Source organism: Tachyglossus aculeatus, chromosome 5 (genome assembly GCF_015852505.1).
Source record: "Tachyglossus aculeatus isolate mTacAcu1 chromosome 5, mTacAcu1.pri, whole genome shotgun sequence".
Taxonomy (NCBI): Eukaryota; Metazoa; Chordata; class Mammalia; order Monotremata; family Tachyglossidae; genus Tachyglossus; species Tachyglossus aculeatus.
Window position 1 is genome coordinate 85,229,219 of NC_052070.1, and position 284,759 is coordinate 85,513,977.

The window sequence follows — 284,759 nt, forward strand, 5'->3', positions numbered from 1 at the left end:
ACATCCAATCCATCACCAAAACCCGCCGGTCTCACCTCCACAACATCGCCAAGATCCGCCCTTTCCTCTCCATCCAAACCGCTACCCTGCTGGTTCAATCTCTCATCCTATCCCGACTGGATTACTGCATCACCCTCCTCTCTGATCTCCCATCCTTCTGTCTCTCCCTACTTCAGTCTATACTTCATGCCGCTGCCCGGATCAACTTTGTGCAGAAACGCTCTGGGCATGTTACTCCCCTCCTCAAAAATCTCCAGTGGCTACCAGTCAACCTACGCATCAGGCAAAAACTCCTCACCCTGGGCTTCAAGGCTGTCCATCCCCTCACCCCCTCCTACCTCACCTCCCTTCTCTCCTTCTCCAGCCCAGCCCGCACCCACCGCTCCTCTGCCGCTAACCTCCTCACTGTGCCTCGCTCTCGCCTGTCCCGCCGTCGACCCCTGGCCCACATCATCCCCCTGGCCTGGAATGCCCTCCCTCCGCACATCCACCAAGCTAGCTCTCTTCCTCCCTTCAAAGCCCTACTGAGAGCTCACCTCCTCCAGGAGGCCTTCCCAGACTGAGCCCCCCTTTCCTCTTCCCCTCCCCACAACACCTCTATATATGTTTGTACGGATTTATTCCTCTATTTATTTTACTTGTACATATATACTATTCTATTTATTTTGTTACTGATGTGCATCTAGATTTACTTCTATTTATTCTGATGACTTGACACCTGTCCACATGTTCTGTTTTGTTGTCTGTCTCCCCCTTCTAGACTGTGAGCCCGTTATTGGGTAGGGATTGTCTCTATATGTTGCCAACGTGTACTTCCCAAGTGCTTATTACAGTGCTCTGCACACAGTAAGCGCTCAATAAATACGATTGAATGAATGAATGAATGAATGAACAAGAAAAGCAGGTGAGTGGAGAGGCAGCATGGCCTAGTAGAAAGAGCATGGGCCTAAGAGTCAGAGGATGTGGGTTCTAATCCTGGCTCACATGTCTGCTGTGTGAATTTGGGCAAGTCATTTCACTTCACTTCTCTGTCTGTGCCTCAGTTACTTTCTCTGTAAAATGGGGATTAAGATTATGAGCCCCACGAGGGACACGGACAGTGTCCAACCTGATTACCTTGTATCTACCCCAGCACTTAGAACAGTGCTTGGCACATAGTAAGCATTTAACAACTACCACAATTATTATTATCATTATTATCTCATATTACGTTGACTGGTTTCCCTCTAGCCACATGTTTGATGACCAACTGCTTCAAAGAACTGTAGCAGCATAGTGGGGCATGATTTCCTCTTACCAAGTTATCTTTCCCCAAGCAGACTGTGTTTAAGTCCTCAAGACTGAGTCTACTAATTTTTCAGGTGTGGAAGTGAGATTCGCCCTTCTATAAGTCCCAGGATCACTTTGGGAACTGCTGTTTGTGGCTGGGCTTTACTTGCCCAAGTGCTTACAGTCCAGAGGGGGAGGCAGACATTAAAATAAATTACAGATACGTACATAAGCGCTGTGGGGCTGAGGGTGGGGTGAATATCAAACGCTGAAAGGCTACAGCTCCAAGCGCACAGATGACACCGAAGGGAGAGGGAGTAGGGGAAAACAGGGATTAGTCGAAAAAAGCCCTCTTGTAGGAGTTGTGATTTTAATAACGCTTTGAATGTGGAGAGAGTGGCCGTCTGTTGGATACGAAAAGGCCAGAGGCGGAATGTGGGCAAGGGGTTATGCCTTACAACATCCCCTCATAATTCCTTTGGAACTCTAAGGCGGGGGCCATCTGGTTCCAGACATTTGTTTTACATCTAGTTTATCAATTCGGTCTAAAACTGTTGGTCACCACACCTTAGTCTGCCGCATTCATCTTGCCTGGCATGTGCTTAATACTTGATTTATAGATCTGCTTCTGGGTCATCAATTATAGCCAATAATCTCTTAAAGGACACGGACTAGGTCGGTTTAATTTACTCTCTATCCCACCCAAGACAACACGGTGCATATGCAGGCATCTTATAATCATTATGGAATGAAATGTGTACTTGGAGAAGCAGGATGGCCTAGTGGATAGGTCACAGGCCTGGAAGTCAAGACGTCACGGGTTCTAATTGCCGGTCTGCCACACATCTGCTGTGTGACCTTGGGCAAATCACTTCACTTCTCTGTGTCTCGGTTACCTCACCTGTAAAATGGGGGTTGAAACTGTGAGCCCCATCTCCCCCTCCTCCCCCTCCCCTCCGCCTTACCTCCTTCCCCTCCCCACAGCACCTGTATATATGTATATATGTTTGTACATATTTATTACTCTATTTTTTTGTACATATTTATTCTATTAATTTTATTTTGTTAATATGTTTTGTTTAGTTCTCTGTCTCCCCCTTCTAGACCATGAGCCCGCTGTTGGGTAGGGACCGTCTCTATATGTTGCCAACTTGTACTTCCCAAGCACTTAGTACAGTGCTCTGCACACAGTAAGTGCTCAATAAATACAATTGAATGAATGAATATGGGACAGGGACTGTGTCCAACTCTATTTGCTTGTATTCACCCCAGCGCGTAAAACAATGCTCAGTGCTTAGAACAGTGCTTGACGCATAGTAAGCACGTAACAAATACCATCATCATTATTATTAATAGATGCCATTATTATTATTATTATTATTCTTATCTTTCTGGGAATGTGCTTTGCAATCAAATGCGGGAAAGGGCCCACGGTGGAAGATCGACTGGGGGTGGAGAAGCAGATTTCTCAAGCAGTGTATCTAAATTTCACTGAGGGGTGCCTGGTGAGATTGTCAGTCAGTCTGGGCAAGCGGGTGCCTGCTTGTGTATCAAATGTGGAAACCCATCTGTGTTTGTGTGCATTCGAGAACTTGTGAGCCGCTATGGGTGTTAAATTAGGGTTGTGTGGGTGTGTGGGTGTGTGGGTGCGTGGGTGTGTGTATGCATGCGCTCCCTGATATGAATCCTGCCTCTAGACGCTTCATGGCTTAAAATAGCTGTTGAGATTATCAGCCCCTCTCCAGCGGCAGGGGCTGCGGGGCTTCAGCAGCAGCAGCAGCAGCAGGAGGAGGAGGAGGAGGAGCGAGACATGGCCGTCTGGCTGGCTCTGCCTGCGATCTTCCCTCAGAGCTGAGAAATCACAGCCTGGAAAGAGGTACGGAAATGGGGGTGGTGGTGTTTCCTTTCCATCTGGCGGCTCAGGCTCGGGTCGGGGCAGGTGGCTGGAGACGGGGGCCACCGGAGGGAGAGGCAGGGAGCTTTGGGGTGCTTCCTCGCTGGCTCTCTCCCTCTCCTTTCCCTCAGACAGGGGCTCGAACACAACCATAAACCTGTTACAGGCAGTGGCGGCGAGCCAGGAAAGGGGGAGACAGAGAATGGGTGTTCCTGGAGCTAGGTTCCCATTTGGGGGGTGAGAGGGAAGGCAGGAAGGGGTTAGGGGGGCAGATCTGCCATGAAAGCCAACCTTTGGGCCTCCCTCCCCTTGGGAAGCAGAGGCAGTGCCCTTCCTGTGCCCATACACTGGGTTCAGTATGTCCGACAAGGAAGGGGAGGTGGTGTGGGGAAAGGGGACCAGGCACATCTGAGCTTTCTCACCCTCTGGGGAAGGGCAGGGAGTGTTGTCATGGTTACCGGACTTCTCTTCCCTGCCCCTCTCAACTCCATAATATGAAGACCCTAAATTGTCTCCGTCTCGAACCTTCCCGACCCCGAAAAGCTGGGCCTCTTCTGGCACAGCCCAGGCAGGAGACGAGGGCTTGGCTCAGAGTAGCAGGCCCTGGGCACTGGGCAGAAGTAGCACCTTGGGCCATGCAGATTAAGGCTAATCTTCCATCCCCAGAAACCAGAGTGAACCCCTTTCCTGGAACAGGATGGGGAGACAGGTACAGGCCTCCCAGAGGGAGGTTGGAGGGTGGCAGAAGGGGAGCAGGAGGGTGGCGGTGCCCCTCTGAAGCCTGGTTGGCTCTGTAATGTGTTTTAGACTGTGAGCCCACTGTTGGGTAGGGACTGTCTCTATATGTTGCCAACTTGCACTTCCCAAGCGCTTAGTACAGTGCTCTGCACACAGTAAGCGCTCAATAAATACGATTGATTGATTGATTGATTGGCCAGGCACAAAGCTCCAGAGGTTGACAGAGGCCTGAGAGCCTTTCCCTTGAGCTCCTAGCCTAGTGCCACTCTCCCAGAGACCAGCAGCCCCTTACACTTTCTTTTCTTTTCTGTTATTTGTTAAGCACTTACTATGTGCCAGACACTGAGTTAAGCACTGGGGTAAATACAGGCTAATCAGATTGGACACAATGGGTGTGCCACATGGGGCTCACGGTCCAAATCCCCATTTTACAGACGAGGTAATAACTGAGGCATAGGGAACTGAAGTGACTTACCCAAGGTCACACAGATATGGGCACAACATTCGGCTGGCTCTGGATTTCTAGCTTGCTGTTCCCAGCTCCCTGCCAGGGAAGGGTTTCTGTCTGGATTCCCTACCCCTCGAGAGGGTGGAGTCCCTGAGCTAAGGCTGAATCTCCTCTCCTGCACCCCCTCCCCACACCTGGTCTGCTCAGGCCTGTCTCTATATGTTGCCAACTTGTACTTCCCAAGCGCTTAGTACAGTGCTCTGCACACAGTAAGCGCTCAATAAATACGATTGATGATGATGCTGGGAGTCTTCTGGCCTTTTCTAGACCCTATACCGGGCTAGAGAAGCAGCGTGGCTCCATGGAAAGAGCATGGGCTTTGGAGTCAGAGGCCATGGGTTCAAATCCCAGTGCCACCAATTGTTAGCTTGTGTGACTTTGGGCAAGTCACTTCGCTTCTCTGGGCCTCAGTTACCTCATCTGTAAAATGGGGATTAAGACTGTGAGCCCCCCGTGGGACAACCTGATCAACTTGTAACCTCCCCAGTGCTTAGAACAGTGCTTTGCACACAGTAAGCGCTTAATAAATGCCATCATTATTATTATTAGTGAGGGGAAGGTATGATTTTTTTTAATGGTATTTAATAGTGATATGTGTTAAGCGCTTACCATATGCCAGGTACTGTATTGTTAAGCACTTACCATGTACCAGACACTGTACTAAGTTCTGGGGTAGATCCAAGCTAATCAGGTTGGACACAACCCATGTGCCACACGGGGTTCACCGTCTTTAATCCCCATTTTACAGATGAGGTGACTGAGGCCCAGAGAAGTGAAGCGACTTGCCCAAGGTCACCCAGCAGACAAGTGGCAGAGCTGGGAGTAGAACCCAGGTCATTCTGACGCCCAGGCCGGGTTCTATAATAATAATAATGATGATGATGGCATTTATTAAGCACTTACTGTGTGCAAAGCACTGTTCTAAGCACTGGGGAGGTTACAAGGTGATCAGGTTGTCCCATGGGGGGCTCCCAGTCTTCATCCCCATTTTACAGATGAGAGAACCGAGGCCCAGAGAAGTGAAGTGCCTTGCCCAAAGTCCCACAGCTGACAAGTGGTGGAGCCGGGATCTGAACCCATGACCTCTGACTCCAAAGCCCGGGCTCTTTCCACTGAGCCACGCTGCTTCACACCAGCGGATGCCAACCGGGCCCCAGTCGGCCACCCAGTCTCTCCCCTGATACTGCCCAGACACTTAACTCTTTGCTATTAGAGGCCCAGCATCTCCCTCTCTGGGGCAGGCCCAGCCGGAGGACAAGAAGGGGTTAAAGCCGGCCAACTGGCACATCACTTGACCTCAGCCCGCTGCTGTCCTGCCCTCTGGTCACCCCACAGCCCGTCTGCGCCCCGACCAGTAAGGCCGTGCCTCGGTTGGCAGACCGGCGGTGGGGTGGGGAGCGGGTGCCCAGCGCCTGTGACTGAACTCAGCCCCTGTGTTTGTGTGTGAGTGGGTGGGTGGGGCCGGGGGCCCGCAGGAACCTGGCAACTGGGCAGAGCCAGCTCCCCGTAAACAAGGACTCGTGACTCCCCATCGCCGTGGCTGGCACGGCTGAAGAGCTCCGAGCCCAAGGGCTGCGGCTCGGGATCCCCACCGTCTAGGCAGAGGTTGCCTTCGCCACCCAGGGCAGTGCCAGGCCCGGTGGGCAGCGAGAGCGGCTCTGAGCCCCCCGTCCCCGCCGCCCCCCAGGTGTCTCACAGTCCCTGCCTCCTCGCAGGAGCAGAGCAGAAGGACAAGAGCAGCTGCGGCCACCGCCGCCACCCCGAGAGATGTGTCCCGGCAACTGGCTTTGGGCTTCCATGACGTTCATGGCCCGGTTCTCCCGGGGTGGCTCGCGCTCCCCGAGCCGGGCCGGGGGGGCCTTGGCAGAGCCGTCCCCCGCGCAGCATCCCCTCCTGAGTGTCTTCGAGCTGGAGCGCCTCCTCTTCACGGGCAAGACGGCCTGTAACCACGCTGACGAGGTCTGGCCGGGCCTCTACCTCGGAGACCAGTACGTACCTGTCCCCCGCCCCGAGCAGGCCCGGAGTTTGGGGTTCTGCTGCCCTGGGCAAGCGGGGAGGGGGTGTCTGGGTTCGGGGAGGAGGGCAGGAAGGACAACCAAGTAATTGTATTTACTGAGCGCTTACTCTGTGCACTGTGCACTGCTTACTCTGTGCACTAAACTCTTGGAAGACTGCAGTATAACGGAGTTGGCAGAAACGTTCCCCGCCCGCAACGCGCTTACAGTCTGGAGGACGGCAGGGTGGTAATAATAAGCATAATAATTATGGCATTTGTTCTACGCACCTGAGAAGCAGAGTGGCTCAGTGGAAAGAGCCCGGGCTTTGGAGTCAGAGGTCGTGGGTTCAAATCCCGGCTCTGCCAATTGTCAGCTGGGTGACTCTGGGCAATCAAATCAAACGTATTTATTGAGCGCTTACTGTGTGCACAGCACTGTACTGAGCGCTTGGGAAGTACAAGTTGGCAACATAGAGAGACAGTCCCTACCCAACAATGGACTCACAGTCTAAAAGGTGGGCTCACAGTCTAAAAGTCACTTGACTTCTCTGGACCTCAGTTACCTCATCTGGAAAATGGGGATGAAGACTGTGAGCCTCCCGTGGGACAACCTGATCACCTTGTAACCTCCCCAGCGCTTAGAACAGTGCTTTGCACATAATAAGCGCTTAATAAATGCCATTATTATAGGTAATCCCTTTGTCATTCATTCATTCATTCGATCATATTTATTGAAAGCTTACTGTGTGCACAGCACTGTACTAAGCACTTGGGAAGTACAAGTCGGCAACATATAGAGATGGTCCCTACCCAACAGCGGGCTCACAGTCTAGAAGGGGGAGACAGACAGCAAAACAAGACACATTAAAGAAGCAGTGTGGCCCAGTGGAAAGAGCCCGGGCTTTGGAGTCAGAGGTCATGGGTTCAAATCCCGGCCCCACCAATTGTCAGCTGTATGACTTTGGGCAAGTCACTTCACTTCTCTGTGCCTCAGTTACCTCGGATTACGATTGTGAGGCCCACGTGGGACAACTTGATCACCTTGTACCTCCCCAGCGCTTAGAACAGTGCTCTGCACATAGTAAGCGCTTAATACATGCCATCATTATTATTATTATATTAACAAAATAAAATAAATAGAATAAATATGTACAAATAGAGAAATAACTACGTACAAGCATATACACATATATACAGGTGCTGTGGGGAGGGGAAGGAGGTAAGGTGGGGGGGATGGGGGGGGAGGAGGGGGCTCAGCCTGGGGCCCCTTTGTCCTACGTGGGGCTCACAGTCTTCATCCCCATTTTGCATATGAGAAAACTGAGGCACAGAGAAGGGAAGTAGCCGGCCCAAGGTCACCCAGCAGACAAGAGGTGGAGCCGGGATCAGAACCCAAATCCTCTGACTCCCAAGCCGGGGCTCTTTCCACTAAAACATGCTGTTTATGACTTGTTTGGATGATCCCAGTTGCGGGCAAATGTGGGCAGGGTGGGGAGGGGGGAATGCTTGGCACCAGAGGGACTCAGAGAGGAGAGCTACGCCCAGGGTTGGCTTCCTGCCTCTCCCGTTTCCCGGCTTCTTTTCTCCTGGACGGTCCCTCTTGGAGAATCAAGGTCAAGGGCTAGGAACGCACCTCGGAAGGCACCGGGTCACGGAAAAGGGGACGGCAGATGGTTCGGGGGGGGAACGGAGGGAGATAGCTGCTTCAGATGCACAGAGGTGGTAGCTGAAGCATGTAAGTAGGAGAGCAATGTGAGAGTGAATGTAAAGGAAGAAGAATAATGTAAAACCTGGTGCGAAGGTACTTTTCTAGTGCCTGAAAATGGCAGCAGTTAAGAGCTGAGTGGGAGCTAGGTAAGTGAGGGGGCAGAGGTGACTGGAGAATGGAGAAGCCTATCCACAGGGAGTCCGTCGATGGTGTTTTTGAGCTTACTGTGTGCAGAACACTGTACTAAGTGCTTGGGAGACTACCGGACAACAGAGTTGGTCGACATGTTCCCTGTGCATAAGAAGCTTACAGGCTAGAATCTTCTTCCTTGCTTTCCACGACTGAGTATCTCTCAATTATGTTGGGTAGGGACCGTCTCTATATGTGGTCAATTTGTACTTCCCAAGCGCTTAGTACAGTGCTCTGCACACAGTAAGTGCTCAATAAATACGATTGAATGAATTCAGTAAACTTGGTTGATTGATGGGATTGATGGGGAAGGAGCCCCCTCCTTCCTCTCCCCCTCTTCCCCCCTCCATCCCCCCGCCTTACCTCCTTCCCTTTCCCATAGCACCTGTATATATGTTTGTACGGATTTATTATTCGATTTATTTTACTTGTACGTATTCTATTTATTTTATTTTGTTAATATGTTTTGTTTTGTCGTCTGTCTCCCCCTTCTAGACTGTGAGCCCGCTGTTGGGCAGGGACCGTCTCTATCTGTTGCCAACTTGTACCTCCCAAGCGCTTAGTACAGTGCTCCGCACACAGTTAGTGCTCCATAAATACGATTGAATGAATGAATGTTGCCAACATGTACTTCCCAAGCGCTTAGTCCAGTGCTCTGCACACAGTAAGCGCTCAATAAATACGATTGAATGAATGAATGAATTATCCCTGTCACTCATGGGGTTTACACCTTCTCCCATATTTCAGGATAGCAAAAGTTATTGGGCAGAAATTTGGGAAGCACGCACTGTGATTTCTGATAACTGACTAAAATTCCTGCAGCTTTAGATTAGATGGAAGTGCATATATGTATATATGTTCGTATGTATTTATTACTCTATTTTACTTGGACATATTCTATTTATTTTATCTTGTTAATAGGTTTTGTTTTGTTGTCTGTCTCCCCCTTCTAGACTGTGAGCCCGCTGTTGGGTAGGAACCGTCTCTATATGTTGCCAACTTGTACTTCCCAAGTGCTTAGTACAGTGCTCTGCACACAGTAAGCGCTCAATAAGAGTGTAGCAGCGCGGCTGCTCAGAAGCAGCGTGTCTCAGTAGAAAGAGCATGGGCTTTGGAGTCAGAGGTCATGGGTTCAAATCCCAGCTCTGCCAATTCTCAGCTGTGTGACCTTGGGCCAGGCACTTAACTTCTCTGTGCCTCAGTTACCTCATCTGTAAAATGGGGATTAAGACTGTGAGCCCCCCGTGGGACAACCTGAACACCTTGTAACCTCTCCAGCGCTTAGAACGGTGCTTTGCACATAGTAAGCGCTTAATAAATGCCATCATTATTATAATAAATATGATTGATTGATTGATTGGATGACTATTAAAAGTGTCAATCGAAGAAGCAGTCACTTAACTTCTCTGTGCCTCAGTTTCCTCATCTGTAAAATAGGGATGAAGACTGTGAGCCCCCCGTGGGACAGCCTTATCACCTTGTACCCTCCCCAGCGCTTAGAACAGTGCTTTGCACATAGTAAGCGCTTAATAAATGCCATTTATTATTATTATTATTATTAACTGAACACGCATATACGGCTTAAAAGTTCGATATAGTAAAATGTAGCACTCTGAGAAAAAAAATCATGCTGCTTCATATCAATCGCATTTATTGAGCGCTTACTGTGTGCAGAGCACTGTACTAAGCGCTTGGGAAGTCCAAGTTGGCAACATCTAGAGACGGTCCCTCCCCAGCAGCGGGCTCATGGAGGATGGGAATCAGTTCAAAGCGGGTGCCCAGAAGTCGGAAGGCTGGCAGAGAGGGGCATAGCTATCCCCCCATCTTACCTCCTTCCCTTCCCCACAGCACCTGTACATATGTATATATGTTTGTACATATTTATTACTCTATTTATTTATTTTACTTGTACAAATCTATTCTATTTATTTTATTTTGTTAGTATGTTTGGTTTTGTTCTCTGTCCCCCCACTCCTTTTAGACTGTGAGCCCACTGCTGGGTAGGGACCGTCTCTATATGTTGCCAACTTGGACGTCCCGAGCGCTCAGTCCAGTGCTCTGCACGCAGTCAGCGCTCAATAAATACGATTGATGATGATGATGATGATGATGATGGAGAAGAAAGCAACGCCCCCGCCTAACCGCCCTTCCCTCCCCTGTCCCCCCCGTCTGGTCTCGTGTCAGGGACGTGGCCACCAACCGTCGGGAGCTGGGCCGTCTGGGCATCACGCACGTGCTCAGCGCCTCCCACAGTAAGTGGCGTGGGGTCCCCGAGGCCTACGGGGGCCTGGGCATCCGCTACCTGGGGGTGGAGGCCCACGACTCGCCCGCCTTCGACATGAGCGTCCACTTCCAGCCCGCGGCCGACTTCATCCACCGGGCCCTGAGCCGGCCGGGAGGTAAGGGCGGAGCCGGGAGGGAGCGAGGGAGGGAAGGGAGGAAGGAAGGAAGACCGTCCGGGGCAGGAGGGATTGATTGATGATTGATACCATTGATTGATTGACCGACTGAGGGCACATCGTGGGGCAAAGCATGGCGAAGGGCGGGAGACACGGCGTCTTTCCTGGGTGGCCAAGTGTGGGGCTGGACCATGGGGTGATAGGGCTTTTCCTGGCGTTTTTTCATTTGCTTTTACCGGTAATCGTTAATAATCATAATGAAGGTCTCTGTTAATCAATCAATCAATTGCATTTACTGAGCGCTTACTGGGTGCAGAGCAGTGTGGCAAAGTGGAAAGAGCCTGGGCTTTGGAGTCAGAGGTCATGGCTTCAAATCCCGGCCCCCGCCAACTGTCGGCTGTCTTCTAGACCGTGAGCCCGCTGTCGGGTAGGGACCGTCTCTCTATGTTGCCAGCTTGGACTACCCAAGCGCTTAGTCCAGTGCTCTGCACACAGTAAGCGCTCAAGAAATACGATCGATTGATTGGTTGCAGAGCACTGGACTAAGCGCTTGGGAAGGACAAGCGGGCAACGCAGAGAGACGGGCCCTACCCAACAGCGGGCTCGCAGTGTAGAAGGGGGAGACAGAGAACAAAACCAAACATACTCACAAAATAAAATAAAGAGAATAGATAGGTACAAGTAAAATAAATAGAGTGATAAATATGTACAAACATATATACATATATACAGGTGCTGTGGGGAAGGGAAGGAGGTAAGATGGGGGAAGCGCTTACTATGTGCAAAGCACTGCTCCGAGCACTGGGGAGGTGACAAGGTGATATGTATATATGTTTGTACAGATTTGTTACTCTATTTTATTTGTAGGTATTCTATTTATTTTATTTTGTCAATATGTTTTGTTGTGTTGTCTGACTCCCCCTTCTAGACTGTGAGCCCGCTGTGGGGTAGGGACCGTCTCCTTATGTTGCCAACTTGTGCTTCCCCCGCGCTTAGTCCAGTGCTCTGCACACAGTAAGCGCTCAATAAATACGATTGAATGAATGAATGAACCAGGTTGTCCCATGGGGGGGGGGGGGGGGGGGGGGGGGGGGCGCTCATAGTTTTAATCCCCATTTTACAGATGAGGTAACTGAGGCACAGAGAAATAATAATAATGATGATGGCATTTATTAAGCACTTACTATGTGCAAGGCACTGTTCTAAGTGCTGGGGTAGGTTACAAGGTGATCAGATTGTCTCACAGGGGGTTCACAGTCTTAATCCCCATTTTACAGATGAGGTAACTGAGGCACAGAGAAGTGAATAATAATAATAATAATAATAATGATGGCATTTATTAGGTGCTTACTATGTGCAAGGCACTGTTCTAAGCGCTGGGGAGGTTACAAGGTGATCGGGTTGTCTCACAGGGGGTTCACAGTCTTAATCCCCATTTTACAGATGAGGTAACTGAGGCACAGAGAAGTGAATAATAATAATAATAATGGCATTTATAAAGCACTTACTATGTGCAAGGCACTGTTCTAAGCGCCGGGGAGGTTACAAGGTGATCAGGTTGTCCCACAGGGGGTTCACAGTCTTAATCCTCATTTTACAGATGAGGTAACTGAGGCACAGAGAAGTGAATAATAATAATAATAATAATAATAATAATAATAATAATAATGGCATTTATTAAGCACGTACTATGTGCGAGGCACGGTTCTAAGCGCTGGGGAGGTTACAAGGTGATCGGGTTGTCCCACAGGGGGTTCACAGTCTTAATCCCCATTTTGCAGATGAGGGAACTGAGGCCCAGAGGAGTGAAGTGCCTTGCCCCAAGTCACACAGCTGACGTTGGCGGGGCCGGGATTTGAACCCCTGACCCCCGACTCCAAAGCCCGGGCTCTTTCCACTGAGCCACGCTTCTTCTCCGTTAAGCGCTTACCGTGTTTCCAACACCGTCATGAGCCCGGGGGAGATGCGGGTTAACTAGGTACGACACGCAGTCCCCGCGGCCCGACTTGGGCTAACAGCCTACGCAGGAGGGAGGACGGGAGAACGAAGCCTGGAGGCGGTAAAGGACTTACGGGGATTAGAACCCAGGCCCGCGCTCTTCCCGCAAGGCTCTGTCTTTCTGTAATTCGTCTTGTTTTTCTCCTGGTCCCTCGCCCCCTTTCTGCTTCTCTCCCTACGTGTGTGAACGTCCTTCCTCCTGCCCCCGTCCCTCCCCTGGCCCGTGTGCGTGCGCGTGTGCCTGTCTCCAGGGAAGATCCTCGTGCACTGCGCCGTCGGCGTGAGTCGCTCCGCCACCCTGGTGCTGGCCTATCTTATGCTGTACCACGGCCTCACCCTCGTGGAGGCCATCAAGACCGTCAAGGACCACCGCGGCATCATCCCCAACCGGGGCTTCCTGCGCCAGCTCCTGGCCCTGGACCGCAGGCTGCGGCAGAGTCGGGAGGCCTGACGGCCCGGAGAGAAGAGGACGGGGCGGGGAGCCGGCCCAAGTCTTGGCTCCGCCACTGACTTACCACAGGAGTCACGACAAGGCCTTTCTCCGTGCCTCGGTTTCCTCCTCCTTGAAACAGGAAGGGCCGTCCCTGCCTCCTTCGGGCCCGCGGAAGCCGTGAAGGAGAACGGGCCGAGGCCTGGAAAGCACGGGGGGCTTCGTGGAGGTGGGCTTGTAGGACCGCGGCGTACGGGTGCGGATGGGGCTCTCGGGCGTCCCTCCGAAATGGAAAGTGCGGCCACGTCGTGCGGTTGGAACGCGGGCTCGCTGGAAGAAGAATAAAGATGTGAAGAGAATCGAGCAATCGTATTTATTGAGCGCTTACTGTGGGCAGAGCGCTGGACTAAGCGCTTGGGAAGTCCAAGTTGGCAACAGATAGAGACAGTTCCTACTTAATCAATCAATCAATCGTATTTATTGAGCGCTTACTGTGTGCAAGGCACTGGACTAAGCGCTTGGGAAGGACAAGTTGGCAACATATAGAGACGGTCCCCACTTAACTGGAATCATTGCCCCTTTGGGAGCTTCTCCACCACCCCCCACGCCCCCAGCCCAGTCTCCCCCAGTCCCAGAGGGTTGGTGTGGATGTTAGGAAAATGAAAATTTTCCTACCCCGGCTCTGAGATACCGTCCTGGCCACAACCACTGTCGTGAGCAGCAGCGCAATAATCAATCAATCAATCAATTGTATTTATTGAGCACTTACTGTGTGCAGAACACTGTACTAAGCGCTTGGGAAGTACAAGTTGGCAATATATAGAGACGGTCCCTACCCAACAGCGGGCTCACAGTCAAAAAGGGGGAGACAGAGAATAAAACCAAACATACTAACAGAATAAAATAAATAGAATAGATAGGTACAAGTAAAATAAATAAATAAATAAATAGAGTAGTAAATATGTACAAACATATATACATATATACAGGTAATAAGGCAATAAGGATTTCTGACTCTCCCCTCAGAGGTGAGAAGGAAAGGAGGGGAAACCAAATCAATCAATCAATCGTGCGTGGAGCCCTGTGCTAAGGCCTTGGGAGAGTACAATATAACAGAGTTGGTAGACACATTCCCTTGACCACAGTCAGCTTACCATTTAGAAGGGGAGGCAGAGAGTTAGTCAATCAACCAATCAATCAATCGTATTTATTGAGCGCTTACTGTGTGCCGAGCACTGTACTAAGCGCTTGGGAAGTCCAAGTCGGCAACATCTAGAGACAGTCCCTACCCAACAGTGGGCTCACAGTCTAAAAGGGGAAGACAGAGAACAAAACCAAACATACTAACAAAATAAAATAAATAGAATAGATAGGTACAAGTAAAATAAATAAAAAAAAATAGAGTAATAAATATGTATAAACATATACATATATAGAGGTAATAAGGCAATAAGGATTTCTGACTCTCCCCTCAGAGATGAGAAGGAAAGGAGGGGAAACCAAATCAGTCAATCAATCGTGCGCAGAGCCCTGTGCTAAGGCCTTGGGAGAGTACAATATAACAGAGTCGGTAGACACATTCCCTTGCCCACAGTGAGCTTACTATTTAGAAGGGGAGGCAGAGAGTTAGTCAATCAATCAATCAATCAATCAATCGTATTTATTGAGCGCTTACTGTGTGCACAGCACTGGACTAAGCGCTTGGGAAGTACAAGTTGGCAACATGGAGAGACGGTCCCTACCCAACAGTGGGCTCACAGTCTAAAAGGGGGAGACGGAGAACAAAACCAAACGTACTAACAAAATAAAATAAATAGAATAGATAGGTACAAGTAAAATAAATAAATAAAAAAATAGAGTAATAAATATGTATAAACATATACATATATAGAGGTAATAAGGCAATAAGGATTTCTGACTCTCCCCTCAGAGATGAGAAGGAAAGGAGGGGAAACCAAATCAGTCAATCAATCGTGCGCAGAGCACCTGTCCAGTCCACTTGTATCTACCCCAGAGCCGTGTTTGTATGTATTTATTACTCTATTAATTTATTTTATTTGTACATATTTATTCTATTTATTTTATTTTGTTAATAGGTTTGGTTTTGTTCTCTGTCTCCCCCTTCTAGACTGTGAGCCCGCTGTAGGGTAGGGACCATTTCTATACGTTGCCAACTAGGACTTCCCAAGCGCTTAGTACAGTGCTCTTCACACAGTAAGCGCTCAACAAATATGATTGAATGAATGAATGAACAAATATACCTGTAAATATGTTTGTACTTATTTATTACTCTATTTATTTATTTCTTTTATTTGTACATATTTATTCTATTTACTTTATTTTCTTAATAGGTTTTGTTTTGTTCTCTGTCTCCCCCTTCTAGACTGTGAGCCCACTGTGGGGTAGGGACCGTCTCTATATGTTGCCGACTTGTCCTTCCCAAGCGCTTAGTCCAGTGCTCTGTGCACAGTAAGCGCTCGATAAATACGATTGAATGAATGAATGAACAAATATACCTGTATATACGTATATATGTTTGTACTTATTTATTACTCTATTTATTTATTTATTTATTTATTTATTTTATTTGTACATACTTATTCTATTTATTTTATTTTCTTCATACGTTTTGTTTTGTTCTCTGTCTTCCCCCTTCTAGACTGTGAGCCCGCTGTGGGGTAGGGACCGTCTCTAGGTGTTGCCGACTTGGACTTCCCAAGCGCTTAGTCCAGTGCTCTGCACACAGTAAGCGCTCAATAAATACGATTGAATGAATGAACAAATATACCTGTACATACATTTGTACTTATTTATTACTCTGTTTGTTTATTTTATTTGTACATATTTATTCTATTTATTTTATTCTGTTAATATGTTTTGTTTTGTTGTCTGTCTCCCCCTTCTAGACTGTGAGCCCGCTGTGGGGTAGGAACCATCTCTATATGTTGCCAACTTGGCCTACCCAAGCGCTTAGTCCAGTGCTCTGCACACAGTAAGCGCTCAATAAATACGATTGAATGAATGAATGACTGGAAATGTGAAATATTTACAACAGCCCCTGCCTCCCCCGAGGTTCTGCCATCTGCTCTCACTCCATTCCTCCCACTACTGCTTACTCAGACCAGAAGAGGAAGCGGAGGGAGAAGGAGGAGGGACAGCGAGGGAGCTAAAATCAGAAATTCCCGAGGCTCCAGGTTCCGTCCATCCCCGGCGGGCGGTAAATTCCAGACCCCTGGGGAAAGGGAAGAAGGATAAAGAATGATACAGAAACAGCGTGGCTCGGGTTTTGGAGTCAGAGGTTCTGGGTTCAAATCCCAGCTCCGCCAATTGTCAGTGGTGTGACCTTGGGCAAGTTACTTCACTTCTCTGGGCCTCAGTTCCCTCATCTGTAAAATGGGGATTAAGATTGTGAGCCCCCCGTGGGACAACCTGATCACCTTGTATCCTCCCGAGCGCTTAGAACAGTGCTTTGCACACAGTAAGCGCTTAACAAATACCAAGCAGCGTGGCTCAGTGGAAAGAGCCTGGGCTTTGGAGTCAGAGGTCGTGGGTTCAAATCCCGGCTCTGCCAATTGTCAGCTGTGTGACTTTGGGCAAGTCACTTCACTTCTCCGGGCCTCAGTTCCCTCATCTGTAAAATGGGGATGAAGACTGTGAGCCCCACGTGGGACAACCTGATCACCTTGTATCTACCCCAGCGCTTAGAACAGTGCTTTGCACATAGCAAGCGCTTACTAAATGCCATTATAATAATAATAATAATTTGGTAAGGGCTTATTATGTTCCAGGCAAGCCACTTGGCTTCTCTGTGCCTCAGTTACCTCATCTGTAAAATGGGGATTAAGACTGTGAGCCCTACTTGGGACAACCTGATTGCCTTGTATCCACCCCCCAGCGCTTAGAACAGTGCTTTGCACATAGTAAGCGCTTAACTAATACCATCAAAAAAAAAAAACAAACAATAAAAATAAGCAGCCGGCTCAGAGGCAGTAGCCATTAAATGGGTCCTGGCCAGCGTAATGGCATGTGTTGCCAACTTGTACTTCCCAAGCGCTTAGTCCAGTGCTCTGCACACAGTAAGCGCTCAATAAATACGATTGAATGAATGAATGAATCAATCAATCGTATTTATTGAGCGCTTTCTGTGTGCAGAGCACTGGACTAAGCGCTTGGGAAGTTCCCCGGGCGGTCTGGGTTGTGGGGGCTCCTGGAAGAGCAATGGTGGAGGAGAACTGTCTGCCCTGCCCTCCTGAGCGTGGACCACAGGGCAGTCCCTCTTCTCTCCAGGCCTGGTTCATTCCCATGAACACCCTCAATCAATCAATCAATCAATCATATTTATTGAGCGCTTACTGTGTGCAGAGCACTGTACTAAGCGCTTGGGAAGTCCAAGTTGGCAACATATAGGGACAGTCCCTACCCAACAGTGGGCTCACAGTCTAAAAGATCCTCGTCTTGGTTGCAAAATCCGGTGGTTGCCCGGGTTGCTGAATTTCCTGGTTTGAAAAATTGGGACATCCTCTCAACTCTGCTGAGAAGTCCCAGCGAGGCAGGCCTCCTCCCTCCGGATGGGCGGCCCATCCCGGGAGCCCCCTCCACGGGCTCGGTTGCCAGGAATTTCAATTATCGCTTTTATGGAAAAAGCAACTTACGTACCAGGGGAGGTTGATTATTCTTTTTTTAATGGTTATTCATTCATTCAATCGTATTTATTGAGCGCTTACCGTGCGCAGAGCACTGGACTAAGCGCTTGGGAAGTCCAAGTTGGCAACACACAGAGACGGTCCCTACCCAACAGTGGGCTCACAGTCTAGAAGGGGGAGGAGTAAATAGCTGATTAATGTAAGGCGCTTTGGTAATAAAAGCACCACTTAGAAACACAGGAAATTTTTAGTGAGAATCAATCAATCAATCAATCGTATTTATTGAGCGCTTAGTGTGGGCAGAGCACTGTACTAAGCGCTTGGGAAGCCCAAGTTGGCAACATATAGAGGCGGTCCCTACCCAACAGTGGGCTCACAGTCTAGAAGGGGGAGGAGTAAATAATTGATTATTGTAAAGCACTTTGGTAATAAAAGCACCACTTAGAAACACAGGAATTTTTTAGTGAGAATCAATCATATTTATTGAGCGCTTACTGTGTGCAGAGCACTGGACTAAGCGCTTGAGAAGTCCAAGTTGGCAACATATAGAGACGGTCCCAACCTAACAGTCTAGATGGGGGAGACAGAGAACAAAACCAAACATATTAACAAAATAGACTAGATATGTACAAGTAAAATAAATAGAGTAATAAATATGTACAATCATATATACATATATACAGGTGCTGTGGGGAAGGGACAAAATAAAATAAATAGAATAAATATGCACAAATAAAATAGAGCAATAAATATGTACAAACATATATACATATATACAGGTGCTATGGGGAGGCGAAGGAGGTAAGGCGCTTACTCTGTGCCAGGCACTGTACTAAGCACTGGGGTAGATACAAATTAATCACAGTGGACACTGTCCATATCTCACATGGGGCTCCTAGTCTTCATCCCCATTTTACAGAGGAGGAAACTGAGGCACCAATCTATAAATCAATCATATTTATTGAGCGCTTACTGTGTGCAAAGCACTGTACTAAGCGCTTGGGAAGTCCAAGTTGGCAACATACAGAGACGGTCCCTCAATAAATATGATTTCTAGACTGTGAGCCCACTGTGGGGTAGGGACCGTCTCTATATGTTCCCAACTTGTACTTCCCAAGCGCTTAGTACAGTGCTCTGCACACGGTAAGCGCTCAATAAATATGATTGAATGAATGAATGAATGAATGTATGATCCCCCTTTAGACTAGACGGGTTGAGGGAGGGGCCTATGTCTGTTATACTGCTATACTGTTCTCACTCAAGTGCTTAGTACAGTGCTCTGCACACAGTAGGCGCTCAATAAATATGATTGAATGAATGTATGATCCTCCCTCTGGCCTGTAATCAATCAGTCAATCAATCAATTGTATTTATTGAGCGCTTACTGTGTGCAGAGCACTGTACTAAGAGCTTGGGAAGTACAAGTTGGCAACATATAGACATAGTCCCTACCCAAGCTGGTTGTGGGCAGAGACTATGTCTGTTATGCTGTTATACTGTCCTCTCCCAAGTGCTTAGTACAGTGTTCTGCGCACAGTAGGCGCTCAATAAATAGGATTGAATGCCTGGATTTCCGGGTGGGCTCACGGTGGGCACGGACCTGGCCAGTCCTCGCTCTCGCAAACAGACGCAGGCACCTCAGAGTGGGCTACAGTATTCATTCAGTCATTCAATCGTATTTATGGAGCGCTTACTGTGTGCAGAGCACTGTACTAAGCGCTTGGGAAGTCCAAGTCGGCAACATCTAGAGACGGTCCCTACCCAACAACGGGCTCGCAGTCTAGAAGGGGGAGGCGGGCAACAAAACATGTAGACAAGTGTCTTTCCCAAGCTTCCCCAGCGCTTGGAGCAGTGTTTCGCACATAGTGAGCACTTAATATAAATGCCATTATTATTATTATTATTGTAAGCGACTTGGCCCAAGGTCACACAGCAGATGTGGCGGAACCGGATTGGAACCCACGACCTCTGACTCCGAAGCCCGGGCTCTTTCCACTGAGCCTTCCTCCTTCCCTTCCCCAAAGCACCCATATATATGTATATATGTTTGTAAGGATTTATTACTCTATTTATTGATTTATTTTACTTGTACGTATCTATTCTATTTATTTTATTTTGTTAATATGTTTTGTTTTGTTGTCTGTCTTCCCCTTCTAGACTGTGAGCCCGCTGGTGGGTAGGGACCGTCTCTATCTATTGCCAACTTGGACTTCCCAAGCGCTTAGTACAGTGCTCCGCACACAGTAAGCACTCAATAAATACCATTGATTGATTGATTGATTTCCCAAGCTCTTAGTCCAGTGCTCTGCACACAGTAAGCGCTCAATAAATACCATTGATTGATTGATTGATTTCCCAAGCTCTTAGTCCAGTGCTCTGCACACAGTAAGCGCTCAATAAATACCATTGATTGATTGATTGATTTCCCAAGCTCTTAGTCCAGTGCTCTGCACACAGTAAGCGCTCAATAAATACCATTGATTGATTGATTGATTTCCCAAGCTCTCAGTCCAGTGCTCTGCACACAGTAAGCGCTCAATAAATACCACTGATTGATTGATTTCCCAAGCTCTTAGTCCAGTGCTCTGCACACAGTAAGCGCTCAATAAATACCATTGATTGATTGATTTCCCAAGCTCTTAGTCCAGTGCTCTGCACACAGTAAGCGCTCAATAAATACGAGTGAATGTATGTATGATTCCTCCCCCTCTAGACTATAAGCTGGTTGTAGGCAGGGAATGGGTCTGTTATGCTGTTATACGTAGCATAGACAGAATTATAGCTATACACACCTCAATAATAAAATAAATGGAGTATAACGAAGCATAGAGAAGCAGCATGGCTCAGTGGAAAGAGCACGGGCTTGGGAGTCACAGGTCATGGGTTCTAATCAATCAATCAATCAATCGTATTTATTGAGCACTTACTGTGTGCAGAGCACTGGACTAAGCGCTTGGGAAGTCCAAGTTGGCAACATATAGAGACGGTCCCTACCCAACAGTGGGCTCACAGTCTAAAAGGGGGAGACAGAGAACAAAACCAAACATACTAACAAAATAAAATAAATAGAATAGATATGTATAAGCAAAATAAATAGAGTAATATAAATAGAGTAATAATAAATAAATAAATCGAGTAATAATAAATAGAGTAATCCTGACTCTACCACATGGCTACTGTGTGACCTTGGGCAAGTCAATTTCTCTATGCCTCAGTTCCCTCACCATTGTTGGGTAGGGACCATCTCTATATGTTGCCGACTTGGACTTCCCAAGCGCTTAGCCCAGTGCTCTGCACAAAGTCAGCGCTCAATAAATACGATTGAATGAATGAATGTCAAATGAGGAATAAGACTGTGAGCCCCACTGGGACAATCTGATCACCTTGTCTCCCCCGAGAGCTTAGAACCGTGCTTTGCACATAATAAACACTTACCAAATGCCATCATTATTATTATGTCTGCTGTGTGACCTTGGGCAAGTCACTTCACTTTTCTGAGCCTCAGTTCCCTCATCTGTAAAATGGGGATGAAGACTGTGAGCCCCACGTGGGGCAACCTGATCACCTTGTATCTCCCCCAGCGCTTAGAACAGTGCTTTGTACATAGTAAGTGCTTAACAAACACCATTATTATTATTATTATTATGTCTGCTGTGTGGTCTTGGACAAGTCACTTACTTACTCTGAGCCTCGGCTGCCTCATCTGTAAAATGGGGATGAAGACTGTGAGCCCCGCGTGGGACAACCTGATCACCTTGTATCCCCCTGAATGCTTAGAAAAGTGCTTTGTACTTAGTAAGCGCTTAACAAATACCATTATTATTATCGTTATTATGTCTGCTGTGTGACCTTGGACAAGTCACTTACCTTCTCTGAGCCTCAGTTGCCTCATCTGTCAAATGGGGGTGAAGACTGTGAGCCCCACGTGGGACAACCTGATCACCTTGTATCCCCCCGAGCGCTTAGAACAGTGCTTTGCACATAGCAAGCTTTTAACAAATGCCAGCATTATTATACTGTCCTCTCCAAAGCGCTCAGTACACCGCTCTACACCCAGTAAGCGCTCAGTAAATACGACTGAATGAATGAATGAGGACAGAGATGCAAAGCCACGTGGCCGCAGCCGCTCCCGGGCCACGCGCATGCGCCAGGCACGGCGGGAGGGGCGGGGCCGGGCCGACACCTCGCGCAGGCGCAGAATGGGGACGCCCCGCCCATGTGAGGGCGGAGCCTGCATGTTAAGTAGGGAGCCTGTCCTTTCGTATGCTAATTAGGAGGCGGTTCCAGCCCTGCCATTGGTGGAGAGCGGGGGCGCGATGGAAAGGGGGCGGGTGCTCCACGAGTGCAGATGGGGTCGCTGCAGCGCCCCCTACAGGGAGACCCGCGCCAGGGCTTCTCTTTTATTCCTTCAATCGTATTTTTTATTATTATTATTATTATTATATTAATACATTATATATTTATAATAAAATGATTGTATTTATAATAATAATAATAATGGCATTTATTAAGCGTTTACTATATGCAAAGCACTGTTCTAAGCGCTGGGTGGGGTTATAAGGTGATCGGGTTGTCCCACGTGGGGCTCACAGTCTTCATCCCCATTTTACAGATGAGGGAACTGAGGCCCAGAGAATAATAATAATAGTAATAATAATGGCATTTATTAAGCACTTACTACGTGCAAAGCACTGTTCTAAGCGCTGGGGAGGTTACAAGGTGATCAGGTTGTCCCACATGGGGCTCACAGTCTTCATCCCCATTTTCCAGATGAGGGAACTGAGGCACAGATAATAATAATAATAATACTAATACTACTACTACTAATAATGGCATTTATTAAGCGTTTACTATGTACAAAGCACTGTTCTAAGCGCTGGGGGGATACAAGGTGATCAGGTTGTCCCATTTGGGGCTCACAGTCTTCATCCCCATTTTCCAGATGAGGGAACTGAGGCCCAGAGAATAATAATAATAATAATAATAATAATAATAATAATAATAATAATGGCATTTATTAAGTGTTTACTATGTGCAAAGCACTGTTCTAAGCCCGGGGTGGGGGGTTGGGGGGGGGGGTTACAAGGTGATCAGGTTGTCCCAGGGGGGGCTCACAGTCTTCATCCCCATTTTCCAGATGAGGGAACTGAGGATGAGAATAATAATAATAATAATAATAGCATTTATTAAGTGCATACTATGTGCAAAGCACTGTTCTATGCACTGGGGAGGTTACAAGGAGATCAGGTTGTCTCACATGGGGCTCACAGTCTTAATCCCCACCTTACAGATAAGGCGATTGAGGCCCAGAGAAATGAAGTGACTTGCCCAAAGTCCCACAGCTGACAATTGGCGGAGCCGGGATTCGAACCCATGACCTCTGACTCCAAAGCCCGGGCTCTTTCCACTGAGCCACGCTGTGCAGAGCACTGTACTAAGCGCTTGGGAAGTCCAAGTTGGCAGCATACAGAGACGGTCCCTACCCCACAGCGGACTCACAGTCTAGAAGGGGGAGACAGACAACAAAACAAAACCTATTAACAGAATAAAACAAATAGAATAGTATTCTCTGCGCTTTGAACCGTCTCTGCTGCCGACTTGTCCTTCCCAAGCGCTTAGTCCAGTGCTCTGCACACAATAAGCGCTCAATAAATACGATTGAATGAATGAACTAATGATGTGTATATAGCTATAATTCTATTTATTCTGATGGTATTGAGGCCTGTCTGCTTTTTTGGTTCTCTGTCTCCCTCTTCTAGACTGTGAGCCCGTTGTCGGGTAGGGACCGTCTCTATCTGTCGCCCATTTGTCCTTCCCAAGCGCTCAGTGGAAAGAGCCCGGGCTTTGAAGTCGGAGGTCATGGGTTCGAATCCCAACCCCGCCACCTGTCTGCTGTGTGACCTTGGGCAAGTCGCTTAACTTCACTGAGCCTCAGTTCCCTCATCTGTCAAATACACAGCACTAGACTGTGAGCCCACTTCTAGACTGTGAGCCCACTGTTGGGTAGGGACTGTCTCTATATGTTGCCAACTTGTACTTCCCAAGCGCTTAGTCCAGTGCTCTGCACACAGTAAGCGCTCAATAAATACGATTGATTGATTGATTGATAGACTGTGAGCCCACTGTTGGGTAGGGACCATCTCTGTATGTTGCCAACTTGGACTTCCCAAGCGATTAATAATAATAATAATAATAATAATAATGACATTTATTAAGCGCTTACTATGCGCAAAGCACTGTTCTAAGCGCTGGGGAGGTTACAAGGTGATCAGGTTGTCCCAGTCTTCATCCCCATTTTCCAGATGAGGGAACTGAGGCCCAGAGAAGTGACTTGCCCAAAGTCACCCAGCTGACAAGTGGCAGGGCCGGGTTTTGAACCCATGAGAGTGCTATGCACACAGTAGGCGCTCAATAAATAGGATTGAATGAATGTCAAATGGGGATGGATCAATCGATCAATCAATCGTATTTATTGAGCGCCTACTGTGTGCAGAGCACTGCACTAAGCGCTTGGGAAGTCCAAGCTGGCAACATAGAGAGACGGTCCCTACCCTGTGAGCCCCCCGTGGGACAACTTGATCGCCTTGTATCCCCCCCAGCGCTTAGAGCAGTGCTTTGCCCAGAGCAAGCGCTTAACAAATGCCATCATTAGCATTATTACCATCTTACCTCCCTCCCTTCCCCACAGCACCTGTATATATGTATATGTGTTTGTACATATTTTTTTACTCTATTTATTTATTTATTTAATGTATTTGTACATATCTATTCTATTTATTTCATTTTGTTAGTATGTTTGGTCTCTGTCTTCCCCCTTTTAGACTGTGAGCCCACTGTTGGGTAGGGACTGTCTCTAGATGTCACCAACTTGTACCTCCCAAAAGCTTAGGACAGTGCTCTGCACATAGTAAGCGCTCAATAAATACGATTGATGATGATGATGATGACTATTACTATTATTAGCCCAGTGCTCTGCCCACGGTCAGCGCTCAATAAATCCGATGGAATGAAGGAGGGGAGGGGAAGGAGGGGGAGGGTCTCCCTGCACTGTAGCAGTTGCAATAGCAGGAGCAATAAGAGTAGCATCCTCTTCCTCCTCCCCTTTCTCCTCCTCCTCCTCCTCCCCTTTCTCCTCCTCCTCCTCCTCCCCCGGCCCGGAGCTCAGTCTTTGCATTTCATTTCTTGCGGTTTTCTCCCTGGGGCCTCTTTTGTTGTTTTTTTTTTGTGTGTGTGTGTGTTGTTTGGTTTCCTCCCCTCTCCCCCTTTGTTAGTCGCCCACCTTCCTCTGCCATGGCCCGGGCCCTCTCTGGAGGCAGCCGCTAGCCCATCGGTCCCCCTGCTTCCCCCCCCCCCCCCCCCGGCCCCCTCCTCCTGTCTGGCCTCCGGGGTGTCCGGAGGAAGGGAGAGAGGAAGGGGCGTCTCCCCCACGACCCCTCCAGGGGCCAGCAGCTCCAGTCGGGCCTCATTGATGCAACCGTTTCAGTGGTGTAACGGTGAGTACCTGGGGCCTGGGGGGTGGGGGGGTGACCCAGGCCTCTTTTGGGGGGCTGGGGGACTGGGTACTAATGGGTAATAATGATGGCATTTGTTATCTTGGACTTCCCAAGCGCTTAGTCCAGTGCTCTGCACACAGTAAGCGCTCAATAAATACGATTGATTGATTGATTGGTTAAGCGCTTACTGTGTGCAGAGCACCGTTCCAAGCGCTGGGGGGGATACAAGGTGACTGTCTCCCTATGTTGCCAACTTGGACTTCCCAAGCGCTTAGTCCAGTGCTCTGCACCCAGTAAGCGCTCAATAAATACGATTGATGATGATCAAGCCGTCCCATGTGGGGCTCACAGTCTTCCTCCCCATTTTGCAGATGAGGTCGCCGAGGCTCAGAGAAGCCCAAGGTTACGCAGCAGGCGTGTGGCGGAGCCGGGATTCGAACCCGTGACCTCTGACTCCAAAGCCCGGGTTCTTTCCACTGAGCCACTATGCTTCTCTATAACAGTGGCATTTATTAATCAATCAATCAATCAATCAATCGTATTTATTGAGAGCTTACGGTGTGCAGAGCACTGTACTAAGCGCTTGGGAAGTACAAGTTGGCAACATCTAGAGACGGTTCCTACCCAACAGTGGGTTGGTTACAAGGTGATCAGGTTGTCCCACGGGGGGCTCCCAGTCTTCATCCCCGTTTTCCAGATGATGGAACTGAGGCCCAGAGAAGTGAAGTGACTTGCCCAAAGTCACACAGCTGACAGGCGGCTGAGCCGGGATCTGAACCCATGACCTCGGACTCCAAAGCCCGGGCTCTTTTCCACTGAGCCACGCTGATAATATTAATAATAATAATGATAGCATTTATTAAGCGCTTACTATGTGCAGAGCACTGTTCTAAGCGCTGGGGAGGTTACAGGGTGGTGAGGTTGTCCCACGGGGGGCTCCCAGTCTTCATCCCCGTTTTCCAGATGAGGGAACTGAGGCACAGAGAAGTGAAGTGACTTGCCCAAAGTCACACAGCTGACAGGTGGCCGAGCCGGGATCTGAACCCATGACCTCTGACTCCAGAGCCCAGGCTCTTTTCCACTGAGCCACTCTGATGATGATGGTGGTATTCGTTAAGCTCTTACTATGTACTTCCCAAGCGCTTAGTACAGTGCTCTGCCCACAGTAAGCGCTCAATAATTACAATTGAATGAATGAATGAATACCATGTGCGGGGCGCTGTTCTAAGCACTGGGGTAGATACGAGGTGATTAATAATAATGACGGTCTTTGTTCATTCATTCAGTCGTATTTACTGAGCGCTTACTGTGTGCGGAGCACTGTACTAAGCGCTTGGGAAGTCCAAGTTGGCAATGTATAGAGACGGTCCCTACCCAACAGCGGGCTCACAGTCTAGAAAGGGGAGACAGACAACAAAACAATGTGCCAAGCACTGTTCTAAGCACTGGGGGGGCGGGGGGAATACAGGGTAATCAGGTTGTCCCACGTGGGGCTCACACTTTTGAATCCCCATTTTACGGATGAGGTAACGGAGGCACAGAGGAGTGAAGTGACTTGCCCGAGGTCACACAGCAGACAAGGGCCGATATTAGAACCCACGTCCTCTGACTCCCAATCAATCAATCAATCAATCAATTGTATTTATTGAGCGCTTACTGTGTGCAGAGCACTGGACTAAGCGCTTGGGAAGGACAAGTCGGCAACACATACAGTCCCTACCCAACAGCGGGCTCACAGTCTAGAAGGGGGAGACAGAGAACAAAACCAAACATACTAACAAGATAAAATAAATAGAATAAAGGGCTCTTTCCGCTAAACCACGCCACTTCTAGTCCCTGTCCCCCAGAGGCTCCCAGGCTTAATCCCCGTTTTCCAGATGAGGAAACTGAGGCCCAGAGGAGTGAAGTGGCTTGCCTAAGGTCACATGGCAGACAAGTGGCCCAGCCGGGATTAGAACCCATGACCCGCCGACTCTCAGGCCCGGGCTGTAGCCGGGCTTTGGAGCTGTCAATCCCCCCTTTTAATACTAAATAAAATAATAATAATGGCATTTATTAAGCGCTTACTACGTGCCAAGCACTGTTCTAAGCGCTGGGGAGTCACAGGGTGATGAGGTTGCCCCGCGGGAGGGGCTAACAGTCTTCATCCCCATTTTCCAGATGAGGGAACTGAGGCCCAGAGAAGTGAAGCGACTTGCCCAAAGTCACACAGCTGACGACTGGCAGAGCCGGGATTTTGCTCTCCCTTTCCCGGACCGTGGGACCGTCTCCTCTTGGAGACGTGGCCGCTTGGATGGTTTGGGCCACGCTTTCCTCGCCCTCCTTTCCCCCTGCTCTGCTCCTGCCTTTGTTTCTCCACGCCGGCCTTTGTTGTGGTTGTGGAAAAGGAGTTTCCTGGAGGGAGCTCAAATTCCCAGCTAGAAACTTTGCTGGCATTTTCAAATATGTACCTGATGCAGATCCGTCTCGTTCCCCCTCTTGGTTTGAAGTCTCTGGTGCCCTGGTCCCTGCCCCTAATTTTTATTTCTATTTCTATTTATAAATTTTTATTTATTCTGACGACCTGACACCGGTCCACATGTTTGGTTTTGTTGTCTGTCTCCCCCTTCTAGACTGCGCGCCCGTTGTTGGGTAGGGACCGTCCCTATATGTTGCCAACTTGGACTTCCCAAGCGCTTAGTACGGTGCTCTGCACACAGTAAGCGCTCAATCAATATGATTGAATGAATGAATGAATGAATGAATGAATGAATCTAATCTCCTACGACATTCCCACTGGGAATTGTGTGTTTTGGCCCAGTGCGTTTCAAGGACTGAACCCCGGAATCTTTTCTAAATCTGGCTCGCCCCGGTGCTAGTCCTGCCCTGGTGCTAATCATAATCATCATCATAATTATGTTATTTACTCATTATCATTTAATCAAGCGCTCAGTACAGTGCTCTGCACACAGGAAGCGCTCAATAAATACGATTGATTATAATAATAGCGATGGCATTTATTAAGCGCTTACTATGTGCAGAGCACTGTTCTAAGCACTGGGGGGGATACAAGTTGATCAGGTTGTCCCATATTGGGGGGGGCTCACGGTTTTAATCCCCATTTTACAGATGAGGTGACTGAGGCCCAGAGAAGTGAAGTGACTTGCCCAAACAGCTGACAGTTGGCGGGGCCGGGATTTGAACCCGTGACCGCTGACTCCAAAGCCCGGGCTCTTTCCACCGAGCCACGCTGCTTCTAAGTGCTCACTACGTGTCGGGCGCTGTACTAAGCAAATCAGGTTGGACAGAGTCCCTGTCCCACGGGGGGCTCACCGTCTCAATCCTCCAGTTACAGATGAGGAAACTGAGGCCCAGAGAAGTGAAGTGACTTGCCCAAGGTCACACGGCAGACAAGTGGCCCAGGCGGGATTAGAACGCATGACCTTCTGGCTCCCAAGCCCGGGCTCTATCCACTATGCAAGTCACTTAACTTCTCTGGGCCTCAGTGACCTCATCTGTAAAATGGGGATTAAGACTGTAAGGGACAGCCTGATCACCTTTTAACCTCCCCAGCGCTTAGAACAGTGCTTTGCACATATTCATTCATTCAGTCGTATTTATTGAGCGCTTACTGTGTGCCGAGCACTGGACTAAGCGCTTGGGAAGTCCAAGTTGGCAACATCTAGAGACAGTCCCTACCCAACAGCGTGCTCACAGTCTAGAAGGGGGAGATGGACAACAAAACAAAACATATTAACAAAATAAAATAAATAGAATAAATATGTACAAATAAAACAAATAGAATAATAGTAGTATGTGCTATTAAGCACTATTAAGCACATAGTAAGTGCTTAATAAATGCCATTATTGTTAGTATTAGAAGGGGGAGATGGACAACAAAACAAAACGTATTAAAATAAAATAAATAGAATAAATATGTGCAAATAAAATAGAGTAATAGTAGTACGTGCTATTAAGCACATAGTAAGTGCTTCATAAATGCCATTATTATTAGTATTAGAAGGGGGAGACGGACAACAAAACAAAACATATTAAAATAAAATAAATAGGATAAATATGTCCAAATAAAATAGAGTAATAGTAGTAAGTGCTATTAAGCACTATTAAGCACATAGTCAGTGCTTAATAGGTGCCATTATTAGTAGTATTAGAAGGGGGAGACGGACAACAAAACAAAGCATATTAAAATAAAATAAATACGGATAAATATGTCCAAATAAAATAGAGTAATAGTAGTAAGGGCTATTAAGCACTATTAAGCACATAGTAAGTGCTTAATAAATGCCATTATTATTAGTATTAGAAGGGGGAGATGGACAACAAAACAAAACTTATTAAAATCAAATAAATAGAATAAATATGTACAAATAAAATAGAGTAATAGTAGTAAGTGCTATTAAGCACTATTAAGCACATAGTAAGTGCTTAATAAATGCCATTATTATTAGTATTAGAAGGGGGAGACAGACAACAAAACAAAACATTAAAATAAAATGAATAGTATAAATATGTACAAAGAAAATAGAGTAATAGTAGTAAGTGCTATTAAGCACTATTAAGCACATAGTAAGTGCTTAATAAATGCCATTATTCTTAGTATTAGAAGGGGGAGGCAGACAGCAAAACAAAACATGTGGAAAGGTGTCAAGTCATCAGAATAAATAGAAATAAAGTTAGATGCACATCTTGAACAGAATAAATAGAATAGTAGATATGCACTACTGAGAGCTCACCTCCTCCAGGAGGCCTTCCCAGACTGAGCCCCCTCCTTCCTCTCCCCCCTCCTCGCCCTCTCCCAGGCGCTTAGTACAGTGCTCTGCACGCAGTAAGCGCTCAATAAATACGATTGATCGATTGATTGATCCCCCCGCCTTACCTCCTTCCCTTCCCCACAGCACCTGTATATATGTTTGTATGGATTTATTACTCTATTTAGTTATTTATTTTACTTGTGCATATCTATTCTATTCATTTTATTTTGTTAATATGTTTGGTTTTGTTGTCTGTCTCCCCCTTCTAGACTGTGAGCCCGCTGGTGGGTAGGGACCGTCTCTAGATGTTGCCGACTTGTACTTCCCAAGCGCTTAGTCCAGTGCTCTGCACACAGTAAGTGCTCAATAAATATGATTGATTGATTGATTGATTCACTGCAGATGGGCCATAGAGCCTCCTCAGATGAAGCTGCTTGGAGCCCTGGGAGAGTTCAGTTTCTTTCCCAAGCCCAGCGGGAACTCCGGCCTTCTCAGTGGGATGGATCAAAATCCCTGGGATGCAGAGTTTCCTGGAAGGGAAGCTGTCTGAGCCAACTTGTTGCCAACTTGTACTTCCCAAGCGCTTAGTCCAGTGCTCTGCCCACAGTAAGCGCTCAATAAATACGATTGATTGATTGATTGAGCCAAGGCCCGGCTCTTACTCCGGTTGTTTTAGTGGTGGAAGGGCTAGGGTTAATAACCAGCAGATGGTCCAGCCTCTGGGCATAGATGCTGGCTAGTAAAAGAATTCTTTCTCAGAGCAGGCTCTGCCAAAGCTTGGATTAATTATTTCAAGGGGCTTTTGTTTTACGGCGGGGTTTGGAAAATGTGGAGGGGGAGGGAGGGGAGAGGGGGAGACACCTCCCCCTCTCAGCACCGCTAACCGTATATAGTTTCACGAGAAAAGTGCCACGCCGCAGCCGATGAACCGGGCCCTCGGGGAGACAATGGGACGGAAAAAGCAATATCTGCCGAATCGGACGGAGGACGAAGTCACTTGCCTCCTTGCCTGGCCCCCTTTGGGGTAAAGTAGAGGAGGCGTTGAAGAGACGGCCTTTCATGCTCCAGCGGGAGAGAGTCCAAGGGAGAGACAATGGACAACAGGCCCATAGGAAGGAAATCATTTGGCCATAGTGGTTGCTCGTCTTGACCCCTAACCGGCCTAAATGGATCCAGTGTCCCGGCCGGCCCCCGCAGACCGAGGCCTGACTCTTTGAGACCTTGCTTTGGGGGAGCTGGAAGGTTCCCCGCCTTCAGTTTTGTTTTTTGAAAAGCGCCCGAGAACCGGGTTCAGAATGTAGACGGGGATGGAGTCCTTTATGCAAAACATCTGGGGCTGCTGCTTTCTGGAGCCACAGTTTCCTGTTCTTTCAAGTTTTGGGTGGAGGAGGAGCTCGGGGCAGGGGGGCAAAATACTGTCTCGAGGTTCCCTGAACAAAAGAAAGCCGTCGATGTTATTTATCGAGTGCTCTCCCCCTTCTAGACTGGGAGCTCACTGTTGGGTAGGGACCGTCTCTCTATGTTGCCAATTTGTACTTCCCAAGCGCTTAGTACAGTGCTCTGCACACAGTAAGCGCTCGATAAATACGATTGATTGATTGATTTCCGCTAAGCACTTGGGAGAGTGCAGTACACTAGGAGTTGGTAGAAATGATCCCTGCCCTCAAGAAGCTCACAGTCTAATAAGTGGTCCCCGCATCAGGGTGGCTCTACCAAACTGCATTTCTTCCGTGGCTCTCCCACCCCTGCTTATCCTTATAATAATAATAATGTTGGTATTTGTTAAGCGCTTACTATGTGCAAAGCACTGTTCTAAGCGCTGGGGAGGTTGCAAGGTGATCAGGTTGTCCCACGTGGGGCTCACAGTATTAATCCCCATTTTACAGATGAGGGAACTGAGGCCCAGAGAAGTGAAGTGACTTGCCCAGAGTCACCCAGCTGACCAGTGGTGGAGCCGGGATTTGAACCCACGACCTCTGACTCCAAAGCCCGGGCTCTTTCCGCTGAGCCACGCTGCTTCTCTTATCGGCAGGACAGGGAATGTGTCTGTCTATTGTTAGAGCGAACCGTCCCAAGAGCCTAGTACGGTGCTGTGCATGCAGTAAGCGCTCAACAAGTACGACTGGCCGACTGATTGACGGGGATCCTCCGCCGAGCCGCCAGGAAGATGTTCAGATGGGCGTATTGCTCCCCCAAAATTGCTGGAGTCAGGAGAAGGGTGCCGTTATTGCAGTGGGTTGGATGCCCAGAGTGGGAGGAAAGCGGGGTGGTCGGGTAGCTCCAGGGGGATGTCCCCCACAGACGTCCCAAAGCTTATTTTACTTGTACATGTCTATTCTATTTATTTTATTTTGTTAATATGTTTGGTTTTGTTCTCTGTCTCCCCCTTCGAGACTGTGAGCCCGCTGTTGGGTAGGGACCGTCTCTGTACGTTGCCAACTTGGACTTCCCAAGCGCTTAGTCCAGTGCTCTGCACACAGTAAGCGCTCAATAAATACGATTGATTGATCTTGTAGGACAGGACGCTGCTGGGGAGGGCTGGAGGAGGCTCAAAATCAGGCTGAGTTCCCTGGGGTCTTACTGAGATAGGCAATGAGGAGGGGAAGGAAGTGGGGGGGAATGTAGATAATAATAATAAATGCCATAGTAATTACGGCATTTGTTAAGCGCTTACTTCCCAAGCGCTTAGTATTCATTCATTCATTCATTCATTCAATCGTATTTATTGAGCGCTTACTGTGTGCAGAGCACTGTACTAAGCACTTGGGAAGTACAAGTTGGCAACACATAGAGACGGTCCCTACCCAACAGTGGGCTCACAGTCTAGAAGGGGGAGGCAGAGAACAAAACCAAACATATTAACAAAATAAAATAAATAGAATATGTACAAGTAAAATAAATAAATAGAGTAATAAATACATGCAGAAGATCACTATGGCTTAATTATGAAGTAGGATTTGTGCCCTGCCAAGCACAAAAGAAGAGTCAAAGGTCATAGTGGAGAAGCAGTGAGGCCTAGTGGAAATACCAAATGCCTGAGAGTCAGAGGACCTGATCCCAGTTCTGCCACTTGTCTGCTGTGTGACAGTACACAGTACACTGTACACTTACTACAGTGCTCTGCACACAGTAAGCGCTCAATAAATACGATTGATTGATTGATTACTACGCGCCCGGCACTGTCCTAAGCCCTGGGCTGGATACAGAAAAAGCGGGTTGCACCCAATCCTGTCCCACGTGGGGCTCGCAGTCTCAATCCCCATTTTGCAGATGAGGGAACTGAGGCCCAGAGAAGTGAAGGGACTTACCCAAGGTCACACAGCGGGCAAGTGGCGAAGCCGGGATTAATAATAATAATGGCATTTATTAAGCGCTTACTGTGTGCAAAGCACTGTTCTAAGCGCTGGGGAGGTTACAAAGTGACCAGGTTGTCCCAAGAGGCTCACAGTCTTAATCCCCATTTTACAGATGAGGTAGCTGAGGCCCAGAGAAGTGAAGTGACTTGCCCAAAGTCACGCAGCTGACAAGTGGCGGAGCCGGGATTTGAACCCCTGACCTCCGACTCCAAAGCCCGGGCTCTTTCCACTGAGCCACGCTGTTTCTCCATGTGTTCTTTCCCTTGTTCCGGGCTATTATACCTCCTTCCCTTCCCCACAGCACCTGTATATATGTATATATGTTTGTACATATTTATTACTCTATTTATTTATTTTACTTGTACATATCTATTCTATTCATTTTATTTTGTTAGTATGTTTGGTTTTGTTCTCCGTCTCCCCCCTTTTAGACTGTGAGCCCGCTGTTGGGTAGGGACTGTCTCTAGATGTTGCCAACTTGGACTTCCCAAGTGCTTAGTCCAGTGCTCTGCACACAGTAAGCGCTCAATAAATATGATTGATTGATTGATTGATTATTATAGTTGCCTTGCCCAGCCGGGGATTTAGTGCTGGGAGGATAGGGGATTGCCTCCTGGAGAAGCCGCCTTGACTGGTAGAGGCCAATTCAATCAATCAATCAATCAATCGTATTTATTGAGCGCTTACTGTGTGCAGAGCACTGGACTAAGCGCTTGGGAAGGACAAGTTGGCAACATATAGAGACAGTCCCTATCCGACAGTGGGCTCACAGTCTAGAAGGGGGAGACAGAGAACAAAACCAAACATACTAACAAAATAAAATAAATAGAATAGATATGTACAGGTAAAATAAATAATCAATCAATCAATCAATCAATCGTATTTATTGAGCGCTTACTATGTGCAGAGCACTGTACTAAGCGCTTGGGAAGTACAAATTGGCATCACATAGAGACAGTCCCTACCCGATAGTGGGCTCACAGTCTAAAAGGGGGAGACAGAGAACAGAACCAAACATACCAACAAAATAAAATAAGTAGGATAGAAATGTACAAGTAAAATAAATAAATAAATAAATAAACAGAGTAATAAATATGTACAACCATATATACATATATACAGGTGCTGTGGGGAGGGGAAGGCGGTAAGGCGGGGGGGATGGAGAGGGGGACGAGGGGGAGAGGAAAGAAGGGGCTCAATCTGGGAAGGCCTCCTGGAGGAGGTGCGCTCTCAGCAGGGCCTTGAAGGGAGGAAGAGAGCTAGCTTGGCGGATGGGCAGAGGGAGGGCATTCCAGGCCCGGGGGATGACGTGGGCCGGGGGTCGATGGCGGGACAGGCGAGAGCGAGGTACAGTGAGGAGATTAGTGGTGGAGGAGCGGAGGGTGCGGGCTGGGCAGTAGAAGGAGAGAAGGGAGGTGAGGTAGGCGGGGGCGAGGTGATGGAGAGCCTTGAAGCCCAGGGTGAGGAGTTTCTGCCTGATGCGCAGATTGATCGGTAGCCATTGGAGGTTTTTGAGGAGGGGAGTGATATGTCCAGAGCGTTTCTGGACAAAGATAATCCGGGCAGCAGCATGAAGTATGGATTGAAGTGGAGAGAGACACGAGGATGGGAGATCAGAGAGAAGGCTAGTGCAGTAGTCCAGACGGGATAGGATGAGAGCTTGAATTAGCAGGGTAGCGGTTTGGATGGAGAGGAAAGGGCGGATCTTGGCAATGTTGCGGAGCTGAGACCGGCAGGTTTTGGTGACGGCTTGGATGTGAGGGGTGAATGAGAGAGCGGAGTCGAGGATGACACCAAGGTTGCGGGCTTGTGAGACGGGAAGGATGGTAGTGCCGTCAACAGAGATGGGAAAGTCAGGGAGAGGACAAGGTTTGGGAGGGAAGACAAGGAGCTCAGTCTTCGACATGTTGAGCTTTAGGTGGCGGGCGGACATCCAGATGGAGATGTCCTGAAGGCAGGAGGAGATGCGAGCCTGGAGGGAGGGGGAGAGAGCAGGGGCAGAGATGTAGATCTGGGTGTCATCAGCGTAGAGGTGATAGTTGAAGCCGTGGGAGCGAATGAGGTCACCAAGGGAGTGAGTGTAGATTGAGAACAGAAGGGGACCAAGCACTGAACCTTGGGGAACCCCCACAGTAAGAGGATGGGAGGGGGAGGAGGAGCCTGCAAAAGAGACTGAGAAAGAACGACCGGAGAGATAAGAGGAGAACCAGGAGAGAACGGAGTCTGTGAAGCCAAGGTCAGATAACGTGTTGAGGAGAAGGGGGTGGTCCACAGTGTCAAAGGCAGCTGAGAGGTCGAGGAGGATTAGGACAGAGTATGAGCCGTTGGATTGGGCAAGCAGGAGGTCATTGGTGACCTTTGAGAGCGCAGTTTCCGTGGAATGAAGGGGACGGAAGCCAGACTGGAGGGGGTCGAGGAGAGAGTTGTTGTTGAGGAATTCTAGGCAGCGCGTGTAGACAACTCGTTCAAGGAGTTTGGAAAGGAATGGTAGGAGGGATATGGGACGATAACTAGAAGGTGAGGTGGGGTCAAGAGAGGGTTTTTTTAGGATGGGAGAGACATGGGCATGTTTGAAGGCAGAGGGGAAGGAACCAGTGGAGAGTGAGCGGTTGAAGATGGAAGTTAAGGAGGGGAGAAGGGATGGAGCGAGAGATTTCATAAGATGAGAGGGAATGGGGTCAGAAGCACAGGTGGCCGGAGTAGCACTTGAGAGGAGGGAGGAGAGTTCCTCTGAGGATACCACTGGGAAGGATGGGAGAGTAGCAGAGAATGTTGAGAGCCGGGGGGTTGGAGAAAGGGGGGAAGAGACTTTGGGGAGGTCGGACCTGATGGATTTAATTTTGTTAAATAAATAAATAGAGTAATAAATATGTACAATATGTACAATATGTACAAATTCCATGAAAGGGTAGAGGAAAAACCCCTAGGCTGCCTTTCTTGCTTAGCCTATGGGGGTTGCTTAAAGATAAATCACCTCCCTAAAGCAATTCTGGACAAGCCTCAGGTGCCATCGATCGATGGTATTTATTGAGCGCTTTCTGTGTGCACAGCACTGCACTACGCTTGGGAGAGTACAACAGAACTACAACACAAGAAATACAACAGAGAGTACAGTACAACAGAGAAGCAGCGTGGCTCAGTGGAAAGAGCCCGGGCTTTGGAGTCGGAGGTCATGGGTTCAAATCCCGGCTCCGCCACTTGCCAGCTGTGTGACTTTGGGCAAGTCGCTTAACTTCTCTGGGCCTCAGTTACCTCATAGAGAAGCAGCGTGGCTCAGGGGAAAGAGCACAGTCTTCGGAGTCAGAGGTCATGGGTTCAAATCCCGGCTTCGCCACTTGCCAGCTGTGTGACTTTGGGCAAGTCACTTAACTTCTCTGGGCCTCAGTTACCTCATAGAGAAGCAGTGTGACTCAGTGGAAAGAGCACAGGCTTTGGAGTCAGAGGTCATGGGTTCAAATTCCGGCTCTGCCACTTGCCAGCTGTGTGACTTTGGGCAAGTTGCTTAACTTCTCTGGGCCTCAGTTACCTCATAGAGAAGCAGTGTGGCTCAGTGGAAAGAGCCCAGGCTTTGGAGTCAGAGGTCATGGGTTCAAATTCCGGCTCTGCCACATAGCTGTGTGACTCTGGGCAAGTCGCTTAACTTCTCTGGGCCTCAGTTACTTCATAGGGAAGCAGTGTGACTCAGTGGAAAGAGCACAGGCTTTGGAGTCAGAGGTCATGGGTTCAAATTCCGGCTCCGCCACTTGTCAGCTGTGTGACTTTGGGCAAGTCACTTCACTTCTCTGGGCCTCAGTTCCCTCATCTGTAAAATGGGGATTAAAACCCTGAGCCCCCCGTGGGACAACCTGATCACCATGTAACCTCCCCAGTGCTTAGAACAGTGCTTTGCACATAGTAAGCGCTTAATAAATGCCATTATTATGATTATTATTATTTATCTGTAAAATGGGGATTGACTGTGAGCCCCATATGGGACAACCTGATAACCTTGTATCTACCCCAGTGCTTAGAACTGTGCTTGGCACATAGTAAGCGCCTAACAAATGCCATGATGATGATGATGATGATGATTATTATTATTATTATTATTATTATTATTATTCCCACCTGCTTCCTGCCTCCTCAGACCACTGCTCAGGGGTACATCTCCTCTGGAGGGAGGGCTGGATTGCTACTTTTGGTCCTGGCAGGGAAGCAGTGCGGTCTAGACTGTAAGCTTGTTGTGGGCAGGGAATGTATCCAATAATAATAATAATTATGGCTGTTCGTTTAGTGCTTACCATGTGGCAGGGACTCTACTAAGCACTGGGTTGGATCCAGGCAAATGGGTCCCTGTCCCAGGTGGACAGCATCAGTCCCCATTTTCCAGATGAGGTAACTGAGGCCCAGAGAGGTGAAGTGACTTGCCCAAGGTAACACAGCAGACAAGTGGCAGAGCCGGGATTAGAACCCACGACCACCTGACACGTAGGCCCGTGTTCTATCCAGTTGGCCACGCTGCTTCTCTGTGGTATTGAACTCTCCGAAGTGCTCAGTACAATGCTCTGTGCATAAGTAAGCCTTCAATAAATACAATTGATTGATTGATTGGTCTAGTGGAAAGAGCACAGGCTTGGGAGTCGGAGGGCCTGGGTTCTAATCCTGCTCTGCCAATTGCTTGCTCTGTGACCTTGGATAAATCACTTTTCTGTGCCTCATTTACCTCATCTGGAAAATGGGGACTGATGCTGTCCACGTGATGCTGTCCCTACCCAACAGTGGGCTCACAGTCTAAAAGGGGGAGATCCCCCATCTTACCTCCTTCTTACCTCCTTCATCGCCCCCATCTTACCTCCTTCCCTTCCCCACAGCACCTGTACATATGTTTGTACATATTTATTACTCTATTTATTTATTTATTTTACTTGTACATATCTATTCTATTTTATTTTGTTAGTATGTTTGGTTTTGTTCTCTGTCTCCCCCTTTTAGACTGTGAGCCCCATGTGAGGCGGGGAGGGAGTCCAACCTAATTAACCTGTACCTCAGCGCTTAGAACAGAGTTCGACGCGTAGTAAATGCCCAACGAAGACCGGAAAAAAATAAACACGGCAGCATGGCCTTGTGGATAGAGCACAGGCTCGGGAGTCAGAAGGACCTGGGTTCTAGTCCCGGCTCCGCCACTTGTCCATTGTGTGATGTTGGGCCCCTTCCTTCCTCTCCCACTCATCCCCCTCTTCATCATCATCATCATCATCAATCGTATTTATTGAGCGCTTACTGTGTGCAGAGCACTGTACTAAGCGCTTGGGAAGTACAAGTTGGCAACATCTAGAGACAGTCCCTACCCAACAGTGGGATCACAGTCTAAAAGGGGGAGATCCCCCATCTTACCTCCTTCTTACCTCCTTCATCGCCCCCATCTTACCTCCTTACCTCCTTCATCGCCCCCATCTTACCTCCTTCCCTTCCCCACAGCACCTGTATATATGTTTGTACATATTTATTACTCTATTTATTTATTCATTTTACTTGTACATATCTATTCTATTCATTTTATTTTGTTAGTACATTTGGTTTTGTTGTCTGTCTCCCCCTTCTCATCGCCCCCATCTTGCCTCCTTCCCTTCCCCACAGCACCTGTATATATGTTTGTACATATTTATTACTCTATTTATTTATTTTACTTGTACATATCTATTCTATTTATTTTATTTTGTTAGTACGTTTGGTTTTGTTGTCTGTCTCCCCCTTTTAGACTGTGAGCCCACTGCTGGGTAGGGACTGTCTCTACATGTTACCAACTTGGACTTCCCGTGCACTTAGTACAGTGCTCTGCACACAGTAAGCGCTCAATAAATATGATTGATGATGATGATGATAAGTTGCCAACTTGTACTTCCCAAGTGTTTAGTACAGTGCTCCGCACACAGTAAGCGCTCAATAAATATGATTGATGATTGATTCTCTGTGCCTCAGTTCCCTCATCTGTAAAGGGGGATTAAGACCCCGAGCGCCGTGTGGGCCAGACACTGTGTCCAACCCGATCAGCTGGCGTCTGCCCCGGCGCTTCGTACGGTGCCCGGCCTATAGGAAGCGCTTAACAAATACCAGCAAAAAAACCGTACCGTATCTCTGTCCCTGTAGACTGCACCCTCCATCGTGCCCTGCTCTGAAGCTTCCTGGGTAGTGGCAGATGGGGAAACGTAGCGTTTGAGAGGAAGGAGGCCTTCCGTGACATCAACTGCGGCCCATTGTGCGGTGCCCCCGGAGCTGAGGGTGTTCCGCACGGTGGATGGGGCAGAGAAGGTTTCCTTCCTGAGAGAGAGGGACGCGATGGGACTCTGGGGTCTGGCCCTTTGGACGGCTTTTTTGGGCTCTCTCCTCTTTTTCTCCTCTCCCCTTGGAAGGGCCCTCCTCTGGGCTCCCACACTTCCTCCCGCCTCCTCTTGGCCCCTCTCTCTCCTCCTTGCTTCGCCTTTCACCGAGGTAAAGGTGCCTTTTGGAGGAGCCAGCCTGGGGAAAGGATAAGAGTTGGCGGCCCGCGCCCTCCCCGTTGAGCCCCGAATTGCCCTGCTGGAAGGTTTCGGGGTGTTCCTCAGCTCACCCGGTGGGAATGGGGGTGGTAAGAGTGACTCTCTCTTTTCTGGGACCGTGCAGCCTTTTGGAAGAGCGAGTTTTAGTGGGCAGCAATGACACAGTGTCCTCTCTTTCAGTCAACTTTCCTAGGGTCCCCCAGAGGAAAAAGAACACGGGGCTGCCATTCATTCACTCATTCATTCATTCAGTCGTATTTAGTGAGCGCTTACCGTGTGCAGAGCACTGGACTAAGCGCTTGGGAAGTCCAAGTTGGCAACATATAGAGACGGTCCCTACCCAACAACGGGCTCACAGTCTAGAAGGGGGAGACAGACAACAAAACAAAACATAGCAGACTTACATTCTAATCAATCAATCATCAATCAATCGTATTTATTGAGCACTTACTGTGTGCAGAGCACTGGACTAAGCGCTTGGAAAGTACAAGTTGGCAACATATAGAGACGGTCCCTACCCAACAGTGGGTTTAATCCTTTGGGACTCTCTCCCTTTCTTTTTCTGTTCCTCTTTGTCACCCCTCCCTCAGCCCTGAGACACTTATGTCCGTAGCTGTAGTTTATTTGTTTCTATTAATGTCTGTCTTGCCCCTCTAAACTGTAAGCTCGTTGTGAGCGGGGAAGGTATCTACCAACTCTGTTGTACTCTTCCAAGCACTTAGTACAGTGCTCTGCGCACAGTAAGCGATCAATCAATACGATTGATTTCTCTCTCGCTCGCTCTCTTTCTCTCGTTCTCTCTTTCCTGTGTGCAGTAATTAAGGTGCAGTCCTGCCTTGGGGAGGGGGGAGGGTTGGTTGGCTTCCCCAATCCCTTTCCAACTCTATCCCTGGATTTTTGAGGATAATTGTGGTACTTGTTAAGCGCTTTCTATGTGCCCAGCATTGTTCTAAGCGCCGGGGTAGATACAAGTCAGTCAGGTTGGACACGGTCCCTGTCCCACGTGGGGCTCGCAATCTTAATCCCCATTTTACATATGAGGTAACTGAGGCCCAGAGAAGTTAAGTGACTTGCCAGGGTCACATAGCAGACAAGTGGCAGAGCTGGGATGAGAACCCCTATCCCCTCCCCCTCCCCACAGCACTTGTATATATTTGTACATATTTACTCTATTTTATTAACGATGTGTAGATAGCTATAATTCTATTTATTCTGATGGTATTGACACCTGTCTACTTGTTTAGCTCCGTTGTCTGTCTCCCCCTTCTAGACTGTGAGCCCGTTGTCGGGTAGGGACCGTCTCCATATGTTGCCGACTTGTACTTCCCCAGCGCTTAGTACAGTGCTCTGCACACGGAAAGCGCTCAATAAATGTGATTGAATGAATGAACCCGGGTCCTTTTGACTCCTGGGCCGGTGCTTTATCCACTGAGCCACGTAAAACCCTCCCCTTGTCCCCAGGCAAACTGCAGAGCCAGATATCTGCTGCCTAAAGCTCGAACCTCTTCCTCTACTCTCTTTGCCTTTGTCAAAGGTATTAACGAGTGGGGAATTGCCCCAAAGCAGAGTATTAGTGAGCAGGGAATTGCCCAAAAGCAGACTTCCAGAGAAGTAGCTAAGAGCCCTAATCTGGGAGTTAGACGACCTGAGTTATAACCCTCGCTCTGCCTCCTGCCTGCTGTCTTGGACAAGTCACTTCACTTCTCTGGGCCTCCGTTTCTTCATGCATCAAGTGGGGATTAAACACCTCTTCTTCCTTCCCTTTAGACCACGAGCCCCATATGGGACAGGGACTGTGTCTCTCTTGACGATCTTGTATCTACCCCAGGGCTTAGTATGGTGTTGGCCACCCAAGAAACGCTCAACAGATACCATTAAAAAAAACAAAAGAGACTGGGAAGGAGGAGGAGAAGGCCGAGTTTAGTGAACGGTCTCCAAGTGGGCTTTCTGCGTACCCGGTGTGTGATGATAGTGTTTTTCCTTTATCCTTCCCAGGGTGTTTCTGTGGTCTGGGACTAGTTCATGCCAACAGGTCGTGTGCGATGCCTCCCATCAGCTTCCAGGATCTCCCACTCAACATCTACATGGTCATCTTCGGCACCGGCATCTTCGTCTTCGTGCTCAGCCTCATCTTCTGTTGCTACTTCATCAGGTGGGCGCTCAGAGGGGCGGAGGGGTGGGAGAGGAGGAGAGGGTGGCAGACGCGGGGACCGCCCTTCGGTCACCCAGCGGGGGGGATTCAAGTTAGATCTGCCACCCTGAGGTTGCCCTCCACTCTTGTGGGTTCGCCCCCAGGCCCTCATCTGTCAGTGCTCAGGCCTCCCGGGTTGTTGGAATGCAAGGTCATCGCGCCCAGACGGCGCCCTGGTCACACTCGCTTGGTTATCGTGGGGTTGCTCGGAATCACTGGCTCGTTGCAGCAAGGTTACCCAGGAATGTGGACTTGGGAACATCCTTCAAATGCCCATTCATAAGCCCGGGCATGCACGCTCTCGGCGGGAGGCAGGAGGCAACGGGCGTTAGATACGGACAGCACTTCCCCCTGCGCTCCTGGGAATCTCCAACCCCGCCACTTTGCCCCAGGCCTCAATTTTAGCCTAGGGCTTCCTCGCTTACGTGGTCTGGTTTTTGGAAAAGAAAAGCTGAAGCTATCACTCAATCAGTGGCATGTCCTGAACGCTGACTCTGCGCTGAGCACTATACCGAGCACTTGCGAGAGTCCGGTAGAGTAAGTAGGTGCGATTCCCGCCCTTAAGGATCGACAATCTAGTACATTATTCCCGGCAATCCTCTGAGTAGGACAGTGGGTTTAGGGCAGGGTTTTCACAGGCCGGGATTTCTGCAGTCTGTTTCACCCACGAAATATAAAGTTGCCGTAGAATAAACTCCAACCGCGTCTTCTGTCTGTAAACTCAACGAGTTGAGAAACTGTCAACCTTTCCCTTTCTCCTCTACCTGTTGGCACTCACTTCTTTCTCCTCCAGCCCAGAGGTGCTTTTTGCTCTGCTAGCTAGTAGAGGTGCCCACCCAACCATCATCATCAATCGTATTTATTGAGTGCTTACTGTGTGCAGAGCACTGTACTAAGCGCTTGGGAAGTACAAGTTGGCAACATATATATATATATATGTTTATACCCAGTAAAAGATCTAAAATGCTTTATAAGAGTAACCCGTGTCCAACCTGGTTATTGTGAATCTACCCCAGCGCCTACTACAGTGTCTGATATATAATAAGCATGAAACAGATAGCATTTAAAAAAAAAGGGAGAGGGAAAGACAATAGGAAGACAGAAAGTGTCTTAAATGTTGGGTGGAAACCTTACATTCCCGCTCCCAGCCCCACAGCACTTATATACATATCTGTAATTTATTTATTTAGATTAATGTCCGTCTCCCCCTCTAGACTGTAAGCTCATTGTGAGCAGGGAATGTGGTCTGCTTATTGCTGTATTGGACTTTCCCAAGCACTTAGTACAGTGCCCATCTTACCTCCTTCCCTTTCCCACAGCACCTGTATATATGTATATATGTTTGTACATATTTATTACTCCATTTATTTATTTATTTATTTTACTTGTACATATCCATTCTATTTATTTTATTTTGTTAGTATGTTTTGGTTTTGTTCTCTGTCTCCCCCTTTTTAGACTGTGAGCCCACTGTTGGGTAGGGACTGTCTCTATATGTTGCCAACTTGTACTTCCCAAGCGCTTAGTCCAGTGCTCTGCACACAGTAAGTGCTCAATAAATACGATTGATGATGATAGGGACTGTCTCTGTATGTTACCAACTTGTACTTCCCAAGCGCTTAGTCCAGTGCTGTGCACACAGTAAGCGCTCAATAAATACGATTGATTGATTGATTGATTGATTGCTCTGCACACAGTAAAGTGCTCAATAAATATGACTGGCCCAGGAAAGGGAGGACTATTTTTTTTTAATGGCATTTGTTAAGCACTTACTGTGTGCCAGGCACTGTACTCAGCGCTTGGGGTAGAGGCGAGCTAATCAGGTTGGACAAAGTCCATGATCCCACGTGGGACCCGCAGTCTTCATCTCCTTTTCACAGGTGATGTTACCGAGGCACAGAGAAGCGAAGGGACTTTCACGCTACTTCTCGCTTGCCTCCGTTGGGGCAGTCCAGGAACCAGTGTTGCTTCATGACTTGCTTCAGGAGGTCATGCCCCCGGGGCTGCTGAGAACTCACACTCCCCCCCTGTTGCTTCAGACTTCCTCTTCCTCGCTCCGGGGCTGGGGGGCCTCGGCTTAGTCTCCGAGTAGAAGAGAAAGTCCCACACTGGGCTCGGTCAGGGGAGGATGGAAAAAAGCCGAACGTTGACTTCATCTCATCCAGATGGAGATGGAGGAAGTGTGGCCTGATAACGGTTCCTTGTGGGCAGGGAGCACGTCTACCCACTCATCTACTTTCCCAAACACTGAGCTCATTCGTTCATTCAGTCGTACTTCTTGAGCGCTTACTGTGGGCAGAGCACTGGACTAAGCGCTTGGGAAGTTGGCAACATATAGAGACGGTCCCTACCCAGTAGCGGGCTCACAGTCTAGAAGACCGCTGACGGTTGGCGGGGCCGGGATTTGAACCCATGACCTCTGACTCCAAAGCCCAGGCTCTTTCCACTGAGCCACACTGCTCTGCACACAGGATGTGCTCAATAAAGGCCTTAGATTGATAGAAAGGGCCTGGGACTGGGGTGAGGAAGCCTGGGTTCTAGTACCAGCTCTTCCACTGGCATGCAGTGTGACTTTTTTTTTTTGGCATTTATTAAGCGCTTACTATGTGCAAAGCACTGTTCTAAGCGCTGGGGGGATACAAGGTGATCAGGTTGTCCCACGGGGGGCTCACAGTCATCCCCCATTTTACAGATGAACCCCCATTTTACAGATGATGACCATTTTACAGATGACCTTGGACAAGTTACTTAGGCTTTCTGTGCCTTAGTTTCCTCCGATGTAAAATGGGATAATAACCCTTGCCTCTCTTAGCTTGTGAACCCTGTGAAAGAAGCATCGTGGCCTGGGCGCCAGAGGACCTCGGTTCTAATCCCCGCTCCACTACTGGTCTGCTTTGTTCATTCATTCATTCATTCAATCGTATTTATTGAGCGCTTACTGTGTGCAGAGCACTGTACTAAGCGCTTGGGAAGTACAAGTTGGCAACATATAGAGACGGTCCCTACCCAACCGTGGGCTCACAGTCTATAAGGGACCTTTGTGACCTTGGGCAAGTCACAACTTTTCTGTGCCTCAGTTACCTCATCTGTAATAAAGGGGATCAGGACTGTGAGCTTCATGTAGGACATGGACTCTGTCCAACCAGCGCTTAGTACAGTGCCTGGCATATAGAAAGCGCTTAACAAATGCCTTAAAAAGAAAAAGGACGGGGATTGTGTTAGATCCGATTATCCTGTACCGACCGCTGTGCTTAGCACAGTGTTTCCACTATAGCGGAGGCTTAATAAATGCTATTATTACTATTATTGTTATCTATATTCCTGGACCTGCGTGTCCCTTGTAAAGCACTCCTCCCCCTCCGTGCTCCAGAGCACGGGCAGGATAAGAGCCTTTCAGAGCCAGGTGCCGGATAGAGGCCGCAGTGGTTTATTTATTTAAGGGCCACAGATCTCTTTGGAAATCTGCCCCCCTCTCTCTGCAGACCTCCCTGGTTACTGGTGGCGGGCAGGGGGAGGAGGACTTAAAGGTGGGAGGATCAATCAATCATATTTATTGAGCGCTTACTGTGTGCAGAGCACTGTACTAAGTGCTTGGGAAGTCCAAGTTGGCAACATAGAGAGACAGTCCCTACCCAACAGTGGGCTCACGGTCTAGAAGATGGAATGAGGGAGCCGGGCCGGAGAAAAGGTGAGGGGCTGAGGGATTGCAGTGTCTTCCTCCTCCTTCCCCTCTTCCCCCCGCAACCAGGGGCAGCTTGGCCTCTTGGACTGAGGGATCCGTTTCCAGGTGAGAAGACTGGGGACCGGGGACCCTCCTGGCTTTTTTCTCTTCTCCGGCTCTGCCGTGGTGGGGGAGCCGGGGAAGAGCTGCGCGACGCCCAGGCCTCTGGGCTTTCCTTGCCCAAGCAGCAGGGTGAGACGGCCGTCCCAGGAACCACCCGCCCCCAAGCCTGGCTGGCGGGTCACGGTCCCTCTCCGTCCGGGCGTCGAGTATGGCTCTGTGGAAGCGGGTGCCTGTGTCTCTGGGTGCTTCTAAATATAGAAGGATACACAAGCACAGAAGCCACTTCCTCCCCATGCGTCTCTGTTTCCTTCTCAGCTCAGTTGGACTCCTGCCCGCCTCGCTCCCCCGCCTCCTTCTCCTCCATCGGAGCTGAGCAGGGGCCTCTCTTCCCTCCTTCTCCTGTCCTCCCCCAGGGCCGGCCCCTGCCCCGGGACAGGATGAGGGGCCGGAGAGGCGGGAAGCGGCAGGAAAGGAGCGGTTATTTGGGGGCCCGGCGGCATTGTTTGGTGGGGAGAGGGATCACCCAGGCCGCCGTCTCCCCCACCCCGTCCCCCGAGCGCTCACTATTTTTAGACGTCTGCGTGTCGCTGGCCTTGGCATCTGTCACCCCGACGCCCCGTTGCCTCGCCCTTTGGCCTCTGCCCTCCCCGGCTCCCAGCGGGGCCCTTCTGCGCTCCTGCCTTCATCATCATCATCAATCGTATTTATTGAGCGCTCACTATGTGCAGAGCACTGTACTGAGCGCTTGGGAAGCACAAGTTGGCAACATATAGAGACAGTCCCTACCCAACGGTGGGCTCACAGTCTAAAAGGGACTTCGGGGCCTTCGGGGCCTGCTGGATAGAGCCCGGGCCTGGTTGTCGGGAGGACCTTGGGCAAGTCACCATCATCATCAATTGTATTTATTGAGAGCTTACTATGTGCAGAGCACTGTACTAAGCGCTTGGGAAGTACAAATTGGCAGCATATAGAGACAGTCCCTACCCAGCAGTGGGCTCACAGTCTAAAAGGGACTTCGGGGCCTTCGGGGCCTTCGGGGCCTGCTGGATAGAGCCCGGGCCTGGTTGTCGGGAGGACCTTGGGCAAGTCATCATCATCATCAATCGTATTTATTGAGCACTTACTATGTGCAGAGCACTGTACTAAGCGCCTGGGAAGTACAAATTGGCAACATATAGAGACAGTCCCTACCCAACAGTGGGCTCACAGTCTAAAAGTCAATCAATCAATCAACTCACTGTGTGCAGAGCACTGTACTAAGCGCTTGGGAAGTCGCTTCCCTTCTCCGGGCCTCAGCTCCCTCATCTGGAAAATGGGGATGAAGAACGTGAGCCCCCGTGTGAGACAGGGAGCGTGTCCAATCTGATTGCCTTGTATCTATCCTGGTGCTTAGTAGAGCGCCGGGCACATAGTAAGTGCTTGACAAATACCGCAATCCTTCTTATTATCATTGTCGGGGCGACGGAGAGCGGCTGGGCCCCGGACGGCTGCAGCGACGGAAGCGGATCAGGGGTGGGGGAGTGGGACGGCCCTGTCCGCCGAGCCCAGGGGCTACCGAAGGAGGTGGAGGCTAGCTCATAGGGCCAGCTGGAAAGAGCTCTGAGGTGGGTGGCCATGGGGGGTCTTTGGCACGAGGCGGCGGGAGGTTTTGGAGCTTCTGGCCGAAAAATCTGGGCCGAGCGTCAGAGCGCCTGGCCCCGTTTGCAGAGCTCCGGGGGAGTGGGCGGACGGGAAGAACAGAGTCAGAAACCAGGTTGCCACCTGGTAAGAACCGGTGGGGATTCTCGGGCTGTTTGGTCATCAACTATAAAACGGGGATTAAGTGTCTGTTCTCCGTCCTCCTTAGATGGTGAGCCCCGTGGGGGACGGGGACTCTGTCTGACCTGATTATCTTGTATCCCCTCCCCCTGAGCACTTAGTACAGTGCTTGACACAGAGTGAGCACCTCACAAATGCCGTAATGAAATAATAGCAATGATGCTACAGTTTGTAACCGGGTGGGCTCATGTGCAATTGCTAAATCTAAATCTGGGCAGTCTGCGGTGACTGCAATCTGAACCACGTCATGGTTCGGCTTGTATGTACCCCAGCGTTTGGTACAGTGCTTGGCACATAGTAAGCACTTAACCAAATGCCATAATAACAGAAAGCACTTATCAAACACCACTGTTATTTTTATTATTATTATTATTATTACCATCATCAACAGTGGCCTTCCCACACTGTAGAGAGAACTGTGTCTGTCTCCCCCTTCATGGTCATGGTTCAGCTTGTATGTACCCCAGCGTTTAGCACAGTGCTTGGCACATAGTAAGCACTTAACCAAATGCCATAATAACAGAAAGCACTTATCAAACACCACTGTTATTATTATTATTATTATTATTATTATTATTATTATTACCATCATCAACAGTGGCTTTCCCACACTGTAGAGAGAACTGTGTCTGTCTCCCCCTTCATGGTCATGGTTCGGCTTGTATGTACCCCAGCGTTTAGCACAGTGCTTGGCACATAGTAAGCGCTTAACAAAATGCCATAATAACAGAAAGCACTTATCAAACACCACTGTTATTTTTATTATTATTATTATTACCATCATCAACAGTGGCCTTCCCACACTGTAGAGAGAACTGTGTCTGTCTCCCCCTTAATGGTCATGGTTCGGCTTGTATGCACCCCAGCGTCTAGCACAGTGCTTGGCACATAGTAAGCGCTTAACAAAATGCCATAATAACAGAAAGCACTTATCAAACACCACTGTTATTTTTATTATTATTATTATTATTACCATCATCAACAGTGGCCTTCCCACACTGTAGAGAGAACTGTGTCTGTCTCCCCCTTCATGGTCATGGTCCGGCTTGTATGTACCCCAGCGTTTAGCACAGTGCTTGGCACATGGTAAGCACTCAACAAAATGCCATAATAACAGAAAGCACTTATCAAACACCACTGTTATTTTTATTATTATTATTGTTATTATTATTACCATCATCAACAGTGGCCTTCCCACACTGTAGAGAGAACTGTGTCTGTCTCCCCCTTCATGGTCATGGTTCGGCTTGTGTGTACCCCAGCGTTTAGCACAGTGCTTGGCACATAGTAAGCACTTAACAAAATGCCATAATAACAGAAAGCACTTATCAAACACCACTGTTATTTTTATTATTATTATTATTACCATCATCAACAGTGGCCTTCCCACACTGTAGAGAGAACTGTGTCTGTCTCCCCCTTCTAGACTGTGAGCCCGCCGTTGGGTTGGGACCGTCTCTAGACGTTGCCAACTTGGACTTCCCAAGCGCTTAGTACAGTGCTCTGCACACAGTAAGCGCTCAATAAATACGACTGAATGAATGAATGAATGAATGAATGCCTCAATTACCTCATCTGACCAATGGGGATTAGGACTGTGAGCCCCATGTGGGACATGGACTACTGTGTCCCACCTGATTAGCTTGGATCTACCCCAGTGCTCAGTATAGTGGCTGGCACATAGTAAGCGCATAATAAATTCCATTAAAAAATTCCATTAAAAGCGCTTCCCAAGCGCTTAAAAGAGTGGTGGGGGGGAGGATCTAGGCCCCAACCTCAGTAACGTCTCTCTGTCTCTCTGTCTCTCTCTTCTCCTCCTCCAGCAAACTTCGCCATCAGGCCCAGAGCGAGCGGTACGGATACAAAGAGGTAATGGGGTAGAGTCACAACATCCTCAAATGGCACACTCATCCAAGCTGGAAAATGGGCCCATCTCCCCTCCTGCGGGCAGGCAGATGCCTCACAACCATCCAGGGGGCTCGGTTTCTTCCCGAGGGAGGCCAAGGGACCAGCTAGAAAATGGGGGCTCATCTCACCTCGCTGCCGGCCCGGGAAATTCTCTTCTGGGAGGTCCTCAGAGGCCCGGAGGAGAATCCTCCTTCTGCGGAAAAATGTCTGAACGTCGTGGCCTAGCGGGGAAGAGCACAAGCCCGGGAGTCAGAGGTTGTAGGTTCTAATCCCGCCTCTGCCACTTGTCATCTGTGTGACTTTGGGCAAGTCACTTCACTTCTCTGTGCCTCACTTCCCTCATCTGCAAAATGGGGATTAAGACTGTGAGCCCCGTGTGGGACGGGGACTGTCCAATCTGATTAGCTTGTATCTACCCCAGTGCTAAGAGTAGTGCTTGGCGCATAGTAAGCGCTGAACAAATACCACTATTGTTATTATTATCGGCAGTCGCAGCGTGGCTTGGTGGAAAGAGTGCGGGCTTGGAAGTCGGAGGTCGTAGGTTCTAATCCCGCCTCTGCCACTTGTCAGCTGTGGGACTTTGGGCAAGTCACTTCACTTCTCTGGGCCTCAGTTTCCTCACCTGGAAAATGGATATTGAGACTGTGAGCCCCATCTGGGACAACCTGCTAAACTCGTATGTCCCCCAGTGCTTAAAACAGTGCTTGGCACATCATCATCATCATCATCATAATAATAATGATAGCATTTATTAAGCGCTTACTATGTGCCGAGCACTGTTCTAAGCGCTGGGGAGGTTAGAAGGTGATGAGGTTGTCCCACGGGGGGCTCACGGTCTTAATCCCCATTTTCCAGACGAGCGAACTGAGGTCCAGAGAGGTGAAGTGACTTGCCCGAAGTCACACAGCTGACAAGTGGCAGAGCGGGATCTGAACCCATGACCTCTGACTCCAAAGCCCGGGCTCTTTCCACTGAGCCACGCTGCTTCTCTAAGTAAGCGCTGAACAAATGCCATCATTATTACTACATTTATTGAGGGCTGCTGTGTGCAGAGCACTGTTCTAAGCGCTGGGGAGAGTACAGCATATCAGAGTTTATGGATACTTTGCTTTAGGCATGTGGTCTGGTTTCCCAAGGATCCAACTGACTGGGAGGAGGTGATTGGGGGTGCAGGGGGTGTGGAGCGCCCCTTAAATCAATCAATCATAGTTGTTGAGCGCTTATCTGGTGCGGAGCACTGTACTGAGCGCTCGGTGGAGTACAACACAATATACAGAGTTGGTAGACACATCCCCTGCCCACAGCGAGCTTCTTTCCCCGGTGAATCCCGTCCCCCCCGGCCCCTCCAGGCCGCAGCCGACATCGTTCAAGTCTCCTGTCAATCTTCCTTCCTCCTCCAGGTTGTTCTCAAAGGAGATGCCAAGAAGCTCCATTTATACGGGGTGAGTGAAGCGCGTTGTGGGCAGGGAATATGTTCGTTTATTGTCATATCGTACTTGCCCGAGCGCTTAATACAGTGCTTTGCACACAGGAAGTGCTCGATAAGTACGATTGAATGAACCAATGGTGTGGGAAGAGGGGAGGGAATGGGGGCTTCAGTTTGTCTATTCCCACCCTGGGTCTTCCCACCTCTGGGACTCCAGGATGGGAAATCCCACCTGTCCTGGCCCTTTCAGCGGCTTCTCATCACCCACCGTGCCCCTGCTTCCTCCGACTGGCTGTTTCATTAATTCATTAATTAATTCATTCATTCATTCATATTTATTGAGCACTTACTGTGTGCAGAGCACTGTACTAAGCTCTTGGGAAGTACAAGTCGGCAACATAGAGAGACGGTCCCTACCCAGTAACGAGCTCACGGTCTAGAAGAGGGAGACAGACAACAAAACAGCACACGTAGAAAGGTGTCAAAATCATCAGAACAAATAGAATTAAGGCTATATGCACCTCATTAACAAAATAAATAGAATAGTAAATATGTACAAGTAAAATAAATAGAGGAATAAATCTGTACAAACATATACAGGTGCTGTGGGGAGGGGAAGGAGGTAGGGCGGGGGGGATGGGGCGGGGGAGAGGAAAAAGGGGGCTCAGTCTGGGAAGGCCTCCTGGAGGAGGTGAGCTATCAGTAGGGCTTTGAAGGGAGGAATCAATCAATCAATCATATTTATTGAGTGCTTACTGTGTGCAGAGCACTGTACTAAGCGTTTGGGAAGTACAAGTTGGCAACATCTAGAGACGGTCCCTACCCAACAGTGGGCTCACAGTCTAGAAGGGGGAGACAGAGAACAAAACCAAACATATTAACCAAATAAAATAAATAGAATAGATAGGTACCAGTAAAATAAATAGAGTAATAAATATGTACAAACATATATACATATATACAGGTGGCATAGGAAGAGAGGTAGCTTGGCAAATGTGGGGAGGGAGGGCATTCCAGGCCAGGGGAAGGATGTGGGCCGGGGGTCGACGGCGGGACAGGCGAGAACGAGGTACGGTGAGGAGATTAGCGGCGGAGGAGCGGAGGGTGCGGGCTGAGCTGGAGAAGGAAAGAAGGGAGGAGAGGTAGGAGGGGGCGAGGGGATGGACAGCCTTGAAGCCCAGGGTGAGGAGTTTTTGCCTGATGCGTAGGTTGACTGGCAGCCACTGGAGATTTTTGAGGAGGGGAGTAACACGCCCAGAGCGTTTCCGCACAAAGATGATCCAGGCAGCAGCGTGAAGTATAGACCGAAGTGGGGAGAGACAGGAGGATGGGAGATCAGAGAGGAGGCTGATGCAGTTATCCAGTCGGGATAGGATGAGAGATTGAACCAGCAGGGTAGCGGTTTGGATGGAGAGGAAAGGGTGGATTTTGACGATGTTGTGGAGGTGAGACCGGCAGGGGTTTCATTCGCCAGTCCTGCCTTTTCCTCCTCCTCCCCCGAGCCCCCTCCATTCTCCTCCGTCTTTCCTCAGGAAGTTGGTGGACAATATGTCCTACCCCCCCACCCCCGTCCTTTCTCCCTGGAGGGGGGCTGCAGCCAGCTGGGGGGGAAGGGGCCAAAGAGGCGAGGAGGATGTGGGGCGGGTCCGGCCTGGCCGGGTGACCCGCGCCGTCCCCTCCGTCCCCTCCTGTCCCCGCAGCAGACCTGTGCCGTCTGCCTGGAGGACTTCAAGGGAAAAGACGAGCTGGGCGTGCTGCCGTGCCAACATGCTTTCCACCGGAAGTGAGTTATTGCCACGGAGACCGAGAGGGGGGTGGCGGGAAGGTGTGGCCACGCGTTTTAGGGACCATCATGAGGGATCTCCACGGCTTCCCAGAATGGACGGGGATTCCTACCCCCTTCCTGAGGTTGTGCTTCGGGCGGGGACTTGTCCGGGCTATGGGTGGGCGCTGGGCGAGGAGCAGGAAATTCATTCCATCGTATTTACTGTGTGCAGAGCACTGTACTAAGCGCTTGGGAAGTACAAGTCGGCAACATAGACGGTCCCCACCCGACAATGGGCTCCCAGTCTAGAAGGGGGAGACGGACGACAAAACAAAACATGGAGACAGGTGCCAAAATCGTCAGAATAAATAGAAGTATAGCTATATGCTCATCATTACCACATGATGTGCACTGCACACAGTACACTGCACACTGCACACAGTAAGCGCTCAATAAACACGATTGATTGATTGATTGATTACCAAAATAAATAGAAAGTTTCAGGGGCTGTGGGTGGGATGGGTCTCTGACGCGGAGTCTCCTGCTTGGACAGGCTGTCCAGGTGAAGCAGTGTGGCCTCGTGGATAGAGCCCGGGCCTGGGAGTTAGAAGGACTTGGGGTTCCTGGCAGAGTTCCCGCTCTGCCACATCAAATCAATCAATCAATCGTATTTATTGAGCGCTTACTGTGTGCTGACTACTGTACTAAGCGCTTGGGAAGTACAAGTTGGCAACATATAGAGACGGTCCCTACCCAACAGTGGGCTCACAGTCTAGAAGGGACCTTGGGCAAGTCGCTTAGCTCCTCTGTGCCTCAATCAATCAATTAATGGTATTTATTGAGTGCTCACTATCAATCAATCGTATTTATTGAGTGCTTACTGTTTGCAGAGCACTGTACTAAGCGCTTGGGAAGTACAAGTTGGCAACATATAGAGACGGTCCCTACCCAACAGTGGGCTCACAGTCTAGAAGGGACCTTGGGCAAGTCGCTTAGCTCCTCTGTGCCTCAATCAATCAATTAATGGTATTTATTGGGTGCTTACTATCAATCAATCAATCGCATTTATTGAGTGCTTACTGTGTGCAGAGCACTGTACTAAGCGCTTGGGAAGTACAAGTCGGCAACACATAGAGACAGTCTAGAAGGGGGTGCTGAGCAGTGTTCTGAGCGCTTGGGAGAGTACACTACGAGAGGAATTAGCAGATATGTTCCCGGCCCATAACAAGCTCAGTTGTCTCGTCTGCAAAATGGAGATTTTGGGGGTTTTTTAATGGTATTTTTAAGTATTTACAAAGTGCCCGGCACTATTCTAAGCACTGGGGTAGAGGCAAGTTAATCAGTTTGGACACAGTCCCTGCCCCACGTGGGGCTCACAGTCGTAACGCCCATTATTCGGATGCAGTATCTGAGGCACAGAGAAGGGAAGTAACTTGCCCAAGCTCACACAGCAGACAAGCGGTGGAGCCGGGATGAGAACCCGTGACCTTCGGACTCCCAAGTAGATTAAGACTGTGAGCCTCATGGGGGACAGGGACTGTGTCCGGCCTGATTAGCTTGTATTTACCCCAGCGCTTAGTGGCTGGCACACAATAAGCTCTTAACAGACACCATTTAAAGCAAAAAAAAAAAACCCACACTTGACGACCTTGTAGCTACTCCAGCACTTACTATAGTGCCCGGCACATAGTAAGCGCTTAACAGATACCACTGGAAAAAAAAAATATGGAGGTGGAAAGGCGAAGGAAGGAGCCCAACTAAGCAGTGTGGCTTAGTGGATAGAGCGCAGGCCTGGGAATCAGAAGGACCTGGGTTCTAATTCCGACTCCGCCACGTGTCCGCTGGGTGACCCTGGGCGAGTTGCTTTGCTTCTCTGGGCCCCAGTGACCTCATCTGTAAAAGGGGGATGAGGAGCGTGAGCCCCACGTGGGACGGGGGCTGCATCCGACCCGCGTTGCTTGGCCCGGAGGAAGCGCTTCCCAAATCCCGTGACTGTCCTTCTGTCCGCAGGTGTCTGGTGAAGTGGCTGGAAGTCCGCTCCGTGTGTCCCATGTGCAACAAGCCAATCGCCGGCCCTCCCGAACCCACTCAGAGTATGGGGACCCTGTTGGATGAGCTGGTCTGAGCCGCCCCCTCCCCCCCAGGACACAGAGGGCCGGGGGCGCGGAGACCCTGACTCCTCTTGCCCCCCCCGGGGGAAGCAGCGTGGCTCAGTGGCAAGAGCCAGGGCTTGGGAGTCGCAGGTCATGGGTTCGAATCCCGGCTCCGCCACCTGTCAGCTGTGTGACCTTGGGCAAGCCGCTTGACTTCTCGGTGACCTCATCTGGAAAATGGGGATTAAGACTGTGAGCCCCAAGTGGGACAACCTGATCACCTTGTAGCCCCCCCGCCAGCGCTTAGAACAGTGCTTTGCACATAGGAAGCACTTAACGCCATTATTATTATTGGCTGGTGACACGGGCCCGGCCCTTCGGCCCAGCCGGCGCCGGGTGGGGGCGAGGGGCGAGAGGGGCACGCTTCTGGAGGGGAAGAGGGTGAGAGGCTGGCCTTGCTCTTCCCCTTGGGAGATACCAGAAGCGGCTCCAGCATCACCCCCGCAGGGCACAGGTGATGGATGGGTGGGAGGACGGGCGGATGGACGGATGGACCAGGCCCGGTGGTGGGATCCTGGCGTCCAACCGTCCCCCCTTTCTCCCATCCTGTCGGGGCCTCGGCCGTGGGGTTCGGGTGGGGAGGGTGGCCAGATGGGGTGTCTCTCCCCTTCACTGGGCCTTTAGGGACAACGGTGAGGACGGAGGGAGCCATTCCCTTAGCGGGACCCTCCACCCTGCTTCTCAAATTAATGTTTACATGGCGGACGGGGGCATCACCCCTCTGACTGAAACCGTCGGCCGTGGTCTTAGAGTCGGGGCAGTCGCTGGTTGCCCGGGGCAACAACATTCCCAAATCTTCCGTCCCCCTTTACGTCGGTAAGAGGCTGGTATCTCCCCCTGCCCTGCTGGAAGGGCAGTCTTAATTCCAGGTGACGGCCAGTGGTTAGGGTCCTTTTTGGTAGCTGATGGGGGCGGCCGTGGTCCTCGGGAGGGCCGGCCGCCTACACCTCTCTGTAAATAATCCTTTTTGTATCAAATCCTCCCCCGCATCTCAGGCTTTATACGTGGGCTACCCGGGGCCCCCGGTTTATCCTTCTGAGGAAGAAAATAAAACCGTTTGTTTAATCTCTTGGTTACCGTGGCCGTGACGGACGGCTTTTCGAAAGGGATCGGCCGTCGTGGGTCCCGAGGTCGGCCGCGGAAAGGGCCTATGTGTAGCGAGAGGGGAAAAAAGGCAAACTCGGAGAATGCTCATCTGGCAAAAGGGACTCCTTTCTCCTGCGGTTTTTGTAAAATGCGTGCGGTGGGTCTGCCGCCAATTAGGGAGACGGGATGGTGGGGTGGGGAGGGGGTCTTTCTGCCAAGAAAAGTCAGGATCTGGGAGTGGGGGATGTACAGAGGGGAGACGGCTGAGAGCGAAGTGGAGTTCGCAAGCAATGAAGACGCAAGCTTCCCGAGAACGGTGGATTTTTAATGTCCTAAATGGAGCAAGCCGGAGCGGCTTTATGAATATCCTCTTCGGCCTCTGAAACAAAGAATTTGCCTCTTAGTGGCCATCTGTGCTTCGTTGCAAAAGGGCTACAAAGCTCGATTGTTCTCCCCAGGAGCGGTGTGGGGCGGGGGATGTGCTGAAATGTCGATTCCAGCAGATTTATGTCAGCTCTGACCGAGCGGAGCCACGCATTCCGTCTGTGTGAAAGATGAAGATTGTCGCCTCCACCCCCGTGCTTCTGACTGTCTTAAAATGAAAAGGCTCTGAGGTCATTGTTTACATGAGCTCTCTTCCTGAGTATGAAATGAGTCTTCAGCATGTTTAAACAGTCTTAATGTGGGGCTGTATGATGTCCCACTCCAAGAATATCGAGAAGTTGATGGAGAAGTCAACACTTCATTTTTTTTTAAAACACTTCCTGAGTGTCAAACACTGGTCTAAGCACTGGAAGGTACAAGTTAATTAGGTCAGGCAGTCCCTGCGCTGCAGGGAGCTCACAGTCGGAATAGGAGGGGGAACACGTATCCCCATTTCATGGTTGAGGAAACTGAGGCACAGAGAAGTTGGGTGACTTGCCCATGGTCACGCAGCACGTGTCGGGATTAGAACCCAGGTCCTTCTGACTCCCTGCCCTGTGCTCTATTAGGCCGTGCTGCTGCTCGCTCACTTCTTTCTCCAAGGCCACCGGTGTATCTATATTTCAGTAGCATCGGGTTAAGACTTCATCTCGTAGCGTTAAGGAAGCGGGCCCTGTTTCAGAGTCAACGGATTACTCGCCTTGGCCGAGAGTTATTGAGCACCTCCCCACAATCAAATCAATCAATCGTATTTATTGAGCGCTTACTGTGTGCACAAAACTGGACTAAGCGCTTGGGAAGTACAAGTCGGCAACATAGAGAGACGGTCCCTACCCGACAGCGGGCTCACAGTCTAGAAGGGGGAGGCAGAGAACAAAACCAAACATATTAACAAAATAAAATAAATAGATATGTACAAGTAAAATAAATAAATAGAGTAATAAATACGTACAAACATCTATACATATATACAGGTGCTGTGGGGAAGGGAAGGAGGTAAGACGGAGGGGATGGAGAGGGGGATGAGGGGGAGAGGAAGGAGGGGGCTCAGTCTGGGAATTAATCAATTGTATTTATTGAGCGCTTACTGTGTGCAGAGCACTGTACTAAATGCTTGGGAAGTACAAGTTGGCAACATATAGAGACAGTCCCTACCCAACAGTGGGCTCACAGTCTAGAAGGGGGAGACAGAGAACAAAACCAAACATATTGGCAAAATAAAATAAATAGAATAGATATGTACAAGTAAAATAGAGTAATAAATATGTACAATCAATCAATCAATCATATTTATTGAGCGCTTACTGTGTGCAGAGCACTATACTAAGCGCTTGGGAAGTCCAAGTTGGCAACATAGAGAGACGGTCCCTACCCAACAGTGGGCTCACAGTCTAGAAGGGGGAGACAGAGAACAAAACGAAACATATTAACAAAATAAAATAAATAGAATAGATATGTACAAGTAAAATAAATAGAGTAATAAATATGTACAATCAATCAATCATATTTATTGAGCGCTTACTGTGTGCAGAGCTTGGGAAGTCCAAGTTGGCAACATAGAGAGACGGTCCCTACCCGACAGCGGGCTCACAGTCTAGAAGGGGGAGACAGAGAACAAAACGAAACATATTAACAAAATAAAATAAATAGAATAGATATGTACAAGTAAAATAAATAAATAGAGTAATAAATACATACAATCATATATACAGATATACAGGTGCTGTGGGGAAGGGAAGGAGGTAAGACGGGGGGGATGGAGGGGGGATGAGGGGGAGAGGAAGGAGGGGGCTCAGTCTGGGAAGGCCTCCTGGAGGAGGTGAGCTGTCAGTAGGGCCTAGCTATTCCTAGGTTAGGATCTGGAAGAGGTTCAAGCGCTTAGTACAGTGCTCTGCACACAGTAAGCGCTCAATAAATACGATTGAATGAATGATGTAGGGCGTAGAGGGTAGGACGGGAGGAACAGAGGAAAACGCGGGCAAGGTGGGCGCGGTCGTTCATTTCAAATGATATTTCTGTGACAAACCGGGTAGGAGGTGCAACTGACCAATTACCTCATCTGTAAAATGGGGATGAAGACTGTGGGACAACCTGATCACCTTGTATCCCCCCAGCGCTTAGAACAGTGCCTTGCACATAGTAAGCGCTTAAAAAATGCCATTATTATTATTATTATCATCAGCAAATGGGCCCGCGTCGTCGTTAAACCATTCATCCATTCAATCGTATTTATTGAGCGCTTACTGTGTGCAGAGCACCGTACTAAGCGCTCGGGAAGTCCAAGTTGGCCAGAGTTTGGTCCGGGTGAGGGTGTCATTTGGACGGCCCCAATGCCTGAAGGGTCACCCTTCTGGAGAAGAATCGTGGGTGGGGTGTCTACGGGGAGCGTGAGCCCACTGTTGGGTAGGGACTGTCTCTATATGATGCCAATTTGTACTTCCCAAGCGCTTAGTACAGTGCTCTGCACATAGTAAGCGCTCAATAAATACGATTGATGATTGATGATGATGGTGATGAGCGCCCGGCCGGCTAATAGGGGAAGGGGAATGGACTTGGGGGGGAAGCAGGGCCGTGGTCCAATTCCAGAGGCCTTGCTTGCTCCGTGGCCCGGGCTGCGGGAGGGAGAGCAGCCTGCTCACTCGGTCAATCAATCAATCAATCAATCAATCGTAGTTATTGAGCGCTTACTGTGTGCAGAGCACTGTACTAAGCGCTTGGGAAGGACAAGTTGGCAACATCTAGAGACGGTCCCTACCCAACAGCGGGCTCGCGGTCTAAAAAGGGGGAGACGGAGAACAAAACCAAACATAGTAACAAAATAAAATAAATAGGATATGCACAAGTAAAATCAATCAATCAATAAATAGAGTAATAAATACGTACGAACATATATACAGGTGCTGTGGGGAAGGGAAGGAGGTAAGATGGGGGGGATGCCACTACTAGCTCACCTTATTATTGTGTCCGTGTATTAAGCGCTTACTCTGGGCTGAGCGTCGCATCGGATCAGGCGGCGACCCCTGTCTTAATGAAGACTTGCCGTTAATGACGTCACCGATTTATAAGGAAATGATCCGCGCTCAATAAGCACAACTGAATAAATTAATCACAACGGAAAACCCTTCTTAATGAAGCCTTGCCGTTGATGAGTACCGTCGATGACGTCACGGATTTCTAAGGAATGATCCGTGCTCAATAAGCACAACTGAATAAATTAATTACAGCAGGATAACCCTTCTTAATGAAGGCTTGCCGTTAATGACGTCCTTGACTTATAAGGAAATGATCCGCGCTCAATAAGCACAACTGAATAAACTAATCACAACAGGAAAACTCTTCTTAATGAAGCCTTGCCATTAATGAGTACCGTTGATGACGTCACGGATTTCTAAGGAATGATCCGCGCTCAATAAGCACAACTGAATATATTAATTACAGCAGGATAACCCTTCCTAATGAAGGCTTGCCGTTAATGACGTCCTTGACTTATAAGGAAATGATCCGCTCTCAATAAGCACAACTGAATAAATTAATCACAACAGGAAAACCCTTCCGAATGAAGACTTGCCGTTGATGAGTACCGCTGATGACGTCACGGATTTCTAAGGAATGATCCGCGCTCAATAAGCACAACTGAATAAATTAATTAAAGCAGGATAACCCTTCTTAATGAAGGCTTGCCGTTAATGACGTCATTGACTTATAAGGAAATGATCCACTCTCAATAAGCACAACTGAATAAATTAATCACAACAGGAAAACCCTTCTTAATGAAGACTTGCCGTTGATGAGTACCGTTGATGACGTCACCGATTTGTAAGGAATGACCCGCACTCAATAAGCACAACTGAATAAATTAGTTACAGCAGGAAAACCCTTCTTAATGAAGACTTGCCGTTAATGACTTTACTGATTTATAAGGAAATGATCCACGCTCAATAAGCACAATTGAATAAATTAATCACAACAGGAAAATTCTTAATGAAGGCTTGCCGTTAATGACATCACCGATTTGTAAGGAAATGATCCGCGCTCAATAAGCACAATTGAATAAATTAATCACAGCAGGAAAACCCTTCTTAATGAAGACTTGCCGTTGATGATGTCACCAATTTATAAGGAATGATCCACGCTCAATAAGCACAACTGAATAAATTAATTACAACAGGAAAACCCTTCTTAAAGAAGACTTGCCGTTGATGAGTACCGTTAATGACGTCATCGACTTATAAGAAAATGATCCGTGCTCAATAAGCACAACTGAATAAATTAATTACAACAGGAAAACCCTTCTTAATGAAGACTTGCCGTTAATGACTTTACCGATTTATAAGGAAACGATCCACGCTCAATAAGCACAATTGAATAAATTAATCACAACAGGAAAATTCTTAATGAAGGCTTGCCGTTAATGACGTCACCGATTTATAAGGAAATGATCCGCGCTCAATAAGCACAACTGAATAAATTAATCACAGCAGGAAATCCCTTCTTAATGAAGACTTGCCGTTAATGACATTACTGATTTATAAGGAAATGATCTGCGCTCAATAATTACTATTGAATAAATTAATCACAACAGGAAAACCCTTCTTAATGAAGGCTTGTCGTTAATGACGTCACCGATTTATAAGGAAATGACCCGTGCTCAATAAGCACACTTGAATAAATTAATCACAACAGGAAAACCCTTCTTAATGAAGACTTGCCGTTGATGACGTCACCAATTTATAAGGAATGATCCACGCTCAATAAGCATAACTGAATAAATTAATCACAACAGGAAAACCCTTCTTAAAGAAGACTTGCCGTTGATGAGTACCGTTAACGACGTCATCGACTTATAAGAAAATGATCCGTCCTCAATAAGCACAACTGAATAAATTAATTATAACAGGAAAACCCTTCTTAATGAAGGCTTGCCGTTAATGACGTCACCGATTGATAAAGAAACGATCCGTGCTCAGCAACCACAATCGAATAAATTAAGCGTATCACAACTCTTCTTAGTGAAAGCCCGCCGTTAATGACGTCACCGATTTATAAAAAAACGATTATCTCAATAAGCTCAACTAAATAAATTAATTACAACAGAAAAACCCTAGCAAAAACTTTCCATTAACGACGTCATCGATTTACAAGCAAATGATCCAAGGTTCGAATCAGAAGGGTCACGTGCCTGAGCGTAACAAGAAATAGGGCGGCACCTCTCACGCAGGCGCGAGCCAACCCACTCATCATATTGAATGAACCTGAAGGATCGATATCTTAGTACCACAGCGGCAAGCCCAGCGACACCCAACGCCTTTACACTGAGGGTGACTTTTTCTGCCCGGAAAATATTTATTTTTTAAGCTACAAAAGTGTTTGACAAAGCCTATCCCTCTTCCGCTGCACCGCTGAGGACTTTATTTCCTCTAAAACCCCGCCTAAAAGGGATGGCGAGGCGTCTCCGTCACCCGCGCGTCATTACGCATGCAAATATATTCACGGCGCGTCCCCGCCTCCCCTCCGAGCCTTCTGATTGGCTGCGGAGCCGCTGCCGTAAAGCAGGGCGGCGCCGCGGGTCGCAGCCCGGAGGGCGCTTTACGGCTCTGTCGCGCAGCAATCTGGTAGTTCGGAGCTGGGGAGAGGGAGGCCATGCGCATGCGCCTCACTCCCACCCTAGGAAAAGGAAGAGGAAGAAGGAGGAATAATCCCACATTTTTGGCTGTTGGGAATCCGATCGCCCACCGCCTTTGGGTCCAGGCCACCCGTCGAGACCAAGCTTCAGTCTGTATCTTTTCTTTTTCCCCCCTGTTTTAGGTGGTTTGGCCTGTCACTCATCATCTCTACTCATTTCCCTCCCTTCCCACTCCCTTTTTGGGATTGGATTTGCTCCCTTTCTCCTTTTTTGTTCTTGGATGGTATTTGTTAAGCGCTTACTAGGTGCCAAGCACTGTTCTAAGCGCTGGGGGAGATGCAAGGGAATCAGGTTGTCCCACGTGGGGCTCACAGCCTTCATCCCCATTTGATAGATGAGGTCACTGGGGCCCAGAGAAGTGAATTAATAATAACAATGATGGTATTAAGCATTTACTAGGTGCCAAGCACTGTTCTAAGCGCTGGGGGAGATACAAGGGAATCAGGCTGGGCCCAGTCCCTGTCCCACGTGGGGGCTCACAGTCTTAATCTCCGTTTTGCAGATGAGGTCACTGAGGCCCAGAGAAGTGAAGTGACTTGCTCCAAGTCACACAGCAGGCAAGTGCGGCGTGGCTCAGTGGAAGGAGCACGGGCTTTGGAGTCAGAGGTCATGGGTTCGAATCCCATTCGTTCAATCGTATTTATTGAGCGCTTACTGTGGGCAGAGCACTGTACTAAGCGCTTGGGAAGTACAAGTTCCTGTATCATCATCAATCGTATTTATGGAGCGCTTACTGTGTGCAGAGCACTGGACTAAGCGCTTGGGAAGTACAAATTGGCAACATATAGAGACAGTCCCTACCCAACGGTGGGCTCACAGTATATATGCATATATCCTGTATATATGTTTGTACATATTTATTACCCTATTTTACTTGTACATATCTATTCTAGTTATTTTATTTTGTTAGTATGTTTGGTTTTGTTCTCTGTCTCCCCCTTTTAGACTGTGAGCCCACTGTTGGGTAAGGACCGTCTCTATATGTTGCCAACTTGTACTTCCCAAGCGCTTAGTACAGTGCTCTGCACACAGTAAGCGCTCAATAAATACGATTGACTGATTGATTGATTGAGCACTGGCTTCCCAGACTGAGCCCCTTCCTTCCTCTCCCTCCCTCCATCCCCCTCATCTTACCTCCTTCCCTTCCCCTCAGCACCTGTATATATGTATATATGTTTGTACGTATTTATTACTCTATTTATTTATGTATTTATTTTACTTGTACATACCTATTCAATCTATTTTATTTTGTTAGTATGTTTGGTTTTGTTCTCTGTCTCCCCCTTTTAGACTGTGAGCCCACTGTTGGGTCGGGACCGTCTCTATATGTTGCCAACTTGTCCTTCCCAAGCGCTTAGTCCAGTGCTCTGCACACAGTAAGCGCTCAATAAATATGATTGATTGATTGATTGATTGATAGAGCACTGGCTTGGAGTCAGGTCAGGGCTTCTAAATCCCGGCTGCTGCAAGTCCCTTCACTTCCTGGGTCTCAGTTGCCTCATCTGTAAAATGGGGCGGGACAGGGACTGTTGCCCAACCCGATTACCTTGCATCTACCCCAGCACTTAGAACAGAAATTGGCACGTATTAAGTGCTCAACAAATACCACAATTATGATCCTTAATTCATTCAATCGAATTTATTGAACGCCGGCTGTGTGCTAAGCGCTTAGGGAAGTACGATGCAACAATATCTCAGCCCTGCTACTTGTCTGAGGTGACCTTGGGCAAGTCTTTTCACTCCTCTTGGCTTCAGATACCTTATCTGTGAACTGGGAATTAAGACTGTGAGCTCCATGTGGGACGGGGACCGTGACCATTGGTGTCGACCCCAGCATTTGAAACAGTGTTCGACACCTATAATACTGTAATAAATACGATTGAATGATGTAATTATTATTATTATTATTGGTTGGTTTTGCTAGGTGGGATACCCTGGGCTGAGGGATAGTCACCGTCTCCCGGCCTTTGCCACCAGCGGGTCATTTACCCCAGTCATAAAATCAATCAATCGTATGTAAGGAGCGCTTACTGTGTGCAGAGCACTGGACTAAGCGCTTGGGAAGCACAAGTCGGCAACACAGAGAGACGGTCCCTACCCGACAGCGGGCTCACAGTCTAGAAGCGGGAGACAGGCAACAAAACGAAACATATTAACCAAATAAAATAAATAGAATAAATATGTACAAATGAAAGAGTAATAAATACGTACAAACATATATGCATATATATGTATATGCGTATGTATACATATTCATTCAATCGTATTTATTGAGCGCTTACTGTGTGCAGAGCACTGGACTAAGCGCTGGGGAAGTACAGGTTGGCAACATAGAGAGATGGTCCCTACCCAACAGTGGGTTCACAGTCTAGGAGACTAAAAATAATACATAAATTATTTATTAAAATGATAAATCCGATTGACTCAATCAATCAATCAATCGTATTTATTGAGGCACTTACTGTGTGCAGAGCACTGTACTAAGCACTTGGGAAGTACAAATTGGCAACCTATAGAGACAGTCCCTACCCAACAGTGGGCTCACAGTCTACAAGGGGGAGATGGAGAGCAAAACCAAACATGCTAACAAAATAAAATAAATAGAATAGATATGTACAAGTAAAATAAATAGAGTAATAAATATGTACAAACATATATACATATATACAGGTGCCATGGGGAAGGGAAAGGAGGTAAGATGAGGGGGATGGAGAGGGGGGAGAGGGGGAGAGGAAGGAGGGGGCTCAGTCCGGGAAGGCCTCCTGGAGGAGGTGAGCTCTCAGTAGGGCCTTGGAGGGAGGAAGAGAGCTAGCTTGGCGGATGGGCAGAGGGAGGGCATTCCGGGCCCGGGGGATGACGTGGGCCGGGGGTCGATGGCGGGACAGGCGAGAAGGAGGTACGGTGAGGAGGTTAGCGGTGGCAGAGGAGCGGAGGGTGCGGGCTGGGCTGGAGAAGGAGAGAAGGGAGGTGAGGTAGGAGGGGGCGAGGGGATGGATGGACAGCCTGGAAGCCCAGGGTGAGGAGTTTCTGCCTGAATGAATCGTCACTGCCGTTGGTTTCTTTCGCAGGACCGAGGTTGAGGGGATGTCCCAGGGCGGCAGTTTCTCCGTTTAAGAGCTTCCCGAACCCGAGGAATGGAGCTGGCCTCTGCCCTGGAGTCTCTGCAGCTGGAAGGTGCCCCGACGGCCTCGGGAGGTGGACTCCCGGCCTCGCGGCGGGCTCTGTCCCGGATCCTGCAGCGCCTCGACAGCCAGGAAAACCGGCCCGGGTCCGCCGGCGGCGGGCCGGTCAGGGACCTGTGCGCCCTGCTAGAGGCTGCCGACGGGCGCCAGCTATTCGAGGGGACCGGTGACGACCCCCTGCAGACGCTGAAGGAGGTGGCCCGGGCCCTGTGTGGCTACGCGGTCCCACCCGAGGGCGAGCCGGGCGACGCGGCGGAGCGGGCCGCCCAAGTCGGGTCGGCCTTCCTCCTGCTCCTAAGGAAACTGGAAGCGGCCAAGGAGGCCCTGGACCCCTGTACGGTCAAGCTGGCGCTCAGCCAGGTGGCGGGCCCCACCTACGTCTTCGCCGTCTCACACGGCCCCGAGCAGCCCTGGACGGGGCCCGAGTCCCGGGCCACTAGCCGAGAGGTGCTAGCCCTGCTCCTGAGGGTGGCCGGCTGCGCTTCCGCGGCGGGATTCCTCCGAGGGGAGGACGGAGACCGGGGTGGGAATTTGGGGCTGGTCCTGGGGCTTCTCAAACCCCAACTGAACAAGTGAGTGCGACGGGTGGGAGCCGTGGGCGGGGAACAATATTAATTATCATTGTTATTTTATTAGAATACTAACGTTATTATATAATGTATTATATAACTCTATAGTATTATATATCATATGTAATATTATAGAGTTATATAGTAATAACGTTATTATACAATGTATTATTATATAACTCTATAATATTATATATAATATGTAATGTTATAGAGTTATATAATAATAACGTTATTATATAATGTATTATTATATAACTATAATATTATATATAATATGTAATATTATAGAGTTATATAATGTATTATTATATAACTATAATATATATAGTATGTAATATTATAGAGTTATATAATGTATTATTATATAACTGTATAATATTATATATAATATGTAATGTTATAGAGTTATATAATAATAACGCTATTATATAATGTATTATTATATAACTCTATAATATTATATATAATATGTAATATAGAGTTATATAATGTATTATTATATAGCTCTATAATATTATATATAGTATGTAATATTATAGAGTTATATAATGTATTATTATATAACTATAATATTATATATAATATGTAATATAGAGTTATATAATGTATTATTATATAACTCTATAATATTATATATAATATGTAATATTATAGAGTTATATAATGTATTATTATATAACTCTATAATATTATATATAGTATATAATATTATAGAGTTATATAATGTATTATTATATAACTCTATAATATATAGTATGTAATATTATAGAGTTATATAATGTATTATTATATAACTCTATAATATTATATATAGTGTGTAATATTATAGAGTTATATAATGTATTATTATCTAACTATAATATTATATATAGTATGTAATATGATAGAGTTATATAATAACGTTATTATATAATGTATTATATAACTCTATAGTATATATAATATGTAATGGTATAGAGTTATATAATATACGATATATTATATAATACATTATAATAATTCACATAATATAATAATATTATATTTGTTGCCAACTTGGACTTCCCAAGCGCTCCGTACAGTGCTCTGCACGCAGTAAGCGCTCAATAAATACGATTGAATGAATGAATGAGTGAAAAAGAACTGAGGATCCCGGTACTGCTGACTTTCTGATTCGACACCCGCTCAGCTGGCATGCGTCATCCGATTCAGGAAAGCTTCTACCGTGGCGGGATACACGCCGCAGATTCCGAATTGTAATAATTTCAACAGCGGGAGTAGTCTCTGGTCTCTTTTAGGCTGTGAGCCCACTGTTGGGCAGGGACCGTCTCTATATGTTACCAACTTGTACTTCCCAAGCGCTTAGTCCAGTGCTCTGCACACAGTAAGCGCTCAATAAATACGATTGATTGATTGATTGGTTGCCTGGGAGCCGCCAGGTGTTTCTCTCTGCCGCAATCTCCCGTTGGCCCTCTCCTCTCCTCTTAGGGAATCTTGGAAGTTGAACCCCGCCACCCGGCACGTGTTTTCCTGGACCCTGCATCGCGTCACTCGCCCCTGGCTCAGCCAACACCTGGAAAAGGTCCTCCCCCCGGCGTTGCTCATTTCGGACGACTACCAGACGGAAAACAAAATCCTCGGGGTCAACTGCCTCCATCACATTATCCTCAATGTGGTAAGGGTTCCCTAGGGGACGGGGATCGTTTCCGCTTAACTCCATGGCACGGGACTCTCCCAAGCGCTTAATAGAGTGCCCTGAACGTCATCAGCGCTCCGTAAATCAATCAGTCAATCAATCAATCAATCAATCGTATTTATTGAGCGCTTACTATGTGCAGAGCACTGTACTAAGCGCTTGGGAAGTACAAATTGGCAACACACAGAGACGGTCCCTACCCAACAGTGGGCTCACAGTCTAAAAGGGGGAGACAGAGAACAAAACCAAACATACCAACAAAATAAAATAAATAGGATAGAAATGTACAAGCAAAATAAATAAATAAATAAATAGAGTAATAAATATGTACAACCATATATACATATATACGTATATATATACATATACATATATACATATATACATGCATACATGCATATATATGTATATGTATATACACATATATGTATATGTGTATATACATGTATATATATGTATATGTATATATACATATATGTATATGTATATATACATGTATATATGTATATATACATATATGTATATATGCATATATATATGTATATGTATATATACATATATGTATATGTATATATATGTATATATATATATATGCATATATATATAAATACCATTATATGTTGCCAACTTGTACTTCCCAAGCACTTAATACAGTGCTCTGCATACAGTAAGCGCTCAATAAATAGGATTGAATGAATATGTATACATACGCATATACATATATATGCATATATGTTTGTACGTATTTATTACTCTCTTTCATTTGTACATATTTATTCTATTTATTTTATTTGGTTAATATGTTTCGTTCTGTTGCCCGTCTCCCGCTTCTAGGCTCAATAAATACGATTGAGAGAGAGAGAATGAATGAATTACTTAATTAATTGATTGATTGATTACTTAATTAATTGATTGATTACTTAATTAATTGATCGATTGACAGGTAGAGCCCGTTTTCAGTTAAGCAGAAGGACAGAGAGTGGCCCATTCATTGCCACGACCGTCCTAATTTTTATCAGAACTACTAAGGACAGAAGCGGTTGATCAACAGCGCCTTTCCCTCTCTTTATTTTGGACCTACTGATACACCTCTCTTGCAAGTTACCGGAGGAAGGTGAATTAAATTTACTTTAATATGCCCCATGGGATTTTTTTTTCCCCCCCTCTGGCTCAGTTTGATCCTTCTCATTCATTCATTCATTCAGTTGTATTTATTGAGCGCTTACTGTGTGCAGAGCACCGTACTAAGCGCTTGGGAAGTACAAGTCCCAAGTGCTTGGGACTTGCGGAAGAAGGTGATGGTGAACCAATTCCGCCCTCGACTCTCTCCCAGGCCGCTGCTGCCCAGCGCGAGGGATTTTTGACCCGTAGCAGATTGCCTTCCACTCGCTACCTGCTGCCCATGCTGCAAGTGGGTAGGCCTCTGCACGACTCTCCCTCCCGTAGCCGAGACACCCGGAGTACTGGAAATTATATCCAGGTGCCGTCCTGAGACGGTTGGAAACTTCTAATATAAAAAAAAAAAAGCCAAATCTTGAGTTAAATGTAAAAGGAGAGAGAGTGCTACCGTGAAGGAAGGATTTTGAAATGGCAGCTGTTCTCTCGCTACTTCGAACGGCCGAATTTAGCTCGTTTTCTGAGCCTCTTGTAACCCGTGGCCTCTGAATTGTTGCAGCCAGCTGCGGATTTGCGCCAGTATAACAGAGACCAGGTCGTCTATCACGCCCTCTTCAACCACCTGTATACGCCGGAGCCCGGTCTCATCCAGGTAACCGGTCCCAGGGGAAGGTGAGAAGTGGGAAGTGGGAATAGTCTGTTGATTATATCATCATCGTCATCATCAATCGTATTTATTGAGCGCTTACTGTGTGCAGAGCACTGTACTGAGCGCTTGGGAAGTACAAGTTGGCAACATCTAGAGACAGTCCCTACCCAGCAGTGGGCTCGCAGTCTGGAAGGGGGAGACAACAAAACAAAACATATTAACAAAATAAAATAAATAAAATAGATATGTACAAGTAAAATAAATAAATAGATAAATAGAGTAATAAATATGCACAAACATATATACAGGTGCTGTGGGGAAGGGAAGGAGGTAAGATGGGGGGATGCCACTACTAGCTCACCTTATTATTGTGTTCATGTATATCAATTCCCACTCAGCCTGATGTACCACTTACCAAGAGGTATCGCCAGTTGGGTGTAGGAACTAGTGAGGAGCTAATAATTGGGGTATTTGTTGAGTGCTTACGAGGTGCCAAGCACTGGGGTAATCAGGTTGGACACAGACCGTGTTCCTCAAGGGGCTCCCAATCTAGGCGGGAGAGAGGAGGATTTGATCAATCAATCAATCAATCGTATTTATTGAGCACTTACTGTGTGCAGAGCACTGTACTACTACTACTACTAATAATAATGGCATTTGTTAAGCGCTTACTATGTGCAAAGCACTGTACTAATAATAATAATAATAATGGCATTTGTTAAGCGCTTACTATGTGCAAAGCACTGTTCTAATAATAATAATAATAATAATGGCATGTGTTAAGCGCTTACTATGTGCAAAGCACTGTTCTAATAATAATAATAATGATAATAATAATAATGGCATTTGTTAAGCGCTTACTATGTGCAAAGCACGGTTCTAAGCGCTGGGGAGGGGAAACAAGGTAATGAGGTTGTCCCATGTGGGGCTCACAGTCTTAATCCCCATTTCACAGATGAGGTAACCGAGGCTCAGAGAAGTTAAGTGACTTACCCAAGGTCACACAGCAGACACGTGACAGAGCCGGGATTCGAACCTCTGATCTCTGACTCCAAAGCCCGGGCTCTTTCCACCGAGTCACGCTGCTTCTAAGCGCTTGGGAAGTACAAGTTGGCAACATATAGAGACAGTCCCTACCCAACAGTTGAGGAAACTGAAGCATAGAAGTGAAGTGGCTCGTCCAAGGACGCACAGCATCCATTCATTCGTTCAATCGAATTTATTGAGCGCTTACTGTGTGCGGGCACTGTACTAAGCGCTTGGGAAGTACAAGTCGGCGACATGTAGAGACGGTCCCTACCCAACAACGGGCTCACAGTCTAGAAGGGGGAGACGGACGACAAAACAAAACACGTGGACAGGTGTCAAGTCGTCAGAATAAGTAGAATTAAAGCAGGCGGGTGGCAGAGTCGGGATTAGAACCCAGGTCCTTTGACTCCCAGGGACAGGCTTGCTGCTACTTGAGGGACATTCACGGCAGGAGAGAGCTAAGAGACCTCTGTCCAGGTCTCTAAATTGGGACCGTGCCGGGGCGATAATTTAAGAAGAAACCTGGCTGTAAGTTGACTTCAACTTGTAGCCATTTGGACATTGCCTCTTTCCAGATTTAGACCGATCCCCGCGTCCTCCCTTCACTTCTTCCCCCAAACCTGCTCCTCACCAAATAAGTCCAGGCCGACCATCGTGTCAGCCGGAAGGCTGCCGTACAATCATTCATTCAGTCGTATTTTCTGAGCGCTTACCGTGTGCGAAGCACTGTGCTAATTTGTAGTCCTTATTGCACGCTCCCAAGCACTTAGTACAGTGCTGTGCACACGGTAAGCGCTCAGTAAATCCAATTGACTGACTGACTGACTCCTAGACTGTGAGCCCACTGTACTAATTTGTAGTCCTTATTGCACGCTCCCAAGCGCTTAGTACAGTGCTCTGCACACGGTAAGCGCTCAGTAAATCCAATTGACTGACTGACTTCTAGACTATGAGCCCACTGTACTAATTTGTAGTCCTTATTGCATGCTCCTAACCAATCAATCAATCAATCAATCATGTTTGTTGAGCACTTACTGTGTGCAGAGCACTGTACTAAGCGCTTGGGAAGTACAAGCTGGCAACATATAGAGACGGTCCCTACCCAATTGTGGGCTCACAGCACTTAGTACAGTGCTCTGCACACGGTAAGCGCTCAGTAAATCCAATTGACTGACTGACTGACTTCTAGACTGTGAGCCCACTGTACTAATTTGTAGTCCTTATTGCACGCTCCCAATCAATCAATCAATCGTATTTATTGAGCGCTTACTGTGTGCAGAGCACTGTACTAAGTGCTTGGGAAGTACAAGTTGGCAACATATAGAGACGATCCCTACCCAACAGTGGGCTCAGACCACTTAGTACAGTGCTCTGCACACGGTAAGCGCTCAGTAAATCCAATTGACTGACTGACTTCTAGACTGTGAGCCCACTGTACTAATTTGTAGTCCTTATTGCACGCTCCCAAGCGCTTAGTACAGCGCTCTGCACACGGTAAGCGCTCAGTAAATCCAATTGACTGACTGACTGACGTCTAGACTGTGAGCCCACTGTACTAATTTGTAGTCCTTATTGCACGCTCCCAAACGCTTAGTACAGCGCTCTGCACACGGTAAACACTCAGTAAATCCAATTGACTGACTGACTTCTAGACTGTGAGCCCACTGTACTAATTTGTAGTCCTTATTGCACGCTTCCAATCAATCAATCGTATTTATTGAGCACTTACTGTGTGCAGAGCACTGTACTAAGCGCTTGGGAAGTCCAAGTTGGCAACATATAGAGACGATCCCTACCCAACAGTGGGCTCACAGCGCTTAGTGCAGTGCTGTGCACACGGTAAGCGCTCAGTAAATCCAGTTGACTGACTGACTTCTAGACTATGAGCCCACTGTACTAATTTGTAGTCCTTATTGCATGCTCCTAACCAATCAATCAATCAATCAATCATGTTTATTGAGCGCTTACTGTGTGCAGAGCACTGTACTAAGCGCTTGGGAAGTACAAGTTGGCAACATATAGAGACGGTCCCTACCCAACAGTGGGCTCAGAGCACTTACTACAGTGCTCTGCACACGGTAAGCGCTCAGTAAATCCAGTTGACTGACTGACTGACTTCTAGACTGTGAGCCCACTGTACTAATTTGTAGTCCTTATTGCACGCTCCCAATCAATCAATCAATCGTATTTATTGAGCGCTTACTGTGTGCAGAGCACTGTACTAAGTGCTTGGGAAGTACAAGTTGGCAACATATAGAGACGATCCCTACCCAACAGTGGGCTCAGAGCACTTAGTACAGTGCTCTGCACACGGTAAGCGCTCAGTAAATCCAATTGACTGACTGACTTCTAGACTGTGAGCCCACTGTACTAATTTGTAGTCCTTATTGCACGCTCCCAAGCGCTTAGTACAGCGCTCTGCACACGGTAAGCGCTCAGTAAATCCAATTGACTGACTGACTGACGTCTAGACTGTGAGCCCACTGTACTAATTTGTAGTCCTTATTGCACGCTCCCAAGCGCTTAGTACAGCGCTCTGCACACGGTAAACGCTCAGTAAATCCAATTGACTGACTGACTTCTAGACTGTGAGCCCACTGTACTAATTTGTAGTCCTTATTGCACGCTTCCAATCAATCAATCGTATTTATTGAGCACTTACTGTGTGCAGAGCACTGTACTAAGCGCTTGGGAAGTCCAAGTTGGCAACATATAGAGACGATCCCTACCCAACAGTGGGCTCACAGCGCTTAGTGCAGTGCTGTGCACACGGTAAGCGCTCAGTAAATCCAGTTGAGTGACTGACTTCTAGACTATGAGCCCACTGTACTAATTTATAGTCCTTATTGCATGCTCCTAACCAATCAATCAATCATGTTTATTGAGCGCTTACTGTGTGCAGAGCACTGTACTAAGCGCTTGGGAAGTACAAGTTGGCAACATATAGAGACGGTCCCTACCCAACAGTGGGCTCAGAGCACTTAGTACAGTGCTCTGCACACGGTAAGCGCTCAGTAAATCCAATTGACTGACTGACTGACTTCTAGACTGTGAGCCCACTGTCCTAATTTGTAGTCCTTATTGCCCGCTCCCAAGCGCTTAGTACAGCGCTCTGCACACGGTAAGCGCTCAGTAAATCCAATTGACTGACTGACTTCTAGACTGTGAGCCCACTGTACTAATTTGTAGCCCTTATTGCACGCTCCCAAGCGCTTAGTACAGCGCTCTGCACACGGTAAGCGCTCAGTAAATCCAATTGACTGACTGACTGACTTCTAGACTGTGGGCCCGCTGTTGGGTAGGGACTGCCTCTATATGTTACCAACTTGTCCTTCCCAAGCGCTTAGTCCAGTGCCCTGCACACAGTAAGTGCTCAATAAATAGGATGGAGTGAGTGAATAATGATAATAATAATGGCATTTATTAAGCGCTTACTATGTGTGCAGCACTGTTCTAAGCGCTGGGGGGGAATACAAGGTGATCAGGTTGTGGCTCACAGTCTTCATCCCCATTTTACAGATGAGGGAACTGAGGCCCAGAGAAGTGAAGTGACTTGCCCAAAGTCACACAGCGGACAAGTGGCGGAGCCGGGGTTCGAACCCATGACCTCTGACTCCAAAGCCCGGGCTCCTTCCACTGAGCCACGCTGCTTCTCTAAATGAATGACTGGTGCCTGTGGGCGGGGCGGGGAGCGTTCATTCATCCATTCCATCCTATTTATTGAGCGCTTACCGTGTGCAGAGCACTGGACTAAGTCCAAGTCGGCAACATCCAGAGACGGTCCCTACGCCACAGTGGGCTCCCAGTCTAGAAGCGTTGATGGAGTGTGGTGCCGGTGGGCGGAGATGGAGCCCTCCCTCCATCGGTCCCTCTGCCTGTCCCTCCGTCCGTCCCTCCGTCCATCCTTTTTTTTTAATAGCATTTATTAAGTGCTCACTATGTGCAAATCACTGTTCTAAGCGCTGGGGGGGATACAAGGTGATCAGGTTGTCCCACGTGGGGCTCCTAATCTTCATCCCCATTTGACAGATGAGGGGACTGAGGCCCAGAGAAGTGAAGTGGCCTGCCCGAGGTCACGCAGCTGACAAATGGCAGAGGCGGGACTCGAACCCATGACTTCGAACCCACAAGAGAAGCAGCGTGGCTCAGTGGAAGGAGCCCGGGCTTTGGAGTCGGAGGTCATGGGTTCCAATCCCGGCTCCGCCACTTGTCTGCTGTGTGACCTTGGGCAAGTCACTTCACTTCTCTGGGCCTCCGTTCCCTCGCCTGTTAAAATGGAGGTTAAGACTGCGAGCCCCACGTGGGACAACCTGATTACTTCGTATCTACCCCAGCGCTTGGCACACAGTAAGCGCTTAACAAATGTCATCATTATTATTATCCCTTTTAGACCGTGAGCCCACTGCTGGGTAGGGACTGGCTCTATAGGTTGCCAACTTGGACTTCCCAAGCGCTCAGTACAGCGCTCTGCACATAGTAAGCGCTCGATAAATCCGATTGGTGATGATGATGATGACTTCTGACCCTCAAGCCCGGGATCTTTCCACTGAGCCACGCCTCCCTCCCCACAGGCGGTCCTCCAGTGCCTGGCGGCCCTGCTGCCCGTCCTGGAGGGCCCCCCGCGCCCGCAGGCCGCCGGCCCCCGCCCCCCGACCCCGACGGACGACGTGCTGCGGCTGGTGCTCACCCACATGGAGCCCGAACGGCGCCTGCTGCTGAGGAGGGTCTATGCCAGGAGCCTGCCCGCTTTCGTGGAGAGGTGAGGGGCCGGGCCGGGGGGCCGTCCGCGACCCATCCCACCCTCCCGTCCCGTCCCGTCCCGTTCTCCGTCTCCCCCTTTTATCATCATCATCATCAATCGTACTTATCGAGCGCTTACCGTGTGCGGAGCACCGGACTAAGCGCTTGGGAAGGCCAAGTTGGCAACACACAGAGACAGGCCCTACCCAACAGCGGGCTCACAGTCACAGTAGACTCGGGACCGTCTCTCGATGCGGCCGACTTGGACTTCCCAAGCGCTTAGTCCGCTGCTCCGCGCACGGTAAGCGCTCAGTAAATACGATGGATTGATTGATTGATTCCGACGGGCAGCCTGGGCATCCTGACCGTGCGGCACCTGAAGAGGCTGGAGCGGGTCATCGTCAGCTACCTGGAGGTGTACGACGGGCCCGGGGAGGAAGCCCGCTTGGCCATTCTGCAGACCTTCAAAGTCACCGTCCAGCACGCTTGGCCCAGGTAGGACCCCCTTGGGAGGGGGACACTCTCCTAGACTGGAAGCCCGCTGCGGGGGAGGGACCGTCTCCAGATGTTGCCAGCTTGTCCTTCCCAAGCGCTTAGTACGGCGCTCTGCACACAGCAAGCGCTCAATCCATACGATTGATTGATTAACTGAGGAGGCGGCCCCTTTCATTCACTCATTCATTCATTGTCGTATTTATTGAGCACTTACTGTGTGCAGAGCCTGCCAACTTGGACTTCCCAAGCGCTTAGTACGGTGCTCTGCACACAGTAAGCGCTCAATCCATACGATTGATTGATTGACTGAGGAGGTGGCCCCTTTCATTCACTCATTCATTCATTGTCGTATTTATTGAGCACTTACTGTGTGCAGAGCCTGCCAACTTGGACTTCCCAAGCGCTTAGTACGGTGCTCTGCACACAGTAAGCGCTCAATAAATACAGTTGATTGATTGATTGAGGAGGCGGCCCCTTTCATTCACTCATTTGTTCACTCAGTCGTATTTATTGAGCGCTTACTGTGTGCAGAGCCTGCCAACTTGGACTTCCCAAGCGCTTAGTACGGTGCTCCGCACACAGTAAGCGCTCAATAAATATGATTGATTGATTGATTGTACTTCCCAAGCGCTTAGTACAGTGCTCTGCACACAGTAAGCGCTCAATAAATACGATTGATTGATTGTACTTCCCAAGCACTTAGTACAGTGCTCTGCACACAGTAAGCGCTTAATCCATATGATTGATTGATTGAAGAGGCAGCCCCTTTCATTCACTCATTCATTCATTCAGTCCTATTTATTGAGCGCTTACTGTGTGCAGAGCCTGCCAACTTGGAGTGCCCAAGCGCTTAGTACGGTGCTCTGCACACAGTAAGCGCTCAATAAATACAGTTGATTGATTGACTGAGGAGGCGGCCCCTTTCATTCACTCATTCATTCATTCATTCAGTCGTATTTATTGAGCGCTTACTGTGTGCAGAGCCTGCCAACTTGGACTTCCCAAGCGCTTAGTACGGTGCTCTGCACACAGTAAGCGCTCAATAAATATGATTGATTGAGGAGGCGGCCCCTTTCATTCACTCATTCATTCATTCAGCCGTATTTATTGAGCACTTACTGTGTGCAGAGCCTGCCAACTTGGACTTCCCAAGCGCTTAGTACGGTGCTCTGCACACAGTAAGCGCTCAATAAATACGATTGATTGATTGATTGTACTTCCCAAGCACTTAGTACAGTGCTCTGCACACAGTAAGTGCTCAATAAATACGATTGATTGATTGATTGTACTTCCCAAGCGCTTGGTACAGTGCTCTGCACACAGTAAGCGCTCAATAAATACAGTTGATTGATTGACTGAGGAGGTGGCCCCTTTCATTCACTCATTCATTCATTCAGTCGTATTTATTGAGCGCGTACTGTGTGCAGAGCCTGCCAACTTGGACTTCCCAAGCGCTTAGTACGGTGCTCTGCACACAGTAAGCGCTCAATAAATTCAATTGATTGACTGATTGACTGAGGAGGCGGCCCCTTTCATTCACTCATTCATTCATTCAATTGTATTTATTGAGCACTTACTGTGTGCAGAGCACCGCACTAAGCGCTCGGGAAGGGCAGCCTGGGCATCTTAGCAAGCCTGCCAACTTGTACTTCCCAGTGCTCTGCACACAGTAAGCGCTCAATCAATACGATTGATTGATTGACTGAGGAGGCGGCCCCTTTCATTCACTCATTCATTCATTCAGTCGTATTTATTGGGCGCTTACTGTGTGCAGAGCACTGTACTAAGCGCTTGGGAAGTACAAGTTGGCAACATATAGAGACGGTACCTACCCAACAGTAGGCTCACAATCTAAAAGGAGTCACGAGGTTTGCTGCCATTTGTCTGCTGCATGGGGTTGGGGCACGGGCCTGCGAGTCATCATCATCGTCATCAATCGTATTTATTGAGCGCTTACTGTGTGCAGAGCACTGTACTAAGCGCTTGGGAAGTACAAGTTGGCAACATCTAGAGACGGTCCCTACCCACCAGCGGGCTCACAGTCTAGAAGACGACGAAACCAAACACGTGAACAAAATAAAATAAATAGAATAGATATGTACAAGTAAAATAAATAATAATTTAATTATTAAATTATAATTAAATGGAGCAATAAATAATTATGTATTTATTTATTATTTAATTTACTTAATTTATCTAATAATTTAATTTCATTTATTTAATTATTATTAAATTATTATCAAATTATTAAATGGAGTAATACATGATTATTTATTTATTTGTTGTTTAATTTACTTAATTTATTTAATAATTTAATTTCATTTATTTAATTATTAAATTATTATCAAGTATTTAAATGGAGCAATACACGATTATTTATTTATTTATTTAATTCACTTAATTTATTTAATAATTTAATTTCATTTATTAAATTATTATTAAATTCTTATTAAATTATTAAATGGAGTGATGAATGATTATTTATTTAATTTGCTTTATTTAATACTTTAATTTCATTTATTTAATCATTATTAAATTATTATTAAATGATTGAATGGAGCAATAAGTAATTATTTATTTATTTATTATTATTTAATTTACTTTATTTAATAATTTAATTTCATTTATTAAATTATTATTAAGTTATTATTGAATTACTAAATGGAGTAATAAATCCATACAAACATCTATACATATATACAGGTGCTGCGGGGAGGGGAAGGAGGTAAGGAGGGAGGGATGGAGAGGGGGAGGAGGGGGAAAGGAAGGAGGGGGCTCAGTTTGGGAAGGCCTCCTGGAGGAGGTGAGCTCTCAGTGGGGCTTTGATGGGGGGTTAAAAGCCTGTTCTCCCTCCTACTCAGAGTGTGAGCCCCTCGTGGAATCAATCAATCAATCGTATTTATTGAGCGCTTACTGTGTGCAGAGCACTGTACTAAGCGCTTGGGAAGTACAAGATGGCAACATCTTTTAGACTGTGAGCCCACTGCTGGGTAGGGACTGTCTCTATATGTTGCCAACGTGTACTTCCCAAGCGCTTAGTCCAGTGCTCTGCACATAGTAAGCGCTCAATAAATACGATTGATGATGATATAGAGACAGTCCCTACCCAACAGTGGGCTCACGGTCTAAAAGGGTTGTGTCTGACCTAACGTATATCTACCCCAGCACTTAGTACAGTGCTTGACATACAGTAAACGCGTAATTGAACGCCGCAGTTATAATAATTATCCTGGCCCTCCATAGATTATGCCTGTTTCTTTCAGCGGCCTCTTTTTTCGGTACACGACCCACCGCCCAAATCGTTCCTTATCGCTCCCCGTTCCCCTTATAGCCACCCAAGGCTCATCTAACCTCGGTGCAGTTTAGGAAAGACCCTTAATGAAGGGGTTTGAATTCGAGCTGAGGAAAGAGAACGATGCACCAAACCTTGACTGCTCAGGTAGCTTGGCTCAGAAGTTGTGTATATATAATGATGGCATCTATTAAGCGCTTACTCTGTGCAGAGCACTGTTCTAAGCGCTGAATTATATTATAAATAGAATTATAGATATATAATCATATATATCTATATATGATTATATATCTATATATAGCTATATAATAATTATAGATATATAATTATATATCTATAATATATATTTATAGATATATAATCATTATATATCTATATATAATTATATATAGATAAATAATTATGTCTATAATATATATTTATAGATATATAATCATTATATATCTATATATATAATTATATATAGATATATATAATTATATATCTATAATTCTATTTATTCTGATGGCATTGACACCAGTCTACTTGTTCTAAGGCCCTACTGAGAGCTCACCTCCTCCAGGAGGCCTTCCCAGACTGAGCCCCTTCCTTCCTTTCCCCCTCGTCCCCCTCTCCATCCCCCCCATCTTAACTCCTTCCCTTCCCCACAGCACCTGTATATATGTATAGATGTTTGTACAGATTTATTACTCTATTTTACTTGTTCATATCTATTCTATTTATTTTGTTAGTATGTTTGGTTTCGTTCTCCGTCTCCCCCTTTTAGACTGTGAGCCCACTGTTGGGTAGGGACCATCTCTAGATGTTGCCAACTTGGACTTCCCAAGCGCTTAGTCCAGTGCTCTGCACACAGTAAGCGCTCAATAAATACGATTGATTGATTGATTGATTGGGTAGGGACTGTATATGTTGCCAACTTGTACTTCCCAAGCGCTTAGTACAGTGCTCTGCACACAGTAAGCGCTCAATAAATACGATTGATTGATTGATTGATTGTTCTGTTTTGCTGTCTCCCTCCCCCTTCTAGACTGTGAGCCCGTTGTTGGGTAGGGACCGTCTCTATTTGTTTCCGAATTGTACTGTCAACCAATCAATCAATCGTATTTATTGAGCGCTTACTGTGTGCAGAGCACTGTACTAAGCGCTTGGGAAGTACAAGTTGGCAACATATAGAGACAGTCAATCAATCCATCCATCAATCGTATTTATTGAGTGCTTACTGTGTGCAGATCACTATACTAAGCGCTTGGGCAGAACAAGTTGGCAACGTATAGAGACGGTCCCTACCCAACAGTGGGCTCACAGTCTAAAAGGGGGAGACAGAGAACAAAACCAAACATACTAACAAAATAAAATAGAATAGATATGTCCAAGTGTCCAAGCGCTTAGTACAGTGCTGTGCCTACAGTAAGCGCTCAATAAATACGGTCGAATGAATGAATGATAATAATAATGACGGCATTTGTTAAGCGCTTACTATGTGCCAAGCACTGTTCTAAGCGCTGGGGGAGATACAAGGTAATCGGGTTGTCCCACGCGGGGCTCGCAGGCTTCCTTCACTCCCGTTTTCCCAGTGAGGGAGCTGAGGCCCAGAGAAGTGAAGCGACTTGCCCAGAGTCACACAGCCGACAAGGGGCGGAGCCGGGATTAGAACCCGTGACTTCGGACCCCCAAGCCCGGGCTCTTTCCACTGAGCCACGCTGCCCGAACGCGGTGGGTAACTGAGTCTCCCGTTCCCGTCTTGTTTCCCGCGGACTAGGGTGCCCTGCCGACTCGAGGTCTTCCTGAAGGCCCTGCTGAAAATGGTGTGCGACGTGGCGAGGGACCGCACCCTCACGCCCGAACCGGTGAAGGCGGCCCTCCTGGAGGAGGCGGCCGACTGTCTTATTCTCCTGGACCGCTGCTGCCAAGGCCGGGTGAAGGTACGGGAGGGGAAAACACCCCAGCTTCCCCCCGCACCCGGCTCCCGCGGTCCCCCCCAAAACCTCTCGTCGCCATGGCGACGGCCACCGTGCTCCGAAAAGGATGCTGCTGCCTTCCCCCTCGGGAGCGGGTGGCGGTCGTTCGGACGGCGGATTATTAAAGCTGGAGAAGCAGCGGGGCTCAGCGGAAAGAGCCCGGGCTTTGGAGTCAGAGGTCGCGGGTTCAAATCCCGGCTCCGCCAACTCTCAGCTGGGTGACTTGGGGCGAGTCGCTTCACTTCTCTGGGCCTCAGTTACCTCATCTGGAAAATGGGGGCTAAAAATGTAAGACCCACACGGGACAACCTGATTACCCTGTATCTACCTCAGCGCTTAGAACACCTGTATATATGTTTGTACACATTTGTTACTCTATTATTTATTTTACTCGCACCTATCCTATTTATTTTGTTAGTATGTTTGGTTTCGTTCTCCGTCTCCCCCTTTTAGACTTTGAGCCCACTGTTGGGTAGGGACTGTCTCTGTATGTTGCCAACTTGGACTTCCCAAGCGCTTAGTACAGTGCTCTGCACACAGTAAGCGCTCAATAAATACGATTGATGATGCTTGGCACATAGTAAGCGCTTAAAAAATACCATCATTATTATTATTATGGGACGGAGGGTCGTGGAAGGACAAGAGTGTGAATAGCAGATTTGGGTCTGCATTTCTGGTAGCCTGTAGCTGGTGGGGGGGCCGCAAAGGGGGCCACTGGGAAGGGGGTGGTAGTGGCCCAGCTCTTGAACTTACTCTAAACAGTCACGCTGGGCCCCCTTCTCAATTAAACCTGACGGAAAAGTGTAACGGTCAATGGCAGAAAGCCAAGTAGGCTTTCCAAAGTAGCGTGACTTTCTCCTTCCTTACCACTTAATTGTCGGCTTAGAAATAACTCGCCTCACCTCCCACTAAAAACTGAAGCGCCCATAAAGGGAGAGCAAAGGGAAGTCACCAGTTTAACATAAAAGTATGCCAAAAATCGGCCTCGAGTGGCCGAATCACACACACGCCCAAACTCTCTCTCCCGTTCCTTGGGTCTTGCCCACCGTTGCAGCCAACCGGAGGGAGGAAGCAAAGGAAACAGAACTTGACTGAGCCCGTTTCCCTCTTTCAGAGGCTCCTGGCCCCACTTCTCGACAGCTGTGAAGACAGCAAGGTCCGGGACTGCATCAAGAAAGTCCAAGAGGCCGATGAACCGCCCCGCCCCGCTGGAACGTAATGAGATGCTGTTTAAAGTTTCACTTTTTTTTTATTTGAGAGGTTGTGTCATTGTTTTTCCCTTCCCGCCTTTGGGAGAGTCCGTCTCTGTCTTCCTGGTGAAAGGTTGGGTGGTTGGGAGATACTCCCTTAAGCCCCGATGGGTCTCCCTTCTGTTCAGTGTGTCGGAGGGGAAGCGAAGGGGTGTCGGTCTCGACTCCTTCTCTTTCAAGGAGGGCAGGGGGAGAGGGATAGGAGGCCAGCCTGGAAGAGGCGTGCGTGACACACACACACACTCCCCCCCTTCCCCCAGGGTGATTCTTCATCCCACCGCGGAAATCACACTCCTGCCATTTTGGGAGGCTTCCTAGGGGTCAGGAAGCTCACTGCCTCATCGTCCGGGAAGAGGCGTGAAGAGTCGACACAAATATTGCGTATTACGGTCAGAGTCAGATACAAAATGAGGGCCGTCTTTAAATAGAAGGGAAGGCACGAGTGCCCAAGTGTGTTCAGCTGGCGGCCTTGGTTTTGGACACGGGCTCCGTTTCCTGCTCGTACTCGATCTCCACGTAGGCCCGCTTGCGGGGTGCAGGTCCTTTCAGAGGGGCTTTACCCTTGGCTTTGACTTTTTTGTCGCTGTCGTCCTCCTCCCGCTCCTCCTCACTGCTGCCTTCCAGCTTATCCATATCCTATAGAGGGGGAAAAAAAAAAAAGCAGAGAGGATGGAAAAGATAACCGAGATGCAATTGGACTATCGACACTGACTGAAAGGACAGCTTACCTCAAAGTCACTCAGGTCACTTTCATCAATCTCATCGTCTGCCACAAACTCCCTTTCCCCCGCCTCCTAAAAGAAAGCGATGTGCAGTTTAAGTCCGAAACCCAAGCAGAGGATCAGCTGTACCAAAATCACGCTCCCTCGCGATTTTATTCAGGGGGACCAAAAAAAAAATTAAAAATCTATGATTTTTGGGGGGGAGAAGTGGTGAGCCGATATCCTTTCTTTTCACGCTCCAGTGAATGGCAAATTGGATGTAGCTACAGGCAACTTAAAGTGTATTTATAAAGAGCAACCCCAATTCTGCCCTGGGTCACGTTGGGGGACTGGTAATGCCCACCCAGACGTTTCTGCCAAGGAACGGGGACTATCCTCCCCCGTGACCGTAAACAGATTCAGCTCCAAAAGCAACCCAAGCTATGACCCTCTTCGGGCAGACAAACGCAGTAAGGTTTACTTCATCTTCCTCTTCGTCCTCCTCGCCCTCTGCCTCGGAAGAGTCGGATTCACTCTCCGCCTCCTGCTGCTCCAAGGCCTTGTCGAAGGCGTGGATGGGGAAGTTGTAGATGTCGCCGTACTGGAAGACAAAAAGGGCGGCGTTGGTCACCCGAGAAGACTGTCCGGCCCGGGTCCCAGGGGGCTAAGCCCGTAACACCGGTCACGTGTCGGCCCGCGCATCCATGACGACGAAGGGAAGGGAATCCAAAACAACCCACTCAAAAAGCCTGCCTGAGTGACTCTGATATTAAGGAACACCAATCTCCCCTCTGCGGTTTCGACTGGCCCGAGCACGCGGGCTGAAAGGCAAAGTTGGCAATTCCCGGCGCCGGGAAGGGCTTGGCCGGCTCACCGTCTCTTGCTTCAGCCTCTGCAGCAATTCCTTTTCTATGGCGTTATCCAGCTGAGCCGCAATTAACGCTTTTTCCTAGAAGCGAAACAAAAAGGGGAAGCCATTTACTGCACTACCACGGAGGTCTTGGCTTTGGGTGAGAAAAAAGCTAACAAGTTGCAGTCAGAGAGCTTTGTTTCCCAGCGTTACTCGACCGTCGGCCTGCACAAACATTCCACATTCATTCAATCGTATTTATTGAGCGCTTACTGTGTGCGGAGCACTGGACTAAGTGCTTGGGAAGTACAGGTTGGCGACATATACAGACGGTCCCTACCCAACAGTGGGCTCACTATCTCAAACTCCCCAGAACTGCCACCTTCCCCGCCTTCTAATTTTTCTGCATAGCCTTTCGAGAATCACCTCTAAGATTAATTAAAAGACTTTCATTAGAGGGCTCTAAGCTATACCCCTTGTTCCCTCCAAGCACCGTGGCCTTGGGGATACAGCACGGGCCTGGGACTCAGGGTTAGGGTCTAATCTCAGCTCCACCACTTATCTACTGTGTGACCCGTCCCCCTCTCCATCCCCCCATCTTACCTCCTTCCCTTCCCCACAGCACCTGTATATATGTTTGTACATATTTATTACTCTTTATTTATTTTACTTGTACATATCTATTCTATTTATTTTATTTTGTTAGTATGTTTGGTTTTGTTCTCTGTCTCCCCCTTTTAGACTGTGAGCCCACTGTTGGGTAGGGACTGTATATGTTGCCAACTTGTACTTCCCAAGCGCTTAGTACAGTGCTCTGCACACAGTAAGTGCTCAATAAATACGATTGATGATGATGATGATGACTTCTCTGGGCCTCAGTTAGGCTCTGAGCCCCACGTGGGACAGGGACTGTGTCCAACCTGACGAACCTTGAGTCTGCCCCATACTTAGAAGGGCGCCTGACACACAGTAGGCCTCAGTCTCCAAAGATGAGGACCAGTCCGGTGGGTGGGTAGATGGCAAAGAGTAGGTGCGAAGACCTTTTTAGATTCTGAGCGCCGGCAAGGGGCACATAGTAAGCGCCTACAAATACCATTAAAAATACATTAACCTATTTTCTAGCAATTGACATCAAATTATTCCTTTTCAACTAAAAGGCATAGCTCATAATTTTATACCATGAATATGTGCATCATAAAGATGTGGTGATCAGTTTAATTTTTTTTAAGCGCTTAGTACAGTGCTCTGCACACAGTAAGCGCTCAATAAATACGATTGATGATGATCTAATTCCCAACATTTATATTCTTTCCCAGTGCTAAACACAGTGTACCCAGTAAGTGCTCAACACTATTATATCACTTCTACCGCCATCACTTACTGACCGTCTAGTAAGGGCATGGCACAGGCGGAGTAGTTAAAAACAGTGTAACGAACATGGGGAAGACAGGCTTCCTTACCCTCATTCATTCAGTCGTATTTATTGAGCGCTTACTGTGTGCAGAGCACTGTACTGAGCGCTTGGGAAGTACAAGTTGGCAACATATAGAGACGGTCCCAACCCGGAACAAGCAAAGACACCCCTCCGCCTGCCCTTCCAACTTCAGGGTCTTGGGCAGCCCAGAATCAAAGCGATCATTCATCCTCGGGTGGTGACACCCACCTTCCCCCGCCCCCCGCAAAAAAAATTACCTCTCTCCTCTTTTCTCGCCTTTCAACCTTTTTGCTCAAGGGGACCAGCTTCCTCCTGTGAGAAACAGGCACACACAATCAGGGAGCTTTGACACACCGGCGAGGAAAAGGACAAGAGCTGGGCCCATCCCAGTGTTGCCAATTTGTATTTCCCAAGCACTTAGTACAGTGCTCTGCACATAGTAAGCGCTCAATAAATACGATTGATGATGATGATGATGATCCTAGAAAGAGTCCCTTTCTAGGGACTCCAGAGACCCCGTGAAAGCAGCCCGGCCCGGCGGAAAGACCACAGGCCCGGGGTCCACGGGACCTGGGTTCTAAACCCCTCTCTGCCACTAGCCTACTCTGGGACCTTGGGCAAGTCACGGAGCTTCTCTGCCTTTCTTCAACTGCAAGGTAGGGATTCAATACCTGTCTTCCTTCCTATTTAATAATAATAATAGTAATTGTATTTGTTAAGCTGGGTGATCTAAGGTAATCAGTACTGGGGTAACTGCAAGGTAGGGATTCAATACCTGAGTACTGGGGTAACTGCAAGGTAGGGATTCAATACCTGTCTTCCTATTTAATAATAATAATAGTAATTGTATTTGTTAAGCTGGGTGATCTGAGGTAAATCAGAACTGGGGTAACTGCAAGGTAGGGATTCAATACCTGTCTTCCTATTTAATAATAATAACAGTAATTGTATTTGTTAAGCTGGGTGATCTGAGGTAATCAGTACTGGGGTAATTGCAAGGTAGGGAGTCAATACCTGTCTTCCTATTTAATAATAATAACAATAATAATAATAGTGATTGTATTTGTTAAGCTGGGTGATCTGAGGTAATCAGTACTGGGGTAACTGCAAGGTAGGGATTCAATACCTGTCTTCCTATTTAATAATAATAATAATAGTAATTGTATTTGTTAAGCTGGGTGATCTGAGGTAATCCATACTGGGGTAACTGCAAGGTAGGGATTCAAGACCTGTCTTCCTATTTAATAATAATAATAATAATAGTGATTGTATTTGTTAAGCTGGGTGATCTGAGGTAATCAGTACTGGGGTAACTGCAAGGTAGGGATTCAATACCTGTCTTCCTATTTAATAATAATAATAATAATAATAGTAATTGTATTTGTTAAGCTGGGTGATCTGAGGTAATCAGTACTGGGGTAACTGCAAGGTAGGGATTCAATACCTGTCTTCCTATTTAATAATAATAATAGTAATTGTATTTGTTAAGCTGGGTGATCTGAGGTAATCAGTACTGGGGTAACTGCAAGGTAGGGATTCAATACCTGTCTTCCTATTTAATAATAATAATAGTAATTGTATTTGTTAAGCTGGGTGATCTGAGGTAATCAGTACTGGGGTAACTGCAAGGTAGGGATTCAATACCTGTCTTCCTATTTAATAATAATAGTAGTAATTGTATTTAAGCTGGGTGATCTGAGGTAATCAGTACTGGGGTAACTGCAAGGTAGGGATTCAATACCTGTCTCCCTATTTAATAATAATAATAATAGTAATTGTATTTGTTAAGCTGGGTGATCTGAGGTAATCAGTACTGGGGTAACTGCAAGGTAGGGATTCAATACCTGTCTTCCTATTTAATAATAATAATAATAATAGTAATTGTATTTGTTAAGCTGGGTGATCTGAGGTAATCAGTACTGGGGTAACTGCTAGGTAGGGATTCAATACCTGTCTTCCTATGTAATAATAATAATAATAATAGTAATAGTAATTGTATTTGTTAAGCTGGGTGATCTGAGGTAATCAGTACTGGGGTGACTGCAAGGTAGGGATTCAATACCTGCCTTCCTATTTAATAATAATAATAGTAATTGTATTTGTTAAGCTGGATGATCTGAGGTAATCAGTACTGGGGTAACTGCAAGGTAGGGATTCAATACCTGTCTCCCTATTTAATAATAATAATAATAATAATAATAGTAATTGTATTTGTTAAGCTGGGTGATCTGAGGTAATCAGTACTGGGGTAACTGCAAGGTAGGGATTCAATACCTGTCTTCCTATTCAATAATAATAATAATAATAATAATAATAATAATAGTAATTGTATTAGTTAAGCTGGGTGATCTGAGGTAATCAGTACTGGGGTAACCTTATATGAGGTAATCAGGTTGGACCCACATGGGGCTCATAGTCTTAATGGCCATTTGACAGATGAGGTAACTGAGGCACAGAGAATTGACTTGCCCAAGGTCACACAGCAGACAAATGGCGGACCCGGGATTAGAATCCATAATAATGATGGTATTTGTTAAGTGCTTACTATGTGCCAAGCCCTGTTCTAAGCGCTGGGGGGATACAAGGTGATCAGGTTGTCCCACGTGGGGCTCACAGTCTTCATCCCCATTTTACAGGTGAGGTAACTGAAGCACAGAGACGTTAAGTGCCTTGCCTTAAGTCACACAGCTGACAAGTGGCAAAGTCGGGATTAGAACCCATGACCTCTGACTCCCAAGCCTGTGCTGCTTCTGCTAGGGATTGTCTCCAGTGTGATTAGCATGCATCTACCCCAGCATTTAGTACAGGGCTTGGCCCATGAAAAGTGACTCAACTCCTTAATGATGATGATGAAGTTGGTCCCTGTCTTTCTGCTAACGGTCCCAACTTTCACATTTCATGGAAAATGCCCCCCATCCAGTACTCTGAAGGGCTCCCATCTTGGGAATTCTCTGCCTGGGTTAAGAATTCCATAATGCACCAGCGAAGGGAGGAGCAGTAAAAGACTGCATCTGGTTTATGGGGGGTTTTTTAAATGTATGTATATCACTGAGGCCCAGAGAAGTGAAGTGACTTGCTCAAAGTCACACAGCAGGCAAGTGCAGCGTGGCTCAGTGGAAGGAGCACGGGCTTTGGAGTCAGAGGTCATGGGTTCGAATCCCATTCATTCAGTTGTATTTATTGAGCGCTTACTGTGCGCAGAGCACTGTACTAAGTGCTGGGGAAGTACAAGTTCCTGTATATATCCTGTATATGTGTTTGTACATATTTATTACTCTATTTATTTTACTTGTACATATCTATTCTATCTATTTTATTTTGTTAGTATGTTTGGTTTTGTTCTCTGTCTCCCCCTTTTAGACTGTGAGCCCGCTGTTGGGTAGGGACCGTCTCTGTATGTTGCCACCTTGGACTTCCCAAGCGCTTAGTCCAGTGCTCTGCACGCAGTAAGCGCTCAATAAATACGACTGACTGGCTGATGTGTTTTTAATGTACTTTTATCTCACCGCACAGTGGCTTCCCAATGGCGCGATCTTAATTTTTTTAAAATGGGGCCGTTTCTTCCCCCCAGTCCACCCAACAACACCAGACCCGGCCCGGAAGAGCGAGACAGTGGGAGGAAGCGGCGCGGGGGGGGGGGGGCCCTGAAACTTACTGCCGCTTGAGCGTGAGTTTCCGGATCCGGATGAGATACTGGGTGATCTTGGTGAACCGCTGCTTGCACTTGTGCCGGAGGAAACGGGGCCAGTAGATGAGGTTCTCGTCGATCTGCTCCAGGGCCTTCTCGTAATTCTTGCTCAGTCGGACCTGTGGGAGAAGGCGGGGGGGGTCGGGGGCGGCGCAGGTTCTGTCACTGAGTTGGGAATCGCCTTGATTCCCACGGATGGCGTTTACTGAGCGCCTGTATATATGGTTGTACATATTTATTACTCTATTTATTTATTTATTTTACTTGTACATTTCTATCCCATTTATTTTATTTCGTCGGTATGTTTGGTTCTGTTCCCTGTCTCCCCCTTTTAGCCTGTGAGCCCACTGTTGGGTAGGGACTGTCTCTCTGTGTTGCCAATTTGTACTGCCCAAGCGCTCTGCACACAGTAAGCGCTCAATAAATACGATCGATTGATTGATGGAGCGCTCACGGTCCGCGGAGCCCTGTGCTGAGCGCCGGGGAAAGTGCAACGCAACAGACAGCTTGGAGACTACGGGTCTTTTGGGGGCCACGGCAGAGGGAAATTTGAATCTTCGACTCACCCGCTCCCAGAGCCTCCTAGGAAATGCCGCTCGCTCTATGACCTTCACGTACAGGTAACACTGACCTGCAGGAGAGAAGGCACCGATTAAGGCCTCCAAGGCGGGCCCGGAGGACGGGGCGGGAATGGAGGGAGAGGGGCCCGAGGGAGCGAGCCGGCGGGGTCACCTTTCTCCTCTCGGACGGTGGCGTACTGGCTGTTGGCCAGGGGGCAGGATGAGCGGTTGCACAGCCCCGTCACGCTGTATTCGTTCCGGCAGAAGCTCTGGGTTTTGGTTCTGGATAAAAATCAATCAGTCCATCGTATTTACTGAGCGCTTACTATGTGCGGAGCACCGTACTAAGCGCTTGGGAAGGACAAACTGGCAACACGTAGGGACAGTCCCTACCCAACAGCGGGCTCACAGTCTAAAAGGATAAAAGGGGAGAGACAGCGGGCTCAGACGCCGCCCCCTCCCCGACGCCTCCCGTCCCCCAGGCTCCGGATTCGGATTCTCACTTGATTTTGAAGGAGCAGAACTGCCTGTTGCCCAAGGTATCCCAGATAACCTGCAAAGACCAAAAAATAAAAAAATGATCTTACTAAATCGCCTCAATCCATCAACGGTACCTACTGAGGGCTTCCCCTGTGCGGAACACTGTACTAGACGCGAGAGAGTCGGTAGGGACGTTCCCCAGACTGAGCCCCCTCCTTCCCCTCCCCACAGCACCTGTATATATGGATGTGCGTATTTATTACTCTATTTTATTTGTACATATTTATTCTATTAATACGTTTTTTGTTGTCTGTCTCCCCCTTCTAGGCTGTGAGTTATTACTCCGTTTTATTTGTACGTATTTAGTCTATTAATATGTTTTGTTGTCCGTCTCCCCCTTCTAGACTGGGAGCCCGCTGTCGGGGTAGGGACCGTCTCTAGATGTTGCCAACTTGGACGTCCTAAGCGCTTAGTACAGCGCTCCGCACACAGTAGGCGCTCAATAAATACGACCGGAGGGAATCCCAGCCCCTTAGGTCAACCGTCCCGGGGAAGCGGGTCTGAGGCGGGGCATCTGCTGGAAAAGGGCTGTGAGCCCCACGTGGGACAACCTGATCACCTTGTATCTACCCCCTGTGCGTACAACAGTGCTTGGCGCATAGTAAGCGCTTAGCAAGTACCACAATAATAGCTTTTATTCTCCGTGCCTCAGTTCCCTCATCTGTCAAATGGGGATGAAGACTGGGAGCCCCACGTGGGACAACCTGATTACCTTGTATCTACCCCCTGTGCGTACAACAGTGCTTGGCGCATAGTAAGTGCTTAGCAAGTACCACAATAATAGCTTTTATTCTCCGTGCCTCAGTTCCCTCATCTGTCAAATGGGGATGAAGACTGTGAGCCCCACGGGGGACAACCTGATCGCCTTGTATCTACCCCTGTGCGTACAACAGTGCTTGGCGCATAGTAAGTGCTTAGCAAGTACCACAATAATAGCTTTTATTCTCTGTGCCTCAGTTCCCTCATCTGTAAAATGGGGATGAAGACTGGGAGCCCCACGTGGGACAACCTGATCACCTTGTATCTACCCCTATGCGTACAACAGTGCTTGGCACATAGTAAGTGCTTAGCAAGTACCACAATAATAGCTTTTATTCTCTGGGCCTCAGTTCCCTCATCTGTCAAATGGGGATGAAGACTGTGAGCCCCACGTGGGACAACCTGATTACCCTGTATCTACCCCAGCGCTTAGAACAGTGCCTGGCATATAGTAAGCCCTTAACAAATACCATTATTACTACTATTCTCTGTGCCTCAGTTCCCTCCTCTGTAAAATGGGGGAGGGAGGTTGATAACTAGGGGCCCCACGTGGGAAAACCTGATGACGACTGAGCCCCCTCCTTCCTCTCCCTGCCATTTTACAGAGGAGGCAACTGAGGCACAGCACCTGTATATATGTATATGTGTTTGTACATATTTATTACTCTATTTTACTTGTACATATCTATTCTATTTATTTTATTTTTGTTAATATGTTTGGTTTTGTTCTCTGTCTCCCCCTTCCAGACTGTGAGCCCGCTGTTGGGTAGGGCCCGTCTCTATACGTTGCCAACTTGGACTTCCCAAGCGCTTAGTACAGTGCTCTGCACACAGTAAGCGCTCAATAACTATGATTGAATACCCCAGCGCTGAGTACAGTGCTTGGCACAAAGTAAGCACTTAACAAATACCATTATTACTATTACTTGCTGATTGAATACACGAATAAAATGGGAGGGGGTGAAGACTGGGAGCTCCACGTGGGCCAACCTGATTACCTTGAATCCCCCCACGAGCGCTTAGAACAGTGCTTGGCACATAGTAAGGGCTTAGCAAATACCATTATTATGATTATGATTATTATTATAATTAGGGAAGCAGCGTGGCTCAGTGGAAAGAGCCCGGGCTTGCCAACTTGTACTTCCCAAGCGCTCTGTACAGTGCTCTGCACACAGTAAGCACTCAATAAATACGATTGATTGATTGATTGGGTGTCAGAAGTCATGGGTTCAAGTCCCACCTCCACCAGCTGTCAGCTGTGGGACTTTGGGCAAGTCACTTCACTTCTCTGTGCCTCAGTTCCCTCCTCTGGAAAATGGGGATGAAGACTGTGAGCCCCCCGTGGGACAACCTGATCACCTTGTATCCTCCCCAGCCCTTAAAACGGGGCTCTGCACATAGTAAGAGCTAACAAATGCCATCATTATGACTGTATCTCCCCCAGCGTTTAGAACAGTGCTCGGCACATAGTAAGCACTGAACAAATCCCATCATTATTACTGTATCTCCCCCGGCGTTTAGAACAGTGCTCGGCACATGGCGCTGAACAAATGCCATCATTATGACTGTATCTCCCCCAGCGTTTAGAACAGTGCTTGGCACAGAGTAAGCGCTTAACACATGCCATCATTATTACTGTATCTCCCCCAGCGTTTACAGCAGTGCTTGGCACAGAGTAAGCGCTTAACAAATACCCTCATTATTATGACTGTATCTCCCCCAGCGCTTGGAACAGTGCTTGGCACATAGTAAGCGCTTAACATTATTGTATTTTCTCCCCCAGCGTTTACAGCAGTGCTTGGCACACAGTAAGCGCTTAACACATGCCATCATTATGATTGTATCTCCCCCGGCGTTTAGAACAGTGCTTGGCACACAGTAAGCGCTTAACACATGCCATCATTATTATGGCATCTCCCCCAGCGCTTAGAACACTGCATGGCCCATAGTAAGCGCTTAACAAATGTCACCATTATTATCGTATCTCTCCCAGCGTTTACAGCAGTGCTTGGCACACAGTAAGCGCTTAACACATGCCATCATTATTACTGTATCTCCCCCAGCGCTTAGAACATAGTAAGCGCTTAACAAATGCCATCATTATCGTATCTCCCCCAGCGTTTAGAGCAGTGCTTGGCACACAATAAGCGCTTAACACATGCCATCATTATGACTGTATCTCCCCCAGTGCTTAGAGCAGTGCTTGGCACATAGTAAGCGCTTAACACATGCCACCATCATGACTGTATCTCTCCCAGCGTTTACAGCAGTGCTTGGCACATAATAAGCGCTTAACACACGCCACCATCATGACTGTATCCCCCCCAGCGCTTAGAACAGTGCATGGCACATAGTGAGCGCCTAACAAATACCCTCATTATTATGACAGCATCTCCCCCAGCGCTTGGAACAGTGTTTGGCACATAGTAAGCGCTTAACACAAGCCGTCATCATGACTGTATCTCTCCCAGCGTTTAGAGCAGTGCTTGGCACACAGTAAGGGCTTGGCTAAATGCCAATTATTAGGATTATTAGCAGGGGGGTGGCTGAGGAGGGGCACAGTGTGCCACTAAATACGGTGTTTGGGGAAGAAAAAGAGGAGAAGGAGGGGATGGAACAAAGGGGGGAGACTCACGTCATCCGACTGCATGATGGCGATGAGGATGAGGATGGTCCCCAACTCCACGTGAGGCTGCAGTGTCCCCCCTAGGCCTCCATGGCAGCCCAGGCCAAAGCCCCAACTCTCGCGAGACTTCCTCCGGCCGCTGTTTTACGGGGCGGGATGCTGCCAGTTCTCGCGATATCATCGCGTCCCCCTTCCCTACCAGGGCGGTGGGATGCTGCCGGTTCTCGCGAGATCACCGCGTCCCCCCCCTTCCCGGAGCGGTGGGATGCTGCCTGTTCTCGCGAGATCACCGCGTCCCCGACCGGAGCGGCGCCCCCTAGTGGGGTGAGCGGGATCCGGGGCCCACGCGGGCGGTTTGGGCCTCCGAGGCCTCACTGGCTTCCTGTAGTCATTCATTCAATCCTATTTATTGAGCGCTTACTGGGCGCAGGGCACTGTACTAAGCGCTTGGGAAGTGCAAGTCGGCAACATTCATTCATTCAATCGTATTTATTGAGCAATTACTGCGCGCAGAGCACTGCACTAAGCGCTTGGGAAGTCCAAGTTGGCAACATTCATTCAGTCAGTCGTATTTATTGAGCACTTACTGTGTGCAGAGCACTGTACTAAGCGCCTGGGAAGTCCAAGTTGGCAACGTTCATTCAGTCGCATATATTGAGCGCTTACTGTGTGCAAGGCACTGTACTAAGCGCTTGGGAAGTACATGTTGGCAACATTCATTCAGTCATATTTAATGAGCACTTACTGGGTGCAGGGCACTGTACTAAGCGCTTGGGAAGTCCAAGTTGGCAACATTCATTCATTCAATCATATTTATTGAGCGCTTACTGTGTGCAGGGCACTGTCCTAAGCACTTGGGAAGTCCAAGTTGGCAACATTTATTCATTCAATCGTATTTATTGAGCACTTACTGTGTGCAGAGCACTGTACTAAGCGCCTGGGAAGTCCAAGTTGGCAACGTTCATTCAATCGTATATATTGAGCAATTACTGTGTGCAAGGCACTGTACTAAGCGCTTGGGAAGTACATGTTGGCAACATTCATTCAGTCATATTTAATGAGCACTTACTGGGTGCAGGGCACTGTACTAAGCGCTTGGGAAGTCCAAGTTGGCAACATTCATTCATTCAATCATATTTATTGAGCACTTACTTTGTGCAGGGCACTGCACTAAGCACTTGGGAAGTCCAAGTTGGCAACATTTATTCATTCAATCGTATTTATTGAGCATTTACTCTGTGCAGGGCACTGCACTAAGTGCTTGGGAAGTACATGTTGGCAACATTCATTCATTCATTCAATCGTATTTATTGAGCGCTTACTGCGTGCAGAGCACTGCACGAAGCGCTTAGGAAGTCCAAGTTGGCAACATTCATTCATTGAATCGTATTTATTGAGCACGTACTGTGTGCAGAGCACTGTACTAAGCACTTCGGAAGTACAAGTTGGCAACATATAGAGACGGTCCCTACCCAACAATGGGCTCACAGTCTAGAAGGGGAGACAGAGAACAAAACAAAACATATTAACAAAATAAAACAAATAGAATAAATATGTACAAGTAAAATAGAGTAATAAATACGTACAAACATATATACATATATAATCGTATTTATTGAGCGCTTACTGTGTGTAGGGCACTGCACTAAGCACTTGGGAAGTCCAAGTTGACAACATTCATTCATTCATTCATTTATTCATTCATTCAATCGTATTTATTGAGCACTTACTGTGTGCAGCGCACTGCACTAAGCGCTTGGGAAGTCCAAGTTGGCAACATTCATTTGTTCAATCGTATTTATTGAGCGCTTACTGTGTGCAGGGCACTGTACTAAGCACTTGGGAAGTTCAAGTTGGCAACATTCATTCATTCAATCGTATTTATTGAGCACATACTATGTGCAGGGCACCGTACTAAGCGTTTGGGAAGTGCAAGTCGGCAACATTCATTCATTCAATCGTATTTACTGAGTGCTTACTGTGTGCAGGGCACGGTACTAATCGCTTGGGAAGTACAAGTTGGCAACATTCATTCATTCAATTGTATTTATTGAGCGCTTACTGCGTGCAGAGCACTGCACTAAGCACTTGGGAAGTCCAAGTTGGCAACATTCATTCATTCAATCGTATTCATTGAGCGCTTACTGCGTGCAGGGCCCTGTACTAAGCACTTGGGAAGTCCAAGTCGGTAACGTCTAGAGATGGTCCCTACCCCACAGCGGGCTCACAGTCTGGAAGGGGGAGACAGAGAACAAACCAAAACATATTAACAAAATAAAATAAATAGAATAAATTTGTACAAGTCAGATAAATAAATAGAGTAATAAATGTGTACAAACATCTATACATATATACAGGTGCTGTGGGGAGGGGAAGGAGGTCAGGCGGGGGGGATGGGGAGACTAGAGACGGTCAATCAATCAGTCAATCAATTATTTATTGAGCGCTTACTGTGTGCAGAGCACTGTACTAAGCACTTGGGAAATACAAGTTGGCAACATGTAGAGACAATCCCTACCCAACAGTGGGCTCACAGTCTAAAAGGGGGAGACAGAGAACAAAACCAAACATACTAACAAAATAAAATAAATAGAATAGCTATGTACAAGTAAAATAACTAAATAAATAGAGTAATAAATATGTACAAACATCTATACATATGTACAGGTGCTGTGGGGAAGGGAAAGGAGGTAAAATGAGGGGGATGGAGAGGGGGATGAGGGGGAGAGGAAGGAAGGGGCTCAGTGTTGGAAGGCCTCCTGGAGGAGGTGAGCTCTCAGTAGGGCCTTGAAGGGAGGAAGAGAGCTAGCTTGGCGGATGGGCAGAGGGAGGGCATTCCAGGCCCGGGGGATGACATGGGCCGGGGGTCGATGGCGGCACAGGCGAGAACGAGGCCCGGTGAGGAGATTAGTGGCAGAGGAGCATTCCTGCCCACAGTAGGCTCACAGTCTAAAGGGGGAGACAGGAATATAAATGAATAAATGAATTACAGATATACGTCCGTCCCTGACCCATAGCGATGCCACGGACACACCTCTCCCAGAATGACCCACTTTCACCCGCAACCCCTCTGGGAGCGTATTTTTCTCGGTAAAAATACGGAAGCGGTGCATCGTCGCCTCTTTCCGCACGGTCTCCGCCTCGGACTCTCTCCTACGAGGCTGCCGCCTGGCCCAGTACAGCTATATACAGATGACACAGATGATGATGATGATGAGAGAGCAGGGAGAAGGAACGGAGATGCAAAACCTTGAAAACTCACCTCACCCACCTTCCTGCCTGCACGCAGTAAAGCGCTCAATAAATGCGACGGAATGAATCTTCCCGCCTCGGGGCAGGATTGCATTTATTTTGGCCCAGAAAGATAGTTCCCGCAGCTCTCCTTTCCTTTAAAATCCTCTGCCAAGAAGTCTGAGCAGAGCCTCTTTTGCTAATGAATTGCAACCTCCCCGCAGGAAATTCTCCCTTCTAATAACTCCTCTAAATCTTCCCTGTAGAAACTTTAACCTATTCCCGCTTGTCTTGGCTTCGGAGGGGATGAAAAAGATTTTATTGGGCTTGTACAGGGACATGGAAATAAAAGACAAGCCTCTTGCCCTTGAGTTGCAGCCCAGTGGAGGAGGCAGAGACCGTAAGCCTGGTGTGGGCAGGGATTGTCTCTCTTTATTGCTTTCCAAGCGCTTAGGATAGTGATCGGCACACAGTGAGCGCTTAATCATCATCATCATCATCATCAATCGTATTTATTGAGCGCTTACTGTGTGCGGAGCACTGTACTAAGCGCTTGGGAAGTACAAATTGGCAACATATAGAGACGGTCCCTACCCAACAGTGGGCTCACAGTCTAAAAGGGGGAGACAAAACCAAACATACTAACAAAATAAAATAAATATGAATGAATGAACATAACTGGCCAAACAGACGGTAGCAAACAGCTAGCGAGGTTTTCAGGGGTTAGAAGGGATAAGAATTTGGAGGCCCGGTTCTCCATATCATTCTTCCTCTCTTGCAAATTATAACTCAAACCCCATCTCCTTCAATCAATCACTCAATCAATCGTATTTATTGAGCGCTTATTGTGTGTAGAGCACTGGACTAAGCGCTTGGGAAGTACAAGTCGGCAACACATTGAGACAGTCAAGAAGTCTTCTAGATTCTCCCTACCCATTACTCTCCCTGCAAGGGCAATTTTGTGATTCAATCCTCCCCCTGGACGCATACTTGGGATTATCGTATTTATGTGTGTGTTTGTGTCACCTGGAGGTTTGCCCCAATTGTTTCTTCTATTGTAGCGCAAACTCCAAGAGGGTCCAAATGGAGTCTCTCTCCTTCAGACCACTTTAGGTCTGCACTGTATTTCGACGCACAATCCCGAATTCTTGCCTCGAGGAAGAGATTTCCATCGTGACGTCGTGGCCTGAGAGTCAGAAGGTCATGGTTCTAATCCAGGCTCCGCCACGTGTCTGCTGTGTGACCGTGGCAAGTCACTTCGCTCCTCCGTGCCTCAGTTACCTCATCTGTAAAATGGCGATCGAGACTGTGAGCCCCACGTGAAGCAGGGACTCTGTCCAACCTGATTTGCCTGTATCCACCCCAGCGCTTAGCAGGGTGCCTGGCACGTAGTAAACGCTTAACAGATACCATCGTCGTTATTATTATTTGCAGAAAAAGGACTGTGAGTGCGTCCCAAGGCTAGTTCCTTGGCAACACGTCTGTGTCTGGGATTGTTTTGGGCCTGCGGTCCTGGGCCACCTGGCCCCCGCCCCCAGCTTCTCCCCCTTTTAGACTGTGAGCCCACTGTTGGGTAGGGACCGTCTCTATATGTTGCCAATTTGTACTTCCCAAGCGCTTAGTACAGTGCTCTGCACATAGTAAGCGCTCAATAAATACGATTGATTGATTGAAGGGAGAGGTGGCATCTTGGGGTCACTGCTATTTTCTGAATGTTCAGAAGGCCGTGGCTACCGCCGCTGCTGTGACTTTAGATTCTGAGCGTCGAGGAACCTGAAATTCTGCTCCTCTAGCCACGGTGCCCTAACCCTTTTGCTGTACGTGTCGTTATCCTTGTCTTTTATATTGCTTTTGTTTTTTAATTATTCCATCCTTCCGGATGTACCTGCCACCCGTCCTCTCTCCCCGCCCTTATTTTTAAATTGAGAGTCATCAGCATCGTCATCAATCGTATTTATTGAGCGCTTACTGTGTGCAGAGCACTGTACTAAGCGCTTGGGAAGTACAAGTTGGCAACATAGAGAGACAGTCCCTACCCAACAGTGGGGAGTCCCCAGAGGCCCAGGGACCATGGCTAATTTTCACCTCCATAATTTGTATTTGTGTGTCCCGCAGCTTCCCCTCCAGACCCTGAGCCCACTGTGAGCAGGGAAAGCGTCCGCCAACTCCGCTATATTGCGTTCTCCCAAACGCTGAGTACGATGCTCTGCACACAGTGAGCGCACAGTAAATTGATTGATTGATAGAGCTGAGTACCGTGCTCCGCACAAAGTAAGCGCTTACTAAATAGCATTACTATTGCGGCTGCTACTCTGAGATGCATCCACCCTCCGCTTGTTTTACCGTCACTATTCGATTGAGTGGCAACAGAGACAATCCTGGAGGTCCCCCTTTTAGACTGTGAGCCCACTGTTGGGTAGGGACTGTCTCTATATGTTTCCAACTTGTACTTCCCAAGCGCTTAGTACAGTGCTCTGCACACAGTAAGCGCTCAATAAATACGATTGATTGATTGATTGATAGCAGGATGGTGGTGAAACCATGTGAAACCCACCACCTGCCTTCCTCTCTCCCGGCTACCACTTCATCCCACAGCCAAATAATAATAATGACGGCATTTATTAAGCGCTTACTATGTGCAAAGCACTGTTCTAAGCGCTGGGTGGGGTTACCAGGTGATCAGGTTGTCCCATGGGGGGCTCACAGTCTTAATCCTCATTTTACAGATGAGGGACTGAGGCACAGAGAAGTGAAGTGACTTGCCCAAAGCCACACAGCTGACAATTGGCGGAGCCGGGGCTTGAACCCATGACCTCTGACTCCAAAGCCCAGGCTCTTTCCACTGAGCCAAGCTGCTTCTCTAAAGGACTCTTCTCCAATCCTTCTCCGAAGGATTCCAGCAATGGAGAAGGAGAAAACAAAGGATTCTGGTGGTAGGATTTTCCCCGCTGCTAACTCCATCGGCCGATCCATGCGGGATATTTACTGAGTGCTTCCTTTGAGCAGAGCTCAGTACTACGCACTTGGAAGAATTTGCTACAGTGGAATCGGCAGACGTGATCCCAGCCCACAAGGAACTAAAAATCCAGTCGGGGAGACAGATGGCAAAACATATTACAGATAGGGGAAAAGGCAGAGTCAAATGATAGGTACGTTAGTCGGACAGTCGTATTTATTGAGCGCTGATTGTGTGCAGAGCACTGTACTAAGTGCTCGGGAGAGTATAATATAAAAATAGACGCAACGAGCTTACAGTCTAGAGTTAGTGCTGTGTGGCTTGGGGTGGGGTGAATATCAAAGTCCTAAAGGGGAGGTTGAGTAAGGTGGGGGGATGAAGGGTTAGTCAAGGAAGGCCTCTTGGAGATGTGATTTTAGGAGGGCTTTGAAGGTGGGGAGGATAAGTGGTCTGTCAGATATGAAGGAGGGGGCAGTTCCAGGCCAGAGGGAGAACACGGGCAAGGGGTGGGCGGTGAGACAGACGAGATGGAGGGATAGTGAGTAGGTTGACGTTAGAGAAACAAACTGGGTGGGTTGCATTGTAGTAGATCAGCGAAGTAAGGTAGGAGGAGGGGGAGAGCTGATTAAGCGTCTTAAAGCCGATAGATAGGAGTTTCTGTTTGACGTGGAAGGGTGGACGTGCGATCTTCGGATGCTTTGGAGGGGTGGAGAAACGTCCACACAGAACATTTTTCTTAGAAAAATGACCCGGTCAGCAGAGTGAAAAGCGTGGACAGGAAAGGGGAGAGACAGGTCAGCGGGGAGGCTGACGCAGGAGACAAAATGGGATAGAATAAAGGTTTGGCTCAGTATGCTGACTGTTTGAATAGAGAGGGAAGGATGGATTCTAGAGATGGTGGGAAGGTAGAACCGACGGGATTTGGCGTCAGACTGAATATGTGGGTTGAATAAGAACGGTGAGTCGCGGTAGTGCCGACTTACGGAATTTGGGGAGACAGGACGGTGGTGTGGTCTATAGTGATGGGGAGTTCTGGTAGAGAAGCAGCATTGGCTAGTGGTTAGAGCACAGTCCTGGGAGTCAGAAGGACCCGAATGGTTAGCCCTGCTCCACCACTGCTCTGCTGTGCGCCCTTGGGCGAGCCACGGAATTCTCTGTGTCTCAGTTACCTCATCTGTAAAATGGGGATCAAGACCGCGAGCCCCAGATGGGACAAGGACTACGTCCAATCTGATTAGCTTCTATCTGTCCGGCGCTTAGTATAGTTCCCGGCACATAGTAAGCACTTAACAGATACCATTAGAGAGGGGTGTTTGGGTGAGAAGTTGAGGCGTTCTGTTTTGAACACGTTAAGTTTGCGATATCAACAGAGCATCCCAGTGGAGATGTGCCGAAGGCAGGAGGAAATGTGAGGCTGCAGGGGAGGAGAGACGTCAGGGGCCGGAGAGGCGGATTAAGGAATCATTCACGTAGACACGGTAGTTGAAGCTGTGGGAGTAGATGGATTACTTGTACATATCTATTCTATTTATTTTATTTTGTTAGTATGTTTGGTTTTGTTCTCTGTCTCCCCCTTTTAGACTGTGAGCCCACTGTTGGGTAGGGACCGTCCCTATATGTTGCCAACTTGGACTTCCCAAGCGCTTAGTACAGTGCTCTGCACACAGTAAGCGCTCAATAAATACGATTGATGATGATGATGATGATGATGAAGGGGATCCAGAACTGAGCCTTGAGACCCCCACAGTTGGAGGCGGAGGAGGAGCCCGCGAAAGACAGTGAAAGGAAGCAGCCAGAGAGATAGGCGACCCAGCAGCCTAAAGGAGTCAAGGCCTGGGTTCTAATCCTGCCTCTTCCACTCATCTGCTGTGTGACCTTGGGCAAGCCGCTGAACTTCTCTGTGCCTCAGTCGCCCCATTTGTAAAATGGTGATTAAGACTGTGAACCCCACGTGGGGCGTGGACTGTATCCAACCTGATTAACCTGGATCTACACCAGTGTTTGGCACAGTGGCTGGCACGTAGGAAGCTTTTAACAAAGACAATAAAAACAAAATCGATAAAAGAACCCAGGAGAGGACAGTGTCAGCGAAGCCAAGGTTAGATAGTGTATCCTGTAGAAAGGTGTGTCTACAATATCAAAGGCAGCTGTGCCCCAGTCTCTTTGATCTCACTGCCAACCCCTTTCCCACATCCTTTTTTCCTGGCCCAGAACTCCCTCCTCATCCATAAGCGCCAGACCCCAACTCTCTCCACCTTAAAAACATCGATAAAGTCACATCTCCTTCAAGAGGTTTTTCCCAATTAAGCCCTTTTTTTCCCTGGCTCACTCTCCTTTCTACATTGTCTATACACTTGGCTCGATCAATTGCATTTATCAAGCGCTTGGGAGAGTACAGCAGAATTAGCAGACGCATCCCCTGCCCATACCGAGCTTACAGTCCGGAGATCTGTGACCTCTGGACAGTTGATATCCACCCCACCCTCAACCCTACAGCATTTGCGTACCTATCTTTAAATTATATAGTACAATATTTATATTAATTCCTGCCTTCCCCTCTAGGCTGTAAACTCATTAGGGGCAGGGAACGGGTCCACTAATACTATGTGCTTACTACAGCGTTCTGCACATAGTGAGTGCTCAATAATGACTACTGATTGATCCAAATGTATAGACGATGCAGAAGGGAGAGTGATCCGGGAAGAAAGGGCTTAATGGGGGAAGGCCTCAAACCCCTATGAGCTTCCCGTTCTCCTCAGCTTCCTTCCTCCATTGTGTAGATGTGTCTCCTACACAAGAAATAGCACATTTGTTGCCGACTTGTACTTCCCAAGTGCTTAGTGCAGTGCTCTGCACACAGTAAGTGCTCAATAAATACGACTGAATGAATGAAAGAGCACAAAATGAGCAGAAGGGAGAGTGATCCGGGAAGAAAGGGCTTAGTGGGGGAAGGCCTCAAACTCCCATGAGCTTCCCGTTCCCCTCAGCTTCCTTCCTCCCACGTGTAGATGTGTCTCCTACACAAGAAATAGCACATATGTTGCCGACTTGTACTTCCCAAGTGCTTAGTGCAGTGCTCTGCACACAGTAAGTGCTCAAAAAATACGATTGAATGAATGAAGTAGCACAAAATGAAAGCAAAGCAAGAGCCAGCATAAAAATCTAACCTGGGATCTTGAAGGAAGGAGAATGTGCAACAAACTGGGAATCAACTTGGAATTAATAAATGTGCCGTCTACGTGTCATGGACTCGGGTAGGTATGACACAATCCAATCAGATACGGTCCCTGTCCCACAGTGGGACTCGCAGTCTAAGGGAGGGAGAACAGGTATTTAACCCCCATTTTTCAGATGAGGAAACTGAGGCTCATAGAAGCAAAGCGACTTGCCCAAGGGCACACGGCAGCCGGGCAGGTGGTGGAGCCAGGTTTAGAAGCCCGGTGTCCTGATTCCCAGCCCCCTGCTCTTTCCACTGGGCCACGCTGGAACAGCACCTGATCCGCTTTAAGGATCAGCTGGCCCCGATCCTAAGGTTAAAAGGGAAAGGCCCTTGATGGAAATTCCCCAGGAACGATACGGGTTGTCAATAAGGTCGCGAATAATGAAAGTCACACAGCGAGGTGGAATCTGCAGCGGACACGGACACGTGGCAAGACTTACTAACCGGGACCTGTTTGACTTGGGCCTTCGGAATCCCCAAATAGTTTACCAACCACTTCATCGGACAGGATTTGATGACCCCGTGAGGTGGGTGCCACCCTCCCTCAGCCCACAGATGGACCAGAGACGGGAAGAGAAGACAGGAGTCCGGGCTCCCTGTACTGACACCGAATAGCACTACCACTTCACAGAGAAGAAGAAGGGACTGGAAGGAGGAAGGGAGAGTCTCAGGAGAGACAGGTGAGAGGCTCCACTCTTCAGTTTCTCCTGCTGTTTTCCCCTTGGTCTTCACGTAGCGGTCCATCTGAGCTCCTGAGCTGTATCTTACGCGGGTGCAATAAGCCGGCGGCCTTCCCCTATTCCTCCTCGCTTTCCACTTCTTCATCGCTACCGTCGCCGAGGGGAAACTCCCGTGTGGGTTTCTGCGTGGCGTAGGTCCGAGTCTGCATGGGACATTCCTCGTTCAGAATCGCCTGTGGGAGAGGAGAGGTCGGTCCGTCTTTTGCGAACCCTCTTCGTGGAAAACCGCTCCCCAAAGCCAGGATCCTCTTTTCTGTTTTGTGTCCCCACCCTGCCCCTAACCCAACAGGAGTTTCCGCAGCTTTCTGTGCCCACAAGGAGTCTGGGACTATTGAGCCTTCTTTGAACAGAATTCATAGTTGTTTATACACTCAATTCCCCACCCCACCAGAAATCCGTGAGCCTCATTTTTTGCTCCTTTAATCTGAGCAGCAAGCAGGGCGGCCAGCTGCCGTGGGTGATTTTTGCAACAGAATGGATAAAAAGTTCCTGACTCTCCAACCTCTTTACTGACATCATTTTCCATAGAATAAGAGGGTAATCGGGCAAATGTTCTGGCTTCTCTCCGTCCCACAGCTGGGTGATGCGGAGCGCCCGGAGAACCCACGAGGATGGCAATCCCAGGTGCAGGAGGTGGGAGGACTGATGAGGCAACTAGGAACTGTCTAGAATCACAGCTCCCTCCTCATTTCCTCCCTCTCTGCTTGCCTGCCTGCCTGTTTCCTCTTGCTACAGAGCTCTCAGGCTGCAGCCCCTCTCAATCAATCAATCAATTGAATTTATTGAGCACTTACTGTGTGCAGAGCACCGTACTAAGCTCTTGGGAAGTACAAGTTGGCAACAGTTTGCTCTCCCCCAAGCAAACTGACCTGGGGGTGGAGGAAAAGGTATGAGGGGGGGAATACTTGGTTGAGGGAATGGAGAAGGAGAGGAGAAAGGAGAGAAAGGGTGAAAAAGAGGGAAGAGAGAGGGGAGAAGGCAGGGAAAAGAGGGGAAGGGAAGAGAAAAAGGGAGAGAGGTAAGGAGGGGAAGAAGCGTAGAAGGAGAGAAAAGAAAACGCAGAAAGGTGGAAGAAGTGGGGGAGGAAAGAAGGGAGAAAAGGCGGAAGGAAAAGAGACATTGTTGAAGTCCCTCCTTTCCCCCTCTCCCCTCTGTCCTCTCCCTCCTCTCCCTGCAACAGGACAGCTGCACAGCCCCAGGTGAGTCTTTGAAAATAAATAACAAATTGAAAATAATAATAATAATGGTATTTGGAAAACCCAAGCAACACGCTAAACGCTGGGTTAGGAACAAGGGCAGCAAGGTGGGAAGGAGAAGCCAGCGTGACCTAGTGGCTAGAGCAGGGGCCTGAGAGGCAGGAGGACCTGGGTTCAAATCCACTCAACTAGACTCAACAAAAGCGGTCCGTCCCTGTCTCCCCACTCCTCAAGAACCCCCGGCGGCTGTCCATCCACCTCGGCATCAAGCAGAAACTCCTTACCGTCATTTTGAAAGCCATCAGCACTCCCCCTCTGACCTCACCTCACTAATCTCCTACTCCAGCCCAGCCCACCCACTCTGCTCCTCTAGTTCCAGCTTAATCAATCAATCAATCATATTTATTGAGCACTTACTGTGTGCAGAGCACTGTACTAGGCGCTTGGGAAGTACAAGTTGGCAACATATAGAGACGGTCCCTACCCAACAGTGGGCTCCCAGTCTAAAAGGGGGAGACAGGATGGGACACAGTGAGTGTCCCATCTCATCCGTCTCGCCTCTGACCCCTTTCCCACGTCCTTCCCTTACCTTAGAACTCCCTCCTGCTCCATATATGTCAGACCACCACTCTCTCCACCTTCAAAGCATAATTAAGGCCACACCTCCTCCAGGAGACCTTCTCCGCTTAAGCCTTCTTTTCCCTGGCTCGCTCTCCCCTCTGCATCATCTACTTACTTCAATCTGTGACCACCGGATATTAGCTATTCACCCCTTCCCCAACCCCACAGTACTTTTGTACATATCTTTAAATTACATATTTATTCTGTTGTATGCTCCCAAGCGCTTAGGACAGGTCTGTGCACATAGTAAACGCTTAATAAGTACCACTGATTGATAATCCTGGCTCTACTACTTGTCTGCTCGTGACCGGTCACAGCACAGTGAGGTTTAGCCATAGCTCCCGGCTCCACTGCCCCCACGGCGGGGTGGATGAGCAAGAAAACCGAACAATTAGACCCAGAATGAGAAAATTGCAACGGCTCTTTATCACGCCGAAGGGAAGAGGATGGGGAAGTAGCAAGATAATCTGGGGTGGGGTCTCCATGAACCCTTGGTAGTATGTTGGAACTCTAGCACACCGAGGTGGAGAATCTACCCAAAATTGAGGATGCCCACTCTGTCAGACCCTGTGTGGCACCGAGAGACTGATTGAACCTCCTCCCTGGAGCTAGGAGGAGTGGGTACTTGTTCTCAGAACTCGCTCCTCGGGGGATTGTGAAACGTAGTCCATTTTGGCAGAGTGGAACTTTAAAGGAAGCCCTTTTGGGGTGGTTTCAGAAGCAGCCTGTTTCATTCATTCATTCAATCGTATTTATTGAGCGCTTACTGTGTGCAGAGCACTGTACTAAGCACTTGGGAAGGACAAGTTGGTAACATATAGACACAGTCCCTACCCAACAGCGGGCTCTGTTTGGGGTTACTTGAAAGGAAGCCTATTTGGGGGTGACTTTGAAAAGCAGCTCAAGGAGACAACCAGCATCTCCTTCCCACTTTTATCCTGCTAGCCGGTGTACTTACTGCAAATTGGTCAAGGACTAGCTTCAGCCCCCTGAAGATTACGCCTCACAATTCCTTGTGCTATCATCTTATTAAACCTGCTTCTATCGCCCAGAATCTTCGTGTCTGTGAATCCATTTCCACCCCTCCGATCCACGGGTTCCTCGGAGGCCGATTCCACCGGTGGTATAAATTTGGACAGAGGTGGGATTGGAGGCGATGGGAATGGAGTCCCCGACTCTCTTCCTGAAGGACCAGGGGTGGGATGCTCTTAGGAAGGGGGTCAACTGGGTGGATCAACATTGGAGTGACTCGGCTGGCGTGGTGGAGGTTGGCCAACTGGCGGATAGCAGCCCGTGGGAAGAAGGGAAAGGGAAAGTTCTTGTTGGCCGCCTAACTTCCGAGTGGGAAGCATTCGTGGGGCGAGAGGTAGGTGCTTCGCCACATATGAGTAACCAAATAAGCGTATTCCTCCTGAAATTCCTCCTCAATTCTCCATGCGGAATCAATTCCGCGTGGCTCAGCCTCTCTGACATGGGTCTCTCACTCTTGTCACGCCGATCCTCGAACCCGTCCCCGCGTGACGAGTGACGCTGCTGTGTGACCTTGGGTAAGTCACTTAACATCTCTGTGGCTCATCTATAAAATGGGGATTAAGACTGTGAGCCCTTTGTGGGGCAGGGACTGTGTCCTACCTGCTCTACCCCAGCGCTTAGTGCAGTGCCTGGCACATAGTAAATACTTATATACCATAAAAAAGGGTTTCGTGTCTACCAACTCTTGTATTGTTCTCTCTCAAGTACTTAGTACAGTGCCTGGCACATATTAAACACTCAACAAATACCATAAAATAAGGGTTCGAGTCTACCAACTCTGTTGTATTGTGCCCTCCTAAGTGTTTAGCACAGTGCTCCGCACATAATAAGCCTTCCATAAATTCCACTGCTTGATAGGGAAGCAGTGTGTTTTAGTGGAAAGAGCCCGGGCTTGGGAGTCAGAGGTCGTGGGTTCTAGTCCCGGCTCTGCCACTTGTCAGCTGTGTGACTTTGGGCAAGTCACTTCACTTTTCTGGGTCTGTTACCTCATCTGCAAAGTGGAGTGTGCCTCAGTTCCCTCAGCTGTAAAATGGGGATTAAGACTGTGAGCCCCACGTGGGAAAACCTGATTACCTTGTATCTACCCCAACGTTTAGAACAATGCTTGGCACATAGCAAGTGCTTACCAAAGACCATAATTATTATTATTATTGCTCAATTGACTGGCATAGCTTATTTTTATGGGTTGCCATTATTCCAGTGCTTAGAACAGTGCTTGGCACATAGTAAGCGCTTAACAAATACCATAATTATTATTATTATTGCTCATTTGACTGGCGTAGCTTATTTTTACGGGTTGCCCTTGGATTTATCGATGGTTGGCAACCGTGGGAGCCGAGAGTCTCTTGGACTCAGGAGAGAAAACGAAAATGAGACGGTGGAGGCAAAGAGGAAAGAGAGGAGACGAACAGTAGGAGTGAGAGAGGGAAAAGGTAAAGGGGGGAGAAAGAGAGGGAACGTGACCGCGATAGCAAGGAGAACCGGTCTGTCTGGAGGCAGGAGAGTCCCTTACGATCTTCTCCTCTCTGGCCGGAGGACTTCGGAGGAAGTAGCAGAGAGGAGCATAGGCGATGTTGATGACCCCGATAACCACCATGAGCCAGGGGAAGCCGAGGGCCCGCACGATGGCCCCTCCCGTGGATGGGCCTGCAGGGGTTAAACGGGGGGTGAAAAGTCACTGGGGAAAGGCCGCCTAGGGAAGACCATGTATCCCGATTGGCCCGGCCCGCTGCCCTTGTGGGGACCATACCTACGGCGAACCCCATGCAAAAAGCCACATCGGCGATGGCGTAGACACTCCCGTATACCGATGTGTGACGTAGGTCCACTAGATGTCCCATGATGGGCATCATGGAGGAGTCCACCATACCTGTTCCACAGCAAGCGGTTTCTCGTTAGTCCCCCCTCCCCGATGGCTCTGCTTTCCGGCTTTCCTTCCTTGGTCTCTCAACCCTCCTCCCTCACCCTCCGTTTTCCCCCTCCCTTCTCCTCTAGACTGTGAGCTCGTTGTGGGCAGGGAACGTGTCTGCTTTTGTTGTATTGCGCTCTCCCAAGGGCTTAGTACAGTGCTTCGCACACAGTAAGCAAGCGCTCAACAAAGTCGATTGAACGAGTGGATGAATGCTCTCTCCTCTTTCTGCCTCTTTTTCCCACCCCTCGTCTTCTTTTTCCTTCTCTCCCGTTCTCCTTTGCGGCAAATAAAAGCCCCCACCTCAACCCATCAGCCACCTCCCCAGGCTGACTCTGTTTACCCTTCAACTCGGGGGACTGCGGGAGAGGGAAGCCCTGTTTGACACAAAACAGCAACTCAGATACCTGGGCCTTCTGTTCTTCCTGTTCTCCCCATCTCACCCTACCTCGTTTTCCTCCTTTCTTTACCCCCCCCCCCAGCCCTCTCTTCCTCCGTCACCCCTCAGGTGGTTCTTACCGATAGCAAAGCCGAGCCCACCGTTGGGGCCAATGAGGCCGTAAATATTCTGAGCAAGAGGAACCTTGGGGAGAAGAGAAAAGAGAAAGCCCTCTCAGCCTTCTGGCTGGGTCACCCTGAAGATGGAGCTCACAGGCTTCATCCCCATTTCACAGATGAGGAAACTGAGGCCCAGCGAAGTGAAGTGACTTGTCCAAAGTCACCCAGCTGACAATTGGTGGAGCGCGGATTTGAACCCATGACCTCTGACTCCAAAGCCCGGGCTCTTTCCACCGAGCCACGCTGCCAGGAGTGCCACTGTTGGGTAGGGACCGTCTCTATATGTTGCCAACTTGTACTTCCCAAGTGCTTAGTACAGTGCTCTGCACACAGTAAGCGCTCAATAAATCCGATTGATTGATTGATTGATTGATCAAAGGGGCGCGTGGGATCTTGGCAGGGGCACTCCTACGCCGAAAGAACTTCTGTCTCCCACATCACACACAGACAAATTGTATTTCCAGTCCACCTGGGTGACCCCTCTCTGGCTGTAAAATCTTGTTGAACCCCAGAACTCCCAATTCTTCCCTCCTGCCCCCACGTGCCGTACAGCAGAAAATACAAAGGAAGTTTTCCTGTTGATGTTATTCCGGGGAGAGAGTGAGGGTCCAACCAGCTCCCCCTTCCCAGCGTGGCTTAGTGGAAAGTGCCCGGGCTTGGAAGTCAGAGGTCGTGGGTTCTAATCCCGGCCCCGCCACTTTTCAGTTGGGTGACTTTGGCGCAAGCACTTAACTTCTCTGTGCCTCAGTTACCTCATCTGGAAAATGGGGATTAAGACTGTGGGACAACCTGATTACCTTGAATCTACACCAGCGTTTAGAATAGTGCTTGGCATATAGTAAGTGCTTAACAATGTTATTATTATTATTACTCTCCAACCAGTGGAGTCCTCACTTAGGGGAGTGACACCTTCATCTCTTTTTTTTTATGGCATTTCCTAAGCATTTATTCCGTGCCAGGCTCTGTACTAAGCACTCAACAAGATCCAACTAATCAGGGTGGACACAGGCCATATCCCACATGGAGCTCACAGTCTTCATCCCCGTTTTACAGATGAGGGAACCGAAGCCCTGAGAAGTGAAGTGATTTGCCCAAGGTCACACAGCAGGCAAGTGGCAGAGCTGGGATAATAATAATAATAGTAATGATGGCATTTATTAAGCACTTACTACGTGCAAAGCACTGTTCTAAGCGCTGGGGAGGTTACAAGGTTGTCCCGGGAGGGCTCACAGTCTTAATCCCCATTTTACAGATGACCTAACTGAGGCACAGAGAATTTAAGTGACTTGCCCAAAGTCACCCAGCTGACAATTGGTGGGGCCAGGATTTGAACCCATGACCTCAGACTCCAAAGCCCGGGCTCTTTCCTCTAAGCCACGCTGCTTCAACCCATTCATTCATTCATTCATTCAATCGTATTGATCGAGCGCTTACTGTGTGCAGAGCACTATACTAAGCGCTTGGGAAGTGCAAGTTGGCAACATACAGAGACGGTCCCCACCCAACAGTGGGCTCACAGTCTAGAAGAACCCAGGTTCTTCTGACTTCCACGACTGCGTTCTGTTGCTGCAGGATTGGAACCAGGTCCCCAAGAGACTCTGCCCAGCTCATTTTTTGAAGTGGGTTTGTTATGTGGCCCAAGACTTCCCCCTCGGTACTTACACACAGCAAGCTGATTCCCACTACCACCATCCCGATCAGGGAACACAGCCACCTGCAAGGAGAAAACCACCGGCAAGGGAACCGTATGTGGGGAAACATTCCGCCCACCTCCCCCTGGGTTCAACATTTCAGTTTCCGATTGCCCCTGATGTCACCTTTATTTTATTTCTAGTAATTACCCAGCTTAATGCTTCCAACTAAGGGCATTCCCGCCTGACCTCACCCCATCATTTTTGAAGAATCCTCTTTTTTTTTTGTTTTTTTTTTTGAGGAAGCACGGCCTAGTGGATGAAGCCCGGGCCTTGGAGCTGGGGTAGATATACGCTAATTGGGTTGGACACAGTCCCTGTCCCACAGTGGGCTCCCGGTCTTAATCACCATTTTACAGATGAGGTAACTGAGTCACAGAGAAGTAAAGTGACTTACCCAAGCTCACACAGCAGACTTGTGGCAGATCCGGGGTTAGAACTCAGGTCCTTCTGACTCCACCACTTGCTTGCTTCTCTGTGCCTCAGTTTCCTCAACTGCCCAATGGGGTTTCAATACCTGTTCTCCCTCCTACTTGTCTGTGAGCCCGATGTGGGGCTGTGTCTGGCCTCATTAACTTGTATCTATCTACCCTAGCACTTAGAACAGCGCTTGACACATAGTAAGCATTTTACAACTACCATAAAAAAAAAAACAAACAAACCTAAAAGAATACTGACTGCAAAGGCATTGTTTCCACGGTAGAGAGTGGGAAAACTCCCTTCTTTCATTCTGGAAGGTACTGGGAAATAGAAGATTCAGTTTCCCAATAACTTCACTGCCTTTCTTCAGCAATTCCCCTTCTCGGCATCCACAATTTATAATAATAATGGTGTGATATCTGTGAAGCGCCTACTATGTGCCAAGCCCCGTACTAAGCAATGGGGTAGAGACCAGCCACTTGGGTTGGTCACAGTCCCTGTCCCACATCGGGCTCACAGTCTTAATCCCCATTTTACAGATGAGTTAACTGAGGCCCAGAGAAGCAAAGTGACTTACCCAAGGTCATACGGCAGATTCACGGTGGAACTGGGATTAGAACCCAGGTCCTTCTGACTCCAGGGCCCGTGCTCTACCCACTAGACCATGCTTCTTCTCAAAACTATGATGAGCTATATTATTATAGCATAATAATATTGTGTATTAAGTGCTCACCATATAATCAACACTGTAATAAGCCCTGGGTTTGATACAAAATAACCAGATTGGAGACCGTCCCTGTCCCTCCTGGGGCTCACGGTCTTAAGTAGGAAGGAGAACAAGTGTTGAATCCCCATTTTACAGATGAGTTAACTGAGGCCCAGAAAAGCAAAGTGACTTACTCAAGGTCACACGGCAGAGTCATGGTGGAACTGGGATTAGAACCCAGGTCCTTCTGACTCCAGGGCCCGTGCTCTACCCAATTAGACCATGCTGCTTCTCAAAACTATGATGAGCTATATTATTATAGCATAATAATATTGTGTATTAAGCACTCACCATATACTCAACGCTGTAATAAGCCCTGGGTTAGATACAAGATAACCAGATTGGAGACCGTCCCTGTCCCTCCTGGGGCTCACGGTCTTAAGTAGGAAGGAGAACAAGTGTTGAATCCCCATTTCACAGATGAGGAAACTGAGGCCCAGTTCACAGAGGCAGCACTGAGATTAGAACCCAAGTTCCTAGGTCTGTGCCCTTTCTTATTAGATCACGCTGGTATTCATCCCAGGTGTCATGGGAAGAAAAGCAACTGTTTGGATGTCTTGGATTGAGTTTTGGGCAATCAATCAGTCCCTCAATAATGCATATTAAGTTTTTACCCTGGGAAGTGCGCTCTACTAATCTCTTGGGAGAGTGCACTAGAGTTAATAGACAATTTAGGAAGGAAGGCAGCCTTGGAAATAAATTACAGTTAGGGGAAACAACCAAGTTTACAGATGTTTAAAGAAGTGCTGTGGAGAGAAAGGGGTGGGATGAGCATTTAAGTGCTTAGAGGTGAGGACTCGGAGTGCATAAGTGACAAAGCAGGAAGGGAAATAAATTACAGTTAGGGGAAACAACCGAGTTTACAGATGTTTAAAGAAGTGCTGTGGAGAGAAAGGGGTGGGATGAGCATTTAAGTGCTTAGGGGTGAGGACTCGAGTACATAAGGGACAAAGCAGGAAGGGAAATAGGTTGGGGAAATGAGAGGGTAAGTCAGGGAAGGCTTCCTGGAGGAGATGGGATTTTTTTTTTTATTTGAAGGACTTTGAAGATGGGGAGAGCAGTGGTCTGGGACTGTATAAGGGCTCATCACCTCTCCCCTACCTTTTCCGGATGCGGCCCAATCCCCCACAGCCACTTACCGGCCCATCTTGTTAGCGAGCAGGCCGAAGAGGTTTGTGCCGATGAGGTAGGACACGCTGGCGGGCAGAAAAGCTAGACCTGTGGGAAGAGAAAGCAGACTACGGCCTCCAAATTGGCCCACCTAATCCCTAATCGTAGTATTTACTGCGCTTAGTACAGTGCTCTGCACATAGTAAGCGCTCAATAAATACGATTGATGATTTACTGAGCGTTCATAATGTGTCGAAAGCTGGGGTGTGGCGGGGGGTTACAATATAATCATATTGGAAACAGTCTCTGCCCCTCATGGGGTTCACGGTCTTAGGGGGAAGGAGCACGGGTATTTTATCTCGATTTTACAGATGAGGAAACGGAGGTCTGGAAAAGGCAGGTGATTTGCCCAAGGTCACATGTCAGGCTAGTGGCCGGACAGGATTTGAACTTGGGTCTCCTACCTCCCGGTTCTCTGTTCTTTCCACCTGGCTCCACTTTCCTGGCCAAGATGGGTGGGTTCCCCCCTTCCTGGTCCCTCAATCAATAAATCAATCATATTTATTGTGTGCTTACTGTGTGCAGAGCACTGTACTAAGCGCTTGGGAAGTTCAAGTTGGCAACATATAGAGACAGTCCCTACCCAACAGTGGGCTCACAGTCTAAAAGGGGGAGACGGAGAACAAAACCAAACATACTAACAAAATAAAATAAATAGAATAGATATGTACAAGTAAAATAAATATATAGAGTAATAAATATGTACAAACATATATACATATATACAGGGGCTGTGGGGAAGGGAAGGAGGTCCCTCAGTCAATCAATCAATCAATCAATAGTGTTTATTGAGAACTTACTGTGTGCAGAGCACTGTACTAAATATTTGGGTAAGTACAATACAACAGAGTTGGTAGAGGTGATCCCTGCCCACAAGGAGCTCAGGGAATATTGTCCCCTGGTCCTCAGGGAAGCTGTGCGCATTTGTGAGAGCAGATAATAATAATAACAATGGCATTTATTAAGTGCTTACTGTGTGCAAAGCACTGTTCTAAGCGCTGGGGAGGCTACAAGGTGATCAGGTTGTCCCTCGGAGGGCTCACAGTCTTCATCCCCATTTTACAGATGAGGTAACTGAGGCACAGAATAATAATAATGATAATAATAGCATTTATTAAGCGCTTACTATGTGCAAAGCACTGTTTGAAGCGCTGGGAAGGCTACAAGGTGATCAGGTTGTCCCACAGGGGGCTCACAGTCTTCATCCCCCTTTTAGAGATGAGGAAACTGAGGCACAGAGAAGTGAAGTGACTTGCCCAAATCAATCAATCAATCAATAGTATTTATTGAGCGTTTACTGTGTGCAGAGCACTATACTAAGCGCTTGGGAAGCACAAGTTGTCAACATATAGAGACGGTCCCTACCCAACAGTGGGCTCACACTCTAGAAGACTGTGTGCCCAAAGTCCCACGGCTGACAACTGGCAGAGCCGGGATTTGAACCCATGACCTCTGATTCCACTTTTTCCAGTGCTTTTTCCACTGAGCCAAGCTGCTTGCTTCCTTAGCCCCCAGCCCCTCCTTCCCACTAGGCATTTCAACCCTTTATTTGCCCTCAGCCTGATTTCATATTTATTCACTTCCCTTCCTGATGGCAGGTGCCGTGGGGGATACAATAGAGCACCACTCCTCTGAGATACACACTCTGCTTTGTTGTTTGCTTGTTGAAATGGGAAATGGGAAATAGCCCTTACTAGGTGCCAGGCACTGTACTAAGCTGATCAGGTTGGACACAGTCCCTGTCCCACGTGGGGCTCACAGCCTTAATCCCCATTTTACAGATCAATCAATCAATCAATCGTATTTATTGAGCGCTTACTGTGTGCAGAGCACTGGACTAAGCGCTTGGGAAGTGAGGGGACGGGGGCACAGAGAAGTGAAGCGGCTTGCCCAAAGTCACATAGCGGACACAGACTTCTAGACTGTGAGCCCGCTGTTGGGTAGGGACCGTCTCTAGATGTTGCCAACTTGGACTTCCCAAGTGCTTAGTCCAGTGCTCTGCGCACAGTAAGCGCTCAATAAATACGATTGATTGATTGATTTAGCAGAGCTGGGATTAGAACCCAGGTCCTTCTGATTCCCAGGCCCATGGTCTAGCCATTAGGCCAGGCTACTTCTCTGCCACTCTGCTGACCAGAGCCTTCCCTCCTTCCTTCCTTCCCTCCTTCCTTCCCTCCCTCTCTCCCTCCCTCTCTCCCTCCCTCTCTCCCTTTCTCCCTCCTACCCACCATGGCCGGAAAAAAGACCAGCCTCCCGCAGCCAGGGCGGGCAGATGCCAGACTTCTTGACTATCAGACTTTAGTCAATTAAAGATCGGACTGGGGAGGCCTAAATTAAAGGTCATTAAAGATAGGACTGGGGAGGCCCTCCCTCATTATTATTCCCACCCAGAAACAATGTACCGTTGTTTTTTGTTGGTTCTGCAAGATTTACCTCACCCCAGTGTTTAGCACGTGACTCCCCTGCACCTTTCCCAGTGTTTAGTGCAGGGCTCTGTATATCAATCAATCAATCGTATTTATTGAGCGCTTACTGTGTGCAGAGCACTGTACTAAGCGCTTGGGAAGTACAAGTTGGCAACATATAGAGACGGTCCCTAGCCAACAGTGGGCTCACAGTCTAGAAGGGGGAGACAGAGAACAAAACCAAACAGATTAACAAAATAAAATAAATAGAATAGATATGTACAAGGAAAATAAGTAAATAAATAGAGTAATAAATATGTACAAACATATATACATATATACAGGTGCTGTGGGGAAGGGAAGGAGGTGTATTCATTTTAAAAGTACCTTTCATATCATATCCAGCAAAGTCATCTTTTATTAACTAAAGATCATAATCAATGGTATTTACTGAGTGCTTACTATGGGGAGAGCACTTCTGATGCTAAATAGAGATCAGTCAGCCATCGCAATGGGGGGCAATTGATCTTTACCCCACAGCACTTTTGTACAGATCTGTAATTTATTTTAATGTCTGTTTCTGCCTCTAGGCTGTTAGCTCCTTGTGGGCAGGAACGAACTCTGCTGTACTTATTCATTCAACGGTATTTACTGACTGCTTACTGTGGGCAAAGCACTGTACTAAGCGGTTGGGAGAGTACAACAATAAAGACACACTCCTCTCACAAGGGTTTAGTGCAGTGCTCTGCAAACAGTCAGCACTCAAATACCTTTGATCGATTAATCTCGCTCTTCAAGTCGGTTAAAAAATTTCAAATGCTGAAGAGGGAAGACAGCTAAGAGGAGGGATGTGTTTGAGTCAGTTCAGGCCCTTAAGATTCAAGATAATGCTGAAAGAACTCTAAAAACAAACAGCAGTGCAACATAAGCAGCATGGCCTACTGGAAAGAGCATAGAGTCAGAAGACCTGAGTTCTAATCCTGCCTCTGCCACTTGCCTGCAGCGTGACCTTGGCCAAGTCACTGCACTTAAATGGGCCTCAGTTCCCTCATCGTAAAATGGAGATTCAATACCTGTTGTTCCTCCTAGTTACAATGTGAGCTACAGATCTCTATCTACCCCAGTGCTTAAAAGGCACAGTAAGCACTTAAATTACTATTATTATTATTATTATTATTATTATTATTATTATTATTAACAGGGGATTCCTGAACTGTAGCAGTTTGAAGGGGAAAACTAATGATAAAGCTTCTAAGGAACAGAGTGAAGATCTCATTTTTATATGGACCAACCCCACGGCTCGTACATACACATCTTTAAATTATACACTACAAATTACTTATTTATTCAACTGAATGTCTGGCATGGCATAGCGGATAGATGGGGAGATGAGAGGTTAAGTCATGGGTCCTAACCTCGGCTCTGCCACGTGTCTGCTGTGTGACCTTCGCCAAGTCACTTCATTTCTCTGGGCCTCAGTTACCTCATCTGTAAAATGGGGATTGAGACTGTGAACCCCTTGTGGGACAGGGACTGTGTCCAGTTTGATTTGCTTGTATCCACCTTGTTACCTCCCCAGCACTTAGAACAGTGCTTTGCACATAGTAAGCGCTTAATAAATGCCATTATTATCATTACAGTGCCTGCAACATAGAAAGCTCTTAAACACCACAATTTTTATTATTATTATTAGTATTATTCCCACACTGACTGTAAGCTCGCTATGCTCAAGAGCCGTATTTTCTAATTCTGTTGTATCGTACTCTCCCAAATGCTTAGTACAGTGCTCTGCTCATAGTAAGCATTCAATAAATACCGCTGATCGATTGTAAGAACTTAACAAAATGCCATTATTATTACTATTACTGTTAATAGTAAAAAATGTATAATAATAATGTAACTTGGGGGAGGGGACCCAGCTTGCTAGCACCTCTTCCTAAGTGTGATCCTCTCAGAAGAAGCCCTTCCCTTTGAGCCTACGTTACTCTCCTTTTCTCCCTCTCTTCCATCCTCCCCCCCGGCTTCTCTCCATGATAAACGGAAGTGCTCTGTCTAATTGAAAAAAAAAATCCTAGGGATTATAATTAAACCAAAGACAAATATTTCATCGGTTAGTGGCCTCGCTCTTGTTTATTTTTAATATGTTCTCCCGTGGACTGGAAGGAAAGCATACTGTGGTGTATTTGCCTTCCCATTAAGGCATCTGTTTTAGCTAGCCCTTGTGTTTAAATTTCATTTCATCTCTTTTTTTTTTTTTTTTTTGGTCATAAAAAGGGTCAAGAATCCACCCTTGTTTAGCTAAGATTCTGGAGCCAGACCTTCTAGAGAAACCCTCTAGTCTCTTAGATCCATCTCTGGGTCTTTCATATTTAAAGAGGATGCAGTTGATCATATTTATTAAGTGCTCACTGAGTGTGAAGCACTGTACTAAGCGCTTATGGAGAGTTCTGTTTCCCTGGTGTGTTGTCAGCTTGATTTAGGAATGAATTTTGGATCATGGGGAGAGTTTGCTGTGCACCATTTACACACTCTCGGTCGGGGTCACCTAAAGCAGCGATAGGGATTAGGGGCGGGGGACAGAGAGAGGAGGCTATTGACTATAGTCACCAGAGATTTATCAGTCTCCTTATAGCAGTAAGCAACTGCTTTAATATTCTTCAGGTAAATAAGAGATTGTGCCTCATATAATTTGTTGTGTTTAAATGGTATTTTTAAGGAGTTAGTACTGATGGCAAAGCACTGTTCTAAATGCTGGGGTAGAAACAAAGTTATCAGGTTAGATGCAGTCCCAGTCCTGCATGGGTCTCACACTCTAGATAGGAGGGAGGAGTATTTAATCCCCATTTTACAGATGAGGAAGCAGGCACAGAGAGGTTAAGTAGCTTGCCCAAGGCCTCACAGCTGATAGGATTAGGATTAGGACCCAGGTCCTCTGGTTTCCAGGCCCGTGCTCTTTCCACTAGGCCACACTGTTAGTTTCCTGGGTATGGGTCCAGCAGAGAGCCAAATATAATAATAATAATGATGGCATTTATTAAGCGCTTACTATGTGCAAAGCACTGTTCTGAGGACAACTTTGGCTTTAGACAGAAAATTGCTCTCCCCCATTTCAAAGCCTTATTGAAGGCACATCTCCTTCAAGAAGGTTTTTCATTCATTCAATCATATTTATTGAGCGCTTATTGTGTGCAGAGCACTGTACTAAGCGCTTGGAAAGTACAAGTCGGCAACATGTAGAGAGGGTGTTGTGAGCCAACAACGGGCTCACAGTCTAGAAGGGGGAGACAGACAACAAAACAAAACATGTGGACAGGAGTCGGCAGAACAAATAGAATTAGAGCTAAATGCACATCATTAACAAAATAAATAGAATAGTAAATATGTACGAGTAAAATAAATAGAGTAATAAATCTGTACAAACATATATACAGGTGCTGTGGGGAGGGGAAGGAGGTAGGGTGGGGGGAAGGGGAGGAGAAGAGGGAAAAGGGGGCTCAGACTGGGAAGGCTTCCTGGAGGAGGTGAGCCCTCAATAAGGCTTTGAAGGGAGGAAGAGAGCTAGACTAAGCCCTCCTCTCCTCTTCTCCCACTCCCTTCTGTGCCGCTCTTACTTGCTCCTTCATTCATCCTCCCTCCCATCCGCACGGCACACATGCGTAGATCTGTAATTTATTTATTTATTTATATGAATATCCATCTCCCCTTCTATACCGTGAGCTCACTGTGGGCAGGAATATGTCTCTTTGTTGCTATATTGTACTGTCCCAAGCACTTAGTACAGTGCTTTGCTCATATTAAGTGCTCAATAAATACGATTGAATGAATGAATGAATGGCAAATTCCAAACCTGTCCATTTTCTGTTCTCTGATTTGTGAGTGAGTATTTTCTCCCCTAACATCACCCCTAGCCTCTACGCAAGAAAATCCCTATCTCTCAGTGAGTCTTTTCTGGACAAAACCAACACTTTTTTCTCCCCCCAAATTCTGAGCTCTCATGTTCCCTAATGGCACGTCCAGCTCCTTGTTCACTTGAACCAAAATGGTCCTGAGAGAGAGAAAACTACATTCAGAATTGGCAGAAAGTTGTTTGTTCAGTCTGCACTGATGAAGATTTGGGTCCGTGAGGGTAAAGGTTTCTGATTAACTCCGAAGCCAGCTGCCTGGGCATCTGCAAATCCACCCAGTTGACCTCTGCCACCCAGGAGTGTTGCCTTTGGTCTACTCTACTGCCTCTTTCCTGGACTCTGAGTGATGAGGAGGCAGGGTTGGAGCAGGAAAAGCACAAAATGCTGTCAGGGAGTTGAATGTGCTGACATCGGTTCTGTGCGTGGAAACAGGGGACTTGGCTCCGCAGACATTAATAATAATAATAATAATAATAATGGCATTTATTAAGCGCTTACTATGTGCAAAGTGCTGTTCTGAGTGCTGGGAAGGTTACAAGGTGACCAGGTTGTCCCACGGGGGGCTCACAGTCTTAATCCCCATTTTACAGATGAAGTAACTGAGGCCCAGAGAAGCGAAGTGACTTGCCCAAAGTCACACAGCTGACAATTGGCGGAGCCGGGATTTGAACCCGCGTCCTGTTGCTCCAAAGCCCGGGCTCTTTCCACTGAGCCCCGCTACTTCTCTAAAGCAGAATTAAGCCGTGGTAGTTTGTTGAGTGCTTACTATGTGCAAAGCACTGTACTAAGCACTTGGGAGAGTACAATACCGCAGAATTGATAGACATGTTCCCTGCCCCCTTAATCCTGTCTAAAAGTCACTTCCTGACTAGAAGTCACTTCTGATCTAGACTGTGAGCCCACTGTTGGGTAGGGACCATCTCTATACGTTGCCAACTTGTACTTCCCAAGCGCTTAGTACAGTGCTCTGCACACAGTAAGCGCTCAATAAATACGATTGAATGCATGAATTAGTGAATGAAGCTACAAGTCACTCACTTCACTTACTTTATTTGTTCCCAAGTGTGGCTTTTTCCACTAGAAAAATCTTTCAAAATCTGCTGGGCCCTGGGTGGATCACATCAGTGATTCATCAGGAGCGATGCCGGCCTCCTTTCCCATCAATAAATCGTACTTATTGAGCGCTTACTGTATGCAGTTCACCTTACTAAGCTCTTGGGAGAATACAGTACGACAGAGGTAGCTGACACATTCCCTGCCCACAGTGAGCTTAATCCGATCTAAAAGTCACTTCCTGCCTAGAAGTCAATCAATCAATCGTATTTATTGAGCTCTTACTGTGTGCAGAGCACTGTACTAAGCGCTTGGGAAGTACAAGTTGGCAACAGTCACTTCCCGTCTAGAAGTCACTCACTTCACACTTACCTTATTTGGTCCCGAGGGTGGTTTTTTCCCCTGGAAAAATGTTTAAAAATCTGTTGGGCTCTGAGCAGATCACATCAGTGATTCATCAGAAATGGTGTTGACCATCCTTTCCTATCAATTGGTTGTACTTATTGGGCGCTTACTGTATGCGGTTCACTGTACTAAGCTCTCGGGAGAGTACAGTGCAATAGTTAGTAGACATGTTCCCTGCCCACGAGGAATTACAGTCTACAGGGGAAGACAGACGTTACCTCCTTCCCCTCCCCACAGCACCTGTATATATGTTTGTACAGATTTATTTTAGTTGTACATATTTACTGTTCTATTTATTTTGTTAATGATGCGCACTTTGCTTTAATTCTATTTGTTCTGACGACTTGACACCTGTCCACATGTTTTTTTTTGTTGTTGTCTGTCTCCCCTTCTAGACTGTGGCCCGTTGTTGGGTAGGGACCGTCTCTATATGTCGCCAACTTGTACTTCCCAGGCGCTTAGTACAGTGCTCTGCTCACAGTAAGCGCTCGAATGAATGAATGAATGAGTGGATTACGGATATGTACGTTAAGGGCTGTGGGGATGTGGGAGGGCTCAGTGGAAGGTGCAGATCCAAGTGAAAGCGTGACAGAGGAGGGAGAGGAGAAGACGAGGGCTTTAAACTCCTGGTTACAAACCCTTTGCATCGCCACCAGAAAATCAGAAGGCTAAAGCAGCACTGCTCTAGTAAAGGCGAGGGGAGGGGACGGGGACATAATCTGCCGGCCGGACTCTTCAGTACGATAACTAACGCGATTAGCCATCATGACTGGAGCCTGCAGCTGGTTGGGTAAATTCAATTTAATTGTGAGTGCAGCTGGTCCGCTCCCTGAGCGTTGCATGCCCCCCACTCCCCCGCAGCAAATTCGATTTGGGTTTTATTTTATTGTGCAATAAACAATGTCCTTATCAGATTTCACCAACCCCGAGTGACTCATTTTCACGTAGAGTAGCAGGCTCCCTCAGACCCTGACTTCCTGAAAGGGTTGGAACCACCTGTTTGAACACGACTGGTTGCCGTGTATTCTGCTTTCCCTACAGAGAAAAGGTACAAGACAGCATAGTCTAGTGGAAAGAACACGGGCCTTGGAGTAAGAGGACCTGTTTTTTGTTGTTGTTGTTGTTATTGTTTATTTGGTTTGGTTTTTCATGGTTCCTGTTAAGCGCTCACTATGTGCCAGGCACCGCACTAAGTGCTGGGGAAGATACAAGTTAATAAGATTGGACACAGTCCCTGTCATTCATTCAGCCATTCAATCATATCTATTGAGCGCTTACTGTGTGCAGAACACTGTACTAAGCGCTTGGGAAGTACAAATCGGCAACGTGTAGACACGGTCCCTACCCAACAACGGGCTTACAGTCTCCCACTTAGGGCTCACAGTCTTAATCCCCATTTTACAGATTGGGGAACTGAGGCCCAGAGAAGTGAAGTGACTTGGGTTCTAATTCCAGATCTGTCATTTGCTAGCTGTGTGGCCTTGGGCAAGTCACTTCACTTCTCTGGGCCTCAGTTACCTCATCTGAAAGATAGGGATTAACTCCTCCCTCCCACTTAAACTGTCTCTGTCTCCCCCTTCTAGACTGTGAGCCCACTGTTGGGTAGGGACTGTCTCTATATGTTGCCAACTTGGACTTCCCAAGCGCTTAGTACAGTGGTCTGCACACAGTAAGCACTCAATAAATATGATTGATTGATTGATTGACTGTGAGCCCCATGTGGAACAGGGACTGTGTGTCCAAACTGATAAACCTCTATCTACCCAAGCGCTTAGAATAATAATAATAATAATAATAATAATAATAGTAATGGCATTTATTAAGCACTTACTATGTGCGAAGCACTGTTCTAAGCGCTGGGGAAGGTTACAAGGTGATCAGGTTGTCCCACGGGGGCTCGCAATCTTAATCCCCATTTTACAGATGAGGGAACTGAGTCACAGAGAAGTGAAGTGAGCCCACTGTTTTTAGACTGTGAGCCCCCTGTTGGGTAGGGACTGTCTCTATATGTTGCCAATTTGTACTTCCCAAGCGCTTAGTACAGTGCTCTGCACATAGTAAGCGCTCAATAAATACGATTGACGATGATGATGATGAAGTGACTTGCCTAAAGTCACACAGCTGACAATTGGCGAAGCGGGGATTTGAACCCATGACCTCTGACTCCAGAGCCCGGGCTCTTTCCACTGAGCCACGCTGCTTCTCTAGAACAGTGCTCAGCACATAGTAAGCCCTTAATAAATACTATAAATTCAAGAAAGGAGAAGGAATGGCAAGCAACTAGAATCTATACCGCAGCTAGCTAGTCAGCGCCAGGAGGGCAAATTTTAGGCTTAGATTCACTTCAGCCCTGCTCTCCTCACCCAAAAGTCCTATGAGCGATTCCCCAGCCAGATTTAGTAGTCATGAAAGACCAGAGCCCCAATTCTTTCTGTGTGTCTTCTTCCGTACAGTGCTCTGCACACAGTAAGCGCTCAATAAATACGATTGATTGATTGATTGATTGATTGATTGATTGATTGTGAGCCCCATGTGGAACAGGGACTGTGTGTCCAAACTGATAAACTTCTATCTACCCAAGCGCTTAGAACAATAATAATAATGACATTTATTAAGCGCTTACTATGTGCAAAGCACTGTTCTAAGCGCTGGGGAGGTTACAAGGTGATCAGGTTGTCCGACAGGGGCCTCACAATCTTAATCCCCATTTTACAGATGAGGGAACCGAGGCACAGAGAAGTGAAGTGACTTGCCTAAATCAATCAATCAATCGTATTTATTGAGTGCTTACTGTGTGCAGAGCACTGTACTAAGCGCTTGGGAAGTACAAGTTGGCAACCTATAGAGACAGTCCCTACCCAACAGTGGGCTCACAGTCTAAAAGGGGGAGACTAAAGTCACACAGCTGACAATTGGCGAAGCCGGGATTTGAACCCATGACCTCTGACTCCAAAGCCCGGGCTCTTTCCACTGAGCCACGCTGCTTCTCTAGAACAGTGCTCAGCACATAGTAAGCCCTTAATAAATACTATAAATTCAAGAAAGGAGAAGGAATGGCAAGCAACTAGAATCTATACCGCAGCTAGCTAGTCAGCGCCAGGAGGGCAAATTTTAGGCTTAGATTCACTTCAGCCCTGCTCTCCTCACCCAAAAGTCCTATGAGCGATTCCCCAGCCAGATTTAGTACTCATGAAAGACCAGAGCCCCAATTCTTTCTGTGTTCTGCACACAGTAAGCGCTCAATAAGTACGATTGATTGATTGATTGATTCCCTTTCTCTCTTCCACCGCTTTCCTACTTTCTCTCCCTCTTTCTCCCCCTCTGCCCCGAGAGGTCCGGCCCTCTCACCCCTCCCTTTCCCCTCTCCTCCCTGAGAGGGGCCGGAGGCAGGAGACTCACCCAGTTGCCATTTCGGAGAACACATGGTCTGCATCATCCAGATGGGCAACGTGGGCTCCAGCATGGCCACTCCCATGTTGGCGAAGCAGAGGGCACCTGGAGGAAAGAGCGGAGAGGGTTTCGCCCCCGGCGAGCCGCGGGCCGCCCTAGATCCACCCACAGGTGCCAGACCCGGCCGCGCCTTTCCGCTGGCGAGCTCTGGGCCTCGCGGGTGCCTCCTTACCTGCTGCCACCAGAATGTAGGGATCTTTCAGGAGGGTCAGGAGTGGGGTGCACTTGGTACTCTGCAGAGCACGGAGAAGAGGGCAAAACTCAGAAGGCGACGTGACCCTGGCCAGGGTGCCCTCTCGAAGGAGTCCAGAAGCAAAATAGCTAATCCCCCAAATCAAAGCTTCGGGGAGGCAAGCCAAACCACCTTTGCTTGCCCACTGGGACTGGGGATATCGACTCCTTAAGCAGTTGGAGGTGACTACGTTAAGCCGGCCATATTTTGGTGGAGTCGACAAAGATGGAAGGTACCCACAGTGAGGGGGGATGGAAAGAGGGATATGGGGGCAAAGACACACGCACACACGCACACCCGCACGCATACACACACAGATGCTCACAGACCCTCCGACCTACATCGACAGTACCGCGAGGCAGAGTTGTGAATCCAGACGTGCACACAAAGACACAAACCTAGTCAGTGCTCATCTCACCCTCGCCCGGACCACTATCGTGGCATCCCGACTGCCTAGGAGCCTCCTAGGCCTCCTTCTGTAGCGTGATAATTAAGAATAACTGGTATTTGTTAAGTGGTTACTGTGTGCCAAGCCTGCCATCTGGTCCCACCAGAGCTCCTGAAGGAAATCTCCATCTCAACTGGGTAATTCATTCATTCAATCCTATTTATTGAGCGCTTACTGTGTGCAGAGCACTGTACTAAGCACTCGTCCTCGGCCATGCAGGAACCTCCCATCAGTGGCCCAGAAGGACCAGTTTGCCTTTACTATTATTAATAATAGTAATAATGATGGTAGTATTCGTTAAGCACTACGTGTCAAGCAGCGTGGCCTAGTGGATAGAGTCCTTTGGATTGGGTTCTGATTCTGGCTCCACCGCTTCTCGGCTGTATGACCTTGGGCAAGTCACTTCGCTTCTCTGTGCCTCAGTTCCCTCACAGACTTAATCCCCATTTTGTAGATGAGGAAACTGAGGCACAGAGAAGTGAAGTCACTCGCCCAAGGTCACGCAGCTGAGAGACTGTGAGCCCCACATGGGACCTGGACCGTGTCCAATCTGATTAGCTTGTGTCTACCCCTAAACTTAGAACAGTAACTGGTACATAGTAAGTGCTTAACAAAATAAAAAAAAATGCATAAAAAAATTAAAAATGCACTGCTCTAAGCACCGGGGAAGATGCAAGATAATCAAAGTGAGGCATGGTCCTTGTCCCACATAGCGCTCACAATCTAAGTAGGATGGAGAAGAGGAATTGAATCCTCATTTTACAGAAGGGGCAACTAAGGCATAGAGGAGTTAAGTGACTTGCCCAAAGTCCCACCGCAGGCAAGTGGCAGAGTCTGGATTAGAACCCAGGTCCTCTGTTTTCCAGGCCCGTGCTCTTTCCTTTAGGCCATGCTGCTTCTTTATCGTGACAGCAACAGCTCAAGGAATCACTGAAGAAAAGGAGGGAGAGCAGGGGCTGAGGGCTGAGTCTTCTCCCGTCACCTTGGGTAAGGGAATAATTATAAAAATGATGATGACGCTGGTATTGGTTAAACACTTATTCTAAACACTGTACTAAGCTCTGGCGTGGATATAATCAGGTCAGACACAGTCCTCATCCCACACGGAGCTCACAGTCTAAGCGGGAGGGAGAAGAGGTTTTTCAGCCCCATTTTACAGATGAGGAACCTGAGGCACAGAGGAGTTAAGTGACTTGCCCAAAGTCCCACCGCAGGCAAGTGGCAGAGCCTGAATTAGAACCCAGGTCCTCTGTTTTCCAGGCCCGTGCTCTTTCCGTTAGGCCGCGCTGCTTCTTTATCGTGACAGCAGCAGCTCAAGGAATCACTGAAGAAGAGGAGGGAGAGTGAGAGCTGAGGGCTGAGTCTTCTCCCGTCACCTTGGGTAAAGGAATAATTATAAAAATGATGATGATGCTGGTGTTGGTTAAACACTTATTCTAAACACTGTACTAAGCTCTGGCGTGGATATAATCAGGTCAGACACAGTCCTCATCCCGCACGGAGCTCACAGTCTAAGGGGGAGGGAGAAGGGGTTTTTCAGCCCCATTTTACAGATGAGGAACCTGAGGGACAGAGGCGTTAAGTGACTCGTCCGTGGTCCCCCAGCTGGCAAGGGGCAGAGTCGGGATTAGAACCCAGGTCCTCTGACTCCCACTCTTTCCACTGGGCCGCACGGCTTTCCCTGCCTTATGTCTTTCGGAAGGTGAGCCAAACCTTCCTTTCCGCACCTCGGTCTTCCCCTCCGCCCGCTCTCACGCACAAAATGCAGCTCATTCTACCTAACCCAAGTTACCTTAAACTATTCGGAAGTTGACATCCAGGTCCTCAGCTGGGTTTTGGTCATGGGAATCGGCCCCTTGGAAGCCGGTTGACTCCTAATCCTTCCTCTCTCTCTCTAGAAGCCCTTACCCCTGGCCGGGTGCACTCTGGCCACGTTAGAGAAGGGATTTCTCCATCAGACTTTCACTATTTTGGTGGGGGTTGGAATTTTTTACGGCATTTGTTCAGCACGTACTACGTTTCAAACGCCGTTCCAAGCTCTGGGATAGGTTCATTCATTCATTCAATCATATTTTTTGAGCGCTTGGGAAGTACAAGTTGGCAACATCTAGAGACGGTCCCTACCCAACAGTGGGCTCACAGTCTAGAAGGGGGAGACAGAGAACAAAACCAAACGTATTAACAAAATAAAATAAATAGAATATGTACAAATAAAATACATAAATAGAATGGCTCCCTGTCTAGAAGGGGGAGACCGACAGCAAAACCATCAGGATAAAGAGAATGACAGCTATTCATTCATTCATTCAATCGTATAGATACCGTAACTAGGTCAGACACGATCCCTGTCCCGCGTGTGGTTTGCCATCTAAGTGGGAGGAGGAACGGGTGTTTAATCCCCATTTTATAGATGAGGAAACCGAGGCATAGAGAAGTGAAATCAATCAATCAATCAATTAATCATATTTATTGAGCGCTTACCGTGTGCAGAGCACTGGACTAAGCGCTTGGGAAGTCCAAGTTGGCAACATATAGAGACGGTCCCTACCCAGCAGTGGGCTCACAGTCTAAAAGGGGGAGACAGAGAACAAAACCAAACATACTAACAAAATAAAATAAATAGAATAGATATGTACAAGTAAAATAAATAAATAAATAAATACAGTAATAAATATGTACAAACATATATACATATATATGTGTATATATGTATATATATACACATACATATGCGTATACACACATATATGCATATACATACATACATGCACATATACATATATATGTATGTATGTGCATACATGTACATGTATATGCATATATGTATGTATGTATGTATATACATATATGTGTATATATACACATATATATGTATATATACATATATACACATATATGTATACACGTACATATATATACACATACATACACATATATGTATATGTGTATGTATGTATATATACATATATACATATATACATACATGTACATATATACATACATATATATATACATGCACACATACATATATATATATATATATATGTATATATATATATATATATATATATATATATATATATATATATATATATATATATATATATATATATATATATATATATATACACATCCCGGTCGCCACTCTCCAGTGAAGCTGGTACTTACTTCCGGGGAGATCTTGGAAGGCCTCAGGATGCAAAGCTGCAATGCTGGAAAAATGAGACATTGGTTACTCTGATCCTTGGCCATGTTAGTTAAGAATGGAGGAACAAAAGAAACGACGCCTTTACCGGATCAGAACGGGGTGATATTTCCAACAGATATTTCCGCAGTCCCTTCTAGACTGTGAGCTCGTTGTGGGTAGGGATTGTCACTGTTTATTGCTGTATCGTTCTTTCCCAAGTGTTTAGTAGAGTGCTCGGCACACAGTAAGCGCTTAATAAATAATAATAATAATAATAATAATAATGGCATTTATTAAGTGCTCACTATGTGCAAATCTCTGTTCTAAGCACTGGGGAGATTACAAGGTGATCACAGTCTTTATCCACAGTCTTTATCCCCATTAGACAGATGAGGTCACTGAGGCACAGAGAAGTTAAGCAACTTGCCCAAAGTCACACAGCTGACAACTGGCGGAGCCGGGATTTGAACCCATGAGCTCTGACGCCAAAGCCCATGCTCTTTCCACTGAGCAATATGATCGAATGAATGAATGATGAGGAATCACGCAATCGTTGTACTCCTCGACGCCCATCCTAATATAGAGGGATCAATCCGATTAATCAGTGGTATGTATTGAACGCTTCCCGTGTGCAGCTTCTTAGGGGCAGGGAATGTCTCTACCAACACTGTTATTTTGTACTCTCCCAAACCCTTAGTACAGGTAAGTCCAGGATTAGTGATTTGCTTGTGGTGTTGGAAATATTAAAGAAAGGAAAATGTATGTCATGGGTTCAAATCCCGGCTCTGCCAGTTGTCAGCTGTGTGACTTTGGGCAAGTCACTTAGCTTCTCTGTGCCTCAGTTACCTCATCTGGAAAATGGGGATGAAGACCATGAGCCCCCCATGGGACAAGCTGATTACCTTGTAACCTCCCCAGCGCTTAGAACAGTGCTTTGCACATAGTAAGCGCTTAATAAATGCCATTATTATTATTATTATGCTCTGTGCACGGTAAGCTCTCAGTGAATACGATCCATCGATGGATTGATTGCAGAGTACTGTACTTAGTGCCTGGGTGAGTACAATGCAACAGAATTGGTAGACATGTTTCCTGCCTGCAACGGGCTTACTGTCTGGAGGAGACAGATGTTAATACACATGAAAAAATTGTGGATATAGATGTAAGTGTTACGGGGCTGAGGGAGGGTTGAATAAAGGGTACAAAGGGATGTTCCGTCTCATATCAATCAATCAAAAACTCGTATTTATTGAGTGCTTACTGTGTGCAGAGCACTGGACTAAGCGCTTGGGAAGTACAAGTTGGCATCATATAGAGACAGTCTCTACCCAACAGCGGGCTCACAGTCTAGAAGGGGGAGACAGAGAACAAAACCAAACATATTAACAAAATAAAATAAATAGAATAGATATGTACAAGTAAAATAAATAGAGTAATAAATATGTACAAACATATATACAGATATACAGGTGCTGTAGGGAAGGGAAGGGGGCAAGATGGGGGAAATGGAGAGGGGGATGAGGGGGAGAGGAAAGAGGGGGCTCAGTCTGGGAAGGCCTCCTGGAGGAGGTGAGCTCTCAGCCTCCTTTCTCTTTAATAACAACAAACATCGTATTTGTTTAGCACTTACTACGTGGCAGGCACTGTACTAAGCACTGGGGAAGGTACGAGGTAATCGTATAGGGCACCACCCCTATCCCACACAGGGCTCACGGTCTTCATCCCCGTTTTACGGATGAGGGAACCGAAGCTCAGAGGAAGTGAAGTGACTTGTCCAAGGTCTCCCAGCAGACAAGCGGCGGATCCGGAATTAGAACCCAGGTCCTCCTGATTCCCAGGCCTGGGCTTCTCTTGTCTTCGTCTCTAACTTTCCCTCTAAGTGACCTATTATCAACCTCTCCCCCACAAATTCATCCAAACTCCTCCCGAGCCTGCTAATACTGTTTGCCCTCCACCAATAATTCTGGAGCCTCACTGTCCGCTCTGTCAAGTGCTTCCTTTTGGCGCTGAAGCATTCGTCAGCTAGACTGGGAGCCCGTTAATCAATCAATCAATCATATTTATTGAGCGCTTACTGTGTGCAGAGCACTGTACTAAGCGCTTGGGATGTACAAGCTGGCGACATATAGAGACAGTCCCTACCCAACAGTGGGCTCACAGTCTACAAGGGGGAGACAGAGAACAAAACCAAACATACTAACAAAGTAAAATAAATAGAATAGATAGGTACAAGTAAAATAAATAAATAAATAGAGTAACAAATATGTACAAACATGTTGGGTAGGGACCGCCTCTGTATGTTGCCGACTTGCGCTTCCCAATCGCTTAGTCCGGTGCTCTGCCCACAGTAAGTGCTCAATAAATACGATGGAATGAATGAATTTATTACTCTGTTTTACTTGTACATATTTATTCTATTTATTTTATTGTGTGAATATGTTTAGTTTTGTTGTCCGTCTCCCCCTTCTAGACAGTGAGCCCGCTGTTGGGGAGGGACCGTCTCTAGATGTTGCCAACCTGTCCTTCCCAAGCGCTTAGTCCAGTGCTCTGTACACAGTAAGCGCTCAATAAATATGGCTGAATGAATGAATTTAGTACTCTATTTTACTTGTACATATTTATTTATTTTATTTTGTTAATATGTTTAGTTTTGTTGTCCGTCTCCCCCTTCTAGACTGTGAGCCCGCTGTTGGGGAGGGACCGTCTCTAGATGTGGCCAACTTGTACTTCCCAAGCGCTTAGCACAGTGTTCTGCACACAGTAAGTGCTCAATAAATACAATGGAATGAATGAATGAATGAATGAATGAACCTCTCATCCATAAATTCATCCAACTCCTCCGGAGCCTGCTAATAGTGTTAGCCCTCCACCAATAATTCTGGAGCCTCACTGTCCGCTCTGTCAAGTGCTTCCTTTTGGCGCTGAAGCATTCGTCAGCTAGACTGTGCCTCTGTATGTGGCCGACTTGCGCTTCCCAAGCGCTTAGTACAGTGCTCTTCTTCCCCGCTCTTCCTCCCTTCAAGGCCCTACTGAGAGCTCACCTCCTCCAGGAGGCCTTCCCAGACTGAGCCCCTTCCTTCCTCTCCCCCTCGTCCCCCTCTCCACCCCCCCATCTTACCTCCTTCCCCTCCCCACAGCACCTGTATATATGTTTGTACATATTTATTACTCTATTTATTTATTTATTTATTTTACTTGTACCTATCTATTCTATTTATTTTATTTTGTTAGTATGTTTGGTTTTGTTCTCTGTCTCCCCCTTGTAGACTGTGAGCCCACTGTTGGGTAGGGACTGTCTCTATATGTCGCCAACTTGTCCATCCCAAGCGCTTAGTACAGTGCTCTGCACACAGTAAGCGCTCAATAAATATGATTGATTGATTGATTGATTGCTCTGCACACAGTTAAGCGCCCAAGAAATACGATTGAAGGAATGAATGAACAGGCGCTTCCGCAGTAATGCGTCGATTCTCTCTCCCCACCCGACATCCCCCTTCCCGTCCGACAACGCCTTCCCGAGACATTTTGAAACCTAAGCTGTTTCCCAATGTTTCCGGTGGCTCACCTCCGTCCAACAGGGCCAGGATGGCCAGGATCAGGAAGGGGGCCGATTTCCCGACGAACTCGTACATTAAGCTTCCGAAGGGAGCTCCCACTGAAAGGCAAAAAGAAGAGCGAGCTCGGGAATCTGAGCGGGCAGAGTTGGACGCAGGCACAGCTGAGCAGGCGGGCAGAAGGATGCAAGCGTGAATGCAACCCCCTTCTAATAATAATAATAATAATAATAATAGCATTTATTAAGCGCTTACTATGTGCCAAGCACTGTTCTCAGCGCTGGGGAGGATACAAGGCGATCAGGTTGTCCCACTTGGGACTCCCAGTCTTCATCCCCATTTTCCAGACGAGGGAACTGAGGCCCAGAGGAGTTAAGTGACTTGCCCAAAGTCACACAGCTGACAATTGGCGGAGCCGGGATTTGAACCCATGACCTCTGACTCCAAAGCCCGGGCTCTTTCCACTGAGCCACGCTGCTTCTCTACCGTGAGCCCGCTGTTGGGCAGGGACCGTCTCTACCTGTTGCCGACTTGTACTTCCCAAGCGCTTAGTACAGTGCTCTGCACACAGTAAGCGCTTAATAGATACAAATGAATGAATGAATGAATGAACCTGGGCCTAAGTAGCAGAAGGCAAGTTCAGCTCTGCTTCCCGTCACCCAAAGAAACAATAATAATTGTGGTATTAAGCATCTACCATGTGCCAAAAACTGTTCTAAGCGCTGGGGTCGATACAAGGGGAGTAGCATTCATTCATTTAATCGTATTTATTGAGCGCTTACTGAGTGCAGAGCACTGTACTAAGCACTAATTAGCAGCGCGGTCTTACACAAGAGAAGCAGTGTGGCTCCGTGGAAAGAGCACGGGCTTTGGAGTCAGAGGTCATGGGTTCAAATCCCAGCTCCCGCCGCTTCAATCAATCAATCAATCGCATTTATTGCGTGCTTACTGTGTGCAGAGCACTGTACTAAGCGCTTGGGAAGTACAAGTCGGCAACACATAGAGACAGTCCCTACCCAACAGCGGGGACTTGTCAGCTGTGTGACTTTGGGCAAGTCACTTCACTTCTCTGGGCCTCAGTTCCCTCATCTGTACAATGGGGATGAAGACTGGGAGCCCCCCGTGGGACAACCTGATCACCTTGTAACCTCCCCAGCGCTTTGAACAGTGCTTGGCACATAGTAAGCGCTTAATAAATGCCATTATTATGATTATTAGGTTGGACACAGTCCCTGTATCACATGGGGCTCGCAGTCCCTGTTTTACAGATGAGATCATTGGGGCACAAAGAAATGAAATGACTTGCCCAAGGTCACACAGCAGACAGGTGGCGGAACTGGGATTAGAACCCACGTCCTCTTACTCCCAGTCCTGTGCTCTTTCCTCCAGCCCGTACCCTCAAGCCTTGAGTTCAGTCATGTTTATTAAGCGCTTAGTACAGTGCTCTGCACACAGTAAGCGCTCAATAAATACGATTGCCTGAATGAGTGAATGAATGAGTTTCCCCCATCCTTACTAACTTGGTCTGGAACAAGCATGAAAGAGCAACCGATCGTTCAGTCAGTAGTATTTACTGAGTGCCTATTATGTGCAGAGCACCGTATTAAGCGCTTGAGAGAGTGCAATAAAACAGAATTGGTAATAATAATAATAATAATGGCATTTGTTAAGTGCTTACTATGTGCAAAGCACTGTTCTAAGCGCTGGGGAGGTTACAAGGTAATCAGGTTGTCCCACGGGGGGCTCACAGTTTTCATCCCCATTTTACAGATGAGGGAACTGAGGCACAGAGAAGTGAAGTGACTTGCCCAAAGTCACCCAGCTGACAGTTGGTGGGGTCGGGATTTGAACCCATGACCTCTGACTCTAAAGCCCGGGCTCCTTCCACTGAGCCACGCTGATTCCCCGCCCCCAGTGAGCCGTCATTCATTCAGTCACATTTATCGAGTGCTTACTGTGTGCAAAGCACTGTACTAAGCGCTTGGGAGAGTATGGTATAACAATGATTAGACACATTCCCTGCCCACAATGAGCTTTCATTCATTCAGTCACATTTATCGAGTGCTTACTGTGTGCAAAGCACTGTACTAAGCGCTTGGGAGAGTATGGTATAACAATGATTAGACACATTCCCTGCCCACAATGAGCTTTCATTCTTTCAGTCACATTTATCGAGTGCTTACTGTGTGCAAAGCACTGTACTAAGCACTTGGGAGAGTACGATATAATAATGATTAGACACATTCCCTGCCCACAGTGAGCTTTCATTCTTTCAGTCACATTTATCAAGTGCTTACTGTGTGCAAAGCACTGTACTAAGCACTTGGGAGAGTATGGTATAATAATGATTAGACACATTCGCTGCCCACAGTGAGCCTTCATTCTTTCAGTCACATTTATCGAGTGCTTACTGTGTGCAAAGCACTGTACTAAGCACTTGGGAGAGTACGGTATAACAATGATTAGACACATTCCCTGCCCACAGTGAGCTTTCATTCTTTCAGTCACATTTATCAAGTGCTTACTGTGTACAAAGCACTGTAGTAAGCGCTTGGGAGAGTACGGTATAGCAATGATTAGACACATTCCCTGCCCACAATGAGCTTTCATTCTTTCAGTCACATTTATCGAGTGCTTACTGTGTGCAAAGCACTGTACTAAGCGCTTGGGAGAGTACGGTATAACAATGATTAGACACATTCCCTGCCCACAGTGAGCTTTCATTCTTTCAGTCACATTTATCGAGTGCTTACTGTGTGCAAAGCACTGTACTAAGCACTTGGGAGAGTACGGTATAACAATGATTAGACACATTCCCTGCCCACAACGAGCTTACAGTCTAGAGAGGGAGACAGACATTAATATAAAGGGCTTACACTCTAGAGGAGGGCACAGTTCTCTCTCTGTCTCTCTCGCTTGCTCTTTCTTTCTCATTCTCTCTCTCCCACCCCTTTCTTTCTTTTTCTTCCTCCCCACCACCGAGTGAGACACAGTCTAGTCACTGAGCACCTGTATATATGTATATATGTTTGTACATATTTATTACTCTATTTATTTATTTGACTTGTACAGATCTATTCTATTTATTTTATTTGGTTAGTATGTTTGGTTTTGTTCTCTGTCTCCCCCTTTTAGACTGTGAGCCCAATGTTGGGTAGGGACTGTCTCTATATCTTGCTAATTTGGACTTCCCAAGCGCTTAGTACAGTGCTCTGCACATAGTAAGCACTCAATAAATACGATTGATGATGATGATGATGATTTATTACTCTATTTATTTATTTGACTTGTACAGATCTATTTATTTTATTTTGTTGGTACGTTTTGGTTTTGTTCTCTGTCTCCCCCTTTTAGACTGTGAGCCCACTGTTGGGTAGGGACTGTCTCTATATCTTGCCAACTTGGACTTCCCAAGCACTTAGTACAGTGCTCTGCACACAGCAAGCGCTCAATAAATACGATTGATTGATTGATTAAGAGCTTACTATGTACCAGGCACTGTTCTAAGCTCTGGGGTGTACACCTGTATATATGTATATATGTTTGTACATATTTATTACTCTATTTATTTATTTATTTGACTTGTACCTATCTATTCTATTTATTTTATTTTGTTAGTATGTTTTGGTTTTGTTCTCTGTCTCCCCCTTTTAGACGGTGAGCCCACTGTTGGGTAGGGACTGTCTCTATATCTTGCTAACGGACTTCCCAAGTGCTTAGTACAGTGCTCTGCACACAGCAAGCGCTCAATAAATACGATTGATTGATTGATTAAGAGCTTACTATGTACCAGGCACTGTTCTAAGCCCTGGGGTATACACCTGTATATATGTTTGTACATATTTATTACTCTATTTATTTGACTTGTACCTATCTATTCTATTTATTTTATTTTGTTAGTACGTTTGGTTTTGTTCTCTGTCTCCCCCTTTTAGACTGTGAGCCCACTGTTGGGTAGGGACCGTCTCAATATCTTGCTAACTTGGACTTCCCAAGCGCTTAGTACAGTGCTCTGCACACAGCAAGCGCTCAATAAATACGATCGATCGATTGATTAAGCGCTTACTATGTACCAGACACTGTTCTAAGCTCTGGGGTATACACCTGTATGTATGTATATATGTTTGTACATATTCATTACTCTATTTATTTATTTGACTTGTACATATCTATTCTATTTATTTTATTTTGTTAGTACGTTTGGTTTTGTTCTCTGTCTCCCGCTTTTAGACTGTGAGCCCACTGTTGGGTAAGGACTGTCTCTATATCTTGCTACCTTGGACTTCCCAAGCGCTTAGTACGGTGCTCTGCACACAGCAAGCGCTCAATAAATACGATTGATTGATTGATTAAGCGCTTACTATGTACCAGGCAATGTTCTAAGCTCTGGGGCATACACCTGTATATATGTATATATGTCTGTACATATTTATTACTCTATTTATTTATTTATTTATTTGACTTGTACCTATCTATTCTATTTATTTTATTTTGTTAGTACGTTTGGTTTTGTTCTCTGTCTCCCCCTTTTAGACTGTGAGCCCACTGTTGGGTAGGGACTGTCTCTATATCTTGCTAACTTGGACTTCCCAAGCGCTTAGTACAGTGCTCTGCACACAGCAAGCGCTCAATAAATACGATCGATCGATTGATTAAGCGCTTACTATGTACCAGGCACTGTTCTAAGCTCTGGGGTATACACCTGTATGTATGTATATATGTTTGTACATATTTATTACTCTATTTATTTATTTGACTTGTACATATCTATTCTATTTATTTTATTTTGTTAGTACGTTTGGTTTTGTTCTCTGTCTCCCCCTTTTAGACTGTGAGCCCACTGTTGGGTAGAGACTGTCTCTAGATGTTGCCAACTTGGACTTCCCAGGTGCTTAGTACAGTGCTCTGCACACAGTAAACGCTCAATAAATGTGATTGATTGATTGATTGAGCACCAGCCCTCAATGGACCGGCTCATCATTCGACTCTCAGCCTCCTACGAGGTCCCGATTCCGACTGTGCTGAACTGGGCAGGTCACCGTTGAGCCCAGTGACGCCGGCCGGCGCGGCAGACCTTAATTAGAGAATAATTTTGGGGTGCGGTAGGGGGTGGGGATGGTGAGACTGGCTTACCTAATACGCCCAAAGCCAGGCCCCCCAAGGCGATTCCCATGGCACTTCCCCTCTCGTAGTCATCTGTGTACACGCTCGCCAGCATTCCCAGTCCTAAAGGCAGAGGGAAGAAGGGTCGGGTGTGGGATGACGACTGTGAGCCCACTGTCGGGTAGGGACCGTCTCTAGATGTTGCCAACTTGTCCTTCCCAAGCGCTCGGTACAGCGCTCCGCACACAGTAAGAGCTCAATAACTACGATGGAATGGATTTATCGCTCTATTTTACCTGTCCATATTTATTCCATTTGTTTTATTGTGCTAATAGGACTGAACGAATGGGGTTGAGCTACCCTTGCGGGGATTTGGGAGTAGGTCGAGCGGCCTTCAGGCTGACCTGCGTTTTCCTGGCGGTCGGGTGGAAGGGAGCCTCGTTGTCCGCCCGGTGAAGTTGGGTAGGGACCGTATCTATATGTTGCCAATTTGTACTTCCCAAGCGCTTAGTACAGTGCTGTGCACATAGTAAGCGCTCAATAAACACGATTGGTGATGATGATGATGATGAAGCCCACCCCGTTCCTTGCCCCGTTGACGTCGCACGAGTCATCGCCGATACCCGCAGCTCAATCCCCCTGATCTTCGACCCCCAGAAACCGGCCTGGCTTCCCATTCCAAGGTAGTTCGTCCCGGGAAGCACCGGAACTGCCCCCCAGAACCGTGCCTGGACAGTTTCCCCCTTACGGATCATCATCATCATCATCAATCGTATTTATTGAGCGCTTACTGTGTGCAGAGCACTGTACTAAGCTCTTGGGAAGTACAAGTTGGCAACATCTAGAGACGGTCCCTACCCAACAGTGGGCTCACAGTCTAAAAGGGGGAGACAGAGAACAAAACCAAACAGACTAACAAAATAAAATAAATAGAATAGATAGGTACAAGGAAAATAAATATGTGTCCTCCCCTCGCCGTGGGACAACCTGATCACCTTGTCACCTCCCCAGCGCTTAGAACAGTGCTTTGCACATAGTAAGCGCTTAACAAATGCCATCATTATTATTATCGTTATCTTTAGAATCGCAGTGGAGGGGGTATGATAAACAGGGCGCTGGTAGGAAAGGAGGATATCGGAGGAAGGAGGAAAGGAGGAGGAAAGGAGGAAAGGAGGATATCGGGGTTGACACGAATGGCATCGTGGGCTCTCTTTTTCCTGTGCATGGCTTCTCTGTTTTTCTTCACGCTCCCTGGCTCTGATGATGTTGATTATGATTATAGTGTTTGTTAAGCGCTTACTATGTGCCAGGCACTGTTCTAAGCTCTGGGGTAGTTACAAAACGATCATGTTGATTATGATTATTGTGTTTGTTAAGCGCTTACTATGTGCCAGGCACTGTTCTGAGCTCTGGGGTAGTTACAAGATGATCGTGTTGATTATGATTATAGTGTTTGTTAAGCGCTTACTATGTGCCAGACACTGTTCTGAGCTCTGGGGTAGTTACAAGATGATCACGTTGACTATGATTATAGTGTTTGTTTCTAGACTGTGAGCCCACTTTCTAGACTGTGAGCCCACTGTTGTGCAGATCATTGTACTAAGCGCATGGGAGAGTGCAATTCAACAGAGTTAGGGGATAGGTTCCCTGCCCACTATGAGCTTATAGTCTAGAGGTAGCTTACAGTCTAGAAGGGTTGAGTTTCAATCAATCAATCAGTGGTATTTATTGAGCACTTAACGTGTGCAGAGCACTTTGCTAAGAGCATGAGAGAGTACAGTACAACAGAGTTGGTAATAATAATAATAATAATGATGGAATTTATTAAGCACTGTGTGCAAAGCACTGTTCTAAGCTCTGGGGGGGATACAAGGTGATCAGGTTGTCCCACGTGGGGCTCCCAGTCTTAATCCCCATTTTACAGATGAGGTAACTGAGGCCCAAAGAAGTTATTTGCCCAAAGTCACCCAGCTGACAATTGGCGGAGCCGGGATTGGAACCCAGGACCTCTGACTCCAAAGCCTAGGCTGCTTCTCTAGCAGCGTGACACCTAGTAGACACCTGGTAGACACCTCCGCTGCCTACGACGAGCTTATATAGCACAAGCGGCTCTCCCTTCAGCCTTCGGGGGTTAGTTTTGGATGGTTGTTGGATTTACCGGCCACGGAGGAGAAAGAAGATCCAATGCCCTGGAGGGTCCGAGCCACCAAAAGGAGCGTGTAAGTGCCCGAAAAAGCAAACACTGTAAAAAAGAAAAGAGAACACCAGCAGGTTTAGGAATGTGGGTCAAAATTAACTGCTTTAAAATCCACACCCATTACTGCGACTAAGGTATTTTAATCCTGGGTAGGGACCGTCTCTATATGTTGCCGACTTGTAATAATAATAATAATAATAATAATAATAATAATAATAATAATGGCATTTATTAAGCGCTTACTATGTGCAAAGCACTGTTCTAAGGGCTGGGGAATTTACAAGGTGATCAGGTTGTCCCACGTGGGGCTCACAGTCTTAATCCCCATTTTACAGATGTAATATTAATAATAACGGCATTTCTTAAGCGCTTACTATGTGCAAAGCACTGTTCAAAGTGCTGGGGAGGTTACGAGGTGAGCAGGTTGTCCCACGGGGGGCTCACAGTCTTAATCCCCATTTTACAGATGTAATATTAATAATAATGGCATTTATTAAGCGCTTACTGTGGGCAAAGCACTGTTCTAAGCGCTGGGGAGGTTACAAGGTGAGCAGGTTGTCCCACGGGGGGCTCACAGTCTTAATCCCCATTTTACAGATGTAATATTAATAACAATGGCATTTATTAAGTGCTTACTATGGGCACAGCACTGTTCTAAGCGCTGGGGAGGTTACAAGGTGAGCAGGTTGTCCCACGGGGGGCTCACAGTCTTAACCCCCATTTTACAGATGAGGGAACTAAGGCCCAGAGAAGTGAAGTGACTTGCCCAAAGTCACACAGCTGATAAGTGGCTGTGGCCCTACTGAGAGCTCACCTCCTCCAAGAGGCCTTCCCAGACTGAGCCCCCTCCTTCCTCTCCCCCTCGTCCCCCTCTCCATCCCCCCGTCTTACCTCCTTCCCTTCCCCACAGCACCTGTATATATGTTTATATGCTTGTACATATTTATTACTCTATTTATGTATTTATTTTACTTGTACATATCTATTCTATTTATTTTATTTTGTTAATATGTTTGGTTTTCTTCTCTGTCTCCCCCTTCTAGACTGCGAGCCCACTGTTGGGTAGGGACTGTCTCTATATGTTGCCAACTTGTACTTCCCAAGCGCTTAGTCCAGTGCTCTGCACACAGTCAGCGCTCCATAAATACGATTGATTGATTGAAGTGGTGGAGCTGGGATTTGAACCCGTCGCCCCTGACTCCAGAGCCCCTGCTCTTTCCACTGAGCCACGCTGCTCCTCACGCTGCTTGTCCTTCCCAAGCGCTCAGGACAGAGCTCTGCACACAGTAAGCGCTCAATAAATACGATGGAAGGAATGAATGAATGGTGGGTTGTTTTATTTTTTTTTCCAACCTGGTAGGGTCCAGCCCTTTTTCTGATAAGGACCAAGCCTCTCAAACTAGTCCATCAATCAGTCGTATTTATTGAGCACTTACCGCGTGCAGAGCACTGTACTAAGCGCTTGGGAAGTACAAGTTGGCAACATAGAGAGACGGTCCCTACCCAACAGTGGGCTCCCAATCTAAAAGAGTGGGCTCAGGCCGCTGCAGAAACCAACTGCCAAACAGATACTTGACAAGAAGCCAGCTGGGCACAGGAGGGCATGCACCCCTGGATTTCCACGGACAGTTTGAGCTCTTGTGGGCAGGAAACGTGTCTGTTTATCGTTGTATTGTACGCTTCCAAGCGCTTAGTACAGTGCTATGCACACAGTAGGCACGCGATAAATACGATTGAATGAATGAATGAATGGACTGGGAGAGCCGAAACTGCAAAATGATTCTTTTAGACTGTGAGCCCACTGTTGGGTAGGGACGGTCTCTATATGTTGCCAATTTGTCCTTCCCAAGCGCTTAGTACAGTGCTCTGCACCTAGTAAGCGCTCAATAAATACGACTGATGATGATGATTCGCCTCTCTCCACCCCCACAACTTGCAGCAGGTTTAAAATGGAGAGGAGGATCCCTTTGTGTCTCAGGGAGGAAGTAATTATGATGGTAACTGCGGTATTTTTAAAAATATGGTATTTGTTAAGCATGTGCCAGACAGGGTACTAAACCCTGGGGTAGATGCAAGCTAATCAGGTCGGACGCAGTCCATGGCCCACTTAAGGCTCACCGTCTTAATCCCCATATTACAGATCAATCAATCAATCAATCAATCAATCGTATTTATGGAGCGCTTACTGTGTGCAGAGCACTGTACTAAGCTCCTGGGAAGTCCAAGTTGGCAACATATAGAGACAGTCCCTACCCAACAGCGGGCTCACAGTCTAAAAAGGGACTGAGGCACAGAGAGATCACTGACTATGTGCCAAGCATTGTTTTAAGTGCTGTGGCAGATACAGGATAATCAGGTAGGATTTTGAAAGCTTACAGTGGGCGGGGCATTGTAATAATGATAATAATTATGGTAGTTGTTAAGCACTTACTATATGCCAAGCACTGTTCTAAGCGCTGGAGTAGATACAAGGTAATCAGATTGTCCCACGTGGGGCTCACAGTCTTAAGCCCCATTATACAGATGAGGTAACTGAGGCACTAATAATAATAATGGCATTTGTTAAGCACTTACTATGTGCAAAGCACTGTTCTAAGCGCTGGGGTAGATACAAGGTAACCAGATTGTCCCACGTGGGGCTCACAGTCTTAAGCCCCATTTTACAGAGGAGGTAACTGAGGCACTAATCATAATAATAATAATGGCATTTGTTAAGCGCTTACTATGTGCAAAGCACTGTTCTAAGCGCTGGGGTAGATACAAGGTAACCAGATTGTCCCACGTGGGGCTGACTCACAGTCTTAAGCCCCATTTTACAGATGAGGTAACTGAGGCACTAATAATAATAATAATAATGGCATTTGTTAAGCGCTTACTATGTGCCAAGCACTGTTCTAAGCGCTGGGGTAGATACAAGGTAATCAGATTGTCCCACGTAGGGCTCACAGTCTTAAGCCCCATTTTACAGATGAGGTAACTGAGGCACTAAGCATAATAATAATAATAATGGCATTTGTTAAGCGCTTACTATGTGCAAAGCACTGTTCTAAGCGCTGGGGTAGATACAAGGTAATCAGATTGTCCCACGTGGGGCTCACAGTCTTAAGCGCCATTTTACAGATGAGGTAACTGAGGCACTAATAATAATAATAATAATAATAATAATGGCATTTGTTAAGTGCTTACTATGTGCAAAGCACTGTTCTAAGTGCTGGCATGGGTACAAGGTGATCAGGTTGTCCCACGTGGGGCTCACAGTCATAATCCCCATTTTACAGATGAGGGAACTGAGGCACAGAGAAAGTCACATAGCTGGCAATTGGCAGAGGCGGGATTAGAACCCATCACCTCTGACTCCTAAGCCCGGACTCTTTTCACTAAACCACGCTGCTTCTCATTGTACCAAGTGCTTTGGAGGGTATAATGCAAAAAAGTTGGTATAGATAATCCCTGCCCACAAGGAATTTACAGATTAGAGCGGAGGAATGTGCTTCCTCTCTCATAGAGCTTGCAGTCATGGACAGAAACAAAATCCCATTGGCGAAGCACTTTGAGATCCACTAAATAACCAACCATATGAAGTATTGGATAATGATAACGATAATAATGTTTCTTAAGCGCTTACTATGCGTCAAACACTCTTCTAAAGCGATAATTTTGAGTTAATCAGGTCAGACACAGTCCCTGTCCCAGATGGTGTTCACACTCTGAGTAGCAGCGTGGCTCAGTGGAAAGAGCCCGGGCTTTGGAGTCAGGGGTCATGGGTTCAAACCCTGGCTCCACCAATTGTCAATCAATCAATCAATCAATCAATCGTATTTATTGAGCGCTTACTGTGTGCAGAGCACTATACTAAGCGCTTGGGAAGTACAAGTTGGCAACATAGAGAGACAGTCCCTACCCAACAGTGGGCTCGCAGTCTAGAAGGGGGAGACAGAGAATGAAACCACACATACTAACAAAATAAAATAAATAGGATAGATATGTACAAGTAAAATAAATAAATAAATAGAGTAATAAATATGTACAAACATATATACATATATCCAGGTGCATATATACATATACATATACATATGTATACATATATACAATCAATCAATCAATCAATCAATCGTATTTATTGAGCGCTTACTGTGTGCAGAGCACTGTACTAAGCGCTTGGGAAGTCCAAGTTGGCAACATTATAGAGACGGTCCCTACCCAACAGTGGGCTCACAGTCTAGAAGGGGGAGACAGAGAACAAAACCAAACATACTAACAAAATAAAATAAATAGAATAGATATGTACAAGTAAAATAAATAAATAAATAAAAGAGTAATAAATATGTACAAACATATAGACATATATACAGGTGCTGTGGGGAAGGGAAGGAGGTAAGATGGGGGGATGGTTTGGGCAAGTCACTTCACTTCTCTGGGCCTCCGTTATCCCATCTGTAAAATGGGTATTAAGACTGTGAGCCCCCCGTGGGACAGCCTGATCACCTTGTATCTCCCCCAGTGCTTAGAACAGTGCTTTGCACATAGTAAGCGCTTAACAAATACCAACACTATTATTATTATTATTATTAGAAGGCAAATACCAACATTATTATTATTAGAAGGGACAACAGGTATTTCATCCCCTTGTACAGCTGAGGCAACTGTGGCACAGAGAAGTTAAGTGACTTGCCCAGGGTCACACTGCAACCAAGTGGCCGAGCTGAAATTCGAACCCAGGCCCTCTGCTTTCCAGGCCCACGCTCTTTCAGTCTCCGCTATCACCCAAACTGAAGGAAGCTAGATTCCTTTTCATTCAATCATATTTATTTACTGAGTGGAATTTATGGAGCGCTATCTGTGTGCGGAGCAGCGTACTAAGCGCCGGAAGCCCCCTGGAAGCATTCCCTTCCCTCCCAATCTCCCGGGACCCCGGATCAGATCGCGCCCTTTCCAATCCGAAGCTTCCCAGCAAGGGACCAAAGGAAGAAGCCTGGTACTCACTGACTGTAGCGAGAAACATGATGACAAAGCCAGCGAACATGGGGATGTGATACCCAATCCTAAGAAGGAGGAGAAACGGACATTTCAAACAGGAATCCCATCAGTACAGTCTGAGGGCTGGGGTGGGTCATTTAGGGGCTGGAATATTTCTAGACCGTCATTTATGGGCCGGAATATTTCTAGACCATCATTTATGGGCCGGAATATTTCTAGACCGTCATTCAAGAGCAGGCAGGGGAGAAAAGAAGGAGTGTTTGACTGAGAAGAAGCCTCACACCAGTATTATCAGAAATTCCCCTGCCCACCTCACCCCTAAAGCCTCCGGAATAACTGCGGTGTTTGTTAAGCGCTTACTACGCGTCGAGCGATGTTCTAAGCACGGGGATTGATACAAGTGAATCAGATTGGAACCAGTCCCTGTCCCCCATGGGGCTCACGGTCTAAGCAGGAGGAAGACCCGGGATTAAATCCCCATTTTGCAGATGAGGAAACGAAGGCACAGAGAAGGAAATAATAATAATAATAATGGCATTTTTTAAGCACTTACTATGTGCAAGGCACTCTTCTAAGCGCTGGGGGTATACAAGGTGATCAGGTTGTCCCGCAGGGGGCTCACAGTCTTCATCCCCGTTTTACAGATGAGGGAACCGAGGCCCAGAGAAGTGAAGTGGCTTGACCTGGCTGACAAGTGGCAGAGCCAGGAAAGTGACTGGCCCAATGTCACACAGCAAACAAGCGGTGTAGTCAAGATTAGAACCCAGGTCCTAGGGCTCCCAGGCCTTTGCTCTTTCCACGAGGCTACGCTGCTGGAGGAGCTGGGACCATGTATCAATCAAGCCGTGGGCTAATTCTAGGCCTCAGGATGTATTTTCAAATTCCAGCTATGTGTTTGTGCATGTGTTCAAATCCCAGCTCTTTCCACTGAGCCACGCTGCTTCTCTGGAAATGGAAAAGGGGATGTAAATACCCTACGTATATAGGGTATATTTGTATATATATACTATATGTATTAGGCTTAAGTTATCAGCTATGTGTTTGATAGGGAACGGGAATCAGTCGATCAATCAATGGTATTTATCGGGCATCTATTGAATTCAGAGCTCGATATTAAGTGCTTGGTGGAGTGTGATGGAATTGGTAGGCAAGCTCCCTGCCCTTAAAGTCTTTCAATGGAAAGAGAGAGAGACAGAAAGGGAAAGAGAGAGAGAAGAGAATTACAGGAAGACAGGAAGGAAATAATAATGATGGCATTTATTAAGCGCTTACTATGTGCAAAGCACTGTTCTAAGCGCTGGGGAGGTTACGAGGAGATCAGGTTGTCCCACGGGGGGCTCACAGTCTTCATCCCCATTTTATAGATGAGATAACTGAGGCACAGAGAAGTTAAGTAATAATGTTGGTATTTATTAAGCGCTTACTCTGTGCAAAGCACTGTTCTAAGCGCTGGGGAAGTTACAAGGAGATCAGGTTGTCCCACGTGGGGCTCACAGTCTTCATCCCCATTTTACAGGTGAGGGAACTGAGGCCCAGAGAAGTGAAGTGTCAGAGGAAAGAGCACAGGCTTGGGAGCGAGAGGTCATGGGTTCAAATCCCAGCTTCGCCAATTGTCAGCTGTGTGACTTTGGGCAAGTCACTTTGCTTCTCTGTGCCTCAGTGACCTCATCTGTGAAATGGGGATGAAGACTGTGAGCCCCACATGGGACAACCTGATCACCTTGTAACCTCCCCAGCGCTTAGAACAGGGCTTTGCACATAGTAAGCGCTTAATAAATGCCATTAAGTGACTTGCCCAGAGCCACACAGCTGACAGTTGGCAGAGCCGGGATTCAAACCCCTGACCCCTGACTCCAAAGCCCGTGCTCTTTCCACTGAGCCACGCTGCTTCTCTGGAAAAGGAAAAGGGGATGTAAATACCCTACATATATAGGATATATTTGTGTATATATATACTATATGTATTAGGCTTAAGTTATCAGCTATATAAGGCATATCCATAATTACTAACAGGAGCTGCTTCAAGGCATGGGAATGGCTATGTTCGTTGGCTAGAGTTTAGGAATTATTAATACTGTATTTATTAAGTGCTTACTATGTGTCAAACACCATTCATTCAATTGTATTTATTGAGCGCTTACTATGTGCAGAGCACTAAACAGTGCCCAGCGCTTAGAACGGTACTTTGCACATAGTGGGTGCTTAACAAATGCCATCATTATTATTATTATTATTATTACTAAACACTTGGGAGAGTACACTGCAACAATAAACACATTCCCTGCCCACAGTGAGCTTACATGTTCGTATAATATGATGTTACTATAAACAAATAAATTACAGATATGGGCACAAGTGCCGTGGGGCTGGGCTGGGGGAAGAATAAAGGGAGCAAGCGTTCTTAGAGCTGTGGTAGATACACAGATTAATCAGGTTAGACACAGTCCCTGCCCACATGGGGCTCGCCTTCTAAGTAGGAGTGGGACCAGGCACTGAATCCCCATTTTCCTGATGAGGAAACTGCGCCCCAGAGAAGTTAAATAACTTGCCCGAGGTCACAGAGCAGGCAAGGAATGCTGATGGGTATTTGGATAATCAATCAATCATTCAATCAATAGATCTTATCGAACACTTCTTATGTGCAGAGCACCTTACTAAGGTGAGAAGCAGCGTGGCTCGGTGGAAAGAGCCTGGGCTTTGGAGTCAGAGGTCATGGGTTCAAATCCTGGCTCTGCCACTTGTCAGCTGTGTGACCTTGGGCAAGTCACTTCACTTCTCCGGGCCTCAGTTCCCTCATCTGTAAAATGGGGATTAAGACTGTGAGCCCCTGTGGGACAGCCTGATCTCCTCGTAACTTCCCCAGCGCTTAGAACAGTGCTTTGCACAGAGTAAGCGCTTAATAAATACCAACATTATTACTTAACTTCTCTGTGCCTCAGTTATCTCATCTATAAAATGGGGATGAAGACTGTGTAACCTCCCCAGCTCTTAGAACAGTGCTTTGCATATAGTAAGCGCTTAATAAATGCCATTATTATTATCAGTATTAATCAATCAATCGTATTTATTGAGCGTTTACTGTGTGCAGAGCACTGGACTAAGCGCTTGGGAAGTACAAGTCGGCAACACATAGAGACGGTCCCTACCCAACAGCGGGCTCACAGTCTAGAAGACTGTGACAGAAGACAGTCTAGAAGACATTATTACTAAGCACTTAGGAGAATATAATATAAAAGAGTAGGTATAGACCATTCCTGCTGGCACCATCCTCAGCCCTACAGCTCTTGTGTGCGGATTTGTGATTTATTTTATATTGTAAACTCTCTAGATTGTAAACTCCCTGTGGGCAGGGAGAGTGTCTGCCAACTCTGTTACATTTTATTCCCCCAAGCACTTAGTACAGCGCCTGGCACACGGTGAGTGCTCAATAAATACCACTGATTGATCGATTTGTGAACGGGGGTGGAGGTGGAATACTGTGGATTTATGCAGCGTGGCTCAGTGGAAAGAGCGAGGGCTTGGGAGTCAGAGGTCATGGGTTCGAATCCCGGCTCCGCCACTTGTCAGCTGTGTGGCCTTGGGCAAGCCACTTAACTTCTCTGTGCCTCAGTTACCTCATCTGTCAAATGGGGATTAAGACTGTGAGCCCCAAGTGGGATAACCTGATCACCTTGTGGCCCACCCCCCCAGCACTTAGAACAGTGCTTTGCACATAGTAGGTGCTTAACAAATACCACCATTATTATTATTATTATTTATGGATTGACTGAGGTCCCAGAATCCTAAAATGTGTCACTGAAGCTTCTCCTCAACTGCCGGCTTTCAATCTAGAGGTAGTCACTGACTCTCCTCCATATATGTATATATGTTTGTATGTATTTATTACTCTATTTTCTTTGTATTCTATTTATTTTATTTTGTTAATATGTTTTGGTTTGTTCTCTTTCTCCCCCTTCTAGACTGTGAGCCCACTGTTGGGTAGGGACCATCTTGATATGTTGCCAACTTCTACTTCCCAAGCGCTTAGTACAGTGCTCTGCATACGGTAAGCGCTCAATAAATACGATTGAAGGAATGAATGAATGAATGAGACCGTGGTCAAGAGGTTTGCGTTAAATCTAACCTCAGAAACTGGCAATTTTGTCTTTCTCAAAAGTGGCTCCAGAGGAGGAGGGGAGGAGAGGCAGACTAAATGGCCTCTCCAGCCACAAATATTCCCGAAACTAACCTCTCCCTCTTCCATCTTTTCCCACCTCTGCCATCTCCACTGTTCTCCTCGCCCGTCCCAACTCCTCAGAAGGAGGAGAGGCAGACTAAATGGCCTCTCCAGCCACAAATATTCCCGAAACCAACTTCTCCCTCTTCCATCTTTTCCCAGCTCTGCCACCTCCACTGTTCTCCCCGTCCATCCCAACTCCTCAGAAGGAGGAGAGGCAGACTAAATGGCCTCTCCAGCCACAAATATTCCCGAAACCAACCTCTCCCTCTTCCATCTTTTCCCACCTCTGCCGTCTCCACTGTTTTCCCCATCCATCCCAACTCCGCAGAAGGAGGAGAGGCAGACTAAATGGCCTCTCCAGCCACAAATATTCCCGAAACCAACCTCTCCCTCTTCCATCTTTTCCCACCTCTGCCGTCTCCACTGTTCTCCCCGTCCATCCCAACTCCGCAGAAGGAGGAGAGGCAGACTAAATGGCCTCTCCAGCCACAAATATTCCCGAAACCAACCTCTCCCTCTTCCATCTTTTACCACCTCTGCCGTCTCCACTGTTCTCCCCGCCCATCCCAACTCCGCAGAAGGAGGAGAGGCAGACTAAATGGCCTCTCCAGGCACAAATATTCCCGAAACCAACCTCTCCCTCTTCCATCTTTTCCCACCTCTGCCATCTCCACTGTTCTCCCCCTCCATCCCAACTCCGCAGAAGGAGGAGAGGCAGACTAAATGGCCTCTCCAGCCACAAATATTCCCGAAACCAACCTCTCCCTCTTCCATCTTTTCCCACCTCTGCCGTCTCCACTGTTCTCCCCCTCCATCCCAACTCCGCAGAAGGAGGAGAGGCAGGCTAAATGGCCTCTCCAGCCACAAATATTCCGGAAACCAACCTCTCCCTCTTCCATCTTTTCCCACCTCTGCCGTCTCCACTGTTTTCCCCGTCCATCCCAACTCCACAGAAGGAGGAGAGGCAGACTAAATGGCCTCTCCAGCCACAAATATTCCCGAAACCAGCCTCTCCCTCTTCCATCTTTTCCCACCTCTGCCGTCTCCACTGTTTTCCCCATCCGTCCCAACTCCGCAGAAGGATCAGACGTTCACGGAAGCAGTACCTGTTGGTGAGGGGCCCCACGAACGGGTTGACCAGAAGCTGCATGAGGGCCTTGGAGGCGAACAGGAGTCCCACCCTCACATTTTCCTCCTCCAGGAACTCCGTGCCCTGCGGGCAACCGTTTCCAGCGGCTGGGCTAGACCCGTTGGCTTGCGGCGAAAAGGTTCCCGGGGTGCCGTTTGTCCAACTCAAGCTTTCAGGCCCGTCTTTCTCGACGGCCAGGGTGCTGTTGTTGAAGAAGGAGAAGATGGAGGACGAGGGGGGAGAGGCAGCACCATCATGGACGGGGGGGGTCGGGGGGCAGGTTGGCGGAGAAGTTGGTGCCTTTAAACTCGGTGGCGTACAGGAAGGTGGGCACAATGGGCACTGGAAGCCAAATAGGGACAGGCGGTAAGCAACAGGAACAGTTTTTAACTCTCCAATTCAGAGCATTCTTATATGTTGCCAATTTGTACTTCCCAAGCGCTTAGTACAGTGCTCTGCACATAGTAAGCTCTCAATAAATACGATTGATGATGATGGGCAGGGAACATTTCTACCAATTCTATCATACCATCCCCAGCGCTTAGTACAGTGCTCCATCCACAATAACCTGCTTACTGTTATATTGTAATAATAATAATAATAATGATGGCATTTATTAAGCGCTTATTATGTGCAAAGCACTATTCTGAGCGCTGGGGAGGTTACGAGGTGAGCAGGTTGTCCCAAGGGGCTCCCAGTCTTCATCCCCATTTTCCAGATGAGGTAACTGAGGCCCAGAGAAGTGAAGTGGCTTGCCCAAAGTCACACAGCTGACAAGTGGTGGAGCCGGGATTTGAACCCCTGACCTCGGACTCCAAAGCCCGGGCTCTTTCCATTGAGCCACACTGTACCCTCCCAAGTGCTTACTACAGCGCTTTGCACAGGTAAATAGGACTGAATGAAGCGCTCAATAAGAAGAAGCAGCATGGCTCAGCTGAAAGAGTCCGGACTTGGGAGTCACAGGTCATGAGTTCTAATCCCGGCTCCCCCACGTGTCTGCTGTGTGAGCTTGGACAAGTCACTTCACTTCTCTGAGCCTCAATTACCTCATCTGTAAAATGGGGATTAAGACTGTGAGCCCCACGTGGGACAACGTGATCTCCTTGTAAACCCCCCCCCCCCAGTGCTTAGAACAGTGCTTTGCACATAGTAAGCGCTTAACAAATGCCATCATTATTATTATTATTATAAATATGATTGATTGATTCATTGCTGATGCATATGGTTACAAAGCAAGCTTCCCTCTGAGGAACCTCAATTCTTCCTCAAGTCTCAGCTTAATTCTCCATCAATCAATCGATCGATCAATGGTATTTATTGAGCACTGACTGCACTAAGCACTTTGAAGAGTATGAAATAACAGAGTCGGTAGAGGTGTTCCCTGCCCACAATGAAAATATAAATGATATAATTTAATATTAATTCAATGAATATATAGACACACTATGAATATCAATCAATCAATGGCATTTAGTGAGGGCTTACTGCGTGCAGAGTACTGTACTAAGCGCTTGGGAACATGCAACACATTCCCTGCCCACAGTGAGATATGTACACAAGTGCTGTGGGGCAGAGGGAGGGGTGAATAAAGGGGTAAAGCCAAGTACAAAGGCTCCCTGAAAGGGAGTGGGAGAAGAATAAATTAGGGCTTCGTTGGGGAGTCCTCTCTTTGCACAGCAGACCATTCATTCATTCATTCAATCGTATTTATTGAGCGCTTACTGTGTGCAGAGCGCTGTACTAAGCACTTGGGAAGTACAAGTCGGCAACTATAGAGACGGTCCCTACCCAACAACGGGCTCGCAGTCTGGAAGGGGGAGACAGACAACAAATTAAAACATGCGGACAGGTGTCAAGTCATCAGAATAAATAGAAATAAAGCTAGACGCACATCATTAACAAAATAAATAGAATAATAAATATGCACAAGTGAAATAAATAGAGTAATAAATCCGTACAAACATATATACAGGTGCTGTGGGGAGGGGTAGGAGGTAGGGTCGGGGGGATGGGGTGGAGGAGAGGAAAAAGGGGGCTCAGACCTTTTTCTTGCTCTCATGAGATCTCTTACGAGCATCATCTCGCGACTTTCCAGCCAGGCCCACCCACGATCCTGTCACTCTGATGTCTGGACCACCCAACCTGGCCGCCGGTCATTGGTGAGCTGGGGTTGGGCTTTCTACACAATGAGCTATGGACCCCGCCCAGGTGGTTACCCTCAATCAATCAATCAATCAATCGTATTTATTGAGCGCTTACTGTGTGCAGAGCACTGTACTAAGCACTTGGGAAGTACAAGTAGGCAACATATAGAGACAGTCCCTACCCAACAGTGGGCCCTCCTACCTTCCGCCCCAGAACGTACCCACCACGGTCAGCAGCATGTTGTCCAGCAGCAAGGCCACAAACACTACCACCAGCACCAACTTTCGGGATTCCCTGCCCTCCTTCAGCCACGGCCATGGGGTAGAGGGAATGGCTGGGAGCATGATGGAGTTGTCCAGATGGGTAGCGTCTCCCAATTCCGTTCAATGCTCCTATCAGGGCTGAAGATCCCCTGCAATCTTTCGAGGAAGAAAAAAAACAAACAAACTCCACAGCCTGGACAAGACCCTCCACAAAGCACAAAATTACAATTTAGTAGACCTAAAGGATTGCAATTTACTTTTCTGGCTTTTCCCGGGCCTAAGCTTCAAGCTTCAAAAGACCTCCCTCATAGCCCACGGATGAAACTTCTACTCCAATATTTTCACGGGGGCTTAGTGGACCCGTTTTACACAAGCTGAGATGCACCGGACAATGTCTTCTTCTAATCAATTGAACAACCAATGACATTTATTGAGCACTTAATATGTGCAGAGCACTATACTAAGTGCTAGGGAGAGTACAGAAGAACAGAATTAAACGGACATATTCCTTGCCCGTAACAATCAATCAATCAATCAATCAATCGTATTTATTGAGTGCTTACTGTGTGCAGAGCACTGTACTAAGCACTTGGGAAGTACAAGTTGGCAACATATAGAGACAGTCCCTACCCAACAGTGGGCTCACAGTCTAAAAGGGGGAGACAGAGAACAAAACCAAACATACTAACAAAATAAAATAAATGAAATAGATTTGTACAAGTAAAATAAATAAATAAATAGAGTAATAAATATGTACAAACATATATACATATATACAGGTGCTGTGGGGAAGGGAAGGAGGTAAAATGGGGGATGGAGAGGGCGACGTGGGGGGAGAGGAAGGAAAGGGCTCAGTCTACAAGTAACAAGTCTACACTCTAGATATTAGCACAAATAACTAAGTAATTTGTAAATAAATAATTAATGCCCAATGAGACGCAGAAAATTCATAGCAGGGTTAGAAACAGAGATCAAGAATCCTGTGACTGAACCTTGGCTTTAATCACACGACCCTGCTCTCTGGGATAATTCTGTTACAGAATATTGAGGCGAGACGGTTGCACTGCCATTTGTTTCTGTTGAAACTAATTTTCCTTTCATTAGTCTGTTTCGAGTCATTATCATCTGCTTAGCCTCTAGTAAATAAACAGCTTCCTGCAACTAGTTCATTTTTCTAATGGCTCTTCATTTCAGTTAGCTGGGAAAAATTTAAATGACAAATAAGAGTCAAACCAATTCATGAGAGATGCTTAGAAGGTTCTTGCAGGTTGTCTTTTCAGGGGCAGAGTTGGAGAGTAGACTCAGATTTACAATACATTTGCCCATCACCTCATTTGATTTTCCTGAACAGTGTAATGATCAGGGAAGCAGACTGTCCCTGAAATGACAGGTCATCTAAGAACGATTTCCCAGATGTTAACTAAAGGTGCCGACCCTAATGCCCGAACTTGGATTCCCTTCACAAATCAAAAAGCGAACTTTCCTTCATCGTTCACATTCTGCCCTCCAACTCCTCTTGTTTTTCTAGGTAAATCTGGATAAATCCAGCATGAAGCAAACTGTGAAAGAGGTAGTGCAGGAAAATGTTCGGGTAGAATTGAAAATCGTGTAAAAAGTAAGGAGGCAAAAGCAATGAAATGGAAAAAAACTTTTAGAAAAAAATCTGAAACCAATTATGGAATCGATCAGAGGCAAATAAAATCCTTTTCCCGTGAGATAAAACGACTTCAGACCTGCTGCCTGTGTTCAAAAGGAGAAAGTCTTACCTTAGAGCACATCCTGGTCCGACGTGCTAGTTGCCGACGGTGGTTGTGAGAAGGACGCTGCCCTCGGAAAGCTGTGGTGCCGATAGATTTATTACTCCCTTTTATCTGGGGGCGGAAATGAATGTCCCTTCTCCGCAAAGATTTAATTGAAACCTCGCAGAGGTCCCATTCTTCCTCGGCTCTCTGCGTCACAGGCAGCAGGGCAGGGCCTTGAGAGGAGAGAGGTCGGAGAGATTACCTAAGCACAGATGCAATGGTGTTCAGCTGCTTTTCATCAATGCTTATCTATCATCGGACCTTTTACTCTTTTCTCGCTTTAATCTGGTTCCTTGGGTTAACGGGGGCCTTTTAAGGGATTTCCCACTGCCTCGTCCCTCTGGGATCATGATATTTATGGCATTTATCGTACGGTAGTCTCCCAAGTGGCCTTACCGGACCAGGCTCTTGTCTCCTCCTCTCCCACTCCCTTCTACATCCCCATCGCAATTGGATTTGCACCCTTTCTTCACCCCCTCCGTCAGCAGCACAACTCTTAGGTACATATCTGTAATTTATTTATTTAGGTTAATGTCCATCTCCCCCTCTAGACAGTAAGCTTGTTTGGTGCCGGGAACATGTCTACCCACTCTGTTATATTATAATAATGGCATTTATTAAGCACTTACTACATGCAAAGCACTGTTTAGGTCCATATATTTATTTATTTACGTCCATTTATTTAATGTCCATCTCCCCCTCTAGACAGTAAACTTGTTTGGGGCCGGGAACGTGTCTACCCATTCTGTTATATTATAATAATGGCATTTATTGAGCATTTACTACATGCAAAGCACTGTTCTAAGTGCTGGGGAGGTTACAAGGTGATCAGATTGTCCCATGGAGGACTCACAGTCTTAATCCCCATTTTACAGATGAGGTAACTGAGGCACAGAGAAGTTAAGTGATTTGCCCAAAGTCACACAGCTGACAATTGGCGGAGTCGGGATTTGAACCCACGCCCTCTGACTCCAAAGCCGGGGCTCTTTCCACTGAGCCACACTGCTTCTCTACTGTACTCTCCCAATATCTTAGTACAGTGCTCGTCACACAGTAAGCACTCAGTAAATACGACTCATCGATCTCAAGCTCTCAGAACTGTTCTCTACACCCAGGAAGTGCTTGCTAAATTGGATCGATTGATTGATTAACCTGTTTACTCTGCACCAAGCCCTGTGTTCATGCTGAGGTAAGTAGAGGACAATCAGATCAGAAACAGTCCCTGTCTCTTACACAGTCTCCAGAACTCCCAAGGTGAATGGAGTCAGTGGAAATAACGTGGGGAAAAAGGCGGGAGTCCGAAATAGCAACCCCGAGGAGGAGAGGCCAGGATGGAGTATGCCAGACTCGAACTGGGCAATTTGGCTCTTGGGGCTTGAGAACTATTTAGCCCGGTTAGAGCTGAGGACTGATGTTTTTGGGAATTGAAGTTCCTGTTTTGGATCCATTCTGCCAGAGCCTGGGGGGTTTCTAGGGAAATAAATGGATTGGATGATTTAATTTCAAGGCTACGATGGTGTGCAGAAAGGCACCTCAGACCAAAGTGTTTGGATTAATGTGTTAGCAGTAATAATAAAAATGATAATTGTGGTATTTGTTAAGCACTTACTATGTGCCAACCACTGTTCTAAGCACCAAGGTAGGCGAAAGACACACACATCAAGACACAACGTATGTAACGGACACACATTACCTGTGTCCAGGGTAATTAGGTTGGACACAGTCCCTGTCTCACACGGGGCTCACAGTCTTGATATGATTGAATGAATGAATGATCCCCATTTAACAGATGAGGGAACTGAAGCACAGAAAAGTTAAGTGACTTACCCAACATCACACAGCAGCCACGTGGCTTAGCCAAGCTGCAGGGAGGGGCAAATGGAAGGGACCCCTCCCTGGATTTATTACGTTCAGCACGAAACTTAGCAAATGATGCCACTGTTTAGATCCAGAACTCTTCAGTGTTTCACGACTTTATTGTCCAAATATTCACCCAGCTGTTCTGTGATGTCCTGGCTTCAAATAGGCAGTCGGACAGATTCCCAGCTTCTCAGTGAGCAGTGAGTGAAGGTTATAAACCTCATTTAGTCTTCTGATAAGAAGAAACTGGGGTCTGTTGTTTCAATAATAACAGTTGTGATGCTTGTTAAGCATTTGTTATGTGCCAAGCAGTGGGGTAGGATACAGGTTAATCAGGTCAGACACAGTCCTTGTCCCTCATGGGGCTCACAGTCAAAGGAGAAAAAAGAACTGGCATTGAATCCCCATGTTACCGATGAGGAGACTGAGGGCCAGGGAAGTTAAGTGACTGGCCTAAAGCCACACAGCAGCCAGGTGGGCAGAGTTAGGATCGGAACCCAGGTCCTCTGATTTCCAGGTCTGTTGCTCTTTCCACTAGACCACCCTGCTTTTCAGGGTGGGAAGAGGCAGAGAGAGTGTGAGGAAAGCTTGGCCCGGGGCAGTTTCCACTAGAATAGGAGCAGCATCTGGATGAAAAGAGGAGAGGAGGGTTATAAATAAACCTATTTTTCAGAGGCAAGAAACAGCAGGGTTTCAGTACTTCCACAAATGAGTGACAGGGAAGAAGAAGGTGAAAAGTAGAGGAGGAATCAATAAATGCCAACATCTTACAGAGGAAGATGAACACAGAAAGCGGGGAAGGTTTTAAAGAGCCTCACTGCACCTCCCTGGTGCCCTCTGGTCACCAAACTTCTGTTCCGAACCAGTTTCTAGTCAGTCAGGCCGGCAGGCGGGTGATAGTATTTATTGAGCGCTTCCTGTGTGCAGAATAATGTACTAAGCGCTTGGGAGAGTACAATCTAACAATAAAAGAAACACATTCCCTGCCCATAATGAGTTTACAGTCTAGAGTGGGAGAAAGACATTAGTGTGGGTGAATACATTACGGATACGTACATAAGTGCTGCGGGGCTGTGGAGGGGCGGTGAATAAAGGGAGACCGTCAGGCTAACACAGAAAGGATTTGAAGAAAAGGAAAAGTGGGTTTAGTCAGGGGAAGGCCTTTTGGAGAAGACGTGCCTTCAGTAAGGCTTTGAAGTCGGGGGGAGAGTAATTGTCTGTCGGATAATGAGAGGGAGGGCATTCCAGGCCAGAGGCAGTTTCTAGAATCAGCATTATTTCTGAACCTTTACCGTCCACTCTTTCTTTCCCCCTTCCTCCGCCTTTATAGCCAGATTCAGACCTGGAAACTCAGGGTCCCAAGGGCTGGTGGAGTTTTTTACTTTTTGTTTTGTTTTGGTTTTGGATAGGAAAAATTACTTGGCCATAATGAAGAACCGAAAGCAAGAAGCATTAACAATAGTTCTAAAACTCTACTCGAGGATGCCTACGGAAGAAGGGCCGAGTGATGAGCCTTTCTGGGTGAACCATCAGGGAAAAAAAAAATCTTTAGTCGTGGCTTCCTTTCCGCTTTCAAGTGTTTTTGAAAAATTTACAAGCGGGAAAGACTTTGAAGAATATTTTGGAAACCTCCCTGGAGTCTAGCTGGAGCCGATACATCTTGCTTGTCATCCTCCTCCCAGCGGACCAGACTGGACTGGACTCTCCAACGGCAATCCACTTTCCTGGGTTGGAGGCACTGTCCATCTTCCAGTTCTTGATTTTGACAAAGGCTCTCTTCCAGATTTGTTATCATCCCTAGGCCCCTCCCTTCCGCACCGCTAAATATCTTCCGGGTCTTGGCGGTGCAGAAACCGCTGCTACTCAGGATGGCATATTTACTTTCTGAACATCGATTCAAACCACAGATGTTCCTGTGGAATAATGGTCAACATTTAAATGGATCTTCTGACTCGGAGGAAGCAGAAACTCCTTCCTTTTGGCTTTAAAACGCTCAATCACTTTGCCCCCTTCTATCTCACCTCGCTAATCTTTAGCTATCACCCAGTCCGGGCACTTCACTCCTCTGATGCCAACCTACCCACTGTAGCTCGATCTTGTCTATCTCTCTGATGATGATGATGATAATGGCATTTATCAACTTTGGCATTTATCTGCCAACCCCTTGCCCACTTCCTGCCTCTGGCCTGGAACTCCGCGTCCTTCATATCCCACAGACGATCACTCTTCCCACTTTTCAAAACCTCTCTAAAAGCCCACCTTCTCCAAGAGGCCATCCCCGACTAAGTCCTCATTTCCTCTTCTCCTGCTCACTTCTGTGTCATCCTTAGAGAAACAGCGTGGCTTAATAATAATAATAATAATAATAATAATGGCATTTATTAAGCACTTACTATGTGCAAAGCACTGTTCTAAGCGCTGGGGAGGTTACAAGGTGATCAGGTTGTCCCTCGGGGGGCTCACAGTCTTAATCCCCATTTTACAGATGAGGTAACTGAGGCACAAAGAAGTGAAGTGACTTGCCCGAAGTCACACAGCTGACAACTGGAGGAGCTGGGATTTGAACCCATGACCTCTGACTCCAAAGCCTGGGCTCTTTACACTGAGCCACGCTGCTTCTCTGTCTTTAGACTGATCTCTGTGGCTTAGGGTTACCCTTTATTTTACGGTGTTTGTGCCAGGTACTCTTAATGGAAAGAGCCCGGCCTTGGGAGTCAGAGGGACTGGCTTCTAATCCCGGCTCTGCCACTTGTCAGCTGTGTGACTTTGGGCAAGTCACTTCACTTCTCTGGGCCTCAGTTACCTCCTCTGGAAAATGGGGATTAAAACTGTGAGCCCCACGTGGGACAACCTGATTACCTTGTGTCTACCCCAGTGCTTAGAACAGCGCTTTGCACATAGTAAGCACTTAACAAATACCATTATTATTATTCTTACACTTGGATTTGCGCTCTTTTATTCACCCCACCTGTTGGGTAGGGACTGTCTCTATATGTTGCCAACTTGTACTTCTCAAGCGCTTAGTACAGTCCTCTGCACACAGTAAGCGCTCAATAAATATGATTGATTGATTGATTGATTATGTTCATTCATTTATTTAATCAATCATATTTATTGAGCATTTACTGTGTGCAAAGCACTGTATTAAGTGTTTGGGAGAGTATCTATTGTACATATGTACATATCTGTAATTTATTTATTTATATTGATGTCTGTTTCTCCCTCTAGACTGTAAGCTTGCTGTGGGCAGAGAACATGTCTACCAACTTTGTTCTATTGCACTTTTTAGTACAATGTCCTGCACATAGCAAGCTCTTAATCAGTATGATTGATTGATTGATGTACCTGAAAACTGTAAGCTCATTGTGGGCAGGGAACATGTCTACCAACTCGATATTATAATAATAATAAGAAGAAGAAGAAGAATGGCATTTATTAAGCTCTTACTGTGTGCAAAGCACTGTTCTAAGCGCTGGGGAGGTTACAGGGTGATCAGGTGGTCCCACGGGGGGCTCACAGTCTTAATCCCCATTTTCCAGATGAGGTAACTGAGGGCCAGAGAAGTGAAGTGACTTGCCCAAAGTCACACAGCTGACAATTGGTGGAGCCGGGGTTTGAACCCCTGACTTCTGACTCCAAAGGCCGTGCTCTTTCCACTGAGCTACTCTTTCAAACGTTAAGTACTGTGTTCTACACATAGCAAGAAATCAATCAGTGTGATTGACTGATTAATTGATTGTACCCGCAGGACTACGTTCTGTTTTACAGGGGAGTTAGAGCTCCTGGGTTCTAATCATGGCTCTGTCACTCATTCATTCATTCATTCATTCATTCCATCGTATTTATTGAGCACTTACTGTGTGCAGAGCACTGTACTAAGCGCTTGGGAAGTCCAAGTTGGCAACATCTAGAGACGGTCCCTACCCAACAGTGGGCTCACAGTCTAGAAGGGGGAGACAGACAACAAAACATATTAACAAAATAAAATAATTAGAATAAATATGTACAAATAAAATAAATAAATAACACTCGCCTGCTGTGGGACCTTAGGTAAGTCACTTAGCTTCTCTGGGCCTCAGTTTCTTCATCTGTCAAATGGGGATGCAATGCCTGTTCTCCCTCCGACTTAAACCGTGAGCCCCACATGGTACAGGGACTGTAACAGACCTGATTCTCTTGAATCTTGCATCTGTATCTTGGTACAGTGTTTGTGAAGTAGTAAGTACTTAACAAATGTCGTTATTATTAACAAATGTCATTATTATTATTATTGTCATTATTATTATTATTCCACGCACTGCAGCATCCATCTAGCAAGTTGACCAAAAATGAAATGTGATGGGAAGCTTGCAAGTCTGTTGTAATCTCCTGCACATATGTATATATATATATATATGTAGACAGTGTCCAGTGCTTAGAACAGTGTTTCGCACAAAGTAAGCGCTTAACAAATGCCATCGTTATTATTATATATACATATATACCTGTATATATATATATATATGTAATTTATTTATTCATTTCTTTCTACTAATCTCTGTCTCCCCCTCTAGACTGTGAGCTCATTGTGGGCAGGGAATGTGTCTGCTTATTGTTGTGCTCACAAGCGCTTCGTACAGGGCTGTGCACTCAGTAAACACTCAGTAAATACGATTAAATGACTGAATAAATAAATAGAAGTGTGGATCTGGGCCGCGGTCTTGCGATCTGTGTGAATTTTAGGAGTTGAGGGCCCTCTGCTGTTAAATCTCTTTCCATAAACTGACGACAACACTTGCAAGGAAGAAGCGTCCTTCTCAGTCTTCAGAAAGCCAAAATACGGGAAAACGGGTCCCGCTTAATGCAGTGCTCGGCACATAGTAAGCGCTCAATATATACTACTGATTGGGAATACAGCCCACACCGCACTGGAAGTTGAAATCGGAAATCAGCCGTCTCTACAGAAATGAAAAGAAACCGCAACACGTATTTTTTTCTGTTCTACATATTTGCTCTCTAAATAGCTGGTGTGCGTGCAGTGATGAACACGTCTTAGTGGTTTTCTCTGTGGCGTGCGGATATTCTGTGGGCTATAGTTTACCAGCATAGTGTTTTCCACTGATGATGATTTCCCGATGAGTGAAATCACTGTTTTTTTATGTCTCTTCCCAAAACAAGCAGCATATTATAATAATGATGGTGTTTGTTAAGCGCTTACTATGTGCAAAGCACTATATTATGTAATACTGAAGTACTAGTTGGAATATTCTTTCCACGAAGATCTTTGAGCACCGCAAAATAGTCATTGCTACCGTGTCCCTCTGCAGTAAATAATGATTTTAACGCACATGTGGGTAAACTGAGGCCCAGGAGGATTAGAGTGACTAATTCAGGGTGACCCAGTGAGTCAGGGACATGCAGCGAGGAACAGATCCGGTACACACTGACTCCTCGTCTCGTGCTCTGACCGCATCCTCCGTGGAAATGAATGGGATAAGGGAAGGACTTAAATTAATCATCAATCGTATTTATTGAGCGCTTTTTATGTGCAGAGCACTGTACTAAGCGCTTGGGAAGTACAAATTGGCAACATATAGAGACAGTCCCTACCCAACAGTGGGCTCACAGTCTAAAAGGGGGAGACGGAGAACAAAATCAAACGTACTAACAAAATCAAATAAATAGAATAGAATAGATATGTACAAATTAAGGATGGAAAGAGAAGCAGCGTGGCCTAGGAGGTAGAACACGGGCCTGAGAGACAGAAGTCGTGATTCTGATCCCGGATCTGCCGCTCGTCTGCTGTGGGACCTGGGGCAAGTCACTTAACTGCTCTGTGCCTCGGTGACCTGGTCTATAAAATGAGGAGGAGGATGCCCAAGCGGGGCAGGGGTTGCGTCTAACCCCAAATGAGGGCTTAGTCAGGGAAGACCTCTTGGAGGAGGTGTGCCTTCAATAAGGCTCTGAAGGTCAGGAGAGTAACTGTCGGATATGACAGGCCAGAGGCAGGATGCGAGTGAGAGGTCAGCGGTGAGATAGATGAGCCCCCTTCTAGACTGTGAGCCCATTCAATCGCATTTCAATCATATTTATTGAGCGCTTACTGTGTGCGGAGCACCGTACTGAGCGCTTGGGAAGTACAAGTTGGAAACATATCGAGACGGTCCCTACCCGACAACAAGCTCATGCTCTAGAGGGGGAGACAGACATTAATGCAAATAGATAAAACAATAAATTACAGATAGATACAGATAGATCCATATGTGCTGTGGGGAGTCATTCATTCAATCGTATTTATTGAGCGCTACTGTGTGCGGAGCACTGTACTGAGCGCTTGGGAAGTACAAGTTGGAAACATATCGAGACGGTCCCTACCCAACAACAAGCTCATGGTCTAGAGGGGGAGACAGACATTAATGCAAATAGATAAAACAATAAATTACAGATACATACAGATAGATCCATATGTGCTGTGGGGAGTCATTCATTCGATCGTATTTATTGAGCGCTTACTGTGTGCGGAGCACCGTACTGAGCGCTTGGGAAGTACAAGTTGGAAACATATCGAGACGGTCCCTACCCAACAACAAGCTCATGGTCTAGAGGGGGAGACAGACATTAATGCAAATAGATAAAACAATAAATTACAGATATATACAGATAGATCCATATGTGCTGTGGGGAGTCATTCATTCAATCGTATTTATTGAGCGCTTACTGTGTGCGGAGCACCGTACTGAGCGCTTGGGAAGTACAAGTTGGAAACATATCGAGACGGTCCCTACCCAACAACAAGCTCATGGTCTAGAGGGGGAGACAGACGTTAATGCAAATAGATAAAACAATAAATTGCAGATATATACAGATAGATCCATATGTGCTGTGGGGAGTCATTCATTCAATCGTATTTGTTGAGCGCTTACTGTGTGCGGAGCACCGTACTGAGCGCTTGGGAAGTACAAGTTGGAAACATATCGAGACGGTCCCTACCCAACAACAAGCTCATGGTCTAGAGGGGGAGACAGACATTAATGCAAATAGATAAAACAATAAATTACAGATATATACAGATAGATCCATATGTGCTGTGGGGAGTCATTCATTCGATCGTATTTATTGAGCGCTTACTGTGTGCGGAGCACCGTACTGAGCGCTTGGGAAGTACAAGTTGGAAACATATAGATTTGACATATAGATGAGAAGCAGTGTGGCTCAGATGGAAAGAGCCCGGGCTTTGGAGTCAGAGGTCAGGGGTTCAAATCCCGGCTCCGCCAACTGTCCGCTGTGTGACCATGGGCAAGTCACTTCACTTCTCTGGGCCTCAGTTACCTCATCTGGAAAATGGGGATGAAAACTGTGAGCCCCCAGTGGGACATCCACAGCAGCCCACAGTTGGGTAGGGACCGTCCCTATATGTTGCCAAATTGTACTTCCCAAGCGCTTAGTCCAGTGCTCTGCACACAGTAAGCGCTCAATAAATACGATTGAAGGAATGAATGAATGAGATCGAGGTACAGTGAGTAGATTGGCAATTGGCAGGCCTTTAGTAGAGCCTGTTGCCTAGTTCAGTTTTCTCAGAAGAGAGAAGCTGAGTGATTTGCCCAAGGTCACACAGCGGACAAGTGGCAGAGCTGAGATTAGAATCCAGATCCTTCTCAGTCAGTCAGTCCATCGCATTTACTGAGGGCTTACTGTGTGCAGAGCACTGTACTAAGTGCTTGGGAGAGTACAATACACCTGTATATATGTATATATGTTTGTACATATTAGACCGTGAGCCCACTCTTTTAGACTGTGAGCCCACTGTTGGGTAGGGACTGTCTCTATATGTTACCAACTTGGACTTCCCAAGCGCTTAGTACAGTGCTCTGCACACAGTAAGTGCTCAATAAATACGATTGATTGATTGATTGATTATTACTCTATTTATTTATTTATTTCACTTGTACATATCTATTCTATTTATTTTATTTTGTTGGTATGTTTGGTTTTGTTCTCTGTCTCCCCCTTTTAGACTGTGAGCCCACTGTTGGGTAGGGACTGTCTCTATATGTTGCCAACTTGTACTTCCCAAGCGCTTAGTACAGTGCTCTGCACACAGTAAGCGCTCAATAAATACGATTGATTGATTGATTGATTATTACTCTATTTATTTATTAATTTTACTTGAACATATCTATTCTATTTATTTTATTTTGTTGATATGTTTGGTTTTGTTCTCCATCTCCCCCTTTTAGACTGTGAGCCCACTGTTGGGTAGGGACTGTCTCTATACGTTGCCAACTTGGACTTCCCAAGCGCTTAGTACAGTGCTCTGCACACGGTAAGCGCTCAATAAATACGATTGATTGATTGATTGATTATTACTCTATTTATTTATTTATTTATTTTACTTGTAAATATCAGTTCTATTTATTTTATTTTGTTAGTATGTTTGGTTTTGTTCTCTGTCTCTCCCTTTTAGACTGTGAGCCCACTGTTGGGTAGGGACCGTCTCTAGATGTTGCCAACTTGTACTTCCCAACCGCTTAGTACAGTGCTCTGCACACATTAAGCGCTCAATAAATACGATTGGTTGATTGATTGATTGATACAATATAGCAATAAGCAGGCGCAATGCCTGCTCACAATGGGCTTACAGTCTAGAGGGGGAGAACGACATTAATAGAAATAATTCTGACTCCAAAGCCTGTACTCTACCCGCTAGGGCATGCTGCTTTTCATTATACTAAGCTCTTGGGAAAGTATGTTAGAACAGAGTTTGTAGACATATCCCCTGACCATATCATCATCATCATCAGTCGTATTTATTGAGCGCTTACTATGTGCAGAGCACTGTACTAAGCGCTTGGGAAGGACAAGTTGGCAACATATAGAGACAGTCCCTACCCAACAGTGGGCTCACAGTCTAAAAGTGAGCCATAGTGAGCTTACAGTCTAGACAGATAGCAGCGTGGCTTAGTGGAAAGAGCCTGGGCTTTGGAGTCAGAAGACATGGGTTCTAATCCCGCCTAGGCCAACTGTCAGCTGTGGGACTTTGGGCAGGCCACTTCACTTCTCTGGGCCTCAGTTCCCTCATCTGGAAAATGGGGATTAAAGCTGTGAGCCCCCCACCGTGGGACAAGCTGATCAATCAATCAATCGTATTTATTGAGCGCTTACTGTGTGCAGAGCACTGGACTAAGCGCTTGGGAAGTCCAAGTTGGCAACACATAGAGACGGTCCCTACCCAATATCGGGCTCACAGTCTAGAAGGGGGAGACAGAGAGCAAAACCAAGCATACTAACAAAATAAAATAAATAGATATGTACAAGTAAAATAAATAAATAAATAGAGTAATAAATATGTACAAACATCTATACATATATACAGGTGCTGTGGGGAAGGGAAGGAGGTAAGATGGGGGGGATGGAGAGGGGGACGAGGGGGAGAGGATGTATCCCCCCCCAGCGCTTAGAACAGTGCTTTGCACATAGTAAGCGCTTAGCAAATGCCAACATTATTATTATTATTATTATTATTATTATTATTATTATTATTATTATTAATGAGTGAGGCCCTCATCCCTCCCGCCCCGCCCCCCAGCACTGTGGCCAGCTCCCGTTCGGCCGCGCGCATGCGCACGCGACCTTCGCGCGCGGGCGGGGCGCCCCCGCGCCTGCGCGGTGGGCGGGGCGCGCGGCCGGGGAGCCCCCGCGCCTGCGCACTGGGCGGGGCGCGCGGCCGGGGAGCCCCCGCGCCTGCGCGGTGGGCGGGGCGCGCGGCCGGGGTATATCCGCGCCTGCGCGGCGGGCGGTGGGGAAGGAGGAGACAAGATGGCGCTGCGGGCCATCAGGGGCATCGTCAACGGGGCCTCTCACGAGGCGGCCCGGGAGCAGGTCCTGGCCGTCAGCAGGGACTACCTGTCCCAGCCTCGCCTCAGTGAGTACACAAGGGGCCCCACAGCCACCTGGATTTATTTTTGGACAGATTTATTCTCAGCCGTGTGACTTTGGGCGAGTCACTTCACCTCTCTGGGCCTCAGTTACCTCATCTGCAAAATGGGGATTGACGCTGTGAGCCCCACGGGGGACAACCTGATCACCTCGTAAATGCCCCAGCGCTTAGAACAGTGCTCTGCACAGAGTAAGCTCTTAATAAATGCCATTGTTATTATTATTGTTATAATCAATCAATCAGTCGTATTTATTGAGCGCTTACTATGTGCAGAGCACTGGACTAAGCGCTTGGGAAGTACAGATTGGCAACACATAGAGACAGGCCCTACCCAACAGTGGGCTCGCAGTCTAAAAGGGGGAGACAGAGAACAGAACCAAACATGCCAACAAAATAAGATAAATAGGATAGAAATGTACAAGTAAAATAAATAAATAAATAAATAAATAGAGTAATAAATATGTCCCCCCCTTCGAGACTGCGAGCCCACTGTGGGGGAGGGACCGGCTCTAGATGCTGCCAACTTATAATAATAATGTTGGTATTTGTTAAGCGCTCTTTTATATTATACTCTTATGTATTATACTCTTTTATATTATACTCTCCTAAGTGCTTAGTAATAATAATAATAATGGCATTTATTAAGCGCTTACTATGTGCAAAGCACCGTTCTAAGCGCTGGGGAGGTTACAAGGCGATCAGGTTGTCCCACGGGGGGGGCTCACAGTTTTAAGCCCCATTTTCCAGATGAGGGAACTGAGGCCCAGAGAAGTGACTTGCCCAAAGTCACGCAGCTGACAGTTGGCGGAGCCGGGATTTGAACCCATGACCTCTGACTCCAAAGGCCGGGCCCTTTCCACTGAGCCACAGCAGCTTCTCCAACTTATCCTTCCCAAGCGCTCAGCACAGTGCTCTGCACACAGTAAGCGCTCAATAACTACGATGGAATGAATTTGTTACTCTATTTTACTTGTACATATTTATTCTGTTTGTTTTATTGTGCTTATATGTTTAGTTTTGTTGCCCGTCTCCCCCTTCTAGACTGTGAACCCGCTGTTGGGTAGGGACCGTCTCTATCTGTTGCCAACTTGTCCTTCCCAAGCGCTTAGTACAGTGCTTTGCACACAGTAACCGCTCAAGAACTACAATTGAATGAATTTATTACTCTATTTTACTTGTACATGTTTATTCTATTTGTTTTATTGTGCTAGTATGTTTAGTTTTGTTGCCCGTCTCCCCCTTCTAGACTGTGAGCCCGCTGTTGGGTAGGGACCATCTCTATATTTGGCCAACTTGTCCTTCCCAAGCGCTTAGTACAGTGCTCTGCACACAGTAAGTGCTCAATAAATACGATGGAATGAATGAATGAATTTATTACTCTATTTTACTTGTACTTATTTATTTGATTGTGTTAATATGTTTAGTTTTGTTGTCCGTCTCCCCCTTCTAGACAGTGAGCCCGCTGTCGGGTAGGGACCGTCTCTATATGTTGCCAACTTGGACTTCCCAAGCGCTTAGCACAGTGCTGTGCACACAGTAAGCGCTCAATAAATACAGTTGAATGAATGTATTTAGTACTCTATTTTACTTGTACATATTTATTTTATTGTGTTAATATATTTAGTTTTGTTGCCTGTCTCCCCCTTCTAGACTGTGAGCCCGCTGTTGGGGAGGGACCGGCTCTATATGTGGCCAAGTTGTCCTTCCCAAGCGCTTAGCACAGTGCTCTGCACACAGTAAGCACTCAATAACTACGATTGAATGAATTTATTACTCTATTTTACTTGTACATATTTATTCTATTTTTTTTATTTTGTTAATATTTTTGTTTTGTTGCCTGTCTCCCCCTTCTAGTCTGTGAGCCCGCTGTTGGGTAGGAACCGTCTCTAGATGTTGCCAACTTGGACTTCCCAAGCGCTTAGTCCAGTGCTCCGCACACAGTAAGCGCTCAATAACTATGATGGAATGAATTTATTACTCTATTTTACTTGTACCTATTTATTCTATTTGTTTTATTGTGCTAATATGTTTTGTTTTGTTGTCCGTCTCCCCCTTCTACACTGTGAGCCCGCTGTTGGGTAGGGACCGTCTCTAGATGTTACTAACTTGTACTTCCCAAGTGTTTAGTACAGTGCTCTGCACACAGTAAGCGCTCAATAACTACGATTGAATGAATTTATTACTCTATTTTACTTGTACATATTTATTCTATTTATTTTATTTTGTTAATATGTTTTGTTTTGTTCTCTGTGTCCCCCTTCTAGACTGTGAGCCCGCTGTGGGGTAGTGACCGTCTCTATATGTGGCCAACTTGTCCTTCCCAAGCGCTTAGGACAGTGCTCTGCACACAGTAAGCGCTCAATAAATACGATGGAATGAATTTATTACTCTATTTTACTAGTACATATTTATTCTATTTATTTTATTGTGCTAATATGTTTAGTTTTGTTGTCCGTCTCCGCCTTCTAGACTGTGAGCCTGCTGTTGGGTAGGGACCGTTTCTGTATGTTGCCAACTTGTACTTCCCAAGCGCTTAGTCCAGTGCTCTGCACACAGTAAGCTCTCAATAAATACGATTGAATGAATGAATGAATTTATTACTCTATTTTACTTGTACATATTCTATTTATTTTATTTTGTTAATATGTTTAGTTTTGTTCTCTGTCTCCCCCTTCCAGACTGGGAGCCTGCCATGGAGTAGGGACCATCTCTAGATGTTGCCAACTTGTATTCATTCATTCATTCAATCGTATTTACTGAGCGCTCACTGTGTGCAGAGCACTGGACTAAGCGCTTGGGAAGTACAGCGTGGCTCAGTGGAAAGTCAGAGGCCATGGGTTCAATTCCCAGCTCCACCAACTGTCAGCTGTGTGACTTTGGGCAAGTCACTTCATTTCTCTGGGCCTCAGTTCCCGCAACTGTAAAATGGGGATGAAGACTGAGCTCCCCGTGGGACAACCTGATCACCTTGTAACCTCCCCAGCGTTTAGAACAGTGCTTGGCACATAGTAAGCCCTTAATAAGTGCCATTATTATTATTACAAGTTGGCAACAGAGACGGCCCCTACCCAACAACAGGCTCGCAGTCTAGAAAGGGGAGACAGACAACAAAACAAAACATGTGGACAGGTGTCAAGTCATAGAAATAAAGCTAGATGCACGTCATTAACAAAATAAATAGAAAAGTATGGAACGCTTCACGAATTTGCTTGTCATCCTTGCACAGGGGCCATGCTGATCTTCTCTGTATTGTTCCAGTTTGAACCCATGACCTCTGACTCCAGAGCCCAGGCTCTTTCCACTGAGGCACGCTGCTTAATATAATAATAATGAAGGAATAATAATAATAATAAATGATAATAATAATAATATGTGCTGCCGAAGCGAGCATATCCTGCTTCTCTCTAGCCCTCTTCCTCCCTTCAAAGCCCTACTGAGAGCTCACCTCCTCCAGGAGGCCTTCCCAGATTGAGCCCCCTTTTCCCTCTCCTCCTCCCCATCCCCCCCTCCGCCCTACCTCCTTCCCCTCCCCATATGTTTGTACAGATATATTATTCTATTTATTTTACTTGTATGTATTTACTCTTCTATTTATTTTGTCAATGATGTGCATATAGCCGTAATTCTATTTGTTCTGACGATTTTGGTGTTCTGTTTTGTTGTCTGTTTTCCCCCCCGCCCCCTCCTTCTAGACTGTGAGCCCGTTGTTGGGTAGGGACTGTCTCTATATGTTGCCGACTTGTAATAATAATAATAATGATGGCATTTATTGAGCGCTTACTATGTGCAAAGCACTGTCCTAAGCGCTAGGGAGGTTACAAGGTGATCAGGTTGTCCCACGGGGGATCACGGTCTTAACCCCTATTTTACAGATGAGGGACCTGAGGCCCAGAGAAGTGAAGTGACTTGCCCAAAGTCACACAGCTGACAATTGGCGGAGCTGGGATTTGAACCCATGACCTCTGACTCCAAAGTCTGGGCTCTTTCCACTGAGCTACATGCTTACTATGTGCGAAGCACTGTTCTAAGCGCTGGGGGAAAATACAAGGTGATCAGGCCGTCCCACATGGAGCTCACAGTCTTCATCCCCCTTTTACAGATGAGGGAACTGAGACACAGAATAATAATGATGGCATTTGTTAAGCGCTTACTATGTGCCAAGCACTGTTCTAAGTGCTAGAGGAGACACAAGGTAATCAGGTTTGTCCCACGGGGGGCTCACAGTCTTAATCCCCATTTTACAGATGAGGTAAATGAGGCACAGAGAAGTTGACTCGTCCAAAGTCTCACAACTGACAGGTGGTGGAGCCGGGATTAGAATCCAGCGCTTAGAACAGTGCTTTGCACCTAGTAAGCGCTTAACAAATACCCCCCCCCCAAAAAAAAAACAAACCCACGACCTCTGACACCCAAGTCCAGGCTCTTGCCACTGAACCACACTGCTTTTCTAGACTGTGAGCCCGATTTGGGTAGGGATTGTCTCTATCTGTTGCTGGATTGTACTTCCCAAGCGCTTAGTCCAGTGCTCTGCACACAGTAATTGCTCAATAAATACGATTGAATGAATGAGTGAATGAAATCTCTTGCCGGACGGTGGACGGGTTACTTCTCCTTGCACCCCGACATCAATCAATCAATCGAGGGTGTTCGTTGAGCGCTTACCGCGCCGTACTAAGCGCTCGAGGTGGACCCCGAGGCTTGGCAGAGTGGGACCGGGCTGAGGAGGAGAGCCCCACACGGGATACTTGATTACCTTGTATCTCCCCCAGCGCTTAGAACAATGCGTGGCACATACTAAGTGCTTAAAAAATACCTTTATTGTTATTATTATTATTATTATTATTCAGCCTGGCCTGTCACCCGGGGTTGGGGTGATGGGGCACAGCTGGTCCCCGACCAGTCCTGCAACAAGCAGCAGCCAACATGCCACTTTATGGGTGGGTGTCTTCACCCAACCGTTTAGTACAGGGCTCTGCGCACAGTAAGCGCCCAGTAAATCCGATTGAATGAATGGCTGACCTCCACTCCAGAGTGGGAGCCGGACTTTCCTGGGAGCCCTCATTCATTCATTTATTTATTCATTCATTCATTCAATCATATTTGAGCGCTTACTGTGTGCACAACAGTAGACTAAGCGCTTGGAAAGTACTATTTGGCAACAGATAGAGACAGTCCCCACCCAACAACAGGCTCCCCCACCTCCCCAGCTGACTGCTCAAATGATTTCTCGTTTCCTCTTCCCCTTTCTTGGGAATATTTTAGAGGATCCTCGTGTCTCTGAGAAGTGATCGCAGGAAGCCTTATCCCTCTTCTGCCCTCCTTTTATCCCCCTTTCCTTCCCTGGTTCCCGGTTACTTAATAATAATGATGGTATTTGTTAAGCGCCTACTATGTGCCAAGCACTTCTCTAAGGCTGGGGTAGATACAGGGTAATCAGGTTGTCCCACGTGGGGCTCACGGTCTTAATCCCCATTTTACAGATGAGGTAACTGAGTCACAGAGAAGGTAAGTGACTTGCCCAAGGTCATGCAGCTGACAAGTGCCGGAGCTGGGATTAGAACCCACAACCCCTGACTCCCAAGCTCGGGCTCTTTCCGCTAAATCACGCTGTTTCTCTACCCTTTCCACCGCACAGCTTCGTGCCCCAGATGGCATTTCTATAATAATAGTTACAGTATTTGTCAAGCGCTCACTATGTGCCAGGCACTGTACTAAACCCAGTATGAAGAGAATCTGGGTCATTTAGGCGAACCAGGCTGGTAGCAGACTGTAAACTCATTAAGGGCAGGGAATCTGTTTATTGTGGTAGTGTACTCTCCCAAGCGCTTAGTACAATGCTCTGCACACAGTGCTTACTTGATTCATTCACACAGTCGTATTTATTGAGCGCTCACTGTGGGCTTTGTACTAAGAGGTTAATAAATATGTTGGATTGAATAAGGAAGACATGATGTTAAGGGTTTGAAGGATTCTGGTACAGCTAAAATCTCTCCAAAAGGATAAGGATAAATTAAGGGAGATAGGGTAGCGCCCCCCCCCCCCCCCCCCCCCACCTTCCCCTCCCTTTTCTTTAAGCTTAGGAAGACTGTTTTTCTTCCAGGATGATGAGTCTGCATATGTATGTGTTAATGACCAAAGAGCTTTTCCGTGAGTGGCTCTTTGGGTAAAAAGAAAATCAGATGAAGGGTTTAGCAAGGGCTCCCCTGTCTGGCTCAGCCCATCCCGATCAGTCATGTGACAGCACTGCAGCGGTGCCCTGAATGAGGGTGAAGCAGAAGCGGAAGAATAATCAGGATACATGGGCCTCTGGGGTTTGAGGTGGGGCCAGGAGGGAAAGTCTCTACATAAAAATTGATTATTGCCTGTATATACTCTGCAGAATATATGGTTTAGCCAGTGGTGCAATCCGCTTCTTTGCCCAAGATGGAGAAGTTAATTTGTCTCAAGAATATATTATTCTAAAATGCTTATACCGTCCATTCTGCTCATCTTGCCGTTTCGTTGCAGTCTTGTTTTTCCCAGAAAACACAGGCGGCCTTATTGGAATTATCCCTTTGTAAAAGTGTGCAGAATAAGAGCATCAGCCGAAAGGCTCACCCTGAAATGGACTTTAAAAATAATCCTCCTAAAATGTACGGGGAGTCGAATCTGATCGTTGGAAACCGGATGCACACCCAGATGGTTTCCTTCCTCTCCCCCTTGTCCCCCTCTCCATCCCCCCCATCTTACCTCCTTCCCTTCCCCACAGCACCTGTATATATGTATATATGTTTGTACATATTTATTACTCTATTTTACTTGTACATATCTATTCTATTTTATTTTGTTAGTATGTTTGCTTTTGTTCTCTGTCTCCCCCTTTTAGACTGTGAGCCCACTGTTGGGTAGGGACTGTCTCTGTATGTTGCCAATTTGTACTTCCCAAGCACTTAGTACAGTGCTCTGCACATAGTAAGTGCTCAATAAATACGATTGATGATGATGATGATGATAATTCTCCCCCTCCACCCCCACGTAGTGATTAGCTTTTCCATACCGTGGCAGTGATTTGATTTTTGAAATGATTCACCTTGGGAGGAATCAAGAGGTGATAAACAATCATTTTAGAAATTGGTGTTCAAAGGACCTTAACCATAATGACTTGAATCTAAGCTTGTGCTGAATAGTTTTGAAATTCAGACCACTAAAACTTTATTATTGTTATTAAATACACTTATTTAGCTTAATTCACCTTTTGCACTATTCTGAGTGCTCGGAGAAGAATGGGGATGTTAATTAAGCTGCAGAGGGCTCACAATCAGTCAGATTCAGTAATATTTATTAAGCACCTATTATGTGCAGCATACTCTACCAAGCCCTAAAAAGTTAGTTGGAAATGAATAGACAGACAAGAAAAGAAACAAGATAAACACAGAAACAGTAGTTAGTCAGAATAATGTCAGTAACAAAAGCTTTAATGTATTACTGTTGAAAGGAAGAACTTCCAGGTAGGTTCAGTCAGGATCATGGATTTTTAGAAGCTTTAGCAGAACTTTAATTTCTTGATCTCCTGAAAGCTTTCTCTTCCAGAAGGCATTTCCCAGATGACTTCCACACCCCCGGTCTAAGCGCTTAGTACATTGCTCTGCACACAGTAAGCGCTCAATAAATACGATTGAATGAATGAATGCCAACAGCTCCCTCAGCACGTTTATATGTGTCACACTCTCTCGCTCGCTATATATACACACATATATATATATATATATAAAGTTAAAGCTATCAATAAATGTTTAGTAAATGGCAAGTAATGCTTGAATTTTCCTCTTTTAGTAAATTTTGTTTCAGTGTCTAGTTTTAATCACTTGCTACCATAACCCCCTGTGGCCCTTATAGAGCCATCTTATATACTATTATATATTACTATTACTTATGCCTACCTGTACCTTGTCTCCTTCTGCTAGACTATAAGATCCTTGAGGGCATGGATCATGTCTTCTAAAGCTTGTAGACTGTAAACTCCTTGTGGACAGGGACCGTGTCTACCAAATCTCTGCTATTGTACATTGCTCTGCACACAGTAAGTGCTCAATAAATACGATCGATTATATAGTGTGTACGGTGCCCTGCGTACGGCAGTCGTCTTAAACTTTTCCATTTGAAAAAGATGCCGGGTCAACAGGATTTATTGTGACTATATCCTAATTGATATCTAAGTGTATCTCCATGTGGCAGAAAGAGATGCCCAGCTTTTAAATTGAATTTTAAAAATCGGGTTGGGGCAGGAAGATGGGCTAATGATCGTCACAGCAGCCAAGCGAAAGAAATCATCCTTGTTTCTGACCTCTCAGCCTCTTGTCTCTCCCCACTCCAGTCCGTACTTCACTCTGCTGCCCAAATCATTTTTCCGAAGAAATATTAAGTCCACGCCACTCCACTCTTCCAATGGCTGCCCATCCACCTCCGCTTCAAACAGAAACTCCTTACCATCAGCTTTAAAGGACTCAATCAGCTAGCCTCTTCCTATCTTACCTTGCTACTCTTTTTCTACTACCCGCACACTTCATTCCTCCAATGCCAAGCTTCTCACTATGCCTCGATCTTGCCTGTCCCTCTGCCGACCGCTTGCCCAAATCCTGCCTCTGGCCTGGAATTCCCTCCTCAATTCCAACTGACAATTTCTCACCCCCACTTCAAAGCCTTATTGAAGGTACATCTCCTCCAAGAGGCCTTCCCAGACTAAGCCCCCCATTTCTTCTTCTCCCATTCCCTTCTGTGACACCCTGACATGCTCCCCTTGGTCTTCCCCTTCCCAGCTCCACAACACTTACGTACATATCTGTAATTTATTTGTATTGATGTCTCTCCCCCCCACCCCCAAACCTAAGCTCCTTGTGGGCAGGGAATGTGTTTATTGATGTATCATACTCTCCCAAGCATTTAATACAGTGCTGTGCGAACAGTAAGCACTCAATAAATACAGTTCAATGAATGGGGAAAAAAATTACATGTTTACACTAGATGATTCCTCTCCTCTCTTTAACTTTGATTTAATCCTGAAGACAAAGACTGTTCACTTTGTGGGTTTTTGTTTTGTGTTTTTTTTTTTTTTTAAACTCAGGGGCAGAAGACTGAGTTTTTAGTTGGAGACGAAACATGATTTTGAACTGGAAATCTCAGAACTGAGGTTTGGTTAAGTAACTTTGTAGCCTCTCATATGGTAACAAATAATGAAGTAAGTGTAGCATAAATAACAGTAATAGTTGAGGGTTCAGGACCGATTTCAAAGGGGTAGATAGATATTCTCTTGTGAAAGAGACGAGTTATTCAGGATTACTGTAGGACTCTGTTGGCTAATAAGGCAGAAAAGCTAAGAAGGTAGTTCTTACATTGTGCAAGTGTTGTAATTGTTGAGTTTCCCTTTTTGGCTATTTCACAACCTTCAGTGGCGATATTGTAACTGGAAAAATAATGTGGGGTTGTGGGGGAAGGGAATGTCCTCTGACCAGAATGAAGTTTCTGTGAAGCTTGAGTGGATTTGATTTTTAGTTTTACACTGAAAATGTTTGTTCTTGAGGATTAGGATCGAAGCTTTTGATAAAAGCTGCCCCTGCTATACATCGTTCTGATTGTGAAATTCCTAGTGGAGGGTAGGGTTGTTGTTTTTTTCCTCCCTCACTGATAAAGTGTGGGGGTGTTTCTTGATCCTTGTATTATATTTTCAGGGGGAAACACCCCTGTGAGCATATGTTTAAACTGATGACTTTGGGAAGGTACCAGTCATGAAGAAATATGGTTAAACAATATTTCAAGTAAAAATCTATTAATTCTGACCTTCTCTGCTCTTCCTAGTGTGTAGATTACAGAAAACATCTATCTTCTCCTTGGAGACATAAACCGTTGGGAAGAAATGCGCAAAGGTTAACTAGAGCTGTTCCATCAAGTGTTTGGGAGCAGTTTGTAGATTTTCACATTGCAAGCAAACTCAAACCTAATCTCCCCTCCCCAAGACATTTTAGACTCCTATTTAGAGGAGATTTGTGATTTTTCTTATCCTTTTAGTTTCTGTATAAATCTAATTTAGACTAAGCAAGAGTGATAGGCTTCCTGATCTGACTAGTATCTACCTGATATTTTATCTGAGTAGTGAAAAGGGACCCTTCTTGAGCCAATGGTAAAATTAGTAAGTGAAAGAGAGATTGGTGCCAAATTAATACTGTCCATATACCCACCTTTTTTTTCCCACAAACTTAAAATTAGACACAAACTGAAAAGTTTAAAGACTGTGTAACGACCTACCAATTCTGCTTCAGATAAGTACTTTATTATGGCGTTTGTTAAACGCTTACTATGTGTCAAGCGCTGTTCTGAGCACTGGGGTAGATAGAAGTTAGGTCGGACACAGTCCCTGTCCCATTTGGGAAAGCAACTTCCAAAATGACCAGCCCATCAGCCTTCCAGTTACAGTAGAAACTTGATGGAAATAGCTTCTCGTTCTGTCATATGGTGTGTGGTTTGCCAGAGGTAAATGGTGGTTTATAAGACTGCGTGTATTTTGCAAGATTATTTTTTTCCCCTGTTATCTTTAATGCCTCATGTGAGTTTTCTTTGACACCCTGTACCCTGCTTTTATGTTCTGAGAGTGGATAGCTTTCATATGCTCACTATTTCCAGGGAGGAAAAAAAACCATGATTAATGATCTCTCTCTTGGTCACATTTTTTTCTTATGACCAGTTAAATCTTGTGACATGCTTCCTATATTGACATAGATTAAATGAGGCTGGGTTTTGAGCAAGAGGTCTTGGAGTAAGTATCTGTGGAGTAAGAAAAAGGGGAAACAGTTCTAGGAGAACAAGTAAAACCACAGAAAGATCTCTGAAAATCTGAAGTGTTGGGTTTTCAGGCTAGAACTCTGAGTATAATTTGCTTTCAGACTTTACTAAATTAAGGCAGATGTAGATTTTTTTTTTAATGGAATTTGGTAAATGCTTACTATGTGCCAGGCATTATGCTAGGTACAAGATAATCAGATTGGACACAATTCTTGTCCCACTTGGGGTTCACAGCCTTACTCCCTATGGTACAGATGAGGTAACTGATGCCCAGTGGAGTGATTTGCCCAGAGTCACCTAGCAGGCACATGATGTAGCTAGGATTAGAATCAATCAATCAATCAATCGTATTTATTGAGCGCTTACTGTGTGCAGAGCACTGTACTAAGCGCTTGGGAAGTACAGTCCTCCGACTCCTAGGCCAGTGCTCTTTCCACTGGGCCAAGCTGCGTCTCCCACCTGCTTCCCAGTTAGTTCAAAGGCATTTGAAAATTTTAACACATTTTTTGATCCAAGTTCTAGTGTCACTCAGTTGAAATTGAGCCCAGGGTTTTTAAAAAGGTAGGCAGTTATTGTTCCTATTTTCTCAAGAGCTTTGGGGGAACGCTAATCCCTGTGTAAACATGCCTTCCTTAGAGACAATAGGTGTACTTTCTCTAATCTTGTGACCTAATGCATTGAGTACTTTTAGAGACAATTACATTTTAGCACCACTTGACTTAACATTTAGACTTAATCTCAGGCACTTCAAGTATTGATTCAAACATCAGCTTCTAATGTTCTGCAGTTGTCCCAGGCTTGTTGCTAGTTGAAACGTTATAATAAATGAAGCAAGTTTCCAGGCCCTTTGTACTCTGAAATCTCCCAGATGTAAAGATTAATACTGGATTTCTTTGCCCATAAATGTCTGTTTGTAAATGAGAAAAACTGGGCCTAATTTGTTTAGGACCTGTGAAGAACTGAGGCAAGTCATGGAAATTACATCAAGCCTAATGGAAACTTGTTGAAGTGTTTATTTTGGTACTGCTCTTATGAGGCTTACTTACCCCGTTACACTGCGAAGTTTGATGGCCAGAATGACAAGAGTTCTCTTTTTCTTTATGCAGACAAGCTTCCCAGCCGTTCTCTTCACTCAGCTGTCTTTGTACTGCCCAAATTGTGGAGATGAACTTTGTTCTTTGCCTTGCAGCTGTAGCCTGTATCCTCAAATACAAAGGACATCAGCGAAGATCCAAAGCGTTTTTCTAGACTGTAGTCTAGACTCTAGAGTGTGAGCTCTTTGTGGGTAGGGAATGTGTTTGATGTTATATTGTACCTCTAGGAGTTGCCCATCCACCTCTACATCAAACAGAAACCCCTTACTTAGGCTTTAAAGCACTCAGTCTCTTAACTCCCTGATTTCCTATTATAGCCCAGCCTGCCCACTTCAATCCTCTGATGCCAACCTATTCACTACACCTTGACCTCTCTGTCTTGATGCTTCACCCCCTCACTCATGTCATTCCTCTGGCCTGGAGCACCCTCCCTCTTCATAGCAGACAGACCATCGCTCTCCCCACCTTCAAAGCCTTATCCAAGAGGCCTTTCTTGACTAACCCTCATCTCCTTGTCTCTTACTCCCTTCTGTGTTGCCCCTGCACATGGATTTTCACCCTGTATACATCCCTCCCTCAGCCCCACAGCAGTTACATCCATATCCGTTATTTACTTATGTTGATGTCCGTCTCCCCCTCTAGACTGTAAGCTCGTTGTAGGCAGGGATCGTGTCTGCCAACTCTGTTGTATTGTACTTTCCCAAGCTCTTTAGTCCAGTGCTCTGCACACCGAAAACGCTCAGATATGATTGGTCCTGTTCTGGTAAAATTCATTCATTCAATCGTATTTATTGAGCGCTTACTGCGTGCAGAGCACTGTCCTAAGCGCTTGGGAAGTACAAGTTGGCAACATATAGAGACGGTCCCTACCCAACAGCGGGCTCAGTCTAGAAGAATGTGTAGAATGTGTCTTCCCTCTGAGATTTAGCATTAGGGAACATTAATCTGATAATGTGAGCCTGTATGGGTGTGGGATGGAACACTGTTGGGAAAAACAGCTTGTCTCACAGCTTTGGACACCATGAATATGTCTGTGAGTTTTCCTTTATGTGGAGTTTTGCAGGAATTAGACTTTGGCATTTTAGGAGAGCTGAGTGTATTTGCAAAAAGTGGCCTACCTTGCTTTGGGAAAGTTGCCTTGGGAGAGCAATAGTTGTGTGTTTTGTTTTTTTTTTAAACCCACCAGTCATCTTCTAGACTGTGAGCCCATTGTTGGGTAGGGACCGTCTCTATATGTTGCCGATTTGTACTTCCATAGCACTTAGTACAGTGCTCTGCACACAGCGCTCAGTAAATACTATTGAATGAATAACAGAGGGAATTTGCTGTCTGACTGAAACCTTGTGAAATAAAGCTCACCTCTGTGTTTATCCTTTCCAGCATACAAGACGGTATCAGGCGTCAATGGTCCATTGGTAATCTTGGATCATGTCAAGGTAAGTAGTACTCCCATCATGTGATATTTTGACTAAGTTTAAATCTAATTTAGACAGTAACTCAGTGTTTAATAATACATTATGAAATCATCTGCTCTAGATGTACGTATAATTACCTTCTATTTCGTGGGATTGTGTTCCTGAACATCGTATTCATAAACTCACATCACAGAATGCATGGCTTGATTTGGTGTCACGCACCAAGCTTCTCATCACACTGCATCCAGACAGATGTTGTGAGAAGAATGTTTTGTGATTTCTTAATAGTACTTTATCCAAAGCCCATTATAGAAGAACTGACTGTAAAATAAAAGTAGAAAACCGTTGGTTATAGAGGTGCTTGTTGAAACATGCCCTGAAAATAGATCTGACAGTCTTGATGGAAAAAATGATTAGTGTTTCCAGTGAGTTTTAGTTTTCCTTGAACATAAAACCTCAGTTCCTCTTCAAAGTGGTACACAGGAATGCTTCTCATGTACATTTTCTGCTTTGCTTTGAACTGAGAAATTGGGGTTCTTAAGTGACCATATTTTCTATTTAAATTTTAAATCAAATTATGGAAGAGACCTTTCCAAAGACCAGAAAATATTCTTTAAAATCAGTTGTGGTATGTGAAGTACTTGTATGAACATTAACTCAGTTTCTACTTGGTATGCTTTGAGGTATAGTTCTTAATAAGAAGAGACTCTAAACTAACTTCTGTATGCTAGGTACAACCCCCGCACCCCTCCTTTTTTTTAATTCTCCACAGCTTATATGTAAAATTTTTGAAATAAATGTAAATCATTCTTCAGGGCTGTTGTCAGTAGAAACCTGTTATTTGTAAATTGGCTTAGCCTAGTACAATCAGATGTACAAAACCTGCCCTTAACTCCTGTTCATGATGATTAATTTTGTAATTTCATTAACAGTAATAATGTTAATTATGGTACTTCTTAAGTGCTTGCTATGTGCCAAGCACTGCTCTAAGCTCTGAGGTAGATACAAGTTAATCAGTTTGGACAGCAGTCCCTGTCCCACATGGGGCTCCCAGTTTTAATCCCCATTTTACAGATGCAATAAGTGAGGCCCAGAGAAGTTAAGTGACTTGTAAAGGGTTATACAGCATATATGTGGCGGAGCTGGGATTAGAACCCAGATCCTTTTGGCCCCCAGGCCTGTACTCTACCTACTAAGCCAAGTTCTTCTCATTATTTTTGACACCTAGCTATCCTGCTAAGTTTTGTGATAGCATTATTGGCAGAGGTGAGGTTTAAGTGCTTAATTGTTTATTTGCATAATAAATAACATTTTAAAAAAATGTTGAAGGCAGGCTGAGACTGAGTCCTGCTCAGACTCAGGCTGTTGGGGACGAGTGTGAAGTTGAATCCTTAATATTCCCTCCTTACTTGTTCCTCCAGCCTCTAAAAAGGCGACATGCTAAGAGTGGCCCTCTTTTCCACTCCGTGACCAGTACTTCTAGTGAAGGGGATACCTGGTTCCCATTTTCTGCTCCTGGGGGAGGGGGGTTAGTGAGGTGCCCTGCCCCTCACTCCCATGGACTTATGCTGGTGAGAAATGAGACTCACATACTTCCTGGTGAAACAGGTCACTTGCCCACACCCACATCAGCTACTGCCCCTTTTGTCCAGCAAAATACAAATGGTCTTTTCAGCTGGTTGGTTCTTGTCTTCCTCTTTTGAGGCATTGGCAGGTGTGCAGTTCTAGGCTTATCTGACAGCCAGCCAGTGTTTTTTGCCTACAGTTTAAATAGGTATGTCATGTAGCGATTAAATTGCTTGAAGGTAGGAACCGTATGTAGAGTAAGCTTGGAATACCACACACTTGTAGTAGTTGCTGTGAATTATTGTTTTTCAGTGTGCTTTATTGCCGTCATCTGTTTTTGGTTTAGTTTCCCAGGTATGCCGAAATTGTTCACTTGACACTTCCTGATGGCACAAAGAGAAGCGGACAGGTTCTAGAAGTTAGTGGCACTAAAGCAGTAGTTCAGGTAAGTTGTAATCAGTGCTGTCCCCATCTGTCCAGCTTTCACCCTGTGAAGAATCTCTGGGCTTGTTAAATGTCGATGTCTGTTTTCTATTAGTAAAGACCGGTACCTGCCATTTCATGAGATATTTGCTCTTAGCAAATATCAGTCACCTGTGTTCTTAATTCTGTGGCTGACTGTAAAATTCTAGTAGATAAACTGGAGCTGATATAGTGTCACAGTGGTAGTTCACAGGTAGTGGACCCATAGGAATGAATTACATACAAGGGCGTTAAATTGACCTTCCCTTCAGTTTCTCTTAAAAGTTAGCTCTTCGATCTGGTTAGTGTTAAGCTGACTCCACCTAACATCAGTTTTAAGCTCTGGCCCACCACGGAAGTGCTTTTCATGATTTCCGTGATTAGTGTTTTTAAAGCACCTACTCTGCGTGCAATGCACTGTACTAAAGGTGAAAAGGTTTCTCAGAAGAGAATTAAAGATGGTTCCTGGCACCCAAGGGGTATGTTGGTGACAGACACATAAGGAGAGGTGAAACAAGGACCACGATGAGTATGTAAGAACAGCAGAATATTGTGATTAAAAGAAGCGTTTGGTACTCCTCCCTGCCCAGGCGGAACCGTTCAGGGGCCAGTAGCCATCCTGTCTCCTTAAGTGTGGAAGGCCCACTGCTGTTCGTGCCACCATGCCGGGCTAAAACAGAAGAAGATGGGGCCCGATGTGGCGACTGCAGGTGTGGAGGGGGTTGGGGGTGTCCTCAGGGCCAAGGCGATTGCACTCTGAAGTTGTGGAAGCGGCCAGATTCAACATCTCCCAGATTCGCCACTTCCTCTCCACTCGAACCGCGACCTCTCTTGGCTGAAGCTCTGGTCGTATTGTGACGACACGACTGTCAGCCTCCTTACTGGCCTCCCTGCCTCCAGTCCCTCCCATCTGTCCCCTCTCCAATCCATACTACAACGGCAAGTAGCATCTTTCCAAGCCTCAAAGCCCTCCACTGCCCCTCCCCATCAAGTAAAAACTCTACACAGTTAGCATCAAGGCTTTTCACCAGTTCACCCCTCCTTTTATATCTGCCGTCTTTACGCGCCCCTCCCCAACCTGCTTCCCTCTTTCCTTCTGAGTGTCTGTTGACTGTACCTCTACTTCCATTTCTTTCCCCCACAACCCTCCCCGTAGTCAAGGCTCTCCTCATAGCCCATCATCTCCAGCTTGCCTTCTCAGCATCCCAAATTGTCATGTCACTTGATCTGTTTCTCCCGAGTGCTCAGTATGGTGCACTGCATCCAGTGAGTACCAACAAACACTCCTGCTACTTGTCCTCACCCAGCTCTGCTGTAACAAAGCAAGGACAGGGTCCAGTGATTCAGGAGAAAATTGTGGCTGAAAAAGGTACTAATATGCCTCAAAGCATTGGGGAGAAAAGGGAAATGAAGTTCATCCTTGTGGTCCTTGTTTGTTCACCAAATTGTCCAAAAAAGGTATTAAAGTGCCCCCTATGTTATTGTGCTATTCTGAGCATGGATTCCCATCCTTGTAGCGTTTCCAGTTCTTTGATTATATTCCTCCCATCCTGGTAGGTATTTGAAGGAACTTCTGGCATTGATGCCAAGAAAACCTCTTGTGAGTTTACTGGCGATATTCTTCGAACCCCAGTGTCCGAGGATATGCTTGGTATGTAGCAAGTCGCGCTTACTCATTTTATGTATTATATAAAAATATTATTTGTATATTTTATATATATAGTCTTGTCAAAATTGCCAGAGTTGGAAAGTAGCTGGATTGTCCTGTGGGTACTACTGTGATTTTTTTTTTTTTAAATATAATAGGTCGTGTCTTCAATGGATCAGGGAAACCCATTGATAGAGGCCCTGTGGTCCTGGCTGAAGATTTTCTTGACATCATGGGTATGTGCTTTTAACTCCACAGGCAGTAGATGGGATAGAGTTTTTGCTTTCTGGAATTTTGAGGGTGGAATGTGAGTGACTGCAAGTTATTCCAGTTACAACCTTCCCAAGGGATGTCTTGAAAATTAGTGTCTTAAGTATTGTAACCTTGGCTTTGAGGTAGAGGACTAGAAACCTATTTTTGCCTTGGTTTTGTGTATTGCTACAGTCCAGTGGTTTCAAGAGATACAAAATTCTGATAAAAGTACTCCCGCAGCTCAATTTGAAAAGGAGATCAATTTTGAAATAGGAATTTAAATGTAGGAGAAACAGTTTGATTTGGCTCTGACCTTTTGGTATCTGTGTGAGCAAAACCTAGGTAAGTAAAATTATTGTTCTTTTGGGAATTCATTAGGTCAACCAATCAATCCTCAGTGTCGAATCTACCCCGAGGAGATGATTCAGACTGGCATTTCTGCCATAGATGGTATGAACAGTATTGCAAGAGGACAAAAGATTCCCATTTTCTCTGCTGCTGGTTTACCACACAATGAGGTAGGTACTGGAATATATTTTTGTAGAGTGCACTTAGAGCTGTGGTTTAAAATAATTTCATAATTGTGTATTTCAAGGCTCTCTCTAGTCTTTCCGTCACATATTGCTCTAATAATTCCATTATCCCCTGGTCTTTTGTCTTCCAGTTGATTTCAGAGGCAAAAGTTATACTGTGGAGGGCTTCTTTGCCACCCTTATCTTGTCTGCTGAAATCCTTTAAAACAGAATCCAATTTTATGTGAGATCGAACTCTAGAAGGAATTGGAGAAAGGTGCATCAACCTATCAAAATGCCTGTGCCCCAAAGTAGCTTGGCCTAGTGGCTTGGGAGTCAGTGGGTCCTGGGTTTTCTCCTCCAGCTCTGCCATCTGTCAGCTGTGTGACCTTGGGCAAGTCACAGAGAAGCAGCATGGTTTAGTCAAGGTCACGGGTTCTAATCCCAGCCCTGCCACTTGTCTGCTGTGCGACCCTGGGCAAGTCACCTACTTCTCTGTGCCTGTGACCTCATCTGTAAAGTGGGGATTCAGACCATGAGTTCCACGGGGGACGGGGACCATGTCCAAACCAATTTGCTCGTGTCCACCCCAGCGCTTAGTACAGGGCGTGGCACGTAGTAAGCGCTTGATACCGTAATTATTATTGCTTACCTGTGGCTCAGTTTCCTCAGCTCTAAAATGGGGAGTAATGCTCTGAGCCCCATGTGGGACGTGGACGGTGTCCAGCCTGATTAGCTTGCATCTCCCCCACTGCTTAGAACAGTGCTTAACACATAGTAAGTGCTTAACATACCGTTATGATTATTATAATATTCAGTGTGTGCCACGGGCCTTAAGCCCCATTGGTCCAGCACTTTGGGATCCAATGCTGACGAACTTGGGCAAAGACCACACGTGGGCTGCAGCCGTGTCTGTCCGCCCGCTGGCTCGTCACACTCTGTGTCCCAGCGGAAAGGTGATAGCCGAGACGGAGCGGTGATGGCGCGGGGCCCTCCATTAGTCAGATACAGACACTGCCCCCCCAAATGATTCACAGTCTCAGGCGGGTGAGAACAGATCCCCGGGAAAAGGAAAGATCCCTAGATATTGGCAGTTAATGAGTCACGCTCTTCGCTCCCTGTAACGCAATCAGATTGCAGCACAGATCTGTCGCCAGGCTGGTTTAGTGAAGAAAGCCAAAGATGTGATGGACTACAGCGAAGAGAACTTCGCCATCGTGTTTGCAGCTATGGGGGTGAGTGCAGTCGAAGGGTTGCGGAGCGGAAGGAAAACAGCCACTTCAGGCTGTCGCGTCGATGGAGTGAATTCTGTAGTTGGATCCACAAGAGGGATCTTCTGCAATACGGCTCGTTGGGCTTGCTCATTTCAAGTTTTTAAAGTGTTCTGGAGGACCGCTGAACATGTACACAGATTGTTTTAGCACTGCTTTACTAGCTGTGGCCTCCTGCAGTGTTGCCACGCAACTAGATGGCCGCCTTTCTCCCCCCCCCCCCGAGATCTCGAGCGTGTGTCAAAATCAGATAAAGGGTTTAAAATAAATTCACCCGACTCCAGACGCAGGGGAACTCTTCTCTTTGTGAACAGTTGTAGCTACTGGCTCTTTTGGGCTGCTGCCTTAGCTTGTCTGATGAAAGAAGGAGCGTGGCCTAGTGGATCCAGCACGTGCCAACTTGTACTTCCCAAGCGCTTAGTACGGTGCTCTGCACACAGTAAGCGCTCAATAAATACGATTGATGATGATGATGATGAGTCAGCGGGACCTGGGTTCTAATTCTGGCTCTGCCCAAGTGATCTCGGATAAGTCACTTCACTTCTCTGGCCCTCAGTTCCTTCATCTGTAAAAATGGGGAGTAAGACCATTAGGCCCATATGGGACTGTCCAACCTGGTTATCTTGTACTTAACCTGGTGCTTAGTACTGTGCCTGGCACATACTGTGTACTATGTACACAGTACTATGTACTTAGTACACAGTACTACTGTACTAAGTACAGTACTTAGTACAGAGTACTTAGTACTGTGCCTGGCACTTAACAAACACTGTCTATATATTAAAAAAAAGACTTAAAATGTTAAGCCTCATCTGTCCCAGATGCAGCCTATGTGGCCCACGGTTCCTTTCCCTTCAAGTCTTGATGTGCTCAATATTTTTGTAGGTAAACATGGAGACCGCTCGCTTCTTCAAATCGGACTTCGAAGAAAATGGCTCCATGGATAATGTCTGCCTGTTTTTGAACTTAGCCAATGACCCAACGTAAGTAAAGGAGACAGTTTCTGCGGCCACCCAGGAAGGTCTGTCAGAATAGCAAGTGTCCTCAGGTCCTGCCAAGGAGGCTGGCCAGGCTGGTCCATTCTGCAGGGTTTCTTAGGTCGGGGGTGACATTTGGCAAACAATCCACCTGTGATCCTTATAGTCTTGAGAAAGTTATATAGGGGCTCTATACTGGCTTTTAGACAGAAAATTGGCTTTGCCCTCTTTTTTAGTAAAGCGTAGGAAAACACAATTCTGTAGTCTCTGGAAATGCCAGTTAACTGCTTTGGGGGTGGCCTTTTACATTTGAATGACTTTGGATTGTAATGTCATTGTTTCTTTGTTTTTGTTTTTTCAATTAAAAAAAAGCATTGAGCGTATTATCACTCCCCGTCTGGCTCTAACCACAGCAGAGTTCCTGGCCTATCAGTGTGAGAAGCATGTGTTGGTTATTCTAACAGATATGAGTTCCTATGCTGAAGCTCTGCGAGAGGTATGTTTCTGTCTTCACGGTGCCGTTCTTGAGAGCTGATATAGCACTTTGTGGGTTGATCTAGCCCTTGGCTTCTCCCTCACTTTCCCTTCTGACCATCTTTTGTTCCATTCACTGCTTATCAACACCTCCACCAGATGGGGGGATGAAAGTAGATTCAGTCCGATTTGCTACTTATCAGCCCTACATCCCTTTCTATTTTTCCCTCTACACCCACTCGCTTGGAGAACTCTTTCACTCCCTCAGCTTCAACTACCATCTCTGTGGAGATGATTTCCAAATCTCCCTCTCCAGCCCCCATCTCTCCTTCTCTGCAGTCTCACATTTCCTCCTGCCTCCAGGACATCTCTACTCGGATGCCTCACTGACACCTCAAACTTAACCTTGTCCAAAACAGAGCTCCTTATTCTCCCCGCAGACTATCCCACCGCAGTAGACAGCACCGTCATCCTAACTGTCCCACCTTGCCATTATTCTTGACTCGTCTCTCATTCATCCCATATACTCATTCTGTCACCAAATCCTACTCTGTTGTTCTGAATCCGTCCTTTTCTCTGCATCCAAACCACTACCAATCTGATCCAAACACTTATAGCTTGCCGTAACTACCGCATCAGCCTCCTCACTAACCTCTCTGCCTCCTGTCTCTCCATTCTCCAATCCATACTTTATTCTGTTGCCCAAATCATTTTTCTTAAAAAAAAAAAAAGTTGTTCACATCTCCCCACATCTGAAAAACCTCCTCTCCACCTCCACATCAAACAGAAACTTCTTAGCATCAGCTTGAAGGCACTCAGCTCACACCTCCTACTTTACCTCACTCATCTCCTAACTACAACCCAGCCTACACACTTTGTTCCTGTAATGCCAATTTATTCACTGTACTTCGGTCTTGTCTGTCTCGCTGCTGATTGCCCACGTACTCCATCTGGCCTGGAACTCCCTCCCCCTTCATAAGCCCTAAAAAAAATCACTTCTCCTCCAAAGGACCTTCTTCAGCGCCTTATTTTCCTGCAGTAGCCACCCTCCCCTCTGCACTTCCTAAGCACTTAGCTCTGTCCCCCTTAAGTACATTGATGGTCCGCAGTGTTTACGTACATATTCTTTGTCTGCCATTTTCCATATCCGTAATTTTATTTTAGTGTCTGAATCTCCCACTAGTCGGTAAGCTCCTTGTGGGCAGGAATCTTATTTACCAACTCTGTTGAATTGTACTCCACCCAGGATTTAGTGCTCTGAACCCAGTAAGTGCTCACTAAATACCACTGATTAGTAAATGGGGGGAGAAGATTAAGACAAACTTATTTTTAATATATCTCAGAAGCCTTAACTCGATGGGGGCAGTACCTCCCTACCGCCCACCAAGCTGGACTTCCTGCTTTTCTCCTCCCCGGATTCTGTCAAGGCCCAAGGGCTACCAGATGGGGCTGAAAGGCCCCAAACGATGCCTTTCTAGCCCATTAGCTCTTTGAAGCTTGTCCCTTTTTTATTTTATTGTATTATTTTTGCTCCCCCACTCAAATTGGTGGCATTTAAAATCTCTTTGCATTCTTATACTGGTGGATTTTTGTCTCCTGGGCAGTTTCACTCCCGATGAGTGGAACAGGACTGTAGAGGGGATGTGTGCATGGGGTTAGCTCCAGGTGATTGATCTCTTCTCCATCCCTGTTGGCCTGCTTCTCCTGAATTTGGTGTCCACCTGACCCACCCTCTCAGTTTTAATAAAGGAGCACCATTCCAGGCTCACTCTCCTTCGGACCCCTAAGACCAGTGACAGGGTCTGGTCCATTTAGGGGCTGAAATCCCCTTCCCTAAGCTGTGAAGGAGTGGGAGAATCTTGCTGGGATGGTGAGAACCCCCCCAGCTTCCTCTCCCCAATCCCCTAGTCTTCCAAGGCTCCACTTCACTAACAAGGAATGATCAATTGCCGGACGTTCAATGACGTAGACTCATCTCTAACTCATGTATGTGGGTCTAGGTGAGATTTGTTGTTAGTTTGGGGGTGGAGGGGAGGTGGGACATCTGACTGTCCCAATTCAGACATTCAGACATGAACTTCACCAGTGATGTAGAAAGGGAGCACGCACAATAAAAACATCAAGTTAGCAGGAGGCACTAAGCTGTTTTAGTTGAAAAAAATAATAACAGTGATGGGGATAAATTGGATGATCAAAAAGCTGAGTTGGCTAAGTGACAGGCAGGACCCTTCAGGAAAGATTCATCTAAATGATCTGATCGCCTCTGAGCTGTCAGTCAAAACTCCAGAAAGAAATCTTTTGGAACCCGTTTCCTCAAATCACCAGTTCAAAGTAAAGCAGAAGCAAAAAGGCCAAGGAAATATTGGCCATCACCAGAAAGAGCATCGAGAACAAAGGTGTAGTCTTGGCAGTAAGAGAAAAGCCATGATTTGCCTGGACAGGGATGCTTTATGCGTCTTATAAATCACATAATAGAGTTGGAGATAGTACAAAACTATCAAGGGAGATGGGATAGCTTCCCGGGTAGACTGAGGACTCTTCGATTTAAAAAGATGAACAGGATGGAAGTCTGTGGATAGGATGAAAAAGATAGTATGCACCACACCCCTCCATTAGAGGGTACTTATTTGTGCTTACAGAGCAGAGGTTTAAAATGGCAGGTGTATTTTTTCATCCACTGTGGAAGCCTGTGGAAATGATTTTTGACAAAGTTGTACAGGCAAAAAAAAAATGACAGGTTTGGAAAAATACACAGAGTGGTGGTCAATCCTGAGCTTTTAGAAGTCAAAGTTAGGAAAGGCACATATACATTCAGTCGTATTTATTGAGTGCTTACTGTGTGCAGAGTACTGTACTAAGTGCTGGGGAAGTACAAGTTGGCAATATATAAAGGTGGTCCCTACCCAATAACGGGCTCACAGTCTAGATAGTCTTAGATAGTCACATTTCTAAGTATTGAGAGTAGCCACGTAGCACCCACCAGTCAGTTGTATTTATTGAGTGCTTACTGGGAGCAGGGCACTGTACTAAGCACTTGGGACAGGACAACAACAATAAATGGACACATTCCCTGCCCACAATGAATTTATTTTATTGCCACTGTCCAGGAATGCTGAGATGAGCTGTTGTCTAACCTAGTAATGACAATATTGACGTTCTTGTGTGCACAAACACATCAGTTACAATATAAAATTGTCTGCTTTATAGCAAGTTATTTAAATGTCTGAATTGGGACAGTCAGATGTCAACAGTGGCACATTAGTCGTTCGGTTTCCAATTCAGAGCATCTATAATGCAGAATAATCATCATGAGAGCGTATCTGGAAAGGACCGTAGAGTAATCTTCCAGTTTGCTCCAGCATAAGGTAAATATCTCTAAACTTTTGTTTGGTTTGAAAGCATGGGCTTTAGTGACGATGACTCTGATGAGAGAGGCCGCTGAAATGATGCATGTTCTTGAATCGTTGGCAGGTTTCAGCAGCCAGAGAAGAGGTCCCTGGCCGTCGTGGCTTCCCAGGTTACATGTACACAGATTTAGCCACGATATATGAGCGAGCTGGCCGTGTGGAAGGCAGGAATGGCTCTATTACCCAAATCCCTATTCTCACTATGCCCAATGATGGTGAGTTCCATGATTTCTGGACCTAAAGAATAGAGTAACGTATGTTTGTTTTATTAGTTGAAGTGGAAAATAACTGCCCATTCAGCTCTGTGTATCTAGTAGTATTTGGCTCAGGCGTAACGCCGCAGAGCTGTGGGTTTATACCCACCTGTCCTAGGAATCCTACTTGACTTGTTTTAGGCCGAACTAAATATTAACTAAATATTATCAGCATCCCCCCTGCTGATAATACCACATACAGAGATTGTTTTTGCACAACCAAACGATCCGGGCAACCGAGGCCTAGTAAATTCATCTGGATAACTTGTGTTAGAAGGGCAGCTGAGTGTTTTCATTTGAATTGACTATTACATGAGATAATATTTTTTTTTTCCTGATGCTTCATTTTGTGAGTGTTGTTCTGTTGTCTCTGTTGCTAAAATGTCTTACGGGTCACAGTGAGAGACCATTGTAACTCTGTTTTATTCGATGCAGACTTTGAGTGAGAATGAATTTTGTAGCAAGGAAATGTAATACGATTCACGATATTCGCGCTTAGTACAGTGCTCTGCACACAGTAAGCGCTCAATAAATACGATTGATGATGATATCTATTAAGCACTTACTAGATAATAAGCATTTGGGTCGACACAGTAAGCGCTTAGTAAATACGGTTGAATGAATGATACGAGATAATTAGATCCAACACAGTCCCTATCATCTGCAGCATTCACAGTCTAAAAGGTAAGGAGAGCAGGAATCTTATTCCCGTTTTTACAGAAGAGGAAATAGAGGCACAGAGAAGTTAGTTAATCTGTCACACAGCAGGCCAAGGGCAGTGCTGGACCAGAACCCAAGACTCCTGATTCCCAGTCCTGTGCCAGTAAACTATGCCGCCTCTCTACAAAAAACCTTGTGAGGGGTGCTTTGAGTCTGACCCAGAACTAGCAGCCTTGCTGGAAAACATCATAACGTGAAACGTTTAGTGTAATAATAAAACCCTACTCTCTCTGTCAGATATCACACATCCCATCCCTGACTTGACTGGATATATTACAGAGGGACAGATTTACGTGGACAGGCAGTTGCACAACAGACAGGTAAGAGCCAAACTATCCAGCACTTTTAATGTTCTGAAACGGAAAAGTGCTCTCTTCATTGAACCTTTTTGTTGCCGGCCCCCCCACCCCTTTTTCTTTCCCTTTTGAAAAAGTTTTGGCTTTGAAAAGGATTATCTTTCGAGGTAGTGTGAAATGCCTATTTATAATAGGAATGGCATTCAATTAAAAGTGTATCCCTGGCTACGTAAATCTTGTTTAAATTTATTGCCTGGTAAAATAGAATGGTTTGACTCTTAAACCCCCGTTCCGTGCATTTCCATACCGTCCCTAATGTGAAATCCTATTTGCCAATGAAATCGGAGGAAGTTTTGGGTTGGCGCTCCCGTAGATATTGTCCCCCCACAACCAAGTTGTCACTGAGGTGTTTGTGCCCTTTCCTATTGGAAGAATGTTTCCCTGCTTCATGTGATACAGTGCAGGGGCACACTCGTGTCCACCTCAAGCCCAAATGAGGGCCTTGAAAGTACTGTTGCAACAGAAGTTTTAAATACTTAGTCCCATTTGCTAATGGATTTTCTGCTTCTCTTCTACCAAAAGATTTATCCTCCTATTAACGTGTTGCCGTCCTTATCACGGTTGATGAAGTCTGCTATCGGAGAGGGTATGACTAGGAAGGATCATGCCGATGTATCAAATCAGTTGGTATGTATGCCTTTCAGCTGGGTTTTTTTTCTGTTTTTAAAGAAATACTCTCCTCAGTCTTTGCTCCCTTTGCCCATCTGTACCCACCCCGAGAAAACCCCCCCAAAACCCAGACTATTAATATGCCTGAGGATTTCACCTCTGAGATTGCGCCTCAGTCATTGTCAATGGTAATTGAATGCTTACTGTGTGCCAAGCATTGAACTAAGCGCTTGGGAAAGTACAGTACAGCAGATGTGGTAGATGTGATCCCTCCCCACAAGGACCTTACAATCTTCGGGGGAGAAAAACATTAAAATAGATTAGGGACCCAGGCATAGAGTTTAAGAATATTTATCTAAGTATTATGGGTCTAATGTGTGTATCTGAATGCTTAAAGGATACAGAGCCAAGTGCGTAACTGATGCAGATGGTAGGGCAGTTAAGGAAATAAAAGACTTAATCTGGAGAGGCCTCTCAGAGTTGTGATTATAGGAGGGGTTTTTGTTCATTCATTCAGTTGTATTTATTGAGCACTTACTGTGTGCAGAGCACTGTACTAAGCGCTTTTTAAATTGAGGAGAGGGCTGTCAATCAGGGAAGCTTTTATAATAATGATGGCATTTGTTAAGTGCTTACTATGTGCGAAGCACTGTTCTAAATGCTGAATGGCTGCTGGGGAACTTACTACATATTCAGTGGGCCCAAGGCAATCTTCCTTCAGCCAGGGGCGTTAAGGTATTTCAGGACAAAAATTATTTTGCCCGTTCCATTCTTTCAAAACCCATATTAAGTTTAGCAGAAGGTTCTAAACCTCAAGCTGATGGGGCTGTTTTAAAGTTTGCTGGGTGGCTTAAAAATCCCAGAGTTTGTAGAATAAGTACACTTTTTGGGTGCATTAGAAGCATCTATACATAAAATTCGGAGCAGTGAAGATTCTCAGGGTTAGATGAATGTAAAAGGGTATATCAGAAAATGCTTTTTTCTGAGCTTAGTGTAATGTACTGGTAAACACAGTGATGCCACAAATAATTCTCACTCTGATATCATAGTTATTCCTGGAGCCAGGGGCCCTTCTGAATACGATGATAAATCTAATTAGAACCTGCATTTGAAGTCTCAGTACTAGTAGAGCTATGATGTGCATCTAGCTTTACTTCTATTTATTCTGATGACTTGACACCTGTCCACATGTTTTGTTTTGTTGTCTGTCTCCCCCGTCTAGACTGTGAGCCCATTGTTGGGTAGGAACCGTCTCTATATGTTGCCAACTTGTACTTCCCAAGCGCTTAGTACAGTGCTCTGCACACAGTAAGCGCTCAATAAATATGAATGGATGAATGAAAGTGCATCTAGCTTTACTATTTATTCTGATGACTTGACACCTGTCCACATGTTTTGTTTTGTTGTCTGTTTCCCCCTTCTAGACTGTGAGCCCGTTGTTGGGTAGGAACCGTCTCTGTATGTTGCCAACTTGTACTTCCCAAGCGCTTAGTACAGTGCTCTGCACACAGTAAGCGCTCAATAAATATGAATGAATGTGCATCTAGCTTTATTTCTATTTATTCTGATGACTTGACTCCTGTCCACATGTTTTGTTTTGTTGTCTGTTTCCCCCTTCTAGACTGTGAGCCCGTTGTTGGGTAGGAACCGTCTCTGTATGTTGCCAACTTGTACTTCCCAAGCGCTTAGTACAGTGCTCTGCACTCAGTAAACGCTCAATAAATACGAATGAGTGAATGAGTGAATTAGGGCTGCATTGCCTTGAATAAGCTAACATATTTTCCCAAGGCAAAATTTGAAATGATTCTGACTCTTCCGATTTTTAGGAATGCTTACTCCGGCTAAGCTACTGCTAGAATAAAGAAGGTGTTATCTTAATGGCACTTTGTTTTTGGGGTTTTTTTTTTAATCCTCCTCTACCGCCACTCTCCTCTCCCTCCAGTATGCGTGCTATGCGATTGGTAAAGATGTTCAAGCCATGAAAGCTGTAGTTGGAGAGGAAGCCCTTACCTCAGACGATCTCCTCTATTTGGAGTTTCTGCAGAAGTTTGAAAGGAACTTCATCGCTCAGGGTAAGCTATAGTTATTCCTGGAGCCAGGGGCCCTTCTGAATATGATGATAAATCTAATTAGATCCTGCACTTGAAGTCGCAGTACTAGTAGAGCTGTGATGTGCTGTGATGTGTCTCTAACCCAGAACGTTAGAGACAGGCATCCACCGGCCAATAATGTCGAGAGTTTCTGCCGCCAGCCCGAGAGAACCGGCGCTGCCTTGAGGAAAAAATCCAAACCGTTCCATCACAGTCTGCCCCTCCTTTTCAGGTCCGTATGAAAATCGCACCGTCTACGAGACTCTGGACATTGGCTGGCAGCTGCTGCGAATCTTCCCCAAGGAAATGCTGAAGAGAATCCCGCAAAGCACCCTGAGCGAGTTCTACCCGAGAGACTCCGCCAAGCACTAGCCGCGGTTGCGTCTTGGGCTCCGCTCTCCGTGAAATGCTGGTTTTGCTCTCTCTTTCCCCTTTGTGTTGGTGTTTACTCGTTACCCTCCCATTAAAACCGAGGCTAGGTAACGTCGTGCCAGTGTTCCTGATGTTTTAAGCCGATAACAGAGTTTAAAATATCCCCTGCTCAGAAAACCAGAATCTCCTAAGCTTTGGCTAAGTGGCTGCCGGGCTGAGGCCGAACTTGACTCACTGATGTGTCTGTCTGCGTGTGCGCGCGCATGTGTGTGTGTATATGTGTCTATAGTGGTGTAGTTACTAGCATGATTACACCCTAATTATTTGGGTCTCCTAGACCTCATGTTTCTGAAGCTCCTCAGGAGTGAGACTGTTTGAAGCTGTAATGCCTTTGGCCTCAAAACTCAAGGCCAACCTGGGTGTGTACGAATCCTTCTCTAGGATGAGCAAATGGTTGAATGCCCCTGCTTCTGGTCTACGTGCAGGCCTTTGTCGCCTTGCTGCTGCTCCACACAGATGGCATCTGCTGCTGACCTGCCCTTACCTGTTTGATGGTCAGACCGGCAGAGAGGAGTCTCCTCTTCTCCCTCCTCCCCCGCTTTATTTTTAGTATGTAGTAATGACGTACAACACGTGATGCCAGAGCCCGGGCGGCCTTTGGCTTTGATTATGACCCCGAACGGAGTAGGGGCTCTTGGGTCTTGCCGCTGCTCCTTCTGAGGTCCTTGTAGAACCATGCATCATTTGCACAACTGGTGACACTTTTTTATTTTTTGACCTGGTAGTTCAGAAAGACTCCTACCTGACTTCCCCACGGTGAGCCTTGAAGGACTTCCAGAGGCGGGAATTATGAGATCCTTGGCTGCATAAGTCAACTTGAACTGCTCGGCTTGGAAAGAATCGGGAAGCGGGCAGATGCGCTCCATTCCAGTTCCCTGCCAAATCACTGGGATTATGAGACGATAACAGTTCTCAAACTGTTTACCAAAAACCGGAGGTTTTGTTGGGAGAATAGGATGAGTCCACCTCTCGGCGTGTTTATAGGGATATTTTGAACTCTGTTATCAAGCAATCTTTTGGGATTCCCCATTTGTTCCTGCTTTTCCATTCACTCCTGCCTTGCCAAGGTGACCCAGTGGCACAAACATCAATAATAATAATAATAATAATAATAATAATAATAAAACACTTAAGGATTCTAACATTGGCTCCTTCCTCATGTTAACCCTGCAACCGTCTCCGGTGCAGTTCTAACATTTCCATTATTTGGTCTCTTGTGGTTTTTTTTGTAATTTGGGTGCAATAGCAATCTCTTTAGTGCATTCCATCTTTGAAGTTGTGTCAAGTCCTTGATTTTTCTCTGAGGGGGTATTAGCATGAGAATATTTTAACGTAGAAAATGTGACCTCTGAATATGAAATGTGGACAATAAATAAATGTTCAATCAAATGGAATTTGGCCTAGTAATTCTGACTGCCACCTCTTTAATCTCCACTGGCTGGGAAGCCAACAGCAGCAGATGGATTACCCTGTTAGACAGAGATGGAAGGTCTGGATTAGATTCAAGTATTGTGCCAAGGGCCTAAACTGCAAACCGGTTCAGCCCCCAAGCCGTGACTGAGGCTATTTACCAAAGATCGTACTGCATGCTACCTTGTCCGGTATGGTCTTTATTGCGTCTTTAAACCACACCCTTTACATGAACTAATATCGGTAATGGCTGCATCTTGACTTGGAAAGGTAGATAGAGATGGAGTTAGCTGTTCTTCCTATGTAAAGGTGAAGCTGTAAAAGGTGAGACTTCATTTGGTGTGTGGATGACCGCAAAATATCTTCCGTTGTGTTCCGAGCATTGGATCCGGGGGGCTGGGCGGGGAAGGTGTATCGTCCCACCATTGTGTTTTAGTAGTTGCTTGGTTATCCGTGTCCCCAACGGCATACTGTACCACAGGAGTCGCCGACTTTGTAGCCTGTTTTCGAACGAAGAGATCTGTTGATCTGCGCGGTGGAGTCTACTGCACTTTCATCCCCTTAGTAAACCATTTTTGAGTGTGGCAGTCCCACTACCCAGACCCAAAGGGTTTGAATTCTCGCTTCTTGCTAGAACCAATGGAGTTGAGATTTTTTTTTAGCGAAATCCAGGTGGGCTTGCGGTCTAAGTGGGAAGAACTGACCCACAGGAACAAATAACCAGCTAAACGAAGACCGTCGGTAGCATTTCATCCCCGGGCTTTCTCATCGTTTCCGTTTAGGGTGCTCTGGTTCCAGCTCGTACAGCCGTCCCAATTGTACGGCGTTTGTGGCCGGTTTGGGCCCGTCGTCTGCCCCTGGGAGGTGGATCAGCTTGGACCGCTGGGCCGAGCCCCCTGTGGCTCCGAGTGAGCCATGGTCTTTGGCTCCAGCCCACCTCCTGCACCTGGCCAGGCAGTGACCACGGACAGCCCTGAAAACACCCAGTGAAACCTAGGCAGAATGGCTGCCTAAGCAGCAATTGATGCAGAATAAAGTGGAAATGTGAAATACCTACATAGAAGTACGTAACAGGTGAAGTAATAGCACTGGAACTCATATTTGGCCCATTGGGTACAATTCCTCTACAACAGGACATCACAAGTAGCAGAGGTGTGGCCTAATAAACTCTTATTAAAGGGCAGACTCTAGTTCCCGCAGCTTTTCTACCGACCTCAAGCAACTGCATTTGTTCTATATTCAGCCTGCTTATGAATGTTAATATTAAAATTCATCTTTCTACTGAAAGCGACCATTTAATTGATGGCTACATCTCTTTGGCTGGGGAGGGAGAGGAGCTAGAATAATGTTTATTCTCAGTCTCCCAGTTTAATGATCATGATTACTTGTGCAGAAAATATACTCAATCGATTGTATTTACTGAGTGCTTATGTGTGCAGAGCACTGTACTAACTGCTTGGGAGAGTAGAGTATGGTAGATTTGGTAGACGTGTTCCCAGCCCCCAAGGAGCCAAGCAGCGTGGCTCAGTGGAAAGAGCCCGGGCTTTGGAGTCAGAGGTCATGGGTTCAAATTCCGGCTCAACCACTTATCAGCTGTGTGACTGTGGGCAAGTCACTTAACTTCTCTGGGCCTCAGTTACCTCATCTGTAAAATAGGGATGAAGACTGTAAGCCCCCGTGGGACAACCTGATCACCTTGTTAACCTTCCCAGCGCTTAGAACAGTGCTTGGCACATAGTAAGCACTTAATAAATGCTATTATTATTATTATGACATCAGGGAACGTGTCTGCTAATTCTGGTGTACCTAGTAAGCACTGAGTCACCCTATTAACATTGCTGAACACAGACTAAATATGTTGGCCAAATGCAGAACATAATTGAGAAAATGTCTCTTCCCTCACATCTTGTTTAATTTCAAGTGATTTTTTTTAGTGTCTTTTAAAAAAGTCAACCAAATGTTTCATTAAATTCAGCGTGTATCAGTTGCACGTTAGAGAAGCAGCGTGGCTCAGTGGAAGGAGCCCGGGCTTGGGAGTCAGAGGTCATGGGTTCTAATCCTGACCCCGCCGCTTGTCAGCTGTGTGACTTTGGGCAAGTCACTTAACTTCTCTGGGTCTGTTACCTCATCTGTAAAATGGGTATTGACTGGGAGCCTCACGTGGGACAACCTGATCACCTTGTATCCCCCCCAGCGCTTAGAACTGTGCTTTGCACATAGTGCTTAACAAATACCATCATTATTATTGTTAGTACTCTTGGTGTGACTTAAAAGAGTAAAAATCAGCCACTGTTCAGCCTTGTATTACTTCATTAAGATCAGTTTCACTCCTGGTGAATGGCTCAAGATGCCTCAGGAAAGTGAGTCACTTTTTGGATACTTGAACTACGCAAACACGATTAGACAGGCAACAGAAACTGAACCTAAATCATTCCCGTGTGGACTTCTTCCTCACTCTGCCCACTCCCAATCAATCGTATTTGAGCAAGCTGTACCAAGCCAGAATTAGCTGACACATTCCCATACCATAAAGAGAGCAATCGTCCTGCAGAAGCACAAAAATGCTTTCATTTCAAGTAAGAAAAAAGAAACAATCTTAAATAAGCCTGACTTTTGAAACACTGCTCTGTGGGGCCGGTTGTTAAGTAATGGGGACCGGAATCTGTAACAAAACTGCCCTGATCCTTGCTGTATCATGGCAAAATTCCAGGAGGGTGAACTGCGGTCCACATTCTTCCGTGGAAAAGGAGTGGGAAGGAGAAAAATGTAAAGAAGGCGAGCTCAAAGTGAGCTACGCTGTCTCCTCTCCCACTCATCTCGGGTTGAGGTGTACGGCTTGAATCCTGCTGAGTAAAGCCATCTGGAATTGCTTCACCCTGGAAGTTGTTGCCTAACTTTCCCGTTTGAGCAATTGTCCCGCACTGTGGCTGCAACAGTGGAATTTTTTCTCCGGGAGATTGCAGGTGTAAGTATGGTGGGGGTTATTTGCAAACAGCCACTGCCACCTGATGACTCTGTGCCGCGGTTGAAATGAGATGGTGGCCTCTGACGAGGCACGAGTGTTGCTCTTTAAGGGAAAAGGAATAATAGACGGGGTAAAATGACGAAGGACCCAAATGAGTTAGGCCCGGTGGGCTAGGGAACCAGTGTAATAAATGGGGAACTTTGTTCTAACATTAGCAAGTGAAAGCTCTTCCTTTCCAAAATAGGGACTGTCTCTATATGTTGCCAACTTGTACTTCCCAAGCGCTTAGTACAGTGCTCTGCACACAGTAAGCGCTCAATAAGTACGATTGATTGATTAAGCAGCTAAGGGGCCGTCGTATGTGGAAAATTTAGGGAGGGAGACTGTAACTCGACCACACTTTTAACAAATACCATCGTCGTCACACTCTTATCAGTCACTGATTTACCTCAGAACTGAAATGCCAGCACCTCCTGGAAGTTGTCTTGTAGGAGAAGCAGTGAGCCCAGGCTTTGGAGAGGTCATGGGTTCAAATCCTGGCTTCGCCACTTGTCAGCTGTGTGACTTTGGGCAAGCCACGTCACTTCTCTGGGCCTCCGTTCCCTCATCTGTAAAATGGGAATTAAGACTGTGAGCCCCCCGTGGGACAACCTGATCACCTCGTAACTTCCCCAGCGCTTAGAACAGTGCTTTGCACATAGTACACGCTTAATAAATGCCATTATTATTATTATAAGCGTGAAGACAATCACGGATAGGCATGAGAAGCAACGTGGCCTAGCGGATGGAGGACGGGCCTAGGAGTCGGAATGACCTGGGTTCTAATCCAGGCTCTGCCGCTTGTCTGCCGTGTGACCTTGGGCTAGTCACTTATCTGTGCCTCAGTTACCTCATCTGTAAAAGGGGGATTGAGATTGCAACCCCTGTGTGAGACGTACTGTGTCCAACCCGTTTATCTTGTATTTACCCCAGTATCTAGGCCAGTGTCTGGCACCTAATAAGTACTTAAATGCCACAATAATAAGGGGCAGCTTGGTGCAACATTGAGGCTAACTTTATAATAATAATGAGCGCTTACTAATATATAATTACTAATTAGCTTGTATCTACCTCAGCGCCTAGTTCAGTGCCTGGCATGTGGTAAGCGCTTAACAAATACCATAAAAAAGTGGTAACTGAAGCACTAATATTACTAATAATATAATAAGCGCTTACTGTGTGCAAAGTAAGCACGGGGGGATGCAAGGTGATCAGGTTGTCCCACGTGGGGCTCACAGTCTTAATCCCCATTTTACAGATGAGGTAACTGAGGCCCAGAGAAGTTAAGTGACTTGCCCAAAGTCACGCAGCTGACAATTGGTGGAACCGGGATTTGAACCCATGACCTCTGACTCCAAAGCCCGGGCTCTCTCCACGGAGCCACGCTGCTTCTCTAGAACAGAGGTGGGCTCTAGCGACATACTGCTGGATTCCCATGGGGCATATTAAATAAATCTAATTCACCTTCCTCCAGTAATTTGCGAGAGGAGTATCAGTAGGTTCAAAATAAATAGAGGGAAAGGCACTGTTGATCAACCGGTTATGCTTCTGTCCTTAGTAGTTCTGATAAAAATTAGGATGGTTGTGGCAATGAATGCGCCACTCTCTGTCCTTCTGCTTAACTGAAAACGGGCTCTACCTGTCAATCGATCAATTAATTAATTCATTCATTCAATCGTATTTATTGAGCGCTTACTGTGTGCAGAGCACTGGACTAAGCGCATTGGCTGTCCACAGGAGGACAGCAAGTTTTCCGGTGGCTCCACGAAATGAAGGAGCTGCTGGCTGCAGACCTCTCCGGACCGTGGCAGGTGGAGAAGGGGTAAAGTCAAAAGCATTTTATGGAGTTTGGTATGTGACTGGGGCACCCCCAGAGCCAAGTCCAACAAATCTCCACCCTATTCTAATCCTCCTGGACCTCTCAATCAATCCATGGTATTTATTGAGCGCTTACCATAATGCAGTGCACTGTACTGAGTGCTTGGGAGAGTACTACAGCAGAGTCGGTAGACAGGTTCCCCGTGCAAAAGTTCACTGGCTAGAATCTCAACCACCCCCTTACCATGAGAACACTATCAGATCTTGATTTAGCGTGGCTCAGTGGAAAGAGCCCGGGCTTTGGAGTCAGAGGTCATGGGTTCAAATCCCGGCTCCGCCAATTGTCAGCTGTGTGACTTTGGGCGAGTCACTTCGCTTCTCTGGGCCTCAGTTACCTCATCTGTAAAATGGGGATTAAGACTGAGCCCCCCGTGGGACAACCTGATCACCTTGTAACCTTCCCAGCGCTTAGAACGGTGCTTTGCACATAGTAAGTGCTTAATAAATGCCATTATTATTATTATTATTGATTTCGCCTACACAGTTCTGATGTCTGGCTGCCCCTCATTCACTCACTGGTCATTCATGCATTCAGTCGCATTTATTGAGTGATTCATTCATTCAGTTACCTCATCTGTAAAATGGGGATTAAGACTGAGCCCCCCCGTGGGACAACCTGATCACCTTGTAACCTTCCCAGCACTTAGAACGGTGCTTTGCACATAGTAAGTGCTTAATAAATGCCATTATTGTTATTATTATTGATTTCGCCTACACAGTTCTGACGTTTGGCTGCCCCTCATTCACTCACTGGTCATTCATGCATTCAGTCGCATTTATTGAGTGATTCATTCATTCAGTCGTATTTATTGAACGCTTACTGTGTGCAGAGCACTGTATTAAGCACTTGGAAAGTACAATTTAAACTCTCACCCTCAAACAGAGGGTGTCAGGCAAGCTGTTCTGGTATCCATTTTGGTCTGGCTGTAAACTATCAGAGAGCTCATCCGCTCATGTGCTTCAGCTATCGCTTTTTTATGGTATTTGTTAAGTGCTTACTATGTGCTAGGCGCTGAGGTAGATACAAGCTAATCAGGTTGGACACGGTCTATGTCCCTCATGAAGCTCACAGTCTTAATCCCCATTTTCCAGATGAGGTACCTGAGGCACAGAGAAGTGAAGTGGCTTGCCCAGGGTCACACAGCAGACAAGTGGCGGAGCCGGGATTAGAGCCCAGGTCCTTCTGACTCACTTCAGCATGAATGAGTTTCAGTTTCATCACTCTCACTCCAACTCCTCTCCCACTAATCCATTAATTATTTAATTAATTGATTAATTAATTCATTCAATCGTATTTATTGAGCACTTACTGTGTGCAGAGCACCGTACTAAGTGCTTAGGAAGTACAAGTCGGCAACATATAGAGATGGTCCCTACCCAACAGAGGGCTCACAGTCTAGAAAGGGGAGACAGACAACAAAACAAAACATGTAGACAGGTGTCAATCTCACATTGCTATATGGATCCAACATTTAAACTTTAAATTCAACATTTCCCAAACTGAATTTGTCATCTTAATGCTAATAAATACAATTGTTATGTTTATTAAGTCCTTAGGAGGTGCCAAGAACGATTCTAGGTGCTGGGAGAGATAAAAGATAATCTAAGTCCAAGGGACCTGAGTTCTAATTCCTGCCCTGTGTGACCTTAGGCGAGTCACTTCACTTCTCTGGGCCTAAGTTACCTCATCTGTAAAATGGTGTTTAAGACCCTGAGCCCCATGTGGGAGAGGGACGGTCTGCAACCTGATTAGCTTGCACCTACCCCAGTGCTTAGTACAGTGCCTGGCACATATAGTAAGCGCTTAACAAATACCGTAAAAAAGCTTGTGGTTCTTAATTAAGTTTCTCAGGCCCCTTTATGTGCTTTAGACCTAACGTACTCCTCCCAGCCAAGAGCCCAGTCCCCTCTGTTACTTCTCTTTTTTATGATAATTATAATAATAATAATAATAATGATGGCATTTATTAAGCGCTTACTACATGCAAAGCACTGTTCTAAGCGCTGGGGAGGTTACAAGCTGATCAGGTTGTCCCACGTGGGGCTCACAGTCTTAATCCCCATTTGACAGATGAGGTCACTGAGGCACAGAGAAGTGAAGTGACTTGCCCAAAGTCACACAGCTGACAAGCGGCGGAGCCGGGATTTGAACCCATGACCTCTGACTCCAAAGCCCGTGCTCTTTCCACTGAGCCATGCTACTTCTCAATGATATTTGGTAAATGTTTACTATGTGCCAGGCATTGCACTAAGGGCTGAGGTGGATATAATGTTGGACACAGTCCATGTCACATAGGCTCAAAATAATAATCCCCATTTGACAGATGCGGGAACTGTGGCACAGCGAAGTTAAGTGACTTCCCAAGGTCACACAGTAGATGAGTGGTAGATTCAGGATTAGAACCCAGGCCCTTCTGACCCCCAAGCCCATTCTCCATCCACTAGGACACACGGCTTCTTGTTCCTCTTTTCCCCATTTACCACAAATCCCTGACATCTCTGCGGACTATCACTTCAATCAAGCAGTGGTATTTATTGAGTGCTTACTGTGTACTAAGCACTTGGGAAAAGTACAATGAAACAGAGTTAGTAGGCATGATCTTTGCCCACAAAGAGCTAACGGTCTAGAGTCACTCATAGCCGTTATTCATTTATTCATTCGTATTTATTGAGCACTTACTGTGAGCACCTGGGCACTATACTAAATGCTAGGGAGAGTACAATAACAAGAAACAGACACATTCCCTTATTCTTTCCAACCATCTCTGCCGGCCCTCTGCTCCTCCCCATAGGGAAGTTCCTGGGTCTAATAATAATAAAAATAATGGTATTTGTTAAGCACTTACTATGTGCCAGCCACTGTACTAAGTGCTTGGACATATTTACTATTCTATTTATTTTGTTAATGGTGTGCATATGGCTATAATTCTATTTGTTCTGACGGCTTTGACACCTGTCTACATGTTTTGTTGTCTGTCTACCCCTTCTAGACTGTGAGCCTGTTGTTGGGTAGGGACCGTCTCTATCATCATCATCATCATCAATCGTATTTATTGAGAGCTTACTATGTGCAGAGCACTGTACTGAGCGCTTGGGAAGTACAATTGGCAACATATAGAGACAGTCCCTACCCAACAGTGGGCTCACAGTCTAAAAGGGGGAGACAGAGAACAAAACCAAACATACTAACAAAATAAAATGAATAGAATAGATATGTACAAATAAAATAAATAAATAGAGTAAAAAATATGTACAAACATATACATATATGCTCTATATATAAGTGCTCTATATGTTGCCGACATACTTCCCAAGTGCTTAGTACAGTGCTCTGCACACAGTAAGTGCTCAATAAATATGACTGAATGAATGAATACTAGAAATCCCATTAAAACCCTGGGAGGAGGAAGGACTGGCTGAAAGCAAGAATTCTTAGGCTTCAATCTGGGGAAGATTTTGTCTCCAAAGCTCAAGTGCTCTGCACATAGTAAGCGCTCAATAAATACGATTGATGATGATTTTGTCTCCAAAGCCAAAACTTTCAAGCCAATTGAGGCAATTTCCTCCCTGCCCTGCCCAACCTCCAGCAGCAACCCAAATATCCAGATAAAGTCAGGCGAAAGCAAGTTTGGAGCTTGAATGATCTGGGTTAGTTGTCTCAATTTTCCACTTGGCTCTGGAAGCAGAGGTCACGTCGGAGTTTGTCCGGAGCCGAGCACGAGGTTCTCTCCTGAAGACAGCCCACGTCTGCAGCCCGGTCAAGGACTTTCGTGGCCTCAGGCCTCACACCAGCACGAACAATTTGTTATGTCCATTTGACCCTCACTCGCTTGTTTGAAATCAACCTCAGCGGGGCCAGAGCTGCCCGTTTCTCCTGAGTCACGCTCATGGAGGGCTTCAGGTGGGACCAGTTCACCAGCATTTGTCCTGGAGCAGCCGCTCCCAGCACCTGGTTCCTATTTAAGCAAGCTTCCGGGGGAGGGTTTCAGTTGAGTTTTCTTTGCAAACCTGTTGCTCTTCTGTATTGTTTAGGGGTTCTGGGTTTTTGCTGGATGGTGTTTTTTTTTTTTACTCTTCTATAACAAGCATTACCTGTCTCTTGTTGAGAGGAGGGCAGCCTGGGAGCTAGGAAGTGCTCAGTGCTTTTTCCAACCAGACAGCGATGGCCAGGAAGTTCTGGGCTTTCTTGAGGAAATTTTTTTGCTGTTATTTTACAGGTTATGAACCTTGGGTTTTAAGTCTTTTCCTAGGAGGGTGGGGGGCTGACCTGTGTTGACATCTAATGGATGGAAGGAAGCCAGCCTTTTGGCCTTCAAAACCTTCCTATGGGGCTAAAGGGTGTTCTCTCTCACTGATACAGTTTCCTGCTCCAGTGCTGGGCTTCCTGTATATGAATCCATGAGAAGGGGGTCTTTAGTGGGGAAGAGTTTGCTTTTAGTTAACCTTTCAAGTATATGAGTGGGGGTAGAATGTCTCTTCCTCTTTTCCCCATCCATCTTTTCTAGATAGTCTATCTGAGGCTGACTTTCAGAACTTCTCTGACTTGGAATGTGACCCACCTGAGGTAAGGGACATGAAGGCAACTTCCAAATTTTCAAGTACTGCCTTCAGACTGTTTCTTAGTACTTTGGCTTGAGGCTGAGTTGTAAAGGCTGCATTGGGGGCCTAGAAACATCACCTCAAAGAGTGGAGAGATGAGCAGGGTTCTTGTTCAGTCTCTGCCTGGAGGGAATAGGAATATGTAGCAGGAGTGTATTCTTCCCTGGGCTGTGACTAACCAGTCTTCCAAGATTCAATCTTGACCACTTAAGCCCTCCTAACTTCATCATCTTCTCTTGAGAAACAGTGTGGCCTACCCAAAAGTTGAATACAGGTGACCTGGGTTTTAATTGCCTCATAAGTGCCTCCTCCACTTGCCTCATGAGTAACTCTGGACAAGTCACTTAACTTCTCTCTGCAGTTTCTTCAGTAAAATGGGGATTAAATACCCACTTGTGCTCCCTAATTCTCTCTTAAGGTATTTAAGTACTTACTATGTGACCTAAGTGTGGAGGTAGATCCAGGTCAGTTAGGTTGGATGCAATTCCTGTGTCACAAGGGGCTCATGACCCAAGTTGGAGGGAGAACTGAAGCAAAGAGAAGTCAAGTGACTTACCCAAGGTCACCTAGCAAGCAATGGGCAGAGCCAGGATTAGAACCCAGAATCCCAGGCTCGTGTTCTTCCCACTAGGCCATGCTCCTCAGGTTGTGAGGCCCATGTGGAACAGGTTGCCTGATCCACTTCTTAACTACCTCAGCAGGGTGTTTGGTGCATAAATATGTGGTGAATACTACTACATTATTAATTCCTTTTCAAAGGGACCCTTAGTGTCTGTGAGAAACTGTCAATGTGCTTGATCTCCGTTTGTATATGTCCAGGAAAACAGAAACCTAAAGGAGGCAGAAGAAAGGGGGTGGTCTGACTGCAGCGTGGCTAACTGGGTTATGGCCAGGAAGGGGCATATTCTATTTTATTTTGTTAATGTTTTGTTGTCTGTCTCCCCCTTCTAGACTGTGAGCCCGCTGTTGGGTAGGGACTGTCTCTATATGTTGCCAACTTGGACTTCCCAAGTGCTTAGTACAGTGTTCTGTGCCCAGTAAATACGATTGAATGAATGAATTAGTTACTGTTGCAGAGCAAACTGAGAGTGCCTTGGCAGAATTGCAGAGGAGGTTTGGAGGAGAAAGTGCTTGTAGAGAAGAAAGTGGGAGGGACCCTGGGAAAAGAAAGACCACTCGGGCTTTGTGTCACGGATGCTACTTGGCCCCATCAGGTCTTCCAAGTGGCCAGTGGGATCTCTATGAGGGATGCCCCCCTGGGTACCCATTTGAACCAACAAAGTGGGGTACCGAGGGCTCCGTCCTCCCTCCCTTCCAACTTGTTTCCTCTTGCAAAGGTGAGATCCTACCGGACTCCTAAAGAGGCCTCGGCAGGATCGCCTAAAGGAGCCTGCGTAACCAAGCTGGAGGAGTTGTACTACCGGGACAGATTGTGTGGTGAGTGGGCTGGGGCTTGGTGTTGGGAGGCCAGTCCCCAGGCCACTACCTGTCCTTGGGGCTCAGCTCTGGATCCCATTCCTAGTCTTGACCGAGCCAACCTGTGTATGCCTGGGGGGGCAGTGAGGTGGGGATGGGATAGTTGTGCCTTGTTCTAACTCCCCTCCCTTCCAGTGTATTATTGGACTAGAGCCTGTTAAGAAGGGCGTCCAGGTAGCCTTGGACTTTGTGAATGTGGTTGTCCCTCTGCCATAATGTTGCAGGATTTAGTTGCCCTGAGGCACTTCTGGAGGGGTCATCCTCTCTCTGGCTCCTCAAGGAACAAAGTGTGCCTCTTCAGCTGCTGAGCTGGGGGAAGGGATGCCATCTGAACCATTTAAAACATCCATTTAAGCTTGTTCACCCTGGATGGAGGCTCCTGGGAGCTTGGCTAGGAGGGAAGGAGAGTCCAGACGTGGAGGGCTGCAGGCAGGGGCCACCTTCCCCGGCTTAACTTCCCTCCACTGTGCAGCCCAAGGAATCACACTCCCAACTCCAACACAAGAGAAGCCACTCACTGGCCACAAGCCAGAGGGACCTGGGGACTGCAGCCCCCTGGACGAGCGGAGGGAAGGAGGGGTTCCTGTCCTCCGTTGGTGAGTCCAGGCAGCAAGGGAGGGGTTTCACTGCTGCTTCCTGTGCTCAGCTGAGTGGACACTGCCCTCACACCCTGGGGTGAAGAGGGCCTGGGAAGAGACTGACCTCTCCTGCCAGAAATAACAGCTGTTACCACGAAGAAGCCAGATGAGGAAATATCATCATTCTGCTGACTGGGTGCAGTGGGATCATGACATCATGTTGTGTTGGGGGGGGACCCCCATAAATCCAAATACCTCCGGGGGGGCCCTTGGGTGCTAACACAGCCCAACCACCACTGAGTGATGCATTTACAAGTACTAGATTTATGAAGGAATAAGCACTGTTTGTGTTTACATGGCATAATTTGCTGTCTGTGCTGAGGAACCAAAAAAATGAAGCCTTTTCTTTTCAGCAGTTCATGCAGAGAGAGGCTGTTGGCTCCTGCCCCAGATGGAAGCTTTCTGTTTGCCCTGATAATCTAGAAAGAGATGGCCTAGAGGAGTGGAGTCTGCCCGAAGGAGGGAGGTGTTCAGTTATAAACCTCATAAACTACAGCGTTTGCTGTGAGTCAGTCCTTCCCATCTCTCTCCAGGTCTGCAGCATAAATCGAATGATGCCTGGCAGTATGATCAGGAGCTGACGATCTGGGCCCGTGACCCAGAGGACACCTTGGACTCCGAGGTACTGGAAGCATACCAGCAGGGCTCAGACATCCCTGGCAACACCTCTACTTCGGGCACTGAGTGTTATTCAGCCACCGTGGTGGTGGTCTGTCCACAGGATGGGCACTGGGATGGGGGCAGAGAGCTGGGCCTACTTACTAGAGAAATTTGGTCTGAGTTTGGGGCTGCTATGGCTTAAAAATAGTGGTATTTGTGAAGTGCATACAATGTGCCAGGCACTGTGGGGTGGATCTAAGCTCGCAGTCTCAATCCCCATTTTACAGATGAGGTAATAGAGGCAAAAAGAAGTGAAATAACTTGCCCAAGGTCACACACAGCAGACAAGCAGTGGAGCCAGGATTAGAACCCAGGTCCTTCCGAGTCCTAGGCCCGTGCTCTATCCACTAGGCCATGCTGCTTCTCCATGGCTTGGGACCCTTCACGGCCTAGAGGAGCAGGGATGGACCGGAGAAGCAGCACTGCAAAGTGGATACAGCACAGTCCTAGGAGTCAGAAGGTCATGGCTTTTTAATCCATGCCACTCATCTGCTGTGTGACCTTGGGCAAGTCACTTCATTTCTCTGTGCCTGTTACCTCATCTATAAAACAGGAATTGAGACCGAGCCCCATTTGGGACGGGGACTGCATCCAACCCGATTTGCTTGTATCCACCCCAGTGCCACAGTAAACACTTAACAAATATTTATTATTGTTATTATTATTGTAATATTATTATTATTAGGGGAGGCAGTGTGGCTCAGTGGAAAGAGCCCAGGCTTTGGAGTCAGAGGTCAGGGGTTCAAATCCCGGCTCCGTCAATTGTCAGCTGTATGACTTTGGGCAAGTCACTTAACTTCTCTGTGCCTCAGTTACCTCATCTGGAAAATGGGGATTAAGACTGTGAGCCCCCCATGGGACAACCTGATCACCATGTAACCTCCCCAGCGCTTAGAACAGTGCTTTGCACATAGTAAGTGCTTAATAAATGCTATTATTATTATTATTATTATTATTATTATTGTTACCTGACTCAAAGCTGGCTGAGCCCGCTTCCTGGTAAACAACACTCTTCAGCTAATACAGGAAACTACTCAGCTCTTCCATACATGGGATCTGGGAAAGTGACTGATTTAAGTCTCTGGTGGGGTTAGGAGCAGCCACGTTGGCCAAGGATGGGCAGGCAGACCTCCTGGGAGCTGGAGAAGCAGAAGTCCCTGGAGGACTTGTTGAAGGAGAAGCAGATTCTGGAAAACCATCTGCACTGTATGTCCCACCTCCAACAGGAAGGTAAGGTCGGGGCCCCTGGAAAAGGGTGGAGAATTAACCTCTGGGGTGGCTTTGGTAGATAGAACTAGGGTCAGAGAAGCTTGTTTCTACACCTTTCTCAAGAGCTCAGTCCTTTAGGACACCCCTCCCTGCCAACCTTCTCCCTCTAAGGTGGCAGTGATTGCCATTCACTGGAGGAGTAATACTTATTGAGCATTTACTGCATGCATTATACTATAATAAGTGCTTTTAGACTGCTTTTAGTCTTAGACTGTGAGCCCACTCTTTTAGACTGTGAGCCCACTGTTGGGTAGGGACTGTCTCTATGTGTTGCCAATTTGTACTTCCCAAGCGCTTAGTAAGTGCTCTGCACATAGCGCTCAATAAATATGATTGATGATGAAGTGCTTGAAATACAAAACAGTCAAGTGGTCTACTCCCTGCCCTCAAGGAGATTTTTTTTAGTCTAAGCCTCAGGATGAACTTCACAACCCAACCAGAATACAAGGGCTTTCACTGTAGTCAGATGGGCCTTCAGAGTATCCTGGAGTCTTGGGCCATCAAACAAATGCAGTTTTGTCCTAAATTTCCTCCTCCTTGGACTCCCCTCAATTAATTATTTTTTTCCTTGAGTGTTTTCTGTGTGCAGAGCACTTGGGGAAAGTACAATAGAGGTGGTATACACAATTCAACCATATTTGAGTGCTTACTGTGTGCAAAGCACTGTACTAAACACTTGGGAGAGTACGATACAACAGGTACATTCCCTGCTCACAGGGAGCTTCCTACTTAGAATTTACTGCCTGGGGAATATGGCAAACATTAAAATTATGGGAAATGGAGTATAAGCACTTAGTACTGTATTCTGCATAAAGTAAGCACTTAAATATGATTAAGTGCTGTGGGATGAATATCAAGTGCTTAAGGGGTATAGATTCATTCATTCAATCGTATTGAGCGCTTACTGTGTGCAGAGCACTGTACTAAGCGGTTGGGAAGTACAAGTTGGCACCAGGCGCAAAGGTGATGCAGAAAGAATATAAGGGAAATCTGAGCTTATTTGCAGAAGGCCTCTTGAAAGAAATGTGGGCTTTTTATTTCTCTGAGCTTTTTTCTTCCATTGGATGGCTTGGAAGGTGGGAAGAGTGGTGGTCTTAGATGTGAAGGGGGAAGTTCCAGGCCAGAGGGAGGACGTGGGAAAGGGAGTCGGCAGTGAAGTACTTCCCAAGTGCTTAATACAGTGCTCTGCACACAGTAAGCGCTCAATAAATGATTGAATGAATGAAATAGATCAGGAAACAGTAGGCTGGTATTAGAGGAGTGAAGTGTGCATGTCTTGTTCTTGTCTCACTCTGGCTCACAGAGCTGGCTGGTTCTGAGTCCACTCCAATCTCCCCTTCCTAGTTGCGCTCTTGCAAGACCAACTGCAAAGGACCAAGTTTCCATCTCCACCCTACGTCTGTCCCCTCGCTACCTCCCCATCTCGCCCCAGTTTCTGCTCCCCTGCTCCTGTGAGGTAAGGCTGGTTTTTCCCTCCTAGACTGAGCGCTTGGTTGAAGTCCTCACCTGAGGGATTCCAGACTGTTCATCTGAATGCCTACGATCCAGTAGGGGAAGCCCTTGGTCTGCGGGAGAAGCCACTTGGTTCACTCATTCAGTTGTATTTATTGAGCACTTACTGTATGTGGAGCACTGTACTAAACGCTTGCAAGAGTACACTACAACAAAAAAGACACTCCCTCAGCTGATCCGTAAAGGGTGGCTGGGCCTGCCTCCTCTGCTGGGATTAGCATTCCCGAGAGATGGGGAGAGATTTGGAGCTTTCTGCTCAAGGACCGGGGTAGTAGAAGCAATCTTTAAGCCACTCCTCTTTCTAATCTCCCAAAAGCTCAACTTCTCCCAGAGAAAGTGCTCGGAAACAGTACCAAAGTTGAAATCAACAAGGAAGTCTCTGGCCGATGGTATGTGCCCCTGCTCCCAAGAGAGGGAAGAAGGTGAGGGGTGGTTACCTCAGCCCCCGTCCCAGCTGACTGACATACATCATCTTGCCACTTACATCAAAGCAAACCAGATTGGACAATCATACTGTGCACTTTATTCTAAGCACTGAAGAGAGTACAAGATGAGTTGGTAGATCCATTCCCTGCCCACGACAAGCTTACAGTCTTGAGGGGGAGACAAACATTAATATAAAAAGATATGAACTTTAGTGCTGTGGGGCTGAGGGAGGGATGAATAATGGGAGCAAATCAGGGTGGGTGCAAAAAGGAGCGGGAGAAGAGGAATGAGGGCTTAGGTGGGAGGTGTACCTTCTATAAGGCTTTGAAGGTGGGGAGTAATTGTCAGATATGAAGAGGGAGCATGTTGCAGAACATGGGAAAATTGGTGATAAGGTAGATGAGATTGAGATACGGTGAGTTGGTTGACATTTCAAGGCTGTGTGTGTGTGTGTGTGTGTGTGTGTGTGTGTGTGTGTGTGTGTGTGTTTGGGAGGCGGAGAGGGGGAGGAGGTCATGGGTGGCAGGGGTCAGTTCTTTCCTTTAAGCCAGATCATAGATTTTCTTTAACCTTGCTTCCAGGGATTTTGCCTGCCCGCCCCTAGCATAACTGTGTCCTCCAGTCTTGCTTCCTTTACAGTGGGATGGCTTACTACAGTGGGTGGTTTCCTGCCTTCTCCATTTTCTCCTCTATCTCCTCTCCCCCTTCATCTATCTCCAGACACTGACAAAGACACCCGCCCCCCCCCCCCCCCCCCCCCCCCCCCCGCCCCCCAAACTGTTTCAGTACTAGATGGAGCTCCTAAATACTGTGTGCCTGGCTTGTTGGAAGGAAACTGGTGAGACCTCTGACTTGAGGTTTTTCTGGGAACAACCCAGAGGAGGCTGGTCAGTTCTTGGGCTCCGCACACTCTTATGGTGTTCTGGATCCCTCTTCCCAGCCCCCTATCCCTGCCCATCCCCAAACGGAAAGCGGGAAAAGCCAACTGACCCTCTCCTCTGCCTTGTGACTCAGGTGAGCCCCCACGCGTGAAGGGCAATGTGAAGGAGGTGCTGGACACATTGACCAAGCTGACTTCCAAGGTATCTGGCCCTGCTGGGCCCTCACCATTGTTCAGATTGTCATGGAAGGTGGAATTCTGCCCAGGAAGCTGGGAGTGAGCCCCGGGGGCATAGTCAGTGTTACTCTAGCATACTGGCCCTGAAGGCTGCTGGGACTCTATGTCCCAAAAGCCATACTGCCAGTGTCACCCTCCTCAGCCCAAAGTGACACTGGGTGGGGGTGGAGGGATGTTGACAAGGTCCCAGCCCCGACCCAGGCTTGGTTCTGGCCGTACTTCCCAGATCCGACCTTCCTCCTGATCTCTGGACTGTGTATTTAATCATCAATATCATGTGCAGAGCACTGTATTAAGCACTTGGGAGACTACAATAGAGCTGGTAGACATAGCTTCTGCCCACAAGAAACTTTATGGATGGTATTGAGTGCAGAGCACTGCACTAAGCACTTGGTATGTGAGCAGATTTTCACTTAAAACTCATTTTTTTTAATCAGTTGTTTTAGCAACTCTGACCACTAGCATGGCTCAGTGGAAAGAGCACGGGCTTGGGAGTCAGAGGTTGTGGGTTCTAATCCTGGTTCCACCTCTTGTCAGCTATGTGGCCTTGACAAGCCATTAACTTCTCTGTGCCTCAGTTCCCTCATCTGTAAAATGGGGATTAATCAATCATATTTATTGAGCACTTACTGTGTGCAGAGCACTGTACTAAGCACTTGGGAAGTACTAGTTGGCAACATATCGAGACGGTCCCTACCCAACAGTGGGCTCACAGTCTAGATTAAGACTGTGAGCCCCATGTGGGACAACCCGATCACCTTGTATCCCCCCCCAGTGCTTAGAACAGTGCTTTGCACAGAGTAAGTGCTTAACAAATACCATCATTATTATCATTTATTCAGTTTCAGTGAGCGCTTACTCGGTGCAGAGCACTGCACTAAGTGCTTGAGACTACAGTACAATAAAGAGATGCAGTCTCTGCCCACAATGAACTTAGAGGCTAGAAAGTCTTCATTCAGTCTAGTCCCTTAACTCATTCCACATTGGATTGAAGCCTAGGTGTGGGGGCAAGATATGTGGTGGTATGTCAATACTGTTTCTCAGCCAGATATCTAAATGGGCTGGAAGGGTCCCAGGACTTCTTGCTGGTCCTTTTTCCCTCTCCCAAGTAGGTGGGCTGTGCCCCATATGACATTCCATCAGGCTGGAGGATTAGACGAGAATGGAACTGCCAGGAACGGACCACCTAACGTCACTCTCCCGCCTTCTCCCTCCCTGGTTGATCACAGGCTTCAACTGCTGGGGTAGCAGCCAGAGAGGGATCCACAGCCAACCTCCTAGAGGAGCAGCCGGATGGGGAGAGACTTTCAGCAGGTAGCTGAGCCTCCTCCTACCTCACCTCCCTTCTCTCCTTCTCCAGCCCAGCCCGCATCCTCCTCTCCTCCGCCGCTAATCTCCTCACCGTACCTCGTTCTCACCTGTCCCGCCATCGACCCCCGGCCCACGTCATCCCCCGGGCCTGGAATGCCCTCCCTCTGCCCATCCGCCAAGCCAGCTCTCTTCCTCCCTTCAAGGTCCTGCTGAGAGCTCACCTCCTCCAGAGGCCTTTCCAAACTGAGCCCCTTCCTTCCTCTCCCCCTCATCCCCCTCTCCATCCCCCCTTCTTACCTCCTTCCCTTCCCCACAGCACCTGTATATATGTATATATGTTTGTACATATTTATTACTCTATTTTATTTGTACATATCTATTCTATTTTATTTCGTTAGTATGTTTGGTTTTGTTCTCTGTCTCCCCCTTTTAGACTGTGAGCCCACTGTTGGGTAGGGACTGTCTCTATATGTTGCCAATTTGTGCTTCCCAAGCACTTAGTAAGGTGCTCTGCACATAGTAAGCGCTCAATAAATACGATTGATTGTGGGAACATGAAGTAGGGCCTGGGGAGGCGAATGAGCAAGTCCTGAGTTCCTGATCTCACAGGCTGTAAAACTTCTGACTCAAACAGTGCTCATTCATTCAATCGTATTTATTGAGCGCTTACAGTGTGCTCTGCTTTCTCTTACTACCTCCACTTAGCTGCCAACACATTAGAGGCCCCTGCCAACCACCAGGGTTAACAAGCTTGTGTGGGGAGGGTTTTCTTCAAGAGTTCAGGCTGTTGGCCCTTGGCCAGAGATCCAGGTTAAGAGCTCTACCCTTACTCCAGCTCTCTGTGGGGAAGGTATAATAAAGATTGCTGTGGTGGTTGAGATTTCACTAGCCATGTTAATCATGGGTTTTCTTTCTGTCAAGAATAGATGGACTTTTCTCCTCGTCCTCCTCCGATGACTCCAGTCTAAGCCCCATACCAGCCCTCTCCAAATGCCAAATGAGGAAAATCTCCAGTCAGAGTGATCTAGCTGATGCCCCTGCTTCCCAGGACCTTGGCCATGGTGAACTTGACCCACAGAGGTAATAAGTTACATTAAGTGCTTGCTAAGTACTGGGGTGTAAGATCAGCCACAGACTCTTCTATCCTCAGGCCTATGGTTGATCTTGTCTCCACATATGAAGAAACTGAGTCCCGGGGAAGTTGTGACTTTCCCAGGGTCATTCAGGAGGCTAGGGGCAAAAAGCTGACTTTATCCCAGGCTCTCTCCTCTATGCCATGTTGCCTACCATTCCTGGGGGGGCTCAGCCTGTGGCTATGATTCCCCAACCTCCTTATAAAGCTGAGTGGCTATATGGGCTGATACGACCACTTAGCAGTCAGTCAAACCAATAGAATGCGAGGTCCAATGTGAAAGCCAAGTTGACCAAGCCTCATGGTGGTGGTGGTGATGATGATGCTGGAGCAGATGAAAGATAATCAGGTTCCAAATGAGATTCAGTCTAAATCGGAGTGAAAACTGGTATGGAATTTCCATTTTGCTGGCGAGGGAACTGAGGCATAGAGAAATTAAGTGACTTGCCTAAGGTCATGGCAGACACGTGGCGGACTTGACTTCAAACACTGGTTTGGGTGTTGGGGGGTTTGGGGGGGATTGGCCATGCTGAAGGACGATTGGACTTCAGTTTTAGAAGTCATCCCTTCCCAGAGGGTAACTCTGAAGTGGACTTAGAGGTACTTAATTGTGGCACTAAAATAGAGGCTTGACCTTCTCTCACAACATCAAGGCCTAATTCCCTCCTTTTATCCTGGACAGTGAGTTGCGGGGTGCAGGGGCCTCTGAATTTAAGCTTTCTGGAGGCAGCCCAGCACTTACCTCTGGGGCAGCAGGACTTGTTGTCTGCCCAGCCCCCTCCTTCACTGAGAAGCAGCATGGCTCAGTGGAAAGAGCACAGACTTGGGAGTCAGACGTCATGGGTTCTACTCCTGGCTGTGCCACATGTCGGGCTGTGTGACCTTGGGTGAGTCAGTTAACTTCTCAGAGCCTCAGTTACCTCATCTGTAAAATGGGGTTTAAGACTGTGAGCCCCACAAGGGACAATCTGATCACCTAGTATCCCTCCCAGTGCTTAGAAAAGTGCTTTGCACATAGTAAGCGCTTAACAAATGCCATAAAAAAATGATCACTGGGCAGAGCTGGGGAGTTTGTCATGTAGAACAGAGTGTAGGACACCCTCATAGGTAGCTAAGATGGGAAAATTACTCTGAAAGGTGATTAAATCATTTCTATAGGAGGGTGCTGTTTTTCTTGTTTTTTCCTGTTTTACTTAACAAAGGGCTGGTGGCCATTACCCCTTCCCAGTAGCATTGTTCAGAGCTCCTGGGCTGTGCTCACTTGAAAGCCTTCCAAGATCAATCCCACAGGGATTCTTCATTTGCCACTCTGAGAAGTTATTCATGCAATTCAATTGTATTTATTGAGCATTTACTGTGTGCAAAGCACTGTACTAAGTGCTTGGGAGAGTACAGAGCAACTGGCACATTCCCTGCCCACAATGAGCTCACAGTCTAGAGGGGGAGACAGACATTAAATTACAGATATTTACATTTGCTGTGGGGATGGGAGGGAGGTTGAATGAAGAGAGCAAATCAGGGCAATGCAGGAGTGAGTGGGAGGGAGAGAAGGGCTTAATCAAGGGAAGCCTTCTTGAAGAAGATCTGCCTTCAATAAGGCTTTGAAGTGGGGAGAGCAGTTATCTGTGGGATGTGAGGAGAGAGGGCATTCGACACCAAAGGTAGGATGTGGGCTTGATGTCGACAGTGAGATAGGTGAGATGGAGGTACAGTGAGAAGGTTAACGTTAGAAGAACAAAGTGTGTGGGCTGGGTTGTAGTAGTGAGGTAGGAATGGGCAAGGTGATTGAGTGCTTTAAAGCCAATGGTGAGGTCTTTTTGTCCCATGTGGAGGTGGATGGACAACCACTGGAGTTTCTTGAGGACTGGGGAAACATGGTCTGAACGTTTTTTAAGGAAAATGATCTGGGCAGCAAAGTAGAATATGGACTGGATTGGGGAGAGGCAGGGAGGCCAGCAAGGAGGCTGAAACAGTAATCAAGGTGGGATAGAATAACTGCTTGCATTAATGTGGTAACAGTTTAGAGAAGAAGGGTTGGATTTTAGCAATGTTGTGAAGGTAAAACTGACAATTTAGTGGTGTTTGAATGAGAGTGAGGAGTCAAGGAAATCTTGGAGGTTATGGGCTTGTGAGATAGTAATGATGGTGGTGATGTCAACAGTGATGGGAAAGTGAGGAGAAGGACAGGGTTTGGGTGGGAAGATAAGCTCAGTTTTAGCTATAACAAGTTTGAGGTGAAAGGAGGACACCCAAGTAGAGATGTCTTGAAGGCAGGAGGAAGTGCGAGACTGCAGAGAGGGAGAGATCAGGGCTGGAGGTGTAGATTGGGGTGTCAACAGCATAGAGGTGGTAGTGGAAGCCATGTGAGCAGATGAGTTCTCCAAGGGAGTGGGTGTAGATGGGGACTCAGAACTAAACCTTGAGGGACACCCACAGTTAGGAAATGGGAGGCAGAGGAGTAGCCCATGAAAGAGACTGAGAATGAGTGGCCAGAGAGATAGGAGGAGAACCCATCAGCAACTATTAGTTGGAAAATTGTCCCAAGACACAAAATTGGAAGAGGGGCTTCCTGGGGGTGTGGCTGGAAACTTTCAGAAGTCTATTTCTGAAAAATCCTCACTGTTCTCCACCACCCAGCCAATCATCTTTTCAGTATTTTTGAGCTATGCTATGATGCCTGAATCTTAATGCTGTCTTTTACTTTGGTGAGACCCTTGAAGGTTTCATAGAACAGCAACTTTGTTTTGGCTATTCTCCTGTTCCTCTCTTCCCCAAAGCATAGACCCTTCAGGCTGTCTACCCACCCTCCTCATCTATCTAAACAGAAAAGGGACAGGGGGAAGAGGGGAAAGGAAAGGTCTGAAGATCTCCATTTTTAACTAGTATCACAGCAGCCTGGGTGACATCCTTAAGTCTCTGTGATTTTTGCTAACAGCCTGTGTTGTCTAAGACCTAGTAGTAATAATGAAGTGTTTAAAATGTACTGTGTGCTGGGAGAGAGTGCCCAGAGGAAATTCCATATGGTCACTGTCCTCTGGGGCTTCATTCCCCAATGTGTGAGGGGGGGTTGAGATCATAGAGGCTAGAGGAAGCACCATGTGGAAGAAATGAGGAGGAGGTGTAGAGTAATTCCAACTGCTAAGGCTTGGCTAAAACTTTTCCCAACAAGGTGAGCCCCTCTAAAGCATGGGGGGCCTAACTCTTTACTTCCTCTAGAGTGGAGGAGTTTTCTCAGGACTGCTCTGAGGAAGACCAGCGGGACATCAGCTGGGAGAAGGCCACGCCAGCGGAGCTTTCTGCATCTCAAGCCGGCATAGTTTCAGTCATCGGCGAAGAGGACGGTGGCGGTATACCCACGCTGAGTAATGAGGAAGCAGAGTTCGGAGACCAGTGCCAAGAAGCTGGACTGACTTCTACCTTGAGCTGTTTGGCACCCGGATCAGAAAGCAAGCATGAAGAGTCTTCTGACCCCACCAACTCCAGCAAGCTCGAAGGTCATGCTGGTATTGAAAGCTTCTCGCCCACCACCAAAGCTGCCTTCTACTAACAGCTGGTCCAGGTAAGCAGAACCCTGCCACGGGAAGTGAGGGGCAGGAGGCATGTGACACCAGAGACCAGAGGGAACTCAAGATGTATCCATCCAGAGTAGGGTGGATGCTGGACGTGGGGAGGAGGTGGCTTTAACCCCAGCAGATGCTACTAGTATTGTCAGAGGCTGCCATGAGGCAGACCCCAGCCCCAGTGAAGAGGGGGAGGGTGCTTGAACCAGGGAAGGATACACAGCCTGCTCTTGCAATGTCTTATTAGCCGGAGTTCTAAGCAAGACTTACTCCCACCTCCTCTTTACCAAACTTAAACAATGTCCCCACTCCAACTCATTTTTGGGCTAGAAGGACTTTACATCATCATCATCATCATCAATTGTATTTACTGAGCGCTTACTGTGTGCAGAGCGCTGTACTAAGCGCTTGGGAAGTACAAGTTGGCCACATATACAGTCCCTACCCAACAGTGGGCTCACAGTCTAAAAAGGGGGAGACAGAACAAAACAAAACATATTAACAAAATAAAATAAATACAGATTGAGTCTTCCCTCACTTCCTAAATTAGCCTCATACCTTGCAGCCTCCCCGCCTGCACCACAGTTGTGCTAATGAGCATTTTCCCAACAAACCAGTCTAAACAAGGGTGGGTTAGTGCTGGCTCGCTATACTTTTCAGGACCCACCTCCGTTCCCGTCTTGATCACTGGGAGAAGGAAGAAGCATTCCCTGTGATGGGAAGAGTTTGCCTCTTCTCCTGTGCCTCCAATTTTTAATCCTGTTTCCGAAATAAAGTAGTTGAGAACTCAGTCTCCGGATCTTCTGTTCCCCATGATGTTCCCCTTCATCTCCCTCTCTTACAGATTGCTGGGGGAGGAGATCAACCAAGTTGGCCACTAGATAAGAGGGGGGGCTAGTGCTGGAATGAGAGTGATGTTACTAAAGTCTGGGTCTAGTCTGTTCTACCTCCTCTTCTGTCTCCCACCCGTTGGAGCAAGGAGCACTTTAACAGCAGGGGTCATCCTCAGATTCCTGCTGGATAATTGTGCTGTCTGACTCGGGCTCAAAGTAAGGCTGAGCTGAGCATCCTTGTGTGCAGAAAGTTTGACTCTCTCCACTCTATCACTTCTGCAGTTAAGCAGGGGCCAGTGTGAGGGAGGGAATGGAGAAATGGCAGTAGTTGATCGGGTCACTGTTCCAAATGCTTAGAAAACACTCACAAAGTGCCCTTTGTCACCTGTTGGCAAACTTATTTTGACAACATTCTGGCTCCTTTTAGAGTTTGGGGGTGAGATAGTATCAGAGCATCTGACAGGAACAACACTTCCCAAAATCATTGGGCAATGAGAGCCACTCAGAAAGCTGGTTGGGGCTTCCTAAATAAGAGGGATTGCTCACTGGCATACTCCCTCCCCTTCCTCCATCCAGCAAACACAACTAATCCCACCTTTCTCCTCACCAAACAAATGCCCTCTTGGATTTCTGCATTAAGTGGATGATGAGCCTTCTTGCACCCTTACCCCACTGACTGCTCCTGTGGTGGAGGGGATAGCAGGGAGGAAGTGTGGTTCACAACTCCACTTCTCTTGGGCTGGGGCTGCCACTAAGTACCCACCTTAGCCTATGGTTGTGTGATTCTCTAATTTCAGACCCCCAACTTGTTAGGTTATCATTAAATGTTGACTATATGTCAAACACTGCTCTTAGCATTGGGGTTGGACACAGTACCTGTCCAACCGGGGCCTGGCAGTTTATCTTTTGGCATAGCTGGGGCCAAGATAAGAGAGAAGCAGCGTGGCTCAGTGGAAAGAGCGTGGGTTGGGGGTCAGAGGTCATGGGTTCAAATCCCGGCTCCACCACTTGTCAGCTGTGTGACTTTGGGCAAGTCGCTTCAGTTCTCTGGGCCTCAGTTCCCTCATCTGTAAAGTGGGGATTAAGACTGTGAGCCCCCTGTGGGACAACCTGATCACCTTGTAACCTCCCCAGTGCTTAGAACAGTGTTTTGCACAGAGTAAGTGCTTAATAAATGCCATTATTATTATTATTATTATTAAGAAGACTAGAGGTGGATGCCCACAGGGCAGGAGAGAGAGTGACCAGTTATTACTCCCTCTGTCTCTCTGCATTGTGGACCAAGACTAGCTGGTTCTCTGACCCCAATCTCCTCATCCACAGTCACTACCAAAAACTTGCGGTTCTGAGGGCTTCTTGGCACACAGCAATGCACAACCTCCTTCTGGAAGTGAGGGGTACGTGTATTCCACATGTATGTATGCATGTATACCTGCACGGAATACACGTATAATGGGAGGAGGAAGGCCTGTCTCACTTTCAGTGGAAAGAGCGATTTCCCGGGTTTATTCCATCTTTTTATCCACCCCACCACTCTCCATCTGTCAGCCCATGAGGTTTAATTCTCCATCCTGCTCACTTGCAGACCTCCACTCATTCTCTTGGGGAACTCAGCCTCTGCTCCTGTAGAGCACAAACTAATAATTGTGGTATTTAGTGCTTATTCTGTGCAAGTCACTGTTCAAAGCACCAGGGTAGATACAAGATAAGGGGGTTGGACACAGTCCTCTCCCACATAGGGCTCATAGACTTAATTCCCATTTTACAGATGAGGAAACTGAGGCACAGAGAAGCTAAGTGATTTTTCCCAAGGTCACACAGCAGACAAGTGGCAGAGCTGGGATGAGAATGGAATATGTCTGTTTATTGTTATATTGTATTCTCCCAAGTGTTTAGTGCAGTGCTGTGCACAAAATAAGCACTCAAATATGATTTAATAATAATAATGATGGCATTTAAGTGCTTACTATGTGCCAAGCACTGTTCTAAGTGCTGGGGGGGGGTACAAGGTAGTCATGTTGTTCCACGTGGGGCTTACACTTTTAATCCCCATTTTACAGATAAGGTAAATGAAGCACAGAGAAGTTAAGCGACTTGTCCAAAGTCACAGAGTTGACAAGTTGTGGAGCCGGGATTAGAACCCATGACCTCTGACTCCCAACCCCGGGCTCTTCTCACTGAGCCACGCTGAACCCAAGTCCTTTTTATTCCCAGGCTTGTGTTATATTCACTAGGTCATGCTGCTTCTCTAATAATAATTGTGGCAATTAAGTGCTTTAGGTGCCAAGTTCTGTACTAAGTGCGGGTATAGGTAGAGGTTGGACACGATACCTGTCCCTAAAGTGGCTCACAGTCTAGGAGACAAGCTGGGTATTGAATTCCCACTTTACAGATAAGTAAATGGAGGCAGAGAGAAGTAAAGCGGCTTGCCCAAGATGTCAGAGCAGGCAAAGGGCAGACGTGGGATTAGAAGCCAGGTTTTTCATCTCCCATTCATTGTCATATTTATTGAGCGTTTACTGTGTGCAGAGCACTGTTTATTCTCTATCCATTAGGCAGATTGCTTCCCGCTAATGACCTATACTCCAATGCCGCCCAAGATTTACCTCACTAGCCCCAACCTCTCTCCCTGTCTGCAATTTCACATTTCCTCCTGTCTCCAAGATACCTAATAATAATTGTGACATTCATGGCTGAAGCAGTAGCCCAAGATATGCAAATCCCAGGGAGTGGTGGAATTAGCAACAATGGGAAGTCCCCTTCTCACGTGTTATCTCTGCTGCTACTCTTCTCCATTGCTGGTGCTGTATGCAAATGGTTGTTTGGTTGTTTTTTTTTTAAATCAATCAGTAATATTTACTGAGTGCTTAATGATGGCATTATTAAGTGCTTACTAAGTGCAAAGCACTGTTCTAAACTCTGGGGAGGTTACAAGGTGATAAGGTTTCCCACGGGGGGGTGGGGAGGCTCACAATCTTAATCCTCATTTTACAGATGATGTAACTGAGGCACAGAGAAGTTGTGACTTGCCCAAAGTCACACAGCTGACAACTGGCAGAGCTGGAATTTGAACCCATGACCTCTGACTCCAAAGCCCGTGCTCTTTCCACTGAGCCACGAGTGCTTACTATGTGCAGAGCACATAGTACTTGGGAGAGTTTATAGCTAAAATTCTATTTGTTCTGACGATTTTGACATCTGTCTACATGTTTTGTTGTCTGTCTCCCCCCTCTAGACTGTGAGCTGGTTGTTGGGTAGGGACCGTCTCTATATGTTGCCAATTTGTACTTCCCAAGTGCTTAGTACAGTGCTCTGCACACAGGGCTCAATAAATACGATTAATTGAATGAATTAGTAATAATAATAATAATGTTGGTATTTGTTAAGCGCTTACTAGGTGCCAAGCACTGTTCTAAGCCCTGGGGTAGATACAAGGTAAGCAGGTTGTCCCAGGTAGGGCTCATAGTCTTCATCCCCATTTTACAGATGAGGTAACTGAGGCACAGAGAAGTTAAGTGACTTGCCCAAAGTCACACAGCTGACAAGTGGCGGAGCCGGGATTTGAACCCATGACATCTGACTCCAAAGCCCGGGCTCTTTCCACTGAGCCACGCTGCTTCGGGTTGGACACAGTCCCTGTCCCACAGGAGGCTCACAGCCTTAATCCCTATTTTACAGATGGGGTAACAGGTGAAGTGACTTGCCCTAGGTCACACAGCAGACAAAGGGCAGAGACAGGATTAGAACTCAGGTCCTTCTGACTTCCAGTCCTGTTCTCTGTGCTTAGTACAGTGCTCTGCACACAGTAAGCGCTCAATAAATACGATTGATTGATTCTCTAATCATTAGTCATGCTGATTCTTGTGTGAGAAAGGTTGCGGGAGAAACTTGGCAAGTGCCTATATTTGGTACGGTTCTTTGAGCCTGGGTTGTTTATTACCAAGCAATCTAAAGAAGTGGTTGACATGAGCTAAATCAATCAATCAATCGTATTTATTGAGCGCTTACTGTGTGCAGAGCACTGTATTAAGCGCTTGGGAAGTACAAGCTGGCAACATATAGAGACAGTCCCTATCCAACAGAGGGATCAACTGCATTTATGCAGCGCATCTTCTAGGCTGTGAGCCCGTGTGGGGAGGGATGTCTGTATTTGTTGCATTTCCAAGTGCTTAGTACACTGCTCTGCACACAGTAAACACTCGATAAATACGATCAAATGAATCCTGGGTGCAGAGAACTATACAAGGGACTTGGGAGAGGGCAAATGGATTAGTAGACATGAACTCTGCCCTTAAAGAGGTTGTGTGACCTCCCCAGAGCTTGGAACATTGCTTTGCGCATAGTAAGCGCTTAATAAATGCCATCATTATTATTAACCTATGGTATTACCATTAACTATGGCATAGTGGAGAAAGCACAGGCCTGGGATTCAAAAGTTCATGGGTTCTAATCCCGGCTACACTACTTGTCTGCTGTGTGGCTACGGGCAAGTCAATTCACTTCTCTGTGCCTCAGTTACCTCAACTGTAAAGTGTGGATTGAGACTGTGAGTCCCATGAGGGACAAGGGACTGTGTCCAACCCGATTTGCTTGTAATAATAATGATAACAGTATTTGTTAAGCGCTTACTGTGTGCCAGGCACTGTTCTAAACACTGTGGGGATTACAAGATAATCAGGTTGTATGCACCCCAGTGCTTAGTACAGTGCCAGGCATGTAGTAATAGCTTAACAAGTACCAAAATTATCTTTTAGACTGTGAGCCCACTGTTGGGTAGGGACTGTTTCTATGTGTTGCTACCTTGTACTTCCCAAGCGCTTAGTACAGTGCTCTGCACACAGTAAGCGCTCAATAAATACGATTGATTGATTGATTGATTGGTCTAGCAGGGAAGATTTAGAATAGGTGACACTTAAATACTTTAGAGATAAGAAGAAGTAGGTTTTGGTGTCTGGCTGTGGAAACCGATAGGTGACGGGAGCAGCTGTCTGGGCCTGAGATCTACACACAGGCGTCTCAGTAATGGGAAGAGAAGAAATGGTGACCACAGGAGTGGGAGGCAGCCAGGTTCCAAAGGACACCCTTTGAGTTCCCCACAGTTGGTGGCTAGAGCCCAGAGCCAAGAAATGAGGACTGCCAGACCTTTCAATGTTCTACATTATCATGCTTGTCTCTAATAATAATAATAATAATATAATAATATTGGTATTTAAGCGCTTACTATGTGCCAAGCATTGTTCTAAGCGCTGGGGTAGATACAAGGTCATCAGGTTGTCCCAGGTGGGGCTCACGGTCTTAATCCCCATTTTACAGATGGGGTAACTGAGGCCCAGAGAAGTGAAGCGACTTGCCCAAAGTCACACAGCTGACAATTGGCAGAGCCGGGGTTTGAACCCGTGACCTCTGACTCCAAAGCCCGGGCTCTTTCCACTGAGCCACGCTGCTTCTCTAGACTGTAAGCTCAACGTGTGCAGAGAATGTGTCTGTTTATTGTTCTATTGTACTCTCCCAAGCACTTAGTACAGTATTTTGCAAATAGTAAGTGCTCAATACATGCAATTGGATGAGTGCATGTAGCTAGTCTAGGGGGTCAGGCCTATGTGCCCTGTCGGGCTCACTGCCGACTCTGTTCTAAGCACTCCCTGGAGATAAGGGAGGATTCTGTGGCAGTCGGTCATCACTTGGGGAAAAAATCTATTTTGAAAAATCTGTTTCTGTCCTATCACACGGTTAGCCATGATAACCCCTTTCCAGAGTAAGCTCTCACCAATAAGAGAAGATGAGCAAGGCTGCAATCGGGGTTAACACATTTTTATTAACTATTGCCTGTGCATATGTGAGGGGGAACATAGCGATGGTCAGAGCGATAGCCCCAGTCACAGGGAACATCCACCGGCAGACTTCCACTTCTAGGCCGCCAGCTTGGTGTGGGCAGGGAATGTATTAATCAATCATATTTATTGAGCGCTTACTGTGTGCAGAGCACTGTACTAAGCCTTGGGAAGTACAAGTTAGCAACGTATAGAGACAGTCCCTACCCAACAGTGGGCTCACAGTCTAAAAGGGGGAGACAGAGAACAAAACCAAACATACTAACAAAATAAAATAAATAGAATAGATATGTATTGACTTGTAGTGTACTCTCCTAAGTGTTTAGTCCAGTAATCCGCATTTAGTAAGCACTCAATAAATACTACTGATGGTCCTAATGATGGCAGAGGCCTGGGAATGTCTTGGCTGGATGCTGAGGAATGATGAGTCACAGATACTCCAGGATAGCTAGTGATGAATTCCGGAGGATGTTGGACCATCTGGCTAGGATGGGGTTAGGTGTGGTCCAGGAAAGTGGAGAAGCTGTTGTGACTAAGGACTTTTTTTTTTTTTGGTGGGAGGGAGGGTTGGAGGAGAAGGAGGTGGATTAAAAGAAGAGAAAGGAACAGAGGGGAAGGAAAGAGTAGAAGATGGGAGTGTGGTGAAAAGGGAATCCTGTGGCACTCTCCTTTTTCCTGCCCCACTTTCTGGCACTGCCACTGCTCAGTGCCGCTGGGGCACCTATTAGCCGTGCTGAGGTGGGTTCAGACCCGCAATTCCCACTCCCTCATGCTGATCCTCCTTTTCCCCTGCAATATGGGGCAGCAGGGGCCTGCTTCCAGCTCAGCCATACAGACATAATCTTATGCCTCCTTCACAAGCCAGGGATGCTCTTTTGCTCCACCTGTAACGTTAAATCATTGTTCCTGGACCCAACAGAGCCGATGATACTCTCCTGCCGGAGGGAACTAAAATTTATCTCCACAGATTACGAAGTGGAAAATAATTGCGGTATTTAACTGAGGTACAGAGAATTGACGTGTCTTGCCCAAGGTCACACAGCGGACAAGTGGCAGGGCCAGAATTAGAACCCATGATCTTCTGACTCCGAGGCCCGTGCTCTCTCCACTATGCCATGCTGCTTCTCAAATCCACAGTAGCTGTGAATGTACTGATCCTGGATCAGCTGGACACTTCCCGGCCCCCAGGGCCCATCCCCTTCATGAAAACCTTCATTCTGACCTATTATTATTATTATATAATTATTATTATAATAATAATGATAACATTACAATATTTGTTAAGCACTTACTATGTGCCAGGCACTGTACTAATCACTGGGGGTAGATTCAAGCAAATCAGGTTGACCGCAGTCCCTGTCCCATGTGGAGCTTACAGTTTCAATCCCCATTTTATAGATGAGATAAGTGAGGCACAGAGAAGTGAAGTGACTTGTCCCAGGTCACACAGCAGGCAAGTGGCAGAGGCAGGATTAGAACCCATGACTTTCTGACTCCCACGACCAAGCTCTTTCCACTATGCTATGCTGACCCCGTCCTACCTCCGCTCAGGCACTGCTGGAGTCCTGCTCTGTTGTCCCTGGAGAGACGATCCACTACTACTCCAAGCTGGGACCTGGTGCTTGTTGCTCTGGGAGGGGAACATCAAGGCTGGGGTGCTGTCTTTCACCTATCTCATGAACTAAATCAGTGAAAAAAAGCAGTGGCCAAGATTTTCTCACCAAAGAGCCCGTGTAATCATCCATATCAAATGCAGAGCCCTGATTATTATGGCACGGCCCGGATTCCTCCCTGGAGTCAATTGGAAGGACTACAGGGTCACATTGAGTTTGCTCACTCAAAGCCATTTGGCTAATAAGGGCCAAACAAGTAAAGATACACCTTTCCATCTTTCCTCTTTTGAAAGCAAAGACTAGAGAATGATGGCTTAACCTAAAAAAAATCCCCATGTATTTTCAGTGGAAAAAAAATTTCAGTGGAAATTACAAATATACACACATATGTAATTATGTCAATATTTTTAACCATTTGTTTCAATTTTAAACTATTTTATTGAGTTAGGTCCCCTAGGTTTATTTTACACTTATTCATTTATTTTAACTAGTTCATTGACTTTTGAAATAATTTAATTTAATAATAGCATTTATTAAGTGCTTACTATGTGCAGAGCACTGTTCTAAGCGCTGGGGAGGTTACAAAGTGATCAGGTTGTCCCACGGGGGGCTCACAGTCTTAATCCCCATTTTACAGATGAGGGAACTGAGGCACAGAGAAGTTGTGACGTGCCCAAAATCACACAGCTAACAATTGGTGGAGCCGGGATTTGAACCCATGACTTCTGACTCCAGAGCCCGTGCTCTTTCCACTGAGCCACGCTCCTTCTCTAATAATATGGATGTGATGAATGCAGAAACGTCTGAGTGTGACATTAACTGAATTTAGTGAAAATAGTCTTCCACTGAAGACTGAGTAAATAAAAATTCAGTTTGTACTTGGCATGATTAAGAGGGAAGGGAAATAACTTGTCTCCGGACTGTGTTTGAATCATTTCAGTGGTAAATTGTAATCTGACTAGGTTGCCACAGAGCTTGTTTGAATAGGAGATTTCGCATGAAGCTATTCTCTCCCCCCAGCACCTCGGCCTTGAAGACTCAAGGTGAAGATCTTCCTAGGAGGCTGTAAGAGATTAAATATGACTTTTGCGTAAAGCAGAGTTCTTTTGCACTTCAACTATTCTCTTTTCCCTCTCAAATATCTTGGGCCACAAAAATGGAAGGTGGAGGTGAGGCCCATGGCTTTTTTTTTTTTCCTTTAATGGTATTTGTTAAACTCTTACTATGTGTCAGGCTCTGTACTAAGCCCTGGGGAGATTCATTCATTCATTCAATCGTAATTATTGAGTGCTTACTGTGTGCAGAGCACTATACTAAGCACTTGGGAAGTATAATACAAGCTAATCAGGTTGGATTCAGCCCATGTACCATAACAGGCTCACAGTCTTCATCCCCACTTTACAAGGGAGGTAAGCAAGGCACAGAGAAATGAAAGGATTTGCGCAAGATCACACAGCAGACATGTGAGGGAGCCAGGATTTTAAATCCAGTTCTTCTGCCTCTCAGGCACTTGTGCTATCCATTAGACAGGCTGTTACTTTTTTAGCCAACTTCCTGGTTCTTTCCAATCAGATCAGCCTCTGATCACTCTTCTGCTGCTGCTGAGCATTACACAGGGCCTCTCTATTTCCATGCCGGTCCTACAAGGGGAAAGAAAATCCGCTGTCAATTTCTTTATCATGTGTACACACAATGCACTGCCACTTTTAGACTGTGAGCCCACTGTTGGGTAGGGACTGTCTCTATATGTTGCCAACTTGTACTTCCCAAGCGCTTAGTACAGTGCTCTGCACACAGTAAGCGCTCAATAAATACGATTGATTTGGAATCGGGCTAGAATCAGCATTCAGCTTTTGTAACTTTTTCTCCAGAATAAAAACTTAATTTCTATATTCAATCGTATTTATTGAGCGCTTACTGTGTGCAGAACACAGAAGCTGGATCCAGGCCGAGGGCCAACATTTCTTTGCTACAAAACCTCGGAACGAAAAAGAAAATATAGAGAATTAACCTAATTATAACCGTTTTTCTGAAAAGTTTTTTTATTTCACTCCATCTATCACCAAGTACCCACTGCTGAAAGCAATTGTTCTATGTGTGACCGACATACACTCTGAAGAGTTCTAGTGTTTGTTACCGTCCCCCTGATCTGTTTCTTTCTCCTCTGGCTTTTCAGAAGTCAGAGCTGGAGTTTTGTAATTTGCTGCATCTGCAGGACAGGAAAGAGCCATTGAAAGCAGTTGAGATCCCCACCTCTCCCTGCTCGAAGTTCTGAACAAGAACACCAAGAAAATCAAAACTTTGGCCCTCCACACGTTCCAGAACACCCTCCTTCTTACCTGTTTCGCTGCCACAGTGGTGCAGGGGCTGTTGGTCTGTCCATTACAATTGCCAGGAAAACTCTTCCAGGGATTATTAGGGGAATTAATATGAATCTTTTTTACTGTCTTGCTCCTCAAATACCCTCAAGCTTGAAGAGCCAGTGCAGAATTAAGTGGAAAATACTGCATTAAGAACATTTCTCCTTTGCTACTTTAAATTCCCTCTACTCTCTCCAGGAATTTGGCCTTGAAGTCCCCTAGACTGTACCTCATTGTGGGCAGGGAATGTGTCTGTTTATTGTTGTATTGGACTCTTCCAAGAGCTTAGTACAGTGATTTACACCTAGTAAGTGCTCAAATATGATCGAATGAATGAAAGCCCCAGGCCAGATGTGAGTGGAAGACATTGCATGAAGCAAATCAGCTTTTCCAGCTCAAATAGTCTCTTTTATGGGTCCAAAACTAGTCTTTGAAGACCCAGGAGAAAATTAAGAAGGAGATATTACATGAAGCAATTCTCTCTCTTTCAGCCTCAAATGTTCCTGCTCATGCAGGTAGTTAGGTCTTAAAGATTCAGGAGATATTCCATGAAGCAAAATTCTGCTTTTATACCTCAAACACTTTATCTGCTTATATGAGTAGGCCTTAAAGATGAGGAGAGAGTTAATCAAGATACATTGTAGGACACAAATCTCTAGTTCTCCACCTTAAAATATTACCTCTGGTCTATCAAGGAGTAAGGCCTTGAGGGTCTTATAAAAAGTAAGTGTCAGATATTGCATGAAACGTAGCAAGTCTTTTCTTTTCCACCTCATTTTTCTCTGCTCACTCAAGTATCTGAGTCTTAAAGATCCAATACAGAATTAAGTGGGAGATATTGCATGAGACAAATCAGATCTCTCCTTATCAAGTATCCTCTCTACCTCAATGAGGAGTTAGATCTTGAAGACCCAGGAGAGGGTTAAGCAGGAGACATTGCTTGAAGCAAATCTCTCCTTTTCCACAACCAATATTCTCTGCTTAAGTAGCTAAGTTTAAAGACCAAGGTAAGAAGTAAATGGGAGATATTGCTGGAAATAAATCTCTAACATCTTCTTTTCCAACTCTAATATCTTGGCTATCACTGGGAGTTGGGACTTGAAGACCCAGGAGAGAATTAACTGAAGTTATTGTGTGAAAAAAGCTCTACTTTTTTGCCTCACATTCCTTCTGCTCGCCTAAGTATAATTAAGTAGGCCTTTATGCTCCCTTGAAAAGTTAGACCTTGTAGACCTAGGAGATAATTAAGCAGATGTATTGCATGCAGCACCTTTCAGTCATTCTGTGAACCTTTAAGGGAGTTAGGTCTTGATAATCCAGGAGAGAATTAAGCAGTAGTTTAAAACATGAAGCAACTTTAACCTTTGTCCCCTCAATTATTCTCTTCACTCTCTTGAGTACCTGGGTCTTAAAGACCCACGAGAAAACTAAGCAGGAAATATTATATGAAGCAAATCTTAATAAATCTCTGCTCCCTAGAAGCCTTGAAGATCCAAGAGAGAATTAAGCAGAAGATATTACATGAAGCAAACCTTAATTATTCCATACTCCCCTTGAGATGTTAGGCCTTCAGGCCAAAGAGAGAATACATCAGGAGATATTGCATGAATGAAATCTTAATTATTTTCCATAACCTTGAGGAGTTAGGCCTTGAAGACCCAGGAGAGAATTAATGGAAGATATTGCATTATAAAATATCAACTTTTCTGCCTCATACATTCCCCTCCTCTCAAGTAATTACCCCTTTGTAATCCCTTGAGAAGTTAAACCTTGAGGACCCAGCAGAGAATTCAACAGGAATATTGCATGAAACAATTCTTAATTATTTTCTACTCCCTTGAGAGATTAGTCCTTGAAGAGCCAAGCAAAAATTAAGCAGTAGATATTACATAAAGCAACTCTCAATTATTCTATGATCTTTTGGGGAGTTAGGCCTTGAAAATCTAGTAGAGAATTAAACAGCTGATAATACATGAAGCAACTTTCTCCTTTCTCCCCTCAAATATTCTTTCTGTTCAGTTGAGTACATAGGTCTTAAAGAGCCATGAGAGAATTAATCAGGAGATAGTTCATAAAGCAAATCTTAATTATTCTCGGCTCCTTAGAGGAGTTAGTCCCTGAAGATCCAAGACAGGATTAAACAGGAGATATTTCATGAAGCAAATCTCAATTATTCTGTACAGCCTTGAGATGCTAGGCCTTGAAGACCAAGGAGAAAATTAACCAATAGTTAATGGATGAAGCAACATTTCCCTTTCTTGCCTCAAATATTCTCTCTGCTCACTTGACTATCCTGGTCTTAAAGTCAGCACTTAGAACAGTGCTTTGCATATAGTAAGCGCTTAATAAATGCCATTAAAAAAAAGACTCAGGAGAGAATAAAGTAACAGATATATTACATGCAACATCTCTCCATTTTTCTTCTCAAATATTCCCATTGCTCACCTAGGTAGGTAGCCCTGAAAGACCCAGAAGAAAATTAAGGAAGATATACTTTGTGAAGCAAATCTCTTCTTTTCTGCCTCAATTATTCTTTCTGGTTCCTTGTGCAGTTACTGTGCTTATATGAGGAGCTAGGCCTTAAAGACCCAATACAGAAATAATTGGGGGGTGTTTGCAATTCAAATCACCCCTTTTACTTTACAAATGGTTTATTACACAAAGCAAATCTTATTTTCGGCTCCTCTGAGGAATTAGGCCTAGAAGACCATGAAGAGAATTAAGCAGAGATATTGCATGAAAAGTCTCTCCTTTTCTGCCTCACGTATTCCCTCTGCTCTAGAAAGAGCATGGGTCTGGGCGTTTTAGGGCCTGGGTTTTAATCCCTCTAGATTGTAAACTCGTTGTGGGCAGGGAACGTGTCTGCCATCTCTGTTGTACTGTACTCTCCCAAGTGTTTAGTACAATGCTCTGCACGTAAGTGCTCAATATATGCCATTGATGATGATGATGATGCTCTACCACTTTCTTTGTGACTTTGGGCACGCCATTTAACTTTCTCTGTGCCTGATTTTTTAAATAGAGATTCAATACCCGTTCTCCCTCCTACTTAGATTTTAATCTCTATGTGGGACAGGGTCGAGGGATGACCTTTCATTCATTCACTCATTCAATTGTATTTACTGAGTGCTTACGTTGTGCAAAGCACTGTAGTAAGCGCTTGAGTTCAGTATAACAATAAACAGACACAATCCCTGCCAATGATCTTATCTCTATTCCAGCACTTAGTAAAGCACTTGGCACCTGGTAGGTGCTTTACAAAAACTAAAATTATTATTGGCAATATTGGTATTATTATTATGTAATCTAGCCTTAAAGACTCAGGAGATCATTAAGCCATAGATAGTGCATGAAGAAACACGCAATTATTCTATGCTCTCTACAGGAATTTGGTTTTGAAAACCCAGGAGAGAATGAAGCAGGAGATATTTCGTCCTCTAGACTGTAAACTCGTTGTCAACAGGGAGCATGTCTACCAACTCTGTTGCTCTAGACTGTGAGCTTGCTGTGGGCAGGGAATGTATGTGTCGTATCGTACTCTCCCAAGTGCTAAGTACAGTGCTTTGCACACAGTAAGTGCTCAATAAATGCAGCCGAATGAATGAATAAACGTTGCATTGTACCCTCCCAAATACTTAGAACAGTGCTCTGCACATAGTAAGCACTCAATAAATATCAGTGATGATGATGATGATGAAGCAAATCGCAGTTAATCTTTGCTCCCTGGAGGAATGAGACCATGAAAGTCCAGGAGAGAATTATCCAGTAAATAATGCAAGAAGCAACATTTCCTTTTTCACTTCAAGCATTTTCTTTCCCTACTCTGGTACCTAGGCCTTAAAAGCCAGAGAGATAATTAAGAATTTATTTCTCCTGTCCACCTCAAGTATTCTCTCTGCTCAATTGACTACCAAGGCCTCAAAGACCCAGGAGAGAGTTATGCTTCAAGCATAACTCCCCTTCACAATCTTAAATACAACCTTTGCTGTATGAAGAATTAGACCTTAGAATAAGAGAGAAATAAGTAGGAGATATTAAACAAAACACCTCTCTTCTGCCTCAAATATTCCCTCTGCTCACTAAGATAGTTAGACCTGGAGGAGCCAGGAGATAATTTAACAGAAGTTATTGCATGAACCACACTTTTGTTTTTCACGTCAAATCCTGTGTGAGTTCAGAAGAGTAGCTAGGCCTTAAAGACTACCAGCACAGAGTCAAGCAAAAGATAACATGTGAAACAAATATCTCATTTTCTACCTTATATAATCTCTCTGTTCTTTAGAGAAGGCAGGGCCTAAGACCCTGGTGAGAAGAAAGTGGGAGATATGGCATTATGCATTTCAAATTTCCCCTTTTCTACCTCAAACCTTCTCTGGTCCCTTGGTTATCTAGGCCTTAAAGATGGACTACAGACTTAAAGGGGAACTGTTGCGTGTGGAAAATCAAATCTCTCCCTTTTGATTTCCAAAGGAGGATTTAGGCTTTGAAATCCAGGAGAGGGTTAATATTGCATGAAGCAAACCTTAATTAGACTCTTAGTTAGGTCCTGAACACTCAAGAGAGAATTAAACTGGAGATATTGTATGAAGGAAACCTTAATTATTCCCTGCTGACTTGAATAGTTAGGTCCTGAAGCCCCAGGGGAAAATTAAGCAGGAGATATTGTATGGTGCAAATCCCTCCATTTGTACATGAAATATTCTCTGTTCACTTGAGCAGCTAAGCTTTAGAGACCCAGGCAAGAAGTAAGTAGGTGATATTGTATGAAGCAAATCTCAATTATTCTCCTTTGCCTTGCTGTGTTAGGCCTTGGAGACCCAGGAGATAATTATCCATTAGAAAGTACATTAAGCAACTCTCTCCTTTCTCACCTCAAATACCCTCTCCACTCAGTGTTAGGCCTTAAAGGTGAAAATTAAGGAAGATACAGTCTTTCAAAAAAGAGCCCTCCATTTATGTAATAATAATAATAATGATGGTATTTATTAAGTGCTTACTATGTGCAAAACACTGTTCTAAGTGCTGGGGAGGTTGCAAGGTGATCAGGTTGTCCCATGGGGGGCTCACAGTCTTCCTGTTTTACAGATGAGGTAACTGAGGCACAGAGAAGTGAAGTGACTTGCCCAAAGTCACACAGCAGACAACTGGCGGAGCCAGGATTTGAACTCATGATCTCTGACTCCAAAGCCCATGCTCTTTCCACCGAGCCACGCTGCTTCTCTGTAAAAGTGTTCTCTCTGTTTCTTCGTGTAGTTAGTCCAAGGCCAAGAGAGAATTATGTAGAAGGTATTGCATGAAGCAACATTCAGCTTTTTCATCTCAAATACTGTATTTGCTTATATGAGGAGCTAGGCCTTAAAGACCCAGGAGAGAAGAGAGTGGTGGATATTATTTGAAGTGAATCTCTCTTTTTCCACATGAAGTAATCCAAGAGACACAAATAAGAAGTGGGAGAAATTCCTAGAAACAAATCAAATCTCTCTTTTTCCACTAATCTGATTCTCTCTGCTCTGCCAGGGAGTTGGACCTAGAAGTCCCAAGGGGGAATAAAGCAAGAAATATTGCATAAAGTAAATCTCAATTACTCTCTTCTCTTGCAGTTTTAGGTCTTGAAGACTCAGAAGGCAATGAACCATTAGAAAATGCATCAAACAGCTTTCTCTTTTATCACCTTAAACATCCTCTCTGCTCTCTCAGGGCTTAAAAACTGAGGAGAAAATTCAAGGAACCAAATCTCTACTTTTCTGCCTCAGATATCCTCTCTGATCCCTCAAGGAGTTAGACCTTGAAGACCCAGGATCAAATTCTGCAGGAGTTATTGCATAAAGTAAAATTCTCCTTTGCTGTCTCAAATATATGTTTGATCACTGAGGAGCTAGGCCTTAAAGACTAGGAGGGAACTGATAATTAAGCAGGAGATATAGCATGAAGCAGTGTGGCCTAGTGGAAAGAGCATGGAGTTAGGAGGCAGAGGACCTTTTTGAAAAAAAAAAAGAATACATTTGTTAAGCGTTTTCTATCTGTGAGGAATCGTACTGAGAGTTGGAGTAGATACAAACTAATCAGGTTGGACGCAGTTCATGTCCCCCCGGGGGCTCACAGTGTTAATCCCCATTTTACAGATGAGGTAACTGAGGCACAGAGAAGTTAAGTGACTTGCTCAAGGTCACACAGCAGACAACTGGCAGAGCCAGGGTTAGAACCCAGGTTCTTCTGATCCCCAGGCCCAAGCTCTGTTCACTAGATCGCACTGCAGAGCCGGGGTGTAACCCTGGCTCTGCCACTTGTCTGTTGTATGACTTTGGCCAAGTCATTTAACTTCTCTGTGCCTCAGTTACCTCATCTGTAAAATGGGGATGGAGGCTGCGAGCCCTATATGGGACAGGGCTGTGTCCAACCTGATTATTTTGTATCTATTCCAGTGCTTAGTACAGTACCCAGTATACAGTAAGAGCTTAACAAATGTCATATTTATGTATATAACATTCATTCATTCAATCGTACTTATTGAACACTTACTATGTGCAGAGCACTGTACTATGCTTGGAAGAGTGCCATACAACAATAAACAGTAATAATCCCTGCCCACAATGAGATTACAGTCTAGAGAGGGGGAGACAGATATCGTTGCAAATAAATAAAATTACAGATATGTACATCAGTGGGGAAGCAGCGTGGCTCAGTGGAAAGAGCCCGGGCTTTGGAGTCAGAGGTCATGGGTTCAAATCCCGGCTCCGCCACTTAGCTGTGTGACTTTGGGCAAGTCACTTCACTTCTCTGGGCCTCAGTTCCCTCATCTGTAAAATGGGGATTAAGACTGTGAGCCCCATGTGGGACAACCTGATCACCTTGTAAACTCCCCAGCGCTTAGAACAGTGCTTTGTACATAGTAAGAGCTTAATAAATGCCATCATTATTATTATTATTATCAGTGCTGTGGGGCTGGGATGAGGGGAAGAGCAAAGGGAGCAAGTCAGGGCAATGCAGAAGGGAGATGAGGAAAAGTGAGGCTTAGTCTGGGAAGGTCTCTTGAAGGAGAAGTGCCTTCAGTAAGAGTTTTGAAGGCAGGGGAGGGTAATCATATGTCGGATTTGGGGAGGGAAGGCATTCTAGGCCAGAGGCAGGATGCGGGCTAGCTGATGGTGGTGATATAGGCAAGATCAAGGCACAGTGAGAAGGTTAGCAATAGAGGAGAGAAGTATGTGGGCTGGGTTGAAGAAGGAGAGAAGTAAGGTGAGGTAGGAGGGGGCAAGGTGGTGGAGTGCTTTAAAGCCAATGGAGATGAGTTTTTGTTTAATTCAGAGGTAAATGGGAAACCACTGGAGCTTTTTGAGGAATGGGGTGACATATCCCGAACACTTTTGTAGAAAAATGATCTGGGCAGCAGAGTGAATTATGAACTGGAGTGGGGAGAGAGAGAGGAGGTTGGGAGGTCAGCAAGGAGACTGATTCAGTAATCCGGGCAGGATAGGGTGAGTGATTGTATTAACATGGTAGCAGTGTGTATGGAGAGGAAAAGGTGGATTTTAGCGATGCTGTGAAGGTGGGACCGGCAAGATTTAGTGATGGATTGAATATGTGGGTTGAATGAGAGGGGAATCAAGGATAATGCCAAGGATATGGGCTTGTGAGACGGGAAGGATTGTCGTGCCACCTACAATGATGGGAAAGTCATGGGGAGGATGGGAGTTTGGTGGGAACATAAGGATCTCTGTTTTGGACATGTTAAGTTTGAGGTGACAGGAGGCAGGAGGAGAAGTGAGACTGCAGAGAGGGAGACTGCAGAGAGGCTGGAGATGTAGATTTGGATATCATCCACATAGAGGTGGTAGTTGAAGCCATGGGAGCAAATGAATTCTCCAAGGGAATGGGTGTAGATGGAGAATAGAAGGGGACCCAGAACTGAACATTGAGGGACCTCCACAGTTAGGGGGTGGGAGGCAGAGGAGGAGCCCACAAATAAGACTGAGAATGAACGGCCAGAGAGATAAGAGGTGAACCAGGAGAGGACAGAGTCAGTGAAGCCAAGGTTGGATAATGTTTCCAGAAGGAGGGGGTGGGGGGGTCCACAGTGTCGAAGGCAGCCGAGAGGTGGAGGAGGATTAAGATGGAGTAAAGGCCATTGGATATGGCAAGAAGGAGATCACTGGTGACCTTTCAGAGGGCGGTTTCTGTGGAGTGAAAGGGATGGAAACCAGATTGGAGAGGGTCAAGGAGAGAATTAGAGGAGAGGAATTTGAGACAGTGGGTGTAGTCAACTCACTTGAGTTTAGAGAGGAACGGTAGGAGGGAGATGGGGGGATAACTGGAGGGGGCCGTGGGGTCAAGGGAGGGCTTTTATAGGATGGGGGGACATGGGCATGTTTGAAAGCAGTGGGGAAGAAGACACTGGAGAGTGAATGGTTGAAATTGGCTGCTAGGGAGAGAAGGGAATGGGTGAGAGTTTTGATAAGGTGCGAAGGAATGGGGTCAGATGTGCAGGTGGAGGAGGTGGCTTTCGAGAGGAGGGAGGAGATCTCTAGAGGTAATGCTGGGAAGGATGGGAGAGTTGAAGAGTGGGTGGGAAGGAGGAGGGACTGAGGAGGGGTGGGGTAATTTAAGGGAGCACACTCCTGATGGTGTTTAACGTAGTAATAATAATAATAATAATAATAATAATAATAATGATGGCATTTGTTAAGTGCTTACTATGTGCAAAGTACTGTTCTAAGTGCTGGGGGTGATACAAGGTGATCAGGTTGTCCCACGTGGGGCTCTCAGTCTTAATCCCCATTTTACAGATGAGTTCACTGAGGCTCAGAGAAGTTAGGTGACTTTCCCAAGGTCACACAGTAGACATGTAGCAGAGGTGGGATTCGAACCCATGACCTCTGACTCCCAAGCCCGGGCTCTTTCCACTGAGCCATGCTGCTTCTCCCAAAGTAGGCAGCCAGGTCACTGGGGGCAAGGGATGGGGAAGGCGGGGGGACAGGGGGCCTGAGGAGGGACTTAAATGTCTGGAACAACCAGCAAGGGCGATAGGCACGGGTGTCAATAAGGGTGGAGAAATAGTTTTGCCAGGCAGAGGAGAGGGCAGAGTTAAAGCATGGAAGGATAAACTTGAAGTGGACAAAGTTGGCCTGATATTTAGATTTCCACCAACAGCGCTCTGCAGCTCAAACACAAGAGTGTTCTTTGGTCCTTTGGGCTTGGGCCTTGAAGACCCAGGGGAGATTAAAGCAATAGCTACTGTATGAAGCAAACCTCAATTAGTCTGTTGTATTCTCTCAAGCACTTAATACAGTACTCTGCACACAGTAAGCATTCAGTAAATATGACTGATTGATTGATTGGTCCCTTGAGCAGTTGGGTCTCAAAGACCCAGGAGAGAATTATCAGGTGAATAATGCATGAAGCAAATTTCGATATTGTATCTGCTCACTTGAGTACCTAAGATTTCAACACCCAGGAAAGAATTAAGCAGGAGCTATTACGCAAAACTCCTTTCACCATTTCTGCCTCAAATACTCCCTTGGCTCACTCAGGTAAGTTAGGGCTCAGAAACCCCGGAGAAAATCTGAAGAAAGAAATCTCTCCTTTTCTGTCTCAAATATTCTCTCTGGTTATCTGGAGAGTTAGGCTTTCATATTAATGTCTGTCTCCCCCTCTCTAGACAGTAAGCTTGTTGTGGGCAGGGGACGTGTCCATTTATTGTTATAATGTACTCTCCCAACTGCTTAGTACAGTGCTCTGCACCAAGTAAGCACTCAATAAATATGACTGAATGAATGAAGATCCAGGAAAAAAATTGTACAGGAGGTATTGCCTCAAACAAAAAATCTAGTTTCCCACTTCAGAAATAATCTCTGCTATATAAGGATCTAGGCCTTAAAAACCCGAGTGAATAATAATAATAATAATAATTATTGGGTAGGGACTGTCTTGGGTAGGGACTGTCTTGGGTAGGGACTGTCTCTATGTGTTGCCAATTTGTACTTCCCAAGTGCTTAGTACAGTGCTCTGCACATAGTAAGCGCTCAATAAATACGATTGATTGATTGATTGATAATAATGATGGAATTTATTAAGCACTTACTATGTGCAAAGCACTGTTCTAAGCGCTGGAGATGTTACAAGGTGATCAGGTTGTCCCACGTGGGGCTCACAGTCTCAATCCCCATTTTACAGATGAGGGAACTGAGGCCCAGAGAAGTTAAGTGACTTGCCCAAAGTCACACAGCTGACAAGTGGTGGAGCCGGGACTTGAACCCATGACCTTTAAGTAGGACCTTAGTTGTACCCTGATGACTTAAGGATTTCAGTTTTGAAGGCCCAGGAGAGAAACAAGTGGGAAATATTGTATGAAGCAAATAACTTTATTTGTAATAATAATAATAATAATGATGGCATTTGTTAAGTGCTTACTATGTGCAAAGCACTGTTCTAAGCACTGGGGGGGATACAAGGTGATCAGGTTGTACCACGGGGGGCTCACAGTCTTAATCCCCATTTTACAGATGAGTTAACTGAGGCTCAGAGAAGTTAAGTGACTTGCCCAAAGTCACACAGATGACAAGTGGCAGAGCCGGCATTAGAACCCATGACCTCTGACTCCCAAACCCGTGCTCCTTCCATGGAGCCACACTGCTTCTCTAAATGTATATGAAATATTCTCAGCTCACTCAAGTAGCTAAGCTTGAGAGACCCAAGCAAGAAGTAGGTGATAGTACATGAAGCAAATTTTTATAGTTTTCTGCTCCCTTGAGGAGTTAGGCCTTGAGGACTCCAGAGAAAATAAAGAAGGAGATGCCACATAAAGAAAATCCCAGTTTTCTTTCCTTTCCCTTGTAGGATTAGGCCTTGAAGACTCAGAAGAGAATTAACCATTAGAAAATGCATAAAGAATTTTCTTCTTTCTCTCCTCAAGCATCATTTCTGCTCATTCAGTTAGGCCTTAAAAACTCAGGAGAAAATTCTAGGAAACAGATCTCTCCTTTTCTGCCTCAAATATTCTCTCTGAACTCTCTTGGAGTTAGGTCTTGAAGACCCAGGATCAAATTATACAGGAATTATTAAAGTAAAACTCTCTTTTTCTGTCTCAGATAATCTCTATTCCCTCATGGAAGATTCACTGAAGGCCCAGAAATGAATTAAACAGGAGTTATTGCAGAATCAATTAATCAGTGATATTTATTGAGCTCTTACTATGGGTAGGGCACTGTATTAAGTGCTTGGGAGAGTGAATAAAACTCTCCTCATCCATCTCAAATACGTGACTGCTCATTTGAACAGCTATGGCTTAAAGACTAGGATATAATTAAGATAACTTGTATGAAGCAAATCTCTATCTTAAATATTTTCTCTGCTCTATTAAGAAGTTTCACCTTGAAGATCCAGCATAAGTAGGGAATAGTACACGAAGCATATCTAATCTCTCTTTTTCCACCTCTAATATTATCTTTACTCTCAGTGGGTGTAAAAACAATAACTCCTGTATCTTTGGCCTCAAAGACCAAAGAAAGGGTTACGTAGGAGACATGGCATGAATCAAATCTCTCCTTTTGTACTCTATGTATCATCTCCGCTCACATGAATAGCCAGATCTTAACTATCAGGAGAGAATTGAGCAAGAGATGTTGCATTCACCTGTGCTGGTAGCAGTGGTATGGGAAAAAGTCAAAGACAGATGACCAAGCAATCAAAATGTTGATCAAAGACAATGGCAAGAGACTCATTCATTCATTCATTCATTCATCCATTCAATCGTATTTATTGAGCACTTACTGTGTGCAGAGCACTGTACTAAGCGCTTGGGAAGTACAAGTTGGCAACACCAAGTGTTTACTGCATGGAAAAAGGCAATGGTAAACCGCTTCGGTATCTTTAACAAGAAAACTCTATGGATACACATACCAAAACGACTTTATGACAGAAGATGGGATGTCGTGAAGAGGGTGCAACCATGGAGTCGCTGTGGGTCAGAAATGACTCAATGGCATTTAAAGGAGATTGCATTAAGCAAACTTCCTGTTTCTCCTCAAATGTTCTCTGTTACATTGAGGACTTAGGCCTTAAAACCCTGACAGAGTGGATAAGAAAGTAGGAAAAATTGCATGAAACAAATCAACCTCTTCTTTCCTACCTTCAATATTCTTTCTTTTTTCCCTGGGAATTGGGCCTCGAAGACCCAGGAGAGAATGAAGCAGGTGGTATTGCATGAAGAAACTCTTAATTATTCTCTGCTCCCTCCCTGAGTTTAGGCTTAAAATCCCAGTTGAGAAAGGCTCTTATCTCCTCCTGCTTTCAGGACATCTCCATTTGGATGTCTGCCCACCATCTAAAACTCAATATGTCCAAGACTGAAATCCTTATCTTCCCTCCCAAACCCTGCCCTACCCCTGACTTTCCTGTCACTGTAGATGGCACTACCATCCTTTCCATCTCAGAAGCCCGCAACTTTGGTGTCATCCTCAACTCCACTCTCTCGTTCACCCCTCACATCCAATCCGTCACCAAAACCCGCCGGTATCGCCTCCACAACCTCGCCAAGATCTGCCCTTTCCTCTCCAACCAAACCGCTACCTTGCTGGTTCAATCTCTCATCCTATCCCGACTGGATTACTGCATCAGCCTCCTCTCTGATCTCTCATCCTCCTGTCTCTCCCCACTTCAGTCTATACTTCACTCTGCTGCCTGGGTTATCTCTGTACAGAAACACTCTAGGCATGTTACTCCCCTCCTCAAAAATCTCCAGTGGCTACCAGTCAACATACAAATGAAGCAAAAACTCCTCATTCTCAGCTTCAAGGTTTTCCATCACCTTGCCCCCTCCTACCCCACCTCCCTTCTCTCCTTCTACAGCCCAGCCCACACCCTCTGCTCCTCAGCCGCTAGCCTCCTCACTGTGCCTCATTCTCGCCTGTCCCGCTGTCGACCCCTGGCCTGGAATGCCCTCCCTCTGCACATCCACCAAGCTAGCTCTCTTCCTCCCTTCAAAGCCCTACTGAGAGCTCACCTCCTCCAGGAGGCCTTCCCAGACTGAGCCCCCTTTTTCCTTTCCTCCTCCCCACCCCCCCACCCTACCTTCTTCCCCTCACCACAGCACTTGTACATATTTGTACAGATTTATTACTCTGTTTTACTTGTACTTATTTACTATTCTATTTATTTTGTTAATGATGTGCTTATAGCTATAATTCTATTTGTTCTGACGATTTTGACACCTGACTACATGTTATGTTTTGTTGTCTGTCTCCCCCTTCTAGACCGTGAGCCCGTTGTTGGGGAGGGACCATCTCTATGTTGCCGACTTGTACTTCCCAAGAGCTTGGGAAGAGCTTGAGCAGCGTGGCTCAGTGGAAAGAGCCCGGGCTTTGGAGTCAGAGGTCATGGGTTCAAATCCCGGCTCTGCCAACTGTCAGCTGTGTGACTTTGGGCAAGTCACTTCACTTCTCTGTGCCTCAGTTCCCTCATCTGTAAAATGGGGATTAAGATGGTGAGCCCCCCATGGGACAAACTGATCATCTTGTAACCTCCCCAGCGCTTAGAACAGTGCTTTGCACATAGTAAGCGCTTAATAAATGCTATCACTATATTTAATCAGGAGATACTGCATGAAGAAAACCTTAATTATTATCTTCTCTCTTGAGGAGCTAGTTCTTAAAGACCTAAGATAAGATTAAACAGTAGATATTACATGCAACAAATCTCACCACCTGTGTATGAAATGCTCTCTACTCACTCAAGCAGCTAAGGTTTAGAGTCCTTGGTGAGAAGAGGGTGATATTGCATGAAGCTAATCTGAATTATTCTCTGCTCCCTTGAGGACTTTGCCTTGTAGACTCAGGAGAGAACAAAGCTGGAGTTATTGCGTGAAGCAAACCTCAATTATTATTCCTTACCTTGTAGAGCTGAAGATGCAGGAGAGAATTAGCCACTAGATCATTCATGAAGCAACTTTCTCCTTTCTTGCCCAAATATAGCCCCTCTGCTCACTAAGTTACAACTTAAAGACCCAGGAGAAATTTAAGGAAGAGATATTCTCTGAAGAAAATCTCTCCATTTCTGCCAAAAATATTATCTCTGGTTCTCCATAGAATTCGACCAGGAGATAATTAAATAAGAGTTTTTGCCTGAAGAAACGCTAACCTTTTCCACCTCAAATACTAGCTCTGTTCATTTCAGGAGATAGGCCTTAAAGACTCAGGAGAGAAGTAAGCAGAAGATATTGCTTGAAGTTCATCTCTTTTTTCCACATGAGATATTCTCTGCTCATTCCTGCAGTTAACCTTTAAAGACCCAGATAAGAAGTAAGTGGGAGAAATTTCTGGAAGCAAACCAAATCTCTCCTTTTCCACCTCTCTGATTCTCTCTGCCCTGCCAGGGAATTGGGCCTTGAAATCCCGAAACAGAAATAGGCAGGAGAAATTACATGAAATAAATCCCCTTTTCTGCCTCACATTTTTACTCTGCTTACTCAAGTAACCAGGCTTCTAAAGACTCAGGAGAAAATTAAGTAGGTGACATTGCATAAAACCACGTGGCCTAGTGGATAGAGTTCATTCAATCGTATTTATTGAGCACTTACTGTGTGCAGGGCACTGTACTAAGTGCTTGGGAAGTACAAGTTGGAAGGATATGGGTTGTAATCATGGCTCTGCCACTTGTCTATTGTGTGACCTTGGGCAAGCCCCTTAACTTCTCTGTATCCCAGTTACCTTCACTGTATTATGGGTATTAAGTAGGACAGGGATTGTGTCAACCCAATTAGCTTGTAACTACCCCAGTGCTTAGTGCAGTGCCTGGCACATAGTAAGTGCTTAACAAATACCATTAAAAAAACAGATATCAATTATTTTTGGCTTATTCTGCACATAATAAGCATTCAATAAAACCCATTGATTGATTAATTATTATCTAGTCCCTTAAGGAATTAGGCCTTGAAGACTCTGGAGAGAATTGCTTGACATAAATTCTCCTTTTCAATATCAAATATTCTCTGCACTCTAGAGTAGCCAGACTTTAAACATCCAGGCAAGAGGTAAATCAAATTTCTCCTTTTCCACCTATAATATTCTCTCTATTCTCTCTGAGAGTTGAGCCTTGAAGACCCAGAGTAGAATAGAAGCAGAGAAGCAGTGTGGCTCAGTGGAAAGAGCATGGGCTTTGGAGTCAGAGGTCATGGATTCAAATCCGAACTCCTCCAGTTGTCAACTGTGTGACTTTGGGCAAGTCACTTAACTTCTCTGTGCCTTAGTTACCTCATCTGTAAAATGGGGATTAAGACTGTGAGCCCCCTGTGGGACAACCTGATCACCTCGTAACCTCCCCAGAGCTTAGACAAGTGCTTTGCACATAGTAAGCGCTTAATAAATGCCATTATTATTATTATTATTAAAAAAGGCGGTGGTATTACATATAACAAACCTTAACAATTCTCGGCTCCCTTGAGATAATTAAGCAGGGGATATTGCATGAAACAACTCTCAATTATTCTATGCTTATTTCGAACTTGGGCCTTGAAGACCAAGGAGAGATTAAAGCAGAAGATAATAACGATGCAAATCTCAATTATGTTCTGGTCCCTTGAGCAGCTGAGTCTCGAAGATCCAGGACAGACTTAACAGGTATTAGAATCCATGTCCTTCTTTCTCCCAGGCCCATGCTCTATCCACTAAGCCATGCTGCTTCAAGACCTAGATGAGAATTAAGATGCAGGTGTGAAGAAAGTGAGAGATATTGCATGGAACAAATCAAATCTCTCCTTTTCTACCTCTAATATTTACTCTACTCTCACTGAGAATAGACCTTGAAGATCCAGGAGAGAATGTAGCAGGAGATAGTGCATGAAACTGTTCTTAAGTATTCTAAGCTCCTCTGGGGGGTGAAGTCAAAAAGCTCCAGGAGAGAATCAAGGAGGAGATATTCTAGGAAGCAAATCTCTCTTTTCCCAACTGAAATTACACAAATCTTCCCTCACTATTTCTGTCTCCAAGATGCTCCCTCAGACAGTTAGGCCTTAAAAACCTAGAAGAAAATTGTGGAAAGGAAACTGCTCCTCTTTCACCTCAAATATTCTCTCTAATTCTTCTGGGAGTTAGGCCTTGAAAAACCAGGAGAGAATTAAACAGGAACTATTGCCTGAAGCAAAACTCTCTTCCCTCCTCAGAAACAATCTCTGCTCATAAAAGGAGCTAGGCCTGAAAAACCCAGGAGAGAATTAAGCAGGTGATATAATATGTGAAATACCCCTCTCCTTTTCTTCCTCAACTATATCCTCCACTCATTCAGGTAATTAAGCCGTACAGTCTCAGGAGAAAATTAAGAAGTAGATGTATTCTATGAAGCAAATCTCTTCTGTCTCAAATATTCTCTCTGTTCCCTCATGGAATTAAGCCTAGATGACCCAGATGATCCAGAAATGAATTAAACAGAAATTATTGCATATAATAAAACTCTGTTTTTCCACCTTAAAAACATTTGATCATTTGAGGAGCTAGACCTCAAAGACGGGGAGAGAATTAGGAAGTAAATCTCTAATTTTCCACCTTAAACATTTTCTCTCTGCTCTAACAAGAAGTTCCACCTTGATGACCCAGCATAAGGGGGGCATACTGCATGAAGTATATCAAATCTCTCCTTTCCACCTCTTGTATTCTCTCTACTTACCCTGGGAGTTAGGACTTGAAGACCAAGGAAAGCATTAAACATTACATGAAGCAAATTTCTCCTTTTCTACCCTACGTACTATCTGTGCTCACATGAGTAGCTAGATCTTAAATATCAGGAGAGACTGGAGATACTGCCTCATGCAAAATATTCCTTTTTCAACTCGAATATTCTCTCTGCTCCACTGAGGACTTAGGCTTTGATGACCTGAAACAGTCTTTAAGTGGGAAACTATGTATGAAACAAATCAAATTTATCTTTTGTGTGGCAAACATTCTCTCTATTCACTAGAAGAGTTAGGACTTAGAGGCCTAGGAGAGAATTAAGCCAGAAATATTGCATGAAGCAAATTTTAATAATTCTCTGCTCCTTTGAAGAGTTAGGCCTTGAAATCCAGTGAGAATATTATGGGAGCTATTTCATCAGAAAATCTCAATTATTCTTTGCTCCTTTGAGGAGTCAGACCTTGAAGACCCAGGAAAGAATTAATTAGGAGATAGAGGATGAACCAAATCTCTGCTTTAACACATCAAATATCCCTGCTTACCTTAGTAGCTAAGCTACAAAGATGCAGGTGTGAAGAAAGTGGGAAATATTGTGTGAAACTAATTAAATCTCTCCTTTTCTATACCTCTAATATTTACACTACTCTCACTGAGAGTAAGGCCTTGAAGATCCAGGAGATAATGCCCAGTAGATAGTACATGAAGCATTCCCAAGCATTTAATCTCCTTTGGGGAGTGAAGCCAAAAAGCTCCAGGAGAGAATCCAGGAGGAGATATTCTAGGAAGCAAATCTCTCCTTTTCTACCTCAAATATTATCTCAGATCACTTTTGAAATTTTGTCTCAGAGGTGTTATAATAATAATAATAATGATGGTATTTGTTAAGCATTTACTATGTGCCAAGCACTGTTCTAAGCAGTGGAGTAGATACAAGGTAATCGGGGGTTCACAGTCTTAATCCCCATTTTACAGATGAGGTAACTGAGGTACAGAGAAGTTAAGTGACTTGCACAAAGTCACACAGCTGATAATTGGCAGAGCGGGGATTAGAACCCAAGACTTCTGACTCCCAAGCCTGTGCTCTTTCTACTAAGCTAAGCTGCTTCTGTGTGACTTTGGGCAAATCACTTCACTTTTCTGTGCCTCAGTTATCTCATATTTAAAATGGGGACTGACGGGGAGCCCCCATGTGAGACATGGACTGGGTCCAACCTGATTAGCTTGTATCTAACCCAGCGCTTAGTACAGTACCTGGCACATAGTAAGCACTTAACAAATGTCATTAAAAAAGACTCAGGAAAGAATGAACTACTAGAAAATGTGTAAAATAACTCCCCTTTCTCCTCTCAAGTGTTCTCTCTGCTCAACTGATTACCAAGCCTGTAAAGATCCAGGAGAGTATTGAGTAGGAGATTTCCATGGGATACTTCTTGCCTCTCCTGCCTCAAATATTTCCTCTGCTCATTCTGCTGATTAGGTCTTAAAAGGGAGATTTTCTTAGTAAATCTCTCCCTTTCTGCTTCAAATACTGTGCCTGGTTCCTCATGGAGTTAGGCTTTAAAAACCCAGGAGAGAATTTAATACGAATTATTGCTTGAAGCATAATTCACCTTTGCTGTCTTAAATACTATCTCTGTGATATGAAGAATGAGACCTGAGAAATGTAGGAGAGAATTAAGCAGAGGATATTACACAAAACATCTCTCTGCCTCAAATATTCCTTCTGCTCACTGAGGTAATTTAGACCTTGAAGATCCAGGAGAGAATTAAACAGGAATTATTGCATGAAGCATACTTTCCTTTTTCACCTTAAATCCTGTTTCTGTTCCTATGAGTACCTAGGCCTTAAATGCTATCAGAGAATTAAGCAAGAGATATTGTATGAAGCAAATATCTAGTTTTCTTTCTAAAATAGTCTCTCTGTTCTTTTAAGAACTGAGGGCTTGAAAACCTTGGAGGGAAGAATGTGGGAGATATTGCATGTTTCCTTTCAAATCTCCCAGCAGCACGGCTCAGTGGGCTTGGGAGTCAGAGGTTGTGGGTTCTAATCCCTGCTCCACCACTCATCAGCTGTGTGACTTTGGGCAAGTCACTTAACTTCTCTGTGCCTCAGTTGCCTCATCTGTAAAATGGGGATGAAGACTGTGAGCCCCTCATGGGACAACCTTGATTACCTTGTATCCCCCCTCCAATACCTAGAACAGTGCTTGGCACATAGTTAGCACTTAACAAATACCAATGTTATTATCATTGCTGTTACCTCAAACCTTCTCTGTTCCCCTGAGTACCTAGGCCTTAAAAACTGAAAACAGAATTAAGTAGGAGTAGAGAAATGGGTGGGAATCAGAGCTACTGCACAAGAAAAATCAAATCTCTCTTTTTCCTTGTCAAAGGAGGAATTAGACCTTGAAGACCCAGGAGACCTTACTTATTCTCTGCTCCCTTGGGGAGTTAGGCAGTGAAGAAGAGGTAATCTGTTTGGGGTTATGGTTTGAGAGGTAGCCCATCTGAGGTAGTTTGAGAGTTAGTCTGTTTGGGGTCACTTAAAGAAAGCCTGTTTGTGGGGTGATTTGTGAGGTGTCTCTCTTTCCCAGTTTTACCAGCTGCTAGACATGGGGCAACATGCTGACCAGTGTACTTATTGCTAATTAGCCTAGGACTGGCTTTGTTCCTGAGGGTTACCTATCTCAGATACTTCGTGCTGTCATCTTAATAAACCTGCTTCCATTTCCCATAACCCACGAGTCTGTGAATCCATTTCCAACCCTCCGATCCGTGAGATCACAAGTTACCTGGAGGCTGGTTCCTCCCAGTGACAATGTGTCCACCCCATTCTTCTCTGGAGTCCTGTAGCCTCCAACCTGAATCTTGGTAGGGAGCAAAGAAAGATTTGGTCCTGGGTACTTCAGACCTTACCACTCCCCTGTTTAGTCTGCCATTGCACTGGAGACCTGTTGCCCTTTGAGTCCAGACTTCTCCCAGCCTGGAATATGGGGATCCAATGGCAGGGATAGGGAAGAGTGGAAAAGCCAGGATGTCTGCGGCTGTCCTGTCATGCCTTTTGAACAATAGGTTGATTTGGGGTTGGTGGAGGAATGTCTCTGTTTTAGAGAAACTGCTTTGCTTGCATCTCCTCTCAGACCTTCTCCACTCCTGCACTCACTCCATGGAGGGCTGTTGGGGGGAATCCAGGCACTAAGACCACCTCCACTACCTCATAGCCCTTGAGAATGAATTTAACTTTGCACAATCTTCTGCTCAGGAACAACGAATCTCCTCATTCATTCACTCACTCACTTGCTCAATCATATTTATTGAGTATTACTATATGCAAAGCTGTACTAAACACTTGGGAGAGTACAATATAACAATAAACAGACATATCATCCTCCCTCATCAACTCCCATGCCTATTTCCTTCACCTCCATCTGTTCTAGAATTTTAGCTCCTGTCTTAAACCCCTAGTGCCCACATCTTCCTGCTTGTCATCCCAGCTCTGTCACTTATCAGCTGTGTGACTTTGGGCCAGTCACTTAACTTCTCTGTGCCTCAGTTACCTCATCTGGAAAATGAGGGTTAAGACTGTGAGCCTCATGTGGGACAACCCGATTACCTTATATCTCCCCCAGTGCTTAGAACAGTGCTTGGCACATAGTAAGCGCTTAACAAATACCAAAATTATTATTATTATTATGGAGGCAACTGCCAGGGCTTAATACCATACTCTGCATTTAGAAAGTATGTGTCCTCTAATCACATCAGCCTGTTGATTTTTTTATTTTGTGCAGGTGTGTGGTGTTGTAATGTCTCATCATTCCTGTTGTGTCTATCTCCAATCCTTGCTTGCCACTTATGCTTTTAGATTGTGAACCCTCCAAGTCTAATTCCCACCTCTCTTCTCTCCCAGCACCAAGTACAGTGCTTTGCACCGAGTTCAATACTTTACACCGAGTAAGCACTTAATACCATTACTTCTAGGGAAGCAGCGTGGCTCAGTGGGAAGAGCCAGGGCTTTGGAGTCTGAGGTCATGGGTTCAAATCCCGGCTCTGCCAATTGTCAGCTATGTGACTTTGGGCAAGTCACTTCACTTCTCTGTGCCTCAGTTCCCTCATCTGTAAAATGGGGATTAAGATGGAGAGCCCCCCATGGGACAAACTGATCATCTTGTAACCTCCCCAGTGCTTAGAACAGTGCTTTGCACATAGTAAGCACTTAATAAATGCCATTATTATTACTGCTACTATGCACTGTTCAAAGCCCACCTCCTCCAGGAAGCCTGCCCCGGCTGGCTCCACCCATTCCTCCCAATTGAGCACTATTGTGGCCTCTTACCACAAGCCCCACTCTGGGAGTCAGGAGTCCCAGTTTGCCGGTGACTGTACGTGGCCGGAGTGTATGGTCTGGATTTCCTCGGCTCTGTGCCCGAGGCTGCGGATAAGAGCCGGCCCAGAGTGCCACCCTCTCTGCCCCACCCCCGTGCCCTGGGGAGATGCCCTCAGTCCCGCCCCTCTTCCAGAGCCGGACAACTGTGGGTCTGCTGTCCAGACCGGTGTCACAAGAACTGACTTTGTCCCTGGCACATTTGGGGATTGGGAAGGGCGAGGGGGCTGTCCAGATCCAATTCGCTTTGCCTCATGTCTCCTCCCTCCACCCCCTGCACAACGGCCCAACCCAGTCCAGCCCCCTGCCCTCCAACTGCTGCCGGGTCAGTGGGGTTTCCAGCTACTCTGTGCTCAGATCCTGACCACTCGCAGGCCCCATTCTCCCGGGACCAAGCGAAGCACTCTCCCGAGTTTGGCCCCCTCACATGCATGTTTGTGTCTTCACGTATGCGTGCACACACGGGGTACTGCAGGACACTGGGTAAGGGCTATATGGCTTTGGGGGTGATTCTCCCTGCAAAACAGCTCAGTGCCCTGGGGTCAGGCCGTGAATTATCTTCACCATTCACCCCTTCTGGGGGACGGGCACTAGATCATGAAAGTGCTCCTAGATGCCTATGTGTGTAGAGGAGCAAAATTTCAGACTTCTTGTGGCTCAGAGTCCAAGGCCAAAACATAGCCATAGTCATAAAGAAGGGGAGATAGGCAGGAGTAGGGAGGCTGAGTCTAGGCCAAAGCCCTGGCATTTCTGTTTCTAACCTTCTGCCACCCAAGGGGCTTTCCTGGACTGAGACAAGGCCTCTCATAGCCCGAGCCACCAGAGTCCGTTGGGATCTCGTGGTCACCCATGGGCTCCCCGCACTCCTCGGAGAGCATTTCCCAGCTCCAGCACCTGAGACGACTCAGAGAAATCCCCACCTCATCTTCGGACTCAGTTACAGGAGGGGCATCGGTGTCCGGCCTTCCTCGAGTTGAGGCCTATGACCGCTTTTGGGGGGTTTCTGACTCTTCAGTAAATGAGACCCCAGTTTGGATATAGGGGCCCGGGACCCCAAACCCAAAGGGTATGCCTCTCCTTGCAAGAAAAGAGAGAATCACCATTTTCCCCAAAGCTATTGGACTTCCTAAATCCAAGGGTTAAGCTACGATAACATGCAGATATCAGCGATGGCCAAGTTGACCATCTTGCTCTTGGGTCTTGTCCCAAGTTGGTCAAAAGCACTCCTCAAGTTCCATCCCTCTCCCAGAGCTTGGCTCCAGGAACTTAAATTTCCAAGTTACAGATCCATCAGGGGCCTCGGCCCTCTACCTGTGACATCCCTTGGTTCTCTAGTGGGCACCCCTGGCAGTCCGGCCTCCGGGCACTCGGCCCCATGGCCAGAAGCTCCTTCTCCCTCACACTCTCCAGCCTCGACCCGCTCCTGCTTCAGTGATGGCATTGGGATCTCCTCATTTGTCCACTCTCTTCCCTGTTCAGGCCGGAGGTACTCAAGACCTCTCTCTGCCTCTCTATTGGGCAGCATCTGTGCCAGTCTGGGCTTGGGCACTAGCGAGTTGGAGGCTGAACTGGAAACACAGTTCACACCTGGTGCTGTGGGGAGGGGAAGGAGGTAAGGCTCAGCCTGGGAAGGCCTCCTGGAGGAGGTGAGCTCTCAGTAGGGCTTTGAAGGGAGGAAGAGAGCTAGCTTGGCAGATGTGCGGAGGGAGGCCATTCCAGGCCAGGGGGATGACGTGGGCCGGGGGTCGATGGCGGGACAGGTGAGAACGAGGCACAGCGAGGAGGTTAGCGGCAGAGGAGCAGAGGGTGCGGGCTGGGCTGGAGAAGGAGAGAAGGGAGGAGAGGTAGGAGGGGGCAAGGTGATGGAGAGCCTTGAAGCCGAGGGTGAGGAGTTTTGCCTGATGCGTATGTTGATTGGTAGCCACTAGAGATTTTTGAGGAGGGGAGTAACATGCCCAGAGCGTTTCTGCTCAAAGACGATCCGAGCAGCGGCGTGAAGTATGGACTGAAGTGGGGAGAGACAGGAGGATGGGAGATCGGAGAGGAGGCTGATGCAGTCATCAATCAATCCTATTAATTGAATATTTTCTGTGTGCAGAGCACTGTACTATGTGCCTGGAAAAGTACAATGCAATGGAGTTGGTAGACTTAATCCCTAACCTTTAGGAAATTTGAGTCTACAGGATAAGAAAGACATTAAAATAAATTACAGATTAGCAAGTGCTTAGAGGGGTACCATTCGAATTCATGAGCTCCGTATAAAGGAGAGGAAATAGAGGAAATGAGGGCCTAGTTGGGGAAGCCCTCTTGGAGGAGATGTGATTTTAGGAGGGCTCTGAAGGTAGGGAGAGTGGTGGTCTGCCGATTTGAAGGGCCAGGCTACCCTGGCAGTTCCTTGGATCCAGTGTCAGTGGCCCAGATGTGGGGGGCTGTAAGGAGGGCACCGAGACAGGAAAGGGGGGTGGGGGTCAGACTGGAGATGAAATCCACTGGAATTTGTGTTTCTCTGGAAAGACCCTTTCATGCTAGGGATGCTATCCTGTCCTTCCCACAGCCATCCCCTCCTCTAATGATGCCTCTGGGCCTTCCTCCGGGGGGGCACCTGATCCCTCCCTCAGCTGCTTTCATTCAGGGGGATTAGTCCCAACCCTGCCCTAATATAAGCCTCCCAGGCTCAACTTCCTTGCTTCTGAGGGTGTTTGCATCAGTGTAGTTGCTTGGGCTGCTGAGTTTGGGAGAAAAAGGGGGTTGAGGAGGTGCCTTAAATCTGCTTTCTGGCTTGCTAAATGGGAGCTCTTCTAGGCTAGGTAATTTCCCCAAGGGTTCCCCCTGCAGTGCTGTTCTATGAGGGTATCATCCCTCATTTATCCTGACCTCATTCATGCCTTTGTTGGGGGTAAGGAGTGGGTAGTGGGGTGAAAGGCCTAACACTCCATCTCAGAAGGCTTCCTGGCCACCCAAACTGCCCCTTTCCTCTCCAGCCTCTCTGTGGCTGTGGAACTTCTAAGAGACAATTCCTTCCTGTAATCAATCAGCGGTATTTATTGAGTGCTTACTTTATGCCACTCACTTGTACTAAGTGCTTGGGAGAGTACAAAACAACAGGATAATAATAATAATGGCATTTATTAAGCACTTACTATGTGCAAAACACTGTTCTAAGCACTGGGGAGGCTACAGAGTGATCGGGTTGTCCCAGGGAGGGCTCACAGTCAACCCCCATTTTACAGATGAAGTAACTGAGGCACAGAGAAGTTAAGTCACTTGCCCAAAATCACACAGCTGACAATTAGCAGAGCCGGGATTAGCGGGCATGCTGCCTGCAGACCTGACTCACTACACCTTTCCCCACTTCTCTGCTCTCATTATGGTATCACAAGACCTTCCTTTATACCCTCAGATGCTTCACTTCTGCATTCTAACTTAGTCCCTTTTCCTGTTATAGGCCCATCATCAGTTTAATGGGGAGGACACAGATGATACAATACAGGTAAGGGAAGGATGGGACCATAAAGCTGTGTACCTAATTGCTGTGGGGTGAATACTTCAGTGTTTACTGGGTGGGACTAAGTGTAGGGTGAGTTGGAAGGGAAAATAAAGTGTGGGGTGGGGGCGTTGAGGAGAGCTTTAGTCAGGGAAGTCTTCTTGGAGAAGAAACAATTTCAGTGGGGCTTTTAAAGTGTTGGGAGACTGCTGGTATGTTCGCTGTCGGGGGTGAGAGTTCCAGGTAGGAAGATGTGTGGGAGGGGTTGAGGTTGGATGTGGTTAAAATGAAGCACAATGAGCAGGCTGGAGCTAAATCCAGCTCAGAACCATCCGGAGGTGGATGTCCAACGGGTCCTGACGACGGGAAGAGACAGATCAGCTCGCTTCCCCTCCCAGAAGCTTCTCCACACACTTCCTGGCCACTCTCCTTAATTATTCTCTGGTCCCTTCTGGAATAAAGCTTTGTAGGCTCAGGAGAGAATTAAGCAAGAGATATTGCTTTACTAAAATTTCTGTTTTTCCCGCTTCTAATACTCCCTCGGTTCTCACTGGGAATTGGGTTTTAAAAGCACAGGAGAGAATGATGCAGGTGATATTGCATGAAGCAAACCTTAATTATTCTCTGCTCCCTTGATGATTTAGGCCTTAAAGACCTAATTGAGAAATAGCAGGAGATACTGCAAGAAGCAGCGTGGCCTAGTGGAAAGAACATGAACCTGGGAATCAGAGAACCTGGGGTAATCCCAGCACAGTCTCTTGTCTGCTGTGTTATCTTGGGCAAGTCTATTAACTTCTCTGGGCCTCAATTATCTCATCTGAAAATGGGAATTAAATCCCCCTCCCTCCAATTTAGACTGTGAGTCCCACGTGGGACAGGGACTGTGTCCAACCTGATCACCTTTTATCTACCCCATTGCTTAGAACAATGCATAGTAACTGCTTAGCAAATATGATGATGATGATGAAGGATTCTCAATTATTCTCTGCTTCCTTAAGGAGTAAAGCCTACAAGACCTATGACAGAATAAAGCAGGATAAATGGCATGCAGGAACTCTTAATTATTCTATGTTCTTTCAGACCTTAGGTCTTGAAGTCCCAAGAGAGATTAAGTAGAAGATATTGGACCCAGGAGAAAATTAACAGGTAGATAATACTTTAAGCAGCCTTCAATACTGGCTGTGTAAAGTTGAGTGCCTGGGTCTTCAAGACCTAGGGGATAATTAATTAATCAATCAATGGTATTTATTGAGTGCTTACTGTGCACAAAGCACTGAACTAAGTGCTTGAATTAAGGAGAAGATACTACACAAACCTCATCTCACTATTTCTGCCTTAAATATTCCCTCCGCTCACCCACATAGCTAGGTCTTAAAAAACCCAGGAGAAAATTTCCAGAAATCACTCCTTTTCTGTCTCAAATAATTCTCTCTGGTTAGAGAAGCAGCGTGACTTAATGGAAAGAGCATGGGCTTGGGAATCAGAGGACTTGGGTTCTAATCCCACCTCTGCCATTTGTCTGCTGTGTGACCTTGGGCAAAACACTTAACTTCTCTGTGCCTCAGTTTCCCTCATCTGTAAAATGGGGATTGAGACTGTGAGCCCCACATGAGACAACCTGATGACCTTGTAACTACCCCAGAGCTTAGAACAGTGCTTGGCACATAAGTGCTTAATAAACACCATTGTAATAATAATAATAACAATTATTATTATTTAGTGGAGTTAAGTCTGGAAGATCCAGGTGAGAATTACACAGGAGTTACTTCCTGAAGCAAAACTCTCTTTCCCACCTCAAAATCAATCTCTGTTCATATAAGGAGTTAGGCTATAGCGATCCATGAGAGAAACAAGCAGGAGGTAATGCATGAAAACGCTTCTCTCTTTTTCTCCCTCAGGTAGTTCCTCTGCGCAATCAGGTAGTGAAGGCATATAGACCTAGGGGAAAATTGGGGGGTTATATTTTATGAAACATCTCTCCTTTCCTGCTTCATATATGCTTTAGTCCCTCATGGGATTAAGCCTTGGTGACCCAGGAGTTAATTAAACAGTAAGTCAAGTGTATTTATTGAGCACTTACTGTGTACAGAGCACCGTTCTAAGCATTTACAATATGACAATCAACAGACACATTCCCTGCCCATAACAAGCTTACAGTCTAGAGGGGTGATGGAGATTAATATAAGTAAATAAATTACAGGTATGTACATAAACGCTGAGGGGGTGGATGAATAAAGGGAGAAGGTCAGGATAATGCAAAACGGAGTGGGAGAAGAGGGAAAAGAGGGCTCTTGGAGGAGATGTGCCTTCAATAAGGCTTTGAAGGGGGTGAGAAAAATTGTCAGATATGAGGAGGGGAGGGTATTTCAGGCCAGAGGCAGGCATGAGTGAGAGGTCAGTGACGAGATAAATGAGATTGCGGTGCTGTGATAACGTTTGCATTAGAGGAGTGAAGTGTGCAGGTTGGATTGTAGTAAGAGAGTAGTGAGGTGAAGTAGGAGGAGGCAAGGAGACCGAGTGATTTAAAGCCAATGGTGAGAAGTTTCTGTTTGATGCAGAAGTGAAAGAGGAACCACTGGAGGTGGGGAAGCATGGCCTAAATGTTTAAACAGGCATTATTGCACAAAGTGAAACTCTCCTTTTCCACCATATATGTTTGTTAGATCATTTGGGGAGATCGGCCTTAAAGATGAGGAGAGAATTAAGCAAGATAACTTGTATGGAGCAGACCTCTAGTTTTAAACCTTAAATGAGAAACAGCTTTGTCTAGTGGATAGAGCATTGGCCTGGGAATCAGAAGGGTGTGGGTTCTAATTCCAGCTCTGCCACTTGTCCGCTGAGGCATCTCTGAGCCTCATTTATCTCATGTGTAAAATGGGGCTTAAGACTCTAAACCCCATTCATTCATTCATTCATTCATTCAATCGTATTTATTTGTGGGGCAGGGACCGTCCAACCCTATTTGCTTGTATCCTCCCCAGTGCTTAGTACAGTGCCTGGAACATACTAAGCACTGAACAAATGTTACCATTATTATTATTAAATATTGTCTCTCTGCTCTACCAAGAAGTCGCAACCTAAAGATCTAATTTAAAGTGGGAGACAGTGCATGAAGCATATCATGCTTCTCTCTAGCTCTCTTCCTCCCTTCAAAGCCCTACTGAGAGCTCACCTCCTCCAGGAGACCTTCCCAGACTGAGCCCCCCTTTTTTCCTCTCCTCCTCCCCATCCCCCCCCCGCCCTACCTCCTTCCCCTCCCCACAGCACTTGTATATATATTTGTACAGATTTATTACTCTATTTTACTTGTACATATTTATTATTTATTTTGTTAATGATGTGCATATAGCTTTAATTCTATTTGTTCTGACGATTTTGACACCTGTCTACATGTTTTGTTTTGTTGTCTGCCTCCCCCCTTCTAGACTGTGAGCCTGTCGTTAGGTAGGGACCGTCTCTATATGTTACCAACTTGTACTTCCCAAGTGCTTGGTACAGTGCTCTGCACACAGTAAGTGCTCAATAAATACAATTGAATGAATGCATATCAAATATCTCCATTTCTAACTCCAAAATTCTGTTCTTACTAGAGTCCGTAGGTTTTGAAAACTCAGGAGAGAATTAACCAGTAGAAGCAACTTTTCCTTTGGCTTAAAATGTTTGCTCTGATCCCTCAACTACCTAGGCTTTAAAGACCCAGGTGAGACTTAATAAAGGAACTCCTTTTCTGTCTCAAACATTCTCCAATCACATGAGTGTCTAGGCCTTAAAGACCTTGTAAAGAATTAGGTAGAAGTTATTGCTTGAGGCAAACAAAGTCTTTTCCATTTCCAACATTTTCCCTGCCCCATGCTAATAATAGGCCTTGAAGAACAAGGAGAGAATAAACGAGGACAATGCATTAAAGCAACACTCTCCTTTTCACCTCAAATATTCTCTCTGCTCACCGTGTTTTGAGACTTCAAAGATCTGGGTGAGAATTAAGTAGGAGCTGTTGCAAAAAGTTAATCAAATCTCTCCTTTTCCTTCTCGTGCTTCCTCACAATAAAAATTTAGTGCATTTTCAAAAACATTTCACGTTACATTTTTCTCTTCCACACCTAAAGCCATGTGGATTTCTTCAATGACTGTACTGGAATTAAAAAAATATATATACTTTTATGTCACAAATATTCATTTTATTTTTCCTCTTTATATTCCAAGTTATAAAGACCAAGTTGGAGTTCTGTCTGGAACTTTACAGTGCCTGTCACAGAATGAGCACTTTACAAATACCACAATTATTATTATTTCAAGAGTTCTTTTATTCATCTTGTGACCACTTTCCCATAACTTGATCTGTGGCTATATTTTTCACATTACTCTCTTCATTCTTCCAATTTTCTTTGCATTGGTGATTCTGAGCCATTAGGAATATCTGAATTCTGGTCCTTTTCTGAAAAATAAAACCCTTAATTGTTGTCACTTACCTACAGTGATGACCTAGAAATACCATGGCTTTCTTTGTTCATTTTGATTTCTTTAATTTCATTTTCTTGACTATAGAATAACTGTGGTATTTGCTAAGCATTTTCTATGTTCCAGGCACCATACTAACTGCTGAGGTAGATACAAGCAAATCGGGTTGGACGCAGTCTCTGCCCCGCATGAGGCTCACAGTCTTAATCCCCATTTTACAGATGAGCTAACTGAGGCACAGAGACTTGCCCCAGATCATACAGCAGACAAGTGGCAGAGTCGGGATGAGAACCCGTGACCTTCTGACTCCCAGTCCCGGGCTCTATCCACTGAACCACACTGCTTCTGGCAAGTGAGGCTAATTTTTGGCATTTCATGACTACTGGCCATGATGCTCAAAAAGTATAGAAACTTGGAGATAAAATGCTGCTCCACTGACCAGAATTCCTACTTGTGGTATATTGTGGGGATTCTAGCCAAAGGTCACTAGGGTACTCAACATAGAGCCTTTGTGGGCAGAGAATGTGTCTGTTATATTGTTATATTTTACTCTCCCAAGTGCTCAGTAGAGTGCTCTGCACATAAATGTTCAATATATTACAACAGATTGTATACAATACAATAGATTATTTTGCATTTTTAGCTTCAGTCAAGAGCAGGCTAGTCAGTCAGTCAGTTATATTTATTAAAGCTAGTTTCCACTCACTCGGAATCTCTATGAAGGATTTTCACATTACGAAGAGCTTCTTAGACTGTGATTTGAGTTTAAATAGGATGTGTTTTAAAATGGACAAAATTAAGGGGCAGGTTTTGCAGCATCATTATTAGCTGGGAGCATACATTCCAGTCATCATTAACTGGGGAGGTGCTGAGACTGAAGGGAGAAGCAGAGTGGCCCAGTGGAAAGAGCCCGGGTTTGGGAGTCAGAGGTCATGGGTTCTAATCCCGGCTCCACCTCTAATCAGCTGTGTGACTTTGGGCAAGACACTTAAATTCTCTGTGCCTCAGTTATCTCATTTGGAAAATGGGGATGGAGACTGTGAGCCCCATGTGGGACCACCTGATTACCTTATCTCCCCCAGTGTTTAGAACAGTGCTTGGCACATAGTAAGTGCTTAACAAATACCAAAATTATTATTCCTGGAAATGGGGGCATTTACAAAAACTTAGATGTCAGCATTCCATCCTGCCCCAAACAACCACCCAGATCTTTTTCTGGGCTCTTTGGCAAAGGGGGAGTCAGAGGAACATTTAGGGAGGGCATTTAGTCTCTCTAGATGCTGTAACTGGAAAGGGAGAAGGGAATGACACTGCCTCTCTGCGACAGAAACTCCCGAAAACACCTCGTCCTCCCACAAGGCTGAAGACTGAGCAGATCCAGTACCCCAGCCCCACTTCGCATTTTCCCGGGGGGCCCTTCAGTCCAAGCCTGAAAGTTTCTCTCCATTTACAAGTGGAGGGAGAGCAGCCTGGGTTGGCACCATCGCTGGAGGGTTTTTTGCAAACCCAAGAAGGATGACTGAGTGGGATGGAGAGAGCAGAGGGGCTCTGGCAGAAGGGCCAGAGTCAGGATGAGTCACTAATCCGGACAATCCCCCTAGGAGATAGAAGTAGGGGCAGGGAGGAGAGGCTGAAAGGGTGAGTCAGTTGGGAGTGGCCCTGAAACTAAAGCTCCTCCAAAGGGAAGTTCTGCTGAAGCAATCAGTCTCCCGTGCCACCTGAGTAGCAGCATGGTGGGTAGGGCACGGGCCTCAGACCTTGTATTCTAATCCCTGCTCCACCACTTGTCTTGCCGCGTGACCTTGGGTAAGTCCCTTCACTTTTCTATGACTTAGTTCCCTCATCTGTAAAATGAGGATTAAGACTGTGAGCCCCAAGTGGAATAGGGACTGTGTCCAACCTGATTATTTAGTATCTGACTCTGCCCTCAGTACAGTGCCTAAAACATAGTAAGCCCTTAATTAATACCATAAAAAAAGAATTCGGTCTGTTGTCACCCCAGAATTGGCTAGGCTGGCCAGAAGTTAGGGATTTCCTGAGCATCAGGCTTTGGGTAAGGGGGGTGCTTTCCCTAAATTTCCCCCACTTTCTATGGTACCCAAGTCCTATACTGGCATTCCCCAGTGCCTGACTCCCTCATGTTAGCCCAACTCCACCCTCCCACCTTACCTCCTGCCCTCGGGGTGGTCCTGGATCGGACTGGCCTCTCTGGGCTGGGGAGGGGGATGAGGTTATAGTTATGATATTTAAGCGCTTACTATGTGCAAGCACTGTTTAAAGTGCTGGAGTAGATACAAGGTTATAAGGTTATCAGTTGGGACACCGTCCCTGTCCCACATGGAGCTCGCAGTCTAGGTAGGAGGGAGTGGGATTTAATGATGAGGAAACTGAGGCACGGAGAAGTGAGGTGACTTGGTCAAGGTCATACAGGAGACAAGTGGCAGAGTTGGGATTAGAACTCAGGCATGTGCTCTTTACAGTAGGCCACGCTGTCTGCCTCACCCATCCCAGAACCTCTCTGACTCAGTTTGGTGGAGATCTCTGTTATATTCATTCATTCAATCATATTTATTGAGCGCTTACTGTGTGCAGAGCACTGTCCTAAGCGCTTGGGAAGTCCAAGTTGGCAACATATAGAGACGGTCCCTACCCAACAGTGGGCTCACAGTCTAGAAGATCTTACTCTCCCAAGTGCTTAGTACTGTACTCTGCGCATGGTACATGCTCAATAAATTGGACTGATCTTTGCAAGCTACAGAGTAGTTTCTCTGACAGAGTCACTGTCACTGTTTTCTATCACTCACTGAATCCCAGAGGGATTCTTTCCTCCTCCTTTTGGGTAATGATGGAATTAATATAATATAGTAATTAGAGAAATTAAAGTAAATTAGAGAAGCAGCATGGCATAGTGAATAGAGCACAGGTTTGGGAGTCAGAAGATCATGGGTTCTAATCCCTGCTTTGCCACTTGTCTGCTGTGTGATCTCACACAAGTCACTTCACTTCTCTGCCTCAGTTCCCTCATCTGTAAAATGGGGATTAAGACTTTGAGCCCCATGTGGGACAGGGACTGTGTCCAACCCAACTGGCTTGTATCTACCCCAGCCCTTAGTACAGGACCTGGCATACAGTAAGCATTTAACAGGTACCATAATTATTATCATTATTAGATAATGGAATTAAACAATAACAGTTAGGAAAGGTTGTGACAGAAAGAGGGAAATGACATCCAAACAGACATTTTTGGGAACAGATAGGTTTATATGTTTAGATTTTGAGAGAAATTTGTGATTGTGGTAAAACTGACAAGACCAGTGGGGAGAGCCCAAATGTAGTCTGAGGACAGGTTTTGGTCCTTTCCGGTGGGTGGTTTCTTTGAGACTGGAAGAGATGTTTTGTCATTTATCACTTGGATTTTATTTTCTGGGCCTAGTAATTTAATCAATATTTCAAAATGACTGAAACCTAGCTCGGCCGAACATGATTCTCAGAAAATAATTCTAATCAGTTACACAAATGGCATCCTTCTGAAATTCCCTTATTTGTGAAAAATGAAGAAAACATTTTCCTCAGTTGATCTTTTTGCTAGTTGCAACATTATTCTAGATGAGAAAGAGAACACTGTTTTAGAAATCAAATCCCTTATTTGTACCAGTTAAATCAATACATTTTAGAGTCCCCCATATCACTCCAGCTGGATTCCCCTGAGCTCTACCTTCCTATATTTTTCCTATATGTCCTTACTTTATGTTTTTCTGACTGGCCTGGGGCACTGAGGAAAGTAAGCTTATTATGGGCAGGGGACATATGTACCAATTCTGTTGTATTGTATGTTCCAAAGGGCTTAGTACAGTGCTCTGCACACTGTAAGTGCTCAATCAATCAATCGATCGTATTTATTGAGCACTTACTGTGTGCAGAGCACTGTACTAAGCGCTTGGGAAGTACAAGTTGGCAACATATAGAGACAGTCCCCACCCAACAGTGGGATTGATTAATTGACTTGGGTATACCAGTATGGCTACTAACATATTCCAGAATTTGAACCTTTACGGTAGGCCAGAAAGCCGTGGTCTGGAAAGGTGGTATGATTGTTGTGACTAAAAAGTATTTATTTATTTTTTTTGCTGGGGTGAGAGAAAGGAAGGGGATAGAAAACAAGGAGGGTTAGAAAGGGGATGTAACGTGCAGAAGGGAGGAAAGAAAAGGAAGGGAGAACCAGAGCCAGTTTACAATCCCTGCCCTTTTCATTCCCTCTGTCACCCCACAATCCTTTAGAGCTGAAACTTCCTACACTGCTGCTCCTACAGAACATTCAAGAGTCATTAAGACCAGCTGGGACCCTCACAATTTCTGAATTAGGATCCCAAGGAAATTGAATCCTTCCCCTCCCCCGGAGCACTCTTCTTTTTAACCTGTTTCACTGGCACAGAGGCCCAGGAACTTGTTGTCTTTGTCCATCACAATTAGGGTGAGAGGATAAGGGTGAGAACTCTTCCAGGGACTAATAGAGGAATGAGTGTGCATCCTTTTTTTTTTCTACTTCCACCTCAAACTCACTAAGCCATGAAAACCCAGTGCAAATTAGGTAGAATATATTGGGAGGTCCTCTGACACCTCAAGGGTGGTTTACCTCTGCTCTCTAGGAGTTAGGCCTTGAAGACTCCAAGTATGTGGGAAGTGTTGCATCAACCAAATCAAAATTTCTCTTTCTGCCTCAAAAATTCTCTTTGCACTCTTGAGGCCTTGGAGACTCGGGAGCAAATAAAGTAGGAATTATAGCAGGAAGCGAACCTCTGCTTTTCCATGCCAGATATTCTCTTCTCACTCCAGTAGCTAAGCTTTAAGGATGAAGGTGAGAAATAATTGGGAGATAATGCATGAAACAAGTCAAATATCTCCTTTTCGCCCTCTAATATTCTCTCTGTTCTCAATGGGAGTAATGCCTTGAAGTCCAGAGAGAATTAAGCAGGAGATACTGCATGAAGGAACACTCAATTATTCTGTGCTCCTTTAGGGATTAAGTAAAATCTTGATGATCCAGGAGAGATTATAGAAGGAGATATTGCATAAAGCAAATCTGCATTATCCTCTGCTCCCTTAGTTAGGCCTTAAAGGCCTAGAAAAGAATTATGCAGGATGTAGCATATAAAGCAAATCTCTCCTTTTCCAAATGTAATATTCCCTGGTCACTTGAGTAGCAAAACCCTAAAGGTCCAAGTGAGAAGTAATTGAGAGATATTATATGAAGCAAATCAAATCTCTCCTCTTTCCCCTCTAATATTCTCTGCTTTCTCTGGGCGTTAGGCTTGAATATCAAAGAGAGAGTTAAATAGGAATTATTGCATGAAGCAATTCACTTTTCCACAGCACATATTATCTCTGCTCACATGATTAGCCAAATTTTAAATACCAGGAGTAAAATAAACAGGAGATAGTGCATTAAGGAGACTGTTCATTTTTTCACCTCAAATGTTCTCTCTGCTCCCTTAAGAGTTAGCCCTTGAAGACCCGATCAATAAGTGGGAAATTTGCACGTGACACATCAATTTTTTTCTTTTCTACTCCATTCTCTCTGTTTGCTAGAGGAGTTAGGCCTTAAAGATCCAGGAGAGAATTAAGCTAGGAATATCACATGAAGTGAATCTGTTATCCACTGCTACCTTGAGGAGTTAGGCCTCGAAGACCCGGGAGATAATTCATTGGGAGATATTACATGAAGCATATCTCTGCTTTTCCACATCAAATACACTTACCACTGTAACATGTAAGATTTATAGATGCAGGTGTCAAAAAAGTAGGAGATATTGTATGACCAAATCAAATTTATCGTTTTCCACCTCTAGTATTCTCACTGAGGGCCTGGCCTTGACGAACCAAGAGAGAATGCAGCAGGAGCAATTGTATGAAGCCATTCTCAATTATTTTAAGCTCCTCTGGGGAGCACCCCCAGAGAGAATCAAGGAAGAGATTTTCCAGGAAGCAAATCTCTCCTTTTCAGCCTCAAATATTCCCTCAGGGCACTTAGAGAATTAGGCCTTGAAGACCCAGGAGAGAATGAACCAATAAATAAGAGCATCATACAATCTCTCCTTTCTCCCTTCAGATATTCTCTACTCAATAGACAGGAGAGAATTTAGCAGGAAATAATGTTTGACACCTTTCTTATTCTGCCTCAAATATTTTTCTTTTGTTCACTCCATATTGTATGACAGAAATCTCAATTCTTCTTGCTTTGCTCCCTTGAGGAGTTAGGCCTCGGAAACCTACTTGTATATATATTTGTACAGATTTATTACTCTACTTAGTTTACCTGCACATATTTACTATTCTATTTATTTTGTTAATGATGTGCATATAGCTTTAATTCTATTTGTTCTGACGATTTTGACACCTGTCTACATGTCTTGTTTTATTGTCTTGTCTCCCCCTTCTAGACTGTGAGCCCATTGTTGGGTAGGGACCGTCTCTACATGTTGCTGACTTGTACTTCTCAAGCTCTTAGTACAGTGCTCTGCACACAGTAAGCGCTCAGTAAATACGATTGAATGAATGAATTAAGCAGAAGATATTACAGGCAAGACCTTTCTCCTTTCTGCCGCAAACATTCCCTTTGCCCATTCAGATAGTTAGGCCTTAGAGAGCCAGGAGATTATTGTTTGAAACAAATATCTCCTTTTTTACTTCAAATAGTCTCTGCTTACGTGAGTCTCTGAGGCTTAAAGACCCAATACAGAATTAAGTGAGAGATATTCCATGAGACAAATCTAATTCCTCCTTTTCCTCTTCAAAAATTCTCTCCACTCTTCAAGGAATTGTCCTTAAAGACACAGGAGAGAATTAACAGGGCTATGTTGCATAAAATGCATCTGGTCCCTTGACAAATTAGGCATTACAGGCCCAGGAGAGAATTAAGCAAGAGATATTGCTTGATCCAGATCTCTCCTTTTCCACCTTTGATATTCTCTCTCTCCTTGCTGGGAATTCAGTCAGAAGACCCAGAAGAAAACTAAACAGAAGCAAATCCCATTTATTTTCTGCTCCACTGAGGAATTAAGCCTTGAAGACCTATGACAGAATTAAGCAGGAGATACTGCACAAAGCAACTCTCAGTTATTCTGTGCTGCTTCAAAACACAGGCCAAGAATAATAACAATTGTGGTATTGGTGAAGTGCTTACTTTGTGGCCAGCTAAGCACTGGAGTAGATACAAGACTGTGTAAGACTGTGAGCCCGTTGTTGGGTAGGGACCGTCTCTGTTGCCGGCTTGTACTTCCCAAGCGCTTAGTACAGTGCTCTGCACACAGTAAGTGCTCAGTAAATATGATTTTATGAATGAATACAAGATAATTGGGTTGGACACAGTCCCTGTCCCTTATGCGGACAGCTTTTGTACACAAAGTGCTTCCAAGTTGGCCTCTGCAAGACTCAGTTCCTCCCAGCCTCCCCCGACTGATCAGGAGGAAGGATCTCAGGAGCCCAGGCAGGAGGGTCGATCCAGGGCATGTGAATACCCCTCCCACGTCCCTTTCTTTCTCTGGAAGAAGTGACGCAGACTGTAAACTCGTTGTGGCAGGGAAAGTGTCTAGCAACTCTGTTGTACTCTCCCAAGTGCTCAAGACAGTGCTCCGCACACAGTAAGCGCTCAATAAATACGGTTGGTTGATTTGGAGTGGCTCTGAAACAGAAGATCCGCCAAACAGCTATGCCGGAGCGGTCATCCCATGTCTATCAGTGCCACAGCCCACCCCAGAGCTAGATGTGACTGGCCAGAGGAATCTCTGTCACCCATGTAAGTGTCTTTCCCCCACCCCCAACACCCATAACTTTTTTTTTTTGGTATTTGTTAAGAGCTTACTATGTGTCAAACGGCGTATTAAGTGCTGAGGTAGATAAAAGATAATCAGGTTGGACACGGTCCCTGTCCCTCATGGGGATCACAGTCTTCACCCCCATCTTACAGATGAGGTAACTGAGGCACAGAGAAGTGAAGTGACTTGTCCCAGGTTACCCAGCAGACAAGTGGTGGAGTGGGATTAGAACCCAGGTCCTTCTGACTCTCCGGCCTGTGCTCTATCCACTAGACAACACTGCTTCTCAACTTCTGCCCTTATTCTCATGTCAATAACAGGGCTTAATATCATGCCGTGCCCAGAGTAAACATCCAATACATGCCATTATTTCACTACCAGGTCCAACAGACCCCTCCGGACCAGGGTCAGAGGGTGGGAAACGAGATAATGTTCCGTGTCTCCTGTCCCAGAATCTCCCTGAGTCCGACTGGAAAAAAACACTTGAGAATTACAGGCCAGATTCCTGCTCACTGGTGGAAACTGGGGACCTTCTTTTCTCCTCTTCAGAGGTAGTGGAATGAATAAAATATAACAAGTGAAATAATGAGGAAAGAGTCTAAATTTTTTAAAAAACTGGATACTGCGGTAAAATTGGAAGCCTCAGCAGGGAGGACCTGACTGTAGATAAGGAGAGATTTCAGTCCTCTGGGATGGTCAGTTTCTTTGATATTATGTAGATGCATTTTATTGGCAATGATGGTTTGTCATTTGTCACGCGGCTTTCATTTTTCAAGGCTAGCAATTTAGGCACTGCTTCCAAATGAATGAAACCTTGTTTGACCCAAACACATTTTTAAGAAAATCGTTCCCATTTTTGCAGCAAAATGCAGCCTTCGAAAATTCACTTCAAAATGAAAAACAAAGAAAAGCCTTTCAACTTCTGATTTCAGCAATTGCATTTATTATTCTAAAAGACCGCTCGAATAATCAAATCCTTTAGGTGTCCCAGTTAAACCAGTACGTTTTTAGAGTCCCCTGCTGCTCCAGCTGTGATTCCCTGTTCCAGAAACCGAGGTTTCCTTGGAGTCTCCAGAATTCCCCTGGCCAAAGGCTTGTACTCTTCCACATGTTTACTACGGTGCTCTGCCCACAGTAAGTGCTTAGTAAATACCAATCATTCATTGACTGATTAAGGATCCTTTCCATTTTGTTCCTGATACGTGACAAAAAAAATTCAGTCGTGGGAATAGTGACTTTAGCAAGCAAAAGTGTTTTGCTATTAGAAAAAATCGTGAGGTCTTCAAGGGCCAGAAACATATCTTGTATTGCCAATGTGCTCTTCTCTGCACATAGAACGGTGCTTTTGGATGTAAGTAAGCACTCAGTAAATACTACAGAAAGGAGAACAAACTCGACTCTAATAATGGCCCTGATTTTTTTCCGCCCTTAGAGGTGAATCCAGTTCTCCCTTTTTCACCCTTTTGGGTATTTTTTCTCTCCTTTGCTCCTTTCCTTTGTATTTTTTCTCTCCTTTTCTCTCCTTTGCTTACCTTGGGTGTGCCAGCATCTTGCCACTTGGTTCTCCTCCCTTGCCCCCGGTTGATTGCTGCTCTCCTCAGGATGCCAGCTCTGCAGTTGGATTCCTGCTGGAAAACTCCCAGGTATTTTATTATTATTGTGGTATGAAGACATTCAGGTTTGGCTCCAGAGAATAAGCCTGTCACTGTCAGTTGTACGTGGGCTTTCATGGCTGTTGAAATCCCAGCAGGCACTTCCTGGGAAGATACGGTGACTCCCTGCCATCAGTGAAAACCATTAGAAACATTATTTTACCAACTAAAAAATCCCACCTTCTTTTGCTGTTCCAGTAACTTTGTTAATACATGGCCCAGCACTTCAGCATTTTAAAATGTTTGTTGTATTTTCCATTGTTTTGTCTCATTTTCCCTTCCAGTCCATTCCTGGTACCAGAACTGATTTCTTGTATGTTGGATCGGAGTTTCTCTCCCTGCCTGAACCAGTGCTTAGAACAGTGCTTTGCACATAGTAAGCGCTTAATAAATGATGATGATGATGAGGGCATTTATTAAGCGCTTACTATGTGCAAAGCACTGTTCTAAGCACTGGGGAGGTTACAAGGTGATCACGTTGTCCCACGGGGGCTCACAGTCTTCATCCCCATTTTACAGATGAGGTAACTGAGGCACAGAGAAGTGAAGTGACTTGCCCAAAGTCACACAGCTGACAATTGGCAGAGCCGGGATTTGAACCCATGACCTATTATTATTATTATTATTATTATTATTATTATTATTATTATTATGCCTTCCTGCTCCGCTCTTTGCCCCTGAATCACGTTCTTCCTTACCACAAAACAAGTGCTTTCCCACCTTTATCCTTTCTGTCACTGCCACCAACTCCACACCTCCCCAGCTTTAACTTGTGTTTCTGGGGAAAATACACAATTCCCTGATAATCCTGGAATGCGTTAGGGAAGCTTACGTTGTAGAACTCACTGTGGGTCAGTTACCATGAAAATGTGCATGACATGTTCTGTGGCCACAGGTGATAGGGACAGTTTCTGAAGAAAATCAACTTGGGTTTGAGTGCAAAGCCCCACGTTAACCTTCCTAGACCACGACAGGTTCCCTTTTCTAAATCCATTACCTATTGCTACTCGCTAGAGAGATGTGTAGAATTTTTTACTCTCTACTTTAAAAAAGTGGTCAAAATCAACAGACCAGGAACTTAAATTCAATAGTCAGGGAGAAAATGCTAAAAAAAATCACAGTGACTCACAATATGAAATTTTATTTGGCATTTAAGGTGAAATGAAGTACATTTTGTGTGTGAAGCTACACTAAGAGAAAATGCTAAAAAAATCACAGTGACTCACAATATGAAATTTTATTTGGTATTTAAGGTGAAATGAAGTACATTTTGTGTGTGAAGCTACACTAAGGCTCCTTTTGACCCACTTCTTAATTTCCTATTTACTTGTTTTCCTATTCATTTTATGTTCTTTTAAATTATTGACAATTTTCTTCAGGCTGACTGCACCTTTCTGAAATTGTAAACGATCAAGGCATACTAACCCTAGTTTCTTCCACTGAAAATGGATTAGACCAATATTCTGTGAGGGAAAACATTAATAAATTATCCTGATTAGATAGGAAGTTTGAGAGAAATACGTCTGAGGTAGAGATGGGGCTTTCACAAATTTATCTGGAGAGGATAGTGTTCCGATTTCTTTAAATGCGGTTTGTTAAGCCCTTACTCGGTGTCGCACACTGGGGCAGATACACATTAATCAGGTTGGACGCAGACCATGCCCCACCTGGGGCTCTCAGTCTTAATCCCTATTTTACAGCTGAGGCAACCGAGGTACAAGGAAGTGAAGTGACTTCCCCAAGGTCCCACGGCAGACAAGTGGCAGAGCTAGGCTTAGAAGCCAGGTCCTCTAACTTCTAGGTCTATGCTTTATTCACTATGCCACAGTGTTTCTTCCAAATCCTCAAATAATTTGAGTTAAGTATCATTTCTGTATCAGAGTGAGCTCTTAAATCCTTTCCTTATGTTCTGGTCTCCAGAGGTTTTCTGGATTCCCTCCCCACCTCCCCCGCAAGCTCTCTCTTTTCCTCTAGGCCCAGCCCCGTCAGTCAGTTGATCATATTTATTTAAGCACTTACTCTGTGCAGAGCACTGTACTAAGTGCTTGGGGGAATATAATATAACATAACATAACATATAACCTAACCTAACATAACATAACATAAAACATAACATAACATATAACATAACATCACAACACAACACAAGACATCACAACACAACACAACAATCACATCACATCACATCACAACACATCACATCACATCACAACACATCACAACACATAACATAACATCACAACACATAACATAACATAACATCACAACACATAACATAACATAACATCTCAACACATAACATAACATCACAACACATAACATAACATCACATCACATATCACATCACATAACATAACATCACAACATCACATAACAACATAACATCACATAACATAAGAACATAACATCACATAACATAACATAACATCACATAACATAACAACATAACATCACAACATAACATAACATAACATCACAACATAACATAACATAACATAACATAAAACATATAACATAACATAAAACATAACACAAAATATAATATAATAAATACAATATAATAAATACAATATAATAAATACAATATAATATAATAAATACAATCTATTATAATAAATACAATATAATACAATATAATAAATACAACATAATACAATATAATAAATACAATATAATAAATACAATATGATACAATATAATAAATACAATATGATACAATACAATATAATATAATATAATATAGAATAGAATAGAATATCTATAATATAATACAATATAATTCCCTGCCCCCCATGAGCCTACAGTCTAGAGGGGAAGACAGACATTAATATGAATTTATACATATGCACATAAGTGCCGTGGGGCTGGTGGACTGATGAATAAAGGGAGAAGGGAGTAGGAGAAGAGGAAAGGCCTTTTGGAGGAGATGTGCCTTCAATTAGGCTTTGAAGCGGGGAGAGTAATTGTCCATCAGGTATTCATTCAATCGTACTTATTGAGCACTGACTGTGTGCAGAGCACTGTACTAAGCGCTTGAATCAGGAGGGAGAGTGGTCCAGGCCAGAGGCGGGACGTGGTTGAGAGTTCTGGGGCAAGATAGATGATGTCAAGGTGAAAAGGTTAGCATTAGAGGAACAAAGTTGTGTTGGTTGGGTTTTAGTAGGAGAGTAGGGAGGTGAGGTAGCAGGGGGCAAGGGGGTTGAGTGCTTTAAAGCCGATGGTGAGGAGTTTTTGTTTGACGTGGGGGTGGCTGGGCAACCTCTGGAGTTCCTTGAAGAGTGGGGAAACCGTGTCCTGAACGTTTTTGTAGAAAAGCGACCTGGGAAGCGGAGTGAAGTGTGGACTGGAGTGAGGAGGGAAAAGAGGCAGGGAGGTCAGCAAGAAAGCTGATACCGTAAACAAACCGGGATGGGGTAAGTGCTTGGAGGAACGCGGTAGCAGTTTGGATGGAGAGGAAAAGGTGGATTTTAGCCGTGTGGTGAAGGTTAAACCAACGGGATTTAATGATGGAACCGCATTGAGTACCCTCAGGGGAGTTTCAAAGATACTGCAGTAATATAAGGGGGCAGTGTAAACTTGTGATGATCCCCCCCCTTTATTTCCCCCTCACAATGATTTGAATTCCTTTACAATGTTTTCCAGAGTAGCCTTTAAAAAAGCCTAACCAAGAAGTTTGTCCAAAAATAGTTCCCGTGAAACCATAATATAGATGATAATAATGATGATGGCATTTGTTAGGCACTTACTATGAATGAAGCACTGCTCTAAGCGCTGGGGGAGGTACAAGGTGATCAGGTTGTTCCACTTGGGGCTCACAGTCTTAATCCCCATTTTACAGATGAGGGAACTGAGGCCCAGAGAAGTTAAGAAGTTAAGTTGGGAGAAGCAGCGTGGCTCAGTGGAAAGAGCCCGGGCTTTGGAGCCAGAAGTCATAGGTTCAAATCCCGACTCTGCCAGTTGTCAGCTGTGTGACTTTGGGCAAGTCACTTCACTTCTCTGGGCCTCAGTTCCCTCATCTGGAAAATGGGGATGAAGACTGTGAGCCCCAAATGGGACAACCTGGTCACCTTGTATCCTCCCGAGCGCTTGGAACAGTGCTTTGCACATAGTAAGCATTTAATAAATGCTATCATTATTATTATTCTTTGTGCCTCAGTTCCCTCATCTGTAAAATGGGGATGAAGACTGTGAGCCCCCCGCGGGACAACCTGATCACCTTGTAACCTCCCCAGTGCTTAGAACAGTGCTTGGCACAACTTCCCAAGCGCTTAGTCCAGTGCTCTGCACACAGTAAGCGCTCAATACATGTTGTCAACTTGTACTTCCCAAGCACTTAGTGCAGTGCCCAGCACACAGTATACGCTCAATAAATATGATTGAATGAATGAATACAATTGAATGAATGAATGAATAGTAAGTGCTTAATAAATGCCATCATTATTATTATTAACAAATGCTATTATTATTATTATTATTATTATTATTATTATTATTATTATTATTATTATTATTATTATTATTATTATTATCTCATCCCAGGCTCCTGGAACTGCAGCCTGGCCACGGCCCCCTGGGCCCCGGGAGACACAGGCTCTGGGATGTAATCATGATAAACAATAATAATAATTTAAAATAATAAATAAAAATAATAATAACGATAATAAGAATAATAAATACGATTGAATGAATAATAAAAATAATGATCATACTTATTAATAATTATGTTATCATACTTATTATCATTATTAATGATCAAAGATAGAATGAATAATAACAATAATTATTATACTTAATAATTACTAGTTATTATCATGCTTACTATCATTATTAATAATTATTATCATAAGTATCGAAGCAGCGTGGCTCAGTGGAAAGAGCACGGGCTTTGGAGTCCAGGGCCCTGAACACAGGAAGCGCTCAATAAATACAATTGAATGCATGAAGGAAAAGTAAGCGCTTAACAAATGCCATCATTATTATTATTGACAACAAATGCCATCATTATCATTATTATTATCATCATCATCATCATTATTATTATCATAATCACCACCATTATTATTATTATCAACAACAAATGTCATCGTTATTATTATTATTATTATTATCACTATCACTATCATTATCATCATCATCACCATCATCATTATTATTATTATTATTAACAACAAATGTCATCGTTATTATTATTATCATCACAATCACCATCATCATCATCATTATTATTATTATTATCATTATCATTGCTATTATTATTATCATCATCATCATCATTATTATCATTATCAACAACAATGTCATCGTTATCATATTATTATTATTATTAAAATGATCACAATCACCATCATTATTATTATTATCATTACTGTTATTATTATCATAATAATAACAATGACATTTATTAAGCGCTTACTATGTGCAAAGCACTGTTCTAAGCACTGGGGAGTTTACAAGGTGATCGGGTTGTCCCACGTGGCTCATCATCACCATCATCATTATCATTATCATTATCATTATTATTATCATTAACAAATATCATCGTTATTATCATTATTATTATTATTATTATTATTATCATTATTATTCTTATTACAATCACCACCATCATCATCGTAGTTATTATTAATATTATTATCATCACAATTACCACCACCACCATCATAGTTATTATTATTATTATTATTATTATTATTATCATTATCATTATGAACCTTCTCCAACACCGCATTTCAAAAGAATCGAAGTCCTTCGTCTCCTGCGTCGCGAAAAGCCGGAGCTGGAGGGAAGGTGTTGTTCCCGGGCGGCGAACGCCAGGGGGCGCTCGTGCGGCGGGGAAGCGGGTCTAGCGCCACCTGGTGGCCGATCCCCTCCGGCCGCTAGCGCGAAGCAGCCGCTAGGGGGCTCTGCAGCGGGAGCCCCCCTCCCATCTCATCCCGGCCTCCTCCGAGAGAGAGGCACGGGCTCCGCAATGGAATCACAACAAATCAGAACAACTATTTAAAATCATACATAAAAATAATAAAAACAATCATAAGAGTGATAAATGCGATTGAATGAATGATAACAGTTACTATTATACTTATTGGCTCCGGAACGTAATCAATAAGCAATAATAAGAACAAATTAAAATAAATAAGAATAGGAAGAAGAAGAAGAAGAAATACGACTGAATGACTGATAACAGTTACTATTATACTTATTGGCTCCGGAACGTAATCATGAGATAATAAGAACAAATTAAAGTAAATAAGAATAGTAAGAAGAAGAAATACGATTGAATGAATAATAACAGTTGCTATTATACTTATTGGCTCCGGAACGTAATCATAATGAATAATAAGAAGAATTTAAAATAAATGAGAATAGTGATAAGAAGACTAATAAATACGATTGAATGAATAATAAGTTATTATTCTATTTATTGGCTCCGGAACGTAAACATAAGAAATAATGATAATAATTTAAAATAAATAAGAATAGTAATAATCATAATAATAATCAATAAGATTGAATGAATAATAACAGTTATGATTATAGTTATTGGCTCCTGAATGTAATCATAATTAATAATAAGAAGAATTTAAAATAAATAATAATAGTAATAATAATAATAATAATAAATAAGATTGAATGAATGATAACAGTTACTATTATACTTATTGGCTCCGGAACGTAATCATAAGAAATAATAAGAACAAATTAAAATAAATAAGAATCGTAAGAAGAAGAAATACGATTGAATGAATAATAACAGTTACTATTATACTTATTGGCTCCGGAACGTAATCATAAGAAATAATAAGAACAAATTAAAGTAAATAAGAATAGTAAGAAGAAGAAATACGATTGAATGACTAATAACAGTTACTATTATACTTATTGGCTCTGGAACGTAATCATAATGAATAATAAGAAGAATTTAAAATAAATGAGAATAGTAAGAAGAAGAATGATAAATACGATTGAATGAATAATAACAGTTGCTATTATACTTATTGGCTCTGGAACGTAATCATAATGAATAATAAGAAGAATTTAAAATAAATGAGAATAGTGATAAGACTAATAAATACGATTGAATGAATAATAACTTATTATTATACTTATTGGCTCCGGAACGTAATCATAAGAAATAATGATAATAATTTAAAAGAAATAAGAATAGTAATAGTAATAATAATAATAATAATAATCAATAAGATTGAATGAATAATAAGTTATTATTATAGTTATTGGCTCCTGAACGTAATCATAATTAATAATAATGATAATTTAACATAAATAATAATAGTAATAATAATAATAAATAAGATTGAATGAATAATAACAGTTATTATTATACTTATTGGCTCCGGAACGTAATCATAAGCATAATAAGAACAAATTAAAGTAAATAAGAATAGTAAGAAGAAGAAGAATAAATACGATTGAATGAATGATAACAGTTACTATTATACTTATTGGCTCCGGAACGTAATCATAAGAAATAATAAGAACAAATTAAAGTAAATAAGAATAGTAAGAAGAAGAAGAAGAATCAATCAATCAATCAATCAGTCGTATTTATTGAGCACTTACTGTGTGCAGAACACTGTACTAAGCGCTTGGGAAGTACAAGTTGGAAACGTAGAGAGACAGTCCCTACCCAATAAATACGATTGAATGAATAATAACAGTTACTATTATACTTATTGGCTCCGGAACGTAATCATAAGAAATAATAAGAACAAATTAAAGTAAATAAGAATAGTTAGAAGAAGAAGAATAAATATGATTGAATGAATAATAACAGTTATTATTATACTTATTGGCTCTGGAACGTAATCATAATAAATAATAATAAGAATTTAAAATAAATGAGAATAGTAATGAGAACAATAATAAATACTATTGAATGAATAATAACAGTTATGATTATACTTATTGGCTCTGGAACATAATCATAATAAATAATGATAATAATTTAAAATAAATAAGAACAGTAATACTACTAATAATAAATACAATAAGAATAATAAATACGATTGAATGAATAATAACAATAATGATCATACTTAATAATTATAAGTTGTCATTATACTTATTATCATTATTAATGATTAACGATTTAATGAATAATAACGATAATTATTATACTTATTAATAATTACGAGTTATTATTATACTTATTATCATTATTAATGATTATTAGTATAAGTATTGAAGCAGCATGGTTCAGTGGAAAGAGCACGGGTTTTGGAGTCCAGGGCTCTGCACACAGTAAGCGCTCAATAAATACGATTGAATGAATGAATGAGTCAGAGGTCATGGGTTCAAATAATAATAATAGCATTTATTAAGCGCTTACTATGTGCAAAGCACTGTTCTAAGCGCAGGGGAGGTTACAAGGTGATCAGGTTGTCCCACGGGGGGTCCACAGTCTTCATCCCCATTTTACAGATGAGGGAACTGAGGCCCAGAAAAATCCCGCCTCCGCCACATGTCTGCTGTGTGACCTTGGGCAAGTCACTTCACTTCTCTGGCCCTCAGTTCCCTCATCTGTAAAATGGGGATGAAGACTGTGAGCCCCCCGTGGGACAACCCGATCACCTTGTATCCCCCCCAGCGCTTAGAACAGTGCTCTGCACGTGGTAAGTGCTTAACAAATGCCATTATTATTATTATTATTATTATTATTATTATGTATCGAAGCAACGTGGCTCAGTGGAAAGAACACGGGCTTTGGAGTCCAGTGCTCTGCACACAGTAAGCGCTCAATAAATACGATTGAATGAATGAATGAATCAGAGGTCATGGGTCCAAATCCCGGCTCCGCCACTTGTCAGCTGTGTGACTTTGGGCAACTCACTTCTCTGGGCCTCAGTTCCCTCATCTGTCAAATGGGGATGAAGACTGGGAGCCCCACGTGGGACAACTCGATCACACTGTATCTCCCCCCCCAGCGCTTAGAACAGTGCTTGGCACATAGTAAGTGCTTAATAAATGCCATTATTATTATTAATAATAATAATTATGGTATTTGTTAAGTGCTTACTATGTGCCAAGCACTGTTCTAAGCGCTGGGGTAGATACAAGTGCTGGGTTACAGAAGCAGCGTGGCTCAGTGGAAAGAGCACGGGCTTGGGAGTCAGAGGTCATGGGTTCTAATCCTGACTCCGCCACATGTCTGCTGTGTGACCTTGGGCAAACCACCTAACTTCTCTGAGCCTCAGTTACCTCATCTGTCAAATGGGGATTAAGACCGTGAGCCCCACGTGGGACAACCTGATCACCTTGTATCCCTCCCAGTGCTTAGAACAGTGCTTTGCACACAGTAAGCACTTAACAAATGCCATTATTATTATTATACCAAATGCCATTATTAGTGTTATTATTATACCAGGTAATCAGGTTGTCCCACATGGGGCTCACAGTCTTAATCCCCATTTTCCAGATGAGGGAACTGAGGCCCAGAGAAGTGAAGTGACTTTTCATTCATTCATTCAATCGTATTTAGTGAGCGCTTACTGGGTGCACAGCACTGTACTAAGCGCTTGGGAAGTCCAAGTTGGCAACATCTAGAGACGGTCCCTACCCAACAGCGGGCTCACAGTCTAGAAGGGGGAGGCAGACAACAAAACCAAACCTGTGAATGTGTCAAATCATCAGAATAAATAGACTTGCCCAAAGTCATCCAGCTGATAAGTGGTGGAAGCGGGATTAGAACTCACGACCACAGTAAGCGCTCAATAAATACGATTGATTGATTGATTGACTCCGAAACCTGTTCTCTTTCCCCTAAGCCACGCTGCTTTCTAATCCCGCCTCTGCCGCGTGTCTGCTGTACGACCTTGGTCAAGTCACTTCTCTGGGCCTCAGTTCCCTCATCTGCAAAATGGGGGTTAAGACTGTGAGCCCCACTTGGGACCCGTAATCACTCCAGTGGTCAGTACAGCGCCTGACGCATAGCGCTCAACAAATACCGCAATTAATATTGTTATTATAACCTGAAATATTCTGGGGGATCTCGGGGATAAAAAAAAAGGAGCACCGCAAGGCTCCAGGAGCCAGCCTAAGATCTCATTGTACTTCCCAAGCGCTTAGTACAGTGCTGTGCACACAGTAAGCGCTCAATAAATATGATTGAATGAATGAATTGTCCCCTGGCCTGATTTTTAAAGTATTTTTTAAGTACTTACCATGTGCCAGGCTCTGTGCTAAGCACTAAGTTAGTTATAAGACAATCAGGTTGGACACAGTCAAGCTTGGGGCTCACACAGTCTAAAAGTGGGAATAAATGGGATTTAATCCCAGGGAAGCACCATAATGACACATTTTTTTTTGATTTTTTTTTTGTTGTTTATTTGTGTGTGTGCGTGTGTTTAATTTGACTTTGTGGTATCCAAGAAGCAGCGTGGCGTAGTCGATAAAGCATGGCCTTGGAAGTCAGAAGGACCTGGGTTCTAATTCTCGCTCCTCCACCCGTCTGCCGGGTAACCTTGGGCATGTCACTTCACTTCTTGTGCCTCGGTTCTCAACTGTAAAATGGGGATTAAGACGGTGAGGTCCGTGTGGGACGGGGACTGTGTCCAAACTGATTAATTGGTGTCTACCTCGGCGCTTAGTACTTAGCACTTAAAAAATACCAAACAAACAAATAGAGAAGCCGCGTGGCTCAATGGAAAGAGGGTAAAAAGAGGGTTGCCAACTTGTACTTCCCAAGCGCTTAGTCCAGTGCTCTGCACACAGTAAGCGCTCAATAAATACGATTGAATGAATGAATGAATGAATTGAATGAAGAGGCCGGGCTTTGGAGTCAGAGGTCAGGGGTTCAAATCCCAGCTCCGCCAACTGTCTGCCTCCCCCTTCTAGACTGTGAGCCCACTGTTGGGTCGGGACTGTCTCTCTATGTTGCCAACTTGTACTTCCCAAGCGCTTAGTCCAGTGCTCTGCACACAGTAAGCGCTCAATAAATACGATTGATTGACTTGTCAGCTGTGTGACTTTGGGCAAGTCACTTCACTTCTCTGGGCCTCAGTTCCCTCATCTGTAAAATGGGGATTTAGACTGGGAGCCCCCCGTGGGACAACCTGATCACCTTGTAACCTCTCCAGCGCTTAGAACAGTGCTTTGCACATAGTAAGCGCTTAAGAAATGCCACCATCATTATTATTATTGATTGATTGATTCTCCGTTCCTCAGTTCCCTCATCTGTAAAATGGGGATTTAGACTGGGAGCCCCCCGTGGGACAACCTGATCACCTTGTAACCTCTCCAGCGCTTAGAACAGTGCTTTGCACATAGTAAGCGCTTAAGAAATGCCACCATCATTATTATTATTGATTGATTGATTCTCCGTTCCTCAGTTACCTCATCTGTAAAATGGGGATTAAAACTGTGAGCCCCCCGTGGGACAACCTGATCACCTTGTAACCTCCCCAGGGCTTAGAACAGTGCTTTGCACATAGTAAGCGCTTAATAAATGCCATCATTATTATTATTATTGATTGATTGATTCTCCGTGCCTCAGCTACCTCATCTGTAAAATGGGGATTAAAACTGTGAGCCCCCCGTGGGACAACCTGATCACCTTGTAACCTCCCCAGGGCTTAGAACAGTGCTTTGCACATAGTAAGCACTTAACAAATGCCATCATTGAATACCACAATTATTATTATTATTATTATGGGCCTGAGGTTACCTGGAGTCACCAGGGAGCAGTGGGACCACCCCACCTCCCAACTTGGAAGGGAAGGGAGAGCTGAGCAGCGGTGTTGGGGGGGAAGTGGGATAGACACCATGGCGGAAAAGGCGGTAAGCAGATGGCAGTTAGCATCTGACTATTTTCTCAGCAGTGACCAGGCGGGAGGGCGAGGGGGACTGTCCCATCAGCAGGAGCCTCTTTCTCATGCAAATAGCCCAGCCTGTGCTGAAAAAGCTGGTGAACAGGGGAGCCTGAGGGGCCTGGCACAATCAATCAATCAATCGTATTTATTGAGCGCTTACTATGTGCAGAGCACAGACTGGCATCCTCTCACTTTGCAAGAATCCCCCTCCCTCCCTCCCCAGACTAGCACGCATCGGGTCTGGACCACACCGACCCAATGAATCCTGCTTTAAGACTGATGGTTCAAGTTCAACATAAAGAAACACTTCTCTTTACCCTGCGGGTGGGGAGCAGATGGACCCATTGGGCCGGCAAAAAAAAAAAATAACGGTAGATCGCGTGTCGTTGTGAGGGATTTCATTCATTCATTCATATTGAGTGCTTACTGTGGGCAGAGCACTGTACTAAGCGCTTGGGAAGTCCAATTTGGCAACATATAGAGACGGTTCCTACCCACCAACAACGGGCTCACGGTCTAGAAGGGGGAGACGGACAACAAAACGAAACATGTAGACGGGTGTCAAAATCGTCAGAACAAATCGAATTAAATAATAATAATAGTGATGGCATTTATTAAACGCTTACTATGTGCAAAGCACTGTTCTAAGCGCTGGGGAGGTTACAAGGTGATCAGGTTGTCCCGCGGGGGGCTCACAATCTTAATCCCCGTTTTCCAGTTGAGGTCACTGAGGCCCAGAGAAGTGACTTGCCCAAAGTCACACAGCAGACAATTGGCGGAGCCGGGATTCGAACCCATGAACTGTGACTCCAAAGCCCGGGCTCTTTCCACTGAGCCAGCTAGATGCACCTCATTAACAAAATAAAAAAGAATAGTAAACATGGACTAAACGTTTTCCAAAGGCTGTTAGCACTGTCCAAATATTTCCCAACATAGTGTTGTGATGACCCAGCCAAGAGGAAAAAGTCTCAGTTGTATTTTCAACACGGTCTTATAGATGTCTCTTAAAGATCGGATGCGGAAAGAAATATTTGATACCACCAGAAAAAATAAAAATATTTTTTTTTGGAATCTATGGAGGGGGAGACAGACAGTAACACAAACTACAGGTAGGGAAAACAGGAGAGTTTAAGGCTACGCACTTAAGAGCTGGGGGGAATTATCCAAATGTTAAGCGATATACACCCAAGTTCATAGTCAATGCACAGGGAAGGGAGGACTGGGGTGATGAGTCAGGGAAGGCTTGAAGGCTGCTGGGGAGAAGAGGTAGAAGACTCAAATCCTCATGGACAATAGGCCGGGATTGGGTTTATAAGAGTGAAAGTTAAGGGTTTTCCTTAGTCCTTCTAGACTGTGAGCCCGTTGTTGGGCAGCGATTGTCTATCTGTTGCCTAACTGTACTTTCCAAGTGCTTAGTACAGTGCTCTGCATCCAGTGAGCACTCAATAAATACGATGGAATGAATTAATCCATTCATTTTTTTATTATATAGTATTTATGGTGCGCTTACTGTGTGCCGAGCACTGTACCAAGCGCTTGGAAGAATACAATATAACAACAGTAAACAGATACATTCCCCGCCCACAATGAGTTTACCCTCTAGAGGGGGTCAATATAAATAAATAAATTACAGATATGTACATAAGTGTTGTGGGGCTGGGAGGGGGAACGAATAAAAGGAGCCAGTCCGGGTGACTCAGAAGGGAGTGGGAGAAGAGGAAAGGGAGGTTTAGTCAGGGAAGGCCTCTTGGAGGAGATGTGCCTTCAATAAGGCTTTGAAGGAGGGGAGAATCTCAAAGTCTCCTCTTAACCATGAGGCTTTCACCTGAGATGGTTTTTCTACACAGACTTGGCTGCCACTTTCCATATGCTTGTACGTATTTATTACTCTATTTTATTGGTACATATTTATTCATCATCATCAATTGTATTTATTGAGCGCTTACTATGTGCAGAGCACTGTACTTCGCGCTTGGGAAGTACAAATTGGCAACATATAGAGACAGTCCCTACCCAACATTGGGCTCACAGTCTGAAAGGGGGAGACAGAGAACAAAACCAAACATACTAACAAAATAAAATAAATAGAATAGATATGTACAAGTAAAATAAATAAATAAATAGAGTAATAAATATGTACAAACATATATACATATATACAGGTGCTGTGGGGAAGGGAAGGAGGTAAGATGGTAATTTATTCTATTTATTTTATTTTGTCAATATGTTTTGTTTTGTTGTCTGTCTCCCCCTTCTAGACTGTGAGCCCGCTGTTGGGTAGGGACCGTCTCTAGATGTTGCCGACTTGGACTTCCCAAGCGCTTAGTACAGTGCTCTGCACACAGTAAGCGCTCAATAAATACGATTGAATGAACGGATGAAAAGACAACCTCCCATCCAAACCCCTGGGCACTTCGCACAGGTGAGCCAAAGAAAACATAGACTGAGCGGCACCTCACAGTGCTGAGGGAAGGTGAAAGCCCAAAGTAGCGGGAAAGCCTATAAATGGGGCTATGCTATAGATGGTGAAGGTCTTGGGTGGTGAATATATCTGTTCATTGCTGTGTAGTCCTCTCCCAACAGCTTAGTACAGTGCTCTGCACACAGTAAGCGCTCCATAAAAACGACTGAATGAAGATCCAGGGGAAATACTGAAAAACAGCCAGGGAGCGAAGCTACCTTAGATTTTCCTGCTGGTCCATGACTATCTGGTAACAGCACTAGGCCTGGGCTGGGGTCCCCCCTGAGCTGTAAATAGGTTTTTTGCTTGTAAAATTCTCGTAGGGATTTGCTGCTCTGCTGTCACCCATTCACTTGTTGCACCGTTTTGTTTTTGCCATGTAAAATTCTTGCACTCACTTTGCATTGAGCTGCTTCACTATCCTCCATTCACTTTTGTTGCACCAACTGGTTTCTTAAAACAATCATCAAAAAAGTGCTTACTATGTGTCAAGCGCTGTTCTAAGCACTGGGGTGGGGCATGCAAGTTAATCAGTTTGGACATAGTCCCTGTCCCACATGGGGCTCACGGGCTAAGGGGGAGTAGGATTTAATTTTCATTTTACAGATAAAGTGACTGAGGGATGAGAGGTTTTAAGTGACTTGCCCAGGTCACGTAGCAGACACTTGGCAGAGCTGGGATTAGAACCCAGGTCCATTCCCTCCCAGGTTCATGCCCTGTCCACTAGGCCATGCTTCTTCTCCCAATAATTCTCCCAATAGTATTTTTAAGCACTAACTATGTGGCAAGCACTGTGCTGAGCATGGGGATAGCTACAAACTAATCAGGTCAGACACAGCCCACGTCCCACATGGGGCTCACATTATTAATTCCCATTTCGCAGTTGAGGTAACTGCAGCACAGAAAAGCGAGGTCCTCTAGACCGCAACCTCACTGTGGGCAGGGAGTGTGTCCGTTTATTGTTGCATTGTACTCTCCCAAGCGCTTAGTACAGTGCCCTGCCCGCAGAGCTCAATAAATACGATTGAATGAAGGCAGTGATTTGCCCAAGGGCACACGGCAGACAAGTGGTGGAGCTGGGATTAGAACCCAGGTCCCTCCTACTCCCAAGACGGAGCTCCATCCACTGAGTGGCAATATTCCCAGTTGCAGTGGGAATGGGAGTGGCAGGAATGAGAGCTTCAGGGATGCTGTGCGGTCACTTTACAACATTCCTTTGATTTTCTTCCTGGTCCCAAAGTCTTTGGATCCAAATGACAGGAGCCTCCGTTATCCCAGCGGCAGAATGCTGAGGGGCCATCGCACTGACCCAATATAGACATTGCTCGCAGGGTATTTTTTATCTCTTTGCTTTAGTTGCCTGGCCCAGCATGCTGGGACTCCTCAGTTGATCGTATTTATTGAGCATTTACTTTGTGCCCTGTACCATCATCATCAATCGTATTTATTGAGCGCTTACTATGTGCAGAGCACTGTACTAAGAGCTTGGGAAGTACAAATTGGCAACATATAGAGACAGTCCTACCCACCAGTGGGCTCACAGTCTAAAAGGGGGAGACAGAGAACAAAACCGAACATACTAACAAAATAAAATAAATAGGATAGATATGTACAAGTAAAATAAATAAATAAACCAAGAACGCGGGAGAGCACATGTAAGAGTTGGTAGAGAGGTTCCCCGCCCACAACAAGCTTATAGTCTAGAGAATAAGGTAGGACGTAGCCCCTGTACCACATGGGGCTCATAGTTTAAGGAGGAGGGAGAAAAGCTCTTGAATTCCCATTTTACAGATAAGGAAACAGGCACAGAGAGGTTAAGTGACTTGACCAAGGTCACACAACAAGAGAGCGGCAGGGCCGTAGTTAGAATCCACGTCCGCTGGCTCCTAAGCTCATACTCTTTTCTCAGGGGTACCTGCCTTTTATCTCACTCCTGGTTGTTTTGTAATTTAGAGAACATAAGCTTCCAGACCAGAAGGAGAAAGAGAAAACGGATCCATGCTTCCAGGGACATTGGGATTAATTGTTCTGTTGTGGATTACGAGGCCCATTCCGTGTTTCTAAACTCGCTCCCACGCTCCTATTCTGAAAAATGATCGGTGTTCGGGGAAGCAGCGTGGCTTAGAGAAGCGGCGTGGTTCAGTGGAAAGAGCATGGGCTTTGGAGTCAGACGTCATGGGTTCAAATCCCGGCTCTGCCAACTGTCAGCTGTGTGACCTTGGGCAAGTCACTTAACCTCTCTGTGCCTCAGTTACCTCATCTGTAAAATGGGGATTAAAACTGTGAGCCCCCTGGGGGACAACCTGATCACCTTGTCACCTCCCCAGCGCTTAGAACAGTGCTTTGCACATAGTAAGTGCTTAATAAATACCATCATTAAATTAGTGGATAGAACACGGGCCTGGGAATCAGAAGGTCCTGGGTACTATTCCTGGCTCCAACGTTTGTCTGCTGTGTGACCTCGGGCAAGTCATTCCACGTCTCTGTACCTCAGTTATCTCATCTATAAAATGGAAATGAAGAACGTGAGCCCACTGTGGGACAGGGACTGTGTCCAATCCAATTACCTTGTATCTACCCTAGTCCTTGGTACGGCCTGACACATAGTAAGTGCTTAACAAGTACCACAATTATTATTATTACTGCTTTCTATCCAGTGAGGGGGATTCAGGGAAGCAGTGTTCTCTACTAGGTAGCTCACTATGCTAGAAACCAACCCATCCCCTACTCTATAATCTTGGGCAAATTGTTTTCCCTCCCCAAGACTCTGTCTCTCCGTGGGAATCCAGTATGTGGTTTCCCTCCTACTCAGACTATGAGCCCCTTGCAAGACAGGGACTGAGTCCAATCTGATAATCTTGTATCTAGCCCAATGTTTAGTACGTAGTAAGCATTTAACAGATACCATTGTTACTCTGGCCCAAACTGGGAGATCTATAAGGGGAGGCCTCTCTCCCCACGCTCTACATGAATGTGAAACGTTTGCTCCTGTTTCTTCTGCTGCCAACTTGCACTTCCCAAGCGCTTAGTACAGTGCTCTGCACACAGTAAGCGCTCAATAAATACGATTGATTGATTCTGAGAATCCCGATGACTCCAAGACAGGGATCTCAGTGTCGGCGGCCACTTGTTTTCCCCGCTCGGCGGAGCTCGGCACCTCAGTCAGTGAAACCCCAGGGAGGAGGGGAGTGATCCTTAGAGAGATGATGTTCTTTATTTATAAATTAAAAACATAAAATTATCAGGATTCGTTTACATCACCAAAAATGACATTAAAAAACTGCCAAATAAAAAAAAAGTAACAGGGGAAAAGAAAATACGTTTACATCAAAATGAGGGCTGGTCAGCCCCCAAGGGAGTGGGGGGGAAGGGGAGGTTCCTTGCACATACAGCAGACACAGCAGTGACTTCACAGGCAATAACTACCAAGACCAGGGCATATGGCACGGCACCAGTGCTGCCCTCATGGCTGACAGCATTGGCTCAGATTATGGCTGCTTGGAGGCTGGGATGTTCCTTCCTCCCCTTCTGAGAACATTTGCTAAAGGTCTTTGAGGTCTCCTTCTTGCTCTCCTGCCCACCTCCAAGGTAAGAAGGGAAAGCGGCAGACTCTGACTCTCGGAGGAGAGCCAGGAAAACCTGCAAGCTTCGGGTCTCGTGGGACTTGATGCCTTAGCGGGTGGCCTGGGCCTACTGGACACAGAAGCAGGAGGTGCAGGGCTTCTGGGCGACTGTTGCGATGATCAGCAGACAGACGGCTGACTTCGGGTCCTGCTCCTGGCTTCACTCTAGTTCCCCTCCTCTTGAAGCAGACCAGCCTTTTTGAGATGACAAGGGCAGCCCAGCACTCTTCCCGGTGCAAGGAAAGTAAAGAAATAAATCCATAGAACTACGGCATGGGCTGTACCGAATGAAGCAGCACAGGGCCGTCGATTCTGGGTTGGGCAATTCCCATTACTTGGGTCTTTTGGCACCAAAAGCTTTCATCCCCTGGATTATTGTTACAGCAGCCCTGGACGCAGTAACCGGGAACCAGCTCTGTTGGAATGCA

General features: G+C 45.9%; 7 protein-coding genes and 2 non-coding genes across 10 annotated transcripts; 5 read left to right on the forward strand and 4 right to left on the reverse strand.

The window, feature by feature from the left end:
- Positions 1-3,011: 3,011 nt before the first annotated feature.
- On the forward strand, positions 3,012-13,488 carry DUSP26 (dual specificity phosphatase 26). Its single transcript, XM_038746891.1, has 4 exons — positions 3,012-3,145; positions 6,125-6,397; positions 10,487-10,701; positions 12,951-13,488. The coding sequence occupies exons 2-4, from the start codon at positions 6,177-6,179 to the stop codon at positions 13,148-13,150; spliced, it is 636 nt and encodes a 211-aa protein (XP_038602819.1). The 5' UTR covers positions 3,012-3,145; positions 6,125-6,176; the 3' UTR covers positions 13,151-13,488.
- Positions 13,489-25,128: 11,640 nt separating this feature from the next.
- RNF122 (ring finger protein 122) lies at positions 25,129-55,037 on the forward strand. 2 transcript variants are annotated; one of them, XM_038746300.1, is made up of 6 exons: positions 25,129-25,265; positions 41,883-42,039; positions 49,504-49,549; positions 50,989-51,030; positions 52,715-52,797; positions 54,790-55,037. In XM_038746300.1, exons 1-6 carry the CDS (start codon positions 25,241-25,243, stop codon positions 54,902-54,904), a joined length of 468 nt encoding a protein of 155 aa, XP_038602228.1. In that variant the 5' UTR covers positions 25,129-25,240; the 3' UTR covers positions 54,905-55,037. The 2 variants fall into 2 exon arrangements, with proteins under 2 accessions (XP_038602228.1, XP_038602229.1); XM_038746301.1 differs by having other exon boundaries at positions 52,718-52,797.
- Positions 55,038-61,601: 6,564 nt separating this feature from the next.
- LOC119929428 lies at positions 61,602-61,702 on the reverse strand. The gene has a single exon (XR_005451550.1). It is a non-coding gene; the product is annotated as a small nucleolar RNA U13 (small nucleolar RNA).
- A 428-nt stretch (positions 61,703-62,130) lies between these two features.
- On the forward strand, positions 62,131-82,084 carry TTI2 (TELO2 interacting protein 2). Its single transcript, XM_038746298.1, has 8 exons — positions 62,131-62,213; positions 65,193-65,878; positions 67,346-67,532; positions 69,229-69,321; positions 74,919-75,106; positions 75,439-75,582; positions 80,634-80,796; positions 81,947-82,084. The coding sequence occupies exons 2-8, from the start codon at positions 65,259-65,261 to the stop codon at positions 82,049-82,051; spliced, it is 1,500 nt and encodes a 499-aa protein (XP_038602226.1). The 5' UTR covers positions 62,131-62,213; positions 65,193-65,258; the 3' UTR covers positions 82,052-82,084.
- Positions 82,080-93,334, reverse strand: MAK16 (MAK16 homolog). The gene is made up of 10 exons (XM_038746299.1): positions 93,251-93,334; positions 89,820-89,869; positions 89,489-89,598; positions 89,323-89,387; positions 88,724-88,875; positions 85,326-85,380; positions 83,658-83,732; positions 83,265-83,384; positions 82,811-82,876; positions 82,080-82,718 (listed from the first exon to the last, which is right to left on the reverse strand). Exons 1-10 carry the CDS (start codon positions 93,263-93,265, stop codon positions 82,539-82,541), a joined length of 888 nt encoding a protein of 295 aa, XP_038602227.1. The 5' UTR covers positions 93,266-93,334; the 3' UTR covers positions 82,080-82,538.
- A 9,869-nt stretch (positions 93,335-103,203) lies between these two features.
- SLC18A1 (solute carrier family 18 member A1) lies at positions 103,204-151,507 on the reverse strand. The gene is given in 16 exon segments (XM_038747071.1): positions 103,204-103,561; positions 107,751-107,884; positions 107,988-108,107; positions 108,666-108,729; positions 110,367-110,418; positions 112,721-112,799; positions 123,919-124,014; positions 124,142-124,202; positions 127,818-127,861; positions 131,402-131,491; positions 136,524-136,616; positions 138,652-138,735; positions 143,677-143,735; positions 148,996-149,286; positions 149,288-149,360; positions 151,384-151,507. Coding segments are annotated over 16 exon segments (1,581 nt in total). The 3' UTR covers positions 103,204-103,444.
- Positions 151,508-164,872: 13,365 nt separating this feature from the next.
- Positions 164,873-194,747, forward strand: ATP6V1B2 (ATPase H+ transporting V1 subunit B2). Its single transcript, XM_038746296.1, has 14 exons — positions 164,873-164,989; positions 178,291-178,346; positions 180,238-180,336; positions 181,911-182,004; positions 182,160-182,237; positions 182,632-182,771; positions 183,899-184,000; positions 184,922-185,019; positions 185,386-185,509; positions 188,959-189,109; positions 190,106-190,188; positions 190,747-190,851; positions 192,776-192,905; positions 193,156-194,747. The coding sequence occupies exons 1-14, from the start codon at positions 164,884-164,886 to the stop codon at positions 193,293-193,295; spliced, it is 1,506 nt and encodes a 501-aa protein (XP_038602224.1). The 5' UTR covers positions 164,873-164,883; the 3' UTR covers positions 193,296-194,747.
- On the reverse strand, positions 168,186-168,291 carry LOC119929236. The gene has a single exon (XR_005451369.1). It is a non-coding gene; the product is annotated as a U6 spliceosomal RNA (small nuclear RNA).
- Positions 194,748-203,714: 8,967 nt separating the features above from the next.
- Positions 203,715-218,137, forward strand: LOC119928884. The gene is made up of 12 exons (XM_038747385.1): positions 203,715-203,864; positions 204,153-204,211; positions 205,584-205,683; positions 206,894-206,982; positions 208,115-208,250; positions 209,634-209,745; positions 210,117-210,223; positions 211,242-211,309; positions 212,574-212,658; positions 213,582-213,735; positions 217,004-217,346; positions 218,008-218,137. The coding sequence occupies exons 1-11, from the start codon at positions 203,810-203,812 to the stop codon at positions 217,332-217,334; spliced, it is 1,296 nt and encodes a 431-aa protein (XP_038603313.1). The 5' UTR covers positions 203,715-203,809; the 3' UTR covers positions 217,335-217,346; positions 218,008-218,137.
- The last annotated feature ends 66,622 nt before the right edge of the window (positions 218,138-284,759 follow it).

What these genes read in the sequence shown, in the direction of transcription:
- DUSP26 (XM_038746891.1), top strand. Translation starts at nt 6,177, where the DNA reads ATGTGTCCCGGCAACTGGCTTTGGGCTTCCATGACGTTCATGGCCCGG. An exon ending in GGCCTCTACCTCGGAGACCA is followed by an intron (nt 6,398 to 10,486) that starts GTACGTACCTGT and finishes GTCTCGTGTCAG; the next exon opens with GGACGTGGCCACCAACCGTC. An exon ending in GGCCCTGAGCCGGCCGGGAG is followed by an intron (nt 10,702 to 12,950) that starts GTAAGGGCGGAG and finishes GCCTGTCTCCAG; the next exon opens with GGAAGATCCTCGTGCACTGC.
- RNF122 (XM_038746300.1), top strand. Translation starts at nt 25,241, where the DNA reads ATGCAACCGTTTCAGTGGTGTAACG. An exon ending in TTCTGTTGCTACTTCATCAG is followed by an intron (nt 42,040 to 49,503) that starts GTGGGCGCTCAG and finishes CTCCTCCTCCAG; the next exon opens with CAAACTTCGCCATCAGGCCC. An exon ending in CAACATGCTTTCCACCGGAA is followed by an intron (nt 52,798 to 54,789) that starts GTGAGTTATTGC and finishes TTCTGTCCGCAG; the next exon opens with GTGTCTGGTGAAGTGGCTGG.
- TTI2 (XM_038746298.1), top strand. Translation starts at nt 65,259, where the DNA reads ATGGAGCTGGCCTCTGCCCTGGAGTCTCTGCAGCTGGAAGGTGCCCCG. An exon ending in CGGAGCCCGGTCTCATCCAG is followed by an intron (nt 69,322 to 74,918) that starts GTAACCGGTCCC and finishes CCCTCCCCACAG; the next exon opens with GCGGTCCTCCAGTGCCTGGC. An exon ending in CTGCCCGCTTTCGTGGAGAG is followed by an intron (nt 75,107 to 75,438) that starts GTGAGGGGCCGG and finishes TCCGACGGGCAG; the next exon opens with CCTGGGCATCCTGACCGTGC.
- MAK16 (XM_038746299.1), bottom strand. An exon ending in CACCGTCCGAGAGGAGAAAG is followed by an intron (nt 89,388 to 89,488) that starts GTGACCCCGCCG and finishes TCTCTCCTGCAG; the next exon opens with GTCAGTGTTACCTGTACGTG. An exon ending in GGCGAGAAAAGAGGAGAGAG is followed by an intron (nt 83,733 to 85,325) that starts GTAATTTTTTTT and finishes TTTCGCTTCTAG; the next exon opens with GAAAAAGCGTTAATTGCGGC.
- ATP6V1B2 (XM_038746296.1), top strand. Translation starts at nt 164,884, where the DNA reads ATGGCGCTGCGGGCCATCAGGGGCATCGTCAACGGGGCCTCTCACGAG. An exon ending in AGATTTTCTTGACATCATGG is followed by an intron (nt 182,238 to 182,631) that starts GTATGTGCTTTT and finishes GGAATTCATTAG; the next exon opens with GTCAACCAATCAATCCTCAG. An exon ending in CTGGTTTACCACACAATGAG is followed by an intron (nt 182,772 to 183,898) that starts GTAGGTACTGGA and finishes TAACGCAATCAG; the next exon opens with ATTGCAGCACAGATCTGTCG.
- LOC119928884 (XM_038747385.1), top strand. Translation starts at nt 203,810, where the DNA reads ATGGCCAGGAAGTTCTGGGCTTTCTTGAGGAAATTTTTTTGCTGTTAT. An exon ending in TGACCAAGCTGACTTCCAAG is followed by an intron (nt 211,310 to 212,573) that starts GTATCTGGCCCT and finishes GGTTGATCACAG; the next exon opens with GCTTCAACTGCTGGGGTAGC. An exon ending in TGGGGAGAGACTTTCAGCAG is followed by an intron (nt 212,659 to 213,581) that starts GTAGCTGAGCCT and finishes TGTCAAGAATAG; the next exon opens with ATGGACTTTTCTCCTCGTCC.